We start from the raw sequence: 243,793 nt of genomic DNA on the forward strand, positions 1-243,793 counted from the left end.
CTAGGTTTTGTATGTTTCACATCAAAGATGGGTTTTAAAATAGTAGTTTTCTAGATTTTTGCTGGGAGGGAGGAGGCATGGGTAAAGAAGTGGCTTGAGAGAAAAAAACAGATGTTTGAGGGAGAATCTGACTGGTGAGTGAGAGAGGCCAGGAACAATGACAGAGCAAAGGTGGATGTTGTAATAAACTACTAGACCAGCTAGTTAGAGTGGGTCTGAGTTGTTGGGCCTTAAAGGGAAAGACGACAAGCTTGTGTCTCATTCAGTGGTAATTTTTCCTATAGGAAGTTTTAAAAAAAGGAAAGAAAAAAGAAAGCATTTGCTTTATTCTGATATATGGATGTGAGAGAGAGAGAAAGACACTGGAAACCTTGAGGACCTGCTGTCCATGAAAGATGTCAGAGATTTGTGCCTCTGAATTGACCACAGAATCAAGTTAAAAAACAATGTTGAGAGATTATTTGTTGTGATATTAGATTGAAGTTAATTTTTTCCTGAAGGACTGTTGTGGGATAACTTCAAGAACTACAACAAGCCATCAACTGAGAGTAAGTTAGATGTCAGAAAAGTATGACCTTATTGTGGGAGCAGTTCTGAGGGATTTACAGCATCCTTTGGTGTTTGTGGTCATTAGCCGTGTTTTCTTTTCTTCTGAGTTTTGTACATCTTAGTCCTAGGAAATGTTATTCTTGGAGATTCTTAAAAACCCACAGCATCAAACTTCAACATACATGTGTGTGATTGTTATATTCTTAGTTTATAGCTAATATAAATATACCTCTTTTTGCCTTCTGTAGGCACATGCCAGGACATACAAGCAGAGAAGTTTTGATTATCTTTAGCAGTCTGACAACGTGTGATCCATCTAATATCTATGATCTAATTAAGGTATAGAAGTGAAGTCTTAAGCACTACTTAAAAAAAAACCCACCAAAAACCTCCAAGAAAACAGTTGTTACAAAGTCATTTTTGTTATTACATTTTCAATTAAAATTTTGTACCTTTTACAAGTTTTCAGTTCTGTTGATGCATTTGGGTGGTTTTTGTTTTTCCATGTGAAGTGTTTAAAGGCAGTTAAGATCAGAGTATCTGTCATCGGCCTATCTGCTGAAGTTCGAGTTTGTACTGTACTTGCCCGAGAAACGGGAGGTAAGTATATAGACTGAATCTGAACATATGTCAGTAATACTCATTTAAGTCTGAAAGTAAAGTAACTGATTTGTCAATTTTTAAAAATAAATTCTGATGTTTAAAGCTGCTGCATTTCTTTTTATCATACTATTGCGTTGGGAGACTATTTCATAATTGCTCCCTCAGTTTCAAGAAGTCAGACAAATTCAGTAAATTCAATATGTAACTATTGTTGCTGGTTTGGAAGAGAGATGATTAAAGAAACAAGGATACTTAAACTTTAAAAAAAGTCTGTAGGAAAACTATATCATATAGAAGTTAATAAACATATATTGTCATTAATGACAACAATGGTTACTTGGAAAAAAATTGCATTGTATAAGTTAATGTGGTGAGGGAAAGATGGGCTCTCATTATCTAACTTTTTAGAGGTATACAGAGTCATTGTTGAATGTTAATTTTTTTTAATGAATGTCGTAACTATAGGTAACATAGCCCATATATTTTGCACTATTAGCATTATACAGTTTTGCCAGAACTGTTTTCAAGTTTTGCCTAAACTTGATTTTCAAGTTCTTTTTTCTTATTGATGGTTCTGATCTCAGTAAAACTAGCCATCTGTTATTTGAACAGGTATTATGATTATGGTGTTTACCTATTCTTAATAAATGAGGGAGCGGAGAGTCATGCATTTTCTTTTTCTATGGTAGGAACATACCATGTAATTTTAGATGAAAGCCATTATAAGGAACTGCTGATGCATCATATAAGCCCTCCACCTGCCAGTTCAAGTTCTGAATGCTCCCTTATTCGAATGGGTAGGATCTTGTTTTATTAAATTTTAAGTGCAAAATTTAAGTATTTTTTTGGTGTAACATCCTCTTTTTTGTGTCTTCTGTGTCAAACAATAATAATATGAACAAAAACTGTTTGAAATATGCAAAATATATTGATGCATAGTTTTTATTTTAATTTTTCAGTTTTAGCAAACTGGATTTTAAAATATTTAATAATATACCTATACACCATACAGCTATTTAAATTAAATATTGAGAATTAAAACAAAAAGACAAATAACTCAACTTTCAGTGGGTAGTAACTAACTTACACAATATTTTTGTGCAGTATGGAAAAATACCTTATGTAAAATATGACTATGATACATCTAAGAAACATGCCCCTCCATTTGTATTTCTGTTTACCATCTTATGATGACTGCCTTCTGAATGTCTTGGCCGTAAAACCCATGAGCCTTTTAAATTCAAGCTAGTATTGCTATGTGATTAACAGATGATGCATGTACTAGGAGAAGTCTTGTCAGCTTGTTCCTTTTTAACAAATCGAAAGAGCTCCTTTGCTTCTTATACCTGATGGAGAAAGAATTCTGAAAGAGTGAAAGCCTGAAGCTAACCCTAAGTAGCAGCACAAAAACAATGTTCTGCTGCTGTGCTACTGTGCAGGCTTGTTCCCCATTTTAATACAACTCTCTTTTCATTCGTCAAGTGAATAAATACATAAAATAGACCTTGATTGAGGTGATCTATAAAAATGATTACCAGAGGAAGACTGGGAGCTGCCTAGGACTTCCAGAAAATATTGTGTTGTATTAACCATCACACTTCACTCAGAGGGATCATGCCTCTGATGTCTGATCATTAAATTCTTTCATTTCCCAATTGAACCATAGTTCACATTCATACACTGCTCTTTATCCTTCCCTACTATCTCACCTAATTTTCTCTGTAATTGTTTGCCAAAAAATTTGAGTTTCAGTCAGTTTCACTCCAAGTGAAAAGAAAAGATATTGTTGGAAAAAGGAGATGCAATGCAGGATTTGGAGATAGAAATAGGAAGATAACATTCATAATGGGTTAGGAAAAGGTGTATTGACTTCTGTAATACCATGAAATATTCTAAACATTAACCCCTAACTTTTTAATTTCTCTTCTCAAATAGGAAATTGAAAAGTCACTTACATGTTTATTGTATGTTACTAATTCATATAGTGATGGAATATTTTTCTTGTTTCCTAAGGTTTTCCTCAGCATACCATTGCATTTCTCTCTGATCAGGATGCTAAACCATCATTTAGCATGGCGTAAGTAAAATATGGTTAGTTTGCGACATTATTAGAATTAGATAAACTTAGAAAATGCTGTATTTGCACTGAAAGGTACAAAACATAAAAATGGATAGGCAGCTGGTGTGCTGTGACCACTGCTTATGACGTTGCTCATAATGAGAGACAAGGTGGATGAGATAATATCTTTTATTGGACCAAATTCTTTTGGTAAGAGAGACAAGCTTTTGAGCTTATACAAAGGTCTTCTTCAGGTAACTGCATACAACTGTTCATAATAGTCTCATTTTATCTTGTTTTCCTAACATCTGTTTGTATCCAGCTGTTGTCTCTTATCTTATACTTAGATTTTAAGATCTTTAGGGACAGTGATCATTTTTTGGTTGTGTCTGTACAGTGCCTAGTACAGTGGGGCCCTGATCCCTGACTGGTTCCCTTAGGAGCCACTGCAATACATACAGTTTTTAATATACTGTAACAAATATTATAAATCAGCATCCATAAACATGGTATACCTGGAACTGACTGAGTCTTCCATTCATTTCACTGCTAATGTGTAGTGAAATTGAACAGGGTTTTAAAACAAAGGCCTGATAGTTTGATTAGCATTCAAGGACGATAGAGGATTCTTTTACGTTTCAGAAGGAAACCGTGTATTATGAATAAAAATTAAAGATATACATCTTAAAGTCCATGCCGGAGTTCCTCTGTGTGAGGAAAAATTATAAATATAGTATAGTGGATGCCTTTTATAAAGTCACTTTCTAGAGGTAAAAAAGATTTCAGTTGTGGGGGGGAAATTTAATCTTTTTTTTTTTTTCCCTGTTATTGAGGGAAAGCGTGGTACTAGCTTCTGAGTCAAAAGCAGGTGGTTAAATCAAGCATAAATTTCCTTTCTTAGGAAAATTCTTTAGACCATTTAGATCCAGATCACATTTCAAAAAGCTTATTGCACTCCTCATGACATTTCCCTGTTCTTGGGTGTAGTTGAGACACAGGGTTAGAAACTCCATTAGTAGTGGAAATTGAGCAGTTAGGTAATACTTAATAAATTTCTGAGATGTCTAAAATTGTGTTTTGTTCTGGATATTTTGCTACCTATGAAATTGGAAGGTTAATTCCAGGACTTAATTGAAGACCCTGGTAAAGTGTTGGTGTTTTGTCAGAACACTTCATTAAATGACCATGTCATTTAAGCAGATGTGTGGTTACTAATGAACTTTCTGGTTGATTTGCAACTTCACATCACACCACTGTAACAAACTCTATGCTAGTTCTCCAGTTCTGTCCAGCAGTTTCAGATTTGTCCAAGAGATTTCAACAGTGTTGATTTCTTCTCTTCCCGCCCTATCCCCAGGCACTTGGAAAACAACAGTGATCCAGGTCTTACGCTGGGTGGATATTTCTGTCCCCAGTGTAGAGCCAAATACTGTGAACTACCTGTGGAATGCAAAATCTGTGGTGAGTACTTCCCCAAAAATAAAAGGAATATTGACTGGGTGATGACACAAGGGGGGGAAAAACAGGGATGATGTCATGGTAGGGGTCTACTGTAGACCACCAAATCAAGATGTGGAGGTGGATGAAGCATTTCTAGAACAAATAGAAATATCCAAAATATAAGACCTGGTAGGAATGGGGGACTTTAATTACCCAGGCATCTGTTGAAAAAGCAATATTGCAAAACACAAAATGTTGAATAAATTCTTATAATATATTGAGGACAACATTTTGTTTCGAAGATGGAGGAAGTAAACGGGAACAGCCATTTTAGACTTGCTTCTATCAGGGAAGAATTGATCGCAAATCGAAAGATTGATGGAAATGTGGATGAAAGTGATCACGAAATGATAAATTTTATGATTCTAAGGAATGGGAGGCATGAAAGCAGCTGAATAAGAATTTAGACAAATTCAGATAACTGGTAGGTAAGGTCCTATGAGAAGAAAATCTAAGGGATAAAAGAGTCAGGAGAACTGACAGTTTCTCAGAGACAATATTGAAGGCATACCAGCAAACTATCCTGATGCGATGGAAAGATAGAAAGGATAGTAAGAAGCTGCTTTGGCTGCACCTGAAAATCAAAAAGGAATCCTACAAAAAATGGAAACATGGACAAATTGCTAAGGATGAACACAAAAGAATAACACAAGGACAAAATCCGAAAGACTAAGGCACAAAATGAGTTGCACCTAGCAAGAGACCATAAAAGGCAATAAGAAGAGGTTTTATAAATACATTAGGAACAAGAGAAAGACAAAGAAAAATGTAAATCCTTTACCTAGCAGGGAGGGAGAGTGAATAATGGACTACATCAAGAAGGCTGAGGTGTTTATTTCTTCAGTTTTCACTGAAAAGGTAAATTGTGACTAGATACTTAGCACAATTAATATTAATAACAAAGAGGAAGGCATACAAGCCAAAATAGGGAAAGAACTGGTTAAAGAATATTTAAATGTATTCATACAGTAGAACCTCAAAGTTACGAACGCCAGAGTTACGAACTGACTGGTCAACCACATACACAGACCTCATTTGGAACCGGAAGTATGCAATCAGGCAGCAGCAGAGATAGACAGAGAGGCACAAAAAGCAAATATAGTACAGTACTCTGTTAAATGTAAACTATTTTTTTTTAAAAGGGAAAGTTTAAAAAAAAAAAAAGATTTGACAAGGTAAGGAAACTGTTTCCGTGCTTAATTAATTTAAATTAAGAGGGTTAAAAGCAACATAGTAAAACTTCAAAGCTGTATTAAGTCAATGTTCAGTTGTAAACTTTTGAAAGAACAACCATAACATTTTGTTCAGAGTTACAAATATTTCAGAGTTAGGAACAACCTCCATTTCTGAAGTGTTCATAACTCTGAGGTTCTACTGTATTGGCATTGCCTGATGAAATGCACCCTAGGATACGTAAGGAATTATCTGGAACAATCTCACAACCATTAGTAATTATCTTTGAGAACTTGTAGATGAATTCTGGAGAAGGGCAAAAAAGGGGACCCAGGGAATTATAGACCAGTCAGCTTAACTTCGATACCTGGAAAAATACTGGAATAAATTTTTAAATAATCAATTTTTAAGCACCCTAGAGAATAACAGGTTTATTAGTAAAAAGCCAGTGTGGATTTGCCAAGAATAAATGCCTGCCCAACCTAATTTCCTTCTTTGACAAGGGTACTGGCCTAGTGGATGGGGAGAGGAAAAGGGTAGACATGATTTATCTTTCTTTTAGTAAGGCTTTTGACACGGTCCCACATGACATTCTCATAAGCAAAGTAGGGAAATGTGGTCTAGATGAAATTACTATAAGGTGGATGCATAACCTAGTTGAAAGACCTTACTCAAAGAGTTATCACTGGTTCAGTGTCAAACTGGGAGGACATATCTAGTGGGATCTGGCAGGGTTGTGTTCTGGGACCAGTTCTATTCAATATTTTCATTAATGACTTGGATAATGGAGTGAAGGGTATGCTTAGAAAATGTGTGGATGACACCAAATAAGGAGAAGTTGCTTACACTTTGAAAAACAGGATTAGAATTCAAAATGACCTTGACAAATTGAAGAATTTTGGTTTGAAATCGCACTTGTCTTCACTGAATTTCATCATGTTGAAGTACTACACTTATTCATAAAAAATCAAATGACCAACTACAAAATGGGGAATAACTGGCTAGGCGATAGTACTGCTGAAAAGGATCTGGGGGTTATAATGGATCACAAATTGAATATGAGTCATTAATGTGATGCCGTTGCAAAAAATGCGAATCTAGTTCTGGAGTGTATGAACAGAAGTCTTATATGTAAGATACGGGAGGTAATTGTCCTGTCTATTTGGTGTTTATGAGACCTCAGTTGGAGTATGGTATCCAGTTCCGGGAACCACACCTTAAGAAAGATATTAACAAATTGCAGAGGGTCTAGTGGAGAGTAACAAAAATGATAAAAGGGTTAGAAAATCTGACCTATGAGGAAAGGTTACAAAAACTGGTCATGTCTAATTCTGAGGAAGAAAGACTCGGCGGGTGAGGGGAGTGTGTGGAACCTGTTAAGTCTACAGATATGTTAAGGGATGTTACAAGGAGGATGGTGATCAATTGTTCTCCATGTCCACGAAAAGTAGGACAAGAAGTAATGGCTTAAACTGCAGCAAGGGAGGTTTACGTTAGATATTAGGAAGAACTAGCTATCCTTATAGTTAGAGGAGTACTGGAACAGGCTTCCAAGGGAGTTTGTCGAATCCCTGTTGAAGGTTTTTAAGAACAGGTTAGACAAAATAAGTGTTAGGTATGATTTAGGTATATTTGATCATGCCTTAGTGTAGGGTATTGGATTAGATGACCGCTCAAGGTCCTTCCAGTTCTACATTTCTATGATTTTACGATTCTTTACATGCAATGGTAAGAAACAAACAACAAACAAACCCCTAAACTATCAGGATGTGGAAAAATTCAATTGTGCCTGCTGCAGAATTTGTTCTTACTTCTTTATTCTATATCCTTGGGTATCAAATAAGTTCAAGAGGTTCTCAGGGCTGCAGTGTAGAAAGCAATACCATATGTTAATAACAGACTGTTGTATGTCATAGGCCTGATGCTGAATTCCTTGTGTGTTCGAAACTTTCATTGATGTCAGTGGCAATTTTGGTTGAACCAAAATTTGATCAGGCACCATTTCTTTTGTATTCCAATATCTTTTATATTCACTAGATTTGAACACATATCAAAGGGATTCCTTTAGTTATATAGTATAGTGGAATGATCATTTGTGCTGGAGGAAAGGTGTAACTTGCCTTCATTGAAGGACTTGGGCATACTTATATTTTCTTTATAGAATTAAATTAATAATTCACCAACCCTCAAAGAAAATCATAAGTATACTTTTATAAAGATTAAGTAAACCTTTGCAATCAGTAACCTAGATGTAGCAGAATGGAATTGTATAATTCCATTATACATAATTATAATTGGTAATTCTTGAGATTTTTCAATTTTATGCGGACTAAGGCAGAAATTCAGATTGTGAAAATTGATGAGCTCATATAAAATACCGTTTGTTGTTAAAAGGGGAGGTTGTGGGCCAAAGGGTTAATAAACACATGCTTTCTTTTGCTGCTTTCTTCTTTATTCATGAAACCAAATTTTTGGTTTATCTTACAAATAAATGATTTTTTGGGGTCTTTTTATTTTGACATTCCAGGTCTTACATTAGTCTCTGCACCCCATCTGGCTCGATCTTACCATCACCTGTTTCCTTTGGATGTCTTTCAAGAAGTTCCACTGGAACAATATAAAGGAGAACGGTATGTAAATCATGCCTTGTTATAAAGAATCTACTTGGGCCCTTGTAGATTTCATCTTTTGTTTTGAAAGTAAGATAAATTGGCAATGGCTTCTTTACTACTGGTTGAACTAGTGCATGTTCAGTTAAATGGCTGTGATTTGTTCTTTAAATTATAAAAATGAATATCAAATTATTATTGTAGTTTAAAAATCTTTTCTCTTCTTTCAATAAAAATATTGAATTCTGTTTCATAGCTATTGTCAAGGCTGCCAAGGGGAGATTAAAGATCAACATGTAAGTCTGATTATTAAAATGTACTGTAATTTACACCTTTCTTCTTAATGTAATTAATCTTTGTGAAGATCGTCTTGATGACAAAAAACCTCCACAACTGTATGGAGACCATCATGTTGCCTAGACTGAATTCTCAGTCCTTGGTTCTCACTTTTTAGACTGCAAAAGCAGCACACTTGAGGTTAGGGAGTGTCTAGAGACTGTCAGATGTGCTGCTGCCCTCAGTCAAAAAGTTGACAGGGCCAAGAATAAGACCTGTTCCCACCTCTGGGCATAAGAATGGTGGGGTCTTTAAAGAATAGAGTTAAAGCAGAGAAAAATGAGCATTGTCAGACAAGATGCTTATATTTGTAGAGCTCTTCAGTGTAACCTATATTGATTTTTTTTTAAAAATATGTTATCTACAGTTCAATCTACTGAAAAATAAAGTGTCCCTAGGATTTCCAAGTTATTACAATGATGGAATTTTTAAGGGTGAGAATTTGGGCAGTTCTTAGTTTAATAAGAGAAACAATTTATAGTTTATTCAGATTGAATCTAAAGGCTAGATTTAGCTTGAAAGATACTGTCTTTTCATATTGGAAACCTTAATTTTGTAGGGCTCTTAAAATGTAAATATGCAAAATAAAGTTTGTTGTGTACAATACTCCATTGCATTACTGTAATACAATAACAGTGAGATTTGTATTTTAAAATTTAACTAACTTTTTAAAATCTTTTCACTCAGGTTTACATTTGTACGGTCTGCCAGAATGTATTTTGTGTGGAATGTGACTTATTTGTTCATGATTCTCTGCACTGCTGTCCTGGCTGCATTCACAAGCATCCTGCTCCTCCATGTGTATGATACCAGGTGTTTGTAGAGATTTTCCTACATGTTTCATTTCTGCACAAAGAGTCAAATTAGACTTATTCAACCATAGACTTGAGTAAGGCAACTCAAAAACAAGAAGAAATACCTAGATGAATGCAGTAACAATGAAGATTGGCTGGGAGAACATACACAATTTTTTGTTAATGTATAGAATTGGAATATTTTAATTTAAATCTTATTGTTAATGTTTATAAAAATATCTGCATCGTCTGATTTATTTCCCTCACTTGTTTTGAAAGCCTTTGATTTATTCAAGAATCATGATAAATAAATGTGTGTATCTGTAAGCGTGTGGAAAAGCGATAAAAACTGATATGGATGCTAAAACTGTGATTCATGTTCGTTTCATAAGTTGTAAAGAAACTAACACATCTTAAATATATTTTATATACTTAATTAAATGTTTTTCCACCCGTGGGGTGGAATATTTTTAAAATACTTTAGAGAAAAATCTTTTATTATAAGAATTTATCTAAGTATTTTGTGACAAACTAGCAGGATAAACTCTCTACATCATAGAAATGCAGGACTGGAAGGGACCTCAAATGGTCATCTAGTCCATCCCCCATGTTGAGGCAGGGTTAAGTATACCTAGACCATCCCTGACAAATATTTGTCTAACTTATTCTTAAAATCCTCCAAGGGTGGGTATTCCACAACCTTTCTAGGTAATCTGTTTGAGTGCTTAAGTATCCTTAGAGTTAGAAAGTTTTTCCTAATATCCAACTTAAATCTTCTTTGCTGCAAACTCAGCTGATTACTACTTCTCCTACCCTCAGTGGACATGGAGAATAATTGATCACCATCTTACATATGACAACTTTTTACATATTTGAAGAGTGTTATCAGGTCCCCATTCACCGTAGACTACATATGCCCAGTTCTTTCAACCTTTTCTCATAGATCGTGTTTTCTAAACCTGAACTTCTTATCATTTTTTTGTTCTTCGCTGGACTCTTCAATTTGTTCACATTTTTAATTGTGGTGCCCAAAATTGTGCATGGTACTCTAGCTGAGGCCTCACCATTGTCTCCTAGAATGAGACATTTACCTCCATGTCTTACATATGACACTCCTGTTAATACATCCCAGAATGACATTTGCCTTTTTTGCAACAGCATGCATTGTTGACTTGAATTCAATTTGTGGTGGAGTATAACCCCCAATTCTTTTCTTCAGTACTTCTGCCTAGCCAGTTATTCCTCATTTTGTGGTTGAGCATTTGATTTTTCCTTCTTAAGTGCAGTAATTTTCATTTATTGAATTTAATCTTGTTGATTTCAGACTTATTCTCCAATTTATCAAGGTCATTTTAAATTCTGATCCTGTCCTCCAACATGCTTATAAGCTCTTCTAGCTTGGCATCGTTTACAGATTTTATAAGCATACTGTCCACTCCATCATCCAAATCAGCGGTTCTCAACCAGTGGTACGGTGGTACTTACGAGAAGACTGGTTGGTACGCGAGCCGTACTGCGCCGCCGAATCCGCCGCCGGAAGTGCCCTCCCACCCCCCCTTGCGAAACCTTGCCGCCGAAAATGGGCAAACGGCGGAAGGGTTTCAGTGGCAGGTATTGTTTCCCCCATGTAAGCCGCCGCGAAACCCCGCCACAAATCCTTCTCTGCCGCCGCCGCAAGTCCCCCCCCCCCTCTTTTTTTTTCCCCGAGTGGTACTCGGGTCAGGTACAGTCAGGCCAAGTGGTACTTGACCTGACTGTACCTGGCCCAAGTGGTACTCGGGGGAAAAAAAGGTTGAGAACCGCTGATCCAAATCATTAATGAAAATATTAAAAAGTACCTGACCCGGGGTGAACCCATTTAATATGTCCTCCCAGGTTGAAAGCTTACCATGAAAAAAGAATAGTTTTGAATTGTTTAAATGACAAATCATCATTTTGATGTTTCAGTATATGTACCATAGCCAGAATGGACTGCACAAATTTTGCTGTAAGTTTAAAATCTTATAAGATTCCAAAAGAAGTGTGGGTGGAACATATCTGACTGATGTGAAAAATATAATAGACATGGCATTTTAATTAAGTGACCTCACTCATATACTCAGAAATTTGAGCTACATCCAGCCTTGCTGAGTTCTTTGTCAGAATATGATATATTATGTCTAAACTTAAGGGAATGAAAATGGGGGTTAAGAATGGAATGGACCTTCTAAGATTGTGATTAGAGTAAGACTTAAAGTGTAGTTCTACTTCGAAATATGATTACGCAAAAAGCGCTTTCTCAGCCATTCTGATTTTAATTTCTGTTACCATTGCAATGTTACAATATTTGAAAGAGGACCTGAGTTCTCTTCCTTTTTATGTATCCGCAACGGAATGATTTAAGTTCCAGTTAATCATACTTTTGCAAACCGAAGGAAGGCAGTACATTTGCCCAAATGAAAGTGGGAGCAGAGTTTGGTTTGCAGACTCTCTTTTGATGGTTGCCACATCCAAGAAACAGAACCCAGTTTGACACTGAGCCCAGGGTGAATTTTCAGGGCTGTAAATCAAAAAGAGAAAAAACCTTGTAAACTGAACACCCTCTGTCCCGAATCCACAAAGTTACTTAAGCATTGCAACACTCAGCATCTTAATCACTAACTTTAGGCACACAGAAAATCACTGGAGCAATAATACTGTCTACAAAGCTGGAGTTAGATGCCTTGGCTCCCCTTACAATGCATGGGGAGGAGAGAGAGGTGCCTTACACACTGATCCAGCATGTTAGGTGGCTCTAAACATAAGCTAGTCAATGGAAGATGCCAATGAGAGGAATGTGTCCTATGCCTTGCCTGTCTCATGGAGTTTGTTGCCTAAATCTGGACTGCAGGGAAGTGCCTAATTCTGTTAACTGTCTATGAACCAGGGAAGATAGGTGTTCATCTGCCTGTCTTGCCTGTGGGGCCTAATCAGGTAATCATGCTACCAGATCATCTAACTCTACACACAACAGCTGTGGATGTGAGGGAGGACTTCTCATAATCTTTTAACTCAGTGGTTAGGCCATGATGTGGAAAACCCCAGGTTCAAGTCCTCCCCTTGCCTCATGATGAGAGAGGATTTGAATGGGTATCTGCCACCTTTCTGGTGAGTTATCTAACTACTAGGCTATAGCATGATTCATCCCTCTGGCCCAATTCATATTTAATTACTCAGTTATTTAGAGTGGAACAACTTCAATAGGAGAGATTGAGGGAAGCCTGCCTCAGAATATTCTGCATTCCTGTGGCCAGAGGGATGGCAGAGTCCTGTTCAAATCCCTTTTCATCGATCAGAGGGGGTAATTGAACCACAGGTTTTCCACATCCTAGGGCAAAATCCTACTCCTGGGCAAAAGGTTATAAGGGAGGTTCTCCTTTCCCCCCGGGTTCTGTGTGGAAGATAGAGGGACATACATTTATTTGTTTTCTCTCCAGTTTGTGCGCCACTCATAGGTGGGAGATAGATATCTGGCTGCCTAGAGGGAGGTAGCAGTGCATGTACCCAGATGCAGAAACAGCTTCTACTGTAAACATGTAGGCTCTGAGTGAGTTTAGGCCTCGACAGGATTAGGCACCAATCAAGAGATAGCATGTGTAGCATGGTGCTGAAATCGGGGAGTTAGGTGTGTAAATTGTTTTATGGTTCTGGACCTATATATGTAAATTGAGACAGAAATATGAACCCCAATTTGCCATTTTATTGTGGCTATTCAATAAGTTGAGTTCAGCTAAGTTCAAGGAATTGCAGCTTAAGGTGGTTTGTGGTTGCACAGTCACAGATTCAATCTTGGTGATACTGAGTAATTGCTGAGGATAGTAACATGCCATAGTCTGAAGTAGAGTTTGATTGTCACAAGGAGTGTAGTATTGACAATCTCTCTTCACCTTTCTCTCTTTATGTTGCCTGTTGTTTTCTTAGAAACGACACTGTAATGCTCATGTGAAATGAGATGTCTGTGGCCAATAGAATTTGTATGCACATTAGGTTTGAAATAACTCTGATGTATATTAGCCTTTGTCTAGCCTATGTCTTTGGTTTGTTTGATGTTTTTGTTTTTGCAACAGTATAACTACACTTGTGCTGACTTTAGCATAGACATACTGCCTTGGTGTACACTGACTTGAATGCTGATGCAGCTTTCCCTAATTTGAAACTACTTAAGTCATGATTTGCATCAGTGCGGTGCACCTATAGCAGGGGTTTGCAAAGGTGAAACTGCACTGCTGCAGCAGAATCCCAGTGTAGACAAGGCTCAGGTTTGTCTTTTGATTGAACGTTTGGTTTGGTTTGGTAATCTTGCCATTTGAAAAGCCCTATGCTGATCTGTGACCCGTCACTAATTTAGTTTCCCCTTAAAAAGCAGTGATAGTAGTTGACACCATCATGTCATGCTTCCCAATTGGGAAATTCTCTCTCTCTAATCTAATTTATGGGATTTCTGAAACACCTAGTACTGTAACATCTAGGCACTAACCAGACCCTAACTTCTGGGACCTCAAAATTACTGCTCTGATTCCATCGAGGAAGAAATACCAGGGGGAAGCACAGACGGAACAGAAGAATGAAAATGAAATGAGCTGGCAAACGTTCCAGGCAAATGGCAGTCGGGGATATTTGGTGAGGGGAGAAAATAGCGGTGCACATTGTTGTGAGCATCTAACCAAAAAAAGTTTGGGGGCCACTGCGTTAGTATGAAATTGAAATGGTAAAATACTACACTGCGCAGTGATATTCTTCATCTTTGTGGTTTCTTTCCTGTGAGTTAGCAGATTTCATAGTTTTTATAACAGACAGGATAAGTTTCAAGGATTTAAATACTTGGATATTCAACAGAATACTCAAGTGCAAAGTTTTTATTGTTTATCTTGAAAGTCATTTATGCTAAAAATGTAATTATAAAAGAAACTATGCATAGTGTGACACTTGTGTATAAATCTAATGTGTAACTAACTTCATTAAGCCAGTGTTGCTACTTCCATTTACTAATAAAAAATAGAAACAAATACTCATATCCAACTTCAGAGGTAGTATGTGAATAGAAGCTCTTGGTCCAGATGCTACAGCATGATTAAAATACTGCAATGGGAAGAGTGAACCTGCATTTAAGATACTTACAAATATCTTGGTTCTTTACAAAATAGGGGGGAAAAGTCCATTTTGCCTACATTCTGAACTATCTTTATTCATAAAGGTGACATGACCTTAACTGGGGCTTTTCTCAAGATGGCAGAAGGGAAAAACAAAAAAGTTTAGGGCTGCACTTCTTCTCAATAGCACTTTCTTTGTGCTGTCACATCCACAATGAAACTGCTTGGGATTTCCAGTTGCCCTCTTAGTCAATTTCCGGCCACGCACTAAAATGGGGAAATTAGTACTGTGAAAATATGTATGACTATTGCCATTTCCTCCTTTATCTGCTTGTGGCCTGGATAATAAAATAAATCAAGTCTCTTACCCTTTTACTCTTTACAGAACTGTAAGAACAGTTTAGAGCAAATTCTCAGATATCATCAGACAATAATCCTCTCATTACTTAGACATTTCTCTTATGAACATCATATTTCCAGCAGCAGGAGGGAGCACTTTCTTCTTCCATACAAACTCTTTCTCTGCTGGAGTTCATTCAATCTCAGTCTCGGCTGCTTGTGGGAATATCAAGCTGAGAGTTTACACTGTTGCACAGTACTTTGCTTACTGGATTTGGCACAGTATTAGTCACAATCACTGACTAGCAGACATAAAGACAATTTATGCAGAGAAATTATTGTACTTCTTGATAGAATTTCCTAAGGAGTGAAAGCAAGGACTAAAGACTGTGAAGTTAGTAGCAAACAGAAGAAATGACAGGGAAGTAAAATGTGTTGGTGCAATGAAATGTAGGGGAGGGAGAAAAGAACCTAAGCAAGAAAAACTTCCCATTTTCTCCTTTCCCTGTTCCCCCCCCCACTGTTTGACCTTCTCATTGCTACTAGACCAGGGCTCGACAGCCCCTGGGTCGCCGTGGTGCCTAGAAATTTAAGTCTGGTGCTTAGTTTTTTTCCGGGGGAGCAGCTGCTGCGCTCCGGCCAGGGCGCCCCGGTGCTGGGTCCATGTTGTGGGCGAGGGGAAGGCGCGGGGCCAGGAGGGGAGAGCGGCTGCTGTGCTCCAGCCAGGGCCCCCTGCCACTGGGCCCACATTCTGGGAGAGGCGTGGGGGAAAGGGCGGGGCTGGGAGGGGAGAGCAGCTGCTGCGCTCCGGCCAGGGCCCCCAGCTGCTGGGCCCACATTGTCTGGCTCCTTACTTTTTGGGCTGGCTCCTAGCTCCGAAGCAAATTTGTCAAGCCCTGTATTAGACCTATAATTCCCTCCCCATGGTCCAGCAAGGGCACTGACTCTAGGTTTCCAGTTCCCCAGCCGTGGCTGTTTCTCTGTTCTGAATGGTCTATTTCCAGGCTGCCCAATTCCCTGATTATACTGTGAATTTACTAGCAAAGGCAGACTGCCTAAGAATAACGGTGCAATTGCCTACAGTTAAGTTAGTACACAGCTCTTTCTAAACAAGCATATTTATTCATAGGGTAAAAGGATTACAGAGAAAACATATTTAAAAACAATAAAAGAAATTACATGTATGCTAATATGCTTACCAGAGTTCACCCCAACTCCAACATGGGGTTTGGCAGATGATTAGGCCTTCAGATCCCACAAGCGGACTCTTTGGTGGTCACAAGTTCATAATGGCCTCTGCTCAGAACTAGCACATTCATGACAAGTTTAGTCCATCCTGTATACACTTTGGGGGGTTTTGATCTGGAGTTTCCAGGAGCAGGTAATCAGTAGACAATGGGCTTTTCTCCCAGGGAGTAGCTTCAAAAGACTTCCAAAAACCTCCTAGGAGACCCACATCACAAGTGTTGTCTCAAACAGATCTTGGAAGTTTTTAACATTTCCTCATGATTTACTTTAGTTATGTCTCCTAGACAAGTTGCATATAATACTACAATAACAGATAAACAATTGCACTTTTCATAGACTGGACCCCAAACTGTTAAACTTAATAAGATTTATCCAGGATATTGCAGGAAATTGCCTCCTGTCACAATCTGTTAATTTGTTTCAGCAGTAAGGCAGTTCTTGTGCAATGATGTTTTCCAGCATGTGACTTCTAGTTTTTTGTTTCTGTTTTGTTTTTGGGTCAGAAGGCTGACAGACCATTAATTTTTCCAGCTAAACTCATTGTGGTAACTCCGTAGCAAGTAGTTCTGTGGACTCTAATCAAGCATCTAGAAGGAGGTAAACCTGTTCTTATAATTTGTATAGAATGACTTATCTGTAGTTTAAACTTATTTTCTTCAGTATCTCTTCCCATCTTTTTCTAAAACAGTGCTCATGTATTAGTTCTCTAGAGTTGGGTATTCATCAAGACGAAAGTTCTGGGGTAGTTACCTTTCTACTGTCCCTATTTTTTATTGCAAAGCTATCTATGTTCCACACAAATTTTGTGTTCCCTCACTTTTATGCTTGAAAATTATTTACATCAGAAATAAAGACTCAGGTTCTAGTAAGAATCATTTACACTAAAGGAATAAATCACACAGCATTTTATGTTTCCTGTAGGAATATTTTTGTGTGTCCATCATTCTAGGTCTTTGTCAGATGCTGCACCCCATGTTTGTGCCTTGGCAAGCTGAGAGGTTTGCTGGGTTAATCAGACTTCACGTAGAAAATGACAAGGTTTTCAAGCAGATCGTATCTACTTTGAGGTGCTCACAAGTGGGCAGATAAACCTAGTTGGCAAGTGGTAAAAACCTGTGTATGATAGCTCTGTGTTTCGCTTATTAAATATGCTGAGCTTGTTTTATATCTTCATTAAGCAGATGCTCTTTAAACCATTTCCATCCATTATTACTGTGAATTTCTATGAAATGTTAATGTGTTATATATGGAATTTTACCAGGGAAAGTAACTGAAGTAAAGTTTCTAAATGTATTCAGGACAAAACACACTCCTAGAAGAGGAGGGCATATGAGTATTGTGGTGAAAAAAGCAGGAAGATGAGATTAAACTAAACCCAGAAGAGAGAGTCTGTTCTGCCAGATGCCCTTTCCCCCATTATGAGAATTACTTATACTCCTGTATTTTTATTTTAAACATTTCTAAAGCATCCAACACAGGAAGAAGAAGCGAGTCCCCAGACTGAGGAGGAGGTGAAGGGCACATCAGACTGAGTGGGAGTTCCTGTTGGTCAGTGTCAGTTTGAACCTTACTCTTAATATAATGTTTTTTTGGGGGGTTTTTTGGGGTGGGCAATAAAAACTATAGTCTGATTTAGGGGTAGTAACTGACTGTGAGAGCTGTTTAACTGTTGTAAGAGCAGTTAAATAAAAAGCAGTTAAATAAACCATAATGCAGACCTAGATTTCAACTAAAAGTAAAGGACTCTAGACACTGAACGAGACATTGTCTAGACTCTTTAAAGCCGGAGTCCTGTTTTGTAATTAAATAGGTGGGAGGAGTAAAAGTTGTGAGCTTTGTTCTGGTTAGTTTTATTATAGATAGAGCTGATAATGCTGCCTACAGTTAAGGTTGCCCAACATTTCCCATTATAGACCCTGTATTCAGTTGCTTATAACTTTGCAGAACTTTGTCCACATCAGACTAATTTTTGTAGAAAACTTCAGCAAAAATCCATTTCCAAGCATGAGATTAGAAAAAAATATGTTGTTTTGCCCATGTTTAACATTTTTTTAATAAACATTTCATTGAGAAGCTCTAGCGCCTCTATGTTTTGATACAGAAACTTCAAATTTGGCATGAGGTTGCCTTTGCATCAGGGATGCACCATTTGGCCTACCTAGGAAAATCTGTCCAATTTTGGCTGAATTATTATATGCTTTTGAAGAATCTCAGTTCACACATGCTCAGTAGAGACTTGTTAGTTTGGCAGCTAAATTTTCCACAGTCATCCCAGGGCTACAAGAGCAGAGTAGGACTTTCCCTGTAATTTCTGTTCCCAGCAGCTGTAGGCCACTGTGGCACTGAACACAGGAACTGAGAGCACAGAAACTGTCTGTCATTTTTGGTCAGTGCTACTTCTGATGTCATACTGGTGGCAAAGAGAAGAAGGAAACAGCCTGGCTGAAATGAAGAAGGGACAAGTGCTGGACTGTCAGGGGAGGGAGGCAGAGTTAGTAGATTGGGCCAGGCACTGAAGGTGAGGAGACTGGGATTAGGGATGGGAGAGGAGGGAATACTAGGAGTGGGAGCTGGTAGGTAGTTGGGAGGAAATTGGGACTGTCTGGGCAAGGTGCTGGGTGATAGAACTAGGATGAAGAGCTCAAGGAGCTGGGGCAGCGGAGGGGGTAAGACTGCCAGTCAGAAAAGAAGCCCGGAGTGGGAGACTGGATTTGGGAAGAGGAGCTTGGGGAGTGAAGACAGACTAGTCAGGCCAGGAGACAGAGATGAGATGCTTGTGAGTGAGTGAAGAGACAGGCATGGCCCAGACACAGGCTGAGGGGATATGGGCAGAAGGTGTTGGGCTGAAGGGAACAAGGAGTTAAAGGTCTGTGCCCACTAGACATACTCCCTTTCAAAACCTGGAACTGAACCCAAGATTCCTGTGTCTCAACATTGCTCTGCTGTTAGCAACTATCTGTGAAAGGTATGCTGGTAGCTGGTCTACATAGAAGATTCGTAGAGTTTAAGGCCAGGAGAAGACCATTATTAGATCATCTGGTCTGACCTCCGATATATCTCAGGCCATTCAATTTCATGCATTTACCCCTTTAGTGAGCCCAATGTTTGGCTAAAGCACATCTTCCAGAAAGGCATCTTGGCTGGATTTGAAGACATTAAGGGAAGAGAAATCAAGAGAAGAGAAAAATGTGTGCCTTATTTCTAATTTTAGTTTGTCTGGCTTCAGTTTTCAGCCATAAGTTTGTTGTGCCTTTTTCCACTAGACTAAAAAGCCCTTTAGCACCCAGTATAGGGGGGAGGAAACAATTAACTGAGCAGATATATTTGCCAAGTTTGTAAGGGCAGAGGAAGAGAGAGTGTGTGTGTGTGGGGGGGGGGGGGGAACCAAGGCATATATCTAACATATGTTCTTTTAACATATTGAACAAATCACAAGCTAACATATCACAAGCACGTCCCTTAGTTTGGGATATAATCATATTGATTATGATATTGGAGGATTTTTTAATTGCTGTATAGAATTCATCCATGGCTGCATCAATAGCAGTGAAATAGTATAGTAAGCCAGCATTGGTGTATTTTAGGGCCTAGGTAGTCTGGCTTTTATCCCAGGCATTGTAAGATCTATCCATATTGGCATTAAGCAAGTTTATCATGGAATTTGAGCTTCCAAATAGTCCCCCAATGTCACGTAGGGTCTCGCTTTTATCTTTATACCGTGTGGGTGCGGACAGTATATTGGTGCACTAGTAACTTTAACTGTTCTTGTAGCCATTGTAAAGAATTAGGATGGTCGAAACATACATTTTGTAATGGTACAGTAAACTTAGACAAATCATATTTAACTTTAACAGAAACAATAATTACATCATGTAGAAGTGTCTTACTAGATCCCACATGGATTATACCATCAGGAGGGGTGGAGTGAAGCACAGGGCAGGTGGTAGAGGGGATATAACCATAGGTAGTCAAGTTATAGCATCTTACATTCAAACATCCCAGGTGTCTGACTGTGTTTGAACAGTTTTCTTGACAATACCATCCTTTCATTCCAGGTTCCCATAGCAAAGGTGAAAATTCTGTCCATCCTGCTCCTAGAATTATTCTTTTTCCAAAAACAAGTTGTATACCATTTTCAAACCTGTATCTACAAATACAGGTATAGTTTCCCAGACCGGTGGAGCGACTGTAAATATTCTGGACATCAATGGTATCGTTGAAGGCTATAGAAAAAGTGAGGTTGGTCCTCTCGAGGGGGAGGGCCTTGAAGGGTTGTTTCCTTGTATTACGTTCTGAAAATGGAACACATTTGGCTGGGCCTGGTGGATACTCTATAGTGTGGATGGGCGGGCAGTCCTTAGGGTTGAAGTTCCAGGTACAGTTATATCCAGCATATTTACACACAGGTAGTCATATTCCGCTCCCGGGGGTGGGTAGAAAGGGTGAGACTATGTTATAATCTGAGGGGTGGACAGGCCCAGGAATTACGATGGAATTACCCAAGGGGGATTCTGGGGAGTCCTGAGTTTCCTGTCTGTCTTTGACAGTCAGTCTCAAAGGCTGCAAAACTTCATTTAAATGTTTGATGTATTCCCGTGCAGTATCAGAAACCAGAGGGAGGGGAGCCGGAATTACACATCCTTTCCCCAAAGACATGGTCATTCCAGTAATGAGTTCAAAGGGTGAGACTCCTGTAGTGGCATTAGGAGTTGCCCTCATCAAGAGGAGAGCTGCGGGTAGTTGAGCCATCCAGCTAGTTCCTTCTGAAAGTAAGGCTTTTGTGATTTTCTTTTTCAGTGTCTGATTGGCTCTTTCCACTAGCCCAGAGCTCTCAGGGTGGTATGGACAGTGAAATTTTTGTTTAATGCCTAGAGCAGAGCAGACTTCTTTCATGATTCGTCCTGTAAAGTGGGTTTCCTGGTCTGAGTCCACTGAACATGCCATCGAGGGCAGAATTCATTGGCTAGTAAGTGGGCCACTGTGCTGGCATCATTTTTAGAGGTGGGAAAAGCTTCAATCCCTCAGGTGAAATGACCAGGCAATATGTTTTTCCTCTTACAGGTGATAGGGGGCCTATGAAGTCGATTTGAATCTTTTGCATAGGACCCGTGGGTCAAGGCTGGTGTCTCATTGCCACTTTAAGCTTTTTGCCTTCATTACATTTAGCACATGCAAGACATTGCCGACAGTAGTCATGTATGTCTGCTGTCATCTTGGGCCACCACCACTTTCCCTTGATGTGGTACAGCATATCTTTTGGGTTTGGGTGGGTTGGTAGGTGATAGAGATCACAAAGGTGAGCCATAATTGATTTAGGGGCTACAAACTGCTGATCCTTTGTGACCCAAGTGTTGGTATTATCAATTTTACAAGCATTTTCAATCCATGTCCATTTTTCCTCTCTAGTGCATTGTTTCAGGTAGTGAAATTTGCTTCTGGTCAGGAGTTTGGGTGGCTGCCACTTGGAGATTTTCCTGTAAAATTGTTGCAGCCTTTTTAGCAGCCTCGTCTATAGCTGCATTTGCAAGAGAAAGGGGTCATTGTTTCTGGTATGTGCCTTGATCTTAACCACAGCCATCTTAGAAGGTTTTTTAACTGCTTCCAATAAGCCTTTAATGTACCCCCCATTTTTACAAGGGGTACCGAATGAAGTGAAGTAATCCTATTAGTCCAAGAATCAAGATAGTCATGAACTACCCCAAAAGCATAGTGGCTGTCGTGTAAATGGTAACAGCCTGGCCTTCGGCCAGGAGGCAGGCCTGTGTTAGTGCCACTAATTTGGCTACTTGAGCCGAGCAGAAAGGCGGCAAGGAACCCGAGTGGAGGCATGTACCTGACAGGTCGCAAACTGCCCAGCCGGAACAAGGTTGACCGGCAACATAGTACCGGGATCCGTCAACAAACAAAACAAGATCAGAAGAGGGTAGTGGTTGTTCAACACAAGTCGGTCCTGTATAATGGTGTCCTCAGAAAGAGGGCACTGATGAGGTTCCCCTGTTGTTGGCATTAAGGTAGCAGGATTAAAAAGGTTAGAATGTGCAATTATAATGTGGGGGCTTAGAAGAGTGCACTCCCACTTGGCCATCATGCTGAAGTGACCTTTGAGAAGTGGCCCCCGTACAAGATTTTGTGAACTGCATGAGGCACGAAAATTGTAAGGGGGGCTTCAGAAACCAAAGGTGAGGAAACAGTAATGGCCCAGGAGGCTGCCTCTATGGCTTGAAGACAGTGGTAAAAGCCAGAGTTACTGGATCAAGGTGGGTGGAATAGTATGCCACAGGGCAGCATCTGTCGCTGTGGTTCTGAGTGAGTACAGCAATAGCATGGCCATCCTGTACATGAGTCCAGAGCTCAAATGGTACTGACAGACAGGGGAACCCAAGTGCTGGAGCTGAAAGGAGGGCTGTTTTAAGCTGTGTTAAACAGAGGTCATGCTCTGGTGACCAAGAGATGAGATCCGAGGAGGCTTGGGCCCCTTTAAGAAGGTCATTGATGGGTTGTGCTAAGGTGGAAAAAGTTGGGATATATTGTCTACAAAAGTTAAGGAGACCCATTAACTTACGTAATTCCCAAACTGTTGTTGGCCGCAGGGCTGCAGCAATTGCGATCCGATGGTCTGAAGTGAGGGCTTTGGAGTCCTGAGAGACTGTGTAACCCAAATATTGAACCGTAGATAGAGCTATCTGAGCTTTCCAAGGGTTGACCTTTAAGCCTGCATCGGCTAAGGCCTGGAGCAGCATTTGAAGTGCACATAAGTGGTCAGAGACAGTGGAGGAAGCAAGCAATAAATCATCAACATATTGCAAACTAGTAGAATTGGCAGAAGCCCAGTCTACTGAAGAGAGGGCTTTTGCCATAACCTGGTGAAAGAGGATGGTAGAATTATGATGTTATTGGGGCAAACTAATCCAGCTGAACTGGGTGGGGCCAAAGGTAAACGCAAACCAGTGTTGTGACTCTGGATGCACGGGGAGGATCCAAAAGCCATTTGCAATGTCCAACACAGTGAAGATGCAGCAAGAATGATCAAGGCCTGAAAGGGTGACTGATGGGTCAGCTACAACAGGGACAAGTTTATCTGCATATTGATTAACAGTGCAGTAGTCGATGGTAAGGCGCCAGGAGCCCATCAGGTTTTTTAACAGGCCAGATAGAGTTGGTGGGGGAGGAACAGGGAACAAGTATGCCTCGTTGGTGTAAAGAATGAATAATGTCACTTACTATGTTTAAGACCTCAGCCTTGAGAGTATATTGTTTGGTAGGTGGGGGAAGTTGACCGGTAACCTGGATGGGTGGGCAGAGATGAGCAGTCACCAAGCCGCAATATAACTTGTGCTCAGCCCAGACAGAAGGAAACTTGGAACATAATTCTTGAAAAGAGTTAGAGGTATTCCAGGTGAGAGTCACAGATTTAGCAGTGGCAATAGAAGAAAGAGACTTGTTGCTGCAAAGGGGAATGATATGAGTGCGCGTGAGTTTATCAGTAAATGTAACTGCTCTGAACGAGATTAAGGGCAGCTGCAAGACTGCAGAGGGCATCCATACCCAAAATAGTTCCCTGAGCATTTGGAGCTACATAAAAAGATTGAGTCCAGGAAAATAGATTGGATTCTGTAAGAATGGGGTGGCTCCTGTAGGCAGTGATGCGTGTACCTCCTACCCCTGAAATAGGAATGTATTGTTTAGTAATGGGGAGGGGAGGTCAGTAAGGGAAACGGACGCTCCCATGTCCACAAGAATTGTGCATGGCCGGCCCCTTATCCATGCTTGCAAATGTGATCTTGAGAGGTTTATATCTGCCTCCATAGTACTGACGGATAAGGGGGCAGCTGAATCCTAGCACGTCATGGAGTTCAAAAGTCTAGCCGTTTCTTCCCTGCTCAGGTGTGAGTAGGGGTTGGCAGTGGGCTGAGCTGCTGGCTGGGGTTGGTTACCCGGGGCCATCCGGATTGGGCATTCAGCTGCCCAATGTCCAGTCCCCCCACAGATAAAATATGGCAAAGCGGGGAGGGGTGTTGGTAGGAGCAGGGCCAGGACCGGATTGAAAAGGCAGACTAGTGCGGTGGTTCAATTGGCTGTGGTCCCGTCCCTGACTAGGGTTTTGGGCTTTACGCCTACAGGTTTTCTGGGTATGTCGAACACCCCCACGATTATGACAAGGTATTTTACTTTTTGCTGTTACCAAAGAAATGCGGACAGGTTTTTCTTTCTTATCTTTGGCTTGTCTAGCTTCACATTCAGAAACCCACAGGCAGATAGATTCATAATCGGAGCCTGGGTTTACTCCCAAATTAAGGGCGGTTTGCAGATGGGAGCTGAAACCTTCCTTCAACATTTTTAAGAATGCCTGATTGGTCTTTTTGGGGACCAAGATGCCTGCATTATTTGAATACACTTCCCATTTTCGCTCACAGTACTTGGCAGCGGGCTTATCTTTGCCTTGCCCACGGCCCCACTATCAGTCCCCAGTTACTGGCTCCATTGCCCAGGGCATTTTGAATGGCTTCTTTAAAATTAGTGCAAGCACAGATCATATCAACTTCTGATTCAAACTTAACAGAGGCCCAATTGCCGTTTCGATGTTCCTCTAAAAGGACCTTGACCCATGAAAGGTCAGGGCATTTAGCTTTAGTCAGGATATGGAGATCCCTAGGATGTAACATATATGTTGTAACCATCTGATTTATCTTTTTCCAAAATATCAAGTTTGGGTCTTTGGGCTTTAGATCCGGGAGATCTTTTAATAAGCCCCTCATTTCCACAGTACTGAGAGGAGTATACTTATAAGTATGCTGCACTGTTCTATTATCTCCCTGTCCCGTGGTTGCTTGGAATGGGGCCAGAGGAACGCTGGCATCAGGTTCTGGGTTAAATGGAGGAGTAGGAAGAGGCCAACTATTCTGAGTTCCCTCTGTGTGTGCCAGCTTCCATTTTTGTATTTGTTTTGTGAGCTGTTTCCAATTAATTTATTTTTGGTTATTTTCATTATCATTGTCTGAACCAAAATCGGTGTGATCCTTCTATTGCATGATAGCAGCAATATGTGCGGAGGAGTTACATTCTTTCATTTTACCCTTTAAAGCACTGTTCTCCGCTTGGAGTTCATTTAATTTATGGTTCAGATCTGCCTTTTGGCTCTGCACTGATGTAAAAGCCTTTTGAAGTTCCTCTAACTCTTTTAACTTCCTTTCATATTCACAGTAAAGTATCACAACTCCTTTCTCTAGCTTTCCTTTCGCCGACCAGACCACCACAACAAACTGTCTTTTACACTTACACCGGTACATCCATCTTTTACCATAGCCTTCTGAACCTTTGCATGCTTTTCTGTTAGAAATTCAATGATTTTTCCTCCAGTTGAGGGCATTATTGAAGCATCCTGGGGCAATTCGTACGACAATGTCACCCAGCTTCCTAAAACTCATTTAAATGGTGTTTCAGGGGAATCAGCCGAGCACACCCTTGTATTCAACACTACTGAAGCACACTCTGGTGCTCAGTACTTGGCGTTACAGCCTTCGCCAGAGCGATCCCTGCACCCCGAAAACATGGCCAAAACTACAACCCCAAAACACAATCCCTGTTCAGTCCTCTTGTCTATGTGCCTTATGTGTGGTTTGTTTTATAAAAAAAAAAAAGAGTGCGAAGGGTATCTCAGGGAGTCCCAGACCAAGGTGCGCCAGAGGTGGTAAGTATAAGAGGTATTCACCTCTGTTCTTGGTCATGGGAAGCACTCCAAGGATCCCAGTTGCACCCTGTTCGCTGTGCCAAGCCAAATTGTAAAGCACGAAGGATTCTTTCTCTAAGAAGCAGGTAGCACAGACAGTACTGAAGAGGTTTATTCAGGATACTGAGAAGTCTGATAAATCAGCTTCAACTTCATGGTGTTACAGTGGTCAATTATATACGCTTTCTTATCGATTACATAATACGTTTTAAATTCTTTATCTATTCATTTACAAATACAGACATTGTCCCATCCGGAGAGAACAACAGTGGTAATGGTTGTTACATACATGCAGAGATACTTTAATCACTCTATTTACATTAAGGATGCTAGGGCTACACTCGGGGTGGGGATTGGGTGGAGGAAGAAGGGGGGTTCCTTGCAGATAGGTGGCAGATGAGACAGAAATTCTAAAAACAAATGTGCTGTTCTCATTGGAATTAGAATCACTGAGAGGACATCTGGCTTCCTGAGCCATCGGATGTTTACACTAGCCATTGTCCTTGAGGCTCAGGTATGCTCGTTAGCCATTTAAATGAGCTTCGACTTACAACTTGTTAGCTGAAAACAACCTCAAGCCTTACAGTACTTATAAATATAGATAGCTAGGTTTATGATAACTGGGAAAACCATATGGTAAATTGCTTGCTGGTTGTAAATGTTGTGGATCTCTTGAGACATCTAGATAAACTTACGTGTTGTGCTGAGGTGGAGCCAGTGGTTATGGTACATGTGGATTCCAATGATATAAGAAAAGGTAGGAGAGAGGTCCTGCGGGCCAAATTTAAACTGTAGGTAAGAGATTAAAGTCCTAGACTTCCATGCCAGCATTCTCTGAAATGCTTCCATTTCCATGCGTAGGGCAAATTGCAGGCAGAACTGCAGGTTTCAATGCATGGAAGAGACAATGGCATTGGGAAGAGGGATTTAGATTTATTAGGGATTGGGGAACCTTTGGGGAAAGGAGGAACTTATACAGGAAGGATGGCCTACACCTAAACCAAAATGGAACCTGATTGTTGAGATGTAAAATTTAAAAGGTTGTAGAAGAGTTTTAAACTAAGGGCTGGGGGAAAGCTGACAGATGCAGAGGAGCATATGGTTCAGACAGAGATATCTCTTGGGGAGGATTTATTAAAGGGGATACTCTAGATCAGTGGTTCTTAACCTTTCCAAACTACTGTACCCCTGAAGCCTGAGTCCCACCCCCACGGGGCTGAGGCATGTAACTTAGTTTCATGGCGTCCCTGTGGCTCCAGGCAATTGCCTTTCTTGCCACCCCCAATACCAGCTCTGCACTTGCGACCCCTCTAAAACCCCAGGTTAAGAAACACTGCTCTAGATCCTAGCACAGAGGAGAGGATGAAAGTTGATAAAACACAAGCAGGAATGGAAGAGAAACAGTGTAACAAAAAAGAGTCCCAATCAATTACATCATATGAAGGCAGACAACTAAATGTTGACAGATTTTATAAGTGCGTCTATACAAATCCAGTAAGTTAAATACTAACATGTGAACTTGGAGTTCCTGGTATTAAAGGAGGATATTGATATAATAGGCATCACATAAACTTGGTGGAACAATGATAATCAATGGGACATGTTAATACCAGGGTACAAAATATATAGAAAGACAGAGTAGGCCACAGTGGTGGGGGAGTGGCACTATATGTGAAAGAAAGTACAGCGTCAAATATAGTAAAAATTTTAATAAAATGAAACTACCATGGATTGTCTCTGGGTTCCATGCTTGAACAATCAGAGTACAGCAGTAAGATATACTACTGACCACCTGATGAGGATTGCAATGGTGATTGTGAAATGCTCAAAGAGATTGGTGGGGCTACAAAAACAGAAAACCATATAAAAATGGGGGATTTCAACTTTCCCCATATTGACTGGGTACATGTCACCTCAGGACAGGGTGCTGATATAAAATTTCTTGATAAAATTTCGCTATTAATGACTTCTTCTTGGAGCAGCTAGTCCTGGAACCCACAAGAGGCGAGGTAAGTCTCGATTTAGTCCTAAGTGGAGCTCAGGATCTGGTTGAAGAGTGAATATAGCTGAACTGCTCAGTAATAACAACCAGAATGTAATTACATTTAACATCCTTGTACGGGAGGAAATACTGAAGAAGCCCACCACAGTAACATTTAACTTAAAAAAGGGGAACTACACAAAAATGAGGAAGCTAGTTAAATGGAAATTAAAAGAAGCAGTCACAAGAACGAAAAGCCTACAAGTTGCACAGAAACTATTTTAAAATGCCATAATAGAGGCTCAAACTAAATGTATGCCCCAAATAAAAAAAAAAAGTAAGAGGACCAAAAAATGCCACTAAGGCTAAACAGTTGGGTAAAAGAGGAGGTCAGAGGTAAAAAGGCAACCTTCAAAAATTGGAAGTCAAATCCTAGTAATGAAAATAAAAAGGAGCATAAACTCTGGCAAGTCAACTATAAAAGTATATTTAGGCAGGCCAAAAAAGAATCTAAAGGACAACTAGCAAAAGACACAAATGCTAATAGCAGTTTTTTAAAAGTACGTTAATATCAGCAGGCCAGACATCGCTTTGGACAATTCTCTTAGGACTCTTGGGTGCAAGTAATCCAGGCCTGCTGGTTTAAAAAATGTTTATCCCTAGTAGATATTACTTAATATCCTCCTTTGTTACTAACGGTACTTCATCATCCTTGTGTAACATGAGTACATCATCCTGTTCTTTTCAAATACAGAACAGAAATATGTATTGAACAGTTTTTCCTTTTCTGAATCATTAACAGTTTTACCATCATCCTTCAGCAGCTGGCCTTTTCCTTTGCTAGAATATCTTCCCTTAATGGATTTTTTCCTGATGTCTTTAGCTTGCCTTTTCAATTTTCTATACTTTATAACTTCTGATTATATTGATTGCTCTCTGTTTCCACTTCTTTCCATTTGTTATATATTGCTTTTTTATTTCTAATTGCTGCTTCCACTGCCACTGAAAACTGAGTTAACTATTGTGACCCAGGGACCTTTGGTGCCAACTAGCAGAGGGCACAGGGGTGCATAAGGTTACAGGGATCCCCTGCAACTGGTATCTACATATTAGTTCACCAAAGAGTGTCATGTAAGATCTCTACTGAAAGCATGTGTCACACTGGTCCTCATAACCATTGAGAAATGTATGTATGGATAATGTATAAGAAGTTATGTATATGTACTGAAAATTATGTTCTTAAGGTCTGTGACTTGAGGCTGGTCATCATAAAGTGATAAACAAGTTTCTTTCAGGCAAAAATGTTTATCTATCTGTCTGGCCATATGTAAATTTGGTATTGTACAGTTCATGTTAAATTCCTATTTACAACCTGAACCAAATACTAATGGAGAGTTTGTGAAATCTTCAAGAAAGGGAATTTACAGGAAGAAATAAAGCAGTAAGTGGAAGTGCTGTTTGCAAGTGAAGACAGTAGATTTTTGGACTGTAGCTGTAGGGACAGAGAGTTCCTTCACCTGGGGGACAAGCTGCCAGCTGACTTGTCTTATGAATGGAGGATCACGACTGGTGTGGAAGTTTAACACTTGGAGAGAGACATTGGGAGAGCTAACCTTTATGAGACTGGGGAATGTCTTGTTAGCTAAATTTAGGCTCTTGGAAGTGTGTGATGATTTTATTTTATGTGTAACCATTTGTTTCCTTTAATTCTACTTGCTTCTTATTGAATTTCTGTTCTTTGTTAAATAAACTTCGTTTTCACTATAAACATACCTAAGTGCAGTGTGTTACACAGAGCTGTGTTATGTGGTATAACTAGTAAGCTGAAGTGTACTGTTTCTTTGGGATCAGGGGCTGGGTATTCCAGGGAGATGCTTGCAGGGCTCAGGGGTTGGATTGTGACTATTATTAACCTGTAAAGAGAGCATGGGGCCTGTGGAGGCCTGGAAGGCAGTGATTGTGTTGCCACAGGCTGGTGAAGTTGGGGAACTAACCCCCTGGCAGGTACAGACAAGGTTCATGTTAAAGGGCAGGTGGTAGAGAGGTGCCTCACAACCCTGGCTATGCCCGGACTAGATTTGAGCCTGATCCTCAGTTGGTGCAAATTAGCATAACTCCATTAAAATTAGTGAAAAGCAGCTACGTCTAGTGGATAGGGCACTGTACTGGGAGTCCAATAGGGTCTACATTCTTTTCCTGGCTCTGCCACTGCCCTGCTGTCTGATCTTGGGTAAATCACTTCCCCTCTCTGTACTTTTGTTTCCCCTTCCATTTTTTGTCTTTTCTGTTTAGATTGTAAGCTTTCCAGAACAGGGACTGTCTCTCACTTGGTATTGTACAGCATCGAGTACAATGCGGCCCAAATCTCAGCTGGGAGGCATTTACTTGCTACTGTAATATTAATAATATGCCAGTTTATACTAGGTGAGGAGTTAGCTTATTTTCTTTGGTCTGTTTTCAGTAGCATGGAGTCATTCATATCCGCTGTTAACCTAATGCCTGTATTTTACTAATGTGACAAATGTTGAATGAAGTGATATTTAAACTGTATATTTAGTGGAAATAGGTAGCCAGCTTTGTGTGTTATTTTTCAGAGAATGGCTGCCCAAGAATCTCCTGCGGAGGATACGAGTAACTGTAAAATCTCGGAGCTGGATCCCTCTTACGTGCAGGCCCGCTACCCTCACCTCAATATTGATTTTCACAAGGTAGTAGAAGAAATGGAGAAGGAATTCCAGCAAATCCGTGAGCAACTGCAAAGGGGTTATAATGCACCAATGAGAAGTGAATGCCAGAGGTTAAAAACGTTCCTGTCCTATAACTCTGTTTCATCATGGTCTCCCGCAGAGATGGCTGCTGCAGGGTTTTATCACACTGGTGTTAAGTCCAGTGTGCAGTGTTTCTGCTGTGGATTAGTTTTATTTAGAACACTAGTCAAAAGTCCCCCATATGTAGAACACAAGAAATTTCAGCCTAAATGTGAATTCATTCTAGGAAAAGATGTGGGTAATATTTCTAAGTTTGACATACGAATTCATGATCTGGAGAAGAACACAGCAGAGCGCACAGACAGATACAAAGAGGAGGCGGCCAGACTTAAGTCCTTTGACAACTGGCCATTCTATGCCAAAGGAACAGCACCTGCTCTGCTTGCTAGTGTGGGATTTTTCTTTACAGGTAACTAGAAATGATGTTTTGAATGGTTCCTAATTGTGTTTTATGCAATGATATGCAGGCCTGCTGATAATACTTTGATAAAACTAGGCTCTCTGGTTTCAGGATTTTCATTATTGTCTTTTCTGAATATTAATTTCCATTATAGTACATCTTAAATATTGCAGCAGCTTTACCAAAGACAGCTCAGTGACATGGTAGAGGCAATGCCCCTCTGCCATGTCCATTGGCCAAACTGGACTGTCACTACGCAAAAGAATAAATGGACACAAATCAGACATAAAAAATTACAACATCCATAAACCAGTCGGGGAGCACTTCAATCTCCCAGGACACTCTGTAACTAACTTGAAAGTTGCCATATTTCTACAAAAACTTCAAAAACAGACTTCAGAGAGAAACTGCAGAGCTAGAAATCATCTGCAAACTTGACACAATCAGACTGGGTCTAAATAGAGACTTGGAATGGTTATCTCATTACAAGAAGTAATTGTCACTGTTCACACATTCTCACCTCCTAATCAATGATTGTGAATAGGCCTCAACTACTCTAACTGAATGGACTTTGCTTATATCTATCTTCCCCATTGTTTGTTGTTCCTTACCCTTGGATATGTATATATACACACCCCCTATCTGATTTCTATTCCTCACATCTGACGAAGTGGGTTACAGCCCACGAAAGCTTATGCCTGCAGAAATTAAATGTGTTAGTCTTTAAAGTGCTACAGGACTCTCGTTGTTTTTCCTAAATCAGATAATATTTAACTTTGGGCAGCAGTTCGCCTTTTGGTTTCAATCACTATGAACTAAAAAGGATTAATTAAAAGACTGAAATTATTGATCTAAACTGGTGGTTCACCATTGTAGTTGTGTTGCACTGCTGGTATGTGAACAAGAAAATACAGCAATGTATGTGATAATCTCTGAGGTGTGTAATTCTTTTCATGTAGGAGAAAAGGATAAAGTACAGTGCTTTGCCTGTGGTGGATGTTTGGGGAACTGGGAGGAAGGTGATGATCCTTGGAAAGAACATGCAAAATGGTTCCCTGAGTAAGTGACTTGAATGTCTTAGAGAAATTCCTTCATGTGCAATGAAGGTTTACATGTATTTTTAAGAAAAAATGCTACTTAAAAAAGATAAAGTTTGTCTTCCTGATTGTTATATTTAGGCAACTGAGATCCTAAACCTTTATTTGTAAAACCAATCAATTCCTTCTGTAGGCAACGAAATAAACTGGATGATCAAGTATATTGTTTCCATGTACGTATTCTATTTATGTATGTATCATTTCTAGGGCACCTCCATGGACGTAACTATGAACTAAACTGGTTGATAGTTCCCCTTGGTAATCACTTGGTCACATGAACAGTATAGACAACACCAAACATTCATTTATTGTTTGTCTGACATGAACATTTCCCTGAATTAGTTTTTAATAGTTGAAAATCTTAATGAAAATAAAAGAAAAATCCACAGAAAAATGCTAGAAGCAACTTTTCAGCTAAATCAAATTTTTGTTTGGTTATTTATAGGTGTGAATTTCTTCAAAGTAAGAAAACTAATGATGAAATTAAAGAGTACATTCAAAACTATTGTGGATTTGCTGGAGTGATGGTAAGTTTGTAACAATAATTGTATGCCTTTTATTATATCTTCATTGTGTCATGTACAATAGTTAATTCTAAAATGAGAAAATCAGGTCCTGATCCTGCAAAAACTTAAATGATTAGCATTAGGCATTCTCAGTAGCCTGTTGACTTCAGGGGACTTCAAGGGACACATTAAGTATATGTGTAAATCTTTGCAGGCCCTAGTGTCTCAGAATCCCAGTGCTGGGGAATTGGAGGTTGGGTTTTGATTTTATGATCCCAAACTCCCTGAGCATCACAAGATGAGAATGCTGCAAATATGGCTGATTTTTTTTTTTTTTTTTTTTGGCAAATAACTTAAGGGTAGTAGTGCTGAGTTTTTGTTAAAATGGAAAGTCCTAGAGACATGCTGTAACTCACAAGCAAAAACTGAGTTTAATAGATATATTTAATTCTTTATTTAAAAATGTTTAGGCTCCCAAGGAGACATCAGGACTAAGATATCTGTCAAACTCATAAGTATTCCTGTCTGAGAAGAGCCTTTTAGTTTTCCCATACTTAGTTGTAGCCTAGCAGTGATTTTCACATGCCTTCTAACCCCCTCAATAAAATTCTCTTCTCAAAAATGAAAACTTATTTTAATTGCTGACGCCTGATACTGATACCAGCCCTCTCCCATTGTGCTATTAGCACCAACCCTGTCCTCTACCTGTGATTATTTAGTTTAGCTGAAGTACTAAATAAATGTACCATATATAACATAATAGAAAAATGTTATTTTTGAATTTGTATTCTGCTTAGGGAAAGCATTTCACAGCTTCCTTGGTAAAGAAGATATTACCCACTGAAACAGGTACAGAATAGAAATGAATTATACTATAATCTTTTGAAAGATTTTCTTTGTTCGTTAATGCTGATCAACTATGAAAGCTGTTCCAGATTGATTTTCTTATAAGGGAAAGATTCAGGATTCTATACGTCTGTGGTTTGTCAGGATAAGGGCAATGAGGTAGTCTTACTATGAGTAAAAATTATTTTCCCCGTAGAAAATAAAATATTATGAGCTGCCTAGGTAGGTCATTCTCTCTGACGTGTGTGTGTGTGTGAGTGAGAGACAGAGAGAGAGAATGAATATATTCAAACTGGGAAATTTAAAAGGAAAACAAAGGGATAGCCGCTCTGTAGCACACATGAAGATTTTAATAATTCATTTACAGTTTGTGATAAGATTTGGTTTTTGCTGTTATTTTCCTGCTTTGCTGTGAGCCCAAGAAGCACATTAGGAGACTGATTTTACCCCTGCTTTATGGATAGCTTACAGTATCTCAGAGTTGTCCCAATTTATCAGATGTCTTTGATTGCAAAGGTGATGCCATTTCCAACATCTTTGAGGATGAAGGAGTTAGATTGGATTCTTTCAAAAATTGGCCACAAGAAGCACATGCTGATGCCACTGCTCTTGCCAAAGCAGGGTTTTTCTACACAGGTTAGTGTGTCTCTCTCTAGTCCTTTTTGTGAGAAAGAATCATGGCTCTTTGAAAGCATGGAGGAAGAAGGAAGTAGAAACTTGAGAGAAAAAACTTAAGACATCTTTTCATGTCTCCAGTCCTGGGGCCAAAGTGCTTGGCTAGTGCCCAGTGCACAGTAAAGCAACATCAGACATGGGTGATCAGTGAACCCCCTCTTAGGGGTGTCTAGCCCATGTCCCATCCCTTCTGCCTGAGGCCACACCCCTCCTGCCCCCCGAGCCAAGTCCCCTATCACAGCTGGTGGGAAGGAGCCCCACTCTGAGTCCAACCAGCCCCAGCTCCAGGCCCCAGCCACCCCGAGTCCTAGCCGAGCTGCATGTGGACCCAGCACCAGACAGCTCTGGAGCGTCAGCCGCCCTGAGTTCCAGCCAGGCAGCTCCGTGTAGGCCTGGCCACCTTGACTTCCAGCGGGGCGGCCCCAGTACCACATGGCCCCAGCCACCCTGAGTCCCAGCTGGGCGGCCCCACCACCGCGTAGCCCCGGCCGCCCCAAGTCCCGGCTAAGCCACCCATGGGCCCAGTCGCCCTGGAGTGCCATACTTTGTAATTTACATTGAATGCCTCACCAGTCCTGTGGGGACTAGCATAACATGGGTCTTTATTTTTCAGTTTTGAGTAACAAAACCTCTAATCGCATTAAAAGATTGAAGCTAATGAGGTAAAACAATGAACAATTGTTGTAGTTGTGTTACAGCAGTGGCTCTCAACCCTTTCCAGACAACTGTATCCCTTTCAGGAGTCTGATTTCTTTTGTGTACTCCCAAGTTTCACCTCACTTAAAAACTACTTGCTATTAGCAGGCTGTATTAGCAGGAGTGTTGTAAGAAAGATAGGGGTAGTAATTCTTCTGCTCTACTCTGCGCTGATTAGGCCTCATCTAGCATATTGTGTCCAGTTTTGGGTGCCACATTTCAGGAAAGATGTGGACAAATTGGAGAAAGTCCAGAGAAGAGCAACAAAAATGATTAATGGTCTAGAACAGGAGTTCTCAACTGGTGGTACGCGTACCACTAGTGGTACGCGGAAGCCGGCTCGGTGGTACGTGAGGCAAAACCTCGCCGCTGATTCCGCCGCCGAATCCCCCCTCCCTGCCGCCAAGAAACCCTGCTGCCGCCGAATCCCCCCCCGCCGCAAACGCTGCCACTGATCCTCCCCCCCCGCCGCCGCCGACAAATGCTGATGCTGACCCCCCCCCCCCCCACGGCCGGGAAACCCGCCCGCTGCCGTTCCCCCCCGCCGCCGATTCCCTCTCCCCGCTGCCGAGAAACCCTGCTGCCGCCGATCCCCCCCCCGCCGCCGCCGACAAACGCTGCTGCTGATCCCCCCCCCACGGCCAGGAAACCCGCCCGCTGCCATTCCCCCCCGCCGCCGATTTCCCCCTCCCAGCGCCACCGAGATAACCTGCCACTGCTGCTCCCCCGCCTGCTAAAGAAAAGCCGCCGCTGCCATTCTCTCCCTCCTGCTGAATCATGCCCCCTTGCCACCGCCGAAAACGGGCAAATGGCAAAAGGGTTTCGGCGGAGGGCATTGACTCAAAGTGTATACAGCGCTTTTTTCCTCCAGTATTACTCAGGCCAGGTACAGTCAGGTGAAGTGGTACTTGGCCTGACTCTACCTGACCGGAGTGGTACTTGTGAAAAAAAGGCTGAGAACCGCTGGTCTAGAAAACATGACCTATGAGGCAACACTGAAAGAACTGGGTTTGTTTAGCCTGGAGAAGAGAAGAGCGAGAGGGGACATAACAGCTTTCAAGTACATAAAAGGTTGTTACAAGAAGGAGGGAGAAAAATTGTTCTTAACCTCTGAGGAAAGGACAAGAAGCAATGAACTTAAACTTCAGCAAGGGAGGTTTAGATTAGACATTAGGAAAAACTTCCTAACTGTCAGGGTGGTTAATCACTGGAATAAATTGCCTGAGGAGCAGGTTAGATAAACACCTGTCAGATGGTCTAGATATTATCTAGTCCTGCCCTAAGTGCAGGGGACTGGACTACATGACCTCTCAAGGTCCCTTCCAGTCCTATGATTCTGTGAAAATCAGACATAAACGTGGCACAGCATGCTATTACTGAAAAATTACTTACTTTCTCTTTACCATATAACTAAAACAATCAATTGGAATATAAATATTGTACTTGCATTTCAATGTATAGTATATAGAGCAGTATAAACAAGTCATTGCATGAAATGTTAGTTTGTACGGACTTCACTAGTGCTTTTTTAGCCTGTTGTAAAACTACACAAATATCTAGATGAATTGATATACCCCCTGGAAAACCTCTGCATACCCCCATACTCATACACATACCCTTGGTTGAGACCTGCTGTAATTACAGTGCAGTGCTGACATGCTAGACAGAAGCATGTGGTCATCTCTGAGACACGTCATTCTCTACATGCAGGGGAAAGGGATAAGGTGCAGTGCTTTGCCTGTGGCGTCTGTTTGGAGAAATGGGAGGAAGGTGATGATCCTTGGAAAGAACACGCAAAATGGTTCTCTCAGTAAGTGTCTGAGTGTTGTAGAGAAATTCCTCCATATGCAATGAAGGGCTGACAAGCATTTTCTCAAACTGAAAAACGATACATTGCTTAAATCTTCGGGATCATTGTTACACAGCTGAAGACCTAAAGCTTATAGAAGGGAGAGTCATTTTATTTTGAAAATGGCAAACCAGGCCTTAGCTCAGATGTATGGCATTGTTCATGTACTTGTGAAAACTTTTTTCACAATTTGCAATGCAAACACTAATAGCTTCCTATAGTTTCCAGATTTAAGGGGTGTGATCCTGCAAACCCTTACTTAAGTGACTGTCTCTTTTGAATCTGTGACACTACTCAAGTGGATAAGTATTACTTGTGTGAGTAAGGGTTTTTACTGTTGGGCCTTAATCTCTGTGGGCCCAATTCTGCCATCCCTACTCTTTTGAGTAATCCTTACTACACAAGTAGTACCATTACACTCAATGTAACTGATTTACTGCAATGCATAGTAAAATACTGTTCAACATAAATAAAGATGATTCTACTCAGTTTGAGTGAGTGAATGACTGGAAAGAAATTCCTCTGATGTTGAACAGCTGATTCAACCTCCAGGGCTGGTAGATGCCTGTCATCTTAAGGAGAGGTATTGTCCAGGCTTGAATGAATCCATGTATTGTGCTCCTTGGATGGAAGGATGGTCACCTACATGCAGGATAGATGAGAAATAAAGCCAGAAGAAACCCCTGGATGTTCCTTTCCCCAGGAAAAAAAAAGTATTTTAAGTGCTTCCAGACATGGGGAAATTTTCATGATACTTCCATTTGTCACTAACTATAAAAAAAAAAACCAAACCAAACAAAACAAAACAAACAAACAAAAAAAAAACAAACAAAAAAAAAAAAACAAAAAAAAAACCCATAGATCTACCCTTCATGTTTAATGTAGTATGTTTTGAAAATTTCATTTTAGTTGTAAGTATGCAGAGCCACTTAGCAAGACTTCAGTAAAGCAACCTGAGAGCCAGTCAACATTACAGTCTGTACAGGTAATCTGTTTTACACTTTGCTCTTGGTGGGAGAATTCACGCTTTACAATTTACAAATGGAAGTTCTGGTTAGAATGAACCACTGTTTATAGGGTAAGCAAATGCAAAAGCCCTCTGTACCACTTAAACTTGAGTTAAACCCAGTATAAAGGTATTGTGTTGGCCCACTGACCTGGGATGAATTTTTCAGCAGGGGAAAAAAAATGACTTCACTAAATGAAGGTTCTGTTCTTTTACTTTCGCTGATTATCTTTACCATGTGGAAAATGGCATTGGCCTCTAAGGATTATTGTTGGTGCAGTGAGTATTCAAATTAAATTCTGTGTGAACTGATGTGAAAAAAACAGCAACAAATGCATCATACTTCAATGGTGTGTTCATGGCAAACCTGCTCAGTGCATTCTGCAGTCTGTTTAAAGGATGATAAATGAATTACATTTATTTTTTTTCCTAGGAAACTACATGTAAAGCAAATTTGGAAGAGACAGAAGCTCTAAATTCTGCAGTGACTGGTAAGTACTGTGCAGCATCTCTTCTGGGAAGGAGATCCACATTAAACCTCCTTGCCTAACTTTGAAGGGGCCTGTTTTAAGGGTCAAGTCCTGAAGGCAAAACTTTTCTTGAAGCAAGGACTTCAGGATTGGGCCCATACAAAGGAGGCAGTTGGAAGAATATCTGCTAGCTACTGCCTAGTGTGTAACCTGTGAAACTAAACTTAGCTCCCAGAAGGTGATATTCACCTCTGTGCAGAGGGCCAGCACAAGGCCTATACACAATTTAAGCCATTTTTTGCATGTGACTTTACTGGTGCACACAGGCCTTGTGAAGGGATGAATTTCATTGAGCCTATCATGTTTCGGAAAATAAAAAAAATAATATATTCAAAATATATACACTTTTGAATATGAAATAATGTCATTTACAGTAATTCTTTGTCATGTTTGCTATTGTCAGTTCCCTTTTTTCTACTTATAATTATGCCATCCACTTACTAAAATCATTTTGAAGTGATAGTTTTAGTGGTAAACTAAACAGCCCCTTAGCCTAATCTCCTTAGGCTGAGTCAGTTGCCACAGGCCATCTGTGGGTTTTTAATTGCAGTATGGCCATACCCTCAAACGTCTACTTCAACAATCATCTGTAAAGAAGAATATATGCAATAACTGTCCACTATCTCTTTGGAAATATACAAATTATCTTGAATATATGGTTTCTATGGGTCTGGGAGATGTGCTGTAAGCAATGAATGTGTATTTCCTGTCAGACAAAAATAGGTCAAATATTCCCTTACACCAAAAAGAAAGGGCTGTTCCGACCAAATAAAAGTGAGCTTAATAGCTTAAAAATCAAAGATGCTGAAAAACTAGGCAAATCAGTCTTCAGAGTGCAACTGACATTTTTTAAGATTAAAAAATAAATGTTCATGCTAGTAATCCACCAACATGCATGCAGCTCTCCTTTCTATAAGGAGTGACTCTATGGCTGTATATATTTAGAAGTCCTGGCCATCCTACTGTATGTGTAAACTCTAGACTGAAGCTGATAGAAAAAGGAGCTCTCCGCTGCCTTCTATTGGTGAACCAGAGGAAGAAACGATGACTAGAGCTTATTTACATGGTTTGTTACCCAGCATTGCAGTGTGAACATTTCGGTCATGGTTAATTCATTCAGTTTTGGGGTAATGAAATATTATTATTGTACTGTATGACAAAAGGGCAACAGAACTGTATTGAATATGCCCTGAGTGTGAGAGAGCTCCATAACAAAAAGCTCAGGCTTGCACCACTGAGTAGTGGAGTTTAGACAAGCCAGACAGAGGGGGAGAGGAATGGGCTGTTTACCTTTGTGGCAACAAGTGAATCTCTAGCAGGTGGTAAGGAGTCTACACAAGTGTCCTGTATGCCACTGAACACCCCTGTCCCTGGTTCTTCGGTAAAACCACAGAGTGCAATGACATCTGAGTGAACTCCAGTAAGATTCCCTGACCCCCACCCAGCATTAAAAGGGTTGGGTGGAGCCTCAAGACTGGACCTGGCTTCACAGAAGGGATGGTGCAGGGAAGCTCTTTGCTGAAGCTGCAGAAGGTGGCAACAAAGCTGAGTGACTCTGGTGAGGCTCCCTCCCACCACCCAAAGAGCTGAAATCACTGTAGCTGGGTTAGGTGGCAAGCTGCAGGACCAGACAGTACTTTCCTTGAGCTGGAGACAGACCTGCCCTAGGACTCTCCCAAGTTCTGGAACTGTGGTAACAGCTGACACCAAGGGGAGATATTGAATTTTCCCAGTGAGCCAGTGATGTTTTGTACATTTAGAAAGGAAGCGCTAGATATTTGAGCCCAACCTTTGTTGTTGCTAACAGCACCTGGCAGAAGAGTTACCCATGCATCCAACATGGGGGATAGAACACAGAACCTTTAATTCTATAAACATAACCTTAGTCCCTAAACTAAAGGACAATTTCCTTTAAGAATCACTATACTAGAGCTTTTATTCTGTGCAAATCAGTCAGAGTAAAGGCAGTGGTGCACACATTAACTAGGCAGTACTTTCCAGTGGTGATAAGCGAGTCTGATGACTGTGTAAACAGACACAGCTAACATGGTCTGACATCACCCATCACAATCTCATGAATAAATAAAATTAACTAGAAATTGTCTCTTAATTTTATTAGAAATGACTGGTAAGAAAGAGAAAAGTTGAACTATGGCTCAATAAAGATATCCTTCACCCATGCTGACAGCATGCACCAGTAGTCCAGAAATGAACAACCCTTTTGTGGGTCCTTGTATTATTGTTAAGTAACTTGAAGAATTCAATGTGCCAAATTCATCCCTGAAGTAATACATTACATCAGGAATTACTTGGCCAAGGGTACATATTGTTTACAATATGGAAAAGTATATGTAAGAATGAGTTTGTTCTGCTTCAGCTTTTTAGAAAGGTCTAATTATGTGACTTGGTTTTGTATTGGATGTATGTTGGAGCCTTGTAGTTCAAACAGCTTTATACAAAGATTTACACTATCAACACCATTCCAACAAGTTCTGTAGGTTTTCATTGCGTGCACTTTATTCCATTTATCCCATCTCTTTTCACAGGCATGGCACTTGATGAACATGAGTGGCTTCAAGAAGCAAAGAACTTGACTGAACAGCTCACAGAGGCTTACAGTGATACTAGTTTCAGAAAATGTTTTTCCTTTGGTGACTCTACCCATTTTGCTATTGATTTGAAATCACTCTATGGAGACCTATCAATTGTCTCAAAGGATATCAGTAACCAGCCACAGCAACAGTTCCTGCTACCAGAAGTTCTTGCAAATTTTAACTCTATCACTGTTCTAGAAGGTGAAGCAGGCAGTGGAAAGACAGCATTGCTTAGGAAGATAGCTATTCTTTGGGCATCTGGATGCTGTCCCATACTAAGCAGGTTTAGGTTTGTATTTTATTTTTCCCTGACCTCAGTAGAATGGGATCATAGCATGGCAGACATCATCTGCAAACAGCTAGTGGGGCTTAAAGAGTCATTATCAGAAGAGTCCCTGATGAACATGATCCAGCAATTAAAGAACAAGGTCCTTTTCCTTTTGGATGACTATGGTGAAATGAATTCCGTCCCCAGAGTTATAGAAGAACTTATACAAAAAAACCATTTCAACAAACACTGTTTGGTTATTGCTGTCCGTACCAACAGGATCAAAGGAATCCGCCAGTATGCAAATACAATTCTAAATATCATGGAGTTCCCTCTTTGTAGCACTCTTTACGTATTAAAGAAGTTGTTTTCACACAATATTGCCCTGGTGGAAAAGTTTATCTTTCAGCTGACAAATGCAGAAACTATGCAGACTATTCTGAAAATGCCCATTTTAGTTGTGGCTCTCTGTGCATATTGGGTACAGTATCCTGGGGGCACCATATTCAGTGACAAAGCTATTTTTAAAGCATACTTGCTCTTCAACTCACTCAAATATCTCAAAGAAAGAGACCATGTAGCAGCCATAGTGTCCACATGTGGAGAACTTGCCTTAAAAGGTCTTTTCAAGCCATGTTTTGATTTCAGTGAAGAAGACCTCGCTAAAGCAGGGATCAGTGGAGATGAAGCTCTTAGATTGGGCCTGCTGAGCAAATTTACTGCCCAAAGGCTTCGACCAGTCTATCAGTTCTTTCACCCATCATTCCAAGAGTTCCTTGCTGGGATAAGGATGAGCGAGCTTCTGGATTCTGATGTGCAAGATAAGCTGGAGAGAGGGTTGTTTTACTTGCAACAAATCAACACATTTAGGAAAGTTGCAGTTCGTCATTCCTTCTTATTGAAGTATGCCTGCAGCTATCCTTCCAAAGCAGTTCCGAAAATTGTATCTTATTTATTCAACTTGATCGACTCGAAGGAGTCATTTGAAAATCAGTCAGAAAATAATGATCATCTACATCTAAAGCAGCATCCAGAGCTACAAATAATGGAGCAAATGATCGATGTTTATACTACTATTCTTCCAGAGTGCTTGTGTTCATTTTTCATTCAGTATTTACTGAATTTTGCCAATGATGCAGCTTATGAAAGTAACACTGTTGCTGCATGTGCTCCTGTCATTTTTCAGTTTCTTAGTGGGAAAACACTTTCTTTAGGCCAGTTTGTGTCACAAAATAGTTTTTTGCTGCAGTTCTTTCAGGATTATCCAGAAAGCCTGTCTCTGCTCAGCAGTTTAGAGATACTTATAACTGGAACTAAAAATAAACCCAAATTTGATTTTTCACATGTAGAAACTTGTTATTCTGAACTGGAGGTCCCAACAGTGGACCAGGATTATGCTCTTGCATTTACACTTCTTAATGACGTGGTACAGAAAGTAGAAAAAAATGAAAATGATATTAGTAGCTTTTGGTCACTCATTCCTAGATGTTTGCCAGACAACATTATGGCTCCTTTCATGCATGTGAAGGGCTTTGGGAAGATTCCACTTTTGAAATTTGTAGTCAGTGACACCAATTTATTCCAAGAATCTGATCTCAGAAATCTAATGGTCCTGTTCTCCATTTCGGATCACATTGAACTTCAATTGGATAATAGTCATGGATTAATTGAAAGTATCCGACCAGCTATTGAACTGTACAAGGAGTCTTTTAAAAAGTGCAGCATACGTAATTGTAATTTGAGTGTTGCAGAACAAGAACTGCTTCTCTCAATGTCTTCAGTTGAATCTCTTGAGATTAAGGAGAAAGCACAAGTGCCAGGTACAGTACATTGAATTTTGGATGAACAGTTCTCTCTCTCTACTTCTCTCTCAGTTTTCACTGTGGATGAACATTTTTGTATTAATGAATGTTCAAGGGCCACTATTAGTTTAAAATTCATTTATAGAGGTATTAATAACTCTGTAGTTAAGAAGAAACCTAGTCTCTGTCTATGCCCTACCCCCAACTTTTGATTGGAGTAATCAGTTGGTTTACAAATTAGGGTGTTTATAGCAGGCTGTGGGTTATTTTTTCCTTTAAGTTTGTAAAGTACAGGATTGAAGATGTTTGCATGCTACTTAATCAAAAATCATGTCTCAATTCCTCCACCCCCATTGTCTCATTTTTTTATTTTTATTTTTATTTTTGGTCCACAGTATCAGCAGTGAAAGGTTTTCAAAACTCTCAATGTCATGCAACTCTTTATGCCTCAGGAATTGGGCAATTTTCAATAATAGGGCATTTTCCAGGAGAGAATTTATCAAGGAATCTTCATTCTGTGGACCGGAGTCAGAGAGAGTAGGAAAGGATCAGGCTGAGCAAGCCAGTTTCATGATATACTTTGTCTTGCATTGCCTTCCAGTGTCTCTTTTTTCAAACTTGGACAAATTCATCTGCTTGAAGGAATTTTCAGTGTACCTACATAATGGTCAAAATATATTTGATATAATACCTAATGGCTTCAAAAATCTCTATGGCATGGAGAAATTATTGATCAACAATGTGAAATTTGAATGTGGGTCTTCTAGGCTAGGTAAGATGCACTTTTGTTCCTTTTAAAATACTGTGTTCAGTTGGAACTCTTATAGAGAAAAATAACTGTGATTTAGATTTTTCTTCAGGGTAGTTCTGCATTCTTCCAGTCTTCTGGAAAATCTCCCCTCTGCCTCCCTTCCCCAGTTTTTATCTAGCCTGTCATCCCAAGAACAAAGAAATCTTCTTAGCCTTTCAATGATACTTCTTAGTCAGTCAGGAGGAGGAGTCTCTGTGGAATAACTAAAGGCGCTCCTCACCCTACCTCAGAGGTCTGATTATATGCCTTCCACAGTGCTCAAACCTGCCAAACTATGGGAAGAGAAAGAGGCCAGAATCCAGATCATCCACATAGCAGCACTAAGAAGCCACTGGACATTGTTTTAAAGCCAAATGTTTGTCCCATGTAAGTCACTGGAGGTTTTGTCAGAGAGTTGTTTTGTATTGCTTGAGGGGACTATGCATTTTAGTAAAACATATTAGGTTAGCTGCAGGGGCATTGTTATTGGTTTAAATCACTAGGGTATTTTTGGATATCTCTGAACTTCATTAAAAAGTAATGTTCATATAATGTGAGGATTCAGCCTTAAATCAGCCAAAGCAAAGCAATATTGGGTTAAGATTCCACCAGGATTCTTATGACTTCTGTTGGCCCTGCTATTGTAGCACATTTGTGAAATTCCAGCTCCATCTGTCCTACCCAGAATCGAAATAAGGGACAGAACAAAGAAGAGCAAAGGGAGAAGCTTGAAATACAAAGAAACTTGTTTTAAGTGACCACTCAAAGAACTGGCAAAACTGGTTGCTTATTGGAAGTGTCTAATAAGAAGGAGAATTAAATCTGTACAAGAAGATATTATTAGATGACATTTTTAAGACAGGAAGTTGCCTCACAAAGGAGATCTCTTGATTATGCATTATAATGATTTAAGAAGCTCATTCTATTTAGTTTATCCCAAAGAAGGTTAAAAGGTGGCTTGACCATGATCTAAATGTACATACATGGGGGAAGAGAGATTTCTGAGAGTAGAGAACTCTTTAATCTAACAGAATAAGGCATAATGAGCTTTAACAGTTGAAAGTTGAAGTGCAAATTTAACAGTGAGGGTAATTAACCACTGGAAGAATTTGTTTTGGAATGTGGTGGATTTTCCATCATTTGAAACCTTTAAATCAAGACTGAATGTCTTTCTAAAGAGTTGTCCTCTAGCTCAAATAGACATTTTGGGCTAGATGCAGCTATTACTAGGTGAAATTCTATGACCTGTGTTGTGCAGGATGTGTAAACTAACAGGTCTGTAATAGAATGGGGTGTGTAAAACCTCAGTGGAATTGGTGAGTATAATAGCCATCCTTCCTTTGGGATAAATGTAAGGAACAGGTAAGCTTCTCTATGAAACCAGATACCTGAAACAATAGCAGCCACTACCTCAAATGCAGGCCCATGTCATCACCCAAAAAAAGGGCACATGTGGGCAGAGAGGTTTAGCTGGGTATTGCTTTGTGAAGGTTCATGTGTCTGTGAAAGAGAAGCAGAGAAGGAAGGCAACCAGGAAGCACCATACACAATCACAACAGCTTGGTAGCATGACCTTCAGGAAAAAAAAAAAAAACTAAAAGAGAGCTTTTGGGGGCCAAGTACTGGCTAGAAAAGGCTTAGTTTCCTTGTCCAGAGTTCCATCTCCTGCTGTTTGATTCATGCTGTGTTCAAGGAAATAGGACTTTGTACATTCTTTGTAAATAAACCAGATAGCATCAAAGATATGTCACTCCATCATCAGTTTCCCCTAACCCAAACACCTCGTAGGGCCCCAAATACTGGCTAACTGCTTGGATCAAAAAGGGGTAACAGTAACATTAGCTAGTGTTATGGGACTAGATATAAGAGTATCCAGTGTATCTTGAAATGAGTGGGCACTAATTAAGGGCCATTAAGAATTGTGACTCAGAAAGATCTTTGCTTTTGTATGTGTAAGTTAGAACTTCAACACTAAATTAATTTCCTTTTGTGTTTTAATCTGTAGATGGGACATTTATGGAGAATTGAAATTCCCATAGACAAATATTATTTTATGGCTCAAGCTTCCGCATCATTTCTCCTGGTAATTTTAATCATCATCTTAGGACCCCATTCTCCTCAATGGGAAATAACCTGTATAAAGGAGAACAACTCATGGACTTCCCTATGAAAGGGGGGTGTAGTACAAAAAGCCTGGGGTTCTTGCTCCCTTTACCCATAGATCAAAGATGTGCAGGAGGCAAGGGATCTCTGCAATTTTATAGTTCAGTGTGTTAGTTAAAATTTCTATTGTATATCCTTCCTCCATTTCCGCTGAAGTAAGTTTACAGGTGCTACCATGAAAGCCTTATTGATTCTAAGCCTTCATCCATTTATTTCAACACATTTTGTCCTTTTACAGCTGAATTTATCCAGAACTTCCAGAACCTCTGTGTTTTTCATCTGAACCATCTAGAATTCTTTGATTTTGACTGTCTTCTGACTGCAATTTCTTCTTGCAACAAATTAACGGAACTCAAGTTAACGGGATCATTTTTCAGGGATTGTGACATATTTTCTTTTGGTAGGAAAAGTTATTCTGTAATATATTTAATATAGTGACATGTACCTTATTTATTCTGATTATTATTTTCCTCCTGTAAATATCAGTAGCTTGGAGAAGTTGACTATATAAAGATATAAACTACTGTTAAGGAACTTTGATAGCAAGTAATGTAAGAAAATTCACGTCTCACCGTCTTAACAGTATTGACTTGGGAAGATAAAATAAAATGAAGAATAAGGCACTGTGGCCAAACTTCAAACTCAGGTGTCTAAAAATGGACATCTAAATCCATATTTAGGCACCTAAATAAAAGTAGCCTGATTGTTCAGCATATGCAACTTCCACTGAAGTCAAAGAAAGCTTGCAGGTTTTTGAAAATTGGAACGCTTATTTAAGAGCCCAACTATGTTTAAATGCCAACGTTTGAAAATGTTTGCATCTATTGCTAACTATGAATTTCTGGCAGCCCTAACAAAGAGCATGTTAGGAGGGACAAGCAATTCATAAACATGAATATTTTAAGCAATTTCTATGTAACAGTCAGCTAGTATTGCTGGATGCAATTGAGCTTTCAGGCACCATGCTAGCACTCCGGGTTTAATATGACTAATCAAATCACTAGGCAAATTGCTGCATAATTTTACATTCAAGGACGTGCATGAACCATACATGTATGCTCAGAATCATTCACATGCTTATATTGAGAGAGAAGAGAATTATGGAGGCTGATATTTGGTACTTCAACCCTTTGGGCACAGGACATAAATTCTAGAGATACAGGTGATAGTAAATAACCTTTAATAAAAATCTTAAATTCCCTTTGAAGACATCAGGGCATAAGCGTCAACTATTAGGAGAATAAAGAATTAAAACGAAGCTCCCTGTATTAATTCTTACTGTAATAATTGCCCATTGTAACTCTTGAGTCAAAAGTACATTTTTATTTTTGTAGCTGCTGCTCTGCCAAATTTTCTCTCTCTCAAAGTGCTGGATCTTGACAGGCAACACTTTACTGACAAGGAAGGAACTGAAGCCTTTGGTATGGTTTCTATTTTCATTCTTTAGATGCTGTAATATATCTGAATGAATCATGCCCTCTAGTGCGGAAAATTTAAGTATATAAAGCAGTGCCATGCTGTTAGAAGGGATAAATGAGTTGTTTAAATGTGAGGTTTGAAATGTAAGAGTGAGTCCCTAGAACCATAGATTCAAATCCCAGTGGTTAATTCAGCTCTGTCCTTCTGAGATAGATGAATTGAGCGAGTTGGAGGCTTTCTTGGATACCCTGATTTGGGGAGCTACAGGTGTTCAACACTTTGGATATATACATCTGCACAGCAAAAAAAGACCCACAGGAGCTAGTCTCTGAGCCCAGGTCAACTGACTCAGGCTTGCTAAGTCAGTGCTAAAAATAACATTGTTGACATTTAAGCCCCTGTTCTGAGACCTTCCCAGGTTTCAGAGCCCAGGCTCCAGCAGGAGCCTGACTAGCTACATTGCTATTTTTAGCCCTGCATCTGACCCAGGCTCTGAAATTTGCTGCTGTGGGGTTTTTTGATGTGTAGACTTACCTTTGAGACTCAGCATGTTCTTCGTGTATGTTTAAAGGGGACCTGCAGAGAAAGAATAGCTGGGCTTGACGCCTTTTTGCTTTTATATGATGTATAAATGAGGTGTAAATGTATGGCCTCCAGCACACCCCCTTGTGGCCTCTGGGTAGCACTGCAAGTGGCTCCCCACCTGTTTTACCTTGAATTCTTCAAACTCTTTGCAGCCTTTTAACTATATAAATAGCCCTTTTTGCAGGGTTAATTTACTGCCCAGTCCCACTGCTATAAACCAGCATCCTCCACACAGTCCAACCAGTACATTCATCCTAATAGTCCAAAACCAAGAAAACTTTCACCATCTCTCACCACACCCCACTTCTCCAGAACAATTCAGTGTCGCTCACTGTGCCTTATCTTGGCTCTCAGGTATGGCTCCAGCTGCTCTCCCCAGGCCCCACCCGATCCCCTCTATCTGGGGTGTTTCTCTGCCCTGTTTCCTTCCCAGGTAGGGTTCCATTTCTTACCTGGAGATAGCAGTATCTACCCCTCCATTAGTCCCTGGCCTTCAGCCCCTTCTGGAGGTGGCTTCAATCTCTGGCTTAGAGCCAGCAGGCATCTCCATCAGCTGCTCTCAGCCTTTACTTTTTCTAGACTTGGCTCTCTGGGCTGAGGAATTTTGGAAGTGACTCCCTGACTGCCTTTCACTTTCACCAGCCTGCTCTGGCTCCACTGCTCAAACAGGGAACTTGCCCTGAAGTTCTTAGCCCAGCTCCACTCTTCCTCTCAGCTGTCTTTACTCTCAGGATGCTCCCCCTTTCTAAACTCTGAGTTTTAAACTCTCCCACTAAGCTCTATCTCGCTCAGGACTCCAGCTTCTGAACTCTAATTTATAACTCTATGGGGCAGTCCCACCCTCCTCATTAACCAAACTAAGGCAGCACCTGGACTAAAACAGGAGAACAATTTAATTTAAGGGATCAGCCACCCTTTACAGGATGTCTGAAAGATTTGAGTCCACACAAAATATAAATGTGAAGATGGGAGGGCAGGTGGTATCTATTTTGCAAGAAATTTTGATGACTAGGAAACTAGTGAAATTCTGAGGAGGTAGAGATAGAGAGTGAAAGGTGATTACTTGAGAAGGGAAGAGATTTTTGGTCACTTTTCCTTCTGTTTTTACACATCATTTCAATTTCCAAGTAACAGTTGGGAGAAAGGATGTCTTTGTTAAAGATTCAAAACACCCAGTCTTCATTGAAGGTGTAAGAGCTCACAATGCACATGTCCTGGGCCAGCCCACATTCTGTATAGACATACTAACATTGCAAGAGAAAGGTTTTCCTCCTACAGATATCAGGAAGTCCATAGGGAGCAGGAACTAGGTAACAGTGAAGGTTTTGAAAAGTAGAGCAGTTTCTGTGGAACGCTGGAAATCTGCAAAATGGGAGCCCACCCTCCATTTACCTCTGTCTGTGACCCTTAGGAGGCTCATTGTCCAGTCCTCCCATTAGCCTTAGGAGGCCAATCTGCTTCCCCTACTTACCCACAAATCTTGGAAGGCTGGTTGGACCCCAAAAGGAAACCCTGTTGGTGAAAATATTTTCCTTTTTTTCATAGTCAACCCTCCCTAGCAATCAAGTTAACGAATGAAATAATCTCTGGAAGGAAAAGCATGAGAGACTTAAAACAAAAATAACACTGTCATAACCTGTTGTACATAATTCCCTTCTGAATTTTCAAACGAGTCTAGCCTTTATAATTGACTGATGTTAAAAATGATTCTGTATAAATCTGTGTTATGATTCATGTACATCCTGATCTGAAAGAACAATGACGAGCTTTATTTTAATTGCCCTATAGCATCTGCTTTAGGTTTTCTTGTTAATCTGGAGGAACTCATCCTTCCTATTGGGGCAGGAATAAGTCATACAGCAAAACTGATTGTTCAGCAATGCCCACATCTTCCGTATCTCAGACATTTCTCATTTACCCAGTCTTTGAATGATGACAGCCTGTTGGAAATAGGTGAGTTACTATAGCACACAAAATGTTAATCATATGAAATAGTCTTTCCAAGAGGGAACATGTTGCTCCAGGAACAATTAATCTATTAATCTATTTAAACCAATGGCAGGTTATTTGCCTGCTAACTTTAACAAGCCTTTTAATAACTGCCTCATCTTCTCTGGCCTCCCTACAGCCCACATTGCTCCTCCCCACCATACCACACAGAATATTGCTTCTAAAATCATATTCCTTGCTCATCTGTCTACTGTATCAGCTTCCTCTTTGAATCACTTCCCTTCTCTACTGCATCAAGCTCAAATGGCTCATCCTCACCCTTAAAGCCTTTGTACCTAGTTAATCCACTTATCCCACAAACATATTTTATGTCGTCCACATACATGGCACATCCCCATGATATGATCCATGAGACCACCACCCTCTTCTCACTCAGACACATTCTTAACACCCAGTCCTGCCATGACAACTGTAAGATGTTAGCTAACTAAGTTATCTGCTTACTCTAGATAAAAACAAAAATAAAAAACCCTCACTTCCTTCTGGAGCAGCACAAAGCAACCTTAGTGGGGGCCAGCATCTGGCCCCATGGTCTGGTTGCTGGAAATAGTCTTCTGGAGGTAGAACTTCATGGCTCGATAGCATCTAAAGTGGTTTCACTTCCTAGTTCAGAGGATGAGTAGAACTAGTTCGGGAATAACCTTCCAAGGGGAGCAGTGGAGGCAAAAAACCGAGCTGGCTTCAAAACTGAGCTTGATAAATTTATGGTAGGGATGGTCTGATGAGACAACCTAGTTTGGCAATTGACTGATCTTTGACTACTGGCTTCTGATGGGACATTTGATGGGGTGGGTTCTGAGTTACTACAGAGAATTCTTTCTGGGTATCTGGCTGGTGAGTCTTGCCCACATGCTCAGGGTTTAACTGATCATCATATTTGGGGTTGGGAAGGAATTTTCCCCCAAGGCAGATTGGCAAATGCTCTGGGTTTTTTTCACCTTCTGCTGTAGCATGGGACATGGGTCACTTGCTGGTGGATTCGCTGTACTTTAAAGTCTTTAAACCATGATTTGAGAACTTTAATAATTCAGTCATAGGTTAGAGGTTTATTACAGGAGTGGGTGGATGAGATTCTGTGCCCTGCATCGTTTAGGAGGTCAGACTAGAGGATCATATTGGTCCCTTCTGACCATAGAGTCTATGAGTCTAAAATGCCTGATTTGTTAAAGTGCCTTTAAACATTCTCATACTTACTCCAAATTACAGTAAATCTTTGATAACCCATTTATACTTATTTGTCCGAAATTGCCTTTTTCAGCTTTGAACTTACCAGTCATGATCTATCAATTGTTCAGTGTCCTGGGTCACTGAGCAGTTAAAATACACCCTATTTTACCAGATATCCTTTATTAGTCATTCTTTTTTTCTTTATCATCTCAGGTAAAATTATTGGGTTACAGACAGAAGGACAAGCACCAGAAATGCCATCATACTGAGTGTAGGGCATCACTTTGCTTGGCTAAATATGTGAGATTAACGAAATATCATCACAAAGTTAAAACTGACTGTTCTCTCTACTATATTTTTGTTGTTGCACACACGCACACATTATTTTTGTTCAGAAGGCTTATTTTTTATTGAATCCTTACATAAGATATTTATTTTATTTTTTGCAGCAAAGGTTGCAACTAATGGAGGTTTCCAAAAGCTTGAAAGTCTCTCGCTCTCAGCAAATCACAATGTTACAGAAGCTGGTTGGAGAAACTTCTTCCAAACACTGGCCAACATGCCCAATTTATCTGAACTGAACATCAACCGCCTGTATACGCATCAAATCAAATCTCATGCAACAACAGTGAAATCTTTTGTCCAGTGTGTTTCTGTACTGCCAAGCCTTGTGACAATCCAAATGTGGGGATGGCTACTTGATGAAGAAGATCTTAAAATGTTCAATGTAATGAAAGAACAACATCCGCAGTCAAAGAGTTTAAGATTATGGCGGCAATGGATGTTGCCATTTTCACCAATTGTACAAGAATAGAAATGATGAAAGTTGTGGGAATCTAACAAAAAAACTTCTTTTTTTTTTTTAAACAATGAGTTTTGCATGCTTTTGGAGAGAGATGCATGTACCGCAAAATTTTTACATGCTTAATTCCTGGTAGTCTCTTATAACACATTGTTTGAGGCATATATTTGTTTTATATTAATGAATGGGGCAGGAGGGATTAATACAAACTTTGGAAATTCTACTTGCCTGGGTTGAGTATATGGGAAGTGAGAATATGGAGAGATGGATACATTTTCATTTCTATCTTGCCCCTCTGATTTTAAAATGTTCTTTGTTGAGACTTTACTCTGAACCGCTTTACTGCCATGTAAGTAAATGTTTCTTGTAAATGAATGATGCGCTATTTGGAATTAGATTGAGTAAAAGGAATGTAGCAATATAAAAAACACTCTGTGTTTTCATTGAGAAAATGAAGTGTCCAGGAAGCTTAGTAGTTGTGATTTAGTATGAACTGACACTAGCAGATGGGGAGGTGGCTTCTAAGTTGTGAACTTATCTTAGGCTGTAGTGGTACCTATTTCTGGTGGATCCATAGTAACCCAAATTTGGAATAGTAGTCAACAATCTGTTCTGGCTTAATGCCTCTGCCTAACTCGTATTTTCAATTATGAAATACCATATGAGAATATAGACCCAGTATAAATGTTAAAGCCCATTGAAATAAAAATAATTAATCTTGCTCTTATAAGATGGAAATTTCCAAAGAGCGGCTGTGTGACCATTCATGTAGTTTTAAAATATAAACGTTGCCAATTTACCTTGTTTGCATGAAAAGATGGAGGTAGCTGTCATAAGAAGAGTAAAGGATGCATGTTGAATTGCTGCTGTTTTTTGCAAATTGTTTTTATAGCTTTACAAGCCATTTTTTGTAATTTAGTGCACCTTGAGGAGTGGGTGGGACACAGATATAGCAACTTCCTCAAAAACAGTCCCATTCCTCTTATTCTGGGGGGTCACATACACACCATGCATGTGGTATGTAACAATGAATTTGTTAAAAAACTGCTACGTTAAGTAGGACTCTTTCAGACTGGTGCTAGCTTCACATTCATATTACTCCAACTTGATTGCATTGTGTGATGGAAAGCAAAACTTACTTCACACCTGATTTGCCTGAAGCTGTCAGAGGGAGGTGCCGAAAAGTGGAGTGTGAGTCATGAACCACCAAATAAAGGTTAAGGCAGATGGCCTTTGCCCTTCAACTCAATAACCCATCTTTGGACAGAACGAGACTCCAAGGCTTGACACCTTGAGGGAAAGGGAGAGACGACAACAGGCTACACCAGCCTTTGACCAGTCTCCCAACACCTGAATGTCCTACTAGTGTGAAGTGCTGTGTCAGCTATGCCATCATCAGGTACCTTGATGACAGTTCCTATGCCAGATGAGTCCAGACTTTAGACAGCTGAGGAACACAACCTCATGCTATGTTGTTGTTTTTCTTCTTTGTTTTATCTTTTGTTTTTATTAACTGGGAAGTCTCTTTGCTTTTTTTTTTTTTTTGATGTAGGGTGTGAAAGCGTGGTTATGCATCTACATGCAAGCACCTGTAATGATCACAGGGGAAAGCACCAGAAGGAAATTTTCCCATTTATGCAACCATAAATGCTCTTAAAGCTATTCACTGAAAGTGTGTTCCATACTGTGTAGCATCTTAAACAGTCAGCTGTGAACTGTTAATTAAGCATTGTCAAACTACTATTTGTTAAAGAATTATGTTGAGATTTGTGAGGTCTGTTGTTGGAAGGGGGAGGGAGAACAGGCACTGCTAGAAGAGTGAAAGCTAAGAGAAAGCTTTAAGTGACTTTGAGACTTAGACATTAAAACAATCATTTGGTTTCAGCATTAAAGTATTCAGCCAGTTAAGTTATGGTCACACTGATGTAGGTACATTTCTTTTATTGGTTTTATAACCAGCCACCTTCCTTAAATTCTTTTAGGGTTTAAGGATTAAGACATCTGTTATATTAAGATGATGATTTGACATACATTATGATTCCAATAATGCTGTATTTTACCTTGATTTTGTAATTGTTGCTTAATTTTAGTTAGCTGAGTAGTGTTAATTGGTTAGATTGTTATTTTATTTAATAAAACTTATAAAAAAGATTTTTCAATAAACAACATGGGCTAGAACTGTTGAGACTCAGGATGGATATGAACCAGTCCAATTGGTTGCTGAATCAGGTCCTTCTAAATCAACCCTTTGGGTCTCAAGTGTTTTTCTAGTGACAGGCAAGCATCTCTGCTGCAGGCTCATCTCCTTTTTAAATGTCTCTTCCTGTTATGGGCTGCAAAGAAAACTTTGTAAATATTAAGCAACCATAACTGCTGTAGTGATACCTGCCTATGTGTGAAACGACAGATCTAAACTGTGACATGTCATTGAATTCAGTGGATGCTAAAAGTGATGCCTTTAAGTGACATTTCACTACTCCAAGCATGTAAGGAACAAAAGTGTGTTATGAAGAGCTACCCCCTCTACTCAGTGACTGTTCATTCTGGTAGGCCTTTAACACCACATGATGCAGGTGAAGGGGTGTTCAGGCTACTTCTGGGGCAATTCTGCACCACTGCACCTGCAGAATTCATGGCCCCTGTAGATTTTTTTTCTCCACAGAATCTAGATTCTGCTGTAGAGGTGCTGCAATTGCACCTTTTGCCCTCCAGGGGCTGCTGAGGCACCACAAGAGAGGGCAGCGCACTGGCACAGAGGGAGGGGGAGAGGCTGCATTTCTCATAGCAAGGCCACGTGAGGAAGCATGGGCTGGACAGAGAGGGGCACATGAAGCTGCTGTGGGTCACAGATTGGGGTTCAGAAGGATTAGTGGAACAGACTGGGGCCTGGGCTCAGGAGCCAGGGGTTGAATGGGAGGGGGACTTCAGGGCCACACAGGGACAGGGGTAGATGGGCCTGACTGAAGGAGAGGGGTCAGCCAGGGTGTGCAGGAGGGAGAGACTCTCCACCCCCTCCCCCCCAAAAAAAACCCTTTTCCATACTTCTCCCACCCATCCCCAACCACCTTCCAGGTTCACTTCCAGGCTCCTTCCCTCTCGCCTTCCAAGCCTTTGCACTGCTTCTGAGAGGTGGAGAAAATATATTTCTATATTGAAGTTTAAATGAATTCTCACGCTTCTGTAATAATATGCCTTCTAAGAAATCTGTTTGTCCAAAAAAAAAGAAAAAAAAATCCAGAAGTTTTTTTGTCTGTATTGTTGTTACTAACTAGTTGTTGAAAACTAGCTTAAAATAAATTACCAAAATAACTGAAACTAGCATGATATTTTGTCAAAATAACACTATGTAGAATTTAATATTGTGCACAGAATTTTGAATAATTTTTTTGGTGCAGAATTCCCCCAGGAGTAATATACACTATTGCATGTTCCTGAAAAAAGGAGTGGAAGGGGAAGAAACTCATGGGTCCAATGTTTAAGAAAGTGTCCTAGAACCACACATTTTGAGTTCAGACTGTTTAGTACCCTTGACTGGTATGCTTACCTTTGAAAAGTGAACACATTATAGCTTTATAAAAGTGGATGGGAGGTGAAGCTTTATAAAAGTGGATGGGAAGTGAAGCTGTATAACTAAAAACTTTCAGTCAAGTTGTCTTAAGGAAAAAAAATGTATGTAAGCATCATTTAACTGAACAATCATTTTTCTCATTTCAAAAGCATTCCTAAATGTATGAAATCCAGGACAGACTCTTCACAGCCTGGTCAGTAAAAGCAAGCTCAACCCCATTCCTTGATTGGACTTCATTTTAGTAAAGCCTTCACTTTACATATTTCCTTTTTAGTGATTATTCATGTGAAGTGATCACACCTAGCAGTAGGCTGCATACCACTACCAATGTACATTTTTATTTAATGTTTCCAAGTCAGATTTGTACCCTGTTCGTACAATGAACCCCCCCCCAATTTTTTTTTTAAAGTTTGGTTCCAGTTTCACATTTTTCTACTTTAGCATAAACACTTTATACTGTTTACTACTAAAATATAATCCAACTACAAACCACCAAACAAGGATGGTGATGCAAGCCGTTTTGATTGGTTTTGTTTTTATGATATTATTTTAAATACTTAGGTCAGCTATACCTATAGTGTGTGTCAAGTACATGTCTATGACTTAGACCAGTGTTTCTCAACCTTTTCAGTAGCAAGTACCCCCTAACTTTTGAAAATTTTAATAAGTACCCCACCACTCAATTTTCCACTCTGAGAAATACAATCTTTTTCTCCTTTACCACTGGATGACTGCATTTCTTGTAAAGCAGGAAAGTTCTGAGTTCTGCACTGCTGTGTGGCTGTGGCAGATCACAAAACCCCCTGCTGTTTCTCCCCTCCTTCCTCCTCCATATAGGAGCAAAGGTCAATGCCAGCCAATAACTATGGACTGATGGCAGAGTCACATGGTGTTTCCCCTCACACAGGCAAGAACTTGTGAGTTATGAGCAGACACTAGCGGCCCACCAGAGTGGACAGCAGCGCTCCCCGACTGTCCCTAACGGGGTACGAGCCTGGGGCAAATCACACCATGTAGGTCCCCTTTTAAGATTTTTATATTGGTAAAATGTGGGGCTGGCATAGTTGTCAATTTCACTGCTCAACTAAAGCACTGAAGTTTACAAGTATATCTGCCAGAAGAGCCTGGCTCCAGGACTGGGCAAGCCACTGAGCTCTCCCTGCCTGGCTTTCTGGGCACCAGGCTTTGAGCCGGGGAGGGGGAGCTGCCACCTGGGCAAGTTGCAGGTAGCTGCTGCCTGGCTGCCAACCTAGGAGGTGGGTGACTGCCATCCAATCTGAGTTGGGGCGGAGGAGGCTTCCGTGCAGGCTGGGACCTGGGGATGCGGGCAGGCGGCAGGCAGCTGCTGCCCATCTTCAAGCCAAGGCGGTGGAGGCTGTCTCAGCTCAGAGCTGAGGTGCAGGTGGCAGCCAAACAGCTGAGAGCAGGAGGCTGCTGCCAGGCTCCCGCCTGGGAGCTGGGACCAGGCGGGACACGGGCAGCTGCTCCCTGGCATCCCAAGAAGCTGGCAACTGCCGCCCAGCTTCCCAGGACTGGGGCAGCTGCCGTCTACCTCCCAGCTGGGAGCTGGAACCAGATGGAAAGTGGGTGGCTGCCGCCCCACTTCCCCAGAAGTCAGCGGTTACTGCCCGTCTCCCTTCACTGGGTTTTTTGCCACATACCCCCTGCCTGTGTCTTATGTACCTCCAGAGGTATGCATACCACAACTTGAGAAACTATGACCTAGAAAGTAGGTCTTTCACATATACACATGCCATCCAAAATGTTAAAAAAAAACCCCATGCTATTTAAGTAGCAAAATTTGTTATTGACGTTTAAAAAAGCAAATTCAAAATTTAAGGAGTAATTTTATTCACAAACATGCAAAATAAGTATAGCAACAACCCATAAATGAGCCTTCCCTAGTTCATCTGCTTTATTTTCCAGGTTCTGATCCTACTCATAAGATAGGATGTTTAATGTGTTTCAACTTTTTCTACATGTCACTGCCACCAGCAGTCACAATTATGTACATCACTGCCAATCTGTATCTTGGTAAAATATTTTGTACTTCTCAGTTTTGATCAAAATTACTTGGATTATAATACAAATTAAGAATTTAAAAATGTAAGAAAATACAATAATGCAGAGAAATCAGCAGTAATATGACCATGTTTTGTTTTTAAAGGGATCTGTACAGTATTCTTAAAATTGGTAACACTAGCCTCAAACTGTTTAAGTGAGGCAGGTAGCATTTTATTGTGGCAGAGCTTTTTACATATACATCTTGCTGGTTGCCTGTAAGAATGCATGAATGACTATTTTGCTACTTTAAGAAGCCTGGTGTTGCACTAATCCAGTCCAGCAGTTCACTGTTAAAATGCAAGGGGTCTAGATGTGAGGCCCAGTAGGTCTTCTTGATTTAAAAAAAATCAAATCTTCATTATCAACCAATGCACAAGTGACATCTCTCCCACAGAGAGCAATATTTGTACCTGGCTTTAAAAGAGAAACAACAATTATATTGTATAGGTGTATGCACACACTAAATTTTTTAAAACAAGTTTATCCACCTGCAAGTTACTAAAAAATATTACTTATTTAAAGAAAAGTTTGTCACAGAAACAAGTGAAAAGGAACAGATGGCAGAATACATTTTTTGTACTGCGGTAATGCAATTAATACTTAAGTGCAGATACTCAGTAATAAAGAGAGGGAAATAAACAGGACAGAAAAACTAAAACTGAGCTAGATATTAATTCTGTCTTGAAAACCAAGCACACACTCTCCTACTCTACATATACAAGCAAGAAATTGTTTCTAAAATGTATGCACAAAAGTCAGTTTTGATTACAAACTCAGTTAACAAGCCTTTTGTTTCCAGGACTGATTAAGCTAGCTGTCTTGTTCACTTTAAGAAAGCAGCCCTTTTAAATCATAATGAAAGTCAACACCGTGGCACTCAGATTTCACCCAGGAAAATAAATTAACTTTTAGTAATATCAATCACATTGATTTCCCAATCACAAATCCCTCCTCAAAAAGTACATAAAAGCCTATTCCAGCTCTCACCCACTCTGCCTGGTGGCAAGTCACCTGCTATATTTTGAGTGGCAGAGATTTTCTTCACTGTTGGCCAAGATGACTAGAGGTCTTGGAACCCAAGGTTGCCCTTTTCTTTCAAGAAATACTCTCCAGGAGCCTAGAATGTAAGCCATGATTCCAAACTGGGTTTCTCAGTTTGGTCACAGGCTACCCACCTATTGCAGTATTACACTTTAACACAAATGCAGTACTCACAATTGCTCAAGATAGTGATATTCAATTATTTAGGGTGGGGACATCTCTCCAAGGCAGCTTCCATTCGGCTCTGTTTTAAGCCCTTTGGGACACAGGATAGCAAGAGTTTGTTATTCAAGTGTGAAGACAAAATAAAAAATGAAGCTTTGCTCATCATGGTAAAAACATTTTGGGCCAAATCCTTCTTGTCTCTCTCATGAAAAACAGATTTTGGTTCTTTATGGATAACAGACTGAAGACACCATCAACATATTATGCTGAAATCAGGGACTAAAACTTAACCGTTTGCTTTTGTCTTGATCTGTCCCTCTACAGAACAGCTTCAAAAATTTTTGGTGTTAAACTGAAGGTAAATAACAGAAGCTCACAGACATTTAATCTAAAGTGCCAATTCCCAAATTTTGTTTGTTTAGTCTTCAATCCATATTTGAATGTTAACAAGATTACATTAAAAAAATCCCATCATCATCAAAGCTTGGAAAGTCAAATCCTTTCTACATTTTTTCTTCTTATGCAATTTATGCAAAAAGCAGCCCTCCACGACCATGGATTTTTCATCAGCATGGAGCTCCAGCATGAGCTATTCATGTACCACAAACCCAGCCCTCCCACCTGTCAGCAATGAAGAAATAAGGGTTAGAGAACAGATTTGCTCTATATATTACACCCCACCAATAGACAGAGAAGGAAAAAAAAATCTTTACAGAATCAAAGACTACTGAACAAGTCCAGAAGTACTCCATCCACACAATCTATTCTTCAGTTATAACAAACTGTGTATGCTAGGAGACTCCCCACTGGACTGGAAAGTGGCAACTGTAACAGCAGAACCCAAAGCTAGACTACATATGCAACATTTCAACAGGAGTCACTTGTCACCTACCAGATAGTAGCCAGTGTGATAACCACTCATATACCAGGCTATTAACATACTTCCCAAAGCTTCCTCATCTTCAGGAGAATCTGGACCCATGGGTGGTGGAGGAGGAATCAACTAGGAGATAGTAAAAGAAACTGTGAACTGCTTTATTATATTGGTGTTTGTTTATCTTATGGGCAGGAGAAGTGAGGGACAATAACCCACTCTAAAGTTATTAACAAATAAATGAGAGAATAGAAATGGTTCTTACACACTATTTAAATGTGACTAAAATAAGATGGTATTTGCTTAAACACCTTATTTACAAAGGCACATATACCATTGCTCTGTATTTAACTCCTATGATCAGCATGTCCACTAGGAGATATAGTAAGGAAAACTTTCATTAACTTATTTTCCAAAATTCATAACACATCTATACGGATATAGGTAAAGCAGTATAAACCCCTAATACAGATGTAGTTGCACCAATATCGCTATTCCCGCAAGGGAAAGGAAATAAGCTATGTCAGCATAAGGGAATTTAATATCTGTTGAAATTATTAATAATATTGTAAATTAATATGGGAAATCACCAAACACCAATTTATTAAACCCAAAGGCCGCTCTGAACATGCCTAAGAAGCCTAGCAAATAAGCAATTTATTACATCCAAACAGTAACTAAACACTCATAAGCATTTGATCAAGATATTTATAAATGGGCTAAGCCCAAGGATGGCTCAGATCCATATTTGTTTGCTCCAATGTGGTCAGGCAGATATTAGTAATGAACTCTAAGAATTTACTTGTTTTATACCCATTAAACAAGAGCTGTCATTGCCAACTACTGACTTCAGCTAAAACCTAATTTGAGACAATTCACCCTTATTTTCAGTCTTAATCCAGATAAGATTTACAACCCCCATTCTTCCCAAGGCCTTTCCACCCCTCCTCCTTGCTGTCCAACAATTTTCCTATTGCACCTGGAGTCACATGGGCTTTAACACAAGTGTGTGGATTGGGGAAGGGCTCTGTTGGCTCATTTTAAGACATTCTCTTTGTTTGATTTAAAACCACTTGCAGTTACCCTTATCCCTTAGAAGCCTTATTTTTAGAAACTTCCCCTCATTTTATTAGTTATTCATTGAACCAGACATTCTCCCTACTTTATTTCTTCTCTCTGGCCTTACCACTTATTACTTTCATGGCCTTCCTTCTATTTGCTAGTCATAGCCTTTCTTTACAACAAATACATTTCCTTAACCTAATTTAAGCTAACTTTAATTCTTTCATTTTATATTTATCCTGCAATATCAGCAAAACTATTTCAGTAAAAAGTCACACACACAACGGAAATAGTTAGACCAGCACAAAAACGCTGTATAAAACACATCTTACTCTTTACATACCTGTGAACTCCATAACAGAAATTTACTCCCTGTGATACTGAATACAAACCCCTGAAGCTGGGGTGAAATTTATAATTGGAACATTAAAATTGGCTTAATGGAACATTGCTACTGGGCACATAGATAGTCTTTTCAATTTAAAAGCATGCACATGCACACAGGTGACCAAGAAAGTCAGTTGGAAAAGTGGAGATCACAAATATTTGCCTTTAATCACTATATTTTTCACCTACCACTTACCGGTGGTCCTGTTACGAATGGTGGAGGGCAGTTTGATAAGAAAGGTGGTGGTCCACTGAATTTTGATCCAGGCTATAGTGAAATAATTGAATATGAAACACAATTTGAAATTAAAAGAGGGAAAGAAACCTTCTGCCTTAAAATATTATTGCACAACAGGTCACAAAATTGCTTAAGCAAAGGTAGCAAGTTTGACTTAATGAATCAACAGTATAGGAATATGGGCCAGCTGTGAATGCTTCTTGCTAATATTCTCTGACATGAGTCACCAAGCGAAGCAAAAAAAAAGTTAAATAAATAAATAAATAAATAAAACTAAAAGACAGGCCTGAAGTGATATTTTAATAGTAATTTTTAAAACGCCTTTAAATGGAAATCTGAAGTTGTACACTCACATTAAGAACTATTCCTTACATGTAATATTCCTATATGCAAGAGATACCCTAGACCAGATAATCAGTTATGAAGTGACTAAGTTCACTTTATTTTTTAATAGTAACTTTACTATACCACATATTTTTATCACAATCACACTGTGTCTATGCTTGCATTTAAAGATGAAATGATAGGCTCATCTTAATTTATATTGGTTCTTCAGATATGAGATTTTCTGGTCATCTTCTACTTATATTGTACTGTTCCAAAAATAAAGCCAATTGTTTTTGTTTCCATTGCTGTATCATGTAGAATCTATTCTAGATTTGAAATACAGAGGGTGACACCGTGGCCCCCAAAAAGTCAATGGGAAAACTTCAATTGACTACGAAGGTGTCTGGATTTCACCCCTACTGTTTACCATAGAGGTGCACATTAAAATTCAAGAGTTATCTTGAGCGCTTAACACTGTGCAAAAGTTGGAATTTAATGGCTAGAAGAGTGGTAAATACATTATTTTCTCAGAGCTGTGAAGTAAGTAATAGCTAAAGTTCCTGCTGTGCTGCAAGCCACTATCCCAGTTAGTACTATGCTTACCCTTCCCAGGCCTGGCGGTGGTGGAGGTGGAAAACGGGAGTTCCAGTGAGAGGATTTTAATTTTGTAGAGTTGTATTTGTTTCCAGGAGACTGGGAGGACTTTTCACTTTCATCTGTTGAATACTGAGTCTCATTTTCATTCTACAAGGAAAACTATTTTTAATTAAAACTCAGGCAGACTGGTTCCCAAGTTACTACCCTCATGTGTTCATAGCAAATGTTAAGCCAAATTCAACATTAAACTTTTCACTAGGAAGGCCTTATCCATAACCACTTCCATCTTGATTTCAGCACTCCTGCTCCACTCTGATTTCTTAACTTTGCCCCTGTTGATTCAAAAATGCATCTGCTAAGATCATCTTCCTTGTTTTTCATTTTGATCCTTTTCTCTTTGAATCTAACCACGGTCTCCTGCCTTTCTACTACATGAAGTTCAATCTTCTTGTCTCACATCCAAGGTCTTTGACAGTTCTGTTCCTCCCCTATTTATTTTCTCATTCCTTCTTCATCTCTAGCACTGCCACCTATTACTAACTTAGACAACTCAGTTGTCCAGTTCTCCCACTCCTTCCACCTTTTTCTAGTCTTTTATATATATTGGGAACTTGGATTTTGATAATCTAAAACTCAGAAAGTGACTTCAAAACATTTTAATGCCGAGGCTATTTCTTAGCACATACACACATACAAAGATCACTCCCTAATCTCATATGAAATCCTCCACATTGAACACTGAGCCCAGCATCAGCAAAAACAGTAGATGAGTTACATTTTCCTGTAAAAAGGGCCAAAAGTCTGCAGTCTACAGGGGAAAAGACACAGCTGTTTTCAGACCTGCCATGTCTATTATCCCACTAGCAAAACTTCTTGATGTCCAGCACTGCTGATTAGAGATTGAAACAGTAGATTGATACTGGTGCACTGAGAAAGACAGCATCTCCCTGCATTAAATGAAGCATCAGGAGAAGCAATCCTGCAGGTGAGAATTAGAGTTGTGTGCAAGAATCACAGGGTCATATACAGTCCCGGTGTGGTAACAGTAATAATAATCCCACTTAGCACTTCTATAACTTTTTTTGTCCATAGCTCTCAGTGCTTTACAAAGGTCAGTATCACTATCCCCATTTGACAGATCAGAAAACTAAATCCAGGAAAGGAAGTCATTAGCCCAAGGTCACCCAGCAAAGTGGCACAGCTGGGAATTGAAGTCAGGTCTCTAGAATCTCAGTCCAGTACCCTATCCATGAGGCCACACTACCAATCAGGTGCCATTGCTTTCAACAGATTCATGCCCACTTACACCAAGGATGCCTTTTGGTTCACATTCTCTTCTCTTCCCTCAATTCTACGAGGGCAACAAGAATATAACAGACGTTTTTGCTTATTTTTAGTAGAATATTGTTTATATTTGCCCTCTCACCTCCCCAGCATTCTGCTCCTTGTTTTCTCTTTCAATGGTGTTTGGAAGAAGCAGATCAGATAGATTGTGCTCTTCCTTATTTCCATACCCAGTGTAAACAACAACACACGTCCCACTCTTGTGATTGATTGAGGCAATAGTTGCTAGGTACACATTGCCATCCTCAGACCAAACTGCACTACAGGTATCACCAACTCTCCACTGCAATAAAAGCAAGAAAGTCAAGTCAACAGCTATATTGTGACCTTTGAAAAATAATATTTTCCCCCAGTGTAACTCTTCTCATACTCAAGAGTTTAAACAAGCATCTAAATGTTAACATATCCACTATGTATACTAACTTTTTAACTAAATAGTGCATGATGTGTCTCTCTTCACTACAGATTTTTCTTTGTATCCAATTTATATGTCTCTCAGGTATGTGCAGCAGAGCCAAAATTTACAAATCTTATTTACAATTTCATTGAGGTCAATAACTAAAATCTTCCCTTGATGAGCAAATAAACCTTACCATGTTTTAAAAGTGACTATGAACATGTGCGATACAAAAAAGTGTTAACATTTAATTTTGGTATGCAGTTTTTAAAGTGACCTGTTTCAATGGTGCTGCATTGCTTTTCTTCCTACTTCTGTTCTTTTTGTTGTTTTTTCTCTTTGTCCCTGAGCACTGTTCTTGTTTGTCCGAAGGCTCCGAACACTCACCATTCTTTAGAGCATTCTACAAAATAATAATAAAAAAGATTCAATGAATTATACCCCAACATTTCAACTATAACATGTACTTCTATCCCTTTATCACAAAAGCAATCAGAGCTAAACAGGAGATAGAGATCGCAAATTTCTCCTGTTCGCATAAATGACATAATGGTAAGGGTGCATGTATTTATTCTGTTTATATACAGTAATATGGTATTGTAAAAAGATCCACTAAATTAGATGCGTGTCTTTAAGACACAGATTTTAGCCCAATGTGATATTTGAATTTGTATGAGCCATTTTGTACAATTCTACTTCTGAAAGAATATTTTGACCTAAATGGGCTTCTCTACACTATGGGTGCTACAGCAGTACAACTCTGTATATCTGGTGATATAGCTGTGCTGCTGTAAAGCTGTTGTATAAACGCTTCCTATTGCAATAGAAAGGATTTTTCCATCAGTTAATCAACCTCCTCAAGTGGTGGTAGTTCAATCAATAGAAGCATCCTTCTGTCAATCCAGCCACATAGACTCTAAAGTCAGAAGGGATATGATCATCTAGTCTGACCTCCAGCACAACCCAAGCCCCAGAACCTCACCCAAACTACAGAATTGCAAGTTTCTCATATCCCTGAGCAATGTCATGATGTTTATCTAAATTATACATGTAGCCTGGGCCTGTAACTAAGGGATAGAAAAGCATCCCCTTAACTGCCACAATCTGAAAAAAGAACAAACGACAGCCATTACAAAAACTATTTGCAGTGACTTATCATAATTCCTCACTGGAGGAGGATCAGAAGTCACCTCCAGAAGTCATCAGGGATAGTTATGCATTCCTCAGTCTAGAAATTCAAAGCTTTGTTGGAACTACAAAGGACCTGGGTGTCGGGGGGGAAGCCCCGATCCTGCATGGAGCCCTCCCCCCGCGGGGCTCCCCACAGGATCGGAGCCACACATAGCAAAGATCAGCAGCAGTTTCTTTGTGAGACGGAGGGAGCGGGGGAAGGATCGATTAGGTGTGTTGGGCTGCCAGCAAAGTAAGGGAGACGCGGGGCGGGAGAGCCCTAGGCCGCGCACTACCTTGAACGATGCCACCGCTTTATCGTAAGCCTTGATCAGGGCGGTGTCGTCCCAGATGTCCGAGTCGTCGCTCTGCGGGGAGACAGGCAGCTTTACCCCACAGCCAGGCCGCGGCAGCGGGCCGCTCACGCGGGCTCGGGCGGGGGGAGGAGCTGGACAGGGCACAGCAGGGGTAGACCCGCTCCCACCACACCCAGGCCGCTAACAGGCCGCCGCCAGCTCTCGCTACCGGGAGCGGCCCCGAGCGCGCGGGGCGCATCTCCGCCGCCGCCGAGCCCGGCCCGGCCCGGCCCAGTCTGCCCCACGCGCCTCAGAAGGCCCCAAGCATCGCCCCACGCCTTCAGCCTGGCCCGGAGCCGCGGCCCCGGCCCGGCGCGGCACCCACCCGCCTCCGCTACCTGTCCGGCGCCGCGTTTAAACAGCACCGGCTCCCCGCCGGCGCCGCGGGCTGCCCCTGCCATGCTAGCGGGAAGTCGGCTGGGTGCGCGCTGCGCAAGCGCGACCACTGGCGCCTGCGCAGTCGGTCAGCGCGCAATTGCGCATGCGCAGCCTTCACTACAGCCCGCCCCCACCACAGGCGACTTGAAGAGGGTGGAGCTTGATTAGCAGCGGTAGCTGCTTGGGTCGGAGTCTCCCTTTGCCACTGATCCGCTCTATGCCAGGGAGGGAGCGGGCGGGCTGCCTGCTGCCCCCTGCCGGCCGCTCCCTTCGCAGGAGGGAGAGCTCCAGCACCAGCCGGGCTGGATTCGGGGCCCCTAATTACAAACCTAGGCACCCAGCGGAGCCCCGGCTGCGGCTACAACCCTGCCGCGCCTCTTGCAACCCGTGCGCTGCAGCCATTGTTTTAACAAGGGGGGCCTGCAAGGTTCTTCTCACCCCTTCCCTCCATGTCCCCATTGGGTGGGGGTAATCTTCATTTCCTATTTAAATTAATGTGATTTCCTCACAGGAGGCCGGAGCAGATACACAGGAAGCCAGCATCAAAACGCTGTTGTGCAAGACACATTTTTAGTTTGTTTTGAAAGAGACTAAATGCCCCATTAGCATAGCACCATGGTGTGTGCGTGTCAGATTTTTAGTAAGGATAAGATGGACTGACCGGAAACTTGGTGGTATTAGCCCTAGAGGCAAAATATGTGACAGCCCCCTAACATTTAGTGGGCAAGATGGATATCGTACAGCAATAACCCAAGTCTACAGTTCAAGAGATCAAGGCACAGTTCAGAAAATTCTCATTGAAAATTGTGTAAGGAAATCTTAGTTTTTTATTTATGTGGAGATGATAGGTGTATCTGAACACAGGAAAATATCCCATTGCTTTATTTTGGGTAGCAGTCTTAAGCTCTCACTTAGAGCCCTGCACAGATATAAATATGTTGGTCAGCCTCTGCTCTACAGCTGCAGGAATAAACTTTTACCCAACTGCAATCTGCCCTCCCTTGTAGACTTACCAGCATCCACACAGCAGCTGAGCCCCTGCCATCCTAAACAGCTGATGAGCCCTCCCAGCTACCCCTCCTGCCTAAGAGCTGATCAACTGTTTGCTGCATCCCTGGCTGGCAGCTGCTCCAGCCCTGCTTGTGACAACAGATTTGGAGTGCTCTACTCTCACTTGTACAGTATGAAAAGTTTTATATGGAGCTGCTGAGCAACTGCTCTTATATAAACCACTTAGTGAGTACTGTAGCTTGATCATGCCTGTTTTAATGCAAACATTTCTTGTACAGAATCTTCCAGTTGTCATGGGGGAAGAGACCTAAAATGGGTACTAACCCCTCCTTGCTCATAATATGGGTTAATGTTAATTCTAGTGAGTATGCTTGCACTATTAGCACTGCCATCAAAACTGCCACCCTTGCAAGCAGTTCTGAATAAGCTAGTTCCATTACATCATTCTTGCAGCCAGAAATTAACACAGGGAGAACTACCTCTCATGTTAAGAATGACAGCATCTTTATAGCTTTTTAAGTTTTTGCTCAACTGTTGATTTTTTTTTTTTTTTTTAAACTACATCCCCCAATAAGTTTAAGAACAGGGGCAGGACACATAGAATATTCTATCAAGCAGTTGGATACGTGCAACTCCCACTGAAGTTACTGGGACCTGCAACTGCCTCATGCCATTTGTTTATATTCTTACAAAACCATTACTGTACCCTTGCATTGTACTCCCTTTCTCCAGCCAAGGTAACTGCTTACAGCAGGAGCCATGGCCCCAGGCATGATATAAATAACTATGCAGTCAAGGCTATTAAGATATGAAGGTCACCTGCACCCTAAGCTTTGCTCCAGCTTCTCACACACCCAAGAGTGTCTATCTGAATTGACAGTTATCCTTATTGGAAGATCTGGCAGATTATCTAGAGAGCAAAACCTGCGATTATGCTAACTGGTAGTTCAGACTACTTTTCATTAATTAATGTATTACATACTTAGGAATCGAAAGGAAACTACAGTTTACATCACTTTTGAGGCATGCATAGAGGGCAGAAAAAGCAGTGAAAGTTGCATGACTAATAATTTTGCCTCCCCCACTGTATGTTGTAAAGCTAACTTTGAGCTCCCTGAAATCCACCTTGCCTGCTCCCAAGAGCCATGTCTACACAGTTTGCTCTGCTACAGCTCACTTTGCTTTGGGAGAGCCACCACTAGAGAGAGCTTATGTATATAGCAGCAAAGGCTCCAAAAATGTGCTCACTGCCCTCAACTGTGACTCTGGCTTAATAAGGATTCTTCTGGTAGATAGGGCAATCTACCTCATTGTACATGCAAAACATTATGTAGATGAGAAAGGATTAAGTTTAGTATAGGTTTAAAAACCTTTTATTTGCCCTCCCATGATTTTTTCCTAAACTAGTCTCAAGAATGATATTTAAAACAATCTAATTTTAATGAAAGAGGGCTGGCTAGTTTTCAGATTTTTCTGAGCAGTTCTCATTGACTTTCGGCTGCTCAGAAAATCTAAAGGCCATAGATCTGTGGTTACTAGTTTACTGCCCTTCCCAACCAGACAAGTGAAGCTAAACTAAAAGTTTACAGGCAGGTGTACTGTAATCTCTCACAATACGACTTGTTAAACAAATCATGCCAGATTTTAGTCTTCTGAAAATTAGTTTTGAAAAGTTAGTGTTCTAAACAAATCTGCACTTTAAGGTAGTTTTTTAATTCAAGCCTAGTAAAAGGTTATCCACTGTACCCATTTCAGATTAAATACTTCATGCAACATTTTATTGTAAAAATAATTTAAGATGAGATTTACAGTTCAGACCTTTACAAGTTTGAATGCATTGCACAATGGTATTGGACTTTTAAAGTAGTGTTCCACTTTGAACTATTGTTATGCTTTAAGGGTCATGAAGAGGGTAATCTGGTTTAATTGTGGATTTATTAGTATAGTAACACAAGCCAACATTGTTAATAATGGTGAAATTAAACGATTGCTACCAACACTTAAACTATTCCAGCTAATTTAATGAATGAAGACTTGGTTATACTCAGCCTATACTAACCAAACATTCTAAATAAGTGCAAATTGAACAAATCTGCAAGTATAAGATAAACAACCATTTAATGACAGGCCACTTTTACAAATAAGTCTGATCTTTTAGGCCCTATAGCTTGATTGATCTACATTGTATTGTAACATTAGGTCATTTGAGTAGCCACACAAGTTTATTTTGCTCCTGCCTGCAGAGACTTCTTCTCATTAGCGGCTTTCTGCTTTTGCTGCATGATTTCAGAGTCTCTGTAAAAGATAGACATGTAGTTAGAAAAATAGTGAGCTACTGGAAATATTTCTTTACTGTTACTATTAGGCTTCATCTTACTTTCTACAGGTTACTTCCATTATTGGTTTTCAACCAATGGGACAAAACCCAAATGCAACAGCATCCAGTGGATCAATTTTTAAGCTTAAAAATAATCAGGACAAGAGGTTGATACCCTGCAGAAGATCAGCCTAGATAACAAGTCTACTTGCCTGCATTTTACCACACTGAAAGAGCTACTCATATTTCATATACCTGTCAACACATCCTGGATAAGGTAGCAATGAAGTTTAGTCTGATACTATTTCAGCAGCAGGTGCATAAAAGGTGAATACAAGCTCAAACATTTAAACCTTACTTGAATTTTATGCCTGCCAATACTCAACAGAAGTAATGGAAGTCAAATAAAGCCATTTAGTATAGATATTCTAAGATCCACTCCAAAGATTATACTCAGTCACATGAATGGACTAGATAACAAGCCCACCAAAAGTAATGAAACAGGATTTGTATGTTCTCAGTAAAGTCAGGAGTCTGACAGCTTTTTACGTAGTTGTAACACACAGGTAAAGCATCTTTCTATTTGTAACCTTTAGATCAAGAGGATGTGTCCTCTCTTATTTGACTGGACCTGGAGCCAGCTAATTACTGAACCAGTTTCAATTTGAAAGTGTATTCTGAGGCAGTTGGTCTTTAATGCTAGTAATTAATTCTACAGTACAAGGTGTTATATTAAAGCCTTATAATTCAAGAACACTGTGGTGGCCTTGAGTCATGTTGTGACCAGACTTCAAACTTCATTTGTTGCCTGGATCTTAGTACGGACTGTGTTTACTGTGATGCTTCCCCAAGAGTACTCAGGGTTGTGAGGCACCTCACCACTACCCAGTTAGCATGAAGTACTTTGATTTGTGCCTGCTGTTTATCAACTCCCTGGAGCCAACAGTCTCTGGCAGCACAAGCTCTATATTCCAGACCCCTGCAGACCTTGCTCTCTGTTCAGATAGTGATAGGCACACACCAATCCCTGAATACTTGGGAGTGTTCCCTGTTGTGATCCACTGCACTTCCAGAATTACTACACCTGCTATTCACACTATTCTATACACACTAACTTAAGATTCAGCTCAAGACAATCACTTCACGTAACATCACAGCACTTAGATATAGCTACAGTGAAAACAAGAATAAGTTTATCAAAGACTACAGATTCAAATATCAGTAAGAGTATTGGAAACAAAGGATATAAACAAAATCATAATATCCTTTCTAGAGACTAAGCTAAAGTCTTGTCAAAGTAGTCCAGCATTTTCAACCAAACCCTTGTTCATTAAACAGAAGTACTCTCCTTTTACTCCCTTAATGAAGGGGGCCTGCCTAGGCATCCCTCAAATATATTCAAGCAAACATTTGATATGCACCTCACAAAAAGGTTCTCTTCCCCCTGTGTTTCTCTTCCTGTTAGTTTTCTCTTACAATCCTTCACTGGCATTCAGTTCAGAGGAATGCTAGGGGACCCACTGTGAATGAGACAATACTCAATTTATATACAAATTGATGAACTGATCTCTCTTGTCTACTAGATGAAGCTGCTTTTCAGACTGAAATGGCTAATGCCTTGTTTAGATAAGAAAAGTACCCACGGTTTGGATTGAGCTGGTATGCTGCTTTATTCTCCAGGAACTACACTCTTAAGAAAGTCTCAAAGCATGTAAGAGGGAAGGAAAATATTAAGTGCACAATCTGAACATTTTGTTTTGGCTCCTCAAATGAGCGGCTGGGAAGGTATTGCCACTCCCCCCCCCCCCAAAATCGAGGAGTCAAAACCAAGGACTATAGCAGAACCCTTCAGAAGGGCATTTGAGGCCTATCCACCCAAGACCGAGCCAAGCTCTGGAAACATTGGAGGGAAGCCAAGCCTGAGTAACCTAAAGTATGTGCAGATGTTTTGTTCAACACCTTCATGAATGATGTGGAGGACAGAGTGGATTGCATGCTCAGCAAGTTTGCAGATGACACTAAGTTGGGGGGAGTGGTAGATATGCTAAAGGGTAGGGATAGGATACAGACTGACCTAGACAAATTGGAGGATTGGGCCAAAAAACAAAAATCTGATGAGGTTCAACAAGGACAAGGGCAGAGTCCTGCACTTACGACAGAAGAATCCCATGCACTGCTACAGACTGGGGACAGACTACAGAAAAAGGACCTGGGGGTTACAGTGGATGAAAAGCTGGATATGAGTCAATAGTGTACCCTCATTGCCAAGAAGACTAATGGCATATTGGGCTGCATTAGCAGAAGCATTGCCAGCTGATCGAAGGAAATTATTCTCCTCTATTCAGCATTGGTGAGGCCACATTTGGAGTATTGTGTCCAGTTTTGGGCCCCCCACAGCAAGAAGAATATAGACAAATTGGAGAGAGTCCAGAGGAGGGCAATGAAAATGATTAGGGGGCTGGAGCACAAGATTTATGAGATGCTGAGGGAATTAGGCTTGTTTAATCTGAGGAAGAGAAGAATGAGGGGGGATTTGATAGCAGCCTTCAACTACCTGAAAGGGGGGGGGGGAGGGGGCTCCATGGAGGATGGAACAAGGTTGTCCTCTGCCATCACTGAGAAGAGAACAAGGAGTAACAGTCTCAAGTTGCAGTGGGAGAGGTTTAGGTTGTCTATTAGGAAAAACTTTCACTAGGAGGGTGGTGAAGCACTGGAATGGGTTACCTAGGGAGGTGGTGGTGGAATCTCCATCCTTAGAGGTTTTTAAGGTGCGGCTTGACAAAGCCCTGGCTGGGATGATTTAGTTGGGGTTGGTCTTGTTTTGAGCAGGGGGTTACACTAGATGACCTCAGGAGGTCCTTTCCAACCTTAATATTCTATGTTACAAAATTATCATAATCCATTAGCATCTCAAGTAGGTGCAATTTATTTTCTTGAACAAAGCTTAAAGAATACCACCCACCCACACCTCATCTGACACCTGTATAGTAGAGCTTACCTTTGTTTTCTCTGAGAAGCAGACAAACTATCCTCTTTCCTTTTCCCCTTGAGGATATCCTGGGTTTTCTTCAAGTTTTTCTGGCGGGCAAGTTCACGCTGGTTCCCACCTACATAATATTCAAGTTTATACATATGCTGCAAATTCCCTTCCTTACCTCCACTCTTTAAGATTGTGTACTGAGTGATTTAGTAGCTTAAGACCAAAATTAGTAAAAAGGTTTACTAAAACTACACATGGAGGTTTTCCTCCCCAAGTCTGGAGCCAAGAAAAATTCTGAAACACAGACTAGCAGTATTGCTGTTCAGCAAGGAGGTCCCAGAGCTTCCCAAATTTAACAGATAAGAATTTTTAACATGATTTTCCCTAACCTTGCTTTGAGAAACAGCTAAATGTTTTTTGCTGAAGTATTCATAGGAACTTCAGCTTGAGGCAGACATGCGGCATGGAAAGCTTCACCTTAAACCTCTTATGTTTGGCAAAGTTACAATAATCTTGGAGGGTCAGATTTTTATTGGTGTCAGTAAATGTTGATTTCACCACATGAATAAACTGACAAAAGTATTTCCACTGATAATCATCAACGTTAGGTATGTAGTCTGATGATGTAGTATTTAAAATTTTACATGTACCAGGGTCTTTAAACCATGAAAGTTCACTATACAATGAAAATTAGAACTGGTCAGCATAGCAGAAACATCTCCAGGTCTACTGTGCCTCTTCAATTACTATTTTACCCATGTGCATGTATAAGAAAGTACTCCTGATCTCAGGATGACAGGATACAGCACACATCATCCATGCCTGTTTTTTACCTCAAGTTGCACATACCATAATCTCCTTATGAAGAGATGCTGTGAGTGAGTTGTGTCACAGATTACATAAACCTGCAACTTCCCCATCAGGCTAGAGGACACTTGTGTGAGAAAGTTTTGTTCTTAATTACCCAGTTCTTCCTTGAACTTGGATCACTACAGTGAACTTAAGGTGTCTGTTTAGACATTATGAACTGAACTTGGAACATATCCCAAATTGATATAAAACAGACAACTACAGTAACGTTGAAAATCAGCTTGTTGCCAGGAGAAATGCTGAAAAAGTTGCTGTAGTCCGAGAAAACTGTCGTAATGAATTTATCAGACTTCTACTGTGATGTTCACTCTAGGACTAGATAGTGATTTTCTGCCATTAACATAAGCAAATGGCATTGCACCCCCAACATCTGACTTCCATCAATTTAGGGCCCTGCAACACCTCATAGCACTGCCACATTCAACATTTTTGGTTGGTTTTAGTTATTTACGTAAATGGGGAGGCACAGTCTGGCAGTGCTAAGTTAAGCAGGGTGGTACTAGATACTGCTCAGGGGCCATTGAAGGGCATTTTATTTGTCGCCTGACAGCCAGCAATGAAACTTTGAGCTACTGGCCCTGGCTGATCAGGTCATTACAAGCAGCCCTGCAAACCCTACCCCGGGAGGCTCTGCTGTGTTCAGAGCGGCCGACGTTTTTAAGGCTGGTTTTAGGGACACCGTTTTTTGGGGAGCCCTCAGGGCAGGCCCCATGTTTACAGACACTGATACGTCGCTCCAGAAATCGCCAGTTTTACAGGGAGGAAAATGGAGTCACCAAGGAGCGCGGTCGCAGTGCGACAGACAGAGGGCGCCCCCCACACCGCTCGGCTGCGCTAGGCCCCTTCCTGGGTGGAGACCGACGACGGAGAGCCCCGCACCACGGTTGTGTACCCTGGAAACAGTCGCCACCGCACGGGCCCGGCCGCTCCTGCAGACGTCGGGTGGAGCCACTATGGCGCTGGGTCGGAGGGAGCCTGCGGGGCTCACGGGCCCCGGGGCCTGCAGAACCCGGCGCGGAGTGGGCGCTGCCGGGCCGGGCGCGGCGGCCAGAGCAGGAAAGAGGCGCCTAGAGCCTGGATTACCGGGACCAGGCGCCATTATAGGAGGGGACGAGAAGGCCCCAAGCGCCACTCTCACAGCCCGCCCCGGGGGCCCGGGCAGCCGCCGCTTCATCACCCAGGCCCGACAGCGACCGCGCGGGGCCGGCAGAGCCGTTCCCGACAGGGAGGGGCCGCGCAGATCGTTACTCACGGGCCATGGCGAGACAATATCCCGGGCGGGACTCGCCGAACTTGAGCTCAGCTCCTAGCGCTGCTCTGCTCCAGAGCGCTCCGGCTACGGGCCAGTGCCAGAACCTTCTGCCTACCCCTCTCCCCCGCCCCTCCTCCCGAGAGGCAACTTATAGTGACACGCCTCTATGACGTAGCATAAACACGCAGCCGTCACAATATCACGGCCGCCCAGATCGGAATAGAACGACGAATTAGAACTTGGAACCCTCAGAGCTGTGGGTGCGGCTTCGGAGCGGCAACAATGCGCCTGCCCTGTTAGTAGGGTCTAGGGATTGCTATTGCTAATTTGGGTGGGGCTCGGGCTCAGTAAATCTTGCCTTTGGGCCTGGGGTTGTGTGGAGGCCATCAGTGGTGTTCTTCTCTCACAGGCACTGATGCTTAGGTAGAGGCTGTGTCGGAGTCTCAGGATATTTGGTCTATTTCTTACCTTTTCCCTCCAGATTCCTGAAGGTGGTGATGTGATGACTAGGCGAAAGCAGCAGCTTTTATTTTTTGGAAGCAGGTTTCTGTCCCGCCTGGTTGCAGAGAAAAGCATGAAAACATGATCCCAGTGCACCCTAAGGTATTCAAAACCAGAAAGTAAATAGAACTGTTTTGAGCCTTTAGGGAACACTTGTGTCCTATTTTCAAAATTTTCTCTTCAACCATAAAAGCTTTTTAAAAAAATAAAATAGATTCTTCACATAATCACAGAATTCCAGGTACTAGGGCTTAAAAAAACCCCACGTAAATATTGCACTATTCAAGATAAAATGGTGAGTGATGGTAAATATGTAAAATATAAATTGAAAATGCCCTATATTTATGCTTGCCATTTAGAAAATTGTGTTGCTGTAACATTGGCAGGTCCAATCCTCCCATGCTAAATAAGAACTCATTGCCAGGAATTCAGAGTTTCTGAGAAAGGCATTTTTGTATAATTTGAGAAAAACAATATTTAAAAATCACATTTAATCCTTAAAAAGGTAGTATAATTTACTTACAACTAAATACCAAAGCCCAGAAATCTAAACTTCATAATTCAGAAGCCCCACTTATATCATTGCCAATTATAATGTGTCTGGGATAAACTGTCATCTGCTTGGTTCTCAGCTCTTGAATTTATAATTATTTTAGAAATTTAGCATTAAATGAATTCAGCTGTTTTTTAATTATTAAAATATGGAAAACTCTGGCCTTGACCTTGTAATCAGATCTGTGCAGGCAGGTCCTTACACTGATATGGTACCATCCCTTTGATTTCTCTGCATAGGCAGAAAGGTCTGCCTACACAGATTTAATTGTTAGTACTTTAGGACTGAATCTATAAACATCAGGCACATAGTTAACTTCACTAATGTGAGTAGTCCCAATCAGAGCAATGGGACTACTTACATAAGTAAAGTTAAATAAGTAAGTGCCTAAGCATTTGCAGGATTGACACCTAAGGTTGTTCAATGAGCTTTGCAACAGCAGATCCCTGTACCTAACTAAAATCAATATAAACATTATAAACCATTTGGAGCAGGAGCTATTTCTTATTATGGCCCCGATATTGCCCTGAACTCTCTGTACTTGCAGGGGTCTGCCCATGGAATTCATAGCAAGAATGAGGCCTATGTGTAGAATGCCTGGCACAATGCTGCCCTGAGCCTGATTGAGGTCTGTGTTACTACTGTTGTATAAATAAATAAAAGTAATTCTAAACTACAGAAAATCTTATTTATTGACTGCAATATTAAGGGTGTCACAAGAATTATGCTCCTCAAGCAACAAAGAGTTCCATGTGGTTTTAGGAGTTATATGTAGCTTTTTGCTGGACTAGGGCCTCTATTTGCATCTCCTTTTATAGATTACTGTGATGAGCAGAATAAATGCCTTTTTTACTGCCCTGAATTTTGGAGGGTTCTTAATAATGGTCAGGACAGACAAAATTGACGTGTTGTATAAAACCCATCTGTTGCTTTAATGAATAAATAAAAACAAATAAATACATATATGAATAATATTTTACATTTTTATAACAACTTTCATCCCAAAGCTCTTCACAAGCAAAAGGTCAAACATTGAAGTCAATTCTAGGGGACAGAGGGAATATTTTGGCCAGAGATACAGGTACAACCACCTATGAGAAAGCTTTATGAAAATTTGGATGGATCATCCCTAATATTTACTTCAGTTTTAAGAGCTCATCAGAAGGATACCCCTTTCCTCACTACCAGTTCCCTAGAAAACAACACAGTTCCCCATTTATCTGTCTGAGGGATGAATTAGGGGGGAAATGTTGTGCTGCTACCTTTTAAAGTTCCACCAATAAAATAAAGACTTGTCTACATGACCAATTAGTTTGTGACAAGATGGGCTGTGAATCTACACTCACTAGCCTGCTACTGACCAACTGTCCATATGTACCCTGATGATGCACGTTAATGGTTTGTTAGAGCACTTTGTTAGTCCTCTTTGAAAGTATCAGCAAGGTGCACACAGACAGTGTCAGTAGCAGGCCAGAGTGGGGTAGAGTCACACCCCAGCTTGCCATGAACTAATGTTTATGCAGACAAGTTCCAAACCCTGCTCATTCGAGTTATCAAAATGAGATATTGCTAACAGTAGATTGTGAAGGATTTCATAACATGATTGTGCATAGGGTGACCAAATAGGAAGTGTGAAAAATTGGGATGGGGTAGTGGTAATAGATGCCTATATAAGAAAAACCCCTGAATATTGGGTCTGTTCCTATAAAATTGGGACATCTGGTCACCCTAATTGTGCAAATTCTCTGCACTCCTTGAGCTTGACTCCCCCTTTTGGGGCCTGAATATACTTATGGACTCTACTGGATTCCTTGGGCTTGGCTTCTTGATTGGGGAAAAAAATGAGTGGTGGTACTCTCTCACCTATTTAAGAACATAAAAACGGCCATACTGGGTCAGACCAATGAGCCATCTAGCCCAGTATCCTGTCTTCGGACGGTGGCCAATGCCAGGTGCTTCAGAGGGAATGAACAGAGCAAGTAATAATCAAGTGATCCATCCCATTGCCCATTCCCAGCTTCTGGCAAACAGAGCTAGGGGCACTTCAGAGCATGGTTTTGCATCCCTGCCCATCCTGGCTAGTAGCCATTGATGGACCTATTCTCTATGAACTTATCTAGTTATTTTTGAACCCTGTTATAGTCTTGGCCTTCACAACATCCTCTAACAAAGAGTTCCACAGGTTGACTGTGCATTATATCAAGAAATACTTCCTTTTGTTTGTTTTAAACCTGCTTCCTACTTGGGCCACTAATATGAGATATTTCAGTGTTTCTCAAACTTTTCAGTAGCAAGTACCCCCTAACTTCTGGGAGTGTGGGCCTGGGGCAATTCACATTGTGTGGGTCCCTTTTAAGGCTCAAGCTGTGAAATTGACAAGTAAACCTACCAGAAGAGCCTGGCTCCAGGACTGGGCAAGCCGCTGGGTTCTCCACCTGGCTTTCTGGGCACCGGGCTTTGAGCTGGGGAGGGGAGCTGCCACCTGGACAAGTTGCAGGCGGCTGCTGCCTGGCTGCCAACCTGGGAAGTGGGTGACTGTCACCCAATCCGAGCGGGGGCGGAGGAGGCTTTCACATAGGCTGGGACCTGGAGATGTGGGCAGGCGGCAGGCAGCTGCTGCCCATCTTCAAGCCAGGGCACAGGAGGCTGTCTCTCAGCTGAGAGCCGGGGTGCGGGTGGCAGCCACCCAGCTGCGAGCAGGAGGCTGCTGCCGGGCTCCAACGTGGGAGCTGGGACTGGTGGGACACGGGCAGCTGCTGCCTGGCTTCCCAAAAAGCCAGTGGCTGCTCCCTGGCATCCCAAAAAGCTGTTGACTGCCACACAGCTTCCCAGGACTGGGGTGGCTGCCGTCTACCTCCCAGCTGGGAGCTGGAACTGGATGAGAAGTGGGCGGCTGCCGCCAGGCTCCCCAGAAGTCGGCGGCTACTGCCCGCCTCCCTTCACTGGGTTTTTCGCCGCGTACCCCCGCCTGTGTCTCGTGTACCCCCAGGGGTATGCGTACCACAGGTTGAGAAACTATGAAATATTGCACACAGTAAATTGTGCAGATCTGTGATCCTCCCTCTCCATTCTTACATATGGAATGAATCTGCCATGTTAACATTTAAATTATTACCGTACATGTGCCTTAACACTTTACTGAAATGAATAGGGTAGTTAATACCTAGGAGAGCTATGTTATTCCAGGCTCTCTGCAGACTCATCTCTGTATCAGTTACACGTGCTTGCCATTTGTTTGATTTTCTTTGCAACAAAAGCTAGAGACATTTTTTTCTAAATGGAAGCTGAAATTCTAGAGAAAAAGATAGAAGCATTACAGGATACTGGTATGTTGTACCACCACATGCCAGCTCCATCTGAGACCTGAAGCATGGGACGGATGAAAGAGCCAAGGCCACCTTGATGGCAGCTGAGGCTGGGGTTATAAAGACAAGCCTGGGCTGGTGCTTTGGATGCAAATACCCTGGCAATGAGTGTGTGGGGGTGTGAAACTGAAGCTTGGGCCTGGCTCTGTATTTGATGACAAGTTCCTCTGTGCCACTTCCAGGTGTATAGAATCTGGATCCAAATTTAGGCTCCTACCTGCAGGCTGTTCAGCGGGTGTGATCTCTGCCCCCGCATGGAGCAACCTGCATGATAGGACAGTTTATGACTTTGCCCCAGTACTGGCAAGAGCAAGCACTTGAAAATCACGAATCAGTCCCCCCGCAAAATCCGAAGACGGACTTAAAACTATCCCTTTTGGATGTATTATTTATTTGCTTTCCGACGTCTGAGCCTTTCCCAGCTCCGTAACGCAAGGGCTAGACACTAATTTGTTTTTAAGGAGCGCCGCGATTCTCACATAATCACTGTCTCCAGTCATCGGGGCTTTAACAAACACCCCAAGCCCGTGGGACTCGGGAACGTGATACACAGCCCAGCCAGCAACACTGTGCAGTACTACCCCGCGCGCGCGCCTGGCGCCGGGCCCTGCCCTGCCGGCTCTCGAACGCTGACACCGCGCAGCCTCCCACCAGCTTTGACCACAACCAACCGCTGGCGCTGGAAGGAACACGAGCTCCTCCTCCTCCACCCCCGCCTTCTCTCGCGTCACGTGGTTTCCCCGCGGCTGTCGCAGCCTGATGACGTTCGGCTTGGCTGCGCCGCCGTGCTGGTCTTGCGTGCACGGCCGCCGGCGGAGACGGGGAGCTGGACGCGGTGTCCGGCAAGTGACATGAAGCGGCGCCGCCGGCCGGGGGAGCGGGACGCTCGGCTCTAGCGCTTCCCGATCCCTAGCCGCACGGGGTTGACCCCATCCCCCAGGGGCTGGAGCGAGGGAACGGGGGCGCCCGCAGGGAGCAGCCCGGCACCATGTTCCGACGAGCCAGGCTCAGCGTGAAGCCCAACGTGAAGCCCGGGGGCAGGGGCGGCACCGGCTGCGGCCCGACTGCCCCGGACTCGGAGCCGCAGTGCGGCCAGGATTCCGTCCCCTCGCTGGCGAGGAAAGAGCCGCAGCCCAGCGCGACAGCCTCTCCCGGAGCCGCTGCTGCTGCCCGCCCGGACCCCTCGCCCCAGCCGGAGCGGGAGCAGCCGGGGGGCAGGTGGGTCCGCAGCTCGCGATGTGTGCGGGGGGGAACCCCTTGTTGCCAGGCTGCCCCGGCCCAGCCACGTGTGTGCAGGGCGCCAGCCCCACCCAGCCGCCTTGGGGCAGGTCTCGCAGTCAAGAACAGCCCTACCCCTTGTAGCCCGTGGGGAGCAGGCCCAGCTGGGCTGGTTGGAGGTTTCAGTCCTGTAGAGATTTTCAGATACCTAAAAATGCTTTTGGAACTGCCTGGTTACCATCATGGCCAAGAGCCTACGTGACCCTGGCCTCCCCACTGTGCCTTACACCGGGGTCTGCAGCCCCATGCGTGGGAGCTGTCAGGTTTTTCTGATAGTGGGTGTCAGACACCTTTTCTGCATCTGTCTCCCTTTATTTCAGGAGGTATTTTTCCTGTCTGAAGGCGGTTCCCTCATTGGCTTGGGTTTGCCATGTTTGAAGTTGCCGAGTTTATATTACTGCAGGATTAGAGGGCAGTATTGTCTAGGCACTAGTGGCTAAGATAACCAAGAGTGTAACGGGTGTTTAGAAAGAAATGGCTATAGGTATTTGGTACATAATTATTGTTACTTTGTTATAGTCCCTGATCCTGAAATAAACCTCATATGGAAAGGCATCCACTGAAATAATTGATACCTGCCTATATGCAGGGTTTCTCCCAAATGGAAAACACTTCTGTATTGGGCCATACATTTAATATTTGGTTGAAGTTAGTACTTGGAATTTGTGTTGATTTTCCTAAGACTGAATTATTTTATCTTTTTCATAAGTATAGACCTGTTTCTGTTGTTGTTTTTTACTTACTATTTGTATTGCAGTAGCACGTAGGAAGTTACCATGTCTGCTTTTCCGTAACACTTCATGACACTAGAGCAAATATTAAGAAACCATTATAATGATGATTCATTCGAGGGCCACATATTACCTTGATTTGCACAATTCCCATTGAAATCAATGGTGGAGGTGGTTAACACACAGATCAAGGAAAGTATACTGCTCCTAATTGTGTAACACTAAAATTTGAGAAGGGCCATTTAAAAAACAGCAGCATCAAACAAACTTTTTTTGTACCAAAATTTTGGTGAATATCTGTGAATTAGGATGGGTAACTCTTTCTTGGTTTTGCACCTGGAGTTAAAGAAACAGTCCAGATTAAAATAATTAACTGTCACTTAGTGTTTTATCCATTTTGAAGTTTTGTCCATTTGTCAGAGCTTGAAAAATATACCTGACATTTCGTGAGACGATATTTTATTCGGACTTGATTCTAAGGTTAAAATACAACCGGGGACAAATCTTCCAGGCCTTCTTTATATATCATGCGGAAACAAAAAAGGGCACAATCCTCATTTTAAAAAAGACCCTTGCAATTCACCTCTGCTATATCTTGACCAAGCAATCATCTGCAGTGGAGGCACTGCAGTTGTCTGGAGAGTTAGGAAGACAACAGTGCATTGGTTTGCATTTGTTTCATGTTGGGAATATTGTCTTTGCAATCTTAAGTATTAGAAACTTAGGGTTTTTTTTAAACAAAAGATTGACTTCCTGTAGAATCAATAGTACTCGCCTAGGAAAGGCAGCTGACTTTTTGTACACTTAGCATGGATAGTGAAACTAGAGTCATATCCAGTTAGTTGAACTCTGGGTTATAAGCAGTAATATGGTGCTATAATATTTGGGTTGCAAATACTGCAAAGGAAATTAAATGGTCTTTTTCTGACACTTAAAACATAAAATACATGTTACATCTGGGTTTCTTTAAATATTTTTATGCAATTTAAATGTTGGACTTAAGCTATAGTCTAGTGTTTTATTACTGGTGATCAACGAGTGTGTGTTGAGATTTAAGATAAAGAGCATTCCATCAAAAACCGGAACAGAATCTGATTACTTAAATGTTAATCACTATTGCTAAAAAATGATAATATTTAGAGGACTGTTTATTTTTGGATACAAGAATCAGTATTTTACTTAATTTACGAGGCAACATTCAGTGTGTTTTGGTTTGGTTAAGTATGGGTTGAATAAAGCTCTCAAAGAGTAATGCAATGCACTTTTGTGTCATACTATATTTAGGCTTTAGATGTATTCCCCTCAAAACAATCTTAAAAGTAGCAAGACTGTCATTGTAAGTGATTTCAAAGTAAGATACTTGTTTTAATTTTTCACAGAGATGAAAGGACTGGTGGTACAAATGATGTTGGAGAAGCTAGTAAACCTGCAGATACACCCTTACAGAGAAGAAAACGAATATCCACTGTGCCTAATGTGGCAAAACCCAGAGTTACTCTTCCATCTGCACAACGTTCAGTATCAAAGTCTTCTCAAAAACAAGTACCTCAGTCTCTTATTAATGGTAACTCTTCACTTCAGAAGGAATCCTATCCATCGGACAAGACCAATGCAGAAAGCTCTCCAAAGTCTCCCATACTGCCTGAAAAGAAAACACCTGTTCCACAAGTGCCACAGTTTTCCCCATTCAAAAAATCAGTGAGCAAAGAGCCAAATGTGGGTGTAACTAATCTAAAAAATGATGAAATCTTCCAGAAGAACACACCCTGCCCCCTCAAGGAGAGACCTACCCAAGGACGACCCACGCAAGAGGAAATGCCATATACAAAACCCACTCTAACAAAAGATAAACAAAAATGCTCAGACCATGAAAGAATCCTCAAAGCTCAGAAGTTAAGAGAAATGCTCAAAGAAGAGCTGAAGAAAGAGAAGATGGTAAGGTCCTGCTTTGGGCATTTTGGGCAAGGAGGAAACAGAAAGGGGATCAACGTTTGCCTCATCGCTGTAGATGAATTCCAGTATGTAATGGTATTCTGCAGTGATTGTGATGTCAGCAGCATAGAGCTGGCAACCTATGATGAGGTCTAGTAGCTCTTGTCCTATCACAGGAGTGAGTGTTCTTTTATATAAAATTGATTTTTGGGGAATGGAGGGGGACTTTGTTTCTACTGGTGGATCTTTATCTGATATAATACTTCTCTTAATATGCCAATCAGAAAGCTGACTATTTTTACTATGCATTTTTATCATTGGCAAATACAACAGAGGGGGCTGAGAGTTCCTGTGTTCTGTACTCAGTTTTGTTATTGAATCAATTCTGCGATCTTGGACAACTCACTTGACTACTCTTTTTCTGTTAACCAATATTCACTATTTTGTAGTTGAACAATCTTATGGGGATGTTAAAACACTTCACAACTATTAAACTTCATGAGATTCTAATGAAAACAGAATACAGCAGCACAATATAAGATATTTGTGCATGTCAGTAGCGAAGGCATATATTAGAAGGAAAAGAGGCATCAACTTTGTTTTTGGTGGATATGTCAACTTGAAAATTAGTCAATTTTATTAAAAAAAATAGTAGTGATTTCATATATTACAGCAGAACCTTAATGTCCCTGCCAATAACAATAATAATAAAAAAGCCACACAAAATAGCAGGGAGGTCAGCAGCATTAATAGTATCTGAAACTACTTTTAACTATTTTTTTAATTGATCATGTTCCTCTTAGAAAGTTGAATTATTCACTTGTATGAAAACCCAACATTTGCAATGCCGTGGAAAATTCACTATTTTGAATTAGGCAAAGATAAAATCTCATCTAAAGTGTGTCAGGCTACTTGGATTGGCACACCTCAGTCGTTTTGGTCTCTGACACTAGACCCTATATCCACTGTCTTGGATTCCAGGTCTACACACTCATATCCACATGAAGGTCTCTTGAAAAGCCAGGTCAATTAAGGTTGATGTCTTTGAGAAATGTACATTGTAAAATCAAAAAGTTACAGTAATGCTAGAGAAAAATTAGACCAGCTACTTAATATATAATATATTTTTATTAGTGTAAATAAAGAAAAATCTAAATAAACATCTCTTTGTATAGAAAAGATGGAAAAATAGACCTACAATAATTGAAGGGAGAACTCCACCAGATCATTCCAAAATGACTATGAGAGATTTGATATACTACCTGCCAGAAAACAATCCTATGAAGTAAGTACAATTATCTTTTTCTTAAAGATAAAATGTTTTTTATCTGTGAATACTAATTTAATCCTTGTTAAATATACTGTCTATACTGACAGCCCTGGATTCTGAAGTCCTGTTTATCCATAAAACAGGTAAAGCATGGGCAGTGGCAGTGTAAACTTCTGAATGCTGTATCACTATTACTTGGTATTTGTATTGCAATCAGGATTAGGGTCTTGTGTTAGGTGCTGTACAAACATATGGGGACATAGTCCATATCCTGAAGTATTTAAATGTAAATAAACAAGTAAAAGTGAAGGGTGGGATGATATAATCAAATCTGTGTATGCATGAACATACACTTGAATTTTTCCTGATTGTAGGTTAAATATTAGTTGCCCTTCAATGTAGCCATCATAAATTGGCTGACTTCTTTAATAGATATCATGGCTGAGGTGTGTCTTCAGAGGATAGTGACTCTATATATCAATTTGGAATAGGGTGTGGAACAAATCACAAAAAGTAATGTCACATAGTTAGCTCTGACAATATAATCCCTACCTGAAAGGATGATCCTTAGGAGTAATAGGGTAGGTAGTTCATTTTCCATGTCCGTTGGAGGTTTGGCATTTCTGCTTGCATTGCTAACAATGTTGCCAACTGTGTTGGTAGCGTTGTCCACTGGCACCCGGTGTGAGATCGAAGAACTCATGGCATGTCTACATGGAACAGCAGTGTGTGCTACAGAGATGTGATTTCTAATGCACACTAACAAGTTACACACTAACTGGTCTGTATAGACCTTGCTGGCATGAGGTAAAAGTACTCTAGCGTAGTACTGTGATGTTATGTGATGGATTCAGACAGATGATGTGAAGTCAGGTGATGTGAAACGCAACGGATTCTCTATCCCATTACTAATTCTCCTGAACTATTTTTTACAACCTTAAGTTGCTCAAGTCACTTAGCAGTATATACAGAAAGTGCATCGTCTAATGTCACAAACATAGTATAAAGAGAGTGCCCTAGTAAGAGGTTTTGCCTTCAGATTGAGAACAGATTTGGGGGGTGTTCTTTTTTCCGTTAGAGTAAATCAATGATGCATCAGTGAGTATTGTCATAGCTCAAATATTCATTAATAGGTCTTCACTGGCAGAAGAAAAGAAAACTGAAAAGACTTCTACACAAGTCCAGATGAAAGAGTAAGCCTTTGTTTATGGTACTTAAAGTAAAAATGTCTTCTGCTGGAAAAGTAGTGCATTTTATGTACAATAAGTAATATAGAAGGGATTTATGTCTGGTTCCTAACTTACTGTTGTCATAAATTTATTCCTTTGTTTTAAATGAATTATTTTAGATGGTGGGAAGATGGAGAAGTAGTAGTCATTAGATAAATTGTCCAGGAGCAGAATGTAGAAAGCAAACTCAGACTTCTTGAGGCAGGTTAGCTGTAATGAGTATCTTGTTTTTCATAGTAATAGGTTGATCATGTTATCTTTTTGTTTTTTAATCATTATTATGGCAGGGGGTACTTGTAATTCAAGGAAAACTATTGCTTCAGCCAGTTGTCAACATGATGTTAAAATTTGTTTGTGGTGCTAATATTACATGCATCCAGTGAACTGACATTTTCATATATCAAATTATAACTGATAAAACATTTTTATAAATCTTCAAATTAATGTGGGAGTTCTAGCTAGGTGGCTGAATAATGCATGGCATAATCTAGCAGTTCCATACCAACCAGAAGAAAATGCTATTTGTGTGTATGTGCTGAATTGTTAATCTTTCAAAATTGTAGACCAGAAGAGAGAAGTGCTCCTGATCATGAAGATGAAGATGAGGCTGAAGCTGAGGCTGATGCTGAAGCAGAAGCAGAGGAAAGGGATGAGAATGATGGTCCTCTTCTAGTTCCTCGAGTGAAAGTAGCAGAAGATGGTTCAATTATTCTGGATGAAGAAAGGTAACTGATATTCTGCAACTGACTGCTATACTATGTGTGTAGTTCTGAATTGCTGTCTGGTTTCCTGAGCGGTGAACAGTTAACTTGGTGAGCAGGCGTTATGTTATTTGACTTCATAATTTTACATAGCACCTTACAATTTATTTCCCTGTTGGATAGCAAATTATGGGCTATACATACATTACATTTTATATATACAAACACACACATTACAGGGTCAGGATTTGGGCCACTACAGGACCTTAGGGGGATGTCCTGATAGAGGAATTTGACACTTTGAAATGAAGAATTTCACTTGTCTGGCCTTGCAAAAGAGTTTTCTGGGGAAGTTTAAGGCTAATTGGACAAACATTTTTGGGACATTGGAATCTTCACTACATCTTTCTTAATATATGTATGTTTCATATTCCTGAAATGTCAGAGTGATGGTAATTATGTAATTTAACTAGGTTAATATCAATTTGCAATATTCTCTAATTCATATAATAGAGATATATCTTTGCCTGGTAGCGAAATGTAATTAAATGGATGTGAACTTGTAGTATGGTAGGAAGAATCTTAATTTGCAGGTTCTCAGCAGACATATAATGTGCTTCTCCAGTTTATTAAATTGCCCCATATAACATTTCTTGTGTCTGACATTCCTGGGTTATTTTCTTCCTTTTCAGTTTAACTGTAGAAGTTTTAAGGACAAAAGGACCATGTGTCGTAGAAGAAAATGATCCTATCTTTGAGCGTGGCTCCACAACTACCTATTCCAGCTTTAGGAAAAGTTTTTATACCAAGCCATGGTCAAATAAAGGTAAGTGAATTTTAGTTTTAAGTTTTGAGTCTGTAGAAGACTAAGGCCCACAAGGCCCTGATCCTGCAAACACTTGCACACTTTATAACTTTACACATGTGAGTAGTCCCATTGACTTGTAAAGTTAATTGCTTATGTAAATAGTTGCAGGATGGGGGCCTCAGTGAACAAAGGTATAGCTTATACTGAGCGTAGGAATGTTCAGGAAACCCCACAGCCAATGAGATAATGGGCTGGAAGCTGGTTGCCACTCTAAAAGTGGAAATGCCACTCCAGTGTGCCTCTAATAGGAGGGTCCTTATGGAGCTGAGGGCCAGGTTGTATAAACTGCATATTAAATCATGTGTGCTTCCTAATCCAGCAGCAACTTCTTCACACAGACCTTTTAGCATGGTGTAGGAATAGATGGTGCGAGGGATCTGTGCATTGGGCTGCTTTTTGGAATGTTTATGTGCACCTATGTTTTGTGTGTGCAGTACACCATGCTTCGTCTGCCAGAATTTGACCATTATCATTTGTCTGGCAGCAGAATGTGATAATGATCTCTGAGTATGAGAACATTCCTCAAATCGTTGGATGGAAGATTGTGGTGTGTTTTGTTCCTGAGTCTCTCATGAACTCTTTGGAATGCTGCTACTCGGTGTAAATAAAAAGCTGCCCATGACTTTCCCATCCCGGTTCGCAGCTGGGAGCTGGGATCCAGCCCCACCTTGGCTTGCAGCAGCCCGGACTTCGGCTTTCTTGTCAGTTTCACCATGGTGCAAGTGACAAGAATGACAGCCCCACCACCAATGTAAGGAGGATGCAGTGTCTATATTGACACTGCGTCGCTCTAACTAAGCGGACAAAAGCCTCTCATCAAGGTGGTTTTCTTTTGTCAAAAAATAGGTCAGTTTTGTCGGTCGGGTGGTTGCAGTGTGTACACCAGCACTATTTTGTCGCCAAAAGCTGACTTTTGTTGACAAAACTCTCTAGTGTAGACCAGCCCTTAGTGTATTGGACTGTGAAGTGTGGAGAATGAATGAATAATTTCAAGCTTATTGGATATATATTTACTTAGAGTGATTAGCTTGCTGTGTTTTCCATATCATTAGATGCTCAGAAGCTACACCGATGCGATAAGTACCTAAATGAACATCTTATAGAGCATTCCTCGGTAGTATCAGGATGCTTTACAATGTGATAAGCAGAAAAAGTATAAAATATGTCAAACTCAAATAACAATTACTTTGAATACAGAGGTAGTTGGGTGAAATTTAATGGCCTGTGATTTACAGGAGTTCAGACAAGATAGGCTTATCCCTTTAGGCCTTAAACTCTGTAAATCTATGAATTGGAATAATGGGCAGGTTTGGAATTTAGCGTCATCTCTGAATATATTGATAATTGGGTATACTTTTTTTACTCTTAAAAGTAAAGATTTTGGTTCATATACTAAGAAGGGTGATAGCATTCAATATTTATGTGTGTGTGTGTGTGTGTGTGTATTTTTTTATTTTTTTTTGTTACAGAAACTGACATGTTCTTCTTAGCTATCAGCATGGTAGGAACAGACTTCTCTATGATTGGTCAGCTGTTTCCTCATAGAGCAAGAACAGAGATTAAGGTAAGTAATGCAGAGGATGAAATGACCAGTGCAACTGTCAGCATTTGCTTTTGTTCTCAACCTCTTACATCCTGTTTTTATACATTATTTTAGTATTAATAACTTTTGATGCTATTTGGTTCTGGGGTAAAATTTGTAGTAACAGTACATTTTCATAATGTAGTTTAATATCCAGAGTAATATGTCTGAAGTAGGTAAGACACTTCTTGATCTGAATCAAATTAGTTGAACTATTTCTAATTTGAAGTAGATATACTTGTAAATCAAACCGGTGTTTTAGTTACAACTTTATTATTTCCCTGTGGGAAACATTTCCCCTAGCTAAAGGAGTATTTATTTCTGATTTGCTACCCTTTATATATGTAGTACTATATCATTTGCTTAGTGGAGAAGAATTAATATAATTTAAAATACACATTTTTTTCAGAACAAGTTTAAACGTGAGGAAAAAGCCAATGGATGGAGGATAGATAAAGCATTCAGTAAGTTTTTACTTAACACTTAATCAGAAGGATAGATTGGCAGAGGCCCTGGCGGTTTTTCGCCTTCCTCTGTAGCATGGGGTACGAGTCACTTGCTGGTGGATTCTCTGTACCTTAAAGTCTTTAAACCATGATTTGAGGACTTTAATAACTCACTCATAGGTTAGGGTCTATTACAGAAGTGGGTGGGTGAGATTCTGTGGCCTGTGTTGTGTTTGTTCATATACTTAACATTTAGAGGTTAATCTAGTGGTTAAAGTACAAGACTGAAAGTAAAATGTTTAGGTTTCAGGCCCAGCTCTGTTGTTGAGTTGGCATCTAATTTGGGCTAAGCATATGATCTGTCTGCCTCAGATTCTTTCTGTGAAATGGGGAGTAATATTTAACTATCTCACATGTTGACAATTCATTAGTTACTAATTGTAAAGCACTCTGAGAATCTTAAATGAAATGTGATATTAGGTGCTACTGTTACTTCTGTTAAATGTCTATTCCATTTAGCACAGTGATGCATAATTTGATACTGTATTACATCTTGAATATTTGTCATTTCTCAGAATTTTTCAAGTGATTATGTGGAACTTTCTTTTAGATGCCCAGGGTGTTTTCATTTACTTTTTGTAAAACTGAGCTTCTGCATGCTTAATATTTGTTATCTTTGGTCTCTGTAAGCTTTTCAGTGCCCTTTATGCAAAAGAAACTGACTAGTCATGAAATATGCAGTAAGGAAAGTGGTGGTTAGCTATGGAAATCACAACTGAACTATTTGTTTTAAGAAAGCAGAAACTTAAAGAATAACTTTATCAACTGTGAAACCTTTTATATTTCTCTCTTTTAATTGAACAGAGGAAAAGCGACCATTTGACTTTCAATTCTTTGCCCAGTTGCTTGAAGAAGTACTGGCAGATGAGAAAAAGAGGAAGCAAAAAGCTACTAAAAGACAAAGTTCAAAAGAAAAGAAGCCACCCAAATCTCGGAAAAAGCAAAAAGGTACTTAATTTAAAATTTTCTGTTCAAGATAGTAATACAGAATAATATTGTTATAGTGATTCACTACAGGGTCAGTGAACAAGAAAAAAATTCCCATAGGAAATGTCATGCTTCACTGTTCTGAACAGGTTTCTTTCAGGCAGTGGGAGACTTGCGTGACACTGCTGGATTCCTAGGAGGACTTTTTTCAGTTTTTACTTTGCTCACTTAGAGGATAATATTAGCCAGTTTCTAGAGAGGTATCTTCTATGAAATAAAATTGAACTACCCTATCCAAGTTACAGGTGATCTGGAATTTTGTGTTTCTGCTTTGGAGTATTCCAACTCGATTGTCTTCATAAGGGGCTCACAAGTTCACTTAAAGCTATGGCACAAGCATTGTGAAAGCCCTTCATTCTGTACACTCTTATTTAGGTGCTTTTGGTTTCTCTAGATCCAGTTTCTCATGTTACTATAGTTTTGACTTGCAAATTTATAAATAGTGGGTGAAGGCAAGTATAGTTCTTTTTAGTGAGATTGATGTAGCTGGCTCACTTATTCAGTTTAAAATAAAGTATAAGCATTATTTTCTAGTTACTTTAAATCTTTTTAATTTTTTAATATAGTACTTCAGTGCTTCTGAAAAGAACTTCATTGATTTTTATACATCTTTTGCTTTAAGCAGTAGTGCAAGACTATTTATAGTTTTAAATGTAATTTTGTGACTCTCTGAATATTAGCCACTATCAAAAGTTGTTTCAGGGAAAATGGCAGTGAGAACAATATGTGAATAGTTGTTATAAAGGTGAGACTGTCTAGGAAGTAGTAGCCAAAAAAATAATTCTTATAAATGATTGTCTTTAGAAATTTACTTGTCTGAAATTACTAGATAAGATTATGAATATGAGTTGATGGAAATCATGCTGTCTTCTCCTATCTGATGGGTTTCACATCACATGTAGAAATGTTAGGTTTATTGTTTAGCCCACAACTAAAAACTTGCTTTGTGCTTAAAGAAACCTGTCCCCTATGCTGCATTACTTCTGTGCTACATTTTGGATTTGTCATTTACATATCCCTCCAAGTATAAAAGTGTAAAATGCAAAGTAAAAACAGTTACTCAATAGTGTCTAACACTGCATAAAAATCAAGATTTTTTTTTAGGTGATTGACTTGATTTTTCAGAGTGTTTTAAAAAGAAAAATGTAATTTTTAGAAGCTATTTACCAAAACCAGAAAACAATCTGTGTAAAAAGTTTAGGTTCTTTATACTACTGAGTAGTGTAGTAAACAGTAAAAGCAAATAATGTATCTAACTAAACTACTATAGCATAGTATATCATATGCAGCCACAAGTTAGGCTTTACTCCCATTAGTAGGAGGTGGTTTTGTGTTTTTTGTTTTTTGTTTCTTTTTCCCCAGGAAGACATTTTCATAATTTTCGTGTGTAGTAAAGTCAGTTTAACTACCCAACCTAAAAACCACAACGGCAGAGTAATATGCCTATCATATACTGCAATGAGTATAGAATGACATTTTTGACTGTCTCAAATATGAAGAATGTGCTGCAAATGCATTTTGCAGTCAGTTAACCTGTGCTGAGACTTGACGTCATCTGGTTAGTGATTTGCCAAAACATTTCTTCAGGGCTCTGCTGCTATATCTGACCACCTATTGACATGGATAGATGAATGCCGCAGACATTGATAGTGATTCCTAGTTTTGAGATTCCTAGTTTATAATTCTCATATATTTATCTGAAACTGTACTGTCTTTGATAGCTAAAGTTGTCAATGGAGAAGCAGACAATGACCAGAATGTTCCTCAGAGTGTCAGAATTTCTGATGCTGAAACAGAAGCGGATGCTGGGACAGCTGAGAAGGAGAATGAAGAATCTCGGAATATCTCTGAACCGACAGAAGAACGGATTATATTGGAGCCAGTGGCAACCAAAAAGAAGAGGAAAAAGAAGAAAAAAGATGATTCTGAACTGGAAGTAGAGAATCTGGCTGAAGAGAGAGCTGGCCCTTCAAAACCAGCCAAGGGGGGGAAATCCGGCAAGAAAAGTAAGACTAAAATGCTCAACCATAATCCCTCCTCCTTCTGTTGGGATTGTTACAGTTTGTTGTGTGTTAGCTACCCCGTTGGATTTTAAATGTTAAGTTTTAGTCTATGGAAGTACCTGATGTGTTCAATCTGGGCCTTTGTATGGGCCTTGTATAACACGCAAGTAGTAGTATCAGTTTGGAGAGGATGGTAATTGTTTTCATTCAACTCAAGTCTAACAATTACCATTCTCTCATAGTTTACCTACACCCTCTTTAACCCACATCCTTCTCAGAAGCCTTGGAGAATACACAAGCTTTGCAGTGTGCCCCCTGAAGGTCAACGGACCAGTGGGGGAGAAATGAGCTTGAGTTGAGGGCCTCTCTGAGAAAACGCCTGGCAGCCAGTCCCCTCTCATTTTCAAATGGGTATGCTATTAGCTTCACTACCTTGGTTGATCTCAAGTGCCGTTTACTGCATATGGAGAGAGCTCATCTCTTTGGTGCCCAGGACTCCAAACCATTTAAGGTTTTGAAGTAATAACATGATGAATGACATCTGGAAACAAATTGTTCTCCAAGGTCTGCGCTGAAAGAGCCAGACATAATTTATGAAACACCTCTAAGCAAGAGCACACTACTTTCTGAACTACTTGATGTTTCAAGGTGGTCTTTTGGATGTTACTCCCGATAGGTTGGATTCTTGTAATGGGCTGTTATGCAATGGTTTAAACCACTGCGGTCGCACTGATGATATCTCAGCTATGTTAATATACAGTATTGACCGCTCTGGAAAATTCAGTTAGGAAAAATATATAGTGACTTCATAAGCCTTTTTGTGAAAGTTAAGGCACAATTCATTTTAAAGAGGATTTTAAAGTTGGCCCCAACTCTAAATTTTTCTTTAAACAAAAATCTCCAAACATCCCCCATTAAAATTTAACATCTGGAGAAATATCTTATTACAAAAAAAATGTGTTCATGTAGTAATTTTCCCCAGAAGAGTTTAAAACTTTCCATGAGAAATGGATGGTGAACTGCCTCGAAGCTCCAAATTGAATGGAGTGCAAACCAATAAATGAAATAATTTAGATTTTTAAACTTCTTTGAATGTTGATTAATGTATGTGGTGAAACTATTTAAAATATTTTAACCTGAATGCCCTTTCAGTTAACTATATGTTACAGTATAATCTTTATAATTCCATAAGGCTAAAATTTGTAATGGCTTTCATGAAAACGTGTCATTTTCAATAATGGTAACTGACAATTTATATCTGTTCAATCAGATAACCATTATTTAAAACCAAAATCTCCAAACGCAATATTTTTTTTTCTTTGTAGACTCCAAATTTTACTCCACTTGGAAGAAAGTGACTTTTTTTTTCTTGACCGTAGCAACAAATTTGAATTTAGCCCAAAGTTTCAAACTTCAGCTATTATACCCATAAGCCTAAACTTTCAAAAGTGAAGTGGTTTTTTTTTGGTTGACTTAATTTTTGAGGTGCCCAGTTGGAAACACTTTAAATGCCAAAATTTTCTGAAATTCAGGTCCTTCTCAGGTGTCTCAAATTGGTTCCCAAAATAACTTCTAAAATTTAATTCCTATTTTTTTTCTTTTTAAGTGTGGTGATGGTTTCTCTTTTAGATGTTTCTGAACCTGTACCTAACATTCCAGGCATTTTCTGGAAATACATATTAAATGCCTAACAATTTGTTAACAGAAAAAAATGCGGTGTCTGGTACAAACAATGATAATCAGACTGAATGCGATGAGGAGCTGGATGTTCTTAATGAAGAAAATGTGGATGAGACTCCTATCCAAGTGGAGAAGGGATCAAGCTCCTGCTTACAACTGAATGATAAAACTGAAGAAAGTGATCTCAATTTATCCAGGTAACTTTTGCAGCATATGGACTCAAACACAGCAAGAAATGGTTGGATTTTTAAAATTAGTTTTGGGGTTTTTTTTGTTTTTCTTTCTTACCATCACGTTCAATGGCAAAGACATGCAGGGTCTTTGGTTTCCATGTGTTGTCAAGCTTTGCCCTCAAAGATGGTGGACTCATTTGCTTTAATATTATACCTGGAAAATGTTCTTTTCCCTGAAAGCCTCCTCTTAACTTAATATAAATTAATGTTAAATTCCTATTTAGTGATTCTTAAAATCCAAAACTTTTCTCATTTTTGGGGTGAACATCAAGACCATTGGCTTATCCAAAACATTTTTCTAAAGCTTTAAGGAAAATGCTGGAGGTACTGCTAAAGTAGAGCTTGGTAACGTTACTAGTATACTTTTTGGCAGGGATAGGGGAAAAAGGGGGGCTGTGTACACTTTTTATGATAAAATTTATCTGTAACACTTGTGGGAAACAAAACTATAGTTTCATACTGAATTGAAATACATCTTGGCAGAAAACCTGGTTACAATTGTTTTTGATCATAAACTTTGAGAAACTCTTTATAGTTACAATACTTCACTTCGTGTCACTGATTTCTGCTGTTTACTAAGAGGATTTTCTTACCACTGCTACACAGTGTTACACAAATACTTATTGGTGTTAAGTCAATTACAAGATACCTATGGAAGAACTATAAAAACACTTTTAATGACATTCTTTGGATTGAAGTACAACTTCAATGTTTTGATGAAGCTCTTCTTGATAGTCTCCATTCCATATTAGATTTTTTTTCCGTAATCTCCTGTTGCCAGTTCAGAATATTCAAAAGCTTTTTTGCCTTTCAAATAATTCTTCATCTGCAGTACTTTAAAGGCATTTTACAAAGATAAACCAACGCTTTTCAGGGCTTCTGTATTTGGTTGCAAGAATATTTTTCAGACGAAGGGAATGAAGTTGGCATTCATAGGATTTGGCAGGTTCTACAGAACTCCAGTTTTAGTCCAGTTGAGAGAGTGCATAATTGTAGTGCTGTATATTTAATAACTCCATAGTGCAACTTGGTCCTGCAGCCCTGATTAATTGTGTGTATGAAAAAGTACTGATTTTTCTCTGAATGCCTTTATTTTTTTCAGCTTTCAAGATGTCAATGCTGGATTAATAGAAACTGAATCTTCTGAACCAGAAACCCCAGATACCATCTCTGGGTCACAGGATTGGCAACTTTCAAAATATCAAGATTCAGGTACCAGAAATAAAAAAGGAAATGATGAAGAAACTAGTGAAGCAAAGGTATCTTTGTTTTTACGGATTTTTTGGTCTTCAATAATCCTTCTGATATTACTAGTAGCATTCACATAAACTAAAGATTTCTTTGATAAATATCTCATAACATGCCCACATACAGCTCAGCACACAAAAGTCATTAAACCTGGAAATATCACCAAAAGTTAAGTTGCCAGTCAGTGGGATAAATGGCTTTTTCCAAAATCAAGACTATAATGGCTTTTTCCAAAATCAAGACTATAATGGAGAAAATTCCACCAATAAAACTCATTGACTTTCATTGTCTTGGAGCCCAGTCTTGCAAGCGCTTGTTACCATGTGCTTACTAGCATGATTAGGTGTCACAAATCTGAGTGTGATACCCTTGGCTTTGTCTGCTTTCTTGTGGAAGCCACTGTAGCTTTGAAACTTACGAAATTGTAATGCTTGTCTGAAGGATTATTTTCGTGTTTTAATCTTTCTAGACAAAGTATGGTCTTGTGGCAAAGGAACGGGTCTAGGGGTCAGAAAATCCCTGCCATATACTTCCTGTGTTACTTTGGGCAAGTTGCTTAAACTCTTGACCCTCAATTTCATCATTTTGCATATTTTTTTTTTAATATAAATTAACTTCCCTGTTTTTAGTGGGAGGTTGGCTACTTCTAATATTTGTGAAGCATCTTGAATTCCTTGAGTGGGAAGTGTTATAGAAATACTATACTCAGCTCCTCGAAAGAATTAAAGTGGACAGAGTAGCTTGGATCCTGTAATGTGCCTCAGCCTTGCCTACAAACCAGAACTAAGTAGATAGTTTTCAGGCCAACTAGCTGTGACAATATATTGCTATTGTAACAGAAAATATAGTCTTAAGAAAAGCCAAGAGTCTCAAGTCATCGCAACCAGAATGCTTATGTTACTATCAGTAACGCTTTTGCATTGTAGATTAGGTGTAGTGTGGTTAAATTTATTAAACTTGATGCATGCTAAATCTCCTTTGCAATCTGAAAATACTGAACCAGTCAGCACAGGATATAACACCCCTGAGGATATTTATGTGATGAAATAACCGTAGTTAAAAGGAGGACAAAATAATTATATGTAATAGAAATGCTTTTGTTCTTATATTATAGGTAGACTTTATATTTTGCTTTATTTGTTGATCAAGAATTATTCCCTTTGTCATGATTCTTGATTTCTGCAATAATGCCTAGTGGTCTCTGGGGGAAAAGATTATTTAAGGACTACAACCAACAATAATTAAAACTAGTACTAGACTCTCACTCGCTTCATTTAATTGAAAAATGAAAGAGGAGTCTTGTTTTCACTTCCATTTGGCACCAATATTTAACTGTCTTGTGGCAACAGTTTCTTCACTATTGCAAGGAAAAAGGAGTACTAAATATCACTTTGTTTCCACATAGAACAATGAAGTATCTGCTTTATATAAACCAGATGAAAAGGAGAGTACAGCAGGAAAAAGCCATGATTCTAAATCTGAAACAGTGTGAGTAGAGTTATTTTGCCTAGCAGTAGTAGTCATCTGAGAGTTAAACCTGTATATCTCTTATTTGGGGTGGGGGTGGGGGGTTATAAAATCTGTTCACATGACACAGCAGGTGGACTTTTGTTCCTCTTTGTTTTAAAAGACTTTAAATAGAACTAAGTTTCTTTTACCTAAGAGTGATGCTTATACTAAATTTCAAAATGTTGCGTAGGTATAAGCAAGTTATTTTGGTTTTAATGCGAGTTACAGCCTGTGTAACGTACTATACCAAAATCTTGGGGGTTCATTGTCAGGATAATAGCTCTGAATGAGTGAAGGGTGGGGACTGAATTAATCTAGTATGTAGTAGTGTACTATTCAGATTTTCTGATCAGTATGCTGTAGTATGGCATACTGAACTTCCTTCCACTGTCTAGAACTACTGCCTTTTTAAAGATAACTCAGTCCCATGGTAGTGGCTGTTCCAGCCTTATTTGCCCTGCCCCTGCATACATGTAATCTGATGAGCTTCTGCTCCAAAAGAATCTTTGTAGCATGTGCCAAGGAGGATTTGTGGTTGTGTTTCTCCTTTATCTGCCTCCAACAGCCCTAACCAAGAAAAATCTTATAGGGCTTAGAATCCTATCTGCCCCACTGTCCTGAGTCAAAAGGAGAGAGGTAGGATACTTTCTAGGGGAGGGAGGAGAATGGAGAATGAATGCAGGAAAGAGAACATGGAGGAAAAGTTAGAGAAAGCAAAGGAATAAAACATGAAATAAAGAATAAATCAGTTGTCCTCAAACTTTTTGGGTCCATGCCCCTCTAGGAGCCTGGAGCCTGGGCTGGGGTCCAGTTCAGGGGGAATGGGGCTGGGTGGTGCTCCCTACTGGGGGCTCGCCTGAGCCCTGTTGCGCCCTCTACGAACATTCTTGTGTGTGCACCCCACAATTTGGGGACCACTGGAATAAATATACAGAGAAGACATAGTAGGTGAATGTTAAGACTTTTTCAAAAGGTGGGGAAGAAAGTGTACTGTATGTTCCCTGTTTCCTGTTTCTCCCTGCTGCTGCTTTCTGTTTCTCTTCACTTGCCTTTCTTTGGTGGTTATTGAGAGAGATCTTTGGGCCCTGAGACCAACTTAGCTTTTATAAAATACTAGAAAAAGGTTTAGCGATGCTTGGATTTTGAAATGTGCTTAATGTTTCACGTTGTACTATTTGTGTTAAACTTCAAAATGAGAGCATTTTTAGACCCTTTAGTAAGGCCCAACAGATTTGCTTACCCACTTTTAGATGTTATCAGCTTCCACAGGAAAGCTGTGTACACTTGAATGACTTCAAGGAAAATACCACCTTAGTGCAGGAGGGAGCAAGAGACTGGCATTAGACTAAAGAAGTCTGAAGGGGATCCATTGTAGGAGGAGGGGCTGACTTATACCTTGGGATCAAGAAACCAAGAGGATAAGTAGGCGGGAGAGAGGCATTTAACCACTATCACTTCCCAGTTCAGTTACTAGTGCAAGGAGTAATTATTTGCCTCCAGTATTGAGAGGAACTAGAGAGAAACCCACTTGAGTCCTGATGAAGCTTGAAATCCAATGAGTCTTTCCCATTGACTTCAGTGAGAGACCCTGGAGAAGGACATATCCCTGTACCTTGTATCAGGGGAAGATGTTACAGTTCGTCAGGGTGGATTAATTTAAATCAGCGATTTAAATCACCAGATGGAAAGCCCTTGATTTCAATAATAGATTTTTCACCAACTTTGCCATTTGTACTTCAGTTATTTTCTAAAGAAAGGTGCGTTCTTATTGGTTGATATAACTGTTAAAACATGTTAATTTACAACTAAATAGAGCCTATACACTAGATTTGTTGCATCTTTTTGCTGCCTAGGAGGGCACACTATAACTAGGTACATTTATTTATGCAATTATATAGCTTAGTATTTTCATATTCTTATTAATAGTACATTTTTACTATGTTAGAAGATGGTGAATGATATATTGCTTATTTACTAGATAATTAACTTTTTGCTCATGTTTGGTGTCAAGCTGCATTAGGATTGTAATTTAATCAAACACAACAGTATACAAAATTTATTTTTATTAAACAAAGCAATCATAAATCTTTTGATAAGAGATGTTTATATATGCAAAATGTGTTTCAAATTTACAACTACGTTATTTATTAAAGGAACAGACGGATTAACTATAATCAGTTAATTAAACTGATTATTTCAGTCAGCCTGGGAAAATTTTCAAATACATCTAAGTGAAAGTAATTGAATCTTAAATTCCTAGTCTCCTCTTAGACTCTTGAAAATGAGAGAGTCTCCTAAATTACTTAGGCAGACCTATTGTGCCATATTTATAAAGCTTGTCCTCAAAAGTTTGATGTTTTTCACCTGATTCTTTCTTTATATAGCAAAGCAGCCTTCACCTCAGTTTTTGATAGAGGTTCATGGATTCAGCATATTTTTTATTTAAATGTTTCAAGAGATTATAATTTTAGTCCTTAACATATTTTGTATTAAATTCAGATTTCATTTTAAACAAGTTTATTTTTAAAAAGAAAAACTTCTTATTTAAATAACAATAAATCCATCTTTTATTTAAAAAAAAAATCAATTTTTTTATCTACCCTGCAGCTGTTCCATTTTCTAATATTTGCTTCAAAGGTGTGGTGCCATGCAGTGCTGAAAACCAGTAAATTTATGAAGACTGTCCTTACACACTTACAAAAGATTTTGTACTTTCAAGAAATAAAGCATGCCCACAAATGGCATAGAACAAAGTAATGATTTCTGTCAGTTATTTTTTTTATTGTATGGACTGTAGGCAACATCTTTTTGGAGGATATATTTGATCATATAAAGTATTGGATTTCTTTGCATTGAATATTATCAACTATTGGTTTTGTATCTTAAGGGAAACTGAAAAAGCTGCTGCTGGAAAGCCATCAGTGAGAGGATGCCTGCGGAGACTGAAACCCAGCTTAGCAAGGGCATCTGGAAAGACAGAAGCAGCAGTCCAAGAGAAATCTGAAGTCAAGATTTCTTCTCCAGAGCCTACAGAAGAGGCTGAAAAAATGGTGGGGAGCAGCAATGTTACTTGCAAATGCTAACAATCTGGTATTATATCCACATGTAAAAGATGAACTGCTAAACCTTGGTGACCTGTTTTGTGATTCATTTGACCATTTGTATTGCAATTGCATATACATAATGATCAAGTCAAGTGTGTTGGTTTAAATGTATTAACCATTCAATAGCTGATGAAAAGGTGTTATGCAAGTCTATGAAGGAACAAGGCAGCCCTTGCAAATGGATGCAGTCTGCAAATATGTGGCCTACATCTCCTAATTGGCCACAGTGGTAAAAGGGGGGAGTCAAGAATGCCGTACTTAGTGACTAGCAGCACATCTGATTACTCCACATCTGAAGCAATTGAGCTTTATCCAAAGAGGACACAGAATGTCAAAACCAGGGGACTGGACTAGTGGAGATAGGCTATTTCTGAAGCTTGTTCTTGGCACCTGGAGTTGATATTGAGGTTCCTTAGGGTAATTGTGCCAGTGCAGTGCCTTGAGCTGAGATGATGGCTAGTAGATTAAACACATCTTTAAATAGGAGTAGATTCTGCAAGGTGCCTGGTTGCCTGATGTCAGGAGGGTCGATGTTGGACAGAACCAGCATCCAGGCCAGGTTAGTTGGTTTATGATACCTGTTATATACATGGTTTCACGTAGCTGAGTATGTGCTAGTCCTTTATGAAAAGAGCTTAGCCACATTGAGGAGCAATACTATGCTACAAAATGGCCCAAGGCAAGCCCAGAGTTTGTGTCTGTACATTAGCTCCCAAGGTAGAAGCAGCTAACTTGCTGGTTGTTTCTTGTCTTTATTTTCAGCAATGTCTTGGTAAGGCATTCCTTGGAGATCAAGGTCTTGTCCATTGTGACACCTAGATACACTGGTTTGAGTCATTGTCCAGCCTGTGTCCATTCAGGAAGATATTGAGCTGTTTGCTGGCCTTTGTGTGATATAGATGGAAGCAGTTGGAAGCTGTCTTTTTTTTGTGCTAGGTTGAGTCTCCATCTTATATAATAGTGAGCCATTTCTTTTATGTCAGCATTCAGGACTTCTATGTGACTGAAATCCTGGTCCTATACTGCCAGACAAATGATGTCTGTGTAGATAAAATGCAGTGGTTGGGAGGGTTGTTTGTGAAGAGGTTAAAGAATGTCTGTGCTAGAAATGAGTCTTGAAGTAGACAATTGTTTTGGGACTTGTAGGAGCTCTTCTTTTGTCCAAGTAGAACTTGGAACTGGCCACCTCTCAGTGACTGTTTGTACAGTAAACCTGTGTGCTAAATAGTGTGATGTGTAGCATTAAGATCTAGGAATACTGCACCTGTCTTCTGCCTCGTCTGGAAGCCATTCTTGGTATAGGTGGTAAGTGCCAGTACTTAATCATAGGTTTTGCAGTTTGGTATGAAACCTGCTTGATCTACACTTGGGATATCCTCAGTATTAGGGACAATTCTTGGAAGAAAAAGCTTTTCAAGTAATATGTACATGCAACTTAGCAAAGAGATGGGGCAGTAATTTTTTGGTCCAAGTCGGTGGTCTTTCTCAGTTTTTGGCAGGGCTATTGCTTTTGCTCTCAGCCAGATGTTAGGTATTTTATTCTTGTCTCTTGACTCTAGATAGAAACATGGCTAGCCATTGTCTGCTAGTTTTTCCCTTATTCTTCAGGAATTTGGGGGAGATGTTATCAAGCCCACCTTTACCTGTTTTCAGTGTATTGTCTTTCTATTTCATCTGTGGTGGAAGTGAAAAGACTTCTAGCCTATCAGGTATACACTTTTGTATTGCACTATTTGTTCTTCCTCCTTCAAACTTTTCATCCTTTGTTCATCTTTGCGGAATTTATCGGTGGGTAACAATATTATTTGGAGAGAGTGGACAATGGCACTGTGCTGAAGGCTTCTGAGCAGCACCAAGTTTTCTGGTTATTGCCCAGGCTTTGCTGTTGTATCTTGACATGTATAGTTCTGTGGTAGCTTGCTCCCAATCTTGCTATTCTAGAAGTGTTCAAGCTGTCTAAAAGATGTGTGATGGTGTCTGGATTGCCATTCTCTTCACATTTCTTGAGGAGTTCTGCACACTCCTCATCTACACAAGAAATATAGGTCTTATAACTAAACCCTTACTTCATTTGTGCTATTGTGGATCTTGCAATATTAGGCTTCCACCACAATTTTGATTTTAATTAGCTTACTTTGCACGGTCTGCTATTTTGGATACATTTTGAGTGTGCACTAACATTCAGTGTCTGTAAAATGTGAGTGGCTGAAGTCACTGGTGTTAGGGTCACCTCCTGAGTTCTTGGTTTGCTGACAGAAGCAGAAGTCCAGAGTCTAGCAGCAGGCAATACTTTGGGTTTATTGGGGTAATCAAACAAAAATCCCAATTCTTCACACCGGTAATTTTCTTTCTTCTCCTTACTTCCTGTTTCACCTCAGTTTTTAAAGTGTATCTTAACCAATCATTTTCTTAAAAATATTACAAGATAATTCTTTAACCAATCCTAATATGTTGTAATACAATCCTCTAACCAATCATACCCCACCACCTTAACTGATTACAATCAGTTACGCAACATTCAGAAACAATCAAAGAATCAGACAGAAATTATCAGAAAAGTGGGTACCATAATGACCAAACAATATGAAGTGTAGATTCTATGATCACAACTGTTACCAAAGTGTTTAAAAACCAGACAGAATGCTATTAACCAAAGTTTTCTTTAAGCATTTAGGTCTTTTCTTTATCTGGAGGCATTAGACTGTATCATCTTCTAAACAGCCTGGTATTACCTTGTTTTAATGTAATTTGTTTGGAATGTGTGGATGTGACCACATGCTTCCCAGTTTATGGCTGCCTCTGTTGCTTGTTTTTGCTTAGCTAAAGTACAAGGCTTCAGACTGTCACAGTGAGAGAAGGCCTATAAAAAGGCAGCTTGTGATTTTGATTCTTTGTTTCTATACCCCTATAAGTAGCTAAGTGATAAGATTATTCTTAAACAATCATAGGCCTTTACAGGCAGCCCTAAATATCTATATTCTAACAACTGACTCCATTTCTACAGAAGTTGTTAAGACTTTTAGTCTTCTGAATTTTATATTTACCAGTCACTTTTTTTAATGCATGTGCTATAGTTGCAGCAAAATGTCTGGTTATAAAAAAATAAATAAATAAAAAAAATTAGCAGGCATAACATAATACTTGAGTGTTAATATCATTCCAGTAAATTTTTTAAAAAACAAATAGGTCTACTCTGGCTTTTTGAAATTATTGCTATTAATCAAGGTCTATTATTACTTTTCTGTGATTTTTTTTTTTCCGTGTTTTGACCACAACTCAGCCACAACTGTTTGAAGATCATCCTGTGATTTAAGTAGGGCCTTACTTATAACAACCTCTTGGAATTGACTTGGTGGCAGCTTTGTAAATGGCTTTTTGTGAACCGCATGCATGCTTCTTCAGTAGACATGGTGTATGGGATGCAAGCTTGGTGAATTGTGTAAAGCTGGGCCAGTTTGCTTTCTGATAGTTCCAGCAAGAGTTTTTATTAATGCTTATGATAGGTATGGTTACTCAAACTTTGGTAAAAATCAGATGAGACCCAATCCAAAAGGTCTACTCCATTTTGATCTGACTTTTAAAACTTGGCAGGGTGTGCGAGCTTAGGAATAATATTTGGGATAGGCCAGGGTTTTTTAGGGCGCATGTACCCTTTTGCCATTCTGAAATGATACACCCTCTTGTAACATGAGAGGTCTGAATTAGATGGGAATGGTTCCATGCAAGCAAGATCTGCTCTAACATAGGTAATGTGGCCACGTTTACTATGCAGAAAGTAAATCACGAGGTCATAACCTGTGGTGTTAAGGCAGCTGACAGAAAGCGACTCAATGTGTTCGCTGAAGGCAGATTACATGAAGGTTTATGTCTGGAGACTAGAGACTAGAGAATAGAACATTAAGCAGCTGAGAGGCCTTCAATATTTAGCTGAAGGATTTTCAGGGATTGGTCAATTACCAAAGCTGCTGCTTCATGGTTAAGATCACTGAGGTCGCTTGGAAGTCCATGCTGGCCAGCATCTTGAAAGATTTGATGTGTTTAGTTGTTGCTTTGGTTTCTGTTATCGAAGCAGGATAGTTATGGGGTACATGGTGGGATTATAGCTGCATTATATCCCATCTGACCACTGACTTCACAAGTCGAATTTGTCTCCAATGCTCTATCCCTCAGCTCTCAGTCCTCCGTGTAAAAAGTCCAATATTCCTTTATTTTAATTCAGTATACCGTGGATGCTGGTGAAGGTAACACACCTGAAATCACCAGAGATGAAACCACAGGAAGAGAGATCAAAGACTTAGAGACTGAATCCCAGTGAGTATACAGAGATCAGTTTATCATCTCCTCTTTGCTTTAGCTCTTAACTGTTTGCTGCAGTGTCTTGTACTTTATTGTATACAGTGGTCTGGTGTTATAAAAGTCCTTCCATAGGCTGGTTTGATGACCTATGGTGAGAAGTGGAAACTGAGGAAATGACTGAGTCCGTAATTTGGCTTTTAGATTTCCCAGGACAATATGGAATGGTAATGCTATAAAAGTGTTGCACTCATCTCCTGGAAGGGTGAAGAGAGCCAAACTTCATACAATACGAAGTCATTCTTTTTAATTCAGAAGTTTTATTAATGATGATATGAATCTTACTAGAGGGAGAAAAAATTCAGTGGTAAGATGTCCAGAGAGGAGAAGTAGAAACTACACAAGGATAAAATCGCCTTTCATAAAGGCATATACTTAGAACTTTGATCCTTCTCCTCATTCCACAACTTGCTGCCTAGCTTCTGAAGATGTGAGCAGGAGCTATGAAGTATAAGCCACATAAGACCTAATGCTAGTGCAAGGGGCTGAAAGACTGACAACAAATATTTCAACAAGTGGATCATAGGATTTTCTATAATGTTTCAGATCAAAGCAGCTTCTGCACATCAAAGAAATGTACAAACAGGTGTAAAATAAGCCCAACAATACCCCAACAGCAACACTGTATTTAAGGTCCATTTTTAATAAAGAACATTGTGCAGGTCATTGAAGATCATTTTCTTACATCCCAGATTACATTAATAGTTTTGAATGGAGCAAATGTCAATTCTGAATGTGTTACTTTTTTGTTGTAGAGAGACTGAAAAAGCTGTTACTGAAAAAGCTGCAGTAGTGAGGGGGCGTCGGCAGAGATTTAAACCTAATGTAGTAGGAGCATCTGGGAAGAGAGAAGCACCTGTCCAAGGTGAAGGAAAGGACAAAACTCCTCAAGAGCCTGAGGGAGCAATTGAAAAGGTACAGAACAAAACTACCTGGAAACGATGATAAATGTTTGTGCTTTTGCCAAGTGGCTAGAAAAATAAACCTCTGTACCTAATCATTTTGTTGTTTGTCCTTTTGTTGCTGGACATAACCAGAAATCTGAGTCAATCAGTGTAATGGATTTTTGTTCTACATTTGTCACATGTATTGTGGTAGAGCCTAGAAGACACAATCAGATTGGGAGCTTAATAGTGCTAGGCACTGTACAAACTGATAGTAAGTGAGGGTCCCTTCCCAAAGAGCATACCATCTAAAAGAGGAGATGTTTGCCTGTTGGACATAGTTCCCATTAGATTTCACAATGCAGTGGTCTCAAGATGTCTTCTGTGATTGTTATGAAGACATCTCTAAGGTCCTCTTCGGTGTAGGATGTATCCACACCCTAACCAACAAACATGGTATCTTTTAGACTCTAACAAGCTTTAACAAGACTGTTTTGTTTTTTATTAAATCTTTTATATAGTTATGAAAAAGTTGAAATTGCTTCCTTTTAATTTTCTACTCTTCAGCAGAGTACAGAACAAGGTAACACACCTCGCCTTACCAGAGGGGAAACTACAGAAAAAGATGGGAAAGTCTCAGAGACTAAATCTCTGTAAGTATTTACAGAGCAGGGAGACGCATCCTGCTATATTCAGCTCTTTCCCTGCCTTCTCTTTTCTGATAGTGTTGTATAGAATGGTGAATATAAAAGCTTTTGCTCTTAAGTTATAATTTGACAGTCTTTTCCAACTTGCATTTTAATAAATTTGGAGTACACAGTGTCACTGCTATTCAGATGAAATTTCTTGGACTATTTACAAGATGCAGGTACGATAAATGCCAAACAGTTAAAGGACAAGCTAGTCCCTTCAAACAAAACAAGTCAAATTGGATTGTTAAGTGTAAAATAAACTACCATCACGGATTTCTTATATTTTAGTACGACAGAAAATAAGAGGATTTAATATTTTCAAGGATAAGAAAATTCACAAAATAACATCAAGGCTAATAACTCCTCATGTTTAACGGCACAAGCCAGTTGCAAACTGCCTAGGGCTGGAAAGAGATTTCCCATGGTGTGGGCAGGTTATAGCATTGTTTTTGTAATTTCTTGTGCTTTTCTTCCTCGTCCAGTATCATGATGGGTGAAATGTGTCTCCTGTGTGGTGGTATATGTTGTGGGAAGGGTGGAAAGCAGTGGAAAAATGAGGAGTCCGTAGGACCCAGTAAAGGATGTGGGGACTTAAAGAGATGGGAAGGTGAATAAATAAATCGTAGCAGCAAGAAACATTCAAACTTCTGGTTAAAGACATGGAAATCTGTGTAGGGAATATAGTGATGATAATTTTAAACTTCAGTTGCTTTTTAAAACTTTATGCTCTCTGTAAAACTATGCATCAACCTTGTTATACTAATATAATCATGTGATTGAAGTAAGAATGTAAGAAGATTTATTGCTGGCTAAAAATATGTAACTGTCTCATAATGGCAGGGCACAGGATGAGTTTATCCATGTATTCTATAAAAATGTTTGCAGTTGAACATTTCAAACTTCAATCTGAGTAGGTTCAAATTCCCTTTTAGTTTAGAGGATATAGTTCTAATTTTCATGAAGTTTGCAATGAATAATGTGGCTGTGTTCCCAGAGTTGTTAACAAGCTGAAGAACAATTGGCTATTAGATTTGAAGACCCTTTTATCTTTCAGAAATCTGGGACATAGTTATTTTGAATGTGTGCTTTTCCAGGTCTAATGAAACATCCTGTTTACAAGAAGGTGGCAAACAGAGTGTACTTAAACCAGCACCACTAATGAGGGGTCGAATGCAGAGGCCAAAACCAAATGTTGGAAGGGCAGCTGGAAGGCAAGAAGTACCAACAACAGAAAAAGATGCAGAAGATGAAAAAACTGGAGTTGGAGAAGCAACGAAGAGTTTGATACATTGTGAAAACAAAAGTGGTGCACTCCTCACAACAGATGTAAGTTTCTTTTGTCTGAGCCCAAAGAGTTCTTTGCAGCTGCATGGGCACATTGTGTTATTATCTGGGGCCCGAGTCTTAGAGCAGTGACGGTCAATGTGCAATCCACAGAATTCCTCTGTAGCTTGTAGCCACCTTGCATTCTAATGGTGATCTGAAACTTGTTAGGGTCTGAATTCAAGCACTTGGAGATTCTATGTTTCTACTGGAGCAGTAGATTACATCCCAAGAATCTAAAGTGCCACGAGTTGCATTCCTTACCTTGTCTGTGATATCAGCTATAAAAAAGGAAATACAGAATCCAAACTCCTGTCTTTCACATACTTGAAAGACAATTTGTAATATTTTAAATCGAAACAAATATTAAGGGTTTAGAATCTTAAATAGTTTGTTTTATTTTGCAAATGCCTGTGATAGTACTTGATGTGCCTCTGAGCGGGGGAAGACCTGTTTGGGGATATATTAAATTTAAATTTTTCAAAACCTTTATTTTTCAGTACTTTCCTTCCTACAGAGTAGAGCTTTTTCAAATCTTAATGAGTGAAATTGTTCCTTTTAGAATGCAACTGGTTATGATGTCATCATGCAGTATTCTGACAGAGCAGAAAAAGAAGCCACTGCAGGACCTGAGAAGGTGGTCTCAGTGCATGTAGGCCAATTTTCCCGAAAGAAACCCTTGGAATCTGAGAGTTGTGAACAGGAAAAGAAATCTTCTGTGGATGATTTGGAATGTGTTTCGGATTTTGGTACAGGGTAAGTTTACATGGAGGGAAGGAAAAATGCAGAAGCATTGGATTTCTCCATATACCGAACACATTAATCTTCAAGTTCAGCACTTACATTTAGCATAATAAAAAAAAAATTAAACTGATTTTTAACCGAAGATATCTAACAGACCTACTATAATGTTGGAATTTAAGTAAACCTGAAAGCAGTAGCATTTGAGACAAGATGGCTAATAACTAGTTCCTCTTTTAAAATATTTTATTTCTTTTTAAAGCCTAAAAGAATTCCTTGAATACTGCTTTTTAATAAATGCTATAAAACTAATCTTGGATTGTGGGTCCAATTTTCAAACTTATACCTTTTTATATGATGCCAGAACCTGCATGTGTAGAGTTCAAAACAGTTCTTAGCTACAAATACTTAAGTATTCATTTGAACTTTTTAAATATGGAATTTGCACTTGTTTATGAAGGTGCCACTTTTTGAAAATTGGGCTTAGATCTTACATGAGGGTTTAGATGCTGTGAGACAGTCAAATGTTTAGTGAATTCCTCATAAAATAAGACTTTAGGCTGTAGTTATCCAAAAGCTGCTGTTTTTACCAAGACATCTCTTTGCTTGTCTGCCCATTGTTTGTATAGTTCTGTGATGTGCTTGCTGCTTTCTTCTCATATCCTTGTTAACCTTTGGAAACAACCTAAGTAATTGGAAGCTACGGATTGCACACCTGGCTTCTATATTGAGGATAAGCTGTTTTATAGAGGACCATGTGTTAGTTTCAGTTGCATTGTTGAGTGCTGAACCATGTGTGGGACATACACTTTATGGTTGCCATCTGTATTGCTTTTTTCCATGTTTTCTTTGGTCTAACAGAGACTCCAGTTCTCAAAAAGAAGAAAAAGTTGTTCAGCCAACACACCTATTGAGGAATCAATCGCAGAGGCCACAGCCAGATTTAGACAAGGAAGCTGGAAGAGGGGAAGTGCAGGGAGTGGATAGAGATGTGTCAGAGGACAGCAGTGAAAAAGACAAGCATTTGATACATAGTGACAGTGTATGCAGCATGCTTCCTGACCAAGATGTAAGTTTGGATTTTTTTTAATTAGAGCTGAGGCTTTGGCAGTATCTTTGAAAAGCTGCAGTTGTGTGCATTGTTGTAGGTGGAACTCAGGAAAAACATTGGTAGAGTTTTTACGTATGAGTTTATCCTTGTTGAACCAGGAAACCTGTAAAAACTTTCAAACAATTACAAATTTCCATTTAGTGTTGTATGAAAATGTAATGTAAAGAACAATCCTACAGTGGCAGAGTAATAGTTCACATAGTCAGTTCTTTTCCATTTCTTTTCTATTATTAGCAGTTCAGGTGTCTGTCTTCATTTTTGCCATTCCCTCTGCTCAGAAGTCCACTCAGCTCAGAAACAAAAGGTCTGTCATAAGATATCAAAGAAGTAATCTCCAGTTCAATTTTAAAGCAAACATGGGTCTTTCCCCTGAAGTATAGGACACTAATATTAAGCCATTGAGTTGGGCCCCATACCAGTTCTTGCTGATGGACCTTTACATTTCTGTATGTCTCAGTACTGGGCAAAAATTGGGGCTCTTCATTTGTGGACGCTGGGCAGCCGTGGAAAACTTTAGACAATATTTAATAGTAATCTGAATGTACGCTGTATCCCTTCTGCTTCAATTAGAAGCATAATTTTTTTCACTTGTGCAACATAATACATTTGAGTGTTTTAGTTCAGATGTTTACACTCTTAACCTGTCTTCTAGAAAGCAGCAAAATGTGATATCCTGTCATCCTTGCAGTCATTAGGAAAAGAAGACCCTGCAGACTCTCAGCAAGTATTTGCAATACCAGTAAGCCTTCAGTCCCCGAAGAAGCTTTCAGGATCTGAGAGTGGTGAACAAAATGAGTCTCCTCCATCTGCAGATAACCAGGAAAAGACTTCAGCTATTGCTGTTAGGTAAAGGCTTTGTTCCTTTTTTTTATTTCCTCAAAATAATAGGAAGTTAGGAAACAAAATCACTGTTTCCAGGTTTTCAATTGGCTAAGTAAATTAGCTAGAAGTACTTCTTTATTTTTATATAGTAAATGCTGAAACTGCCTGCTAATTGAATTATTTCTATCCTAAACTTAAAATGAATATATATTAACTTCAGGGAAGTAAAGGTGTTATTTTCAGTTACATGACTTTTACTTCAGCATTTTCATAAAAAATGGATGTATTTAAACTATTACAGAAACTCACTAATTTGCATTTGTATCTGGGAGACCTGTTGGAAATCATTGAAGTTTTTTTTGTAATGGTGAATAAGCAAACAACACAGATAATGTCCCCGACAACTTAATTATATAATAGATGCAGTGAGGGAATGAGGCCTCTCTAATGCTCTTCTGCAAAATTTCTGCTGAGGTGAGGAGAAATTGCATTTTTTGTTCAAATTACCATCTGTGGTATTTGTTTAAAATTTAACATCTGCACTGTTAAAGAAAAATAGAACAGAAAGACTTTATTGATATAAATGTAACTGACCCATGGATACTAGTATTATGTCTCTGCATTATGTAGGTTTCTGATATCATGTTGCTTTTTTTTACGCATGCTCCACAGCAAACATATCTTTCAAGGAGAGAGTAAACCAGCCTCTCTCCTGCCAGCCCAGCTAGTGAGGAGCCGATTCCAGAGGCCCAAGCCAAACATAGGAAGGGCAGTTGGAAGGAAAGAAACACGCGCAGCAGAAAAGGATGAAACTGAAAAAACGGCTGAAGCTGAGCAATCAGCTCTGCAAAAAGATGAATCTGCTGGCATCCCCTCCACTGCAGTAAGTTGTAGTAGAAGTAAATATGAAAGAAAATGCCTTGAAGTTTTTTAATGTCTCAAAAAGAAATATAATGCAGCAGTTAAGTAGCAAAGAGATTGGAGCTTAGAGGATATAATATGGTAAAACCTTCCCAGGTTGAGCTATTGCAGACATTACAACAATGAAGTCTTTAAAATCTATTTTTAGTAAATAAAAGCCTTATTGTGGTTTTGGTTGGATTGCAATAGAGGGAAAGATTATACACATTCAAGTAACTCCTGGTCAGGCTTATATCAAATACTTAAAAATAAGAGTTTTGCATCATTCTTCCTGATTAAATAAAGTCCACATTGGGGAAACTAAGTGAGGGGGCCAGAGAGGCAAAGAAGGAAAAGCAGGAAGCGATCAGTTCTGACATACAAAGCCACATTCCATTTTGTAAGCTCTTTGTGGCACAATACTACTGCCATAGAAGTAAGGCAATTGCCTAATGGCTTTACCATGAGCATGGGTGACCGTGGGTAAGTCACTTAGCACCTTCCCACCTCTGTTTAATCACCTGTAAAGTGGAGGATATTTAGCTGCATTTTGTGTACTGATTCTTAATTCTTTAAGTTTTGTAACTTGCAATGAAATCCTCTGAAAGGCACTAATTGCAAAACAGTATGACCAAAACTTTCAAAACTGCGTGTTTATAGTTAGGCTTCTAAATCCCATAAGAGTGCCTAAATATGGATTTAGGTGCCTATCTGTAGGCACTCAAATTTGAAAATTTTGTCCTATGATGAAGATTTTTCTGCCTGTCCATTAATGTAATTACATGCTCAAATAGTTTTCATTTTCATATTTACAGAGAGCCTTTGTTTCTGCAATTTTTTTTTTTTTTTTTTTTTTAAATAAAATGCAATCCTATTTTAAAACTTGCATGGGCTTTTTAGTACTTGTTTGCAGAACATGCCACTATTGATGTTAGTTATATTTTCAGCGCAAGTTAAAGGGTGAAAACGGAGCTGTATCTTCTGAAGCTTCAGGAAATAAGCTGTTGGGATGTGAGAAACAGACACCTGAAGGAGAATCTTCAGTGCCTGATATTTACCAAAATGTGTCAGATGACCAAAGCAGGTGAGCTGAGTTTTAGAAACAAGTTTGAAAGCTTTTCATGCAAACCTGTATCTACTGTATAAAATGAAATTCTTATGCATGCATCAGTATCTTTCTTCCCATGGTTTTCCAGTTCTCTCTTTATTTCATTGGTAGCATCTAACATTTTCACTATGTGGCTTTCTGTAGCTGAGCCCGGGTACTTGATACTTTTTCTCTGTGGGGCTGTTTTAAATGTGTTAGTGTTGAGTTCTTTCCCACCAAGTTTTGTCTTCCTAAGGATAGTTTTTTCCATATATGTACACGTGTAATATATTAATACTTGCATGTTTTTTCAGATAGATTTCAAATATTGTTAATGGCAAACTCCTTATTTGGTTCCTTTGCTCCAGTGTATTCTTTCTTATGTTGCTAGTCTAACTGAATGCAAGCACTAAATATGTACTTTGTTAGTGGTTTTCCTGATGCTGTTAGTGTTGCTAGCAACAGAAAAGCTTAAGTTCCTAATGACCTAAATAACTAAAATAGTAGATCTCTAACAATTTTATCTCTTACAGAAAAAGAACACCTCCAAATACACTTTCTTCAAATAGGTCTCTTTTAGAAAAACAAGCAATTATACCAACTTTTAGCGTTGCAGAAATGTTAATTCTTTAAAATAACGTCTTAGTCCCTGCCTCATTCATAGGGCCTGCACTTGGAAGGCAACACATTCTGTCCTTGGAACCAGGGAACAATGCATGAGGCTGTTCCTTTTGGGAGTTCCAGAGGAAGTCACATTTTTCCAGCACTCACAAGGAAGGAGAATCTGTTGGCTTGACACATTCATCTTGATTTGGGAGCTGGGGGAGAGAGGAAAAGTTGTAGTGAGAAATTCTAGAGACCCACTATCTTCAAAAAACCTTTCTCTTGTCCTTAATTTTTACTCCTTTGTTACCTCTTGTCTTTTATTGATAAGAAATTCATTAGCTGTGAAGATTGAAAACCTAATATGAGAAACACTTGAACCAGAGTAGCAATAATTAAATTTCTTCATTTTCCCTTTTTGTTGTTGATGCACCTGTATGTTAACAATGAAATAACATGGCACTAATTAGCCTGCAGTATTTTGGATTCTCAGATCCTGCCTAATTACAAGCAAAGAGGTTGAACTAACAAAATAAATTTTGGAGTTCTTAGTTCATTGTAGTGCTTTTTAAATCATTGCACAATTTCAAACACTAAATTATTATTGGCAACATTGCAACCTTTCTCATCATAGGAGCAATAAATGGATTTGTTTATCTTATGTTTGAATTAAGATGCATAGGGCACACTTCTGTTGTTGGAATTGTAAATATAAACTAACTTAATGCAGTTAGTAGATGTGAATTAACGTGAAGTATTGTGAGCATCACAGTTTTAAGACCCAGTTTTGATGCCTTCTCACCTATAACCCCCCAAAAGTATTAGAATCAAAAACGTGTTTGCATATAACTGATATATTCAGGTAGAAGTGTCGTCACACTTAAAAGGCAAGGATTTAAATATTAAAATTCTGGAAATTAGGTATCTAGAAAGCCAGAAGTGGTTGAGCCCCTTCACACTGCTTCTTTCTGCCTGGGCTACTTCCTAGGAGTATGAAAATGACTAGCTGTGGTGTGTATGACACACAGCAGAAAAATAATAGCAAGAAACATTTTGATGCTGGACTTCGGCTATATGTTACTTATTCGGAGTTACTCACCAAATGATGAAAACTAGAAACTGTAAATACTAAAGGGAACACATTTCCTTGGCCTTAAACCAAAAGGCACAGCGTGAAAGAATTTAACCCTTTTGTATAAGTATTGATTTTAAAAATATCTATTAACAATGAGTGCAGTAACGTGTTCCACTAAATGTGACATTTTTTGTTTTTAAATAATTGGCGCTGAAAAATCCAGTTCCCAAGAAGATAAGCCATGTGCTATCAAGCCAGCACAGCTAATGAGGAGTCGGTTCCAGAGGGCTAGACCAAACCTGGAAAGAGCATATGGCAAGAAAGAAGAGCCAATGGCAAAAAAAGTTACTGCTCCAGTTGAGGGGGAGATGGGAATAGCAGAAGAGAGTCCTTTACCACACAGGGATTCTGATGTGCATCTCTCTCTAAAGGTGAAAATTTTTCCCAGATCTTTTTGTTTATGCTTATTGGCACCCGCCTTTGTACCTGCAGCTTTTATGAAGAAAGTGCTTCAATAGGCTAATAAACCCACGTACTAGGAATGAATTAAATCCTTTTTGTATTCTTATGTGTGATACTTACAATTTAATATAAGCCCCTCAAAAACACAGTACAAATGCCTAGATGTTTATTAAGCAAATGGTAAGATTTATCCTGTTTCTTTACCTAAAAACTAAAGATGTTTTGAAATTTCAGATATTTTCATGACTGTTTAAAATGCACAGACATTTTAAATGCACTGCAGACTATTTGTTATTGCTATGTTTTTTTCAGAGACCTGTAGTAGCTGATCAGAAAGGAGAGTACTGAATATTTTTTGTTTTCCTAGGAGACACTGCCTTGTCTTTATTGAAGGAGTAGTCGCAGTGACTAGTACCATAAGCTGCTTAAAGCTTCAGAAAAATGTTCTGATTTAGATTAATTTGTGGATAATAACTCAGAGTGCTTTTTTGTTGTATAAAAATATCAGATTTAATATTAATATTTGTGCTATTCTAAAATAAAGGCTAAAGCGGAAGCACTAATGTCCCATGGAGATTTGGCCCAAAAAGATGGTTCAGATTCCAGTGAGGTCACGTCACCAAAAAGAAGCATTCAGTCGGAAAGACTTTGCTCCCCTGAAAAATCTTTGAGCTGCAGCAATCAGAGAGATCAAGGAAAGAGTTGTATATCTACAGATGTTGAGGGCAGGCTTCTGAATTATTCTGAAAGGTACCGTTAACATTTCATAAATGAGTAGTCTTTAAAACCCTACTGTACTAACCCATTCACTTTCATATAACTGACTTTTAAAAATAATAAGTATTATAAAGATATCAGTTTTTGTTATGGCAGGGGGTCACCAGATGGCATCATTACACACAGTCTTAAAGTTTGTTTTCTTGTTGTGCGAGCATTAACTTTAGTCTTGTAAGAAAATGCCATGCTAGTGTTGTGTTGTGTTTTCCCCCCCCGTACGTCCCTTTGGGTGAGCTGCGGCAAGGGATTCGCTGTCTGTCTCAATCTCACTAACTAGTCCATTTTTTGAGGTAGAATTGTTCTGTGGGAACCAGGCATGGATGTTTGGGCGTAGGCCTTTGAAAGTGGGGACTAACTGCATGCCATTTTTGCCCATCTCTGATCACGGACTGTGTATGTATGAAATGAACGTTTTATTCATGATATATTCAGACTTACTTATTTCTCCTCCTGTGGGAAATTGACCTGGAAGGCCCTGACATCTGCTACCATTGCTATTATCTTAATTTTGCTAACCTCCTTGACTAATTTAAGGATTTATTCCTTGTGTTTGAAAAGTCATTTGTGATCTGTATAGTTCTTAATATATAGCTAGACTGAAGGACCAGTTCTTGACAGCCATTTGAACATAGTAAAGACAACACAACCAGAGGTAGGGATGAATGCCAACTCTTCATTTTATCCAGTTCATCAAATTTCTTATGAGACCTGATTTTATTACATTCTGAATTCCTACAATGTTATCCTGGTTACCATTCCGTCACGTTGTATTCTAGTCAGTGGAGCCTATACTTTCACTGATACTGTTCAATGTATACATCAACGATCTGCCAGCTACACTCTTGCATAAGTTTATCTATGCTGATGACATTGCTGCAGCTACCAAGCTCAGTCCTTCTCAGAAATTGACAAACTACTGTAGTCAATAGAGTCTGCAGCCGAGCTTTTCTAAGACTGTTTCTAGTGTATTCATCTGCATAATGCAAGTGCAAGCCACAAGTTAAACATTTCTTCTCACAACCAATGCCTGCAGCATGATCCAAACCCAGTTTACCTTGGTGTGACATTGGATAGGTCATTAACATACCACAACTACTTGTGGAAGACAGCAGCCAAAGTCAGTACTCAGCCAATTTTCTGAGCAGATTGTTCTGTTTCAACCTGAGGAGTGAGCACCCGGATGCTTAGTTCATCAGCCTTGCCTTTTGCTGTTCAAGCGCAGAGTACTGTGCTCCTGTCTGGTGTCGCTCATCTCACACGAGGCTGGCTGATGCAGAGCTTAACAAAGCTCTGCATATTGTTACTGGGAATTTATGGGCATCTCCGTTGTCATGGCTACCGATACTTAGCACACAGCACTGCCCCATGAAAAGACCTCTGTCACGCTGTTGGCTAAAATCTGAGAATAGCAAACTGCTATTGTACAGAGACCTCTTCGACCAACCACCAGCTCGTCTGTCATCTAGACGCCCTTCATGGTCATTTATGCCATCACAGGACATGACAGTGGAATCTGCTTGGCACAGTGAGTGGTCAGTGACGACAGTCTTTAATCACTCTCTCATCACTGACCCATCAGGTTTTGATCTGCCAAAGCACCTGTGGTCATCTCTGAACTGGTTTTGAACAGGACAGGGCAACTGTGAGGCCAGTCTCTTTAAATGGGGTTTTTCTAATGATCCCAGATGCAGTTGTGGTCAACTTCTGTTGCATATCATTGTCAAGTGCCCTCTGACTCATTTCAGTGGTGGTTTGCCGGCTCTCCACCTGGCTGATGGCCCTCCATTTAATGGCTGGGCACATTGCGCATACGCCATTGATCCTGATTCTGTTTGCAATAAAATATTACTACTCTGGCTAGCATTGTTTGCTTTAAGTCATTAGACAGTGCATTGTACCAAAATGAGGTTTTCTCTAAGTCAGTAACATGTACTTCAATATTCCTGTGGCCAAATCTTGGATTCTTTCTTTTTCCAGTTGCAGAAACCTGCCAATCTTCAAAACCATTAAATCTATTTTATGGAAGAAGTTCAGACTCTTGGTTACTGATACCCTACTGTTGGAGTAGTCTTCCACTCTCCTATTTAAAAAGAAGCAAATGAAAATGATAGGACATCTTTTAATCCACTAACTACTTGTTTGGGGGGGGGGAATCTTAACTTGCACTTGGTTTAGCTTTGGGCATCTTGAGCTCACAGTGGCTTGTCCTCTCCTGCACCTCCTAAAATATATTGCACTTGCGCTCAAAAGAGCCACCACAGCCACAAAGCAAACTGAAACATTCAGCACTGAAAACAATGTGCAGGCAGTTTCCCTTCTCATACCTCACTTTTCCCATGATTTCATAAAATACTGTATGGGGTGAGCTTTTATGAGAGTGGACTTTATTTTTTTTTTCCTGGTTCAGATTGGGCAGATGTTGCATATAGTTAGGACAATACGGTAGATTTCCAAAAGCTATTTTAATGGTCTCTGACCGCTAATATGTATAATTGTAATATTTTCCTAGGTCCAGTTCTGGAGAAGAAAGTAAACCAAGTGCTATAAAACCTGCACAGCTAGTGAGGGGCCATCTACGGAGGCCAAAGCCAAACCTAGTAAGAGCAACAAGAAAGAAAGAAGTCCTTGAAGAGGGAGAAAACACAACTGAGGAAAAGACTGAAGCTAGAAACATGGAAGAAGGTCTGATACCATATGGTATAAAATCAGAAAACCTAACGTTATTACTGGTAAGTACTGAACATCAGATCTAGGTAAGCCTATTACGTCAGTGACTGAATTCTTTTCTTTTGCTTTCTTCTTCTTATGGATTTTATAGAATCTTGTCTCTGGATGTGAGAGGTTAAATCAGGTCTTTGAATGTCATTGCCAGTGGTGAATTGATGTAAAATAATGAACACAAAGCCTAAATAATTAAAAGCAATTTAAAATAAAATCTTTTATATTTTACTGCATTACATTTTGATTTGCCATCAATGACTTCATTTGCATAAATATGCCCTGACTTCATTACCTGCAAATGTAAATAAATGTCCTTTACACATTGAACAACACAAATAAAGGCAGCAGTTCATAATCACAACTGCTTAAAATTTGTATCTATGCACACAAGATCTTTTGTGGCTTATCTAGTAAATGCTAGTGGACATGGAAGTACATGATTCAGCCAACCTGTTAAAGCTTTTATTCTTCATTTTAGGATCCTGGATAGCACTGAGCTGACATAGGAAGTTTTACTCTATTTCTGTTGTCTGCAATGTACAACTCCAACTTTTTTTTATTTCTTCCTCTGCATATGGTTCTGTCATAGCATGGCTTGTCCCTGTAACTGATATAGGTCCAGTGTCTTAGTGCCAAAACAGTTGGGCCAATGAAAGGAGCAGGGCTGCACCTGGGTATAAAGGGTTAGCGAGAGATCTTGAGATGTGAGGGGGTGTCAAACTGGCTGAGAGAGGCAGAAGCAGCAGAATTGCTAGAGTCCTCTGGGATGGGAGACTGTGAAAGCCTGAGACAGTAAAAGGTGAGCTGAGTGAGGAACTGTTTGTTTAAAGTTGGACAATAAAACTGCATAAAAATGATGGTGGGCATGGCAGTGAGTCCTTAGCAAGCTGAGGAGAAGCCCAGTCTGACAAATTCACTAAATATTTTGGGCCTGTAAATTATTCTAGCCAAAGGTCCATTGCTGATGAAATACAATTACTGATACATGTTTAAAAAGTGAGATGTTCTTACTGAACTGAACCAACTGATGATAGGTTGAATTTTTTTTTTACCAGACTAAGTGAAGATTATTCTTTCACCCCCAAATATTGTGGGTTTTATGGTGAAGGACTCTCAGGGAATGTAGATGGCCAACAGGTGATGGCAGAACAACAAGTTCAAGGGTTTCATGTCAGCAGAGCTCCTGAAGAAAGCAACAACAACAAAATCTTGGGAATGCTCCCACACTTAATGTAGGAATGTCTCTGCTCAGGTCAAACTTTCTAGTATGTCCAAATGAGGAAAGGCTGAAAAAAAGGGGGCATGTATAGTCTTGAGAAAAGATTAATGAGCGGGGACCTGATAACAGTCTTCAAACACATTAAGTGCTGTTATAAAGAAGACCAGGATCAATTGTTTTCCATGCTACTGGATATAGGACAAAAAGTAACGGGCTTAAACTTCAGCAAGGGAGATTTAGGTTAGATATTGAGAGACTTTCTAATTATAAGGGTATTCCAGATATTAAGTAGGCTTCCAAGGGAGGTTGTGGAATCTCCATCATTGGAGGATTGTAAGAACAGTTTGGACAGAATACCTATCAGGGATGGTCTAAGTTTACTTGGTCCTACCCCTTTGTAGGGGACTGGACTTGATGACTTCAGGAGGTCCCTTCCAGCCCTACATTTCTGTGATTCTATTATTCTGTTTAATTTACTTCCTCTAAATTGCTGCAGCATTTTCTCTTCAGTTCATTACAAGGGTAGAGAAGAAACCACCCTTCATTCTCCTAATTGAGCAGTAGTCAGTAGTTATTTCAAGTGCTCTTCTCCAGCCATGTTAGCTCAGAAAAAGGTTGTCTAAGAAAGAAGCAAAGGTCACAATTTTTAGGATTGTGTTCAAGAATTTGACTAATGCTTTTTTTTTTTTTTTTTTTTTTAAACCATCTATTTAGAGATAACAGAAAACTCTTAATACCGTTAGTATAGCATTGTCCACTATCAAATATAAACTTACTTTAGCAGTCATTGTCTTCATGTCTATTCAGCCCACTTCTGGTAACTTAGTGGAAGTTGCATCCTCCTCAGAGAATTCACAGAAAAGAGAGTCTGCAGACTGTATTGAGGCAGTGCCTCCTAAAAGGAGCAGGCAGTCCTGTAAATTCCAGTCTCCAGAGAGATCGTCGGAGAGTGAAAGTCAGATAGAACCAGAGGAAGATTCTCAGCCTCTTTATGTTCAGCAGAAGACTTCAGACAAACTGATAAGGTGAAGTACCTAAGGTTTAGTAATTACACTAGTTCAACTAAGGTCCTATAGTTAAGTTTCTCACTTTTTCTGTCTGACCCCTCTTTCCATGTGGGGTGGATGGGTGCATGCGTGCATGCATGCACACACCTACTTATTCCCTGGATGTTTTTTTGTGGCTGGAATTCTCATCTTAAAACTCTTGACCACTTCTGCCACCCACTGTACTTTAGACTTTCTCCTGCAAAGTCTAGTGTGGAGAATAAGCTCTTTCTTTACTAAGCTGTCTGCTAATGGTTCACCAACTGTGAAATACATATGCAAACACGCTCTGTACCCCCCAAACTATAAAGCAAACAATCTCCTCCTTGCTATTGCCATAATTTACCAGGTTCTTTAGATTTCACTGCACAGCACAGTTTTCCAGAATTTTTGCCAGAAGTTAAGATAAGGAAACTAACTGTACCCACAATACAATATCAGTACTTAGAACATTCACAAGGAAATGAGAAAATATTGACCAATGGAAGTACTAATTTTATTTTTCCCACTGTATGTCAGTAATTATGTCATAACATTGGTCATAATCCTGATTACCCTGCGAGTTCACTGACTGTAACATTAATTTCTCTTTGTTTAATATTGCTACTTTACTAAAAAGTACATTTCTTTTTTATACAAATTTAGAAGGCAATCTAGAAGGTCATCAGAAGAGGTAGGCCTGCCAAAACACGTGTCTGAGCTAACAGCAGCTGCTGCTTCCACCTCTGAATGTGAAGTTGATCGCTGTGAAAAGGGGAAACCACGTCGAAAGGTTAAACCAAATATTGGCAAAGGCAAAGGCTTGAAAACTGCCCACAGCAAGAGATCTGGGAAAGAACATGGGAATTCAAAGGTAACCTTAGTGACCCTCAGGGCTTCTCAGGAAGAGGATGAAGATGATGCAGATGACTTTGAGTCAGATGATGATGATGATGATGAGTGTTTTTCACCAGAGGAAGTGAACAAAGCTCCAGTGTTTGTTCCTGTAGGTCTTCGATCTCCAAAACCTGTTCCTGTCCAAATTGAGGAAACTATGGAAGAGGTATTTTTCCCCAGTCTCATTCTCTGAAATGCCTCAACTATTTCTGCCAAAATTCAAAAAAAAAAAAAAAAAATTTTTTTGGTATGTGGTAATCACCTTGCACAGAATATTTCAGCTGGAACTGTTAAAGTTTTGCAGAGTTATAAACCACTGAAAACAGGGTCTTATAATGGGAAATTTTGGAGAAGTCTTAACATTTGGCGGTGCTACCAGCTCTGTCTATAATACATAATACTGATGCTCCTTATCAAGCCAAGTAGCAAGTCAAAGTTTGGGGCCCTATGGATGTTCCATTTTGAAGTAGAAATTGGTGTTAGTTATTTCTTTGCAATTTTCCTTATTTACAGAGAATGTACAAATTCCTGCAGTTTCTTAGCTTACAGCCTCAAGCCTCTTTAGCCAACACTGGACCCAAAAGCGTTCTCTCTAGTATTTTCCAGTTTCACTCTGCTTGCTGGCTGCTGCTTGTCTGCCTCTTTTTTCTTTTTTTTTTTTTGGCTCTGCCCCTTTTTTCTTGCCTGTTCTCAATTTCTGTGAGTGCTGCCTTTCCACCACCTTGTCTCACACTTCCCCCCACCCAGCCACTTGGCACAATGCCTGGTGGAAGCCATTTGACCCCCACCCAGATGGTGCTAATTTCTAAGCAAATTCTGTTAGGGCTGGTCTACACTACAAAATTTTGTCAACAAAAGTCAGATTTTGCTGACAAAACAGTGGTGTACCTGCTGAAATGCTCCTCCCACTGATGTAACTCTCCTGCTATCCTGACATAATAAAACCGCCTCAACAAGAGGTCTAGGGCTTATGTCAGTATAGTTAGGGCAATGCAGTGTCAGTGTCTACTGGAACTGTGAAGTTTATGAGAAAGCTGGGCAGCTCTCCTGGAGAGCTGAGCCAGTTGGATGTGGGGAGGTGAGAATGTCCGGAGGCTGAATGGGAGCGAGGAGGTGAGACACCCTGGGCAGCTGGACACTGCTCCTGCCCAAGAGTGGGGTGTAGAAAAGGCGGGCAGCCCGCTGGAAGCCTGTAGAAAAGGCTGATTTGTCAAAACTGAAACTTTTTGAGGAAATTTTGTTAGTTTTGGCAAAACTTTTTTGTCAAGAAAGTTTCTCAGATGCAGGATTAGCAAGAGAGACACCCCTCTGAATAGCCTGATTCAGAGTAGGGACTTGAACTTGTCTCTCCTATATCCGTATTTAATATGTTTTCAAGTTCAAATCTCTGCTCTGAATTGATTGGTTGATAGATTCAGAGCAGGGACTTGAACCTGGTATTCAGCTGAGATGTGGGTGTCCCTAACCAGTAGGTCATTCTGGGGTAGGCCTCTTTCTTGGTGGTCCGTTTCTTCCCCCATCCCGTCCCCCCCACAATTTAAAAAAAAAAAAAAAAAAAAGCCTGTGGTTGTTTACATTCTGGTGTGGAATGAAAAACTTCAAAACCTCAAAACTTTTCACAAAACAGAATTCTTGTTTTCCAGCCAGCCCTAGTGGTAAATACTAAAATGGCATAGTTTATTTGCTGAATAGCTGACAAGCCGTCTGTATTCCATGGCTTTTTCTGTCTTTAAAGCTCCTTGGTTTGTGATTTGGGTTAAGATCTGGATTATTTGCAAAGGGTGTCATTGGCAAGAGAAAAATAACTTATTTTATCTTAAATTCTGTTCCCAGCTCATAGAGTAGCCTTTGCTGAAGGATATGTATAAATTTCTAGAAAGTGAGGGTATTTTTTAAAATCCATGGTATCCCCATGGTGTTTACACTGCCACAGTTTTTTTGTTAAATAAAGAGCCAGTGTTTCACTAGGTTAGAGCCGCTGCTGCTCTGAGCTGGCTGACTTGATACCACCATAGAATATTTGGGACAGCTAGTTCACACTGGTCAGTATAAAGTATCTGCGCTCACTCTTAGTCTTTTCTTACCCATATGAATTCTAATACAACATCCTTTGTATTCCTGCTAGGGTTTTATCTGAGATAATCACAGGAAGATTTTTGAAACAAGAAAGAGACTGTTGGCAAAATGCTCTTTTTGACTGTGGCAATTCTTCCCAATCAAGAAGTTTCATACTTCCCCCAGCACTCCAGATCTTTTTGCATTTGCTGAAGTAGTAGTTTGACATTAAAATCCTAAATTTGTTACCCGTTTATACCCAAATGTTTTCTGAAGGAATGATTTTTCAGAGTCTGGCAAATATACAGCTAGCATTTCAGATTTGGCAAAATGTACTTGAAATCCAGACACTTTCCCAAAATCATAGATTTTTTTAGATACTAATTTTAGGGAAATCCTTGGTTTAGATAAAAATAATAGTACATCATCTGCATATAAAGTTATTTTCTGATGTGTTTCTGCAAGCTTTAGACAACTTTCTTTTTTGAACAAACAAACAGGAACAACTTTGATTTTTACAGCTTGAAATATCTGTGGATGTCCCAGATGTGCCCTGCACTACTACTTCTGAATATCTGTCTCATGATTTAAATGTAGTTGTCCAGCCTGTGATGCAGAGAAATAAAAATCTGAATGCCTCACAAATTGTAAGCATTCCTTTTTTAGTAATATGCTTATGTTTATATAGTGCATTCTTTAATTTTTTATAGTGATAAACATCACTGCACATGTAAGAGTAATAGTATGGCATGGTATATAGTATAATAGACAGGCATGGCATGAGCAAAAAAGGTGCAAGTCTTCTTCAGATGGCTTTGTCACTCCAGTATGGATGGTGTACAATCCATTTGATCAGAGTGGATTGCTCATGTTGAACTTTGAAGTAAAAAATTGGCCATTGGGGACTAAGTTGAAATTGTAGATGCATTTTATTTGGGATTTTGCCTGACAGATCATTTATATCTTTTCTTCAAGGAAGTGACTAAATGTGAAAGTCCAGATACAGACACAGGTAAATACAAAAGACACTTATTTATAGGTGGTCCTCTGGCTTGACATCTATACTGTGGTTTTCCCAGCAAGAATTCGGAGTTTGGAAAAAACATTCACGTGTCCCATAGACCAGGCCAGCCAAATCTGAGTTGATGATGTGCACTACTGAGTTTTGGAACAGCTGTGCTAACTGACTGCTTCTTCAGTGAAGTCCATCAGACAGATCAAGAGTTACAAGGCTGTTGGCTCAGGGCCAGATTGTGGCTGTCATGTGCCCCCTTACTCCCATGTACTGGTTATCCATACGGTGGGTAGTTATGCGAAGGGGAAGGGCAGCCTTTGCAGTGCTTGAAACAATGGCTGGAAGGTGCAGGGAATGGGCAAATCCATGGCTGTGATGCCAGTCACCATCCCCATCCCTCTCCCAGACTTGCCAGCCAGCACATATTATGGGGGGAACATTGTGACTGAGTCAGAAATTGCTTCCTGATCTGTTCTTGGGGCAGTACAGTAATATTTTTCCCATACATGGGGCTCATTGCAAAAACCCCCAGTTGATCTGTTGGTTTTCAGAATTGTATTTTGAAACTTATTTATGTAATTGACTTTCTAAGAGGTGGTTTTGTTTAAAGGTAAATAACATTTTCAGTGAAGAGGCAAAACCCTGTTAGATTCTATGGGCTTATTTCAATGTCATGGCTTTGGAACACAGGAATGTTGTATTTTATGTTACCAAGTAGTGGAAGATGAAAGGAGGAAGTACTGTCATCCAGTGGATAGGGCACAGGACTAAGTCATGAGGCATGGGGCTAGATCCACCTTTGCAACAGTCTGTGACTTAAGCAAATTACTTCCTCTGTCCATATCTTTCCCTCTCTATACAATGGGAATATTGCTGCTTGCTTACTCAGTGTTTGTAGAATACTTTTAGCTTAATGGATGGCAATTACTGTGTGTGTTAAGTATTGCTACTAATATCTGGAATCCCCAAAAGAAAACAATTGAAGAAATATGTTTTGTTTCAACTTAACTGTGACAGTAACATCTGCTTTTTGATCATGTTTGAATTAAACTTCTAAGGAAATGACTGCTTGTGACTTAACATGTATGTCAACAACTTTGCAGGAATTAATGATGGAAGCACTGAAGCTGCCATGACATTACTTGCAATGGGAGATCCAATGTTTCAGTTAAAAATAAGTACTCAAGGTATGATTTAATTTAAAAGCCCAATCCTTCCATATGTATCATGGGTTTATTTGTGGGTCGGGGATGGGGTAGATAATAATGACCCTTCATATACCATCACTATAGCAGCAGGTCAGGATTCATCCTTTGTGTTCGGTATGAAAGAGAGGAGGATGGATTGAGCCATGATATACTGCATTATGCAATAAAGTGGTCCAGCCCCTAGCTGAAATATTGCCAATTGCATTACATCCTCGCTGGAGGTGCATGGAGCTCTTTTTCAGAGGGGTTTGATATATACCCCACCACGTGGAATACATGCTCTGACCAACTCATCTTGTACTGGCAGTTTGACACTTGTACGTAATGAGCATTCCTGCACCCTTCTTTGCTGTCTTCTGTTTCTACCACTAAGAAGGACTTTCCAGGTGTGTATGTGGATATGTGCACTGGTATGTACTGCAGTTACTTCAGATTCAGGCTAATAAAGCACTTATGCCACCACACACCCAGGTGAATTGTGCCATGATTAAAAATTTGTCTATGCCAGGATCCCCAAACTGTCAGCTGCCAGGGCCACATCCCTCCCTCTTGCTCTTATGGTGGGCAGGAGTGCTGGGCCCACATCATGTGGGAGAGGGGTGGGGCCAGGAGGGGAGAGCAGCTGCTGTGTGGTGCTGCTTGGGGCTGGGAATGGTGTGCTGGGCCCAGGTGGGAGAGGGGTGAGAGGAAGGGGTAGGGTCGAGAGGGGGTAGCGGCCGCTGCGCGGCACTGCTTGGGACTGGGTGTGGCGTGGCTCCAGCCAGGGTGCCACTGGGCTGATGTGTGAGAGGGGTGGGGTCGGGAGGGGGGAGTGGGCCTGTCAAAATGTGTCAGTGGGTCGGATACGGCCCATGGGCCGTAATTTGGGGACCCCTGGTCTAGGCCATTTTATTATCTTACCTTTTCTGTGGTAGATCCAGAACTTGTTCTCAGGTTTGGTCTCTTGCTTTGATTTAGCAGCGGTTGGGAATGCTGCAGAGAAGGAGGGGAGCAGAATCAAACATTCCTTTTTAGAAGAAGCCAATATAGATGGTAATACAACTGCCACCCATATTGAGAGAACTGTTGCAGCACTATGTAACTGGCAAAGGTAGCAAGTGGGGAGAGAAAGTAAATTAATTTTCACTTTAACCTTCAGCTCTTCATGTAGGTTCTATTGGCTGCTGAAGTTTTAGGAAAAGAGTTGCTGAATTCTGACTGTTCTTAACTGATCTTTCAATTGATAAAATGTATTTGTTCTTTCTTTGATAGGACACTCATGTTGTTCACCTGGTTTTTTGTTAGTTTTTAAAACAAAACTGTACAAAAAGCAAATGGTGATTGAAAGGTTGAAGGTTTGGTATTCTCATCCAGTCTCTCTTGGGAGATGAAACTTGATCTGTTAAAAGCATTTTTAATTACAGTTTAAAAAAATATAAGTATGAAACTAGTAGTAAGATGATTTTCATTATCCCTGAGACCCCCAAAAAGGGTTATGTTCAATAGTGTAGTTGGTGCTATATGAGACATAAATATCAAGTCACTCTCTACCCGGGAGAATTTATACTCTAGAAAATAAACATGGAAAGACATGTTAGGAGATCTAGAAAAAGAATTAGCCTCCTAGATTTTTCTTTTGTGATCTTTTTATGTGTTTTGTGTAGGTCTCACAGGGAATTAGTGTCTCATGAGTCAGACCAATGGAAAAAGAGCCAGGCTTTTGTGGTCCATAGTAGTCCATCATTCTGTTTTGTCTTACACATTTCATCAGAAAAATGTTTTCCATTTTATTTAGCTTTACTGTTAAATCATTGTTTATTAACCTAGCATGAGGTTGACTTTTCACATACGTTGAGGGTAATCCCTGCATCCTAACCAATACAAAAATCTAGACATCAAGATGTTTTTACCTGGGATTTGAATTTGTATCTCTGTAGAATGCAGATTATACTGAATGAGGCCTTTGGTTGGTCGACCTGTAAATGGCTTCATGTGGAGATATAAATCTTGCATCTGTTTAATTATGTCTTTTTATTTTTAAATAAGGAAGAACACAGGTGGTTCCTGAGCAAGATGAGTTGCACATGGCTGATAGCCTCATAAACCAGCCTAATGCAGAGCAAAATGTGGTCCTGAGTAATCAGTCACTTTCTTCACCTACTAATAATGAATTGGTTCCCTCAGAGGATGGAAACAAAGTCATTCTACAAGACCAAAGTTCTGGAAAAAAAGCAGGTGTAGAAAAATGCTTTAAGGAAGATGCTGCATCCAGCAGGTTAATTAATTTTTTTTATCCTTTTCCCCCAGTGATCTGTTCTCTGACAAAGCTCCCCGTTAAGGCATCTACCACCATACTTTTAGGTTGGCAAGTAGTCTTGTTTTAGCTACAGTGGCTCATAGGTTATGTAGTTCCACTCCACCTGGATGCCTGTCCTTTTCTCTTCCTTTTTAAATAAAGACTTTGTGCTTAGGTTAAAATAGGAGTGATGGAAATGTACAACTTCCACTTCCTGAATCCCCCTTTCAAAATTTTAAAACTTACCTCACATGGCTGGCTACCATTTTATCTGGCCTTTTTTCTGAAGACCTTGCAGCACTAGTCAGACAAAGGCCAGAGGTTTAAATTTCATTGCTTCCTGTCGCTCGTCATGCAGCTTAAAGACTTTCAGGTGGCCACTGTACAGCTATAATTAATAGAAACAAAGGAATTGCTTGAGCTTCTGCCACTGCTAGAGCATGTGGCTCTCCCCTGCTCTCTGTTTGTTGAATATTGTTTAAAGATTAGTGTGTAAATCCTCAATGAAGTAACTTTATGGAACTTGTTTTCAAGATGCAACTGGTGATCATGTCAGCTAGTTGTTTAGAAAGTTATTTAATTAGTAGCTGCTTGCAGAAATTATCAAACATAAATTCCCTGAAAATGTTAGATTTTTACCCTGAAGAAAACCTCACAATGCTAAAGTATAACTTCACCTGCTTGTTTTTCACCCAAATTGACCCCCCCTCCCAAAATCAACCCACAAACCTTCAAAATTAGATGACCCACCTCTACTTTAATGTTTAAATTCATCAAAATATTACATTTTTAAGAGTTCAGTTGCCAGGGAAAAGTTCTGGCTTCCCTAACTGCTTTAAACCTACCTGTTCTGGCCCCTGTTGGTCACTGTGGTTACAGCTGTAGTCAGGCTCCAGTCACTCAAAGTTCTTTCAGTTCAACTGATCTTTCTGCTTCTCTTCTTCCTGCCAGCCTGCCCACTTTTCCTGCTAACTCCATCACTAATCTTGTTCCTCTGCCTAGCTGCCTCCCCACTGTTGTCATTACGGACCTCGCTGCTGGTATTCATTTCTTCTGGACACTGAATTCAAACACATTTAAGAATGAACGGGTTAGATTCCATTTATGGTATTTTTCTGTTTCTTTGCAGTGATCACCCTGGGCCCAATGTGAATAGTACATCACGGCTTGCAAGATGCAGACTTCCTAAGCCTAAACCAAATGTTAGCAGAGTACTGGGAACAAACAGGAATGTTCATCATAAATCTCTTACTTCAAACGCAGATGTGGAGCGATTCAAGGGAGTTCAGAGTGGTGAGCTTATTCTTCATCTCCAAGCTTTAGAAAATAGAAAAAGCTCCGAAATATGGACTTAGAAGTAGCGTTGGATAAATAACCTTTTTTTGGTATGCTGGCAGTTCTGAAAAATTGGGGGGGAGGAATTATGGTGTGGGTCAAATTGAATAAAAAAATTGCAATGAATTGAAAATTAGTTTGGATTCTAATCAAACATGTGTATAGGCATTTTTAAAGGTGAGAGAGGATGGGAATTAGGCAGCAGCCTTATAACTTTTAGCCCCGTGGTGAGGGCATTCACTGGGAGAGAGGAGACCTGGATTTAAATCCAGCCCCAGAGCTGGGATTTGAACCTGGGTCTCCCCTATCCCTAGAGAGATCCCTTAATCATAATGCTATAGGGTATGCGGGGGTGAGGGGTCTCCATCTCTCCATTTGATGCTGTTCTATGTTGTTTAAAAAAAAAAAATCTTAATAGCCATTGGGCCAGACAGGGTGAGTGAAAATAACTCTGTAGCCTGGTGGTTAGGGCACTGATGTGGGTTTGAATCTGTGCTCTGGATCAGAGACTTGAACCCAAGTCTCCCTACACCAAGATGAATGCCCTAGCCATTGGGCTAAAAGATAGAAGGTGGCCTCCTCCTCTGCCTCCAGCCATTTTGTGACACATTTTTATTTCTGGATAAAACTGTTTGGCACATTCATGGCAAATTTGCAAATAGTTTATCGATTGAAACTGCATTTTTTGGCAAATAAACTATTCATCGAAACGTTTTGCCCAGCTCTACTTAGGAGCCTACCTTTTAGGCTTCTTTTTTTCTGAAAACCTTGGCTTAAAACTAAAACAAATAGAAAACTCAGCTTCCTGTTCATGTCCATAGACATGCATCAACACCAGAGCATCCAGTTATTAAATTCCATGCTTTTCTCCTGTTCATGTGTCCCTCTTCTTTAAGTGTAACCATATTTATCTTTGTAGTATTTGTTTAAAGTAGTCCCATAAGCTAATGCATCTATGGTGGTTTAAGGCATTCAAACAGTAAATCTTCTTGCTGTTGGAAGCAAAATATTACACGCAATAATGAAGATTTGATTTAATTTTTAAAATCTTAGAGGGGAAAGCTCTAAGAGACACCATAGAAGAGCAGGAAGTAGAACTAGAATGGAAGATCAGACCAGCTGACAACAGTTCTGCAGATCTAGAGAATTTTGGATCTGGAAGCACAGACTTTCCCAAGTAAGTAGATTAAGTTAACAGATATGAAAAAATCCTTTATTTATATGCTAATTGGTATGTGTCTTAAATGTTATGAATTAATTTTAAAAAAATGTGCATTTCAAATGGATGCATAAAACAGGGAGATGTACATACAGATATGAATTTAAATTGTGGGAAACTGGCAATAGTGTGTCTTTAGTTGTTTTGGATGCACGACTTAGTTCCACAGTGCATATTTTAAGTCCTTTATGTACTGAATATCCTTTATGTAAGGCTTCTGGCTAATGTAGTCAAAACATGAATTTGTATCTTTGGCATACTAGCCACCAGGAACTGGGCAAGCAACTAGGTCCAGTTTTATTATGGATGTTCTGGGTGAAATTTATGGAGGTCATGGTTCACTTGTGGGCTGCTTAACTGTGCTTGCAGCTGCTGCTATAAATGTCTCACTTTGGATGTCTTGTGAGCCATAGCTAGGAGAGGTTTTGACAAGAAAGGCATTCCCCAAAAGTATTTTACCATTAAGGGGATTTGTGTGGGGCTTTTGTTTGTTTTTCCTTAATAGAGGAATTTGTTTATGGTATAAGGTGTTTTTTGTTTTTGTTTTCTGTATGACTTGTTTTACTTTTTGCATAAAGGAAATATTTCAGCACACAGTAGCCATAATAACCTTAGGGACTGTCTGATTTAGCCATGTCACAATATATGTTACATAGTGTTTACTTGGTTTCAGATTAACTGTATACATCTTTCAGAACAGGAAACGAGATGAGAGAGACATGGGACACTTCATTGGAGTTAAAAACTCCAATAGTATCTCCAAAAGCAGAGATTTTCCTACCTGGGTTAGAGAATGATCTTAATCAAAATTCTACTGCTGATCTTCCTGAAAATAAGACTTGTACTGTTGTGCACAACTTGCATGAAGTTCAGTTGATGCAGGTATAAAGAGCTTGTATTTTTTAAAACATTTGATGCGTTTGAAATGCCTGTTTTTGTAAGAGGCTGTAAAAAGAGAAGTTATTTGGAAAAACTATAAAGAAGGCAGCGACATTGTTTGTTTTTTAAAGTTTTCATCCATTCTGGGTAACTAGGTGAAATTTAATGGACTGTGGTATACAGGAGGTCAGTTTAAATGAACTAAGGGTCCCTTCTGGCCTCAAAATCTATGGATCTTAAGTCACTTTTTCCTGATTATGGTAGTTCAGGGCTAAATTATCTAATGTGTATATACACAGCATAGATACCTTATGTGTGCAGGCAAATCTCAATTTTGCATATCTCCACACACAAATTCCAAATTGTGTCCCAGTTGAGGTGTGCATGCTTAAATTGTGTACGTTTGATTCTTTGGCCTTAAATTGTACTTTTAGTTTTTGCCAAATGCTATTATGATCCAACTTACTTTCTATACTTCCCTTCTCTCGCTTTATTAAATTACTAATGACCTTTTTCTGGCAAGATTTTAGATTGACAGGATAGGTGAGGTGTAATATCTTTTATTGGACCAACTTTTGTTGGTGAGAGAGGCAAACTTTTGAGCTTACACAGAGCTCTTCTTCAGGTCAGCTTGTCTCTCCATCAACAGAAGTTGGTCCAATAAAAGATATTACCTCTCCCATCCTGTATCTCTAATATCCTGAGATTAACATGGCTACAACAACACTGCATACACAATTTTAGATTGAACTTTCATGCTGTTAATTAGCTAACAATTAAAAAAAAGCAAAAAAAAAAAGCAAACAAATAAAAAAAACCCCAAACCCTCCTAGTTATCCTTATTTTCTTAAACCTTTGGGCTTTGGTTATTGAATATACATCAATCTAATGAAGGGCATTTAGAGAGCCAATAAACTGCCAAGCTCTTGATTTCCTTGACGGTGGTAGGGACTAAATTATCACAGCTCTTTTGCTTTGCCCTTTGCCAGTTGATTCAAGGGTCAGCTGACTCAAGTGGAACCAAATGCAGTACTGAATGTGCCCTCACAACACTCCTCCCCCAACAAGAGTGCTATAAAATACTATTTTTTAGCAACATAATCTGCCAAGAAATGAAAGGGGAAGGATGAGTGACTAAGCTCAGTGTTTTTCTCCAAGCACTTACAGTGTTTCCGTAATAGGTAGGGGAATTGATGGTCTTTGCACTGCTGAGCAATCCATTATATGAGTCAGCTTTGCAGGGTCGTGCTATAGGAAAAGTAAACTTTTTTTAAACAAACATTGCTAGAGAGAATGAAGATGAAGTACATACATAACATATAAGCAGAACACACAGTGATGCTTATATTACCCAAGTGTTTCCAGTCACCATCATCTTTATATCCTTCCACCCTAAATACTCAGCGTAGTTTGGAGGAGGAAAAAAAAACAAAAACCACAAAACCCAGATGGGGGGGTTAAATTACCGTGCTTTGTTACTCTTAATACTTGATAAGTGTTGACAAAACAAAAATCAAGAATTCTTCATAAGACTTGAGACCATTTTCTAGAGTTATTTGCCAGGCTTGTTAATATTTCTTTTGGAATACTTTTTCTAGACTGAATCAGTTACACAGAAATGTCAACAACAATACGTAACCAGCACAAAAGAAACTTCAGGTACAGTATGTTCATGGCCTAAAATAGCAAAGCAATACTTGCTAGCCCAGCCGTAGGGTTGTCACCTTTCAAACTGAGGCCCCTGCCCCCTTATCTGCCTCTTCCCTTAGACCCTGTCCCTGTAGCTCACTTGCTCCTCTCCTTCACTTCCCTGCCTCTTGCTGGATGTTTCAAGGAGCCTACCTGCAGCAGCGTCAGCTGAGCAGGGGCTGGCACAGGCTAATGACCCAGTGCCTCTCCCCATCCTGTGAACTTTTGGTTCGGGTGCCATTTAGGGTTACCAAGTCCCCAAAACCCAGACACCTGGCAACCCTAAATGGCCCTCAGACGCAGAAGCCACAAACCAGACTGTTCAGGTAAAAACAGATGGGTGGCAACCCTAGCTAGGTGTAACATTAAGTCACTATGTCTGGAACTGTTTTTCATCAATTTTTTCATTTTATTATATGTGTGTGTATGTAAAAATAAAATGAGAAAAAAATAGTATGGTAGAAGTACTTGTGCAAAAATCCATTAAGAAATTAAGAACTTTCTATGATAACACTGATGTAACTGACCTTTTTTTAAAATTTGATATTAAAGTAGCCTGTTAGTTATGTGCAGATAATTGATTTTTTTTTTTTGCTATTGTATTTTTAAATTCATGCCATAAGTCACTGAAAAGACTTAAATTTTGAAGCATTTTTGGACATTGCATCAGTAAGCTTACACATCTGAGTGCAGCAGAAGATATTAAGTGGATAGGCAGAACTTTTTAGAACAAACTAAGATGAATAAAAATAAGATTCAGAACCAATACAATTTGAATAAGAAAAAAATAAAAGTAAAATCTCTGAATTTGAAATCTGAGACATTTAATTTAAAGGAAATTAGTCTTGCTGTTAAATTGGTAATTTACACCTTCAAAATAAAGGCATATGTGACGCAAGGCTGATCTTCCCTCCTTATCCCATTGTGCCTTGTAATTGCAGAGGTCTTGCAATAGTGAATCATTTTTCATGTCACATGTACTGAGATGATGAAGATAAGTGGATTCAGAATGGAGTATTAGTTTTAAATCAACAAAATCAAGGGATTTCAGCATTACATTATAACTGTAGCCTTTTTTGTATAATTCAGATTTAACTTTAATTTTCATTCTTTTCTGTCTAAGCCATTCTTCAAAAACTTTGTTTGGGGTATACTAAATTTAATTATAGCATGTTGTATTTGTTATTTTTAATGTAATAGTTTGTTACTCTGTGCTTCAATGTGAAGAGCTAATTGGGTAGTGCTGATGTTTTCTAGATTTGGAAACTGATTCCTTGTCTTTAACTGCCTTCTTGTTAAATTCATCCTTACTGGTGGCAATTGGCTGCTATCTGTCTGTTAATGTTTGACTTTTGGAAAAATCATATGGACTTCTAGAACGTTAGGATTGATGCCCAATCCTGCTGTAGCAGTGTACCATCCCAGGTTGTCAGTGGGAACAGGATCTGGGACTTCTGCCAAAATAGCAGGAGTTACTACAGGAGTAACTAGTAGCTACTGGTGGTGGTATTAGGTTCTTATCTTTATGGATAATGGAGGACTTGACTGATTTAATTAGCATAGCACAAGCTTATAGAGTATCTGCTTACTATTGTGCTCATCTTTGTGAGTGAAGAGTACTGGCTGGGGCCGTCCTCAAAGACAAAACACAGCTCTTATGCAGCTGAGAGGATCACTGTGGAGTGATGCTAGGTCCTCCCTTCTTTCCTTGAAGAGAGCCTAAGCATGTTATCTCCACAGTCCTCCCAGCTTTTCTGGCTTGAGAAACAAAACTGTGAAAATCTAACTGTGGCTGTGGAGGAGGGCACAATACAACAAACTACTACTAAAGTAATTTTCATACTTTAAATAATAAGGCTTAATTATGTCTCTTTCTTGTCACCAACAACTTTTGGTAGTGAGTGGAAGTGGTAATGAATGTCCAGAGGAGGCAGAGGAACAGACATTTATTTTAACATTGGTAGAAATTCCCACTGACTCAGAAGAGTACCGTGATGCATCTATGTCACTAGAACGTGCTTTGGAACCATTGCTGCCAGCCCCAATACTTCTCACCCCAATGAATACAGACTTCGCTAAAGTGATGGGAGAGCAGAGGTAAACTATCAGTATACTACAAGATAAATTTGCATTTATTTCTGAACTCTCAGGCTAAATTATTGGAGCCTCTAAAATTAAATACATTGGAAACTCACTAAAGGAGAAATGCAGGAGAAACCACTAATTGGTTCATTTGTCAGCCTCACTAAAGCAAGTGAAAGGTGATCGTTCTCAGTTCTGAGAGGATAAATCAGTTATGTAAATCTGCTATGTTTTAATTTGTTACATATTTTGGTCACATGCCAGCAGCACCATAGTTAAGGTTTCATCTGAATTTTCTTTTAGTAGGGCACTTGTAAAGTCTAGTTCTATATTGACTTGAATATTTATGGTGAAAAGTAATAGAAATTATAAATCTGAGCACCTTTATATTTTCTGAAGTACTTTAGATTACATAGTTAAATCACTTTTTTAGATTTTTAAGGTCTCACCTTTTTTGGAACACTTCGGTGAAAATGACAGATCATGATAAGAATTCTTTGTTTTAATTTTTCATTCTATTGATTAATAATACACTTTTGAAAAAAGACAGACAATTATTTAACTGATGTCAAACTAAGCTTACAGCAGTACAGGAAAACAACAAAGAGTTTATGAGTATGCCTGCTACATTGATCTAATGTGACAAGATGCATATTTCCACATCAAAGTTGTTGAAACAGGTCTCACATTTCCATGAAATATTATAACAAAATCTACATATAGTAAGTTACATCAATATACTGTAAATTAAGAGGAACGGAAGTTTTCCTAAGAATAATACTGTAATACATTTGTAAAACCTTGAAATGCTTCCTTAATGTATAATTCTCTTTCCATGTCACAACATGTGTGATGCAAAGTTCTTAGGCATTGAATTGGCATTGTAAGATCAGCTGTTAAGCCTGCTTCTCTCTCTGCTGAAGATCCTCCCTTTCAAGAAAGAACCTCAGCCATACAACTCTGGAGCTTCAGCATCAGGGAATTACTGCCTTTTAGGCCCCTGATGATGATAGGCAGAATTACTGAGGGTCAGTACTGGAATATGCGTCAAGTCCCCCTGTATCCTCCTAGGTTCACACTGGTCCCTTAATCCCTTCTGTAGCAGGCCACTTTTGTCCTGCTTGTTCCATGGGACTATCACCCTCCTCCAAGGATGTGCAGTGGAAATCTAATGGAGATGAGGCTGCTAATATACACTCAGTGAGCATCTAGAATACTGTAATAATTATAGTAAAATGCAGTTAATAGTAATGCAAGGATTTGTTTACGTTCTCATGGAAATGGAGTTTAATTATATTTGACAATTGCTAACATGATTAGCGTACATAAAATATATAGCAATAATTGACAGACAGAATGCCAGATCCCTTGGTGGTCAGGAATAGTACAGCAAAATGCAGATTGCAAAACACATGTTTTGTTAAAACATAATTGTTCATTCTATTCTCCAGCTTCCTGGAGCAAAAAACATCTAGAATGTGATACTAACTCATACATGTGTTCATATATGGGAACACTTATTAAGGAATAATAAGGCATATTAAGGAAAATATGCTATTAGACTGACTCAGATGAAACATACAATTCAAGCAGAAAATGAAACAAAATGCTAAAAGAGAAAATACGACCTTCTTTAAAAAGACTGACAGAAGGAGGTGTCAAGAGAGTTCCTAATTCCTGGTGGTTTAAAAAGAAAAAAGCTTGCAGGGCTTACCATTTAGATGATAAAAACTAAAAGGGTTTGAAGCAGTTATTGCTGGAGATAAGAATATAAGCAAAGATTTGTGTCTTAATCTGCTTATAACTTTGCTGTGTACACTACAAATTTGATTTTTAATTTTAATTCTTTAAGATATTAGTAACTTTTCACAATAACTTCAACATGTATTATAAATACAGCATTGGATCACTGACAGCTACAGTTGATAAAGCTGCTACCTCTTTAGACAACTGTACGGGAACAGGAGGACTACAGAGAACATCAATAGAGTCAGTTGGGTCTGATTTGGGTCAGACATCTTGGAAGAGGTGTGCTATTGATCTTGAAGAAAGTGACATTCCTCCTGCCAAGCGAACTCCATCTACCTCAGGAGAGGATCATCGAGCAAATACTTATAAGGTCAGATTCTAATTCAGGAAATATATTTTTATGCATCCTATGAGAGGTATGCATTTGAAGTGTCTGTCTGACTTCAAAATAATCAATGTATTAACTAGGTTAATTTCCTAATTTGCAGTTTTGCCAGAAGCTTTTAAGGAGCAAAATCAAAGCCATAAGTTGCTTTTTGTTTCAAACAGTAGGAATACTAAATACAGGCTCCAGTTTCTGTATTTGTTTTGTTGGGTATACTCACGGCCCTGTTTTCCATTGTACTTTCTACTTGACATGCTTTGTGTCTCTTGCTAATTGTTTCTGAGCATTCACCGCTTTTATTTCATTTTTTTGACAGTGCACTTGCAGCAGGGGAAGCTTTAGGCATATGCTGGTCACAATTGTCTTGTTTCAGGGAAGGGAACATCATGATTCTTGTAGGAAATTCATTACAGGAAAAAGCTATATGGCTAGGAATGTCCCCATCTCTCTTTACTGATGTACTAGCCACAAAATCCTAGTTGCATAGGGAAGCTAGACAGATTTCCCATCCTGTGATGTGACCAAATTGTTGGGAGTGACTTGCATGTATTTTTACTATTGAGTAAATATGTTTACACTGATATCAAGGACTTCTGTGGGAACCTTGAGAATTCCCCCACTGCATGTACCTTCCTAGCTTTTACGCTCTTTGAATGTGAGGTCCCTATTATGGCCACTGTGATAGTACCCTGAAAGCCTAATTTACAATCAACACTAGGGCTCACAATTAATTGACATGAGGTCCTATCACATCCCTGAGCGTTGAAAACCATTTTCTTCCTATTATATGTCCCCTGCTAATTTGAAATCTGTAAATGTTCTATCTTTTTATTTCTGTACTAATTTTCATTGTGTTTTCATCTTTGTTGAAAAGAGAAATTGACTTTTAAATGTTTAATACAGGAATCTTCAATTAAATCAACAAATGCTCCAAGGAAAATTGCTGGTAGGTGAATCTTTGAGATCTAATACATATGAAGTCTCTTATAAATGGTAGTTAACATTAATTGCTGTTTTGCTAACTAATCCTACCTGGGGCAATATATGCATAAGGAGAAAATTGTCTTCTCTTCACTTTAATTGCCAATTACCTGCATTGGGATTAGGTATCTAGCAAAATTTTGTATATTCATGTTATAAGTCCATGGGCTTAAAAAACAGTACTATTGTTGGAGCCTTAAATAAGATGATTTTCTTGAATGTTAAGAGCTGCCTTTTCTTTGTACGTTTCTAAAAGTAAGACTTTTATGGTTGGTGGGTTTAAAAAAATAACTAAAACTTAACCAGCAAAAGATACCTGAGATATAGAAGTGAACTCCCTGTTTAATGTACTTTTTAGAACTTGTGCATCGAGGGCCAGAGGAAAGATCTCAAACACAAAGCAGAAAGAAGTCTTTTTGTTAATTAGCTGACCCCTGAATTAGGGATTTTTGTTGTGAAGCTTCGTTTTAGTACCTGTCAAAAGAACATCCTTCTCTTTCACATCTATCTGTGCAGTCTTGTTCATACTGAATTACTGTCAATTAAAGGAAGAGTTGTTACATTGTTACTTAAAGATACTGCAGTAAAACTGTGAAGTTAACTAAACAAGAGAGATCAGAATATTAAACTCATAAACTGGCAAAGATTTCTTTTACTATTAATGTTGCTGGTCTCCATTTGGCAAATATGTTTCCGCTTGTTTGAAATGGAGACGTTAATACAGAACTACATCGATTATGTCAAACTCTTTTTGTGCATTTGCAATTCTAACCAGATCAGCATAGATCTGTTGTTAGCTGCTATGAAGACCCAGCAGAACATGCAAAATGGGACAGCCCTCATAAATATAGTGGAGCTGCTTTATTTTAAATATCTCTGTAATCGAATAAAGAATCTGGATGATACAGGGCCTGATAGAAAGCCCACTAAAATCAATGGAAAGACTCTCAATGACTTTAATGAGCTTTTTAGATCAGGTCCACAGCTTGTGTACACAAAAGGCATCATGTCAGGAATGATAGTTCCCCTCTACACACCGTACAATATTGATTTTATTTTTGGTCACCTCATTACTAGAAATATGTGAACATGTTGGAAGGAGTTCTAAGAAGATCAACTAGAAAAAAACCAGGGGACTGGAGGGACTGACATATGAGGAAAGATTAAAGAAGCCAAATATGTATAGTTTATTAGTTAAAAGGCTTAACTGAAAGAAGGATTAACCTACGAGTATTTGAAGGATGTAAACATCTGATGGAGACATAATATTTGGGGTAATGCAAAGAGAAGGGATATAATTGTAAAAGAAGTTGGATGAAATTGAGGGAAATCGTAGATTGAATATCAGAAAGTTTCTGACAGTGAGATCTGTTAGTGCTTTGTACTTGTGTACAGGATTTCAGAGTACTACTTTTTAAGTTACACAATAGTCTCCCAAAAGAAATTATGGAAGCCCATAGCTTGGAAAAATTCAACATCACTGGGCCAAGCCCTAGAAAGTATAATAGGGAGCATTCTGCCCTAGTCAGAGGGTAGATTCCATGACCTAATTCAGTGTTTCTCAACTTTTTAGAAAGCAAGTACCCCCTAACTTCTGAAAATTTTAATAAGTACCCCAGCACTCAATTTTCCATGGGATTTTATATTTACAGACTAATGTGAGCCATATGTTGGAAGAAGGGCTGAGTATATAAGGCTGTGATATGACAGATGTCGGATCTAGTGTGGGTAGGATTACCACCTTTACACCAGGGGTGCACAACTCAAGTATGTACCTGGCCTAGAGGTGATGTTGGCCAAAGCTAGGAGGTTTTGAGCGGCATGCCAATGCAGGGGAATATAAAGCACCGTGCCAAATTTTTTGCCATAGATTTGAGAGGAGGAAGGGGTGAGAGAGAGACAAGGAAGGAGGGTGAGAGAGAGAGAGAGAGAGAAAGAGAGAGGGTAACTGGTAAAATCTGGGGCTGTCATAGAGCAGTGAAATTGACAAGTTTTCTGAGCACTGGGCTTTGAGCCAGGGAGGCGGGCTGCCATTTGGGCAAGTTATAGGCAGCTGCCGCCTGGCTGCCAGCCTGGGAGGTGGGCGACTGCCACCCAATCTGAGCTGGGGCACAGGAGGCTTCTGCGCCGGCTGGGACGCAGGGATGTGGGCAGGTAGCTGCTACCCGTCTTTAAGCCAGGGCGTGGGAGGCTGTCCCTTGGCTCGGAGCTGGGGCGCAGGTGGCTGGCACCCAGCAGCGAGCCCAGCTCATGAGACACAGGAGGCTGTCACCGGGCTCCCACCTGGAGCTGGGACCTGGCAGGAAGCGGGGGGCTGCTGCCTGCCTCCCCCAGAAGCTGGCAGCTGCTGCTGCCTGCCTCCTAGCTGGGACCGGGCGGGAAGCGGGCGGCTGCCACCCGGCTTCTCCAGAAGTCAGCAGCTGCCGCCCGTCTCCCCTTCACTCTGTTTTTCCCCGGGTACCCCCTGCCTGTGTCTCTCGTATCCCCAGGGGTATGTGTACCACAGGTTGAGAAACTATGACCTAATTGATCTTCTCCAACTCTGATGTCTGTATGATCTGATAAGATTTTCAGGTCCAAAATATGACCTAATTAAGAAAAAATTAACAGCATTATCTTTCAAGAAACTTAACTTGCTCACATTTATTTTAATAAAACTAGTGTCAATGGTAATGCCCAAAACACTTAGTCTTTATAATGCCACCACAGTGGTTTTGACCATGATAGCAGGATACTATATTATAAAAATATTCAGAGTATAAATTCAGTCAATGAGGAATGTAAATTTCCCATTTATGCTTAATATTCATTTTTTCACTTAAAGGGAGACTTTCTGAAAAACTGATAACTTCAAAGAAGAAAAAACTACCTCCCTCTATATCTGTATCTCAAACTGCAGAAAGAGGGCAATCTGAATCCTTTCAGAATTTAGGAACTGTACCACTTGAGGAATCAGCATGCAAGTGTTCAGATGAGTTGGTGTCTGGAACGCACCATGAGGGAAAAAGAGAAGCAAGTGAGCAAGAAAGTTCTATAGATATTTATGAATCTGGACATTCGGGACATGTTGGAAGCACAGCTGCCTCTTCAAGAAGCCCAATACCAAGGTATTTCTAGAACACTGGTTATCAGGCTTCTCATACCAAAGACTTTTCTTCAGATCAGTACTCGCATGTTTTGGTCCTCCTACTGCACATTGTGGGAAGGGCAGCATAGTCGTGATTCTAGTTTAAGAATCCATACACTAGAACATTGTCCTTCCTTTTCTTTAGCAAAAAACTAGAAAGGATCAGCTTTGGAATTTGAAATATTCTAGCCGTGGAATAGTAACAGAATAGTCAATGCTGTCCCATGCTTTTCTGACAATGTGCCACAGTGAACAGATAGTTGTCTCCTGTTCATTCAGTATTTGGCTTTGCTATTTAGACATCAACAAGGTTGCCTTTTGTGATGTGAACGCTATTCATTAGGATCTGGATTTGGAACAGCCATATTGGTAGCTTTTATATAACCTTGCCCAGTCCTGTGATGTAATATACTGTATAAATATATCTGTTTGAATTTTTCAGTTTAGTAATAGAAATTAATACACTCAGTGTGGTCGTTCTTATATTAAGACATGTCACCGCCCCTCAGAGTTTACAATCTGGACAACAAACAGAAAATGCAATATGATTTCATTTCTTTGTATGTTCCTTTTTATATTTTTTATTTACTTTAACCTTATATTTTAGTTCGATTCATCTAACCATCATTTATTTACTCAGTTTTACTTTCATACAGTCAGATATTTTTTGTAATTTCTACTTTTCCCTGTCCTCGTAGCATTTACCATTGCCTATTGGCCTTGATGATTTCTCCCCTCCTCTTATATCATTGTGGTATGTGGGGCTAAGTTGTTGCCTGTTTGTATTCTAGTGGCAACCACAATATCTAGGTGCTGTCCATGCATAGAAAAAGACAGTCCCTGCCTTAGAGATTACAATCTAAAAAAGTGACTGTGGGCCTTTGCTCCCTCTTTTTAACATTAATATACAAACAGTTCATTATGATTGTCCATGCTGATGTTGGTAGAGTGAAGATCTGGTGCTATTCCTGCTGCAAGAAGTGTCTTTCTTCTGCAATCGGGGATGCTTTCTAAGTTGCCCTTGGGAGGGTGGGATTCCTCTGGGATTCCTCCCTCGTGGTGCATTAGAGGGGAGGCCTCTGGACACCACACATGAAGGAATTCCCTGCTCTTTTGTGGGAGAGGCTGACAGGTTTCCTCTGCGGCTGTTCCTGTTGTTAGGGGTCTCTTCCTCCTAAAGATTAGGGAGCGTATATTGACCACTCTTTAGTGAATGGTGGGCTCCAGCTCCTATGCTGTCCTGGCCTGGAGGCTGTTGAAGGCTTTCACATCTCTACAGGAGCTTTCACAGCTGTACGCTGCTTAAATAATCTGTCAAATATGTGATATTTTCCAATTCAGAGAATAAAAAACAAAACCAAAAAAACCCCAAAACAAATCCTGGGGTTGATTTAACCTATTCCAAATGATTTATTTTAGAATGTTTAATCATCTTCATAGAATTTAGAAGTGTTTGTTACTAGATTGTAGGTCAAACTCTCATTAAATACAAACAATATTTTCACTTCATTTTCATTAAGCAAGCTGACAATATCATATAAACCTTGAAACTTTATTGTTAATATTTTGTTGTTTTGAATAGGGCTGGCCAAAGACCTTTTGGTTTTTTATCTTTAATTTGTAAAACAAGTAACTCTGAACCTGGAGAGGATGCTAAAGGGAATAGAACGAGACTCCAAAAAACCCTCGCTGCCTCAAAGCAAAGTCTGAAAAGATCCACTCCATCCACTGAGAACAGTACAGGCACTCGGGAGTCCTGCTCCCTTCCTTCTACAAGCAAGTTGACATCTGCTGAATGTGAGAACATAGGCAGTGCTGCAGTTCAGGTACATATGATTACCTCTGAACATGTGTATGTAAAATGTGAAGCATTATTAGGGGACAATCATTTATGTGTGTGCGAAGTGATCACTGTGAAATTCTTATATAGATTTGTGGACTTTTTTTACTTACTGTATGCCATGAAGTTGAACAAAATGACTACGTTGAATGATAGGAAAAATGCCCATAATTATGTCAACATTTTTAAATGTTGAAGGGTCTCTTAGAGCAACATTCCAATTACAGCGAAGGCATCTTAAATTTTGAATTAACATTTCATTTTATATGGTATTTCTCCCGGTTTCTGCCTTCACTTCTTAAATCAGGGACCCGAGGTCACTGCTGTGAGCAGCATATCAAGTGGCGAGTAGATCCAGGAAGCTGACTGCATATGTCTCTGAATATCCCCCATTTACTACTTTACCTAAAGGAGTCAGCTGTTTAATTTTACACTTCCTGCTATGTGTGGCGGGGGGGTGAGGGTGAGGGGGTCGTAACTGAAAAGGTTAAAAATGCAGCCACTTGAATACATCCCATCTTACTTGTACTGTTTAATTCCTCTTCTTAAAGAGATTATGTTGATTAATATTAAATCTCCCCAGATTGCCTGTTCTGATCTCTTGAGGTGACTTTAATTTTCCTTATTAAACAAAACCGAAAAAGGACACTTAATTCCAAAATAAGGGTCTGCACACAGACTTGCACCAAAAGCCTTGCACTTCAAAAGTGTTTGTGAGTATGTTTTCACCATAGCCCGCACAGACATGACTCGTGTCTGCCTCAGAAATGATCAGGTCTGGCTGGCTGTGAGATAAGATGTCACCATGACCATAAATGAGTCAAGACCCAGAAAGATCTGTTGATGGCTCATGGTGACATCTGTTTATACTCCAGTTTTAATTCACCTGATATGACGCCAGCTCAGCCTTCAAAGGCCTTAACGTTAAGACCCCTCGTTTGATAACAAGACTGTGCTTTGACCACCACCTGCTGATAGGCTCACTAACTGTCCTACCACACAGAAGGAGAGAACTAGATCCCTGTGTGTCTCCTCAAGATGACTGTAGTGTCTTAAGGACATTCAGCTGGTGTGCTAGATGCTCATTAACTAAGGCATCACCTTTTGCTGAGCACCAAGTTCCATCAGTGATGAGAGAATGAATCATTAGCTGATTGTGTGAGAGTCCTACGTGCAACTGGTCAGACTTCCAACTAATCCAGCACCAATAGCATCTGTGCCACCAATAGTTCAGGAGAGAGACCTTGAGGAGGCAGAATGTGTATAGATTTGATGTTTTAGCAGCTGATTGCCTTTTTTGTTCTGAGGTCTGGGCAGTCCTTGGCACACTGAAGCACTGAGCCTTCTGCAGAGAAACTGTTCTATCCTCAGAATCATAATGAAAGTTAATGCTATGCATGTTCATGTTTGTAAAACACTTTGACTATCTAAAGCACAAGATAAGGATAATTGTTTGAAACCTCCATTAAATCCCCAATAAATTGCTGTTAGAGGTGGTTTTGTAGGTCATTTGTCCTGCCAACATTTGCCACTAATTTGAATGTCCTTTCTGATAAAACTGTGTGAAAAGGTCCCTCAGCTTTTATTTGGAAATGCTAAAGCCCTCAAAGTCCACACAGCTATTATCACTTCACACTAGGTTGTGCTCCTTTCCAAGAGAACTATATCTGATTGCATCTTGCTGCAGCAGCCTGACAACTCTAAATTTGAAGGTTATGTCATGGCATGTTTTTGTGAAAAGCATGTCTGCTACGTTTCTGCCTCCGATTTGTGTATGTCTATGAAATTTGTAAAGCAGCCACATTGTCTTCTCTATACAAATTTACTTACCATTATTGCATAGGTACTGTAACGCCTGCAGATCAAATTTCTGTTATTACCTTAGCAGAAGTAGCATGTGGCCTCCCGCTGGGTCCAAGAGTCGGGTACTTTGAGCTATGAGAATTTGTAGATATATGCTTAGGTGCATGAACTCAGAAATAGGATTCCATTAAGTTTTATGTCTTTAGAGAACAAGTATTACAGGTAATAGCTTGATCAGATAAAATTAACCCACCCATCCAAGTAAATGAATGGAAGATGTGAAGAATGGTTGTACTACAGTTCACTTGTATCCAAGTTATTCTCTGAAACAATTTTGCTTGGGGAAATTATTATGATGGTAGTGGGAGACTTGTTGCTTTTACATTTTAAGTGAATGATTAAACTTAACAGGAGACTTTAGTTTGTACACAAGGCATATATACATGAGAAATAACAAATCTCAATAGATATTAAACCTGTAAAGACAACCTTTTATTTTTTGTAGGTTTCTTCTGAGTCTTCTGAGAAGCAAACTTCCTGTACTAAAGAAGAGGAGCCAACCAGAATCTCAGAGTATTTTTTCAGTGATATCTTTATGGAGGTGGATGATTCAGAATAAAGCTCTGGGATCCAAGAATGCAGTGCAACAAAAGAATAGTATTCAGATGAGTTGCTGTGAATTCTCCTTTGTTCTTTCTTAGTCTTAATTTATTACCAGCCTCACTAATGGAGAATAACAAGCACTGTTGGAGGACAAAATCAGTTTTTCTCATTCTGGGTGATCTGAGCATTTTCAAACATTTCAGAATCAGATTGGCATGATGAGACTAACACAGCAACTGTTGGCTTACACTGTAACTTTTCTAGATGTAGATGCTGGGTGCACATCTACCTTCTAGAAGTGCAGTGAATAAATGACCATCCACTTGACAATATCCTTTTAAATCATGATGCTGAAGCTTGTGGGGCTGGTTATACAAGTTATTTGCTATACTTCTTTTTGTGAAGTCCCACTCCAGGAAGGGGAATTAACTTTCATATTTATCTCTGTAGATAAAGAAGCAAATTCTGAAAATGTAGTGTAGTGAATACATAGAAATGTTTTCTGTTGTCGGCTATTTTATAGTCATCTCCAAATTACGTATTTTTGTATAGGTAAATTCACAGATACGTAAGCTTAAAAAGGCGGTGATTGAAAAGCCAGATATTTAATCCCTTTTAAATGTACAGAGATAAACATGAAAGATTGTATTTATTTAATTTTAATTTATTAAAAGATGCTATCCCATGTTAATCTTTTTTCATCTGTTCGATTTGGGGTGAGAAAAAGATTAATGTATCTCCCATTGTAAATACTAATTTCTTTTCGATATAAATATTTAAAACAATGGGCTGAATTCTGCTCTTGCACTGTCTTTTATATACTCATGTAACTCCATTGATTTCAGTGGAATTTCCCTAATATTAATCAAAAGTAAGTGCATGCAGAATTGAACCCAAGACTATCAAGTGAGGATGCTCTGGGGATTTGCTACTTTGAAACAGTTAGGAAAAATGAGGAAAACCATTTTAACTTATCTGTTTTGTCCACCCGCACTCTAACTTAGTTTTAGGATGGTATTAGGATTGTCACATGAAAACTAATTTTCCAGTTACATAATAAGAAAAAATTGCCTTGAAAACTTAATAGTCGCACAGTCTCAATCTTAAAATCAGGCATTCTTCTAAAAGATTTAGAATTCTTAAATTCTTCACTTATTGAAATGAGTAGGTATGTATTTTAAATTGGACTTAAATAAAGTCTGTATTTTTCTCCTTGATTAAATATTAGCCAGTGGAGATTAAGGACACACAATAAATAGAGTTTCAGAACATGGAGTTTACATAATGTCACATACCTCAAGATGAGTATATCCCTAATTATGTTCCTCAGCAGTTCTGAAGAATCCCTTCAAAGCAGAGTTATTTTTTTTACGCTAACTTCACTTGCCACAGCTCAGTAATACATAATGTGTGTTTGTTTACCTTACGGTTGTGCTTCTACCTTTAATTTATATTTTGTATATGGGTCTTGCCAAAATTAAAATGATTCTTAATGAGAGAGTAATTTAAAATATTTTGCTAAATTTGATATTCAAACTATTTCTTTAAGATACTTTGTAGAGGGTGGCAAAATAAATATCTACTCTGTAGGGTTGGGTAATGATTTGCTAGCAAATCCATAATTATTTTCTAATTATAATGATTATCTGATTCATCTTGAATCACTTGCTGAGACTTGAATTTTTATCCTTTCAGAAGTGTTTTGACTTGTAGTTTCTAAAAGAGCCCTCAAGACTTAAACAATAAGCAAAAATAGGCAGACCAGCTATTAAGAATCGTTAAAATAGAAGCCCAGATCACTTATTTTGTAGCAGCCAAACATGAGATGTGGTTAGTTTTCCATTGCAGCATTAAGATTCTGTCCCTCAATAGAATGTTTCCTCCCTGTTTTTCAAGTAAATGACCACCTGAATTTAAAAAATGACTGTACAAATGGATCCAATCTCATATCCTGTTTCAGATTGGGGTCTCATCATTTGACTATTTCATTTTAATTTGAAATACCCATTTTTGTGGGTTTTTTCCCTTTCTACTGTAAACATTGCGGTAATAGCTAACAATATATACATGTAGCTAAGGCTACAGTGTGTCTTGTAGAGGCTGGTTCTTGTATTCAAATATTTTTTAGTTATTATTATATGGGACATGTTGCATTTTAGAATCAGGTAAACCAGTTAGATCACCCCTCTACCCCTACCTAATATGTTCTGAAAATTGATCTGTGGAGAAGGAGGCTATAAAATAATGTACTCTTAGTACCTACCAAAGTGGAAAGGACTCATTCACAGTATTTCAGATGCGATTCAAATGACAAGGCAAAAATAATTTGTATTTCATAAATGATTAGAAGAGGAGATAAAATTTTAAGGTGCCTTATTTATCCTCATTAAATGGAAAGGACAACAGACCTTGTTCTTGTTGATTTTTCACAGCAAACCCATATGCACTTTATCGATACCTTTTGAAATGAGTCCCATTTCAGTAGAGATATAAGATAACGTGTGTTTTCTGTGTTGGGTATGAAAGCTGTATAACTCGGAGTGATGGAAGGAAACAGAACAGCACCCTGTGTTAAGTTCCACTGATCAATGGTTTCACATTTTTATTAAGATGTGACAGGACTGCTTTTCTTGAAGGATTCTTTGACAAACATTGTATGTAATATTTTTCATGTGTTAGCTTTTGGGTTCAAAGAAAGCAGTCTGTTCTATATGTAAATTATGTGAATAAATAATTTTATATCACTTGTGTACTTGATCTTACTTGAGCTGTCTAACACAGCTTTTAGAAATAAACAAGTTTATAATTAGCCAGAAGAAGAAACTTTTATGAGAGTTGAATGGCTAACATTCCCACATTCGCACTAATGCTATTTTTTACCTTCTGTTCACCCTTGCAACATTTTACTTACATTATTGTAACGGTGGGTGAATAGATTTTGTTCTTTGGTTGGTAATTTTATAGCAATTTTGCTACATTCTTTTAATTACATTTAATTTTTTTATTTTGAAAACTTTTTCTATTCACAGATTAGATTTAAACCTCCCTGTTTTAAAAAAGGGTGGGGGTTTTTTGGTAGGGGGAGGAGAGACTGATAAGTTTTTAAAACCTTGGATTGCATACTTATCTTCATTTGTTGTACTAACTTTTCATTAAAATTCCAAAAACAGTAGGGACAGATCATATCCCCAGGCCCTTTGAAAGTGTGTGTGTGTGTGTGTGTGTGTGTGTGTGTGTGTGTTTGTTTTTTGGTCCATACTATAAATGTATACACTGATTTTGTATAATCTATCTGAAAAATCAATTATGCAAAAATATTTTTTTAAACTCTGGACTGTACTCCAGTAGTTCTGTAACAATGTTATATTTGGCATATGATAATCAGTATAGGGAGAGGTAGATAAATGGTTTTAATCTTCTTTTAAAAGGATGTCTATCTGTGGAAGTCTTGTGCATGTGACTAAAACACAAAAAGCAACTGAAAAGCTTCACTAAATTCTTACCATGTTGAATTATCAGAGCTACACTCTTTATATTTAAGGAAATGTCCCCTCAAGCTCATTTATCTTATGTATTCCTTCAACAAAGTTATAATGCTGCATTTTCTGCATCAGTCATTTCTGTAGGAACAAACAATATCATATGGTATTCTCTCTTCATGATGAAACTGAAAAGAACCTTGTTCAAACACAGCTTCAATAATAATAATAATAATAATAATAAAACACCAGAAAAATACTGTCCACAATATACATTTACTTTATTCCAATGTGAACCTAATTCAGCTTGTTACTACAAGTAGGAAAAGCCTCTTTTTGGAAAATCAGGAACAATTGCCAGTTGAAGGAAGTTTTTTTTGTCAATACTGGACCAGGGATGTATCACCTGCACTTAACATTCTCTGTTACCATAAGTAGGATAAGAACTAGGGGCCAGTGATAAAGTGACTGACCTACACTGGTCAGAAGAGGGTGTGTGTGTACAAACTTAGAGAGGGAGAAGGCTCTCTTAGGCCTGGAAATTTGGCTGCAGTTGATGGGAGATACGCAAGCTACGTGGAGTAGCATGCGTATCTCCTGTTGACTTTCTAACTTCTACTTACTGTGCTGTATTCACTTTGCTGCGCCAACGGGAAATGTGCTCCCAGTGGCGCAGTGTTACTCTTTTTCTGCGGGTGCATTTATTAAATCAACTTCTGGATCAATTGAGCGGATCTTTACTTCCGTTCAATCGATCCTGAATAATCGATCTGACGGTGGCAAATTTGCTGCTTTCACTGAAGGCATACCCTTAGACCTGTCACAAGGAAAGCACTGATATCCTTTAAGTGCTACTGAATTCATGATCCACCATGACCTTCCTCATCCCTTTTGAGACACTGCTTTGGATAAACACCCCAGTCTTAGGCATGGTCTACACAACAAAGTTAGTTTGACAGAAGTTGCCTTGCATTGACCAGGTTGTACACATCTACACTTAAAGTTGTCTTCCAGTCACATAATGACATCGTAACACCACTTCCCTGAGTGATGTTGAGCCCCGGTTGATGTACATAGGCTGTTGCAGCATGAGTGTAAACACTGCATTACCTATGTTGACGCTAACAGTCCTCCAGCCACAATCCCACAATGCCTGACACTGACTGCTCTGGTCACAATTGTAAATTCTGCCCAAGGAGACATAGACCAAAAGCCCACCTCCTCCTTAAAACCCCTGTACACTTTTTAAATGCCTTTTCATGATTGTCCAGTTGAGTGAGCAGACTAGCAGCTTTCCATTGTTATGTACAGCTGCCCATGGTGGCTACACACTCCAGACATGCTCCTGCCTGGAGAAGACAGAAGATATTGGATCTCCCAGGCCTGTAGGGAGAAGAAGCTGTGCAAGCAGAGCTCTAAACCAGCTGTAGAAATGTTACATGTGGACTTTTCCTTTTATGGCAGAGAGGAAGGAATGCATTTTGAGTCTTTGACCTCCGAGTTCTTCATCTGCATTCAACAAGGCATTCATCTGATGGGCATTTAGTTATAACCTTTGGATTATTTAGTTACAAGGGTTTACAATGTAAATGTTTGCTACTACATTGACAGGGTACAGCTAAGTGAAAACAATGCAAGTAACATCCCATTAGTTTTCATGAAGTTTAAACACCAACTACACTCTTTATATTTAACAATCACTTTGATCTATACTAATATACAAGTGAATTGGCCTGGGGCTTTGCCATGAGCTGGCACCTGGTCTGCCAGCATCACAATATTTACTATTATGTTCTTCAGATTATTTGTTAGGTTTTGTTTTCATAACTGAATACAACTTTTGTTTTGAAAGTGACTCATCTCTATCAGTTTACAACATATGGTGTACAATGCCTGCTGGCAGTGAAAGTAGTGGTCTTGTACACTCACAACCCAGTAGCAAACAATGCAGTCATCCTAAGCATACAGCAAACACCTCAACATTACTAGCAGCACTGGGAATGACACATGCAGCAAGCGCCACACAATTCCAGACATGTTGCCACACTGCAGGGCCAGGTAGAGCATAATACACCACAACACATTACTGTGGTCTTTGTTCAAATGCTCTTTCAAAGCCTCCCTGAGCCATATAGCTCCACACTGAACTCTTCTGGTAACCTTTCTGTCTGGCTGTTCAAACTCTGTAGACAGCTGCTCAAGCTCCACCCAGGTGACAACTTTTCCTCCTTTGCTTTACAGAGATTATACAGGGGACAGCAGGCAGCTATAACCATTGGGATATTTTTTGCACTGTGATCCAGTCTGGTGAGTAAACATCACCAGCATCATTTCCATCAACCAGAAGCTCATTCACCTTCATTCCTCATCTGCTGAGCCTGTAGCTGAGTCTTTCCCTGATGCTGTTGAGGTGGCCAGTGTATGGCTTCATGACCCAGAGAAGTAAAGAGTAGGCTGGGTCCCCTAGGATCACTAGTGGAATTTCAACATCTCCAATGGTATTCTGCCAGTCAGAAAAGAAGGTCCCTGCTTGTAGTTTTCTGAACAGTCAGTCCTGCGTTGTGATCATGCATCTTACTTCAAGGGCTTGCTCATGTCGCTTCCAAGTAGGTGTGTGCATGCTGCATGCACAGTCACTGGAAGGTTTTTCCCCTATGGTATCTGTAGGGTCAGCTCTGGTGTGCCGTGGAGATGCGCCCTCATGGTGCTGTACTCCCCACCTTTTCAGTTCCTTACTGCCCGTGACGGTAGCTAGAACATCGCTCTTCTCTTGCCTAGCAAGCTCTTCCCCAGTGAACTTCTAAACGTTGCCTGTGAATAGTTAAGAATTTGTTAATTGTGACAGATTAGCATAGATAGTTAAGATCCCTACCTATTGGGATCTCCTCCTCTCTTTCCCCCATTCCTGGGCTGGGCATGCTTCAATTCCAGGGTTTAAGCCGTATGAGGCCTGCAAGAAACTTATGCCCAGAAACGATCTGCATACATCCTGTCAGAAGTGTTTGGGAGAGACCCATCAGAGGGATCGTTGCAAGATCTGCAGGGGATTCCACTCTAGAACTGAAAAGGACAGAAGCCAGAGCTAAAGTTTATCCTAATGGAGGCAGCTCTCTGACCCTCGGAGCAAAGCCCAGCTGAACCGAGACCCAGCATGTCTGCTTCAGTGCACTGGCATCAGTAAGAGACACCGTGCTGAGAAAGGACTCTATGCCTAGAGATGCTCATCATTGATGTGCATCACTGGCACTGAGGGAAGCTTCACAGAGAGACATGGCACTGCTCACAGCCCACGGTTCTGTGTAAGAAGCAGAGAAAAACAGACAGGATGCTCGCTGCTGCTGAAAACATCTGGATGTAAAGTCTCAAGCACAGTGTGACCCGCACTGAGCCACTCAAGTCTCAGACCCTTGGGCATGGTACCGTCAACTCTGGCCCCACTGAGAGGTCCGTCAAGTCTGGTACCCTTCAATTCTCCACCCAGGGAGAGCTGTGAGGAGTTACAGCTCCCCTCCATGCTGGAAACCTTTGAGGCGGTGAGTGAGCTCATAGAAAGCACCACCATCCCTTCCTAGTCAGGATTAAGCCCCAGACTCCAGACCACCGGTGATGGAAAAAGCACCTGGTACTGCATTGGGGCAAGCCAGCTATGATGCCACAGTCACCCACTCCGTGGCACCAGTCCCTGGCACAGTCTGACACTGCACTGCCCTGGTCACAGCGAAGCAAGCCATATAGCTCTGACTGAGAAGGAGTCATATCTCAAGAAGAAGCCAGTACCGATCGGGGAGATGGCACCAGAGGGTAAAGGCAAGACAACCTCCTCCCATGCCTGGGCCTCCCCAATGGCAGATACTGGCTAAACGGCCATTCTGGACCACGTGGGCATTCCACCAGGCACAAAGATCACACTCTGGATAATCACTCTCATTTGTCTCCAAGAGCAGATCTCATCCACCTCAGTCAGCTGGGGAAATACTGCCCAGCACCGGACCTGGCACCGAACCCAGCACTGAGCAGGACTTCGAACATCGCATTGAATGCAAGGAATCAGTACCACAGGACCCCTTGAATACAGAAGGCAGGAACAATGCCTGCTGCTCACCAGAGCCTCTTTCTCCTCCTCGGATGAAACAGTAGCAGATTCAGCTACTGCACTTATTGTGGATGAAAACAGAGCTCACCAGGAGCTCCTGTGAAGGGTGGCACAAAACCCAGGGCTCCAAATAGAGGAGTTTCTGAGAGTGCAGACACCATGGTTGACATGTTAGCCCTGGTGAATCTCTCCAGGGTTGCATTGTCATTAATAAAAACAATCCATGATATGATGAGGTCACTCTGGCAAACTCCATGGAATCTTTTGGCCTCCATTATTCCCTCTCTGGATCTCTGGATCTGAAGGATTGGTATTCTGCCCTCAACATGAAGGATGTGTACTTTTACAAATCTATCTTCCCAAGTCACATTGACGTCTTTGTAGTCAATTGGACCCACTATCAGTTTACGGTCCTACCATTTGGCCTATCTGCAGTCTCTCGCATATTCACCAAGCGTATGGCAGTCATTGCTGCTTTCCTAAGGAAGTGGTACAAGTCTATCCTTACCTTGACAACTGGCTAGTTAAGGGACTCACCAAGGCGCAGGTGGATGCAGATGTAAACCTGATAAGTTCAATCTTCGACAAGTTGGGCCTCTTGGTCAATGAACAGAAGTTGACTCTCTCACCCACTCAGAGGATAGAATTAATTGGGGAAGTGCTAGACTTGAGCCAGGCCAAGAGATTCCTTTCGGAATCTTGTTTCCAATCCATATGCAGCATCATAGAGAACTTAAAATGTTATCCCACCGCGCCGGCTCAAAATTGCCTGAAGCTGTTGGGGCACATGGCAGCATGCATATACGTAGTTCAGCATGCAAGATTACATCTCAGGCCACTTCAGGCATGGCTAGTCTCAGTGTACCATCTGGTTCGGGACCACACAGACAGGGTAATCTCACTCCCCCTCTCGGTGATCAAAACCCTAAATTGATGGCTCAACCCACGCACGGTTTGCACAGGAGTACCATTCACCATGCCTCACCCCTCACTGTGCCTAGTTATGGATGCCTTGGTGATGGGCTGGAGAGCTCATCCAGGAGAACCCAGGGTCTTGGTCTCAGGCAGAACTTCTACTTCACATCAACATAAGAGAACTGTGAGCAGTACACCTGGCTTGTCAGACCTTCCAAGTCCATCTGGAAGGCAAGTGTGTCTCAGTCATGACAGACAACAGCGATGTTTTATATAAACAGATAGGGTGGAGTTTGCTCCTTCTCCCCTGTGCCAGGAAATCCTCAGACTGTGGGACTTTTGCATTGCTCAAGCGAAATAGCTAGCAGCATCTTGTCTTCCTGGAGCTCAGGACGAGTTGGCTGACAGCCTCAGCAGATCCTTTATCAGTCACAAATGGTCTGTCTGCTCGGATGTGGTGAGCAGCATCTTCCAACGTTGGGGAGTTCCCCAAATAGACTTGTTAGTGACAAGACTCAACAGGAAGTGCTTGCAGTTCTGCTCCTTCCAGAATCTCAGTCTGGGCTCAACTGTGGACGCGTTTCTCATCCTGTGCTCAGGTCATCTGTTACACATGTTCCCGCCTACCCTGCTCATTTACAAGGTTCTACTGAAGATCAGGAAGGAAGGATTCCCCATCAATGATAGCCCCAGCCTGGCCATGTCAGCACTGGTACACCACGCTCCTCAACCTCTCAGTGGAAGCCCTCATCACTCTGCCTCTGGTTCCAGACCTGATCACCCAGGACCATGGCAGCCTTTGGCACCCCAACCTCGAGTCTCTTCCCTTCCTAGCATGGAAGCTCCATGGCTGAACCTTCTGGAGTTAGCATGATTGGGATCAGTTAGAGAGGTCCTCTTTGGCAGCAGAAAACCTTCCATGAGGGTCACTTACTTAGCTAAGTGGAACAGAATTTCGATTTGGGTAATGCAGAAGGGCACCCCACCTATGCTGTCATCAGTTCTCACTATCTTGGACTATTTGTTACATCTGAAACAGCAGGGTCTGTTGTTTAATCAATTAAGGTCTACCTGGCCGCCATCTCTGTGTTTCATGCCTGAGTTGCAGGCCGTTTGGTTTTCACCAACCCCGTTGTTGGGCATTTCCTTAAAGGCCTGGATAGGCTATATCCTCAAACGTCAGCCAGTTTCCCTAATAGGACCTTGTGCTGTCAAATCTGATGGGACTACCCTTTGAACCCCTAGCAAGATACTCACTCCTCTATCTATCCTGGAAGGTAGCTTCCCTGGGGGCCATAACTTCAGCCAGGAGGGTGTCTGAGCTCAAGGCTTTCATGTTGGAGCCTCCTTACACAACTTTCTTCAAGGACAAGGTTTAACTTTGCCCTCATCCAGTCTTCCTGCCAAAGGTGGTTTCTCAATTCCATTCAAACCAGGACATATTTCTCCTGGTCTTCTACCTCAAATGAATGCCAACAGTTGGGAACGGAGTCTACATTCTCTAGATGTCAGGCAGGCCTTGGCTTTTTATATTGAGAGGACAAAAAGCATTCAGAAAAACCACAGGTCTTCATAGCAATAGCAGATAGGATGAAATGTCTCCCTGTTTCTTAAAGAATTTCTTCATGGATCATATCTTGTATCCAGACGTATTATGACTTGGCGAGGGTGTCTGCCCCAGCATTGATGGCTCATTCCACAAGGGCACAGGTGTCTTCGGCAGCATTCCTGGCTCAAGTCCCAATCCAGGACATATGTAGAGCAGCAACGTGGTCATCTATACACACCTTCGCTGCGCACTACACTGTTACATGGCACACCAGAAATGATGCTGCTTTTGGCAGAGCGGTACTACAATTCATGGGTCTTTGAACTCCAACTCCTCCTCCAACAGCCTGGCTTGGGAGTCACCTACTTGGAATCAACATGACCAAGCACTCGAAGAAGAAAAATGGTTACTAACCTTCTGTATTTGTTGTTTGAGATGTGTTGCTCATGTCCATTCCAAGACGCACCCACCTACACTTCTGTTGGAGTCAGCCAGCAAGAAGGAACTGAAGAGGCAGGGGATCAGCAGGGCCCTATATACGATACCATGAGGGTGGGATTCCAGGGGCCACCAGAACTGACCCTATGGATACCACTAAGGGCAAAACCTTCCAGCGACTGTGCATGTGGCATGCACACACATACTTGGAATGGACATGAGCAACACATCTCGAAGAACAATAGTTACAGAAAGTTAGTACCCATTTTTTTTCTGACCAGCCAACACTGTCAGTGAAGCATCCACGGTGATCCATCAGCAGTTGCTTAACTATGTGAAAATAGCCCTCTTTGTTGATGTACTCGGTGGCAAGATTTTCTGGGGCCAAAATAGGGATGTGTGCCATCTATTGCTCCACCACAGTTTGGGAACTCCATAGTGCAAAAACATCCACTATGTCTTCCACATTGCTGAGTCATAGTTCTGTATAGCAGGAGATGATTAATAATCCTACACACTTGCATGGCTATGCCCCCCCCCATGGACTTTTCAACTTCAAAATTACTACTTATTGTCCGGTAGCAGTCCAGTGTTGCACGTTTTCACAGTGTGATTGCCGTTTGTTTCTCAACTCTCAATGAAGCTCTCAGTTTGGTGTCCATGTGTTGGATTGCTGGGGCAACCTTGGCACACAGATCCAGGAATGTGGCCTTGTGCATCTGAAAGTTCTGCAGCCCCTGCTAGTCATCTCAAACCTGCATTATGATGTGATCCTATCAGTCAGTACTCATTTCTTGGGCCCAGAAGCAATGCTCCACCATCTACAGCTGCTCTGTGAACACCACCAACAACCGTGAATTGATTTGTGCTATTTCCCACAGCAGTCACTCCTCCAAGAAATCGTCATATTTCCCTGCAGTTCTTCTTTCAGCTCTGCAAATACTGGAGGAATTATGCATCCTGTGCTTGCAAATGTCATGACAATCATTCAGAGCTGTCCAGGCTCCATGCTTCTGTAAGAGATGGCAGACAGAGTCTAGCATGGGATCATGGAAAATTGAAAATAGGCATAAAATTATAGAATCATAAGACTGGAAGGGACCTCGAGAGGTCATCTAGTCTATGCCCCTTCACTGATGGCAGGACCAAGCATTATCTAGCCTATTACCCGCACACTAGAGCATCCCACCTTTAACCCAATCCATAGGGCTCAAGGCATAACCCAGGTGAGGCACCCCCCCCCTTTCCCAATCCATAGGGCTCCGGGCAAAAGGCACCTACCCTTACCCAAATCACACTCTAGGGCTCAGGGTCACTCATTTCCAGTCCATAGGGCTCCAGGCGTAACCTTGTTTATTTAAGTACCCATCCTTTCTCAATTCGTAGGGCTCCAGGCGTAATTTTCTGCGGGCTTGCAGGGACTTTTACCACTGAAGGAGACTTACACAATAATATCCTTATACTCTATTTATTAACAATTCTCAAAACAGAATACACACGCTCAGCATACAATGTTCACCACTCCCAATAAGGCAGACAAACTTCTCCTGGTGGCCAATCAGGATTAGATCATGTGGGGACTCCAGCTTCTGTAAAAACTGTTGGCAGGGTATTGAGGTCTGGCAGTTCTGATCTTGGGCTGTGTCCTGGAGTTAGGTTCCAAAGAACTTCCTGTTGGACCTCAGTTTAATTAGTTAAAACTTGGGTCCTGCTTAGCTATATCTTCATTATCAATTAAGATATTTTAATCATTTTAAACGAAAGTACTACAAAACACCAGTTCTAGTCCATTACAAAACAGTTCTTTAACCTATCAGTCCCAACCACCTTAACTGACTTAAATAGTGTACACTAGTTATGCAACAGACAGAAACAATCAAAGAACCAGACAGAAATAATTCAGATAAACAATAGTGAAGTGGGTACCATAAAGACAAAACAATAAGTGTAGATTTGACAACCACAACTAAGTGAGTCCTTGCCAGACAGAATGCTATCAAAGAAAGTTTTCTTTAAACATCTTAAGGTCTGTTTCTTTATCTGGTGGCAGTAAGTACTATTAGAACAGTAGCATCTTCTTAACAGCCCGATATTATGTTTGTTGTAATTTAGATGGGGATGTGAAGATGTGACATATGTTAGCTTATGGCTGCTATCTCTCCTAGTACACCGCTTAGCCAAAAAAACAACGCCTCAGACCTTACAAGACCATCCCTGACAGGTGTTTGTCTAACTTGCTCTTAAAAATTTGCAGTGATGGAAATTCTACAACCTTCCTAGGCAATTTATTCCAGTGTTTAACTACCCTGACAGTTAGGAAATTTTTCCTAATGTTGAACCTAAACTGCCCATTTTGCAATTTAAGCCCATAGGACAAGAAGCAATCTTCAGATGCTAAAGAGAACAATTTTTCTCCTCCTCCTTGTAAGAACATTTTATGTACTTGACGGTTAACATGTTCCCCCCTCAGTCGTCTCTTCTTCAGACTAAACAAACACAATTTTTTCAATCTTCCCTCATAGGTCATGTTTTCTAGACCTTTAATCTTTTTTGTTGCTCTTGTCTGGAGTTTCTCCAACTTGTCCACATCTTTCCTGAAATGTGACGCCCAGCTGAGGTCTAATCAGTGTGGAGTAGACGGAGGAACTACTTTTTGCGTCTTGCTTATAATACGTCTGCTAATAAATCCCAGAATGACGTTTGCTTTTTTTGCAACACTGTTGACTCATATTTAGCTTGTGATCCACTATGACCCCCAGATACCTTTCTGCAGTACTCTTTCATAGGGAGTCATTTCCCATTTTGTTTGGGTGCAACTGATTATTTCTTCCTAAGTGAGTGTTATAAGAATGAGAAAGTGGCCTCCACTTCACCTCGCTCCTTCTTCATCTCTGCCCATGACATCAATGACCCTCAGAGAACTGAAACAAGGGGAGGGGTCCCAGGCAAAAAGGAGATCCAACCTGTAAAATTTACTGCAGCATATGGTAAGACAAAACCTTTGCTTTTAAGCTCACTTAGCCTGCTAAATTAACTATTAGCTTGCTTTTTACCCTTTTTCTGTAACCAATCCTGATTTTTATACATCATCACTTGTAATCATTTCAATTCTATCTTTCTGTAGTTAATAAACTGATCTTATTGGTTTATTTTAACCAGTGTGTTTAAAGTATGTGGGGAAACTCCATTTGGGATAAAAAAGCTGCTGCAAATATCACTGTCCTTTGATAAAATGACAGATTTTCTCTGAACTCGCATTGTTCTGTAGTGTGCTGGACAGTACAAGAGTCACATTTCTGGGAGACAAGGCTGGACCTAAGCATTTGCAGGTGTCAGCCTGAAGTTCAATTCATGAGTGACTAAGTCAGAGTGCTCAAGTATTTAGCTGGGAGTGAATTTGCATGCTGAAGGCTGTGAGAGCAGGCCAGGAGTGGATGTTCAAACAAAAAAGCAGTGTAAAAGACACCCCAGGCTAGAGAATTAAGGAGATACAGCTGTTCAGTGGTTCACATTATACCATGGGTAATGTCACAACCTCCTGCATAAACTTTTAGCTCAGTAGTTAGACAATGTACTTGGCAGGTGACTGGTTCAAGTCTCCTTTTCACCTGATGAGAAGGGATTAGAACAGGGAGTTGCTACCTCTTAAGGTAAGTGCTCTAACTATTCTGATGTGCAGCTCCTCCAATCTCTCCTGTTTAAGCTGTTCTGCTGTGGATACTTAATCATTGGGCCAGAGAGAGGGAGGGAGCAACCACAAGCATTAGACTAACACAATAGCCTGGGCGTTAGAGCATTTCTTTAGGATGTGGGAGATCCAGAATCTAATCCTCCTGTTCCAAACACATACTTTGAAGTCTAATGTGGGGAGTCCTAAGGCCAATGGTTAGGCCACTCACCTATCACGGGGCAGATCCCTATTCAAATCCCTTCTTTTCATCAAGTGAATGGGGGGACTTGGATCTGACGGATCTTCCACATCTCAAATGAGTACCCTAGCCACTGGGCTAAAAGCTATGAGGGAAGTGGTCCTGCTTTTCCTCCTGCAGTTTTGTGAACTCATTTCAGGGGTCTGATCTGATACAGGACCTCAGAGCATGCCTATGTGCTCAGGCCCCATATGCATGTTAGGTATTCAGATGCTTGTACATAAGAATGGCCATACTAAGTCAGACCAATGGTCCATCTAGCCCAGTATTCTGTCTTTTGACAGTGGACAATGCCAGGTGTTTCAGAGGGAATGACTAGAACAGGTAGTAATCAAATAATTCATCCCATCAGCCATTCCCAGCCTCTGGCAAATAGCAATCCCTGCCTATCCTGGCTAATAGCCATTAATTGACCTATCCTCCAAGAATTTATACAGGGTTTTTTTTGAGCCCCGTTCGTGTTGGCCATCACAACATCCTCTGGCAAGGCGTTCCACAGGTTGACATTGCGTTGTGTGAAGAAATATTTTTTTGTTAATTTTAAACCTGCTGCATATTACTTTAACTGGGTGACCCTTAATTCTTGTGTCATGAGGAGTGCCTGGTTTGTGAACTGTTCTGGGTCTTAGGAGAGAGAGGGGCATCGTAATGCTTAAAGCAGTGTCTCTCAACCTTCCCGGACTACTGTAGCCCTTTCAGGAATCTGATTTGTCTTGTGTACCCCAAGATTCACCTCATTTAAAATCTACTTGCTTACAAAATCAAACATAAAACTACAAAAGTGTCACAGTACACTACTGAAAAAATTGCTTAGTTTCTCATTTTTACTGTATAATTAAAAATAAATCAATTGGAATATATTGTACTTACAGTTCTGTGCTGAGTATATAAAGCAGTGTAAACAAGTCATTTGTCTGTATGAAATTTTAGTTTGTACTGACTTCACATGCTTTTTATGTAGCCTGTTGTAAAAGTAGGCATATATCTAGATGAGTTGATGTACCCCCTGGAAGCCCTCTGCGTACTCCCAAGGGTATGCATATCTCTGATTGAGAACTATTGGTGAAATAACTATTAGAGGGAGGTAGCAGTGCGCATGCCTACAGTCAGGAACATAAGCACTAGAGAATTTTTTTACTGCAAAACTTAGGTGCTGAGTGAGTTGAGGTACCTGCAGGCTTCAGTGGGTGTTTTTTAGCCTCCAATGCGATTCACAGCAGGGATGTTGGCACCTACTTATTTTGAATCTAGACCTTAGTGTCTTGTCCATACTGAGAGTCAGAGGGCAGCTAGTTTCTGAGGTGGATGGGGGGTAAAAATATCTGGTGCTCTTAGCTGCAGGGTTGGAGCATGGCTTCTCAGCTGCTGCTGCTACAGATAGTCTGTCACTTTCAGTAAGGGTGGGTAAAGGGAAGTTAGGCCAGTTTCTCAGTCTAACCTACAGACGGGTCAGAACAACATTAGTAACTGGCAGAAAATGGATTTAGGCTCAGTCACCACACAGCCCTCTGGCCTTTACCCCTGCCTGAGGGGCTGGCTGGTCCCTAAGGCGCTCACGTTGCCTGGCTGTAACTAGGGGCGCAATTCTGGCCAGCCCACGGCACCTTTCCTTTTCCAGTGTGCTGGCTCGCGGCGGGGCCCGCTGCACCCGGCCTGCTGCTGCGTCCACCCCACCGTCCTGCGGGGCTCCTTCCAGTCTGTTCCTGCCGATGTCGCGGCAGCCGAGCGGCTCCGTCCCCAGCTGCAGGGTTCAGGAGCGGGCGCCTCTAGGCCGCAGCTCGGCGGCCCCGCGATCTCTCCATTGGCTGCAGCGGGGGGTGTGACGGGACAGCCGCTCCCCAGCCCGGCGGGCGGACAGACTCCCGGAGCTTTTGTTCCGCGCCGCGATGCTGGCGGGCCTGAAGTGGCGGCTCAGCCGCCCGGCTGCGGCTCTGGTCCGCGCGTACTACGGGGACAGGGTGGCCGCGGTGGGGTCGCCGCCTGACGCCAACTCCCCGCTCTACCAGGTAGGCCGGGCCGGAGCAGCGACGCCGAGCGCAGCGGTTTGGCTGGGCCCCGCTCCTGCTTCCATTGAAAGCGGTGGGGACAGGGTCCGGGTCCGGCCCTGTTTCACGACTCGGTGCCTGTAACCCAAGGCCCTGTCGCCTAGCGCCTCCCCGGCGGGGCCGGGGCCTTCCTGGCATTGTGGTTGTTGTTGAAGGGCTGGGGGCTGCGGCGGCCACACACATGATGATAGTCCTGCCCCACGCAGCCTGAGGGGAACCCAGCGCACAAGGAAAATCCAGAAGAGGGAAAAACGTGGAAGATCTTTTCCTCTGTCCTTTTCCCCACAATCATACACTTCAGGTTAATATTTATTGAATTTGGGGTTACTGCCCGCCATATGCCAGGCGCTTCTCAGACTTTCAGGAGCAGGTAGCCACTGCTCGAAGCAGCTCCCAATCTAAGCGCACACATTAAATGTCCTTTCTCCCATAACTCCCTCTCTTCTGCAATAAACGGCCAGTTTCTGATCTCTGTGTAAAGTCTGAGTAAGTGGGCAGAGAAAGACAGTTCTTTTGAAACTTTCTTGATCAATAGCTTTGCTAATGAAACAGAGGTGGAGAGTTAGGTGTGCCATAGAAAGTGTTGACTGATGTATTGAAAACTGGATGCAATTCCGTGCTTGGAAATTAAATGTGAGTTGAGAGAGCGAGTAATGTTTTTACTAAGTCAGTACCTTCAGAAAACCAGGAGGAAATCTGTAAAAGTATCTTTAGTTTTGAAAGGATGAGAAGTTTGGGTTGATGCAAATTGGTTAACCTGCAGGTCATTTTAAAAGGGCATCATTGCTCACTTCATCACATTGCAAACAAAGCTGTGTACTGGTAAACTTGGATTACTTAAAATTGTACTCGTTAGGATCCAATTTACTTTTCACTAATTAAACTGTTTGTGTACATGATTTTTTTTCTGGCTTGGCCACTGAAAATCAATCACATTCACTTTTTGATTCTTAGTGCTGCAGTATGTGGGTTGCAAGCCCTGCAGCAGAATATGCTTTTATTTTAAAATGTTTCCACTGGAATTAAAAAAAACAAAAAAAACCAAACCCAAAACTCAACCAACCAATCAAAAACACTTTATGGAAACATTTCCATTAATCTTAGGTTTTATTTTGCAAAATGTAAATTTGGGAACAAAACTGAGCTGACTGTGACACTTTAGTAAGTATATATGATAAACCAAGAGAGTCAGAAATATTGTAAGTGTTCAAAAGTTACTTTTTACTTTAGTCAGCTAAACTGGCATTAGATATGTGTGTGTGTGTGCCCTCAGAATCCAAACTAAAAATGAGGCCTGACTCTTTTTTTAAAACAAACTTTTCACTTTTTTCAAATGTTTACGTATTTTGGCAGCAGTTTCCTATGGGACATCAAGACAGGCCAGGTACGTCCAGCTATACTGGACAACCACATTTACTTGGATACATCTGGTACGTCATTCAAGCAGTAAGGTGGCAAACCGTGTTAACATTTATATAGAAGTAATTATTACTTATAGAGCACGATAAGTGTATGTGATGTTTTAACAAACACAAAAAAGCCAAGGTCCCTGCCATGAGGCACTTACAGTCTGAAACAAATGTATTACATGGGATAACAGTGCAAACACAAGAAGGCATAAGGTAAATGATGAAGGTCACACTTCCCTTAGCTAATATTTGTCCTTATGGCTGTAAATTCAGCAAGACAGTTTACATTTAGAAAGCCAAGCTATCTTACAAACCAGAGGAGTACATTTAAAAAAAGAGAGAAAGACAGTTTAAATTCTGGAAAATAAAGCAAAATCTCTATAGCCGTTTTGCAAACATGGCTTCCAATAGAGGTCAACAGGAGGTTTCAACCATGCAGCAATTGCAGGATTAGTTTGTAATTTTTGCCACCTCAGATTTGCATTGCTGTATCTAGAAATCGTCATTAACAACAGATGTGGCTAGTAGTCATTGGATAAAGTAGACAGTTTTCTTTTAGAGAAGAACACATGGCAACTTATTTGTCCTTTTAGCATTATGTAACAAAAGTTCAGAAATATGTGGGAGAAATAATAATGTATATTGCTAAGAGCAACCTTTTATTTTTTAAATTTGTATTATTATTTTGCTCAAAGCGTAGTATTGTTGCTGCTTGGTAGGGTTGAATGATTTACAGTTCTAGTTAAGAGAGCTGGGATTAAAAGTGGAGATGTTCAAGTCTCAAATTCACTAAGTAGTTCCACTTGGTATGATATATTTATCTGTGGCCTCAAAAAGCCTTCTACCACTGGCAAGTGGAAGGGATGGGAAGAGTCGCTGAATGGTCTAATACTACAAAGACTTAAGCATTCATGTGTTTTTATGGATGAGAGTAGTCTCAACTGAATTTAATAATTCATATGAATAAGATTAGTTACATGCTTAAGCCTTTGCATGTTCATGTTCTAAGTTATCAATTTATGCAGCATTTAGAGGGACATGATCAACTCAAAATCTAGTTAATTTTAAAAATGAGTTTAGTTTCAGCTACTGTATCTGTTCTCCACTCCTGCCAATTTTTGTGATTTTTTTCAATCACTTTTAAAAAAAAAAGTTTTTATCTATTTCCCCAGTACCGTATGAAAGAGACTCACACGGGGTGACTGACTTAATAAAGGAGAAACAATTAAACTCGAATATAGATAGCATGCAGGCAAATGATCCACATAAGAAAACAGAAAGAATAAAGAAAATATTTTCCCTTATTCACAGTTGCACTGATTTTGGGTGTTGTAACTATTGTAGGCTTAAAAATGAGAGAGATGTGTGATGGTTATTTTATAAGCTTTTAAAAGTTCGGGAAAGTTCCAGAATAGTGGAGGAAAGCTAATGTGCCAATATTTAAAAAAGGTAAACGGGATGATCTGGGTAATTATAGGCCTGTCAATCTGACTTTGATCCTGGGCAGGATAATGTTGTCTGATGTGGGACTCAGTTAATAAAGAATTAAAGGAGGGTAATATAATTAATGCCAGTCAGCATAGATTTATGAAATATAGATCCTGTCAAACTAACTTGATATCTTTTTAAAAGGAGATTACAAATTGGGGCATTTGACATGTTACTTCATGACATTTTGATTAAAAAAATAAAATGATATAAAATTCACATGGCACCCATTACATGTATTAAAAATGGCTAACTGATATGTCTCAAAATGTAATTGTAAACGAGGAATCATCATCATCATTATTGAATGGATGTGTTTCTAGTGGGGTCCTGCAGGGATTGGTTCTTGGCCCTACGCTGTTCAACATTTTTATTGATAACCTGGAAGAAAACATAAAGTCATCACTAATAAAGTTTGCAGATGTCACAAAAATTGGGGAAGTGGTAAATAATGAAAAGGACGGTTCACTGATACAGAGTGATCCAAATTGCTTGATAAACTGGGTGCAAGAAAACAATATGTGTTTTAACATGACTAAATGTGAACAAAAAAGGTAGGCCATACTTACAGGGTGGAGGACTCTAATCTGAGAAGCAGTGGCTCTGAAAAAGATTTGGGGATCTTGGTGGATAATCAGTTGAATATCAGCTCCCAGTGCACTGTGGCTAAAAAGAGTAATGCAGTTTTTGGATGCATAAACAGGAATCTCAAGTAGGAGTAGAGAAGTTATTTTACCTCGGTATATGGCCTTGGTGCTACCACTGCTGGAATATGGTGTCCAGTCCTGGTGTCCACAATTGAAGAAAGACGTTGATAAATTGGAGAGAGTTCAGAGAAGAACCACAAGAATGATTAAAGGATAGGAAAACATGCTTTATGGTAAATAAACTCAAGGAGATCAATGTATTTAGTTTAACAGAGAGACGGTTAAGGGGTGTCTTGATTATTGTCTATTAGTACCTACATGGGGAACAAATGTTTAATAAGTACTCTTCAGTCTAGTAAAGAAAGGCATAACATGATCTAGTGGCTGGACGTTGAAGCCCGACAAATTCAGAGTGGAAAGAAGATGCAAATTTTTAACAGTGAGAGTAAATAACCTTTGGAGCAGCTTACTAAGAATCGGGTGGACTGTCTATCACTGACAATTTTTACATCAAGATTGTGTTTTTCTAAAATATATGCTCTACGAATTATTTTGGTGAAGTTCTGTGTCCTGTGTTATACAGGAGGTCAGATTAGGTGATCACAATTGTCTCTTCTGGCCTTGGAGTCTATGAAAAAAGTAAAAGCTAATCCATAAGGTTACAAAGAGAATCTTTTGGATGTGAACTGAATGCAGTTTTGTCTGCCTTAGTCTGCTGACAGCTCTTGTGCAGCTGCTGCAGCAGAGCTGTGAAATTAACAAGACTGGTCAGTTTCACTCTTCTGACCCTGTGGACAGATATAAAACTAGCAATAATCAACTGCAATGTGTACTTGCTATTTAGGAAAGTGATGAACTGTAGCTCTAGGTACTGGAGCTATTTGCAAAGTGAGGGGATTAAAATAATAATAAAAAGGCTAAAAGAGGAATAAAGCATTAGGAGACCACCTCCCCCTCACTAGCCTGGAAAGTGGGCGGAGATATATAGGGTTGCAGAGATGGCTTGTATTCACAGCAGCCAGGTGTCTATAGAGTGGTTGCAAAGAGAGAGAGTTTCTTCCAGCAGTTGAGGGCAGAGGATTCAAATTTATCAGATGCTCATTAGCCAAAGGATGATATGTGATTTGTAAAAGACGGCACATGTAAGCAGGACAGCACTCGGCTAAGAATATCTGAACTCCTTTCCAGGAGTTGGTAAAATTCTAAAGCCCTGTATTAAGACCATATGTTCTCACTTTTCAGTAAAGATATTTTAAAATGGATTTTTCACCTTCCAGTAATAATGCAAGTGATGATCTTTTGCGACAGTGTGACATAGTATCAAATTAGAATGACTTAAATGAAAATTGTCTTAGTGTTTATTTCTTTCTGAATGTGCGTACTTCATCTCTTTCTTTCCTCTTCCCCTCTACCCTTATGCCCTTTCTGTGACTAAGGGAGTGAGTCAGGGTATTGTGTTGACCTGAAAAGGTCTTATTGTTGTGAGACTGATTAGATATTTGGGGGAAATAACCTTATTTGGCAATTCTACATTTTCAGAAATAAACAGAGTGGTTCTCTTGATTTTAAAGCAGAGTTCTATATTTTTTAACTGGGTAACAATAAGATAACTCAATATGAAAGAGTGCCAATGGTTACTATACCCTGTTGTCTTTTTGTAATTATATATATTTTAAAAAGAGTGACTCTTAATAGAGTCCTTAAAAAGCCAGATTAGAACATTAATTACTGAGGTATGCCAAGGTACAGACTGCTGCACTAATTCCTTTTGTGCAGTGACTGTGTAAGCAAACGGCAGCAATTATGAGCTCATTAATGGGTTACTCACATCCAAAAACATTAGAATCTGTTTTATTAAAAGAAGGGATGTTGGCTAGGACACAAGGATATTTTTATTCTTTCTTTGATAAACATCTTGGTGTCTTTAGCTTCTACCTAAACAATCAACTGGAATAAGTATAGAGAATCTGAGGTTTAACTTCTCCTTAGGTTGGGACTTGAACCAATGAGAAGAGGAGTACTAGTATTTGAATAAAATTCTTCTGATGTATATTATAATGATTAGTTAAAAACAAAACTTAAAACCCCCCCAAACTCCCTCTCCACTTCCCCTGCAACAGCCCACTTTTATGGATAAGCTGATTTCTGATTGACTTAAATATGAAACAAGTCTTCTGAGAACCTAACTCCATTGGAGCTCTTGTGAGGCTTGTTTCCAAAGCATTTTGAGATGCTTGGATAAAATGGAATATAGTGGAAATAGTGATGTTAGTGAAAAAAAAATTGAAATTTTTGAATAGGAACAAACAATGTGATATCACCAGTAACTAACAAATTTTCTTGTGACATGATTCTCTACTATTAGTGTTGATGAAAGTTGAAATGTTCAATTTTTTCTCCCCACCTAGGAAAACTATGAGCGAATGAAAGCACTAGTAACTCAACTCCAAGAACTAGCAGAAAAAATCAGATTAGGTAAGTTCTGTGTATGTAATTTTAGAACATTATTTAAAGTAGCACTGAATTTATTTTTTAAAGATTTTTTTTCTTAACTGATCTCAATTTTTAAGAGAGAGCTGGACAGATATATGAGTGTGTTGTATGATAGGGTTTCTTGTGTTGGTAGGGGGCAGGACTCACTTATGTTCCTAAAAGATCATGCTTCAGGGCTTCAGCCAGCCACCTGCAGGGGTCAAGAAGGGATGCCTTTCCCCCCTTCCCCATTACCCAAGAAGAAAGTATTTTGGAAGGGTTTTTTGGTCTGCTTCCTCTGAAGCATCAGAGATGGCTACGGTTTGGAGATGGGATCCTGGATGGGGTGGGCCAGTGACCTGATGTGGGACTGAGCATTCTCTCTCTCTTGGCTATTTGGTTCTTTCTTACATGCTCAGGGCCTAACTGATCACCATATGTGGGATCAGGAAGGCATTTTCCCCCAGGTCAGATTGTCAATGGCCTGTGTTTTTTCATCTTTCTCTGCTGCATGTGGGTGGGGGTCACTTGCCAGGATCATTTAGGTATATCTCATTTAATCATTTCCCTGCAATTGCATTGGTGCACTTCAGTCCCTTCTCTGGGGATTTAACAGTCTAGTGTTCTGTGGGCTATAATAGTTTGGTCTAATTTCAGTTTTTGGGTTTAGTGTGTGGGGGCTAGATGATGTTGGTGCCCTGTGATATACAGGAGGTCAGACTAGATGATGTGCTGGTCCCTTAAACTCTGTGACTCTGCTCATTGATCAGTTGTACATCAACCAGGTGTAAAGTGTTTACTCAGGTAGAATGTACTAATTGGGTTCCAGGAGACACATTGAAATGTAAGGCAATTCTTATTTGAATCTGCTATCTTCCATTAGTTGGAAACTTTAAAGGGATAATGTTAGGTCTAATTTGGTTCAAAATCTAGGTTTTGTAATAATAATAAAGCTTAACAAAAATCTCAGATTAGTTGTTTCCATGACATTTAAAAAAAATTACAATGGAGTTTTTACATGCCCCGTGTTTGCCATTCAAATATCATAGCAGTGTGTTAGTGCATAAGGGCCTGAAAATGACTAGAAACAGACTCTAAGTGAAGCAGATTTAATGAGACTGCAGCTTGATTTCATTGTTCAAGATGAGAGAGGCAAAAAGTAAACAAACTGAATAAATAGTGCAAAGTTGATTGTTAAAATGAAATAATTTTAAATATCTAAGATCTTAGGAACAGCTAAGTGTGCTGTTTTAATGAATTTAATGATAGTATTCCTTTAAACAAATAAGATTGTTAAGAAGAGACTTTTACTGATATGTTTTTCACTTCACCTGTTTTCCCTTTTTCATTCCAGTCCGTTGCTATGCTTTTTGTCTTTACAACCAGTCAGCTAGGCAAGTGCACTTCTTTTCAAGTTGTCAATTAGTGTATCAAGCCTAGTCTACACCTAAACATTAGATTGACCTAGATACATTGCTCAAGACTTAGATACATTTTGCGCCCTGTGAGACATAGTTAAGTCATCCCAACCCCAGGGTAGACCCAGCGAAGTCCATGGAAGAATTTTTCCATTGATTTAGCTACTGCCTCTAAGATAGGTGGATTAACTACATAGAAAGAAAAAACATTTCCGTCAATATAAGAAGCATCTACAGCAAGGGTTGGCAAACTACGGTCCGTCTGAGCTTTTCATCAGGCCCTCCAGCTCAACCAGTGGTCCACAAGCTCCATTCAGATGGTCTGCGGAAAGGTTACAGAACAAGCTGTGTGGCGTGGCAGCGGCCGCTCCCCTTCCCAGTCCCCCATCTCTCCCCCCTCCCCCCGCCCCTCTCCCACCATGTGGGCCCAGCGGTGCCCTGGTCTGAGTGCAGCGGCTGTGCACCCCTCCTGGCCTCGCCCCTTCCCCCACCCTTCTTCCGCCACATGGGCCTAGCGGCGCCCTGATTGGAGCCGCTCCTGGAGTGTTAATGGCCCGCCACACAATTTCTATACCCATATGTGGCCCTCAGGACAAAAAGTTTGCCCACCCCTCGTCTACAGTACAGTGCTATAGCCATAGCTGTGCAGCTGCAGTGTAGACATACATTCAGTTTGCACAGATGATCTTCGAGGAACTTAGCCATGCCTTGTACTATAGGAAAACTACAAACAGGGATTAATCTTCATGATTGTAAAATCCAAATGAACTAATTCCAACTAAGTGAAGAATATAAAATTTAAAATACTGCAAGAGGGGTGCACAACTAAGCAGTGACAAGGCTGGATCTCCAGCTTTAGCTCTGCCCCTTTGTTCATCTGCATTATGGTAGTTTATTTATTAATATACTGTTTCTCAAATCAGACAATACAATTTCTTCTACAACTTTGGAAGAGAACGGAGTTAAGGTTTCATGTTTAATTTTATCTTTATTATTTGCTTGCATGATTGGGCTCCAAACTGTCTTCTGAGAGGTGCCTTGTTTCCCATTCAATTCAATGGATGTGAAGAATGCTTACCACCTCAGGGCTAATAGGATAGTGCTAGTTTTTTTTTCTGTGAATCTTCCTATGCTTTTCCGTCAGATGGGGACAGGAGAAAAGCAAAGTATTGCACAGTCACTCTTTTTCTTGCTCACTTAAATTATTCCTGAGCATTAGTTTACACTTCAGACTGTGGAATTCTCTGAAGCTGTGAAGTCTAGTGTAATCAAAAGGCATATAGGAATATAAGAATGATTAGGTCGTTGTCTGGCATAGTTCTAAAGGGTAAGTGTCCCCTCTTTCACCCTATCAGGAGGGATGGCTCTCACTGAATTAGCCTTGACTGACATCTGTGGGATTAGTTTTTGAGGAAATATAAATTGGTATGTGCCACTGCTACTAAGAGGGTGAGAGATGTCAGCTGGCAACAAGTGTTTGAATGATGTTAAACACCAAGGAATGAGGTATACTTTAAGGTAGTCCAAAGTGATATAACTGGAAGTTATGAAGGAAGAGGAGTAAAAGAAAACGTAGACCGAGTGTTAAATGCTGTACATCCCAACTGTGAGGTCTTCTACACTCTAGAATACTCTCCCAAGGAAGTGGTAAGAGTCCCATCGTTTGGGCAATTTAAAACTGAACTCAGCAAAGCAATTTAGAATGTATTGTAGGGAAATGAACACGACCCAATAGGTCCTGTCCATCTCTCATTGCTAATGATCCCTGAAAAGTAAGTTGTTGAGTGCAGGCTGCTCTGTTTACTGTCACACAATGTCATGACAATGACAACCCCAGACAGCAGCAGATAGGCTCTGTTAGCTGAGAATGTATTTGCTAACACACTTTGTTAGTAAAGAATCAAGTTGCTAACAAACTTTGTTAGTAAAGAAGGAAGAAAAGGTAACTCTAGAATATATGTGACAAAGAATTATCTGCATCATCATCTTAAATCAGTTATCTAAAATGTAAGCTCTATTAAATATATTATCTTGTTAAGGTCTGTATTTTTGTAATTGAGAATTCAGATCTGTTTTCATTCTAAATTAAATGTTAAAGGTGATTTATTCATTTTTGTGTACAGTAGATCTAATGAATGACCTTGTGTCACAGGGGGTGGAGAAAAGGCACGGAAGCTTCATACATCAAGAGGAAAGCTGTTACCCAGAGAGAGAATTGACAGACTCATAGATCCAGGGTGGGTAATTTCTCTTTGGCTATAAAACATCAAATAGTCTTTTGTATTGTGTAAGCTAACAGAACTGTCCCTTTTTTGAAGTTTCCTAAATAAAGTATTGATTGAGAAATCTTGACATATCTATTTTTTGGAAGATGCATTTCAAGAACACATTTTAAAACCATGAGCTTTATAAGTGGGAATCAAAAGAAAATAACATGTAATGTCAGGTTGCTTCCTGTTAATAATCCTATCAAAATGTTTGTCATTTTTTTAGGTCTCCGTTCTTGGAGTTCTCCCAGTTTGCGGGCTACCAGTTGTATGGTAATGAAGAGGTACCGGCAGGAGGCATTATCACAGGCATTGGACGGGTGTCAGGGTAAGAAATTGGCAGTGATCTACACATTATGTATATTTTGAGAGAGAGAGAGAGAGGATGTTTTTGTAGGGCTCCTAGTTCCAGTTCTGGGAGCCACCTGGCACTTTATTTCCAATTTTAAGTTGAAGGCTTTCTGACTCTTGTGATCCAGCAGATTACTAAAATGGCTATTTGCTTATTTAGTTTTATCTTCAGAGAAGAATTCTTCTGTCAATTTAGTGCTGTCTACACAGGGATTTAGGTTGGTTTAACAACGCTGCTCAGAGATGTGGACAACAGAACAATTGCTACATGAACAACAATTGAAATTATAAAGCTGTTCTTTTAGTTGTAACTGTAGAGAAGTTTGGGGAACTGCTTTATATTGACATTGGACTGTCACACTAGGTGTGCCCTTCTTCAGAATATGAATGCTGTCAATAAAGAACACACAAATAGGGATTTTAAAGAGGGACATGCACATTGCAGCAGATTTGGGGAGAGTAAGAAAACGTTTAACAACAAATTGTTTCCTTTTCTGTTAAATTCCTGTACAACTGTGCTCAGTAAAATGGGTGCAGCTTTCTTTAAAATTAGGGATTTCAGATGCTTCTTCATTAATAGTGTTTTTTCTAAAAACTTGAAGCAAATATCACACGCAGCCTTGACAGGGAGGTATCTAACAATGGAACTGTTTTACAGTGATAAACATTAAATGCGTCTGCAGTGGGTTGTGCTGATGGAAACTGTTGCAGATATAATGGTTACAGTGATAAAGTAGGTGAGTTGGGAAATATGTTTGGTTCTCATAAATTTTCTGCTTTTCAGAGTGGAGTGCTTGATTGTTGCTAATGATGCAACTGTAAAAGGTGGTACCTACTATCCAGTCACGGTGAAGAAACATTTACGTGCTCAAGAAATTGCAATGCAAAATCATCTACCTTGTCTATATTTGGGTGAGTCTCAATACAAAAATATTAAATGGTTCTTGTTAAATGAAGGTCAGGGATTCTAGCTAGAAGACTACATTTTTAAATGGACACCGTCAACACTATATCTCAACTTTAGCGAGGCTTTTGGTACTGTTTCAAATGACCTTCTCATAAACAAAATAGAGACATATAGCCTAGATGAACCTACCATAAGGTGGGTGCACAACTGATTGGAAAATTGTACTCCGAGAGTAGTTATCAGTGATTCTCAATCAAACTGGAAGGGCATATTGAGTGGAGTCCCTCAGGGATCTGTCCTGGGTCTGATTCTGTTCATTATCTTCATAAATGATTTGGATAATGGCATAGAGAGTGCACTTATAAATGTGGACAATACCAGGCTGGGAGGTATTGCGAGCCCTTTGGAGGACAGGATTAGAATTCAAAATGATCTTGATAAACTGGAGAAATGGACTGAAATAAATAGGATGAAATTCAATAAGGACAAATGCAAAGTACAACACTTAGGAAGGTACAATCAGTTGCACAAATATAAAATGGGAGTACTGCAGAAAAGGATTGGGGGTTATAGTGGATCACAAACTAAATATGAATCAACAATGTAATACGGTTGCAAAGAAGTGAACATCATTCTGGGATATATTAGAAGGAGTGTTTTAAGCAAGACACAAGAAGTGATTCTTCCACTCTATCCAGTACTGATAAGGCCTCAGTTGGAGTATTGTATCCAGTTTGGGAAAGATGTGGACAAATTGGAGAAAATCCAGAGGAAAGTAACAAAAATGAATAAAGATCTAGAAAACATGACATATGAGAAAATATTGAAACACTTGGGTTTGTATAGTATTTTGGATGGGAGTATTTCAATGCTGAAGAATTTATATTAAAAATATACTGCCTATACCACAACAAGCACATTTAGCACACGCATTTGCTTATTTAATAAAATAATATATAAGCATGCTAACTTTAACATGAAAGATTAATTTACTCAATCATTGACTTTTTAAAACTGATTAAAAAAACATGGAGTAAAACACTGACATTTTTATTTTACTATATTCCATCTCAAATTGTAGAAAGCTATTAACAGAAACTCTAGATGAAGTTTTTGGAGCTTTTATTCTTTTTTAGATGGGAGTATTTCAGTAACTATAAGTAACTTTCTAAGAGAACATTTCAACAGAAATAATAAAACAACAGAATTACTTCAGTTCCTGTCCTTTACATATAACTTGCATTACTGTTGATGTGTGCACACAACTTTTCCCTACGGGGCTATTTTGCTTTGTTTTATTACACGGGTAGTAAAGTGAAAGAACCCATTCCTTTGGGTCTTTAGTTTACTTTATTACCTTTATAAAAGGAATAAACAGATAAGCATATCATCAAAAAGCATTGTGTGTGTGCATGTGTCTGAAATCCCAAACAGTTGGTTTGTCAAATTTGGGGGTATATCAGACTTAGAAATGTAGCACTGGAAGGAGCCTCGATAGGTCATCTGTTCCAGTCCTCTACACTGAGGCAGGACTAAGTATTATCTAGACCATTCCTGACAGGTGTTTGTATAACCTGTTCTTAAAAACAGAGATTCCACAACATTGCTAGGTAATTTGTTTCAGTGCTTAACTACCCTTACAGTTAGAAGTTTTTGCTAATGTCCAATCTAAATCTCCCTTGCAGTAATTTAAGCCCATTACTACTTGTCCTGTCTTCAGTGATTAAGGAGAGCAATTTGTCACCTCTTTATAACAACCTTTTATGTACTTGAAGACTTATGTAATATCCCTCCTCACTCTTCTCTTCATCTAAAGTTTCTGTTAATTGCTTTCTACAATTTGAGATGGAATATACTAAAAGAAAAATGTTGATGTGTTTTACTCCATGTTTGTTTAATCACTCAAAAAAAAGTCAGTGGTTGACTAAATTCATTTTTTAATTTTAAAGTTAGCATGCTTATACGTTATTTTATTAAATAAGCAAATGTGTGTACTAAATGTTCTTGCTGTGGTATTAGCAGTATATTTTTAATATAAATTCTTCAGTTTAACTTCTTAACAAACAATATTTGGCTTGTGAACTTTTGCTATTAGAATGAATGGGTTGCCAATGAGCAATTCTATGTGAGCCTATATTTTGAAACCAAAGGTATGCTTTTCTTTGATATTATTGCGTTATTAGCAAAGCATTACGCTCTTGTTACCACTCCTGAAGTGAAGGATTAAGGGTGCCTTCCTTAGAATATCTTTCTTTATACATTGATTTAATTAAGTGTAGTTTTAATTTCTACAGCTGTAATGAGTGATATTAGATCGTACTGTATATATTTAGGAAGGAAATAAGTTTGTCCCAGGACACAGAAAATTTAATTTTTCAATTTCCTGTTTTAAGGCTTATAAGGGAATGTCTTTTAAAACAAACAAGTGCTTGTCAGATGATTTTCCAAAAGGTTTGTACAGTCAGGTGTAATTGCATTTTTAAATGTAGCTACTATTGGTTTAAAATGTTTGGGATGCATCACAGCTGCTCATGTGTGGTCATCAGTTTTCCTTTTGCAAGTGGAGTAACCTGGTCTATTGTTCATGATTAGTACGTTGAGTATAAATTTTTGTAAGCATGAAACATTTCAAGTAATTTTTAAATAATATGAAATAATATCTCTGTTTAAAATTGTGGAGAGGTAGATTTACATGCAATTTATTTTTCATTCCATTTGACTTAGTTGACTCAGGAGGAGCAAACTTACCCCGCCAAGCAGAAGTATTTCCGGATCGAGATCACTTCGGTCGCATTTTTTATAATCAAGCAGTCATGTCCTCACAAAGAATTCCACAGGTAACTTGCGTAAAGCAAAAATTGCTAGCTATGCTGCAGACCTGCTTCTTCTACCTGGGTTTAAGGCTCATCTCAGAACCTCAAGTTTTTGGCAGCTTAGAGTTTTGCTGACCTGATGCTCAGTCTGGGGATTTAGAGACATTAAATGCCACGACTGTTCACAGAATGGCATTACAGTTTACAAACAGGCTGTCTTTCTTCTAAGCCCCAAGGTTAGTGATGTGACTTAGCTGCTACTGGAGTGAGAGAAAAGAGAAATTGTCAGCTAGGAATGAAGGGGTGAAAGAGAGCTTTAGGATATCATTGCAACAGTTGATTATTCTGAACCATTGCCTGAGAGGTGAGGACCCCGTGCATGATGGTGAGTAGAGACACATACTTAGCTAAATGGGGTAGGCGTGTGTGTGTATACCATTTTTGCACTGCTGTTGACATAGGTCATTTGCTAATGCATTAGTGATGCATAGAATTACCGTTAGTCATGATGTCCTGATTTAAAAGTGTTTTGTGGATTTTCTTCATGTTTTAGATACTGGTAACATGAGCACTTAATTCTCTGTATTCATTGCTGCTCTGTAGATACTAGATACCGTAGATATCTAGGAGGGAAGGAGGATTAACAAATTTGATGGAATAGCTCATCTGATTAGAAAAACTGTACACGTGGAAATGGCAATTGGAATCTTGGGCATATTAGAGGAGTACAGGAAATAAATTAAAGCTGATTGCAGGAAAGAAGTTACTTTTGGTCAAAATATATTTATTCCTCTGTTTAATATGGCAACAGTGATAGTTTTCTGAAAATGTTTATAATGGGAAAGTGGAAAATGTTTTTTCTGCAGCTCTTATTACTTTTTAAGGCTTATTTTAGATTCCCTATCAAGATCTCTTTGCTTGCCTTGAAAGTTTTTACTTCTTATCCTTTATCTAATTTCCAAGGGCTGCTATTTGCATTTTGAAAATCTGTTAACACGTAACAGTGACTTGGATTATCTTCCTGGTCTGACAAGACGTTTTACTAGACTTGTATTGAGAAAATATGTTGCTAGATTAGTTTTTTCTATCCACGTTAATCGTTTTGTCATGGGAGCTCACTGTTCTTGGCTTGATGTCCATTGTTGGCAGTGTCAATGCTAAGAAGTTGTGTTCTGCAGAAAATCAGATTGTTACTGCAACTGGAGTTAAATCTAATTTGGTGACACCAGAAAAGAATCTTATTCTGCTTGACTAGGTATCTCTCTTTGACTGAAATGACTCCAGAGTGGGTGCCAGCCTTGATTTTACTCAGTTACTAATAAAGCTAGAAGTTATTTTTGAACATATTTTTTCATTGTGAATTCTACTTTTAGTGGCCATGTTTTTTTCATGTAGACAAAAAATAGCTGTGAAACAACGTACTTTAAAATTTCTTAACAAAGAACCATAGCCAGCTAAACTTGTAGCTCTCTTGCTCAACTAACTGCAGTTAAAACTGTTTCTCTTGGACAAAAAAGAACATCCTCAAAAATAACTTTTTAGTTCATATATTGCCTTCACTTTCTTTAGCTCTGGTGCTATCCTTGTCACTGGAGTCATGTTTGACTGCACACTCTTCTCTTTCTAGATTCATAGATTTTTTTAAGACTAGAAGGGACTAATATGATCATCTGATTTGGCCTCCTGCATAACACAAACCATATCATTTCACTGAATAGTTACTGCATCTAGCCCATACCTTTTTTATTGCGCAAAAGCATATTTTTTAGAAATACAGACATCCTGTCTTGATGTATAGCTCTGCAGTGATGAAAAATCCACCACGTATCTAGGTAAGCTGTTCCAATGGCTAATTATCCTCACAGTTTGAAAAAAAAAAAAAGGCATCTTATTTCTAGTCTTTGTTTAACTTCAGCTTTCAGCCATTGGATCTTGTTATGCCTTTGATTGCTAGGTTAGGAGAGCCCTATACCATTAGAAATATTCTCTGTATGTAGATCAATGATCAATTCACTCTTAACCTTCTCTTTTGTTAAGCTAAATAACTTGAGCTTCTTTATAGCCTCTCACAAAGCCACCACTTTCTTTGTATGCTGCTAGTTTGGCTGTTGCCACCTGTCCACGTATGTTGTGATGGACTAGTGTGTGCCTGTCTGTGACTATATCAATTTGCAAATTCCAGTTTGGTTTGTGAACACCATTGTGATTGTAAATTGTACTGATATTTAAAACTTCACTAGTTTGCCTTTTAGACCCTGTCTACACTTACCTCTGAGATTCGGCGGCAGTCGACAGGACTTGCGTAGCTCCCGTCGACTTCTCTGCTTCTCTTCTGCGCGCCGTCTTCACTGCACTGCATTGCAGCGCTACGCCACTTGTGAAGGTGGTCTTAGTACGTTGATTTCTGGATCGACTGAATGGGTCTTCACTGACTGCTCAGTCGATCCAGAGAAATTGATCTGATGGCAGCGACTTTGCTGCCATCAGTGTAGCCGTAGCCTTAACCTCTATTTTGTATTGGGATATCCAGAAATGTTAGCCGAGATTGCGTGTGCTGCTGGCAGGGGACTAACAAGGAAGAACAGTCAAGACTCATTAACCTCTATGGTCTTCCATTCAAATGAAAACAACAATGATAGATTAGAACAATGAGCTGGCTGCAGAGCAGGGGAACCAGTTTTCCTAGTCTGGACTACAGATGGGCTGTAATCAAACAATGAATTACCTGACAAGGGATTTAAAGATGCTTGTGGGGTGTGTGTGTGACAGTCATCTGACAAAGGGGACTGGAACTTTTATAAAAGGATAAGTTCTGCTTTTAGCAGGGGCTCTTTCTCACCAATCAGAGCAAGAAGGCAAGACTGGGAAGGAAGAGCAGGGTCCTTGGAGCCTGAAGGGGCTGACCAAGACTCAAAGGGCTCCTGGAGTGGTGAGGACACTAGAGAGAGAGTTTATTTTTCCATAGGTATGTATCTCTGTCTGCAAGTAAAATGTGATTGGGTTAGAAATTCTATTGCAAAGTCCGCGTGTCCCTTGTATCAACTGTCGCATAGTCTCTGAAGGGTGAAATGGTAATCCAGAGGGTCCAGAATATCTGTGGAACTCTGGAGAGCATACAGCTGTTACTGGGTATATTTTGAAGTCCAGAGCTTGAGACAATGACTGGACTCTGGACTCTGGACTGGACTCTGGCTAGACCTAACTATCTTAAGAGCACATGGGATCTAGTGGTTAAATCCAAACAGAGTAACCTGATGAGTGTCCACCAAGGGGAGCTCAGTCAGGGTTGTAACATGTGTTACCTCTTAATCTTTGCTGGAATCTGCATCTGTGACATCATCTTTGCTTGACTATTGCAACTCCCAATTTCATGATCTTCCCCACATCTCAGGTTGCCAGAATGTGCAAAATGCTGCTTCCCGTCTTCTCGTAAATACCAAGAAGTCTGACCGTAGCCCTCTTCCTCACACATCCTTCTGGGCTCCCATTTTGTTTCAGGTTCCAGATGACGGTTGTCATTCTTCTAAAACTCTCCAAGAATTCAAAACAACCTACTTCACAGTAATTATTTATCTAAGATCTCCTCTTTACTCCCTCTGCTAAATTACCATGAAAATGTCTTGCTGTCAGTCTTCAGACACTGAGATCTAGGGACTTTTTGCTTGTATATCTCAGCTGATCTCAGCTGTTGACTTCAGTGGAGCTGTGCTGATTTACAGCAGCTAAGGCTCTGGCTCTCTATGTTTAAATGATGAAGAAGCCCTCTGATGCTAGGACTATGCGGGCCATAAACGTACCTAGAGAGATTCCATGCAGTTTCCAAAGAAATGCTGAAAAATCAGAAAAAGGTCCTGTCTGCTCTGCATGGACATTAATGATTCTATGTCATTTCTTGTGAACCTTTGCCAAAATCTATACAGTAGAGATTAGTGAACCATGTGCCTTTGAATTTCAAAGAGTTTGGACTGATTTGTTAATGTATGTTGCTATTTTTCCTTCAGATAGCAGTGGTAATGGGATCCTGTACAGCAGGGGGAGCATATGTACCTGCGATGGCTGATGAAAGTATAATAGTTGGCAAGCAGGGAACAATTTTCTTGGGAGGGCCTCCATTGGTAAGTAGACACATCTTTTTAGCAACATATTTTAAAATAATTTCTGCATTTGCATGTCTGAAAATTGCACAACTGTACAAGTAACTCAGCCTTTTCCTATGACCTGTTTTGCTCCAAAGAAATTAGCCACTTTTAATTGTTAAGGTTAGTTTTAACTTTTTAAAATCTTAAATCAAACCTTTTTTTTCTCATACTTGTCTGCAGTAACAGTATAACACAACAAGTGTATAAATGAGATCATGTTAAGCTTTTCATAAGAGAGAAATGAACTATGCTGGCAAAAGCAGTTTTTTGCCAATGTAACTGCATTTACTCTAGAGCTTAAACTGGCGTAACTATGTTGGTTAAATAAAACAAAAAATAAATAATAAAGTAGTCACACTCCTAACTGACACAGTTTTCCTAGTATAAATTTTAAGCATAGACCAGACCTCAGACAGGCAGATCTATTTTAAATTAACTACAGGATGCAATTTAGAAAAGAAGTTAAGATATGGTGTTTGCTGAATGTTAACTATTAAAAAATCAATAGGATACGATTAATTAAATAAGGAATTAGGTGGACTCCCCACATAATAAGAGGCATTGGAAGTAGCTGACATGCTAAAAACAGTAGATAAAATCCTGGCCCTGTTGAAGTCAGTGGAGTTTTGCTCCTGAACTAAGGGGCAGAACTAAGGGCTGGTCTACTTGGGGAAGTTGAGCAGAATAGCTATTCTGGAATAGCTCCTCATGAAGATGCTGTACTCCGGAATAACAGTCACTTCATTCTGGAATAATTTGCGGACTCACGAAGCACACTAATGATTCTGAAATAGTTTATTTCATGATAAACTACATTGTTAAACACCTCGCTGTGATGCAGCACTTTGCTGCACTGCTAGATGGTGGAGTGTGTTGGGAATAATCTGAGGGGCTTCATTTGCTTAAAATTAGTAGAAAATGCTTGCCCCTGAATATATATAAATGGGAAAATCAGCTATTGCTGATTGCATCATACTATCCAATTCCTAGGGTGACAGAGATGGAGGACTCTGGTGAGGGAGTTTGCATCAGCCAGTTAGGTCACAGGAAACATATAGTAATGTCATTGCTAAGTATAGTTAGATGGAAACAAGATTTTTTTAATGAAAAGTTTTCACCAATCCACTGGGCATGATTCCATAACTTTCCTCCTCCCAACCCAAAATTAGAGCTATTGATCATTTTTTCACATTCAGTGCCATTCTGTGTTTATTTGTTTGGCATTGTTCTTATTTCCACTGTCATCCCTGGCATTTGAAGCCCTTCCCTTCGTGTTCATTTTATGCTGTCCCATTAGATACTTCAGAATTTTGTAAATTTACTTGACTCCATATATGGGTAAGTTTATAACTCCTGTGTAATTTAAAAATAAGCATATACAGTTATTGAAATGTATTTTTGTGTGAACGTGATAGTTGCTGAACACTAATTATTCTTTCCAAACCTGTATTGTAGAGCAAAAATGTAGCTAAAGTGTGTGTGCAGGGAGTGGGAAGAATGAAGCACAAAATCATGTTATTGTTCAGCTTGAGAAAGTATTTTGTATGTTTTTATTTCAATGGAGATTTTTGAGTTTGAAGAAAAGAACAAAGTAATCAGTATAAACAAATGTAATAATCAATAGCAAGCCCTGAATGATGAAACTGTGCTATTTAGTGCTAATTGATTTGTTGTTCATTTCCTTTTAGACTTTCTCAGGCACTAATTATGTCATTTTAAATGCATTAACGCAGTCTTTTTTCCTTTTTGTATCTTGTATTAATCCTGTTCACCGGAATGATCGCTTATTGATTATATGTAAACCAAGAATTTTCCTCAAAATTAAGGATTTTTATGTAGATTTATTTTATCCCTCTTAATTGGAATGATGATTGGGATTTTTTTGTGGACAATGGCATAAATGTGAACAAACATTTACCTGAATCAGAAATGTTGGTAAGACCAGATGACTCTTTTCAGATACTCCATGCAACTTTTTATTGAGGCAAAAAACTTAGTAGGATTAAAAAGAGAGACATTTATGTGGATAGATAGACGATCCATAATTACATTAGGAAGGATAAATAGGAGGAAGGTAAACCCAGATTACCTCAGGGCATGAACTAACCACTGTCTAATGGAAGTGGTCAAGAAGCTTCTCCTATAGGCAGATTATTCCATAACTATCTACTGTGTGGTTTCTTGAATATTTTTTTATTGACATCTGGTACAGGTCATTGTCAGAGACAGCATTTTGGACTACATAGCTCACTTTCTGATCTAGCATGTCACTGTCTATGTTTGTATTGGATTAATGATTATATTATATGTAAGAGTCAAGTCCAAAATCTTTTTTTTCTTTTTTCCACACGCTAGCTTTCCATAATGATCAATATAATTATAAATAACTAAATGAACTAAACACTTTCTTAAAAATATTAAGTATTAGGTTATTCTCAGTACCTTCCATGTGAGACAGTCTTCATAGTGGGCCGTGCTGCATCTCCATGGCAACTGGGTACAAACCAGATCTTGCTCTGGGCCTGGGCTTAAGACTATCCCTCCCAGAAAGAACTGCCCAGAATTCTCTGCCTCCAAGCAGCCACCTGACAGACTCTAGCTCTTTCTTTGGAGTGGACCTCTCACAAGACTTGTAAAATACTTTTAACTAATTCTCTCTGTTTCTTCATTGGCTTTGAGATTTTTCTCCTCAAAACTGCTAAACTAAAAACTTGTTTCCTTTGGCCTTCTGAGGAGGGTTTGGAGGACAGCACCTCTCCTCCCCTCCCACTCAGACAGAGCAAACAGGCTACAGAGAAGCCAGCTCCCAGTGCAAGGTCCGTGCTTAGGTGATAAAGATGACCACAGGGAAACCAACCTCCAGCCAGCATGTAGGTCCATGACAAGACAATCAGACAGGCTGCAGGAAACCTGGCTCCCAGCCTGAGAATGAGTGAGGTTCATGCCAAGAGTCAAGCAGGCTGCAAGGAAACGCCTTTCGCTGAGATCAGGCCAGAATCAGTGATATGGAGTTGGGTGTCTGATTTTCAGAGCCTCTCTTCCTATCTCCTTGGCAGGGGACCCCTATTCCTACAGCTTGCAAAGCAAGCAGCAAAATTTCTTTGGAGTCTCCTGAATTTTGCAGGAAGGCAAGGTCCCCCCCCCCCAGAGTAACCAGAAAAAAAAGATTCCTGCTCCCAGCTAGGACAGGCAAGGTCTGTGCTCAGGTGGTTGAGAAGATTATAAGCATCCCCTGTTCGCACAAACCATTTTACCTGCAAGGTCTCCGCTGCCATGACAGTGCCTTTCTGGTACCAATGAGTCATTTGTCTCCAGTGACTCTGGCTCACTCCTCATTCTGTGTGGTTGGTCCCCACTAAACCCAGACCAAGCAGCAGATTTCATGGGGCAAAGTGATTCTGATCTCCTTCCCTAGGAGATGGACCTACTTTCTCTCCCCTTCCAGCCTCCATGGGTTCTATAGAAGACTGTAAAGGCCCAGGTCTTCAAAGATATTTAGACTCCCAACTTCCATTGATATCAGTGGAAGTTAGGAGCCTAAACGCCTTTGTGGATCTGGGCCACTACTATTCTCCATAAGGAGACATGCAAGATATTTGTCTTCAGACTGTCCTTTCAGTCTCCCTGATATCATGCTGTTCCCCTCATAGGGCCTCTTTCCTTGGGGTTTGGACCAGAGACTGTTGAAGGAAATTGCTCACAAAATTGCTCACTAATCCCGTGTTGAGGTTTAGAGGGTGTTACAAGGAACACACACAAAGGAAAAGTCAGCTGAAGCAAAGGACGTCCTAGTGTTTTTACAGGATAGCCTGACCATGGGTCCAAGGCCGACTCTTCTTGGAAAGATAAGTCAGCCATTGTAGGCGTATTGCGCTGCAAGAAACCCATCACCGTCACATAATAGATTTCTGGGGACCACCAAATTTCAGTCCTCTGGTAATAAGCAGATTCTTGTCACGATCTCAATCTGTGTACCAGTAAAACCACTTTTCAGCATCATAGCTGGTAGGTATTTTCCTATGCTCACTGAAAGTATCTTCTCTAATCGGGTGTCAGAGCTTGGTGTGCTTTCAGTGAAACTTCAATTACATATTCTATCAAACATTTTATGAACTAGCCAGGTGTCTATCCTCAAGGTCACCACAATCTTCCTCCTGTAATAGAAAGTGGCAGCATCCTTCTGGATGACTCCAAACATCCTAAGGAAGTAGAATATTTAATTTATATGTGAAAAGAGCTTTCAGGAGAACAAAGGTGTATACAGCAGCACCACGCAAAGCCTCAGGTCCAGCTGCGCTCATTACTATGCACTTGTGAAAAGAGCAGTGATTTTGCAGGAGAGAGATCACACACATCTTACGAGGAGAGCTGTCAGGCTGGGAGACGACCTTCCATCCACACTTGCTCTAACACTGTAGAGTCAACATCCTCAACCCTGCTGATGCACTGTTTGGTAGAAGAGGGTTACAGAACAGGATGCCCCAACAACCCTTAATGATATTTCAGTCCTTCATATGTAAATTGAATCCACTCTCCTTCTCTAGGGATGATATACTGCTTTCTGCATCCCCTCGTGAATACTGTCTGACATGGAGGGGACTGAAAAAGGGAAAATTCTGTCTTACCTTTATGAATTTTCATTTGAGGAACCTCCATTTCAGACAGTCAGACCTTCCTTTGGAGGACTGTATTATGTTCAGGGTTTTCTTCTGGCTATTGCTTGCTTGTTAAGTAGTTTGAAAGGGAACAGGATATTCATCCAGGAAATCCCTAAATTTCATGTTAAGGCTTTGCTGCAAATGGTTTGAACTGAATAGCACTTTTAAGCAGTGTTTTTTAGCTTTGGAAGGTATCGTTCTAGAGAGCTCATCCTGAGGGAGGGGTGGTCAGGCCCAGGCTCAGAGCAAAGATCTAATGAGTCCCCAATTGCCATGGTGATGGGGAATGCTCCATTGTGAAGACTGACTGACATGGTGGGTCCTAGAATGAAAATTCACAGGTAAGACAGAATTTTCCCTTTTTGTTATAAAGTTCATTTTAGCCCAACAATATGAAATTTCAATGAGATGTAATAGAAGGGTGTGTTTATATATTACCTATATATTATAATAATAAATAATTATTATTATAATAAACTAACTTTCCCATATTATTTTTGTTTCATCTGATACATTACAAGATATTGAAGTTAAGAATTTGAAAAATAGGGGCCTAAAGTTAGCCTGTTAAACATACCCACCTAAATAAGTGGCCTTTCAAAATGTCTGAGCGTCCAGCAGCTTCCATTGAAGTTAAACTGAGTCTATTAGTTTTTGAGCCTGGAATAGACATTTAGACATAATTTAGTACCTAACAAATGCTTCATGAGTCCCATCTTTCTTTCTGTGGCATTTAGGGAGGGGGTGATTGTAGATATACAGTGATAGTATTTGGTTTCATTTTTTAAATTTGTGGTCTCATATTATTTGGCAGCCTGTGTTTTTGGGCTCTTTTAAATGATTTTTATTGGCCTTAATTTTATTATAATTACTGTGAAAGTGCATAGAGGTTTTGATGAGCTCTTCTGGCTGTTTATAAATCAAAATAAATATGCCAGACTAGAAGTTGAAATTGAAAGAAAAACATAGCAAAAAAAATGAGAAGGTGTGTGTCTATAGACACTGACCTTTAAATTAAAGGTAAAGTAGGTTGCAGCCGTTGTTTCATGCTCTCTGGTGTCTTACAAACTAAAAGGTTTTGCATTTTTTAAGGCTTTTTTCTTATTTTCTCTTGGATATCACAGGAAGTAAAATCTTACCTTCCCTGTGATTGCTGGAAGATTTCTTGGATGATTGAGAGAAGTGAATGAGGAGCTTTGTTAGCCTCTAATGGAAAGGATGGAACTGTTGAATATTTAACAAGACAGCTTTTCCCCTAGTGTTCGGGGTTTTTTTATGTTACTGTTTTCTCAGTTCTTCATAAATGTAACATAACAACTTCCCACTGCAATCAATCAGGTTTCACTTGCTTATTTTCTCTGATTTTATTAATCTCCTGCTTCTCCATTCATCCACATAGTTTTCCAGGAAAAGCAGGGTAGAAAGGAACTAGTTTCTCTTCTCCAAACTTTTCAGGCTACAGTCACCACAATGAAGCAAAAAAGGCACAAACTCATTTTGTTCCTCTGTAGATTACTCCTGGGGAAATTCTGCACCACTGTGCAAGTGCAGAATTAATGTTTCCTGCAGATTTTACACTTTCTCTGTAGAATAATTGATTCACACACCCCTCCAGGGCAGTGGTCCTGAGTGGGTGTGTCTGGTTCAGGCATTGGGAGCAGCTGGGGGAGATATAAATCACCACCTCGGGAGGAGCAGGGCTGGGCGTGCATGCGAAACGCAGTCCTTTTCGCTCACTATTGTGGTTCGCCTGGACCTGGGGAGTGCCAGGTCTGGGGAGGCCCTGAGTGGTGCCTCCTACTCTGCGCTGGGCTCCATCTGCTAGTCCCAACTGCACTGAGGGGGACGGGACTTCCTCTTCCCCTGCACAGGCCGCTTCTGGGGCTGGGTCAGAGCCAACCCAGGAACCTTCTCTGGCTGTAGGAAGCTCTGCACCCCTCCCTCACTTCCTACCCCCAACGCTCCCCAGCTGCAGGGGGAGGGGTCACTGTATGGGGAGCTGCCCCCTGTCTGCCCAACCCCATACATCCAGATCCCCCACACCTAGACCCCCCGCCGAGCCCCACCTCCCCTGCATTGGGACCCCCACCCCCTTACTCAGATCACCCCTCTTGCTGAGCCCCAAAGACTTGAACCCCACCCCACTGAGCCCCCCTCCACACATCTGGACCACCCCACTGAGCCCCCGACCAACTGCACATGGACTCCCCCTACTCCACCGAGCCCCGACCAACTGCACCTGGACTCCCACCCCACTAAGTCCCACTCCCTCAGCACCCAGACCCCCCGCTGAGCCCCCTGCAACCAGACCCTTCTGCCAAGCCCCAACCACCTTCACCTGGCCCCCCCTCCCCGAGTCCCATTCCCCACTCCTCCTGCCCCTGTACCTCCAGATCCCCCCCCGCACCCAGACCTCCCACTAAGCTGCCTGCACCCAGATTGTCCCACACAGAGGGACAGGGCTCCTGGGTGTTTCTTGGGCAGGCCCAGCCCTTGCACTGTGTTTGGGGTGGGTGCAGCTTCACCGTTGGGGGGGAGGGTGGGAGAGAGGGGCTGCAGGGTGATTCCTAAGGATGTGCTGCCCTTTAGGGTATGTCTAACCAGCAAAGAAAAACCCGTGCCAGCTAACTCAGGCTCACGGGGCTGGGGCTACAGGGCTGTTTCATTGTATAAACTTCTGGACTGGGACTGGAGTCTGGGCAGGGTGGGAGGGTCCCAGAGCTCTGCACAGCAATGAAACAGCCCTGCAACCTGAGCCCCATGAACCCAAATCAACTAGCATGGGGCAGCTGCGGGTTTTTCTTTGCTGTGTAGACATACCCTTAAAGTCTTCTATGCTTGACAGACATGGAAATATTAGTATTGCCCTCTGCTCTATGGAGCCATATGGATGTGCTAATATGCCTAGTAAGGACTCTGTTTGTAAATAAACATTTCCTGAATCTTTTTTGTTGTCTGTATTGTTACAAACATACTTGCTGTCAGGCCTTTTGAAATAAATTACTGAAATAATTGAAAATTTCCTGATTATATTGTGTTCTTTTGACAAATAAAATATGCAGAATTTTGAAGGAGTGTGCAGAATTTTTAATTTTTTGGTGCAGAATTCCCTCAGGAGTAGTAGATGACTTTTAAAGTTGATGAAATACATGATTGTAATCATGACAATAGGCTGTCAGTCTCCAGAGGCAATCGTAAAAATGCAATAAGGTGGATCAGGGAACTGTGGGATTTGCAGTGTGTTCATACTTTATTTCATATGATTCAGCACACTGCAAGCTTCTCGGGCAGCTCTTGTTTTGTGTAGTGATATATAAATGTTTGAACAAAATCAGAGGTTATTTGGCTTCTTTCCCCTGAGTTTTGTATATGTGAGTGATAACTGGGACTGAGGCTAGATGAGAGGTCTTGGCATTTATGGCTGGCCGATATTTAATAGTTACAGTCCAGAGAACTCAGATCTGATCTTTCAAGAGGATTTGATCTAAAATCTTGAACGTGAGAAAAATAACGTTCTGTATATTGCAAAAACAAACAAAAACTGAAAAGTGACAGATCCAGGACTGAAAATACTTCTAATGATCTGAGTTTAGGCAATGAGAATAAGCCTTTATTCCTGGACATTTTGGTTCAATAAGCAATCATAAGCCAAAGATCTAACTGGCATTTTTCTTGAAGCTGTGACTTGTCATGGGCTAACGTTGAGTCTAAATGTATTTACAAAGCATATCTTAACATAATTAGAGTAATGAACAGCTCAGGGGTTGGCACCGTGACATGATGCTTTACCTTTTATGTGGTTAGATGTAATCTGGCAAAGTTCCTAATGGACATCTGTGACATCCCCCGGGTACAATCTGGATGGTTGAACCACTGTGTCCCCTAGCCTAGGGTGCTAGTGAAAAGCAGTCTCCTCAGCCTCTGCTCACACACAGCCATTAGCATGAAAAAGTCGCATCCAGCAAAGTTAGATGAATGCTTTCCCAGTCACTCATGAACTACATACAGGATGACACCCACAAATTCATAGCCCCAGCCTAGCACCCCAAGAAACGTGCCTTGTACTGTCCAGCACACTACTGAACAATGTAAGTTCGTTAATAGTCTTATTTCAGCAAAGGAAATGATTATGCACCAGCCTTTGTTAACCAAATTTGCCGCTGCCAGATCGATCTTTCTGGATCGATTGAGCGGTCCATGTAGACCCGCTCAATTGATCAGGAAGTCGACGCTGGTAAACCACCCCTTCAAGTAGTGTAATGCTGCATCGATGGGAACGCTGTTCCCGTCAGCACAGCGCAGTGTAGACAGCGCACAGAAGGGAAGCAGAGCAGTCAACCTGAGTTACGCAAGCTACTCTGCGTAGTTTGCGTAACTCCCGGTGACTGCCGCCGAATCTCCAGGTAAGTGTAGACCAGGGCTAACAGTTGTAAAAGTGAAATAGGTTGTCTCACCCTCAGACTTTCAACAGTTTGCACTGACTGGAAAAACCTCCAAGCCAGGACCACTCCCCCAAGTTCCAAAAGCTTCCTATGTTATTTCACGCAATCTTGCTGCTGTCAGTAGAGATGGGGGCAGAGAGGTGGTCAGTGGCCTTTTTTCGCCTTCTAATATTCTGACTCTTTTAATTGGAAGAGTCCTTGCTGGGTGATGGGGTCATGTAGTTCCATCGCATACGTGAGCTGGCAACCGTCCTTCAGGTGAATTGTAAATTTCTTGTTTACAACTCCCCTGCTGGTGAATTGCCAATTAAGAGGTAATGACTCTTTAGCACCCTGCTGGTGTGCAGGTGTGTTTTTGTCTCTGAAAAACTAGTTTGAGCCTGCTTTTCTAATGTACACTGGAAGAGGAAGTCCCATCCCTCCCCAGTGGTGCTGAGACTAGCAGCTGGAGCCTGGGCACACGGTAGGAGCCTTGGGCTTAGGCACCTTCAGCTCTGCCCCTCCTCAGTTCCAGGCCCAGCACTCTGAGGTTAAAGGGGCCTTGGGCTGGCTGGGGGAAGGGGAGGGGAGAACACAGCACCCTCCTGACTAGGGCCCTGAGTGGTCACCTACTTGTGAGGCTGGCCCTGCCTCCCCAAAAACTGATGACCCCCACACACACTCTGTGACGCTCACTTTTGCGCTGCTACTGATGGCACTGCTGGCTTTAGAACTGGGCAGTGCCCAGCTCTGAAAGTAGCATCGCCAGCAGCAGCACAGAAGTAAGTGGCAATCCCACGACCCCCTAAAATAGCTTTGCGATCACCCCCCCCAAGAGCTCCTTTTGTGTCAGGATCCCCCACAGTTATAACACTGACATTTCAGATGTGAACATCTGAAACTGTGAACTTGACTATTTTTAAAATCCTAGGACCATGACATTGACCGAAATGGACTGAATTTGGTATGGCTCCAATCACAATCCTATAATGATGAACCTGGGGTACAGGGTGTCACAACAGCCAGATAGTCACACAATCAGAAGAATACCATGACCACTGATATGAACTCAGCAGAGAAGACAAGTACTGAATGATCACAGAAATTGAATGATTCTCCTGAGGATGTAGCTTATCTGGGACAGGTTTTCCCCCCAACATTATTGGGCAGTGTGAGAAAACTTTCAGTGCTGCTTGTGCTGTACCTGATCTGTTTAGTAGTTCAATAGAGGATTTAACTCTCTAGGATGGTCAGGTGGGCTGTTTTACAAATATTTTAAACTAATTTTATGTAAAATACAGGAAGAAGTGATGTGACATTACAGTGGTGGTCACTTACATATCTGGAACAAAGGTGGAAAACGTGCGTTTTATTTTGTATGATCAGACACTCCCTATTAACACTTAATTTATTAAAGAGTATTTCACATCCTAGTGGATGCAATATGGTATTAAGTTCCTATTTTTAGCCAGAGAGGGTCTTGAGATATTGGACCATAAACTAATCACATGTCCAAGGCATCTTTTTACCCATCTTAGGCCAGTGTAATTGTGGAGAAAAATATCAGTTTTGGAAAAAGAAAAGTTTTTTTTTGGTGGGTTGATTTTTAAAATAAATGCTCAGATGTCTGGAATATTGGCCATGATCCAGGCAGAGATGGATCACTGGGCAGATGTCCAAAGATACACTTATTGGCACATGGTAATTACAGACCCAGGTGATAAATTGTGGCAAGAGATGCAAAGTAAAATCTGTTACTTGGGTCTGTAATTTATCACATGTATATCATTACTACATTCATGTGGAATGTGCATATATCTCAATCTCATGGTTTTCTAGCAATTACCTTTTGAAGAATTTCTACCAAAGTATCTTTTAACAACATTCAGGATACTTGTTTTATAATGAGGTCTCCAAAGATGAAGAAATCTCTCTCTATATGTAATTTGTCTCTGGGCAAATCCGAATCCATGCATTTGAGTGCCACACAGGTTGATCTCTACCTAGGTTCTGAAAGTGGTCTGGGTGGATAGTCACTTTATGTCCATCATTGGCAATCATACTGCGCCAACCGATCTTTTGGTGGTTATGTGATTGCCGTCCATGTAGCAGTAAACATGGTTTGTAATTACTTGGTCTTCCATCTTAATATGTCCTTACCAAGAAAACCTGTAAAAACAGAACCAGTGCTAATAAAGATGACTTCTGGATTCAGTTACAAATATCCTAATTACTAATTTTGTCCTGCCACTTAATATGGAGCAGCTGATGAAGATGACAAGAATCCAAAACATCAATCTGTTGCTCTTCAGCCTTCCATAGCGCCTACATTTCACTGTTGTACAATAAAGTTGTCATAACCTTGATTCTGAAGATCTGCAGCTTTGTCGCAGGCTTGATGTCACAACATCCCCACAGAGGTCGCTGAAAGGGACCAAAACATGGTAGCGGCTGCTGCTATACGAAGTGTCCACATCTTTTGAGTATCCTCTAGCACTATCTGTGATGCTTTCCAAGTATTTGATAGTTGCTACCTGCTTGATTTTCCAGGGTAGACAGGTTAATATGGAGCTAGTTGTGATCTGCAGCTGGAGGCTGTTTGATGGTAATGACCAGGAGCTTAGTTTTATCTGGATTAATAACCAGACCAATGTGGGCTGCTTCTTGCCTGCAATTAGACTTGCCATCAACTGTGGCAGAATGGCCCTTTCACAAGGTTTCATTGGTCACCACCTCAGTAGCAGAAAAACTTGTAACCATTTCAGCCACAGAGACAACTGATGAGATTGTTGCAGGTGGCTAGCTTCAGTATAAGCATCCTTTTTATATCTGTAGTTATATAGGATATCTGATTCTTTCCATAAATTTTCAGAGCTCTCATTATTGTTCATAGTAGCTTAACATAATTTATTTCTTCATAAATGGTATAATTCCAGTGACATCAGTAGTGGTTATAGTTATTTTTCACTGCGTTTTCAAAGCTCATTGACACAATCGCTGGAATTATAATCAGGCTCCACTTATTAGCACTTTGTCATTGAATGTGAAATACTACACAGACTAGCTATACATTATGAATGTGTGTATTTTATATATGCAGGGATTCAGATAGGAAAGCATTATCTGTGTTAATGAAGAAATAAATCAACATTTAATACTTTTACAAGTATTTTCACATGGGAAGTAAATTGTGTTTAATTTAGTTAATTAGATTCTTGGATGAAATTCAGAATTTGAAATCCAAAAAGTAATATGAGAATGGTGATACTTTTCTTTCTCTTAATTTGCTTAGCCATCTACCTCCCTCAGAGCTGCACAGTGGTTTCTTCAGCATTGGAGAAATCTTTATTTATAAAGAAAGCATTTATGCTAATTATTATTGTTATTGAAAAGTATGTTAATAGAAATGCTTCAAGAGTAATTTCTGCAAAATGCATGAGATGACGTTGCTTTATTATAGGGACAAATTCTGTCACTCCTATCCTGTCAAGTCCTTTCGACAAACCCGAGAGTTACTTCATACGTTCTTGATTGTTTTTAGGAAAGTCATACTTAATTCTGAGAGTTTTCTTTTATGAAGGTGCTCTTTTTAGAAAATATTTCTTGTTAAATTATTTTGTAGGTGTGAGAAAAGACAATAATCAATAGGTGGATTCAGATAGTTTTAAGGTGAATAATAGAATAACTAAATTAAACATTTGAAATTTGTTAAACAGTTTGTCCAGAAACTGACTATGAGAGTAGATTTTGAATTGGAAAATGTATAAACTTAGTACCATGTGCATGTAGGGAAATGGTTTTTCTAAGGAAATTATTTAATTTTGGAATCGGTATCTTTCAGGAACTGTGTGCAAACCTCATATTTATGGTTCTCAGTCGAACATTTATTGATAAAGCATAGCATTCCATTTTACATTAGCTTATTAGCTTTGTGAAAGAGAGCAGAATACCTGTAGCTAGATTCAAAATGTTTTGCACTAATAATCTATTGATGAGTAATACATTTTACAAGGTATGCATGGGGTGATAGTTTGAATCTAAAAAATAATGGTCACGTAACACATATACACATGCACATTAGTATAGGAAAGAGCTTTGTGGGAAGAGAACTTAAGTATAAATGCTGAATAATTAAGATTTGAATTCCATGAAATTTGGGTAATTTGAAAAAGAACACCTTAGCACATTTTAAATACTACGAGGGGAAAATATTGCAGAAACACGAGTGAGTCTAATTTGTGAACATTTTGAGAGGAATTTGTTTTATTACTAAACTTTCCTAAACATTCATGTGAGGTAAGTGCAAACTCTTACCCTGATTCTACTGTTTGTATACTGTAGGTTAAAGCAGCGACTGGTGAGACGGTATCAGCAGAGGATCTTGGAGGTGCTGATCTTCACTGCCGGTAAAACAAACAAACAAAAGCTCCTAGGGTTTGTCATTTCCCACCCCTTACATTTTAATGGGGCTAAAAATAAACTGGTTAAAAGATTTTCTGTAACAGATTGGTCCACCTAGTTCAGTATCCTAATCTAGAAGTGACCAGTAACTAATGATTTAGTGGAATACCCCTCCACCTCCATAATGTACCAATTCAATCATTTAAATGTACACATCTAATGCCTATAGATCCTGTCCACTGGTAGCAGTGGAAATTGTACTGAGAATTCCCTGTGCAAAAACTAAGGAAATTGTACAAACTCTCTAGGTACCATGTTTGGCCTCAGATCTTCAGACGGTATAGTGTTGTACTTTATTGGTAATACTTTACCATTGGCTATTCAAGATTTGTTTTTTATTTAAGACTTGGTGTTTTTTATTTTGGTATTTTTGTGATTATTGAATTGATAGTATTATAAGAACTTTTATGACAGACTCATTCTATTGTTATAACTATGACAGAATGGGTATGCTATGTTGGAATAAAAATGTTGTTGTTTTTATTAAATATATATTATAATCAAATGCAATAACATGCATATTAAAGGTATATTTATTTTGTGTCTGCTATGGATTATGTTATTAGGTTATTAAATGATGGAAAAGATCATACATCTTACACCTTTTAGGATTATTTCTTTTATGATCTGTAGCTTATTGTAAACTAAATCATAATGGCCAATGATAAAAGGAACATTTTTTAGTAGAGGCTCTACTATCAAAATTGAAAATACTGTATACTTTCATGTTCTCCGAATGGAAAACAAAAAAGCAAAATGTACGCATTATTCATAAAACAATGAATTAATAAGCTCCTTTTGTACTTCAGTTTACTGGTGATAGAAGTGTTATTGTTAAGGTGGTTAATGATGTTTAAAAACACTGTCAAATTTTCCCCCTGAAATTTCAGTTATTTTCATTGACTGTTTAAACTCATACTTTAGAAGATAAGTGTTGAAATCTGTTTTCTTCCCCAAATATTTCTTTCTTCAGCACACATTGGTTTTTATTGTTCACTTACTCGTAAGTGCTGGACTGCTCAAACTAGATTTTATTTTAAATATTGAAGCACTTTTTATTTTAAACCCATGTAAGGAACTATACGGACATTGCAAAAATATACAAGAAAAGAAGAGTGCAAATATGATGTCTGCCAACCTTGTGTTCTCTTTACAAAAGTAAAAGTTAACTTCACAAACATAGATTCATTTTTTTTTTAAAGTTCCTAAATATGGATTAGGGATCCTCATTTTAGGCATTCAATTTTTAAAATCTTGACTAAAGTCTTTTAAAAACTCTAATTTTTATCAGTTTTTGTATGTATGTGTGGTGTGTATATATACATATATATATATATATATATATATATATATATTTTTTTTTTACATCTGTGCAGAAAGTCTGGCGTAACTGATCATTATGCTCTGGATGACAATCATGCACTTCATCTAGCTAGGAAAATTGTGAGGAGTTTAAATTACCAAAAGAAAGTAGATGTAAGTATGTATGTGATTTTCCTGAACATAATGCATTTTCTAAATTAAAATGTATAGTTTTTCCCTTTTTTGCTCTATTGTTGTAGACATGTCTGTCCCAGGATATTAGAGAGACATGGTGCGTGAGGTAATATCTTTTATTGGCCCAACTTCTGGTGGTGAAAGAGAGAAGCTTTTGAATAAAACAGAACCGAAGAAGAGCTCTGTGTAACTCAAAATAAAAGATATTACCTCACCCACCTTGTTTATCTAGTTTTCCCTTATTGTTTATATAGTGCATTGGTGTATCTGACATTAAATACATTTTTGATGTTAAAAAAGATATGGTTCCTGTCCCAAAGAACTGTCTTTGTAAAGGTGTAATCTTGCAAGTGTGTGTGCTCCTCCATGCAGTCCCAGTGAATCTAATGGGACTATATGCAGGAATAAGCAGATGTTTGGGGGTAACTGTTTCAGAACTATACGATAGGCCTGATTCCACAACGTACCTAATTTTAAATGTATGAATAGTCAGTCCCCATTGACTCCAGTGGGACTCCTTATGCTTAAAGTCAGGCACAGACTGAAGTGCCTAGTTGATGCTGGGTTTTAGATAATAATTAACAAAGGAAGTGGAGAGGGAGGAGGTGCACTCAAATAGTTAGTAATTCAGGTTCATCGTGTGTCTTGTTGATTTTAGAATAATTGGCTAGGTTTGATGTAAAGGGTGGCTGGCTTGTAGTGAAGGAATTAGCTTAAGTCGATTTTTGGAGAATCAGATTGAGGAGACTGCGTGCACTGGCTAAAGGAGGAGAGAGTATGTAAACATAAGTAATGACTTGGAGAAAATTCTTCTCTGTGTATATTTATAGTATGCCAATCACCCAGGTATCTAGGTGGGGACAGGGTGCAGATATGCAAAAGGGAGAAAGATGCAAAAGTTTTGGTAACGTGGGAGGAATTGTCAGCATGGAGCATGGGTAGAGTTGAGGTGTGCAGAAGTAGGAATTAGGGACAGAGAGAAAGTGAAGAATGATGCTGTGCATACCCTTCAGTGTAAGGAGCTTGAACTCGATGCAAAACAAGATAGCAAGCCAGCAGAGGGATTTGAGTGTAAGTGGTGAAAGAGTAGCTATGATCAAAGGGTTGGAAAATTCATTAGGGTGTTTTGGCTTATCATGGTGTGAAATAATTTTTGTCATTTTTAAAGCATTATTAAATTGCTACAGGTGACAGTAGAACAACCAGAAGAGCCTTTATATCCTGCTGATGAATTATATGGAATAGTTGGGGATCAGCTTAAAAGAAACTTTGATGTCAAAGAGGTATGGACAAAAATGTAGCTGCAAAATATACACACAAAGTACTCTTTGCACTCAGCTTCCTTGTAGGAAGGCATGCTTCGTGTACTCCTCAATGTTTGTCTTCAGAATACAGCTATTGGGCATGATGAATCTTCCATTATTATCGGATCTTCTAATGTTTAAAATGTTCTTGTTTTGGTAAATCCAGTACAATGTCAAGGCATTGTTAAAAATGTAACACCTTCATATTATTCTGTTGAAAACAGCATTAACAAAGGTTAGAGTTTAGTAGTATTTTAAAAAGGTTGCTGAGATTTCAGTCAATTGATATGTTTGCAGATCTTCTGCATCATGTGGCCGCTGCTCAGATACAATGCAGTATTTTAGCTTTTTTTCCTGCTAATTCTGTAGAGCTAAATATCAAGGATTCTGTCCTGATTTAAGGATTATGGAGTCCTCAAACATAACAGAAATAGTTCAGTTCTCGTAGCCACACAAAGGGATCTCACCCGCAGAACATTGCTCCACAGTATGTAGCACTAGTGTGCACATCTACTGATTGCAATATCAACTTTCAGGGGCTTAAGGCCTCAGTAACGGCTGCACAATCTTTCCACACCCTGTTTATGGGTTGGAGAGGAGGACTGCATTCTCTCTAAATCCCACCCCCCACACTCCCGCACAAGGTCTCATGGGCAAAGCCCATTTACTCAAACTTTGTCTGCACCACCAGTATTTGGTCTGTGGTTAAGAGTCTTAGCTTGATGCCTCCTTTCAATACTTTGCCAGGAGACACCAAGACACTGAAGTACTTTACTACTCCAATTTTCTATTCTTTAAACTTGAAATCTCTTTTGGTATTTGTTTTGCTGGTTACGCTTGTATTCTTAGTCATGAAACCGAATATTAGTAATTTTAAAACTGATTGTCCATTGCTATGGTCCCAAAAATAAGCTTAGCTTCATTTGCATATACTTCTAAAGAGAATGGCAAATGGATGTGTGTTGCTTTTTCTCTCTTTGAAGTTTGTAGTGAGTGATTCCATTTCTGTTTAATATGCCTGGAAAAAGCAGTTTTTCTATCTGACATGGGAGTAAACTGAAGAACTTGCTTAACAAGATTCAGTTTTGAAGGTGTGTAAAATCTGGGACCTAATCTTCTCAATCTTTAAATCTCCTTTAAAATATGTCCTCTTTTCATGAAAATGGAGGTAGAACATAATTTATAAGGTAAAAGGGTTCTTTTCCCCCCAGACTAACTTTTGACTGCTATAAAAATAAATACATAAATCAGGATGCTTAACGCCATCTAAATGAAATGAAGTTTTTTTAAAATCCCTTGAATATCTGATGACAAGTTAAATGTCAAAGTCCCACCCTGTTTTTCTAAACAATTTGCAGTGCGAACTAAAATAAGAAGGGGGGGGCCTAATCTTCTTCTTCTTTCCCCCCTTAAGGTCATTGCTAGAATTGTAGATGGAAGTAAATTTGATGAATTCAAAGCCTTATATGGGGATACGTTAATCACAGGTATTTAGAAAATATATTTTAAAAAACTATCCTGTAAATATTTCCCTCAGTTTTACAACTGGGATAGTTGTATTTGGTTCACCCTTTTTGTTGAGCATTAAACTTATTTAATAATAAAGCTGTTTCTTTCTTCAAGACACAAATCATTGTATCAAGAAAATAGTATTAGCTCTGCATTTTTATAGTGAAATAAATGTACCTGAAAATTTGTAACTTTTTGTTGTTTTTCTTTTTTCCCTTTTCAGGATTTGCTAGAATATTTGGTTACCCAGTAGGAATTATTGGAAACAATGGAGTTCTCTTCTCAGAGTCAGCAAAGAAGGCAAGTATAATGTGTTACTGAGCCTCTTTTCAGATTTTAATTGAACATTGAACTCAACTATTGAACCAGAATTTACAAAAGGACAAATGGTCTCTTTTTTTTTTTTTTTTTTTTTGAGTAAGAACTGATGGACTTGTGTGCCTGGGTATCTGACGTGAACATGAAATGACCAAAATTCCTTGATAGACTTTGAAAGTAATTGAGTTTATTTTATAAAAGCTGGTGTTTCCATAACTGTTTCTGATAAGAGGTAATCATGACAACAGGAAAGTATAGTTACAAGAAGAGCAATCAGATCAGTATGGATATGACACAACTGAAGTAATAAACCTTGGTCCATTTTTTAAAACAAAAGTGTTACTCTAATAGAATGTTCTGAATATGTCTGTGTTTTTACTTAAGGCTCAGGGAATAGAGAGGCTCTTTAGGTGAGAAGGTGATTATTGGCTAAGTTCTGTCTTACTTACATTTGGGATTCTGGATTCTTTAAAGAAACCAATATCAAGGCCAAATTGAATTTCTATTTTTGGGAGGGAAGGCGGCAATAATAATCACATATCCTGGTCTTTTTTGGCAAAATCCTCACAGAACTGGTGAGGAAGTTAGTGCAGGAAGACTGGGGGAAAGAGAGAGCTTTTGAGAGAGATTTAAAGAAGGGAAAAGATTTTTCTTGGCTCATAGGTGGCATGAAACAAGGCACAAAGTTGAGCTCCATATAATGGAAATACTTTGAACTTTAAGTATTGCAATAAATAAGACTATTTTCTGGTGACATTTGTTTTCTATAACTCTCTGCAGCTTGTAAAGACCTCATTACCCTTTTATACCTTCAGTATTCTCTGGTGATTAGTTTTGCAGAAGCTTTCCTATCAACAAGAAAGCAAGGGAGTACTTTTTCCTCTCTTTCCCCCTATTATTTCTGCTATTGCATCTGGCACTATAAGGGTAGTTTATGAAGCATCACTCACCAAATAGGGTACATGTTCAGAAAAATGGAATAATAGTGTTCAGAGTCCTCACATTAAACTTTTTGGCAGCTCACTTCTGTCATCAGATCTGTCCAACTCATATTCTCCTGTTAAATATATTAAATGGCAGAAAACGTAGTTAATAGAGTTCTTATGATTGCTTGGTAACTGATGATAGCTCGTACCCTTCCAGAACGTCAAATTCAGCATAACTCAGACTTCTGAAAACCAGGAAATACAGAGTTAAGGTAAATGCCCATGCAATCTCTACTCTGCCCCCACTCCTAATGAGTTGGCAGTAGCTGCTGAGAATTATCTGCATGCACTCCGACTGCATTCGCTGTGTGAGATGTAGTTGTACTGAATGGTGAAGAGCAAAGTCAGAGCGGTTTGGATGAGCTGTCATAGTGATATGAGTAAGGCCCTTAAGAAGATAACAGTCTAAAATAAAATCCACAGCAGCATCATAGGTAAATGTTCAAGTTTCATGGGCTATGTACTGCCACTGAGACACCCCACCCCAAGAGGAGCAGGATCCCCAAGATCTCAGAATACACAGTGGTCAGGGAGAGGGGCTCAGACCTCTGCAGAGGGGTCACGCTCTCCCACATCCCAGTGCACACACAGAAGAAAAGAATTTACAGCTGACAGTCTCCCATCCCCCAACTTCCTCTGTTACTCCTCTCCCTTTACCTGAATCTCTGAAACCCTCTTCCTTGCCCTACCACCTATTTCCACTTATCCCCTCCCCATTAAATCCCTATCCCTTGCTGCAGATCCAAACCACTTTTGCAGCCCTAATCACTTCTCCCCTTCTAGTGAGCATTTGCATGTGTAATTTATTTTCTTTTAAAAATAGTTTCAGCATCTTCTGAATATTCTTCTGTACTCAGATTACATTTCTACCTCCCCCGCCTCACCCTCTCAAGCCAAAACACCAACAACTACACCACCACATCCGTACAGGAGCAGATTTTTCCCAGTTGTTTACAATTCATTTTCAGATTTCTGCCCATGGTACATTTCAAACTTCAGAGTTGCTAGGATCTGTGAATTCAATTAAATGCTATTTTTTTTCCAGGTGACTGTATTTCAGGATCACCTTGCTCAGGTGACCCCATTTGTTGATCACTAACCCTACACTACCATGAGGCATAACAAATTTAAGACAGTCTGTGTAAGCACACATTTTAGAGCACCAAGAAGAGCCCTCCTTTTAACAAGAAGGACTTCCCAACTGTAGTGAGGGCAGAGCTGGTGCTCCATTATAATATTGTATGAAATTAGGAGGAGCATGGAAGGGAGAGCCTCTGTGCATCCATCACCAGCATAGCAGCCTCAGAGGTGTTCAGTGGCTCATTTCTCTCAACGAGATGTTCTCAGATGAAAGAGAATATGTAATAGAGATGAATATAGCCTGAAACAATAGCTCTGAGACACATGAACTGATCTTTTTGGGCTAATAATTATTCCCCTTCACCCAAGTGCTGAAGAGTTTCTGATACCCATTCTTAGCTCCTTGCCCAGTTTCAGCAGTTTGTTATTGGTGTATGATCCAAGCATGCCTGTTCTAAGCACCCCACCCACAGCGGCAGGGCTTCCCCAGATCCTGTCTCACATAGGGGAGGATTGGGGAGAGGAGCTTACACCCTCAGAATGGCAAGCGCCCTCCAGAACCAGATTCACATGGGGAGGGGAGAAGGAAAGGGAAGTACACCCTTTAGATGGGCCAGGGCTCCCAGATCCTGGTGCATACATGGGGACAGAGAGCGGGGCTCAGACACCATAGGGGTAGGGGACCCCCAGATCCCAGCTCACACAGTGGGGTAGAGAAAGGGACTCAGACTCTCCAGATCCTGGCAGTCATACAGAATGGGAGAATGTGGGACTGACAGGTGCCCCTGCCTCTGTTCACCCCTATTCCTCCTGCCACTGACCTCCACATCCCCCTATTTCCTCTTCTACTCTTCCGGCCTTAATCACCCTCTCTTCGCAGAGGGCAATTTCTTTTCTTTTCTTTTCTTAAAATAGTTTCAGCATCTTCTGAACATTTTGCTATACTCAGATTACATTTCCTCCAGAATAAAAATTCCGCTTTGATAGAGGCAGATTGGAGCAATATGTCTGCTTATTTATTTTTAGTTCAAATTTCTGCCCTGAGTTGGATTTGAGCTCACAGTGCCTAGAGTGGTGCTCAGAATTAGTATGTATCTGTAATGTATCCTTGAAGCCACCTAGGTCTGGTGACTTTGAGATAGTTTTCCACAGAGTTAGTATTTCACTCTGTACATTCTCAGCATAATCCATTGGGTGCATAAGCCTTAGGCCAGGTCTACACTACAGACTTATATCGATATAACTATGTCACTCAAGACTGTGAAGAATTCACCCTCCTGAGTGACGTAGTTATACCCACTAAACCCCCCTGTTTAGACATTGCTATGTCGACAGGAGAGCTTCTCCCATTAACATAGCTACTGCCTCTTGGGGAGGTGGATTGACAACTCTCCTGTTGGCATAGTGGCGCCTTCACTAAAGTGCCACAGCAGTGTAACTGCACAGCTGTGCAATAGTGCTGTATGTGAAGACAAGATCTTAGTGTGCCTACCTGGAGAAGCAAACTCTGTGTCAAAGAAAGTTTTAATTTGATTTCCCCTGAAAGGATGGTGGGTGCCATGCACTCTGTTGGGGTAACCTCAAGCATTTGAGATCCTGGTGTGGTGATCTGAGCCCTGGTTTAATCTCTATATGTGAGCAAAAAAATGTTGCCAGAATGTGTCAACTTTAAGAAAAGCTGTTTTTCCCCCCTCAGGGCTGTATCTCAGGAATCTGTGTTCAAATGGCCCCAAATTTGGATCACTGACTGTACCCTGTTTCCCCATGAGGCACACCAAATTTCCAGGCAATCTGATTAACTATATGGATTAGAACACTTAGAAAAGTCAAGCTCCAAACAGAAAACTGATCTTAACTATAGCAGAGCTATTGCTCTGCTCTAATTTCCTTACCTAATTTTTATCTTAGGCTATGTCTACACTGCAGCACTAATTCGAATTAACTTAATTCGAACTACAGAAAGCGATTTATAGAAAGCGCTGCAGACTGTCCACACTACAGTGTTTGTGCTGGTTTCTTGAGTCCACAGTGGCCAGCCTTAATTCGAATTAGAAAGCAGTGCAATGTGGGAAGCTATCCCACAGTGCAATTAACCATAGAGGCTGTTGTGACGAGTGTCATCATCCCAGGATGCAGCGCTGCTTCCCCCATTCTCTTCCCCCACCCCCAAACAAACAGGAAAAGGATTTTCATGCTGTTTTTTTACTCCCCCAATCGCCATTGCTGCAGGCACATGGAGCCAGCTGAACTATGCTCTCATTTTGACCGTGATAAATACATTGCAGCTTATCCTGGATTACTTTAGAACTGTATGCTGTTTGCCTTTTATGCTCCCCCCCTCACCCCCTGTATATTGCTTGCCTTTGATTTTGATTCTACAGGTGTCTGTAGAATGTAAGATAAACAGCAAGGGAGTCAGTTCGTATATTAATACAGTGATACAAATGTTTCCATTTCACTGATGGAAAGCATGATATAATGTATTCACATGTAGCGCTGCGAATAAACGCTTAAGAAAGTATCAATTTCCATGATTGGCCACTGAAACAATGTAGCAAAGAATTTCCTCTCACTGAGGCATTTAAAACACATTCACCGCGGGGGGGGGGGGGGGGGGGGGGGTGAAATCTTTCAAAACCTCAAAGGGATAAACTGCAAAGGGCTTCTTGTGTGTGTGTCGGGGGGGTGATTGCAGCTTGGATTTTAAACCCATTCACCGCAGGAAATGAAGATTTAAATCTTCCCGGGGCTGCTTTGGGTGAGGGTACTGAAATGGGGCATCATGGGATACAGTCTGGAGGCCAATTAATTTGAATTAAGTCCCATTGCGTCCACACTCACGCTAATGCGAATTAACTGATGCGCTTCAGGTGCTAATCCACTTGCAGAGGTGGTTTTATTAATTCGATTTTAAAGGCTTCTTAATTCGAATTAACAATGCGCAAGTGTAGACGCGGAAGTAATTTAATTCGAATTAAACCACCAGTGTAGACCAGGCCTTAGTCTGTACAACATATGATTTATCTTCTGTAAGGGCCAGAATCTGATAGTGTAGGCTTTTTTCATTTACATTATTTTTAACAGTTCCAAAACTATACAGATCTATTTAAAATAGTAGAAATTGTCTACTGTGGCTTTTCCCCATAGTGATCACTAGTCTTTTGAGTGCCTCTGTGTAGAGGTTTGCCAGAGATCATGTATTATCACTGTTTTTCTGTCTTTCCTAGCTACTAGGGGTTTTTCTGGTATTGTGAAAAGATCAGGTTTTTTCAGTTGCTATGGTGCACGTCTCGGGTTTATAGCCTGAAAAGAATGGTCATTAATTTAAACTGTATCAGTAGAGGATAAATAAGCTTTTGAAAATGAAATTCATGAAAATGAATAATGTGTAATATTGACTGAAAAGCCAAGTCTTTCATTTGTGTCAGGTTTACATTTTTTAGTATCAGTATGAACACCTGCTTCGTGCCCCTTCGGGTTAATTTTTACTGTTATTATGAAAGAGAGTTTGTGTTGCAGAATTAAGGTCATCTCACCCCCCTCTCCTACCCCTCCAAATATGGTTGTCATTTCAGCTTGTTGGTTATTTTTTCATGGTTTACCTAAGAATATGAAACATGCCCTTTTAATCTTCACAAATGATAAAACTAACCGTATGTAATAGGCTGAAAGTATGAAGACTAAAATGTCCTTGACAATGAATGACTCAAAGAATCTGGTGGACTATCTCACTACTCTGATTCTTTTGTAAATACTCTGGATTTTTGCCTTGCATCAGTGATCTTGGCCATGCTCAGTGAGCTAATGGGTTCTTTGTCCGCCTGACCTGCTCTCCCAGTCGGTCATCATTTCACATTCAATCAATTGTATGGGATTTCTCCAAACATCATAAAATGTTTTTGTACCCGAACCCTGCATCACCCACCCAGCAACAATCAGGCCTTTGGAAGTGCTAGAGTGGGGCAGATGGGGACAACTTCCGAAGGCTGAGTGACTGTGGGTAGGTTTGCCAAAGATGATTTAGCCACAATTGATTTAATATGGAAAACAAAACATTAATGGACAACACCAATACAATTAAGAGAAAGTTTTATAGTTTCTCAGATTCTTAAGTGTAACCCCAAACTGCCTTTGTTTCTAGGTTATCCTAGAGTCTTTCCTCAGTCAGGCCTGCCTTCCTGGAACTCCAAGCAGCAGTGACCTCAGGCTGTTAATGGCTTTCTATATAGCAGCATTGTTCTTGTTGCCTTAGTTTTATTGCCTGCTGATTGCTACACCTGTGCTTTAAATTAACCCCACGACTAATGGCAGCAATTGTCAGGCTGTAACTGACTTCAGAGGAATTGGCTGCCATTTCTTCATTAGGTAAAATAGCCCGTAGGTAGGAAATGGGGGGTGGGAGGGTGAAAGAATAAAAAGACAGAATTTCCTCTCTGTTCCATGGAAATGATAGAGAAATAGAATATTGCAGTAGTTTGGAAGAATGAGAAAGATAAGGCACTGAGGATTTGGGTAGATTTCACTGGAAGGAATGTAAAAATGAGGTTTCACTTGTGACTGTGGCTTTTATCTGTTTATTTTCCACTATAAAATCTTACAGAATTCCACATCAAATGCCATATTCCTATGAAACTGTCAGGAAGAGTAGGTCCTGCTCTCAGCATGTCCCCTGTAACGACGGGGACAAAAGAGGGCCTACCCTTGTTCCCACTTAAAGCCAATGGCAAATTCCCATTCGAAATAGAATGACAATAACATCAAACAGAGTGATTGTATCACTTGACTCATTCATCTTTTAACAGTTTACCTTTACTCTCTGCAGGGAACACATTTTATTCAATTATGTTGCCAAAGAAATATTCCCATTGTGTTTTTGCAAAACATCACAGGTGAGTGAGCCTGTTTTATGAAGTTTCAGTGATTTATAGGCTTGGTTGCTGGTCATTCAGGTTTAGACTTTGAGGCAGCATCTATGGCCATGTCTACCCTAGCACTTATGTCGGCAAAGCTTTTGCCGCTCAGGGGTGTGAAAAAGCCATCTCCTCTGAGTGATAATTTTTCTGGCATAAGAACTCCTCTGCACAGCGCTATGTTGGCGGGAGAACATACTGTGCTCCGCCGACATAGGTACTGTGTCTCGTTGAGCGGGTTTTATTATGTCGACGGGAGAGCTCTCTCTCTGTATTGGTGCAGCTGTAAGCTTGTAAGTGTAGACATGGTCTGTGTGTATATTATCTGTATCTCTGAATTACTCAGGAACCAACCTATCAGAACATTTAGACTCATTCCCATCAATGATGTATAATAATTTGGTTTTGTTTTAATGAGTGCTGAATAGCCAGTATTTAATAACTGAAAGATCTTCATCTTATAATGTATTAGGTTTCATGGTTGGTAGAGATTATGAAGCTGGAGGAATAGCAAAGGATGGAGCCAAGATGGTAACTGCTGTAGCCTGTGCCAGTGTACCTAAAATAACAGTAATTATTGGAGGATCCTATGGTGCTGGAAACTATGGAATGTGTGGAAGGGCATATAGGTAAAGTATGACTTTAAAATCTCATTACCCAAAAATTAATTTTTACTCTGACAGAAATTGTGCTGCCTTTGTTCAGAAAGCATCTTGCACACAGTGGGTGCCACCAGAAGTAAATAATAGCTATAGCACCTTGTGGAGATGGTTCGTTTCATAACTTAATGAACCTTAAAATTAAGTGGTGGAGGAAATTCTCAGGAAGATGAATATCTAGCTTTTAAAAAATAAAATAAAACAAAAAAAGCCTATTGCTTCCTTGATAAAAATGAAAAATGGCTCCTATTGTTGTACATCCCCCAGCAAACATAGTGGGCTAGCTTCTGTAACCATTATTCATATGAGTAGTGCTTATTTGTGTAAAAGTTCCATTGGCTGCAGTGGGTCTGTTCGCATGAGTAACGTTTTTAGGCTCCACCCAAATGGTTTATTAGTTCTTTAGTCTCTGTTCACACTATTTAAATAGTGTTTTTGATGGCATTAATGCCTCTAGTTCTATTGAAGCTGCAATTGTTAACTAAAGTGAAGAGTCATATGACAGAGTTTTTTGTTTTGTCTTGTGTGTTTTTTTGTTTGGTTTTTTGTTTGGGCTTTTTTGTGCGGTTTGGGATGAGATAGGGGAATGGAAGACAAATGTTTAAGAAATGGAGATAGTAGAGCCCTGAAAATAGAAACAATGGAGCAGATTTTTCAAACCCTATAACATGATGTTACAAACAATGGAGTATTGTTCTAGCTTAATTTACATTTTTAAAATAAACCCCATCAATACAAATTCCAGGATTATGCACCTTAAAAGTGTATTTTTAAATTCTCTGATAAAAAGCTGATCCTTGTGTTTTGTTTTAAGTTTGTTTAATGATGTATTTTTCAGTCCAAGATTTCTTTATATGTGGCCAAACGCTCGCATCTCAGTGATGGGAGGAGAACAAGCTGCAACTGTTCTGGCCACAATAGCTAAGGACCAAAAAACAAGGGAGGGGAAACAGGTAATATCACACCCTTCTGCTCACTCGTGATAGGAGCCAGGCAAATGCCAAATGAAAGTAGAGACTCTTGTCTACCTCTTGTATTATGTGTACCAACGTTCTCATCTAATCTTCCAATGTAACTGGCTCACATTGTAGTACCTTTCCTTTGAGCTGGCAGAGTACTATCACACAACAATGTGTTTAAAGAACTAGAGCAATAAACAGTAAATGAACTAGAGCAATAAAATTCACAAAGGACCCACTAAATGGATTAAAAGCTGCCTAACTGATAGGTCTCAACATGTAATTGTAAATGGGAAATGGTCATCGAGAGGTTATATTTCTAGTGGGGTTCCACAGGGATTGGTTGTTGTCCAGTGCTATTTAATGTTTTTATATATGACCTGGAGGAAAACATAAAATCATCACTGATAGAGTTTGAAGATAACATGAAAATTGGGGGAGTGGTAAATAATGAAGAGGACAGGTCACTGATTCAGAGTGATCTAGATTTCTTGGTAAACTGGACGCAAGCAAACAAAAAAAATATGGCTAAATGTATAAATATAGGAACAAAGAATGTAGACCGTAGTTACAGAATGAGGTCTTGTATCCTGGAAAGTGGTGACTGAAAAAATCTGGGTATCATGGTGGATAATAAGCTAAATGTGAGCGCCCAGTGTAATGCGATGGTCAAAAGGCCAAATGCCATCCTGGAATGCATAAATCGGATTCTTGAGTAGGGGTGGAGAGGTCATTTTATGTTGGTATGTAGTACTATGTGTCCAGTTCTGCTGTCCACAGTTCAAGAAGAATGTTAAACTGGAGGGGGTTCAGAGACAAATTACGAGAATGATTAAAGGATTAGAAAACATGCTGATGGTGATAGACTCAAAGAGCTCAGTTTATCTAGCTTTACAAAGAGAATGTTCAGTGGTAACTTGATCAGTTTATAAATGCCTACATAGGAAACAAATGTAGAATACGATCTAAGAGCTGGAAATTGAATCTAGATAAATTCAGACTGGAAATAAGGCGTACATTTTTAACAGTGAAGGTAATTAACCAGTGGAACAATTTACCACAGATTGTGATGAATTCTCCATCACTGACAATTTTTAAATTGTTTGGATGTTTTTCTAATCTAGGGATTATTTTGGGGAAGTTCTATGGCCGCCAGAATTGTACAGGAAGTCAGACAAGATTATCACAGTGGTCCCTTCTGGCCTTGGAATCTATGAAACTGACACCAGTTTCAGGCTTCTGTTAATGCTGCTCAGTGGTTTAACTAGCAGGGAATCTTCCATATGCCAAGATCGTCCGTGACTTGCCCTGTTTCCACTAGTTTAGGAGACAGGAATGCTTTAAAAAATATATATATATTTTTCAGGTTCCTATCTCCTTGGGCCCTATGGTCAGATCCTTAGTCCTGCCTCAGATGAGCATTTGGAGATTCCCCCAGTGCGGGAGATTAAAGAGGAATATCTAAGAGCACAAATGTCTTTTCCAATTATGTTTGCAGTGGGAAGTTTCATGGGAAGCTGAACTCCAGCAAATTGTCCAGCATTCTGAAACCTCTAATAGGAAAAATGAAGTGTTCAGAGCAGGGTACTGCCTGATTTTATCATTTTTGTTTGAAATTTGTGGTATTTAAATAAGCCTGCAATTATTTTGATATAATAAATATGCAACAGAATTGGAAAACATCACTTGTGACTGTTTTTATATGATATTTCTTATCGTTATGTCAGGGCAGCTTAATCACTAACAAAATGGGAGATACTGTAGTTGCCATGGAAACTGAATACATCCTTAGATGCGAAATGATCTGTTTCAGTGTATTTACAGAATAGCTTGAAGTCAAATGTAGAAACTGGATATTAATAATGAAGCAGAAAATGGACATTGTAATTGGCTATGAGCATTTTCCTTATTATCTTTTAATATGATATTTTGCATTAAAGTGATTTTATCATATTCAGAGCTTTTTATTGTGAATAATGATCAGGATAATGAGGCTTGTGGATTTTATCTCCCTATCTGTTTAGTATTCCACTTGCATATAGCCTGAATACTTGGGCTGTATATGAGTAGAGTGAAATTCACCCTTACTCACTCTGTGCCTCAGTTTCCCCAATTATGTGTAGAATACAAATAATACTGTGAAGAGAAGTTGTGATACTGAATTAAAGTTATTTGTAAAATGTTTTGATAACTTTCAGTGAGACGATATTAGTGTCATTTTGTGTTTTTGTAGTTAAGGTAAGCCAAAACTTTATATTTATTAGTATTTATTTGATGCCAAATACTGTAGTATCTAGTTCCCTTGTAAGGCTTAAATTAAGAATGTCAGGATGACAGTAAGAGATCAAAAACCCCTGCAGTTTATCAGTCAGCTAGGAAACCAGGACAGGCACCCCAGTTCAGCAAAGCACTTGAGCATGTGCTTGAGTTCTTTTGGTATAAATGATGACATAAGGCTCAGACCAGCGGAGAATCTGGACTATTGACTTTAATGGGATTGTTCACATGCTTAAAGTTAACCAAATGCTGAAGTGCTTTGTTGGATCAGGGTCTCAGTCATTTGGGAAGACCTGGGCAAAGAAGTGCATCTTATAGGTCTTTTTGGAACTGGTTAGATTCATCTTTATCTTTAATTTCACAGGCAGTGAACTCCAGATGTTAGGCCCAAGTGAAATAAAATATTGTGTATTGACAGCAGCAAATGTATATACATATAAATGGTCAAAATATTGACATAACCGCAATGTGGTTTTTTATTTTTGAAAGTAATGGCTTGCAAAATATAATCATTAAATTTTTTTAAAAAATAACTTTGTTTCAGATTCTCAGCTGATCCAACAAAGATCTTAAACACATACTTAACTTTAAACGTAGGAATAGTCCCATTAACTGAAGTTGAGGGAGCAACACCAATTCGTGACAGTGGAGAATTTAGCCTGATATTTACATTTAATGAAAGCTTAAAACAAAACAAAATCGTGTGTGTGTGTGAGATCTTCCCTCTGTTCCAGTCTCTTCATACCAGGTGAAAGGTCTGCAGTGACAAACCGGGGATCTAAAAGACCTGGATTGGCCAAGGGAGGATTTCCCCACTACAGATGACAGCTGTAGGGCTGCCGGCCAAGCATCTCCTCCCAAGCTTTGGCTAAGGCAGCATACAGGGATAGATAGGGTTGTGTTGGGACTGCAGTATGGGAGGTTGCCATAATTTAGCTCCCGGGGCTGTTTAAACTACATTATGTCTGGAGCAGTCTTGAGTTAGGGGGGGTTTAAAGGTGGCTTAAAGCACAATCTCATCTGAAAAAGAAGTCCAAAATTTGGTTAATTTTCCTATTTCTATCATTTAAAAAATAGCCTCAATAATTTTAAAATAGCTAATCTCAAGTTACTGCACTTAAAAACTCTTAAATATAATACTAATAACCATCTGAAAATGGAATTTTTATTAGAAATTTTTAACATGCATTAGGAAAAACAGTTTTGTTCTTTTGTACCCCAAAACTATAAAGATGCCTATTTTAATTTTAATGCATGTTACTAAATATGCTAAATGGAGAATTGTGGGTGGAGTAGGGTGAAAAATGCCCAAAGATAGTTTAAGCAATGTAGTTCTAGCTGTGTTGGTCCCAGGATATTAGAGACACAAAGAGAGTGAGGTAATATCTTTTTCTAGAACAACATCTGTTGGTGAGAGAGACATGCTTTTGAGCCACACAGAGTTCTTCTTTATGTCTGGGAAAGGTACTCTAAGTGTCACAGTTACATGTAAAGTGGAACAGATTTCAGAATGGCCCGTTAATACCTCTGTATTCATAGGACACACTGGAGTTAAAAATCTAGGAATGTTACCTGGAAATCATGCAAGAAATCCAAAAAAAACTATAAAAACAAAAACAAAAGCCCTGATGACAGCAATCCAACACAAAAATAAAAAGTGGAACCAGCTACAACTACTTCATAACCCACAGAACACCACCTCCAGTAGAAACCATGGCACCAGTACCCAACATATGGACACTACACTACACCTGAACTTCATCACTTTATCAAGATCATTCCCCACTGGAGCTGAATTATATGTACTCTTTATGGGACTGAACTTCTGTACTACCAAAAAACCTGATCTCATACTAACATGTGAAGAACTAGAAGAAATCTTCTGTTGTCTCCACCTCAAGGAATTCTTTCACAATGATGATACCGCTCACAATTACCACATCCCCTTTGACAATCAAGAAAAAAGAATAATCTGATTGGACACCACAGACTGGACAAAACCACACTCTTGATCATTGCATTGATTGCTTCAGGAAAAAAATTGACTGCAAAATCCTTAACAAACATCATATCCACCATAATCTCTCTACTCCCGAGAGGATAGCCATGCAATCCCTGAAATCTAACCACCAGATAGTGATCAAACTAGCAGAAAAAGGGGGCACCAGTATAGTCTTCAATCATGATTAGTAAGTTAACAAGGCCAACTGACAGCTCTCTGACATCACCTACTATAAAGAACTCAGAGAAGAGCCCACACCACAATTTACCCAGGAATTTAAAGATATCATGAAAATCCTTCCCCAAACAACTCCAAGAGAAACTCTACTAATTCATTGCCCATGAACCTACCTCAGGGACCTTCTACATGCTTCCCAAGATACACAGATCAGGGAACCCAGGCAGACCCATCATATCTGGCCACGGCACTCTTACTGAAGGAATATCAAGATTCTTATAAACCGTCCTCAAAACGCTCACTACACACAGGGCAAGCTTCCTCCAGGACACAACTGACTTTCTCAAAAACTCCACAACATTAGAACACCATTTTTCCAGGCATGTCACTTCCCTATACACCAACGTCCCTCACAAAGACAATGTAGCTGCCTACCTCAGATATTTACAAGATACACCACTAAACTCATCTTTTTCACTCTCACCCATAACAATTTTACATTCACTTTGTCTGAACCATGGTAAAAGGCATGGGTACTAGGATGGCTTCATAGAATCATAGAATCATAGAATATTAGAGTTGGAAGGGACCTCAAGGTCATCTAGTCAACATTCAAAGCAAGACAACCTCTGCTATATCATCCCAACCAGGGCTTTGTCAAGCCGCAGCTTAAACACCATTTTTCCAGGTAACCCATTCCATGTCACCCTCCTAGTAAAAAACTTCCTATACACAACTTGAGACCGTTGCTCCTTGTTCTGTCCTAGCCCCATCCTCCCTAGAACAAAGACAATGTAGCTGCCTCATAACCTCCAGATATCTTACAAGATACACCACTAAACTCATCTTTTTGCAGCCCAATATGCCATTGGCCTTCTTGCCAACCAGGGCACACTCACTCATATCCAGCTTTTTATCCACTGTTACCCCCATTTCTGCAGAGCTGCTGCCCATTCACTCATGGGCCCAGTCTATAGCTGTGCATGGGATTCTTTCTTCCTAAGTGGAGGACTCTGCACTTTTCTTTGTTGAACCTCATTAGATTTCTTTTGAACCAGTTTGTTTAGGTCACTCTGTAAAAGGCATGGGCAAACTTGCTGAGGATCTACCCCATCCTCCAGATCATTAATAAAGATGTTGAACAAAAAATGCGGTTGCCAGCTAGACATGGAGCCATTGATCACTACTCGTTGAGCCCTATGCTCTAGCCAGTTCACTATCCATTTTATAGTCCATTCATCCAACCCAACTTCTTTAACTTGCACTGTGGGCCACCAACTTCTTCATGGGCCACCTTGAAGAAGAATTTCTAGACAAATGCACCATGAAACCAATGATATACTTGAGATACAATGATGATATTTTCATTCTCTGGAGAGACGTTTAAACTCCCTCCTAGATTTCCACCACAACTTCAGCAAGCACCCTCTGTCCATTGAACTCTCTCTTGGATGCTCCTACACCAGTATCAGCTTTCTGGACACCACAATCAGCTTCAACAATGAAATCCTACAGGCAAACATACACAAGAAACCCACAGATCACCCCCACCTACTTTCATAGATCCAGTAACCACCCCATACTCACCAAGAAATCTCTTATCTATAGTCAGACGCTCAGATACCACAGAATATGCTCTAAGGAGAAAGTCCGGGATATATACCTTAACACACTTAAAACCATCTTCAACAAATAAGGACACTCCACCAGAGAAGTAGATCACATCATAGAATGGGCCACCCAAATACCCTGAGAGAACCTGCCTCAGTACTGAAATAAAAACTCTTCTAACCACACACCCATAGTTGTCACTTACTACCCCACACTGGAACTCATATAGGTATGATCAAACTACTACAACCCATATTCAATGGGGATCCCATCCTGAAAGATATCTTTCCTGAACCCTCACTTCTGGACTTCAAACAAGCCCCCAGCTTCTCCAAGCTCATCATCAGATGTAAGCTCCCCACACCAACTCAAAGCAGCACTAGATCCTGTCAGAACAATAGATGCAAAACCTGCAGACAGCTCCACTACTACAATGATCAATAACCCCCACAACACATCTTTCAAGAATCATTGATCCTACACATGCCAATTACAACATGTGGAATACCTCATCCAATGCAATAAATGCCCTAATATCAACTACGTGGGTGAAATGAGACAATCACTATGTTCTCTAATGAACTCACACAGGAAAATGATAAGACAAAAACACCATATCACCTGGAGGTGAACACTTCTCACAAAAACAACGAGAGTCCTGTAGCACCTTAAAGACTAACAAATTTCTGTGGCCATGAGCTTTCGTGGGCTGCAACCCACTTCGTCAGATGCAGCCCACGAAAGCTTATGCCCGCAGAAATTTGTTAGTCTTTAAGGTGCTACAGGACTCTCATTGTGTTTGCTGTATACAGACTAACATGACTACCCCTCTGGAACTTCTCAGAAAGCGATCATTCCGTATCCGACCTATCAGTCCTCATCCTCAAAAGAAACCTGCACAACACTTACAAGAGATGAGCTTGAGAGCTTAAATTCATAGCTCTGCTAGATGCTAAAAATCATGGACTGAACAGAGACACTGGATTTATGGTTTATTATGACAACCTGTAACCCACTAACCCCCTCTTTTTGTCCTATGACTGGAGAGGTGCTAAAGAGCCACTTCACCTGCAATGGTCCCTTGAAATACGTGTTAACTACTTATGCTAAACAATCTATTTCACGTTGTATTTAGCTGTGACATCCTGAGTACCTTTCCCAGACCTGAAGAAGAGCTCTGTGTGGCTCAAAAGCTTGTCTCTCTCACCAACAGAAGTTGGTCCAGTAAAAGACCTTACTTCACACACCTTGTCTCTGGAGATGGTTTATCAAGTTATTCCTTGGCTGGTATTTGAGATGGGGATCTAATGTCATTGTGGAAGTAGGTATTTTGAAGAATTTCTTACAGCCAGACAGTGTTCAGTTATTCTCTTTATTCCTTACAGTTATCTGAGGCAGATGAAGCAGCTTTGAAGGAGCCTATCATTAGGAGGTTTGAAGAAGAGGGAAACCCCTATTATTCCAGTGCAAGGTAACATATAAATGGCTATTCCCAGAACGTGATGATGTAACCAGAATGTGTTAATCACTTTTAGATCTTGGTGCTGAACAACAGACCAGCTATACACAATATACAGCAATCTGGAACAAGGGTTTTGTTCGGTGTCCGCAGGTACTGCACAATCCATTACATGCAATCCAAACCCGGGTTCCAAGTAATTTTTCATTAGTAGCATGCTGAGACACTCTTGTATTTTTATGTCTGATTTTGTAAGAAAATAGTTCTTAAGTGCGGTGAAACTTGGTGTACGCAAGATAAGGGGGTACAGTACCCTGAAAGGGTACAGTAAGTCTGGAAAGGTTGAGAGCCACTGCTGTAGGCATTGGGATGCCCCTCTCTCTCCTAAGTCCCAGAGTGATTCACAAACCAGGAACTTTTACAGGTGTCCAGCCACCTAACATGCATACAGGGCCTGAGCACATAGGCATGCGCCAAGGCCATGTACTAGATCAGATCCCTGAGATGAGTTCACACAAAGCAGCAGAGGGAAAAGCCTCCCTCATAGCTTTTATCCCAGTGGTTAATATACTCATTTGAGATGAAGAAGACACCCCAGGTCCCTGTTCACTTGATGAAAAGAAGGGATTTGAATAGGGATCTGCCATCTGATAGGTGAATGGCCTAATCATTGGCCTTAGGATAGTCTAATGTGGGACTCCCTCAACCTCTCCTGTGGAAGCTGTTTCACTGTTGATATATAAGTATGTCATTGTAACAGGGGGATTAGATTCTGGATCTCCACATCCTAAAGGAGTGCTCTAACTCCCCAGGCTATAGCATCATTTTCCTTCTCTCCCTCTCTCTGGCCCAAATGACTTAAGTATTTATCCACAGTGGAACAGCTTCAACAGGAGAGATTGAGGGAGCTGCCCATCAAACTATCCCATAACCCAATAGTTAGAGCACTTACCTTAAGAGGTAGCATCTCCCTGTTCAAATCCCTTCTCATCAGGTGAAAAGGAGACTTGAACCAGTCACCTGCCAGGTATGTTGCCTAACCACTGAGCTATTATGAGGGTGGTTGTGATGTTACCCAGGGTACAATGTGGATCGTTGAACAGCTGTGTGCCTTTAATTCTTCAGCCTGAGGTGCCTTTTACACAGCTTTGGTGTCTGAACATCCACTCCTGGCCTGCTCACACAGCCTTCAGCGTGCAATTTCACTCCCAGCTAAATACTTGAGCACTCTGACCAGTCACGCATGAATTAAACTGTAGGGTGACACCCACAAATTTTTAGGCCCAGCCTTGTCTCCCAGAAATATGACTCTTGTACTGTTCAGCACACTACAGAACAATGCAAGCTCAGAGAAAGTCCGTCATTTCATCAAAGGAAAACGATATATGCAGCAGCTTTTTTATCCCAAATGGAGTTTCCCCACATACTTTAAACACACTGGTTAAAATAAACCAATAAGATCAGTTTATTAACTACAGAAAGATAGAATTTAAGTGATTACAAGTCGTGATGCATAAAAGTCAGGATTAGTTACAAAAGGAAAATGAACAGTAAAACACAAGCTAATAGCTAACTTAACAAGCTAATTGAACTTAAAGGCAAAAGAGTTTGTCTCATCAAAAACTGCAGTAAATTTCACAGGTTGGATCTCCTTTCTGCCTGGGACCCTTCCTTCCCCTTTAGTTCAGTTCTTTGAGACTCATTGATGTCATGAGTAGAGATGAAGGAGGAGCAAGGTGAAGTGGAGGCCACTGTCTCTCATTCTTATAACACTCTCTCCACTGTGAGGGTTACCCAGAGTTGGGGTGCAAGCAACAAATTGTCTCTTGTGATGTAATGTAAATTCCTTATTTACACCTTCCTTTTGCTAGAGAATGGTTGCGTAAGCCAGTGATAGCTCTTTAACATCTGGCTGGGGTGCCACTGAATCTTTGTCTCTGAAAACCTGGTTTGGGCCTGCTTTTCTTAACCTCAAAGTATATTATAACAATGCTATACAGTAAAATCTTGTGACTTTATAGATAATACTGATACACATATTTACCAGGGCAATAAAGTCCAGCAGATTATGACTTTTAAATAATACTTCACAAGGCATGAAGAGGTCTTCCTCTATCTTCCCTTGCCCCTATTTTCTTGCAAAATATACCTCAGGCACTTCCTCCAAAGAGGGTTCACAGCTGAGATAATCCACAGCTATCAGATATAGGCACCTAAATCCATGCTGCAAAGAGGCACCTCTCTTAGTGAGATGGGCAGGGCTTAGAACACACTCCTCTCATTAGCCTCCCCCATTGGCTAGTTTGGGCATCTCCCCAATTCTTTGGTGGCTTTTGTGAATTGCAATCTAAGGTGCCTACTTCTTCCTATTAATTTATAGAGAGCCTAGGCACTGAATTCAGGTTTTGGGAATTGCACTGTGTTGCTGTGATTTCTAGACACCTGAAAATTAGGCGTTCTGACACTCAGCATCAGAGTACCTAACGTATCTTTGTGCATCAAACCTTAAAATAATAATGTTTCAGTGTCAAGCAGCTATCTTGATAATAAAAAGAGGAAGGCCTGTAAAACTGAGCAGCAGGGAGAAAACATTATCCCAGAGACAGCGACTCTGCTAACACTGACAAGAAAAGAAACACTGATTTGGGGTGTGAAAGAGATAGATATGAGCCTCTATTAAACTTTAAATCCAGGTCATTTTGCAGTATTCTGTAGCTGGCCAGTTTGGTAACAACAGAGACAAGCAGTAGATACCATTTGTCTAGGTGTTTCTATTACTCCCTCTAAAATGTTCATTAAAACTTTGTTTATAAAACATACTGATTTGGATACAAAACTTGTATGAAGCAGTTGCTGGCTGGCATGCAAGCAGAAAAAAATGAACTGACTTTGAAAGATGGCAGAGGAGGAAGCTTGGTCAGCTCAGTCAAGCCTACTCAGGCCCTGTCTCCATTACAAAGTTTTGCTGATGCAAGTTACATCGACATACAGCTGCAGCAAGTTGGTACATCATTTGTATGCGTCCATACTTGGCTTCTTGTGTTGGCACTGCGCAAACTCACCAGCAGCATTTGTGTCAATCCACAGAGCGGTGTACTATGGGTAGATATCCCAGTGAGCAACACGTCACAGTCCAGCACACTGTCTTTTGGGTAGTTTTGGCATTGCATGCTATGGCAGAAACAAGTCGCATAGCGATGACTGGGAGCAAGGGGTCAATCTCCCATAGTGCAGTGTTCTCCATCCTAAAATATCTTCTCTAGCCCATCATTTTCATGCCTATTTTCAATTTCCCATGATCCCACACTGGACTCTGTCTGTCATTTCTCACAGAAGTATGAAGCCTGCACAGCTCTGAATAATTGTCATGAGCTTTGCAATCACAGGATGCACGATTCTCTAGTATTTGCAGAGTCGGAAGAAGAACTGTGGGGAAACATGATGATTTCTTGGAAGAGTGACTGCTGTGGGATATAGCATGAACCAATTCATGGTTGTTGGTGGGGTTCACAGAGCAGCTGCAGATGGTGGAGTGCTGCTTCTGGGCCCAAGAAACGAGTATTGACTGATAGGATTGCATCATAATGCAGGTTTGGGATGACTAGCAGTGGCTGCAGAACTTTCAGATGCACAAGGCCACATTTCTGGATCTGTTGCCCCAGCAATCCAACACATGGACACCAAACTGAGAGATGCATTGAGAGTTGAGGAGCAAGTGGCAATTTCACTGTGGAAACTTGCAACTACTGGACAGTATGAGTCATTTTGGAGTTGGAAAATCTAATGGGGGGGCCATAGTCATGCAAGTGTGAAGGGCCATTAATTGTCTCCTGCTATGGAAGACTGTGACACAGCAATGTGGAGGACATAGTGGGTGTTTTTGCAGTCATAGAGTTCCCGAACTGCAGTGGAGCAATCGATGGCACACACATCCCTATTTTGACTCCAGAACATCTTGCCACAGAGTACATCAACAGAAAGGGCGACTTTTACATGGGTAAGCAACCGCTGATGGATCACTGTGGTAGCTTCACTGACATCAATGTTGGCTGGTGAGAAAAGGTGCTTTGATGTGCTCAACACAGGACTGTTCAGAAAACTACTAGCAGGGACCTTCTTTCCTGACTGGCAGAATACCATTGGAGATGTTGAACTGCCAGGCCCGTATCTGGGGGACCCAGCCTCTCTCTTACTCCCCTGGCTAATGAAAGCCATACAGTGGCAACCTCGACAGCATCAAGGAGAGATTCAGCTACAGGCTCAGCAGGTGCAGGATGACAGCTGAATGAGCTTTTGGTAGATTGAAAAGGTGATGGCATTGTTTACTCACCAGATTGGATCTCAGTGTGAAAAATATTCCAATGGTTATAACTGTCTGCTGTGTCCTGCATAACGTCTGTGAACCAAAGGGGAAAAGGTTGTCAGTAGGGTGGAGTGGCTGTCTGCTGAATTTGAACAGCCAGACACAAAGGCTATTAGAAGAGCTCGACTCGTAGCTATATGAGTCAGTGAGGCTTTGAACAGTGAGCCACAGTAATGTGTTGTGGTGTACTGTGCTCTAGCTGACCCTGCTGTTTTGGGGCCTGTTAGGAATTGTATGGTGCTTGATTTACATGTATGAGTTGTAACACTGTCAGTGCACCTATTAATTTTGTGGTGCTTGCTGTACATTTATGATTATTACAATGTTTGTCATTGATCCTATGAGTTGATCCTATGAGTTGTACAGTAACAAGTAAGTGGATGCTTTCAGAACTGCTAGGCATTGTACAGCATTTGTTGTGAACTAATAAAGATGAATTATGTTCCAAATAACAATTTTATTCAGTAATGGGATCAATGAAAAGAAAAATCCATGCAATGTAAAAGCAAATACATTAAAACTTAATAAATCAATAGCACAGAATATATCAGGGGAAAGAACATAGATGTCCATTTTAGCTACACATACAGCTACCATGGCTTTCACAGGTTTGTGTATGTGAAGCTGTGGTTGTCCTTAATGTCTCCTGGGGTGGAGTGGTAGGTATAGGATGCTATCACTGTAATGGGAAATAAATTTACACACTTACCCAAAGATCCTTCCCCGGCATCAGGCTTGTCTGTGCTTGACTGTCGGGGCTGACTATACTGTGGGGAAGTCTCAAATAGGTCCTGGCTCATGACATAGCAGAACCGCCTGGTTGCGTGTCCTCCCATTCTCCTCCTCCTCTTTCTCTTCCATCTTCTTCTTGTCCTAACTGTGCAGGCCAGGGGCCTGTTTCTTGGGCTCTTCAGAAGTAGACCCGGTGGTGTGTGGGGTGCTGGCAGGGTCTCCCCCAAGTATGCCATGCAGCTCTTTGTAAAAATGGCAGGTCTGCGGCTCAGCACTGGGTCGACTGTTGGCCTCCTTGGGCTTCTTAGATGACTGCTGTAGTTCCTTTGCTTTCACGTGGCCCTGCTGCTGGTCCCTGTCATATTCCTTCTCTTGTGTCCACTGTGTAATCTGCTCATAGATGTCAGTGTTTCTACGGCTGGTCCATAGCTGTGCTTGCACAGCCTTTTTTCCACACAGCCTCAGGATATCCAATGTCTCCTATCTCCTCCAAACTGGAGTGTCTCTGGAGAATGTAGCTGGCACTGTTAGCTGGGCAGTTGTGTACAACAAGGCAAATTTGTTAGGTGTGCTCACTAAGCCAGACAATCAGGAAAAGACATTTAAAAAATTCACAGGGCTGTAAAGGGAAGAGGGCCTTCTGGTCTGTATGACGATTGGGCAGTGGACTTCACAATTGAGACCTGATCAGTGTCCGGCATTGTGGGACAGTTGCTGGAGGACTGTTAGGGTCAACATAAGTAATGCTGTGTCTGCACTCATGCTGTATCGAGTACAGTACATCAATCATGGCTCAACGCCGTTCGGGGAGGTGGTGTTACTATGTTGGCATATAGGGGCACTTACATCAGTGTGAATCGCATTGAAGTGTAGAAATATGCACAACTAGGTTGATGCAAGGCAGTTTATGTTGACTTATCTTTGTAGTGTAGGCCAGGTCTTCAATTTTAGGACACGGAACCTGTCTTTAGTCTGTTCGTAAAGTACTGTGCTTATGATGCTATGTTTTTAATATCAACAAACTCAAGCATTGTATTTACTTTCAATTTTTGCTTATGGCAGTAAATAAATGAATACATTTGCATAAAGATATAGACTATGCTAAAAGTTAGCAAGAAGTTTCTCTTTTGGTAAATCCCCAGAGTATGTTTAGAAGTCTTTAATTCCAGGCACACACTGTCAGTAGGGGTAAATTTGCATTGCTACAGTTGCAAATGTGATCAGTTTAACCACTTTTATTAAAGTGTGTTAACAAGTGTTTGCTTAAATATAGGCGCTCATTTCTCACAGTCCCTGTCCATATGTCAACTCCTAGTAATTATGTAGACACAAATCAATCTGGGTTTTTTTGTTTGTTTGTATTTTTACTTTCAGGTTAGCGTATTATTTATGAAGTCATAAACTATTACTGACTTGTATTGATTGTGACATGGTGGCTTGCATGTTTAATCTCTTTTTAGCCAATTGAAGTTTTATAGGATTTACCCTCAATATAAATAGAGGCTGTGAATCAGATGCTCAGTTGGTGTAAATCAGTGTGGCTCCATTAAAGTCAGTAGAGCTAACTTGATTTGAGGATCTGGCCCCATATCACTCTTCCAAAGCCTTGTATTTATCCCTCAGGCAGAGAGAAAAATTACAGTAAGTATTTTCATTTTTTATAATTGGATTGGATTGTAAGCAGAAGAATTTTCCATTGAACTAATTACATTACAAAAAATTACAGTCAAGGTGTCTGTATTTAGATCAAATCTTTAATCGGGGAGAAAATGAGCTGTTTGATTTTCTTAATTTGTTCTTTTTTTGACATATCCACTGGAATCTCATTCATAATCTCTTTGTACTGAGGATTGAAAAATTATTGGATTTGTTAGGCATGCAATATGTGTACAGTTGTGATATAAAAAACAACTCCATTTCCCACCAAAACGGTCAACAGCCCATTGGGTTTATATTCTGAAAAGTGTCAAGTGATTTTTAGGTGCATAGCTTGAGACAATTTAAAGGGTGCTAAGCACTTTCTGAAAATCAGGCTCCTGCAACTTGGGTACCCAAAATAACTAGTCCTTTTGAAAATGTAGGCCCCAGAACCATATTTGAATAATTAAATAGGTGGCCTAATTTCAGTCTGAACTGCTGAGTGCTCAGATAGGAACCTGACTTTAGGCATCCTTAAAAAAAAATCTTAGCCTAATTCTTCAGTCAAAGGAGGGCTGATTGATTGTTTGTTAATTAAATAAATATCATCCCAAAATGAGCTAGATGTTTTACAGTCATAAAATAAGACAAATCTCTGGCATGAAGCCCTTATAGTCTATGGGCAGGTCTACATTTAAAATACTGCATCAGCACAGATGCACCGATGCAACTGCCCTGCTGTAGCCAGTGCTTAATGAAGACACTCCTGCACTGATGGGAGAGCTTCTCCCGTTGGTGTAGTTTATCCTCCTCTGCGAAAGGTGGTAGCTATGTCGGTGGGAGAAGTTCTCCCACCAACATAGTGCTGTTTAGTGTTATAAGTCTGTAGTCTAGACCTGCTCTAAGACTCTGAATATACATGGTCTGGGAGCCTCAGTTCCCACCTGTTCTTTTTTTCATGTGCAGAGAATTGGGCATCTTAATAGGGTTGTCTTATACCATTGCCCAATATTTATACTGTTCCCACTAATCATGTCACTGTATGTCTAATCCCTCCATATGCTTCATTTTCTTCAGTGAGAGCTCAGAGTTTGGAATAATGGACTAAGGCACTAAGGCCTTATCTACACTAGCACTTATGCCGGCAAAATTTTTGTGTGTCAGCGGTGTGAAAAAACACCCCCCAAGCAATATAAGTTTTGCTGGCCTAAGTGCTCGTGTGAACAGCGCTATGTCGGTGGGAAACGCTCTCCTGCTGTCATAGCTACCGCTGCTTGTTTGGGTGGTTTTATTATGTGGGGGGGAGAACTGTACTGATACAGCTGTGCTGCTGTAAGTTTTAAGTGTAGACTAGCCCTAAGCTTTACACTACTTTGTTTGCAGTTTGGTGGCCTAGTCCAATCACCAATTAAGTGATATTACATACAAATACAAATATTAATGATATTACAAGTGCTGAAGAAATTGACATCTCCCCTGCATGAAGTAGGGGATAGAGATACTTTGCTTCCATGGGCCAACAAATTTGCCAGCAAGCATAACAATATGATTACTGAATGTCATGTGCTGCAGTGTACTGAGGAAAAGTAACCCATTTCCTCAGTGGAATGGTCAGTTTGCTGGGAGGAGATGACTCCAAACATCATCAACAGTGTCACCATGTGTAGCCAAGTGAGACTCAACCCAGCCAAGCGCTGGGCATCAGCTCATGTAATCAGAATTGGATTCTGTCACACCTGGCTTTGTCTTGTGCTAATCAGACCAAAAAGATGCCTGCAGTAAGGGGAGCAAGGAGTTGTAGGCAGAGATAATGTCTGAATTAATTTTGATCACTCCATGAGACAGACAGTGTTTGAATCCCCCTTTCGCCATCCTGTTGGCAAATGTTTGTGAAGTTATACAGTCTCTGTCCATGCTCTTGGGGCCTGATCCAAAGCCCACTGAAGTCAGTGGGATGCATTCAATTGACTTCAGAGGATTTTGAGGCCCCTGAGCAATACATTTGAAAGGAAAGAAAAAAATGCTTTTATGGTCTTAAAACGGAAACATATTTCCCTATTTGCTTTGCATATCTAATTTTGCTTATAAATTATAATTTGTTATCTTCAGGATGTCAATATTCTTCCCCTTAGTTGTGTTTTCTAATAAAATTTTAATCAATTGTCTGATTAGAACCTTTCACTCTGAACAGTCTTAATTAACAAGAATCATTAGTCAGCTCCCTTTTTAACAAGCTATATTAATCTGCTTACAGGTTTCCAAATGGAGTTTAATCAGTTTACGTTGTAACAAATTACATGGGCAATTTTCTTTCCTGGTCTATTTCTTTTACTCAGAGTCTCTGTTTATGAATATTTTATGAACATAGATGTGATTCATGTTCTCGCAATGGGTTTTTAATAGGAGTTTAATGTTATGTCCCAATACAGAAGGCAGTTTTCTTTAAACAAAGAGAAGCAGAAGGTAGTGGTAACCTTGAAAACAATCTTTACCTTATACAGTGTAAAATCTTTGAGGCTGTCAATAAAAAGCTAGTTTGTCATTACAAAAAACAAGTATTCTATTAAAAAAGGTGTGTAAAGTTTTGAAAGGTCTTTATTACATTAGTAGCCTTTTATAAGGTTGCACTTCTGAGGTTAATTGCGTTGGTCCAGCAACACTTTCTTATTATAACTTATCCCACAAAAATAGAGTTATGTTAAACCTCTTTAATGGATTTGAAATATTTCATTGAATTTTGATAGTTTTACTAAAAGATATTGACAAATCATAACAACAAATAGCAAGGTACATCTCAATATTGCAGGTCTCCCCCCAGAGGGATCAAACAAATTTGTAACTATCAGAAAATTGAAATGAAAGCATACTTAGAAAAAAGAGAAAAAAATTTTATTATGCTTTTAAGATTATGAGGAGCACAGTGACTCAGGATTTGATCTCATGGAACTAGTTCACTGAGATAGCCCAATGATTATCCCACTGTGCCAAGAAATTAAGATGATCAAAACTAAATCAAGTTCTGACAGGCAATGCAATAAAAAGAAAGCATTTTTATGTGATATTTATACTGAAAACTGCTGAAATGTATTCTATGATGAGACAAAATATTGGCCATGTATATCTTTGAGTATGATCCCACTGACATTTTCTTATACCAGGGTTTTATGCATAGATATGAGACATGCTTATTATTCCTGGAGAGTTTAAAGCCTGACCTAACTCCCATTAAACTCAATGGAAACACTCCTGTTGACTTCAGTGGGAGTTAGATTGGTGGTCCTTTTGCTCTTCTGGGTTCAAGAGTTTTCTAATTATCCTTTTGTTTACTGTTTCACTGCTGTGGCTTGAGGAAAAAAAGCACCTAATTTGAGACTCTTTTTCAATATAATATTGTTAAAATACACTAAAAGTTGTCATTAGTGAATGATTATTAATAAAAGCTCCAATTTAGGATAGCACTTAATCATATGCTTAACTCAAAGCATGTGCTTACCCTCTATCAAATTTAGTAGGACACAAGTGTGCATTTAGTGTTAAATGTGTGCTTATGTGCTTTCCTGAATCACAGCCTAAGTGCTTGACAGCATGTGCTGTGCTATCCAGGACACAAGCACAGACGGTCTTTGTCCCTATCCTGCAAGGGGATCTGCTGGTGTGGCTCCATGAGGGCATAAGGTTGCCTGCTAACAACTCTCATTGTGGGATAGGAGCCAGAGGGTACATCTACATGGCAAACAAACAAACCCCTGGACAGCTAGTTTCAGAACCTGGATCAACTGACTCAGGCTCACGGGATTTGTGTTCACAGGGCTAAAAAGTGGAATGTAAATGTTACTGCTCAGGCTGGGGTCTGAGCTTTAAGATCCTGCCCCCCTCTCCAGCTTTCAGAGCCCGGGCTCCAGCCCAATGGAGAATGTCTACATTGCTGTTTTTAGCCCCGTAGCATGAGCCATAAGTCATATGTCTATTGACTTGGGCTTTGAGACTCACTGCCGTGGTTGTTTTTTTTTTCTTTGCCATAGTGACAAACAGAGAGAAGACAGGATACAGCCAGGAAAATCCAGAGAAGGGAAAAGCTTAAGTAATAGCTGAGTCTGCTGAGTTTTTATATTTGTTAGTGTTTATATAGTTCATGTCTTAGGAACATCCTGGAAGAAGTGAGTTTCTGGATATCCTGTTTTGTATGAACCCAAATTCATGAATGTAAATAGTTATTTTAAAAATTATTTGCTATGACTTGGTGAAAGTGACACTAACAAATGCTAGAATAAAACAAATTTACAAAATTGTTGCAGACGTCTATTGGTGACTTGGGCTTATAAGTACTTATTCACATACAGTATGCAGTTCTATTTATTCCTTTCTTTAATATTGAGATAAGTGTGCTAAATGTTTTCTTTCCCATGTAATTAGATTTTTTTTTTAAATCCTTAAACAATATAAAATTAACAACTTAAAACTCTAGCCAGAAGGGAAGTATATTTTTGTTCTTGATAAAAATTCCATGTTAGTTACCCATTGATGATCCTTTCAGGTTATTTTAAAACACTTTCAAAAACAAATTTATCAAAAGCAGAGAAGCAATTTAAAGACAGAATAAAATTGTCAGTCATAGCAACACTATAAATGATCTCAGAAAAAAATACAAAATAAGTTGCTCTGTTGGGGGTGAGGAAGAGAATCCCTATTTTTTTAATTATTTAAAGATTTTGCATGTTGTGTTGCAGTCCCTCACAGCTGGTTAAAATTTACACTGATTTACATGGGACTTGAGCTGCAATAGGACTGCAGGATCTGGTTATAAATAAAGTGCCTAGGGAAGTTCAACAGGTAAAATTTAAGGACTTTTGGAATTTTTGCTATGGAGTTCATTTGGAGCAGGATGGGCAAACAGTCCCATACATACTTAACTTCAATTGGGCTGCTTGCATGCTTAACGTTAAGCAAGTGCAAAAGTGCCTGTAAATTTGGGAGGTTAGTTGTTTGGAATTCAAAGGATTTTTTGTTACCATGGTATAGCTTTATGAATTCATTGCTTTCATGGACTTCACTATGACATGGATTAATTTACAACTGTTTAGAAATGGACTTCAGTAAAGAAGATTAGTGAAATAATTGTTGGCAGTCCATAAAAAGAAAAAAAATACTTCAGCACTTTAAATCTTTATGCTTTCATAACTAAACATCTTGAATTGACAGCTAAGAAAAGCCCCAGGAACATTAATTAATGGGATTAGTTTACTTTTATATAGTTATCACCGAGATGGGGAGCCGTTTTCATGACATTGGGGTCTTTTCCATTTATTTCTCTTGAATTTATTTCTCTTAAAAAAATTTTCTCTTGAATTTAGGAAGCCCTTTTCATACTGAAAAAATTGTATGAAGAAGCCCTGTTGAAGTAGGTAGAGATTATCTTAGTCATTTAGTTAAAACTTTATAATTAAATGTAGAAGACAAATAATACAAATAAAAGAGTAGGCTTGAAATTCTGCTTTGTTGCATCAGTGTAAATGTGAAGTAGCTAAATTGTCTTAAATCAGAATGTGGCCCTTTTTTTAATTCTCTCCCTCCAATAGAAATATTTATTCACTTCTGTGTGGCTGAAAGCCTATCTGTTGTAAACTGTTTATATAATTCTTTTATTGTTTGGTCTATTTTCAGGTTATGGGACGATGGAATTATTGACCCAGCTAATACAAGACTTGTTTTGGGTCTGAGTCTTAGTGCAGCTCTAAATGCACCCACCAAGAGGACAGAATTTGGAGTTTTCAGGATGTAATGTGAATGATCCTTTAGACCCTTGTACATTTTTAATCAAGGTTAAAGATTAAATGGACACAGGTAATTCTGAGAAGTTCATACATTTAAATTTTTGATTTAACAATTTTCACACTGCTTAAGGTTGTTTTTTTTAAATATAGTCTGGGATAAGTGCATAATAGCATTTCTGTAATACTGAATCTTGCATTTGGGTGAATAATGCTATCGGCATTAAGTTAGATCCGTTTGTCAGAGAATCACTACTATAATCTCTTTGCCATTAAAATTATGTCCATAAAATGAGTTCTGTTTCTGGTGGTTATCTGTGTTTGTTCCTTTTAAGTCTACATTTTAACTCCAAAATGTAGAAGTTACTCTTGGAGTCAGTCAAACCACCTCCCCATCCCACATTTGTAACTTTTCTGCAAAAAGAATTACAGTGAAGACACCTAATGAGCACAAGACAGCATGAAATCATATATTATGTACCTATTATTCATCATCATTCTTGTCTTTCTCTGTTTTTTTCCCCCAACAATTACTATTCTGTATTGTCACCTGGGGTCAAAACAATTAACAGTGAGTCTGATGGATGCTAGCCAAGCTGAAGTAAACTTGTTGGGAGAGTTAGCAATGGTGCATTGGAGTCAGTGGGAGGAGTTGGGTGCTCAGTATTTTTGAAAACTGGGCCACTATCTCAGGTACCTCCCTTCCAGTGTGATTCTCATGGGTAATTGTAGCTCCATATTGGCTCAGCAGTATGCCCACATGACTAATGATGCCAAATTTTAAGCACAGCTTAAATCTCATTGACTTTAATGCGTTTTAAGCATGTGCTTAAGTGCTTTGCTGAATCAAGGCTTAACATTTCAGTGTAATGGGTTGCTTTGTTAGAGTTCTAGGACTAACATTTTTGTGTGTATCTTTAATATAATGTAACTTGCAGCACCTGAATCTCAAGCATGGCAATTGCTCTTTCCAGAGCTAGGGGTTGAAGATTGTGCCATCTGTGACTGGAGAGGTAATTTTCCTTACCTTGGTACTAGTAATGCCCAAACATCAGGTAGATGAATGCCAAATAGGACGAATAGTGCTGCTACTCATGACTGGAGACCAAGTACCTACATAATTCAGCTACGCAGATATAGATCCTCTCTAGTCCGTATCCTGGCCTGTGGGGAGAAAAAAGATTGTCAGCTTGAAGAAACCACCAGGAAAGCATGCCAAATTTCCAGTACAGTCTTTCCCTATCTTGTGGAGTAGAGGAGAGAAGTACCCCTGGTTCCAGTATGGTGAAGGAAGGAAATACACCTAGCTACCTCTCATCTAGACTCCATGGGGAATAGAAGAGCAAACTGAAACAGGTAGTTGACTGGAGCAGTGGTGGTTATTAGGCTCATAGACTTTAAGGTCAGAAGGGACCATTATGATCATCTAGTCTAACCTCCCGCACATTGCAGGCCACAGAATCTCACCCATCCACTCCTGTAATAGATCCCTAACCTCTGACTGAGTTATTGAAGTCCTCAAATCATGGTTTAAAGACTTCAAGGTACAGAGAAAGGCGAAAAATGCCCAGGGCCTCTGCCCATCTGCCCTGTGGGGAAAATTCCTTCCTGACCCCAAATATGGTGATCAGCTAAACACTGAGCATATGGGTAAGACTCACCAGCCAGTCATCTTGGAAAGAATTCTCTGTAGTAACTGAGAGCTCACCCCATCTAATATCCCATCACAGGCAATTGGGCATATTTACTGCTAGCTGTCAAAGATCAGCTAGTTGCCAAATTAGGCTGTCACATCATACCATCCCCTCCATAAATTTACCAAGCTCAGTCTTGAAGCCAGCAAGGTTTTTTGCCCCCACTACTCTCCTTGGAAGGCTGTTCCAGATCTTCACTCTTCTGATGGCTAGAAACCTTTGTCTAACCTTCGATATTGAGAGGGACCTTAATATTGAAAAAATGTAGCCCAACGCTGGGCCAAATGTTAGGTCCCATGCATACACCCATTTTGCACTAAAGTCTCAAATTTTACTTTGACTGCAAATGATCAGATACCAATTCCTTCCAGTCTATAAGAAGTTGTTCATTCTGCATCATTAAAAGGTTATTTCCATAGCTCTGGATATATCCACTTAATGCTGTACTCATTTGGACATTCTTAATACTGTATTTTGACCCTAACTTGTATAGTTATAAGCGGAATGTTTTAAATACTTGTAGTTAAAACTGCAGTAGGGCAAACAGTTGTATTTTGTTAATTATTTCTTCTTGTACTTGTTACTGCATAACAAGGATTAATAACCAGTGTTGGACGTGCTCTTTGCCCCAGGCAACTTGCTTCTGGAAATATGGAAATATGGTGAGGCTGTCCATATTACTAGGGTTCTGAAACCCCTATGTATATAGAAGCAAGACTGTATATAAAATAAAGCCTAGCAGCATGCTTGAAAACAAAAGTGAAGGTGAATATATATCACCAGTGTCTGCTCAAATAGATACATTACTTCAGGCTTTCAGGCTTCTGCCTCCTTTTTATTATTTCTGTCAGATAAATGATCTGCTAGACCAGTTATTCGAACAGCAGGGGATCACTTTGGCATAATATACTGTGCACGGAAGTATTCCCACAGAGAGAATAATAATGAAATTATTTCAGTAGGGAATAGTAATCAATAATCTTGCGATGTAGCTAATGAAAGTGGATACATTTATATGGATTCATGCCTCAGAGAATGTTCCCTTTTTCTTGCCTGTTATAATGTGAAGGAATAGTTATTTACTTTCACTGCAGTATCTTCAGTCTAATATATGTGTAGCCTCAAGTCAAAACATGTCTCTGGATAAATGGGACTGTTCTGTTCTAACAAAACATCTCCTGAAAAAAGCTCACTATAGCTTTAATCAACACAAGTTTTGTCAAGCCCCTACCAATGTCTGTCTATCGAGAGGAAGACATGAAGCAAAACCTTCCCTGAACACTAATTAAATAATTATCATTTCCCCATCGCATGTAAAACTGCTTTTTAGATAATCTTTTCATGTTAGCATCACGTAGTTTGTACATGGACATTTATTACACACTGCATAGAATATGAAAAAACTGACAGAAGAGACACTACAGAGTGTGCTGAAGTAACAGCTTGTTCTACTTGAGCCTACTGGCTTTGAAGCTTGAGGTGCATCTTTCATGCTGTAATATCTGATGATGATGTGGAGTATATTTACACTGGCGGCCTGTTCCCATATTATTTGCATACTCATCATTTGCATTGAAATCCATGTAGCTGTTTGGGTGGGCAAAGAACATGAGATTGTGAATTTAAATGATAAAGAAATAAGTAGTTTTGTAGAGGAGGTGACTGATGAAGATGACAGGCATGATTTGCCCCATGGTCATCCCATGGGAGAATTGCATTAGTGGATGACAGCTTTAAAATGCAAGTGTAAAGACACAGGAGTCCCACCAGCAGAGGAAGCTTGATAGGTGCACTGAAATATTCTATCTCCTGGCTGCCCTAGCCTTCTCTTCTCCTTCCTACCAGTGCTATCCACTTTTGGGGGCTGTGTTCTCACACTATGGGAATCATAGAAGATTAGGGTTAGAAGAGACCTCAGGAGATTATCTAGTCCAACACCCTGCTCAAAGCAGGACCAACCCCAACTAAATCATCCTAGCCAGGGCTATGTCAAGCTGCACCTTAAAAACCTCTAAGGATGGAGATTCCACCACCTCCCTCGGTTACCCATTCCAGTGCTTCACCACCCTCCTAGGGAAAATTTTTTCCTAATTGCCAACCTAGACCTCCCCCAATTCAACTTCAGACCATTGCTCCTAGTTCTGTCATCTACTACCACTGAGAACAGCCTAGTTCCATCCTCCCTGGAGCCCCCTTTCAGGTAGTTAAAGGCAGCTATCAAATCCCCCTCTTCTCTTCTGCAGACTAAACAAGCCTAGTTCCCTCAGCCTCTCCTCATAAGTCATGTGCTCCGGCCCCCTTATAGTTTTTGTTGCCCTCTGCTGGACTCTTTCCAGTTTATGCACATTCTTTCTGTAGTGAGGGGCCCAAAACTGGACACAATACTACAAATGAGGCCTCACCAGTACTGAATAGAGGGGAATAATTGTTCTTCGAGTGATTGCTCATGTCCATTCCACTATAGGTGAGTGCACACCACTGTGCATGGTTCCTGGAACTTTTTTCCCTTAGGAAACCCCCGTAGGGCCGGCTCTGGTGCCCCCTGGAGTCCGCGCACATGCCGCGGTATATGAGGAGCTGCCAGCCCTACGCCCCCTCAGTCTCTTCTTTCTGCCAACTCCAGCAGTGGGGACGGGGGGTGGGTTGTGGAATGGACATGAGCAACACATCTCGAAGAACATCAGTTACTGGTAAGTAACCTTGTTTTCTTCTTCGAGTGCTTGCTCATGTCCATTCCACTATAGGTGACTAACAAGAAATACCTTGGAGGTGGGTAGGAGTTACCGGTGAGCTGCCCTTAGCACGGCTCTGCCAAATCCCGCGTCCTCTCTTGCTTGCTGAACGATGGCGTAGTGGGACGCGAAGGTATGCACTGACGACCAGGTGGCGGCTTTGCAGATGTCCTGCAGGGGCACTCTCCCCAGGAAGGCTGCAAGGCTTGAGCTCTGGTTGAGTGTGTTGTGATGGTTCCTGGAAGCGGCACCCTCTCCTGCTCATAGCAGAACTTGATGCATGATGTAATTCATGAGGAGATGCACTGGGTGGAGACAAGTGAGCTTTCATCCGGTCCGCCACTGCAATGAAGAGCTGTGTCGATTTCTGGAACGTCTTTGTACGCCCAATGTAGAAGGCCAGGGCTCGTCTCATGTCCAGTGAATGCCATCTCCTCTCCTCCTCCGAACCGTGCGGTTTGGGAAAAAACACAGGGAGAAAAATATCTTGGTTACAATGAAATTGGGAAACCACCTTGGGCAGGAAGGCTGGGTACGGCCTCAACTGCACCTTATCCTTATAGAATACTGTATAAGGGGGCTCCGAGGTCAAGGCCCTAATTTCGGAGACCCTCCTAGCTGAGGTAATGGCCACCAGGAATGCTACCTTCCATGAAAGCATGAGCAGAGGGCATGAAGCCATGGGTTCAAAGGGGGGCCACGTGAGTCTCAAGAAGACCAGGTTGAGGTCCCAGGGAGGCACCGGGTCGCAGACCTGCGAATACAGCCTCTCTATCCCCTTGAGGAACCTGACCGACATGGGATGGGAGAACAGGGATCTCCCCTCTAGTGGCTGATGGAAAGCCAAAATGGCCACCAAGTGAACTTTCAGTGAGGCCAGCGCCAGACCCTGGAGCTTTAGCTGGAGCAGGTACTCCAGGATCGCCTGCAGAGATGAGAGGCTGGGCGGAATGCCCCGGGACTCCGCCCAAGAGGTAAACAGTTTCCACTTAGCCCAATACATGACCTGTGTAGAAGGTTTCCTGCTGCCCAGCAAGACTTGTTGGACCTGCACCAAGCAGGCTCTCTCTCCCTCCATCAGCCACACAGCCTCCAGGCTGTGAGGTGCAGGGAATCTAGGTCTGAGGGATAAAGTTCCAGGAACCGCACACGAGGCCATGCACTTACCTATAGTGGAATGGACATGAGCATGTTTTTCCCTCGATCTGTTGGCACAAGAAATTTTTGTGTTTTGTTCCATTTTGGATTGTCCTCCTGAAATTGTGGAATTTCCTGTGAAATCCATGTCCTGCCCATCTCTTGTACCAGGCTCTTAGAGGAAACTTAAACCTGGTTACTTACCCAAACTACTTAGTCTATGTTACAAACGTCACAAGGGGTGACGTTTATTCCTGTCCGAAGAGCCTAAGTGGCTATTTCGAAGTTTTAAGCAAGAATTAATTGGCGCATAGACTCTGTGTTGATTTTGTGCACAGAGCTGAATAGCAAATTTGTACAAGTCAGCTCTGAGAAGTTGCCGGGTCTGTGGTTTTCCCCTCAGGATTTTTCTGATATGAAGTCTGTGACTTTAATATTCTTGCTAGTTTTTATATGGCTGGAGTCCCAGGACAACTGATCTCTTCTACTAAGAGAATATTTCAGATCTGTTGCTCATGCAGTTGAATTGTTACCTCTTATTAAAGATGATTTCTTTCTAATTTGCTTCTGGTCTCAGTTACTACTTCAAACATAACAACCCTCAATTTAAATTAAATTTCCTTTGCTTTTGTAGATTTCAGTGAAAGACTTAATCCATTTTACTGTGTTGATTCAGAAAGCCAATAGCAGAGTATTTTAAAGATTTTTTTTTAAATAGAGGTTTCTAGATGAATTTGCAAAACACTTAACCAAGTCCATTCCTGTTCAGCAAAGCATTGAAGTATGTGCTTAAAGCTAAGTGTCTGCTTTCAAGGTTCTGATTCAGCAAAACACTTGAGCATATGCTTAATTTTAATTTTTAAGACCTCATAATCTTAAAAACAAGTCCAGCTGTGTAAATATTTCGAGCAAAAAGTAGGATATACATGAATGCTTGCAACCAAACTATTGAATAAATACTCAGTTACTTTGATTTCTGCTTTCATAAATTAGGATTGCAGAGCAGAAATTTGCATTAATTTCTAACTGTAGAGGTTTATGAAAATCATACATAACGCACTTGGTATCTAAATGCTGATAGTCATTAAATGTATTTCCTATTCAAATTTAATCTGCAATGAGTTTAGCATAAACATGGGGATGTTTGCGTGACTTTGATATTTCTGGAGACTATTATTTGGTAATGAAAGGATTGTTTATAGCCCATGCCTGTCCTTATTGATTTAGTGCAAAGTACCTGGAGATAAGAAGGTCTGTGATGCTACAGCACTCAACTGCATTTTTAGTCATAGGACTCATTAGGTCTTGATACTGTGCCAGAAACTACTTACCATATTTGTGGATTATGAAGAGTGACATTTATATTATTTTTGCCATAGGGCTTCTGCTGCTCATGCATCTTTGATGATTGTTGATTATTTTATTTGGTATTTTCCAGATATACATCCTCTTGAAATGTGCATTACCACTCTTTAATGTTTATTGTGGTAGATGTACACAATGTATAAAAACGGATGAGTATGAATCTAGATACAGCAATCGGTAACATTTGTAATTATAGATTTTGGGAATATCATAATCTTGAATGTGGAGCAATATGAATCACAATTTCAATTTTTAAATTAAAGTGCAAGTCCCTAAACTGGAAATGCAAGGGGTTTTAAAAGGGAAAAAAAAAAGCTGAGTTTTTGGGTTTTTGACTTCCTTCCTCTTTGTTTTAATCACATTAAATATATGCTCTCATTTCAAAATACAGGTCAAGCTTTAGTCTTGGATCGGTAGGCAAAGGGCAGCTCAAGGTCCATTGCTCCCCTTTTGCATCTGAGTAGGCTGATTTTTCTGTCCTGTACTGTGGCTAGTTTGCCTCTCATCTTTAGTTTTACTTTTTTTAGAGGAACTCTAAAGTTTATCTGGACCATCATTCCCCCTAAAATACTCCTACCCACAAAAACAAATACATCAGTGTAAGCAGTGGAATAACTATATACTAAATTTGGGGGAGCAGAGAACCAGGAGTGAGAGTGCATTAGTTCTACACCTGCAATGAGGGAAACAATTAGGATAGTGAAAATTGGGGAGGGATGAGAAGAGACACCTTTCAACTTCCCTTCTGTGTGCTCACATGTACAATCCTGAATTGCTATGAATGGCTCACCCACCCAAGAAGCAGACATAAATTTATTAAAGAGACAAAGTGGGTGAGGTAATATCTTTTACTGAACAAACTTCTGTTGGGGAGAGAAACAAGCTGACCTAACTTCTGGTGTAGACAGCACTAGGTCACTGGGAGAATAGCTGCTGACTCTCAGGGAGGAGGAGCACCTACACTGATAGGAGAACCCCTCCCATCAGCGTAGGGTAGTGTCTCCATTGAAGTGCTACAGCAGTGCAGGTGCCGCGTTTTAAATGTAGACAAGTCATGGAGGGAGTAGTCAGTTGTAGACAAGTCATGGAGGGGGTGCTGTGAGCTTGTGATGTACTCCAGAGGAACTGTGCAAGCCTGCAAAACTGCAATACTGCTAAGAATCTGATATATATAGACTTTGAAGTCATTTGCTTTGATCATTTAACATCTCTCTCTTGTGTGTTTCTTTCCTTGTATAATAAACCTTTAGTTTTAGTTACTAAAGGATTGGCTGGCATCATGGTATTTTGGGTAAGATTTAAACCAATATTGATCTGGTAATGTGGCTGACCCTTTGGGGATCAGGAGACCATTTTACACAGTGAGTACGGTTTTAAATAACTTCTCACTTTAGTGCGCCTAGTTGCTAATGGGGAGCCAGAGGCTGAAATGCAATCAAGGGTGCTGTGTTTTTCTTGTTTGGGGCTTCTTGATAACCAGTGTGGGAAATCGGGATCACTGTTTGTGACTGATTGGTGAATCTAACTTCGGTGTTAGCCACCAGTTCTGGGAGAATCTACTCTCCTTTTGCAGCCCTGACCTTGGAATTTTCAGTGGGCTACCCTACGCACAGACAGGTCACAGTCATAAACCATACATCCAGTGTCTTTGTTCAGTCCATGATTTTCAGAGTCTATAAAAGTTACAAATTTAAGCTCCCAGGTTTGTCTTTGGAAGTGTTGTGTATGTTTCCTTTGAGTATGAGGATCAGATATAGAGTGATTGCTCTGTGGAAAATGTTCACCCAAATGTGACTGGGTGTTTTTGTCTTTTATCATTTTCCTGTGTGAGTTCATTCAGAAGTCTCATTTCACCCCCATAGTTGTTGTTGGGGCATTTAGTGCACTGCATGAGATACACCACATGTTGTGATAGGCATGTGCAGGGCCCAGGGATCTTGAAAAGTGTGTTGTGGGGAGTGTTGATTATCGTAGCTGTGGAGCTATGTCTACTGGTTTTGCATCTGTTCTGGCAGGGTTTAGGGCTGCTTTGAGTTGGTGTTGATCCTGGTCTGTGGGAAGCTTCTGATGATGAGCTTGGAGAGGATGCGGGTTGTTGGAAGGCCAGAAGAGGGGGTTCAGGAAAGATTTCTTTCAGAATGTAGTCCCCATCTAGTATGGGTTATAACTGTTTGATGATACCACATATGGGTTCCAGTGCGGGGTGATAGGGGACAACTATGAGTGTGTGGTCAGAGGGAGTTTATTTCAGTACTGAAGCAGGTTCTCTCAGGGTATTTTGGTGGCCCGTTCCATGATGTGATCTACTTCTCTACTGGAGTGTCCTTGTTTGGTGAAGGCGGTTTTTAAGTGTGTTAAGGTATACATCCCAGACTTTCTCCTTGGAGCATGTTTTGTGGTATCTGAGGTCCTGGCTGTAGATATCAAATTACTTGATGTGGTTTGGGGTGGTTACCGGCTCTGTGAAAGTAAGTGTGGTGATCCGTGGCTTTCTTGTATATAGTTGTCTGTAGGGTTCCATTGGTGAAGCTGATGTATAACCCACTAACCCGCTTCCTCCCCTTCTCCCCAACGGTTGGAGAGGTGTTACTGGCCACTTCACCTTGAACGTCCCCTTGAAATGTGTGTTAACTGCTTATGCTAAACAATCTGCTTCACCTTGTATTTAGCTGTGATACTCTGAATACCTTTCCCAGACTTGAAGAAGAGCTCTGGGTAAACTCAAAAACTTCTCTCTCTCACAGACAGAAGTTGGCCCAATAAAAGACATTACCTCACCCCCCTTTGTCTCTCTAATATCCTCAGACCAACACAACTACAACAACTTTGTATATATCAATTGTATTGCAGATTTCTCTTGGGAATGCTGATAAGTGCTGTATAAACACATAGGTGGACATAGTGCCTGCTCCAAAGATCAAGGAAAAACAAGACTCACATAAATGTGATAAACCAATAAGGGCACGAGGGAGAAGAAGGTAACAGTAACAAGGTCATGCAAGCAATGTCTATGACTTAATGGTTCAGAATCATTTAACTGATTTAAAAATATGTTAAAAATTCCCAATCAAACCGTAACTCTCTGTGTCCCCCTTTAGCATTTGCCTCTCCATTTGGAAAATATAACCCTAGGTTTTGTGGCTCTTATTTTTATATTGTATTTATTTTCTCTCTCGTTTGTAGGCTGTTCCTAACTGCCCCCCTGGCCACCACTATTAGTTCCATTTTAACATGATTTATCTCCTAGTTCTTCTGTCTACACTAGTCCTCCTCCCCATGGGGCAGCTACTTCACAATGGTAGACCAAGGCCCCACTCTCTGTTGTTGGCCAGTGGGCAGAGCTGATGAGTCTTTTTAGTGGCAGAAAGTCTATTAATCAATTATACACACTGATGCACTGTTGTCTGAGGCTATGGAGATGCTACTGAGGCTGCCCATTACTCAACTCATTGACTTAGGCCATGTCTACACTACAGAATTATGTTGACCTCAGTTATGTCCGCATACAGCTTGTGCGTGTCTATACTACACTCCTTGTGTTGGCAGTATGCATCCTCACCAGGACTGCTTGTAGTGATGCAGAGTGCAGTGCACCATGGGTATCTATCCTCATGTGCAATTCCTCATGGGACTAAAACACGTCACGCAGAGGTGACTGGGAGCATAGGTTCAATTTCCCATAACACAGTGTTCTCCATCCCACAGTATTTCGCACCTGTTTTCAAAATCCCTGCAAACCCACATGTCCCTCCTTGCTGTCCGCCATCTCTGATAGAAGCCTGGATCCTGCGCAACTCAACACTGTTGTGATGAGCATTGCGAGCACAGGACCTCTGATCCTGCAGTATTTACAGAGTTGCAAGAGAAGCTGCAGGGAACGTGATGGTTCCTTGGAGGTTAGATTGCTGTGGGACATAAAAAGAAAAAATCAAAGGTTGTTGGCAGCGTTCATGGAGTAGCTGTAGGTGGTGGAGCCCCAGTTCTGGGCCTGAGAAACAAGCACTGACTCGTGGGATCACATTGTCAAGCAGGTTTGGAATGATGAGCAGTGGCTGTGGAGCTTCCGGATGCATTCCTGAATCTGTGTGCCAAACTCACCCCACCCATTCAGTGCAGGGACACCAAAATGAGAGCATAGACAGTTGAGAAGTGAGTGGTGATTGCATTGTGGAAACTTGCAATGCCAGATTGCTACCGATAGGTCGGGAATCAATTTGGAGTTGGGAAATCCACCGCAGGGGCTAGTGTGATGCAAGTGTACGAGGCCATTAATCACCTCCTGCTACGCAGGACTGACTCTGGGCAGTGTGCAGGCCATAATGGATGGTTTTGCAGCAATGGGCTTCCTAAACTGTGGTGGGGTGATAGAAGGCACACACATCCCTATTTTAGCACCAGACTACCTTGCCGCAGAGTACATCAGCAGAAACGGCTGCCGTTCTATGGTAATGCAAGCGCTGGTGGATCACTGGGGACGCTTTACTGACATCAGTGTGGGTTGGTCAGGGAAGGTACATAATGCATGCATCAGCTGCTACCAGGGACTTTCTTTCCTGACCAGCAGATTACCATTGGGAATGTTGAAATGCCAATAATGATCCTGGGAAATCCAACTACCCCTTGCTCCTGTGGCCCATGATTCCATACATCAGCCATTTCGACTGCACCAAGGAGAGCTTCAATGACAAGCTGAGCAGGTGCCAAATGACAGTTGAATGTGCCTTTGGTGGTTTGAAAGTCACTGGTGGTGTCTATTTATGAGATTGGAACTCAGTGGAAAAAAAAATCCCAATGATTATAGCTGCTTCTTGTGTCCTGCATGATATCTGTGAAGCAAAGGGTGGAAAATTTCTGCCGGGGTGGAGGGCAGAGGTGGAGTGGTTGGCTGCTGATTTTGAATAAGCAGATACTGGGGCTATAAGAAGAGCACAACGTGGAGCTCTATGGCTCACAGAGGCTTTGAAAGACGGTTTTAATAGTGATCCAGAGTAGTGTGCTCTACCTGGCCTTGCTTTGTTTCAGACAGGTATGAACCGTGTAGTGAATGCTGCGTGTGTAGGAATATAAAACTGCCAGTGCACCTTGTTAATGCTGTCTGTGAGTGATGCTCTGGGTCCTGTGACAAAATGAAGTTACAGGAAATTGGTGGGTGTTAGACCTGCTCAGCACTAGCCAGCGCATGGGATGAACTAATAAAGATTAATTATGTTTAAAAAAATAAAATGTTATTCTGTAATCATGCAAATAAAAGAACGTTTATAACTTAATAAAACTTGAGGAAGGGGAAAGAACCGTCATTTCCATTTCAGATGCATGTACACCAGCCATGTCTTTCACAGGTAAGTGTATGTGCAGCTGTGATTTTTTTAATGTCCTCTGGGGTTGGGGATAGTACAGCGGCCCCATATGCCATGTGGAATTTAGTTGGGGGGGTTCTAAGAGGTCTTAATGTGGAGTTCTCAATGGGCTGCAGAGGGAGGAGAGTACAGGATTGTTGAACCTGCAGGTCCACCAGAGTCTGCAGCATCTCTGTTTGCTGTCTGACAAGTGCAAGCATCTCCTGCTGCATGTCACTCTCCTTTTCTTGTCTCTTTCTCCTTTCCGCCCTGTCTTTGTCCATGCTGTCCGCAAGGTGATCCTCCAAGCCCTGTGCTCATTCTCTGATGCAGCACTGGCTTGCGGGATCTCCTGGAACATGTCATCCCGAGTCCTCTTCTTTCTCCTCCTTATCTGGCTCAGGTGTTCCACTGGTGTGGAGCGGGAGACCCTCCAGGCCACAATACCAGCAGCTAAAGATACAACAAAACAGAGGTACTATTGTCAGTGTATTCACAACAGAAATTGAAACTTAGGATACTGAATTTATACCTCTTGATCCACTCAAATTGCAAGTCCTACATTCTCACTTCTCTTTGGGATTGACACAGCATGGCACCAGTCACAGCACCAGCCATGCTATGGCTCTGGAGGTGCGGGGGAAGTGGGGAGGGACTAACTCTCAGCCATGAGTATAGTGTTAGGTCTGAACGGAACTGAATAACAGCACCATTTGCCACAGGTGGTGGTGATTTTAGCTGATATTTCACTCCTGAGGTTAACAGAAATAGAAAGAGCACAGCTACTGTGGGCATCATGGTGCCTCCTGAGGACCGTATGCTACTAGCCTGTGTACTGCAATGATGATGGCTGAATTAATCACTTAGTGGTGTGGGAAAGCGTCCTACCATGGCAGAAGAAATAAAGCAACCCTCCCTAGAAACCTTTGGCAGAGGATTGCAGACTGCCTCTATGGAAGTTTCATTGAGATCTCTATAGACGATTCCTGGAACATCCTGGTGCACATAAACAAACTGCTCAAAAGTTGTTTCACTACCTCTTCTGGCACAAGTAAAAAAGTAAATCAACAGATGTATCCTGCTGCTTTGTGGGTTCTATCTCTGCAATTTCAAAGCAAATTGCATCCTTGCCTGGCATCAGACTTGCCTGTGTGCGCCTCTTGGGACTGGCTGGACTGTAGTGGGGTCAAAAACATGTTCTTGCTCGCTGTGCAGATGGATCCCCTGGTCTGTGCCCCATACTCCTCCTCCTTGCTGTTCACAGTGGGGAAGGCCTGTGCAAAGTTAAGCAATCAAAAGTTAGGAATTGCCTGAATTAAGGTTGCTCATGTAACTTTAGTTTGGCTCCATTGTATGCATTATGATATAATCTTTATATGATCACATAGTAGTTTTTTCTATAGGACCCCTGTATCATTCAGTGCACTGATAGACCATGCTCTGGAGATGACTCAGGGTTGAGTAGAGAGGGAGGCATTTGGCTATAGTACTCCTGACTCATTTGTTGCACAAATAGGAAGGTGTGTAGTGAATGATGCAGGGGCTGCAGGAAAAGAAAGGATGGTCTTACGGTTAAGCCAGTTGAATGCTGGCCTGGAGAACTGGATTCTGTCTTTGCCTCTGCCACTGAGTTCCTATGTGATGCTGGACAATCAAGTCACTTAAAATTAACTTTTCACAAGTGGGTACTAATTGCGTGTTCCTCATTTTATGGCTGTCTAGCTGAAGACCTTGGGATCTGATTTGCACAAGTGCTGAGCGAACACTCAGCTGCAACTGAAGACAAAAGGTGGGTTGGCTTTGAACGTAAGTGTTATAAAATGTGAAGTACTCTGAAAAATCAGCTCCTAAGTGCCTCAAATTGGACACCCACAGTTAGTGATGTTGGCATTGTGCTTCGGTTCCTGTGTATACAATGGGGCTGCAGTATGCAGTGTTGTAGCTGTGTTGGTCCCAGGATATTAAAGAGACAAGGTGGGTGAGGTAATGTCTGTTACTGGAGCAACTTCTGGTGGGGGGGGGGGGAGGAGAGGAACTTTGGAGCCACAGAGCGCTCTTCGAGCGCAGCATTGGTTTTTTCACTCTGATCAGTTGTCATTTTTTCCTTTCCCTTGTTGCTCAGCTAGTCGGTGTTTCCTCTGCCCGTGTGTGGAATGTAACCTAAGAAATCAGATTGCTAAAACAAAAGGTGAGCAGTTCATTTAAGGTGTTATTAACAACAGGGCCAAGGGACATATTTAAACATGGCTTTCTGGTGATGTATCCTTTCAGCTTCATTGATGGTTAGAGCTGCTCAATAGTTGAGACAGCAGCTGAATCAGCTCGTCCAGGCACAGTGATGAAATTCACCAACTAGTACAGGTGGTGAATAGTGTTTGACCAAGATATTGGGATAAAAACTGCACCAACACAAAAGCTCTGTGCAGCATTTATGAGTCTATCGCAGCTACTCTTACAAACCATTCCCTGAGCATTTTGGACTCCTTTTATGGGTATCTGAACACGGGGACTGCTTGCTGCTTTAGCCACCCAGGGCCTTTGAAAAATATTTTGAAAAATCTGAATGGGCCTTCAGAGGAAAAACTCCAATTCCCCCTCCCCATCCGCAATCTGCTTGTCCTCGGGGCTGCAAGGGTCAGGAGGTAACTGAGGCAGGGGCCCCATTACAGTCAGACAAGCCACTTAGGACACGGATTCTGCTAGTTGCTGTTAAAGTCAGCTGCTCATTAGCTGGCCCCTAAAGGCTCCCGTCCCCTTTCCCTGCCCTGCTGCCCCCTGCGGTCATTGCCTGCAGCCAGGAGCCTTCGCCAGCAGGTCTCGCTGCTACTGCCAGCGCCTGAGCGAGCCTCCGGCGGGGGCCATTGACGTAGCGCGCTGCAAGGGCTCTGCCAACAGGTGGCCCGGCCCAGCCTCCCCCGCCCCCAGCGCGCTCTATAAAGAAGGGGCTCGGCCGGCTCCGCGGCGCTTCAGCACCATGGAGAGCACCCGCCTCCTCGCGCTCCTGAGCGCCGCCTTCGTGCTGCTGCTCGGCGCCCGCGGCCAGGAGGAGCCGGAGCTGCAGCCTCGCGCCCTGGACCTCTACTCCACCATGGAGGACACCTCCCACGAGAAAGAGCTGGTAGGTGCCCGCACGGAGGGAGGGAGGGACGGGCGCTCAGCCGAGCCACGTGCGCGCCTCCCGGAGACGCGAGGGCTGGGGGAGCCCCGGCTGGGATCCTTCCCCCTCGCGAGGTACCTGGCGCCTGGGTATTTCAGGCCGCCGCCGCCCGGGGTGAGAGCAGCAGCAAGGAAGGGCCGGCAGGGAGCCCGTCCGAGCTGTCTGTGAGCGGAGGGCAGCGGCCGGCTGATCAGCAAGTTTGTGTCTTTGCAGATCGACGCGCTGCAGGAGGTCCTGGAGAAGCTGAAAAGTAAAAGGATCCCGGTTTACGAGAAGAAGTTCGGCCAAGTCCCCATGGTGAGTGATTTCAGCGCCGGGTTCTGTAAAATGTTTCCCAGGCCAAAAATGTGCTGTCCCCACTCCAGCAGGGTAAGTGCCACTAAGTCTATTTATCTGAAAACTCAGCATAACCTGAGCGATCGGATTAGACCGTGAAACTGAATTGTACAAATACTTGGAAGATAACAGTGGGGGGAGACACGGATCTCAAATACACAGGCCTGAGGGTGTAAATCTGGAGTCAATCCAGTGCCTTCCGTAGATTTACACCTGTGTTACTGAGATCAGGATCTGTACCCACCTCTCAATCTGTGAATGAGATACTTTCCTGGGAAAATATCTTTGTAGTTCATTGAGCTGATCACTTTTTAGTAAGGCTTCTGTTTAATTTCTGCAGTATAAGATACTTGGGTTTGGCTCCCACTGCTGGCCAATTCAGTCTTTAACATTCTTGCTGTAAATGTCACTTTTCTTACTCCATCTCGAAACAACGGAGGTGGAAACTGAAGCAATTTTAAACAAATGTGACCAAAAATGAGGGACATTGAGATAAATGTTCTGGTAGCTGAAAGTAAATAATGTATGTAGCACCTAGGGCACACTGGGTGCTGTAAAAATAACCAGGAATTGAGACCTTGACCATGTCCGTGTGCTTTGCTCTGTACTGTGCCTAAGAGTTTGTTGCTATTTACAGTGTGATGCTGGCGAGCAGTGTGCAGTGAGGAAAGGAGCTAGAATTGGGAAGCTCTGCGACTGTCCAAGAGGAACATCTTGTAACTCTTTTCTTTTGAAATGCTTGTAAAGAATTCCTCAAGGAGCAACAACAAAAGGACCCAATGACCTTGCCTGAAAGTAATATCTGTGCTAACCTGAAGATAGTGGAGAGAACTTTTTGTGGTTTGTTATTCAGAGAAAGTCAGTTAGAAAGTCTAATGGTACCAGTGCAATGCCATGTCTGACGTTCAGCATTTGTACTCTCTTTCTCTGTTTAATTTTGTCAGTCAAAATATGTGTATCACTGTGTAAAGGAGTTTATCTTATATTTGGAAATTGTATTTTTGTATGTGGAATGTCCCCATGAAAATTAGATCTAGACAGCACTTGTAAATTACAGGCCTCTCCAGAAATGAAATGAGGGGGAAACAAAGACAAAATAATACAGCATGTACAAATTATACATAGCAATGTTTTTAATCTATTGCCTTTTTGCATTACAATCTATAAGACTGCCTCATGCTAGGGAAATTGTATGATTGACTACGTCACCATTATATCTTAACAGAACAATATTGAAACACCATTCTGCTGACCAGCCAATTTGGCTGCTGCAAATATCAGTTAGAGCCACCAAAGTCCAGCTTTGGTGTCTCACTCCATGAGCTGAAAGAATGGAGGCACTTTGGATGTAGCATGCTCATTCCTTAGAAGAGGGTGGGAAGTGCCTCATTGCTAAATAACAACTCTCCTGGAAAAATAAGCAGTGGATTTGAGCGGTCTGTCCAGTCTTCCTTGGTCTGAAGGATGACTGCTTTTTGATTTGGAACTCAAAGATATATATGAGTGTGCGGGGCTAACCCTGGGAAATATGAAGATCCTCCGGTTTTCATCAGAGATGCAGAGGAACTTCTATGAGAAAAACACTCTGGCCCCATATCTTCAGTCAGTTAAATACACACAACTCCATAAGCACCAGGAGAAGAGTGTTCATGCCTCTGCGTGTAGAATTTAACCCACCCTGTAGATTTAAGGATGATAATCCTACAATATTAATCAAACACTTGAGGAAATCTTGCATGAAAACTGATGGTATTCACTGATATAGGAACATCTCCCTGTCTGGTTAATCAATTGCTTTCCCAGAGCTATTGTAGAGAGAAACTGTCTAGATTCATTACAAAATGATGCAGAATGTTCAATTATTTAAAGGCACATGAGATAAATTATTCACATATTTCTATAACAAACTGATGTAAAGCGTCGAAATATATATGTTTCCTACATGTTTCATAGGTGTCCTATATGTTTAAAAAAGTCAAAATGTGCTTTCAACCTTTATTTAGTCACTGTTAATAAAATCATTGTTACAAGAACAATGTTTGGAAAAAGTTTTAATTTTGTCCACAAGCACTGCAAGGAATTTCTTTTGTAATCTGTAACAGAGTTTAGCTTTCTTTTGTTTTAGTAATATCTGCATTATTAATACATTTTGGACCAGATTGTCAGAGCTCCCATCTGCAAAAATGCAGATCAGTTACCATGATTGTGCATACAAATGGCATAGACTGCATGTGCAAATGGACAGTTGGATACTTAAAAAAAGACATTTCTGCT

At 40.2% G+C, this 243,793-nt stretch overlaps 7 protein-coding genes across 17 annotated transcripts in view; 5 read left to right on the plus strand and 2 right to left on the minus strand.

The window, feature by feature from the left end:
• Window positions 1-10,101, plus strand: part of GTF2H2 (general transcription factor IIH subunit 2) — a 22,795-nt gene extending 12,694 nt beyond the window's left edge. Inside the window, exons 9-16 of the mRNA XM_067568741.1 lie at window positions 798-888; window positions 1,062-1,149; window positions 1,842-1,949; window positions 3,166-3,229; window positions 4,569-4,672; window positions 8,412-8,514; window positions 8,750-8,789; window positions 9,517-10,101. Coding sequence (XP_067424842.1) covers window positions 798-888; window positions 1,062-1,149; window positions 1,842-1,949; window positions 3,166-3,229; window positions 4,569-4,672; window positions 8,412-8,514; window positions 8,750-8,789; window positions 9,517-9,636 — 718 coding nt within the window. The 3' untranslated portion in view covers window positions 9,637-10,101. The remainder of the gene's footprint in view (window positions 1-797; window positions 889-1,061; window positions 1,150-1,841; window positions 1,950-3,165; window positions 3,230-4,568; window positions 4,673-8,411; window positions 8,515-8,749; window positions 8,790-9,516) is intronic.
• A 20,652-nt stretch (window positions 10,102-30,753) lies between these two features.
• Window positions 30,754-55,207, plus strand: NAIP (NLR family apoptosis inhibitory protein). The gene is made up of 14 exons (XM_067568935.1): window positions 30,754-31,203; window positions 32,154-32,253; window positions 32,737-32,818; window positions 33,595-33,646; window positions 34,160-34,279; window positions 36,725-36,824; window positions 37,773-37,848; window positions 38,303-38,360; window positions 40,946-43,081; window positions 43,665-43,835; window positions 46,255-46,416; window positions 47,351-47,437; window positions 49,809-49,973; window positions 51,647-55,207. Exons 1-14 carry the CDS (start codon window positions 30,804-30,806, stop codon window positions 52,009-52,011), a joined length of 4,074 nt encoding a protein of 1,357 aa, XP_067425036.1. The 5' UTR covers window positions 30,754-30,803; the 3' UTR covers window positions 52,012-55,207.
• A 2,187-nt stretch (window positions 55,208-57,394) lies between these two features.
• On the minus strand, window positions 57,395-68,747 carry LOC137167187 (survival of motor neuron protein-like). Of its 4 annotated transcripts, none has more exons than XM_067569207.1 (9): window positions 65,928-68,747; window positions 65,530-65,601; window positions 64,341-64,466; window positions 63,749-63,949; window positions 62,329-62,469; window positions 61,357-61,428; window positions 59,730-59,840; window positions 58,847-58,928; window positions 57,395-58,041 (listed from the first exon to the last, which is right to left on the minus strand). In XM_067569207.1, the coding sequence occupies exons 1-8, from the start codon at window positions 65,988-65,990 to the stop codon at window positions 58,872-58,874; spliced, it is 843 nt and encodes a 280-aa protein (XP_067425308.1). In that variant the 5' UTR covers window positions 65,991-68,747; the 3' UTR covers window positions 57,395-58,041; window positions 58,847-58,871. The 4 variants fall into 4 exon arrangements, with proteins under 4 accessions (XP_067425308.1, XP_067425307.1, XP_067425309.1 ...); XM_067569206.1 differs by having other exon boundaries at window positions 57,395-58,045; XM_067569208.1 differs by lacking the exon at window positions 65,928-68,747 and adding an exon at window positions 65,759-65,860 and having other exon boundaries at window positions 57,395-58,045.
• A 330-nt stretch (window positions 68,748-69,077) lies between these two features.
• Window positions 69,078-74,552, minus strand: SERF1B (small EDRK-rich factor 1B). The gene is made up of 3 exons (XM_067569210.1): window positions 74,398-74,552; window positions 72,294-72,402; window positions 69,078-69,273 (listed from the first exon to the last, which is right to left on the minus strand). Exons 1-3 carry the CDS (start codon window positions 74,402-74,404, stop codon window positions 69,201-69,203), a joined length of 189 nt encoding a protein of 62 aa, XP_067425311.1. The 5' UTR covers window positions 74,405-74,552; the 3' UTR covers window positions 69,078-69,200.
• A 5,212-nt stretch (window positions 74,553-79,764) lies between these two features.
• BDP1 (B double prime 1, subunit of RNA polymerase III transcription initiation factor IIIB) lies at window positions 79,765-147,358 on the plus strand. Of its 7 annotated transcripts, none has more exons than XM_067568616.1 (43): window positions 79,765-80,034; window positions 82,205-82,760; window positions 83,933-84,042; window positions 85,161-85,220; window positions 85,820-85,981; window positions 86,650-86,783; window positions 88,295-88,389; window positions 88,817-88,871; window positions 89,718-89,861; window positions 91,622-91,906; window positions 93,609-93,780; window positions 94,919-95,075; window positions 96,470-96,552; window positions 99,461-99,623; window positions 103,897-103,988; window positions 104,786-104,945; window positions 105,482-105,567; window positions 106,701-106,932; window positions 107,492-107,685; window positions 108,532-108,739; window positions 109,470-109,627; window positions 110,276-110,486; window positions 111,451-111,587; window positions 113,492-113,699; window positions 114,275-114,480; window positions 117,017-117,236; window positions 119,255-119,472; window positions 120,139-120,535; window positions 122,946-123,071; window positions 123,400-123,436; window positions 124,543-124,626; window positions 125,605-125,679; window positions 126,673-126,901; window positions 128,052-128,215; window positions 129,311-129,434; window positions 130,172-130,358; window positions 131,954-132,014; window positions 133,943-134,141; window positions 136,026-136,245; window positions 137,164-137,206; window positions 140,066-140,348; window positions 141,951-142,194; window positions 144,517-147,358. In XM_067568616.1, the coding sequence occupies exons 1-43, from the start codon at window positions 79,805-79,807 to the stop codon at window positions 144,628-144,630; spliced, it is 7,323 nt and encodes a 2,440-aa protein (XP_067424717.1). In that variant the 5' UTR covers window positions 79,765-79,804; the 3' UTR covers window positions 144,631-147,358. The 7 variants fall into 7 exon arrangements, with proteins under 7 accessions (XP_067424717.1, XP_067424723.1, XP_067424718.1 ...); XM_067568622.1 differs by having other exon boundaries at window positions 140,141-140,348; XM_067568617.1 differs by having other exon boundaries at window positions 105,485-105,567.
• Window positions 147,359-160,757: 13,399 nt separating this feature from the next.
• On the plus strand, window positions 160,758-226,057 carry MCCC2 (methylcrotonyl-CoA carboxylase subunit 2). 2 transcript variants are annotated; one of them, XM_067568449.1, is made up of 17 exons: window positions 160,758-161,023; window positions 167,015-167,081; window positions 170,649-170,733; window positions 170,990-171,091; window positions 171,899-172,026; window positions 174,746-174,858; window positions 178,836-178,949; window positions 192,394-192,458; window positions 193,890-193,989; window positions 195,198-195,293; window positions 196,729-196,801; window positions 197,047-197,123; window positions 204,030-204,096; window positions 204,590-204,746; window positions 205,615-205,729; window positions 213,188-213,273; window positions 225,656-226,057. In XM_067568449.1, exons 1-17 carry the CDS (start codon window positions 160,904-160,906, stop codon window positions 225,771-225,773), a joined length of 1,683 nt encoding a protein of 560 aa, XP_067424550.1. In that variant the 5' UTR covers window positions 160,758-160,903; the 3' UTR covers window positions 225,774-226,057. The 2 variants fall into 2 exon arrangements, with proteins under 2 accessions (XP_067424550.1, XP_067424551.1); XM_067568450.1 differs by lacking the exon at window positions 160,758-161,023 and adding an exon at window positions 162,455-162,492.
• A 14,943-nt stretch (window positions 226,058-241,000) lies between these two features.
• Window positions 241,001-243,545, plus strand: CARTPT (CART prepropeptide). Its single transcript, XM_067568639.1, has 3 exons — window positions 241,001-241,144; window positions 241,397-241,480; window positions 242,157-243,545. The coding sequence occupies exons 1-3, from the start codon at window positions 241,001-241,003 to the stop codon at window positions 242,262-242,264; spliced, it is 336 nt and encodes a 111-aa protein (XP_067424740.1). The 3' UTR covers window positions 242,265-243,545.
• Window positions 243,546-243,793: the final 248 nt, after the last annotated feature.

The sequence above is a fragment of the Emydura macquarii genome, unplaced genomic scaffold, assembly GCF_026122565.2.
Source record: "Emydura macquarii macquarii isolate MOO-44397 ecotype Brisbane River unplaced genomic scaffold, CSIRO-AGI_Emac_v2 contig_2897, whole genome shotgun sequence".
Taxonomy (NCBI): domain Eukaryota; kingdom Metazoa; phylum Chordata; order Testudines; family Chelidae; genus Emydura; species Emydura macquarii.

Bases quoted from the DNA above. Each gene is read 5' to 3' on its own strand.
- SERF1B (XM_067569210.1), bottom strand. The intron at 69,274-72,293 runs GTAAGCTCTACT...TATCTTTTACAG, and splicing joins GCTTCTCAGAGAAAACAAAG to AGACTCTGAAATCATGCAGC.
- LOC137167187 (XM_067569207.1), bottom strand. From the start codon at position 65,990: ATGGCAGGGGCAGCCCGCGGCGCCGGCGGGGAGCCGGTGCTGTTTAAA. The intron at 63,950-64,340 runs GTCACTTTAAAA...CTTTTATTGCAG, and splicing joins ATGCAGCACCATTGAAACAG to TGGAGAGTTGGTGATACCTG. The intron at 59,841-61,356 runs GTAAGTGGTAGG...ACTATCTCCTAG, and splicing joins CATTCGTAACAGGACCACCG to TTGATTCCTCCTCCACCACC.
- BDP1 (XM_067568616.1), top strand. From the start codon at position 79,805: ATGTTCCGACGAGCCAGGCTCAGCGTGAAGCCCAACGTGAAGCCCGGG. The intron at 103,989-104,785 runs GTGAGTATACAG...TTTTTGTTGTAG, and splicing joins GACTTAGAGACTGAATCCCA to AGAGACTGAAAAAGCTGTTA. The intron at 123,072-123,399 runs GTAAGCATTCCT...CTTTTCTTCAAG, and splicing joins ATCTGAATGCCTCACAAATT to GAAGTGACTAAATGTGAAAG.
- MCCC2 (XM_067568449.1), top strand. From the start codon at position 160,904: ATGCTGGCGGGCCTGAAGTGGCGGCTCAGCCGCCCGGCTGCGGCTCTG. The intron at 195,294-196,728 runs GTATGGACAAAA...TCCCCCCTTAAG, and splicing joins GAAACTTTGATGTCAAAGAG to GTCATTGCTAGAATTGTAGA. The intron at 196,802-197,046 runs GTATTTAGAAAA...TTCCCTTTTCAG, and splicing joins TGGGGATACGTTAATCACAG to GATTTGCTAGAATATTTGGT.
- NAIP (XM_067568935.1), top strand. From the start codon at position 30,804: ATGAGAAGTGAATGCCAGAGGTTAAAAACGTTCCTGTCCTATAACTCT. The intron at 32,254-32,736 runs GTAAGTGACTTG...GGTTATTTATAG, and splicing joins CATGCAAAATGGTTCCCTGA to GTGTGAATTTCTTCAAAGTA. The intron at 34,280-36,724 runs GTTAGTGTGTCT...CTCTACATGCAG, and splicing joins AGCAGGGTTTTTCTACACAG to GGGAAAGGGATAAGGTGCAG.
- CARTPT (XM_067568639.1), top strand. From the start codon at position 241,001: ATGGAGAGCACCCGCCTCCTCGCGCTCCTGAGCGCCGCCTTCGTGCTG. The intron at 241,145-241,396 runs GTAGGTGCCCGC...GTGTCTTTGCAG, and splicing joins CCTCCCACGAGAAAGAGCTG to ATCGACGCGCTGCAGGAGGT. The intron at 241,481-242,156 runs GTGAGTGATTTC...TGCTATTTACAG, and splicing joins AGTTCGGCCAAGTCCCCATG to TGTGATGCTGGCGAGCAGTG.